Consider the following 205,810-nt stretch of genomic DNA (forward strand, 5'->3'; position numbering starts at 1 on the left):
AGGTAAGGGTGGGTTTGCAGACAGAATGGCAGCAAATGGCACCTTGTGGATGGATTATAGTGTCCTCAATTGTTGGTCCCTATAAAACTACCCAAAGCAATCTACAAAGTCAATGTAATCCCTATAAAAATCCCAATGACTTTTTTTTTCTTTTTTTTGCAGAAATAGAGTCATCCTAAAATTCATATGGAATCTCAAGGGACCCTGAATAGCGAAAACAATTTTGAAAAGGAACAAAGTTGGAGGATTCACATTTCCTGATTTCAAAACTTACTGCAAAACTACAGTAATCAAAACAGTGAATTACTGGCGTAAAGACAGACATACAGACCAAGGGAACAGAATAGAGAGCCTAGAAATGAATCCTCACATGTATGTTCAAATGATTTTCAATAGGGTGCCAAGTTCCCTCAATGGGGAAAAGACAGTTTTTGCAACAAATTATATAGGAAAAACTGGATATCCACGTGCAAAAAAATGAAACTAGACACTTACCTTATACTGTATACAAAAATTGACTCAAAATGGATCAAAGACCTAAGTATAAGAACTAAACTATAAAACAATTAGAAGAAAACATAGGGGGAAAGCATCATGGCATTGGATTTGGCAATGATTTCTTGGATAGGACACCAAAAGCACAGGCAATGAAAAAACAGATAAATTGAACTTCATCAAAATTAAAAACTTTTGTGCATCAAAGGACACGATCAACAGAGTAAAAAGGCAACCCACAGAATGGGAGAAAATATTTGCAAATCATACACCTGATAAGGGATTAATGTCTAGAATATATAGAGAACTCCTAAAACTCAGCAGCAACAAAAAAACCCCAACTCAAAAACGAGCAAAGGACTTGAATGGACATTTTCCAAAGAGGACATACAAATGGCTAATAAACGCATGAAAAGATGCTCAACATCACTAATCATTAGGGAAATGCAAATCAAACCCACAGTGAGACAACATTTCACACTGATTAGTATGCCTACCATCAAAACCAAAACAAAACCAAAGAAAACCCAGAAAATAACAAATAGTGGTGAAGATGTGGAAAAACTGGATCCCTTGTGCACTGCTTGTGGGAATGTAAAATGTGGCAGCCACTATGGAAAACAGTATGGTGGTTCCTCAAAATACTATGAGTAGAATTACCGTGTGATCCAGCAATCCCACTTCTGGTTATACACCCAGAATTGAAAGCGGGGACATGAAGAGATATTTATACATCCATGTTCATAGCAGCATTATTCACAGCAGCTAAATGTCCAACTCAAAAGTCTATTGATGGATGAATGGAAAATAAAATGTCGTCTACACACACACAATGGAATATTACTAAGCCTTAAAAAAGGAAATTCTGACACATATTATAACGCGGATGAACCTTGAGGACATAATGCTAAGCGAAACAGTCTAGACCCAAAAGGACAAATTTCATATGATTCCACTCATATGAGGTACCCAGAGTAATCAAATTCCAATTCATAGAGACATAGAGACAGAAAGCAGTGATGGTTGCCAGGGGCTGGGCGGGGGTGGGGAGAGGGAATGGAGAGCTGCTGTTTAATGGGTAGAGACTTTCACTTTTGTACGATGAAAAAGTTCTGGGGATGGGAGGTGGTGATGAGGGCACACCAATGTGAATCTATTTAAAGCCGTTGAACTAACTGTACTCTAAAATGGCTAAAATGGTAAATTTTATGATATATCTATGTTACCACAATTTTTTAACAAGGCAAGAACGTAGCCGAGGGGAAAGAAAAAGACGCGGGCCCCTGCAAATGTGGGTGAAAATAGACTTGGGAATCATGACGTTTCAGCGCTTTGGATTCGCTGGTTCTGAAGAATCATTTTACGACGCCCTTGATTGATCTGTTGTTGTTCACCAGCATTTTCATCCATCCGTTTTGCTCGGGCACACCTCCTTTATTATTCATGTCACTTTCTTTTTCTTTGACCTCTACCTGGTGATGGTTCTCGAAGAACCTCTCTTTGAGACTCTCCTTGTTGCCTTGTACCCGCGTGGCAGTGTCAGCCTCCTGTCTTCGCAGCTCACTTTGGTGTGCAGGCTTTCTATAAATGAACATGTCATGTCCGACCTCTCTGCCAAGCTGCATCCTGAGTTGTAGCTGTCTGCTAGACAGCCCGCCTGCATCTCAAACTCCGTTTGGCCCAAACTGGGCTCGTCATTTTTTTCCCTTGTGCTGCTGAGTTTCTGGTTTCTATGGAAGGCGCCGTCATTTTTCTGGTGTCTCAAGTGTAAAAACATCCAATGCTTTTGAATCCCCGTTCCCTCTCCCTGTCTTCCAGGTCGTTCAGTTGTCAGCCCTACTGCCTTTTCTGTCTGTGATCGCCACATCCTGTACAGATGTCCTTGTTTCCCGGTGCACTGCCCACGTCTAGCTCAGCCCTCCATCCCCTCTTGAGGCCCCTGTCTCTCCTTGTGGGCTTGCCACAGCCGTGCTGGGAGTGCAGCTGTGAACCAGCCAGGGCGTGGCCAGCCCGGCTCCTTGTCCTGGGGAGTCAGACATCTGTACAGAGCTCACCTCACAGGGGAGCAGGACACAGCAAGAAATCCCAAATGGCTTGTGGATGAGCCACAGCTCCAGAAGGTGAGGCTGGGTAAGTGGAGAGGCATGGCATTTAGACTGATGCTCAGAGATAGCCAGGAGCTTGTGGTTCCCAGGTGATCAGCCCATTTGGGAGCAGAAGCCAAGCCAGCAATGGAGGGAGGTCAGGCAGCAGGTCCATTTCCCAGTGGAGGCAGCTGACGAGAAGTAGGCGGGGTCCAGGTCTGAGGTTCTGGGTAAGGGAGAGGAGGGCTCCTCGTGCAGAAACCCAGAGTTCTGCCTGGGCCGACCCGTGCAAGCAAGGTGGCCGGTATGCTCGAGGGGTTCACTGTTTCCCCTGGATGCAGGGTGCGTGGCAGCCCTGGGAATTCCTCAGCTCTGGGCCGTCACCTGTGTGGACCTGACATCAGCCGGGGGTATGCCTCCTTCTCACAAAGGTTTAGATCAGATACCGCTTCTTTCTCGAAGCTGTCACTCATTCTGCCCAGCTGTGATATTCTTTCTTGGACTCCTGGAGCCTTTTATTTCACCTCCCTTACTGCACTTACCACTGTCTACCTTGGGCTATAGTTACTTATGTTGCCAACTTACAAGACTAAAAGCGTTTTGTGGGCTAGAGTCAAGCCTGAGGCTCGCACAGTTGTGTGCCCCAGTGGGTAGTCCTTGATTTCACCCAACAATGAATACACTGCAGTTTCCCTTTATTGGTTTCTCTGAATCGGTCATTCAGTAGCTGTCAGCCTCCACGGGTCTGCTAAGCTCACTGTGGCCTTCCCAAATCCTGCTAACCAAATAGTTCCGGTTCTTCTTCCCCTGGGCGCTTGAACCCCTTATGCTTGGAGAGGCCACAGGAGTAGATCTGCGCAGTGAACTGCGAAGGAAAGTGACACGTGTTCCCTCGGCCCAGAGCACTGAGGCCAGCTCGAGGCCCTTCCGACCTCTCTTCCCTTGGGCTTGGCAATTAGCAACGTTTGAGATGTTGGCCGCTCTGTCATCCCAAGTCCTCTGAATAAATCCATGAGCAGAGACCCCTCGCTGACCTGTGATGGACTCCCAGCATGAACGACAAATAAGCCTTTGTTGTTTTTCAGCCACTGAAATCTGAAAGCCGTTATTGCTGCATGACCCAGCCCAGCCGAACAGACACATTTATCCCGATGGTTGATCAGCTCTAGATACAACGAGCACATCACCGAATCCCGCAGGCTGATGGGTGACCGGAGGGGAAGGCGGAAGCAAGGGGAAACCATGTCTTTAGGTGGCAGAGTGCTTCTGTCAGCAGTGCGGCCCCCTTGGTGGCCTCTCACTGTGGAGTGCCAGTAACAGACGCAGACATGCAAGGACGGATGGTACCCTCCACTCTCCTCTCTGTGGGCTGCCTTCTAAATTAATTAAAAGCTGGGGATGAGTAGAGAGGCTATTCTATTAAGTTAGAATGTTCTTTTGAAATTTTCCAGTCTGCAATAGGATTTTCTTATCACTCAGCCAAGTCGTGTTTTATGAGAACGAGCAGCATTCCTCTCCTGGTGGGCAGAAGCATCACACTTTCCAGCTATGAGTGTACGACCCATTTGCCTACAGAAGCTTTGGCATCTGGAGGGGCTGCTCATTGAGTTGAACAGCTGAGGAAACAGCAGAACCCTGTGAGCCAAATGCTCTGCGAACCAGCAGCCTGACAAAACACAGGTGGCTTCCAGCTGTATGGGGTATGCAGGTATTCCTTGGGCAGAATGAAAAACAGGTGGGACCTTCTGCTGTACCCTCTGATTAAAGGGAAGTCGTTATCTCTGTGAAACAAAGATTCGAGATAAAGCTTGGCGGCCTCCTGTGTGTGTGCTGACTGATAAACCTCAGGAACATACAACGACAAGAGGAATGGGTCAGGACAGAAATTTAATTGAATAAAAACTCCAGGCTGCGACAGGGGCGGGAAGATGCAAAGCAGTAATTAACAACATAATTTTTTAAATGATACAATTAATTAACATTCTGAGTATGGGGGGGTTAGCCATCTTTCAGCCCAGAAACACTGCTAAATAAAGAAGGGAACTCAGCATTAAAAAAACAGAACAAAAATCTATGTGCAAAGGCACTGATTATGCGACTTCAGCGAAGCTCTCAAGAGCCACCCAAGAGGTTTCTCACGGCAGAGGAAACTAACCAATGAATCAACCATGTGTTTCATTTTATTCAGAAACTTGTAATTCATTTTATTCTCATCTATGGGGGAGAGATATTGGGCTTGATAATGAAGTTGGCACACATTCAAGTTTCATTCTCGTTTCAGGCTGAGGACCAAGAAAGCCTCCCTGAGGTGGGCTCCCAGCCCATGGAAATTTAGCAACTTATGGCTATTGCTGGAGCCGGGGTGGGGGCGGTTGGGTAGGGTCGTGTGGGGGCTTGACTGCAATCTGCTCAGGAAACGAATTTCCGAAACCACTGGGAGGCTCACTGGTGTGAGAGATGGGCTTGGACAGAAGAGGAATGTCTGAGAAATGTAACTAGTCCATGATTCACTGATCACACTCCCTTCTCCAAAAACTGAGTGTGGTCATGCTCGCCTGCCTGAGGGTTTGAAGATGACAGCTGCACAAGAACGTTGAGCTCACTTCTGGAAGAACTTCTTCGCACTAATTTTTGGGCTCCTTATAACCCAGGAAACTCAATTGTCCCCTTCATAGATGCAGGACACACAGCACTTCCTTGGTCATTGAGGTGGCCATCTGGGTGGGGTCAGTCAAGAAAAGTGCAGTTGATGTCCTGGTGTGAGTCTTGCCATGACCTTGGATTTTTTCTTGCTCTCGAGAGACTATCTAGCCTCTGGACTGCCTAAGAAGGCTATTGATCACAAGACATCTGGGGAGAAAACTTGTTTTTATGCCAATGGCACAACTGCCCGTAGGCTAAGGCTCAATACAGGGTGAAGTTGGGGTTTATCTACATTTCCTTTTCCAAGCTGGAAACTTCTTTTGTCACAACATCCTGTCACCTCACGCCCAACACGGTCATTTTTAGGACTGGAAGAAACTGTCCAAAGTTATATCAGAAAAGAAACCTGATAACTTGCCTTAAAATGAAAGTTACTTTATTGATTTGCATCTCCTAAAGCATGTGACATATATAAAGAGTAAGACACAGGGTGTGTGAATAGCTTTTGCGTTCTTGACCTTCCATCGTTGAAAGAAGGGGTTCTTAGGCAGACTTGCCTCTCGCAAGTCACACGCGCAGCTCTGGAAATTAGCATTGTCTGGTTACAAATGGAAGTGGAAACTCACCTCCACACATTTACCAGGGCTATACAGATGGATGAGCAAATCAACCTACTTAGAGGGGGTTAGTGGGAAGAGCACTATTAACTCAATAGAAATGCACTATTACAATAAAGAATAGTTTAAACATTTTTTTTTTTTCACTAAACTGTATTTGACCTAAGGTAGAAATCTAAAGGAAAAAAACAAAAACAAAAAACCCTTCATTACCACTGAAACAAACACACACTGAAGTACTTAGTAATTTATAGAACTAAAGTGTAAGATGAATATTGTCCCAGCATCAAGGGAGGCTGACACAGGCTTAAGCTGACTGCATTTCTATAAACATGGACTCTAACGGTTACTTGGATTTCAAAACTCCCCACTCAGAACAGAATATTTCATCTGGGTTTTTCTTTGATCCATGTAGGCATTTGAAACAACTGTTTGATACTTTGTGGGGATTAGAAAGCCATGTGTAATGCAGAAATCATTCTGGAACGCGAACACGTGTACTTCCCTTTTCTTTGCCATGAAGGTTACTTTTGAGAACAAAGATCATGTTTTCCAAACAAATACGGCCATGAATTGTGAGGCGCAAGAAAACAGACGGCATGTTTGGTTTCAGCAGAATCGTTCCTAAAGAAAGTGACTAAATTCTCCTGGGGAATCAAGACATTTTCAAATTATGAAGGAAGTCACTGCGGAAGGGGAGCGAGGAACCCTGCACGACCCGCTGAAAAAAGTTCACAGACACCACAGGGCGCTCGTGATTTCAACATGCGACCTGCTTATGTCACATCAGCGAAGAGCCTCAAAGAGTCACAATCAGCCTTGGAAAGGCTCTTGGACTGGTTTGCACCATTCCTGCAGGCCACGGAGAAAGCAGCCGTAGCTCCAGCCTCCTTCCTTCTTCTCCAGGGTAGTAGAGCTCGGTGGAGACACAAAATTGCAGAATTTCAAACCCCCTTCCCCACCCAAAGACAACTATGTCACATTGTATTTTGTTGAACCAGCTTCTGGGCTGTCTACGCTTTTGTTTTTTCCCCCTCTCCCCGTACTTTTTTTTTTTTTTCTTCTTCTTTTTTTCTTGACAGCAGATCCATAAAAAGTTGAAAACCACAAAAAACATCACCGTGGGAGACAGAAAAGACGAAGACAGATCTGACCACACAAGTGTCTCAGCCATGGCCTACACAGGAGCAGTTAAAACTGCAGTGAGCAATGTGCTGCCGGCCGCTGCACAACACTGTTTAGACGGTTGAACGGTTGAACAAGTGCAAAAAGAACGGTGCTGAGCCCCGACTGTCGCTTGGCCGTGCCACTCATGGTGTCGGAGGCGGCTTTGGAGAGGGACTCGAGCTCTCGCTGTCTAAGCTGGCAGCTCGGCCCTGCCACTGTGGGGAGGAGAAGAAGCCAGTTATCGATCGCCAGGGGAATTTATAGTTCAACTTCCAAACTTATCTGGCCCATGCACTGAATGTACCTTTCCCAGCTTCTCGTAAGCTTTCTTGAATTTTGCTGTCAGCCATGCAAAAACGTACAGAAAACAGGTTTAGGTCTTCTAGTTGGCAATACCTGATTTTTAAAAAAGATACTGTGGAGATAATTAAAGCTTTCTTCCGTGTGTGTGTGTGTGTGTGTGTGTGTGTGTGTGTGTGTGTGTGTATTGTAATGAGATATGGTGACTGGGCCATTTCTGAGTGCTTCCGCCATTTTTCACACTGAAAACCGAATTATGTAAGCAGTGAAAGAAGCAATGTGCAGAGTAGACACCCTTACTGCCAAGAGCCCACGATCATGAATTATTAGCTATTTGTCTGGGAGCTGTTAGTACAGCTCAAAATGTGATATTGCTTTAGCTCTGGGCTCTGGTCTTCAGTCCGAATGCTTCTTAGGGGCGTTCATACTGCACCTGTGAAGAGGTAGGAGGTGCCAGGTGAGGCAGCCCCTCCCCCTTTCAGATGCCTCCACCTTTGCTCTCCTCAGCTCTCCTGCTGCCTGCTCTCAGCCCGGCCCTCATCCCTCTGAAAGTGGGCACTGCAGTGAGGCATAACGGAGTGAAGGATAGGGCCGAGGATGGATGGACCCACGCTTGGACCGTTCAACCCTTCTTTAAACTGAAAAGCCAGTCAGTCACAGCTGGGGCAATGTTTTCTGGGCAAGGAGCTGACCCTGGGGGTGTTCTTGACCCATTTGGGGGCTCTAGGACTTCAAAGAGAGTCAGTGTCCACTGCTCACGCCATCCTTTTTGTGAGCTAAGGAGACCCAGTACTCTCCTAGGTGCCCACGGGACAAGGCTCCAGAGAGAGAGAGAGAGAGAGAGAGAGAGAGAGAGAGAGAGAGAGAGAGAGAGAGATATTAGGGGGTCAAGATGACCTTTCTGAACCCGAAGTGCAGCCCCTCCTACTTCTCGTGAGCTTCAGGGGTCTCCACGGTGGGGTGTGGGGCTGAATAGAAGCTACACCACGCATTTGTTCAGGTGTGAGGGTGGGGTGGGAAGGGACACAGGTCTCCCCTCAACACAGCTATTTCTAGACAAAGCCGAACCACCTAAGGAATAGACCGTTTGCCACCCCGCATCTCCTGTGGAGGAGATGGGAAACTCACCACACTGAGGACAGCCTTCCTGCTCTAGTTCTAAGGAAAGCCTCTGCTATCCTTCCCCAGGCTCAGTGCTTCTGGTCTCTCAGCATTCCCTGTTCAGGCCACCCTGCGGATCTTTACAACTAACCACAGGCCGGAAAACCAGGTATGGACGACTGCCATTATATGACTTAGACCTGAGCAATCTTAGCATGCCAGACCCGGAGGCAGGCCTGGGGAGATGGTCCAGTCAAAACTCTTGTCCTTGCAGATAAGAAAACAAAGATACAGAGACATCAAGACACAGCTAGCAAGGGGCAGAGCCAGGATCCGAAACCAGGTCTCCTAACTCCCAACTCAGGGCTCTTTCCACGCCACCCTGCTGCCATCTTGGCATCTGGCCACACCAGGGGAAGAAGGAGACACGAAATGTAATAGACACCTAACCTCTTTGGGTCCATACCAAGTACTTACTCCTAACTCCAGGCGGTAGTCTCTCTGCTTGCAGCATCCACGTGAATGCAATCACAACCGAGGGTTTCCCTGGTGAGATAGTTCAGATAAATAAATGCCTCGCTGTGGAGCCCACTGTGACTTCTGACTCAAGTGTTTAACCAGAAGGTGACATAGGACGATTACTAATGCTGTCACTTAACAGACCTTCGTTGTAGACGTTCTACTTTTTCTGTTACAACCTTTAATGTTGGTAAAAGGTACACTGTAATTACTGCCCTCTCCCCTGGGTTAGCATGCCACTTACACAATCTGATTGATAGGTCCATTCAGAGGAGAAAAAAACAAAATGGCTATACAGAGTACCTGTTTTTCTTTATATAACAGCCTAAAGAGAAGGCATATGAAGCATAATTGTTTATCCAGGACAAATGAAGAAGGCCCACGGGCTCCCCTGCTAACCCCTAATGTTTCCTATGACGATAAACACAGGGAGGAAGGAGATGGGGTTCGTGGACAGTGGGAAGGTGAGTGATTCCAGGGGAGCTTATCATGGTGGCTGTGAAAAAGCAGAGAACTGGTCCCCGGCACACAGGAAGATGGTTGTTGCAGGGTGGCTGCGTTCCAGTAAGATCTTTTACTGTTCTGAAATGGGTCACGTTCCAACAGAGCTCTCAAATCTCTGGCAGGTGATCTGAAGTTGGCCCTTCAGAATAAAACCCTTTGGAGAAGGTCGCTGACCAACGTGGGCTGTGTGTGTGGTGACAGAGATGACAAGTAACACGGGGCAGCAACACCGAGAGGGAAAGGGGCACAGCCGCTGCCACGGAAGGACGCTCCCCGTGGCTTAATCAATTTGTATTCATGGAAATATCCCAGCAGGGAAAAACATCTTTCAGTTAATTTGTTCTCCTCAACCTTATTTAAAAACCCCAAACACGCGGCCAAGTATGGTGCCCTCTGTTCTCATTAACAAAAAAGAAATGATCACAGCACTTGAAACTCTTGTAAAAAAGGTGCAATATAAACACAGAGTGCTTTACAAATACGATGGCATTTATCTTCCCGGGAGCTGGAGAGTAAGATTTCTTCATGTATTATACAAATAGGGAAAACATGTTCCAGCAGCAAGACTCTTGCTCAAGGTCCAGAACAGGACGGAAAAGAAGGCAGGATGTGAGCTCTAAGGATAATTGAGATGACTGTTCAAATACAATGCATCCCATGAATACAAAGACCATCTACTTAATATTAGCCTGGTGGGTTGTTTGATGCATTTTTATAAAGATACTTAAACGGTGGGTGCTAAAGGTGTAGATAATGAATTTTACACACATCTGTACTGAGGAAATCCTAAATTGCCAACACGCATGTCATTTTCAGCTTCTTCAGACAGAGCTGATGAGCTGAGCAGAAAATGGTAGGCTAGTGAGTGGGGGAGGGGCAGTCTTGGAAGCCTGGGGTTCGAAGTCAGGAAAGAAGCAAAACCCAAAGGATATAAATCAATTTATTCTCCTTTCGTTTTCTATGTACTGTTACTTTCCTTTACCGTTTCATCAAATATTCATTTTCAAGGGCTTGATGCTACTTTATCTTTCTTTTGCAGTCTGGACGAGTGAGCCAGACTCACTAAAGAAACAGGATTTGGAATCAATTATTTGGCTTAATTAGATGGTATTCATCAGGAAGGAGAGTGTTCAGGGGCCGAGTCTTACCATCTCCCTGCTGTCGGCACCCACCCCCAACCCCAGCGGCCGCTGGTCGGTTACCTCCAGTTTGTGTGGACAGCCCAGTGATGGGTTTTCGCAGATCCAAGATTAGAAAGGGGGTGCAAGGTGCCAGCTCCCCGGCCCAGTCATCGTTTAGGGTCACAGCTGTCTAGAATAGCAGACATGGGAGGTGCCCAACCCCTCATTTGACTGACCAGCCAACCGAAGACCAGAGTGGGACAGCGAGTTGTCTGAGGCCACACAGCCCCTCCGAGGCCTCTCGGCTCCTATTCCATGCCCCTGCACCTAAACCGTCCTGCACATGGTAGTATATTCTATTCTTAAATATCGCCAAAGGATATTAAAAAGGGAAAGGGGCACGGCACCATGAGGTACATTCAGAGAGGCGCCAGATATTGTCTCCAGGTAGTCTAGAGTTCTGCTGGGTAGCTGCTGCTTGTGTAGGTGGAGGCCGGTTGTGGTACCTCACCCACAGCTAAGGGACTGGCCTCACTCCTGAGAGCTCCGCAGTTGTGGTGAAACCACACAGCCACCACAAGATGGAAACGGGAGGCCTCAGATCGACAGGAACTTAGCATCTGTGCCTCACTCCTCCTGGGGGCTCACAGGCCTCACCGCAGGAGCTGTGCAAAGCCACATGCCTACCTGGGGAGGTAAATCAATTAGCCTGGCTCCGTGGAGGCTTCTCTCCCCCAGGATTCCACGAGTCCAAACCCCTCAGCTCTCTGTCTCTCTCGAGACACCTCACACTGCTAGAAACAGGTGGACACGGGCTTGTCCCCCCTGAGAAGGAGAGGGAGTCGGCAGGTCCTCTGCGTTTGCTGTCCACACCTTTCCACCTTTCCTGTGTGGTGACTCTGCTTGAAAGCTGAGGGGCCATGTTGTGGCTTTACATTTTTATCGGTAGATTTTCCAACTGTATCCAGTTCTCTAGCTTACTGGGCCGGGAGCCTGTTAAGAGGAGTGATCGATCCCCTGGCTTTCCAGGAGAGGGACTGGAGTATGAGATATTCAAAATGAGGTTGAAAGCATGCCTGGCCACGGCTACGTCCCAACGCATTTGAGAATAAGCAGGCCTGGGGCCCATCAAGGTGATAAATCACAGGAGTCCGGTGGAGGTGGGACAGACTATACCTGTCACTGGAAGGGACATTTTCCTCGCAATTGAGAGAGAAATGACTGGCTCAAGGTTATACAGCAAGTCAGGAGGGATCAAGTCTGGAGCATGCGTCTCGGGACCCCCTCAGACAGTGTACTGTCCGTCACGTCTCTGTTAGAGCCCGGCCAGAAAGTGTGACGCCTTGAAGCCCAGCTTTCTTCTCCAACAACGGTGAGAAGCAGCGTGCAGGAAAGCAGGCTCTGCTCTCTGGTGAGCTCCCTCCACGTAATGAAAACTGCCCTGACTGCCCGGCTGGAGCCTCAGGGAACTCACTGCTCCAACAGGGGTAGAATTTCTTGCCAAGTTCTGATCTCACCCCCTTTGGCGCCTTCTCCCCAAGGACTGCCTTGGCCCAGGGGCTTGGTGAAAGCATTACGGACTTGGCCTGGGGAGGGGAGGGGGGCGCTGCTGGGAAGGCCTCCTCCAAGTTTCTATTTTCTGTTTAGAATTCAGTGTTGCTTTTGAGATGCTCAACGCCAGAGGAGTTTTGTCAGGTGGCTTCCCACCGTCTTCCTCCTTTTCCTCCCTGCCTGTTACACTGGGGGAGAAGCACATGGCCCCTGCACCCCCCCGGGGAAGGACCCACAAAGGCAAGGCCTTGCAGCAGCCGACAGCCATGCAGCAAACATGCCAAGACCAAGTGTGACCTCACCCACCTCTTTGAAGGATTTCTTTACCTCCACCAAGGAGTGCCAGTGTGCGATGGGCTTCCGTGGGTAGGCCAGCATCTCGTTCCAGTGGTCTCTGCCCAGGCCCTCGGCACTGATCCCCACGCTGCAGACGCCTATGATCTCATTGTGACCCACTCTGAGGGAGAGACCAAGGGCCGGCATTGGGGACCAGACATGCTCTCAGAAAGGGAGTTCTCGGGGTCTGGGACTCTGCCCAGCGGGGCTAACTCAGAACACTGAGCTCTGAACACAGATGCTTGGCAGGGCCACAGGATGCCAGCGGTGTGACGCCTTGTCCAGCCAGCCTCCTTGGGTAGACACTGGACACAGACGGATGAGCAAAAGGTTAGAAACTCGCTTGGAGTCTCGGGAAATCGTGGGCAGATGGCCTGCTTTGGGGAGTCGGAGAATTTAAGTCTCTTCCCTCACTTGACTTGGCTCGCACATCCCACCCACACTTGAGACATCAGCTTTTGGAAATAAATCAGCCTACTCTGAGCACCATTTCTCCACGCCCCCAGTGGCTGGGATGTGATTTACTCACTCAGCAAGAACATCAATCATCTCTCAGATGTGTTCACCGAGCACCTACTATGCCCAAGAACTTGTCCTAAAAATCCTGGACTGAGACTTTGCTGCATGGTTTCTTTCCCCTTCAGCTAAAGTGCCAAGTGGAGAGAGGAGTCACAGTGGTTAGAGCAGTCAGAAAACATTTTTGAGCCGGTCTTGATGGAAGAGTAGGGTTTGGATGAGTGGGAGGGAAGAAATCTATCCAAAAAAGGAAAAATCAAGGATGGACCTGCTGGGTCCAGATTATGGAAGGCATAGAGAATTCAGGGGAAGAGCCTGGACAAACGGAGTCATTGATGGTCCTTGGGAAGGACTGGTCCAGGAAGAAACTGGACTTTTATTAGGAAGGCATGCCTTTAGCAGGTTGGCTGGATTGAGGCAGGGCATGACAGAGGCAGAGGTCATCAGGGCGCTGCACCACCAGCCCCACCCAGGAGTGGAGGCAGCAGCAGAAATGGAGAGGACGGAGAGGCATTTTAAAGGACAGATGACGGGACTTCATAGCACTTGGTGCCAGATGGAGGAACTGGAATAGTCTGGGGTAATTTCAGGGAAACTAGTGGGTGGAGCTGCCCTGGTGGAAATGGAGCATCTGGGAAGTGAAGCTGGAGCTTCTGCTTTGGGGAACCCATGCTCTTCCTCAAACTCCTGTGCTCTCCTTGGGAGGAGTCAGATTTGAGGACCCCCCCCCCCACAATGAACCACGAGGTCCAAGGTCAAGGAGCCCTGCACTGCATCAGAGAGGGGTGAGGGGGGGACCCGTACCTACCGGTCATAGTCCATCACTGAGATGAGCAGGCTGACTTGGTCCATGTTCTCCGGAGGGATGTCAAAGATGATGGCCTCATTGTAGACGGGATTGAGGGTGTTCTTCTTTATGGTGGTTTTCTTCTTCTTCAGTCTCCGCCCGTCACAAAGCAGGGACACTTTGACATATGGATCTGTGCCGACGGGGGCCGTGGGAAGGGGAGGGAAGGGAGTGTGGTAAACACATGTCTTCCAACATCACTGGCAAGAGAAGGACAGAAGCCCCGGACCTCCTGGCACTCATCAGATGGTATCCGCAGGTCGCGAAAATAAGTCAGCCACCTTGTATTTATGTAGCACACCTGTCTCTGAGGACGCTGTGCTTAATAAACAGAGTCTTTAACGACCTCAGGGTTCTTGGGAGAGCGCTTAATGGGCTTGCACTAATGGGGACGCAGACCCGACACCTCCCCATAGGTGTGCCGTTTCATGCCCTAAATCTCAGCTCCATGAGGGACGCTGGCTTCAAAGGGTGGTGAAACTGAACAAATACCTTTCACTTACTTGGCGTCCTTCTCTCTGGGTACAAAGGACCCGGGGGACAAGGGGTTGTCAGCATTATTAATCGAAGGATAGGCAGTTCAAAATAGAATTCGATGACCCCCAAGGAAGAGTAATGCGTCAGAGTAATTGAACAGTGGCAATCAGTGCTGCTCGAGTCCTCCCTGCCTGACAAAAGGATGATGGGTCCCATTGTCCCCACAAGCTCATTTCCACCTGGCTCCAAGAAGGGGAGTAGTGATCTTGCTCTCTGCTTCCCCGGGAGCCATTTCCTCCCCACAGTGGAGGAGGAGGCCTGACATTCCGGGCAACCGGTTGACATTTCATTTCTCAGTGGGATCTTGGATTCTCTCCATCCCATGAGAAGACATCTTTTTACTGAACGTCCCCGGGCCTCCCATCTTTGTCTCTTCTTTAGTTTTCTGAATGGGTATTTCCTGGTCATTTTTGTACCCTGAAATTTTCTACTCATCCAAGTGAAGTGACGCCTATTGTATCGCATAGCGCAGGTGTCTCGGTCACCATCATAATTGTTATTTACGCTGCACAGCTCAAGAAGTGGGAGGGCTATTCATAGGTAAGAACAGCTTCTGAGACTCCAATGTGCTGAGACACCGTCTTGCCCAGAAGCCGGGGCTCCTGTGAATCTGTCAGGAGGTGGGAGCCGAGCAGCTGCTCCCAAGTTCCTCAGTTCACAGGCGTATGGGTCTGTCTCCCGGGCACCCTAGCACCCAGCAGGCCCGCGTGCTCTCTGGGTATCGTTCGGGTCACAGCTGCGGCACACAGCTATGGGGGTGCTAGAGAGAACCGTGACACCTGATCAGAAACGCCAAGCCTTAAAGGGATTTCCATAGACACCCAAATGAGCCACTGACTAACCAATGTGACAGCGGCATCTGTGCCTTTACCATGGGGACTGGGTTTATGGAGGAATTGAGAGACCGTGAGGTGTTTAATCAGTCTGCGATCCCTGAGGACCCATTTGAAAGGGCCCTCTCTCGGGAGGATTTTCAGTGAAAAGGAAGGAGGCATTCTGAGAACCGCTTGGGACCGCTTTTTGGTTCTGCAGGCTCCATTCCCTATGGATATGCCTGGGATAGAGTTCAGGTCTAAGCGGAAGCAGGGAAGCTGGCGCCCAGACCTGTCGTTAACGTGGCAACTTCTAAACTCTTGACGGGGGTGTACTGCTTTGGAAAGTGTCTTCAGGCTGAGACTGCTCTTGTGCTGCCTCAACCCCTGTCACTCCTGTTTCCATGCACTTCCACGGCAGACCAAATTCCCATGTCACTGGGCTTGGAAAAATATGGCAGAGCCACCTGTCCCATGGGCCACTAAACAAATGCCTTATTACATGACTGAGAGACTCTCAGCTTCCTTCCCCAACCCTATTCACTGCTATGAGGCATATCCAGTTTATAGAATCCAGTGGGCATGCTTCCCTTTGCAGGAACCAATGATCTCACCATCCTCCTAGAGGCTATTCCCTAGGGTTCTCTGAGGCAAAACTTTGCGGGTTTTAGTAGAACGCTGGCTCCAGGCGACCTCTGAGATCCTGTCTTCTCTAACAGACTGTGCTGTTCTATGCAGCTGAGGGTGGGGGCACGAAGCCCAGCAGCGTATTTCAGTCACATTGCCAGACAGCCACCATGATTGGGTATTTAGTATGTGCGGGCTCTGTGCTAGGAGAGCTACCTACCTCGTGTCATTTCAATTTCAATTTCATCCCTGTTTTCTAGATAGAGAAATTGAGGTTTAGAGAGATGAAGAAACCTGCCTAAGCGTTGCACCCTCGTCTGTCTAACTCCAAAGCTCACATTTTAACCACAAAACTCAGAGCAGTACAGACCTTGGGTGGGTCTACCCACGTACCATCTCTTTGTGGAATCCTGATCCTTATTATCATTTTGTATTATCTTTATTGTCATGTTCCCAGGACATAGGCTTAGAGAACTGACTCACAGCCAGTTTAGATGCAGGAGAGTGGGAAGATCTTGGTTTTAGAGGTCAACACCACATAAATCAAGAACAAAGAATACGCTCCATTCACTCCCTAGTTTAGTCAAACCTCAAAGCCGTCTGGGCCGACGGGAACATCAAACTCATCCTCAAAAACAGGAGATGGAGTTTGAGAGGCGCCTGGCATGTATGCTTCCCATGCATCACCCTCTGACAAGGTTCCTTATGCTAGAAATTCATTCATTCATTCATTCATTCATTCATTCATTCATTCATTCATTCAATACACAGTTATTCAATGCTTAATGTGCTCTATGCACTGTTCCAGACACTTGATTATATCAGTGAACAAAACAGACAGAAATCCCTGACAAAAAGACGACCCCTGAATTTTCAGAATCACGCTGAGATTTAACACCAGATTCCAAACCCAGGTAGAAAAGAGGGGCAATTGTGAGAGGGAGGTTAGAGCTTAGCACGAGAAAAATCTCTGGCCCCCAACCCTCTGAGGCGAAACAGCCTTAATGATTATCTCAGCGGCTTCACCACGAGCTCTCTCCCCAGCACCTCAATTTAATTACACCGGAGAAGAGAGTGTGGGGACTTGGGCAGCAAAATCCTATTTCTCTCCGCAGCCTTGAGGGTCCTCAGTGAATTTCTGTCCTTGGCACGCACTTATTTTGATATTAAAATGAAATCTACGTTGGCTGTATTTTTGAAGGGAGCTGACTTACTTCTGCCTAAGAGCTTTGCACGTGTCGGCAAAGGTTCCTAAGCTCTTCCCCACGTCCCAGTGTGTGGTGGTACCTTCAGAGGGAGGGGAGGCACTGGGCAGGTGCTCTCTGGGGCAGCTTTTGGCCTGGAGGCCAGAGCTTGCACAGAGAGTAGGGGCTAGGATCAGAGGCTGAAGGGGTGCCAAGCTGCAACAAACACATAGTACTTCCGCATTTCCCTGAAACCTCATTTATCACCCTGAAACCTCATTTATCTAGGCCTTTACCTCCTGTCCTGTCAACTGCACCAGGTTGTGCCTGGGCCCAGATGTTTTCAGCTGGACCAGCCCCTCTAAGGCAACTGTGATGACACTAAGGAGTTTTCCAGGAAGAAAAACAATTAATGGAAAAGAGGGAAAAATTTTGCAGCCACTCCCATCCAAGTTCAGAGTTAGCCCGGGCTTCCTTTACATTGGTAATCTGAGTCATCAGAAGAGCCCCTGGGGTCGGGGTCCAGGGAGAACAGCCAAGCCTTTTCCTACGTGCCCTTCTCTGCTTGCGGCCCAGACCGCTCCACTCCGAGTGCCAGCTCTGTGCCAGGCTCTGCCCCATTTCACTGCTCTGGATAATTTGAGGCCACAGGGCATGGAGGGGCCTGGGACCCAAGGTACTCACTCCTCTGTGATACCAGACTCAGGTACCTTCTCGGGGAGTGACCTGCAGCACTGTGGAAAAGGAGCCAAATTTCTGACACCACATCCAGCCTGCGGCCCCTACAGCTGCTCCCAAACCGGCATTTCCTCAGTGGCTAGAATAAGACTTGTTTTTCCTGCGGTTCCCAGCAGCTCTTCTGAGGCTGGGAGTCCTGCAGGAAAAACTGAGATACAGACGCACTGTGCTTTTCAGCAACTTTCCTCCTTTGTCTCTGTAGGGGCTGCACTCTCAAACTCGGTATAACCCTTGGAAGTCCTGGGGCCTCGTATAAACTAGAAAGATTTTCCTTACTTTTTTCCTCCTATGCATTTACGTATTTACTTCTATATTCTCTCCCTCCTCTAAGAGAAAGAATGATGGTAATAGCTAGTATCTAGTGAGTGCTTATTATGTGCCTGACAAACTTCTAAGCATTCGTAGGGATTAACTCGTTTATCCTTAAAGCAACCTGTGTACATTATATTTTCAGATTAGAAAACCAAAGCCTGACACTGCAAGGAAGAGGCAGAATGTAAATTCAGGTGGCTCGCTTCCAGAGCTGACGCTCCTATGCTAAGACCAATTCTCCCGACAATTCTTCCCCCTTCTCTTTCCAAACCCTAATGGCTGGGTGGCTGGGAAGCCGTGTGCAGGCCCCTTGGGGAGGAGAGGTACCTGAGTAGCCTGTGATGTCCATCGCCTTGAGATTCCGGCACTTGATCACCGTGAGGGTGAGCCTGCCCGCTGTGGGCAGGTAGCAAAGGGAGAACATGATCTCTCCCAAATCCACGCTTTCCTGCAAAGAAGCAGATAAGAGGGCAGATGAGGGGCGCACAGCCCCCAGGCAGCTGCTGCGGGGCTGCTCGGGGCCCAGGGCAAAGCTGTGTGAGGCAGAGTGCCATGTCTTTAAGGCCTGAGGGTCTGGCCTCCATGCGGTGAGGAACTGGGTATGAAAGGCAATAATAACAGTATTTTGTCTTCAGCAGAATTTCTCCCCGTCAGTATCCCTCTCAGACTCTGGTCCTGGTCTTTTTCCTCCTGCGTTGGCCTGACCAGCCCTAGGTGAGCTTCTGAGCTGCAGCCTCCAGACTACCAGCTCCCTTGTGGCCCAACCCTTCTCTCCTCCTGCTCACCCTTCTCAGTCACTGGTCCCCTTCACCGCACGCCCCATCCTCACCGCCTACTCTAAGGTCATGACAGTGTCCCGCACAGGAAACAATCAGGCCATCACATGTGTCCTCTCCCAGCAGGTCTACTTCTGGCCCTCAGCTCAGGCCCTCTGGCTTGGCCACTTCCTTGCCTCTTCCCAAACATACCTAATGCTCTAAGTCCCAGGCCTCAGTGCGGAGGCACAAGGAATGGTGACCCTGCTCGGGATACACTGTCCACCCAGGAGATGTACATGCACCATTGTGCCAGGTCTTGGACCTACTTTGTCTTGTCCCATAAATGTGGTTATCCTTCAAAAACGTCACCAGCACAGAACACACCCTCTGCCCCCAGAGGCATTACAGCCAAGCGTCCCCAACCTAGGAAGCTTCTGAGCAAGAGGGAACAGGAAAACTTCAAGGACAGTGAGCATGTCTGTCTGTTGAGTTAAAGAGCAGTTTGCCAGACTGTTTCGTCTTTCTGCCCCCATGGGGTGAAGGAGGGTGTTGTCACTGTGACACGGAGATGTTTCCTCTCTTAGGGCTCGGGGTGGAGGAGGAGGAGGTGGTCCGGGTTTGGGGTGGCTCTGATTTCAGATGGTGCCATCCATTTGTTCATTCAGTCAGTCAACAAACATGAATTGAGCACCTAATATACACTAGGTGTCGTTCTGGGTGCTGAAGATACGGGAGAGAACAAAAGAGACAAAAATCCCTTCCCTCGTGGAGCTTGCGTTTTACTAGGGCAAAGGACAAGAAAATGGGTAAATAAATTAGTCAAAAGTATGAAGGAGAAAAAAGGCAAGCAAAGGAGATAGGAAATGCTCGTGGGGGAGGCCATAGTTGTTGAAATGTTAGACAGGGTGACTCAGAGAGAGAGGAGTCAAGGGTGACACCAAGGTTTTTGTCTCTTTTCCTCACAGAGAACAGTCCTGGACTGGGGAGAGACACCTGCTACCTTGGTCCCATCTGGAGAATAATCCAAGACGCCCCCACCCCTTCCAGAGCATGGGATCCCAGTGTGTTCCTTTAGGGGGCGCTGATACCCACCCTTTCTCTGGCCCAAGAGATTTGTCCTTTTTTTTTTTAACCCCACCCCCCAGTCAAACGCCCGGTGTAGCAGGAGAATCCTTCCAGCCCAGGGATGAGGGCAGAGCTGGCCCCGCTGTGGAGGCAGCATCCCCCCACCCCCCAGCACACTGAGCCAGCCAGCCGAGACCAACCCCCGCGAGTTCCTGAGTTCCTGAACCTCTTCCTTCAACAGCATGTCCACCTGGGCGGCTCACGGCCACTCTGTGAGGCAGGGAATACTGTCATTGTTCCCTCCACTTCACAGACATATAACGCAGTGTCTAAACTCAGGTCTGAGCTCTGCCCAGGCTGATACAGCCGGGGGGAGACACCGCTGGACCCCACTCTTAGGAGCGTGCTCCTTGCGCCCGGTCTCTGAGCACCTTCCAGCTCCCCCAGGATGCACCTCAAGGTAACCCTGGCTCCTATAGACCTTAGGCCACAGCTCCATCCATGTGTCCACTTGTCCGTCCGTTCAGATTTACCGAGAACCTGCCAGAGGCACCACGCTTTGTGGGGAATATACACACACAGTCTAGTGGGGTGTGACCAGTTAGAGGAAGGCAACAGGATCCCCGTCGCCCACAGGTGCGTCTCCTGTCACTGTCGTCCCCTAGTCCAGGGAGGGAGACACAGGAAACAGCCCTGCGACATGGTGTTGTGGGAGCCTGAATGTCCCCTCCTGTGGCAGGAATCAGGTCAGCGGTACACCTGGGTGAACGCTCCATCTCTGACTGAGGCACCGAGGTCCAAGAAGGCCCCCAGCTCCCTTTCTTTCCCTTAGAATCCTCAAGGTTCTATCCTGCCCAGGTTAGAGAAACACTTCCAGACTCATAACAGCAATAAGAACCAACACTACATATCACATGCTGACCACATGCTACTTCTGTTGCCAAATCATCTCAGGGAGTTTTACTCCAGTCCTCCGAGGTAGGGGCTCTTAGCATCCCCATTGCAAACAGAAGAAAATGACTGTTCCGTGAGTGAAGTAACTTGCCCAAGGTGGCATGACTGTGAGGGCTCTGGTCTCATGCTTTCAGAGATCGATGCTGCCTTTGCCCCGTTCCCAGAACCAAGGCCCATCTTCTTAGCTTGCATTCGGTACCCGTAACAGCTGGGTCCCGTCTTACCTCCTCACCTGGTTATTTCTCTCTATTCCTCTAGGCCAACACTCTGCTCCACGTGGCAGGTATATCTTTGATCCCTTTTGCCAAAATACCTCCTCCTTATCTTTGCCTGGACAACCCTTTTCGTCTCGTAGGGCCCAGGGCCACATCCACTGCAGGGGTCCTCACCCAGGGTCCAGCCCACAGAGACATCTCTTCCCCGCGTCCCTGCAGCACTTTCTGCTCCGGAGTTGCTCACAGGCATGATGACCAAACCCCCTTTTGCTGTGCTTGTGCCCTCCCACCAGTGCGTACTGACTGCAGGCCCCTTTGGGGCGGGGGGCTTGGCGTCACACCTACTGGCCCCTCAGAGATGCCAAAAGGACAAGAGGAGCTACACAGATGCCCGCAGAAGTGGATGGCTGCACTTTAGCGAAAAGAACCCTCAAAGGAGTGGTTCTCAGTATCAGTGTTATGATCAAGTTAAGGCCCTGGGAAGGAATCTGGAAGCTCCTCTGGCCCCTCTGAGGAGTGGACAAAAGGCTGCTGTCACCGTTTTCCCACCACGGCCCCCCTCCGGACACAGCGTGGAGCTTTCCCAGGCTGTCTTGTTGGAGGGGAGTCTCAGCTGATGTTTATGGACCTGGGGGGCCTGCCTGGGGAGATGAGGGCTGCCTCAGTGTACACCTCTAGGAACTGTTCTCTAGGGACAGCGCCGACCCAGCAGGGCCCCTCTTTTCTGAAGGGGTGCCCTTTCTCCATAGGTCTGTGAAAGGTGGGGGCATGCAGTGCTGAGCCTGCAGTGTGGGGAGAACCCCTCCCCACCCCACCGAACAGTGGACTCCACCCTCTATTGCTGGGCCAAGACAGGGGACGCAGTGGGCCAAGGTGTCACTGTGACCTGGAAGCAGAGGGGACTCAGAGGCCAGGGGTCCCAAGGCCAAGCCCCAGAACCTTCTGCTCTGGCTGCCTGGGCCAGATGGTGAGTTGGCTGCTCGTGCCTCAATGGATCCAGGGGGCTATGGTTCCCCTGCCCACACAGGCAGCAGAGGACAGGGTTATTTGATAAAGGAAAATAAATAGGTTGATTCTCAGTAAATAGAGGGATGGGGGCTGAGGAAACAGAGAGTCGGCATCATCTCCTGGTAGCCAACTCCCTCTCTGGGAAGCCTGGCCCCAGCTCGCCCCCACGGCTGCCCTCGCCACGTCCTCTCTCTGCCCTGTCCCCATTTCTCAGGAGGTTACAGGCCCAGAGCTGTGTGCCTTCTTGGCCTTTTATCCTCATTAAGGATATTTGAGACTTTGGCTTCAATAAAACCAGGAGTGTGACCTGGGCTGCAGAAGAGCTGGGCACTTATTGCTTTCATCTCTAGCTGCTGTCAGGGGAGGCCGCCTTAGGGCCCCCGACTGGTAATAAGCTCGGCAGTGCTGGAGAGGTCACTTCTGTCCAGAAAGCGGCAGAAACCCACGTGGCCTCTGGACTCCTAACCCAGAGGTTGCTGGCGTGGATCCAAGCCCAGGAGCAGCTGGGAAAGGCTTGGCTGGTGCTCGGAAGGGGTGGGCCTACTGCCAGGGGAAGGAGAGCCAGGACGGTGGCTCTTGGAGAAATCTGTGCTTAACATGCAACCTGTTTACCTGGCATCACTGCCCATAATAGCAGCCGTCTCTCCCTGGCGGCAGTGTCTAGGCATCTGGGCAGTCAGATTCTTAAAGCCCCATCCATAGCTCAGTATTGCTTTCACTGGCCCACCTGCAAAGCTCCTGAAAGCACTTCTCTCTTCCCGATGCACACAGCCCTGGGCATAGAAAATAAATCCCTGCTGCTGAGCTACCCTGGAAAGAGTGGTGATCACAGAGTCTCTCATCCCTCTGCCACTAACTGGCTTCGAGACCTTGGGCACGTCATTTCACATCTCTGGGCTCCAGTCTACAAAATGAAGTTGTTACTAGGTGTGCTATCTTTAAGGTCCTTGCCGAGCCATAAAACCAACGATTCAAACTGGGGAATCTATCACCAACTGAGATGGCACGAGGATGCCTGACTCGTGTCTATTGCCCGCCTCAAGGAATCTAGCAACTTGGTTTTGAAATCTAAATGCTGTCTCATTCTTGCAGTCCCCACTGCCCCCCAGTGTTTCGTTCTTCTCCAGGGCTAGCTTTCTTCCTCCTAAACAGGCAAGAAATGGCATCACTGCCTCCACCTCTGTCTTGGGAATCCAGGCTGAGCGAAGCCAGAACGATGCTTCTCCATCTCTTAGAGAACACTTCCAGTCTCTTAATCATTAAGTGGCTTGTCTGATTCTCTCATCATCAGCAGAGAAGTATCTGCTACACTTTCAGGGAAGCCACAGGAGACCTAAAAGGATCTAGAAGCCTTGGGCAGGAAGTGTTGTTAGTTACCCTGGGGCGGGTGGGGGGGGGGCCTGGAAGACAGACGGATGCAAGCCAATTTGGCTGCAATGGATAAAGAAACAGTCAGTGAGCTGTGGTCTGTGTAAGCCTGGGACTTGGAATTGGGGGTGGATGTGTGTCGACGTGCAGGTGGGACACTGGGGCCAGGGCGACTCCCCTGACGTCCACCCACACAGCAGCACGACCTCCTCTCCAAAGCCCAGGCCACACCATAACTTTGACATTGATTGTGGGGATTATATGATGAATGCTGTGTTCTCACTGGATGATAGGCTCTTTGAAGGCAGGCCTGGGGTCTGGTTTCACTCTTCATTCTACTTCTCGTATCCAGCCCAGTGCCTGAGACATAGTACGTGCTCAGTAAATACCAGCCGTTGAAAATGTAGATGTGGGGTCAGGCGCTCTGGGTCAGGCACCAGCTCTGATGTTTATGAGTGTGACTTACTTAACCTTTCATAGTCTTGGTTTCCTCATCTGCAAAATGGGGCTAATAACAGTATCTACCTCTTAGAGTTGTTGCAAAGATTAAATGAAGTAATTTGTGCAAAGCACTTAGCATAGTTCCTGGCACAGAGTAAGCGCTCAGTAAGGATTAGCTGCTATTATAATTATTACAATGATATTTGATACTATAATAAAGAGCTCATGGTCTTGGGGCATGGGCACGGGTAGGGGAGAGGGGGGCATGTAACTAAGGGATACTGTTTGGTTTGATCCGTGCTGTAAGAGAGGTGTAGACAAGATATGAAGGAGCAGAGGAGGGAATAATAAATTCTGCCAGGGGTTTCAGGGAAGGCTTCGTGGAAGAGGTGATATTCGCTAGGATCTGACAAGGTGAGTAAACGGAGTTTGCTGGCAGAGAAAAATAAGCAAGGCCTCAGTGGGCGCATAAAGACACAGAAGGAGGGGATGTGAGAGGTTCCACAGGGCTGGAGGGTGAGAGCCCCTCACCCCAGAGCATCCCAGATGAGGCTGGGAACAGGACACAGCCCAGCCTCATCTGCCTCACGGCCCATTCTTAGACGCGTGCCATTCATTTGTTACCCACCTACTAAAGGTTCACAAATGTGGGGAGACAGTAGTGAAATCTCCTCCAGGAGCTTGTATTCTAGGAGAGGGAGACAAAAGTAAATGAATCAAGAGTATCCAAGGGTGGCAAGTGACCCAGCGATGTGAGAGAGGAGCCCTGTGGGTGTGGCACACACCCAGGGAAGTGAGGGGTGACGGCAGTGCTGCAGTGCAGAGGGGAAGGGTGAGGGGACGGGAGGGGGCGTCACGGGAGGCAGGGACAGGTCACGGAGGGTTGGATTTCACTCCCTGTGAAAAGCAGAGTGGTTTGGAGACCTCAGCAGGCTTGTAGAGAACGGATGTCAGGGGCAAGAGTTGAAGCCACAAGGATCCTCGATTGTTCTCCCTCCTGTAGCTTCCACACCTAGTCAGTCACCCAGCCATGCTGTTCTGCCTTCTAAGCGTCCCCAGACTCTGAGGCTGTCTCTTTCCCTCCCCTCTACTCTACCTTAGCTCCGACCCACACCGCCTCCCGCCTGGGCCTCGGAACTTTCTAACACCCCTCCGCCTCACCCCTCCAACCTAGCCTCCTTGCTGGAAGTAGGAGGTGTTCTCTGCTTGAAATCCTTCAATGGTTCCCCCCTTTTCACCTGTTCTGTAATTGGAAAACCTCTTCTTCAAATGAAATATTATCCAGAAACCGAATATATACACCCTGATGAAAAGAGGCTCAGAGACAGGGCCCCCAAAGCTCCTACCTTCCACCCCATCAGCCTACCTCCTTGGCGCTTCGAGGGGTCAGATTGAAAATCACTTACCCCCAGAATCAAGTGGCAGTCAGGTGTCTCCAGGATTTGACCCTTCCCTTTCTTGCTGGCCATTTTGTCCAGGTGCCCTATACTCTAGCCATAACCGTTAACATTTATGGGGTGTTTGCTATGTGCCACCCTGTCCTAAGTGCTTATACATATTAAGCCACATAAGCTTCACAAAACCTTTATGGGATGAGCACTATTGTTACCCCCAGTTTCTACATGGAGACACTGAAGTACAGAGAGGTTATGCAACTGGCCCAAGGACACACAGCTACTAAATGGCGGAGCTGGGATGTGAACCTGTGCAGCCAGTCTGGAGAGTCCACAGTTGGAGCCACTATACTGCCCTGCTTCTCCGTGAGTCTCCCCTCTCCAAACCCTCCAGGTTGTTTTGTACCTCCATCCCGCCCTGTTTTTCCATTGCCTGAAGTCACCTCTCCCTACCTCTGACTGTCCTGGATTGCACTGTTTCCTCCTGTTGGGTCACCTACCCTCACTCCCCTGGTCTGATTTGGGGGTGAGCTTCTGTTGCCCCCTGGATCTAAAGGCCTAGGGACAAGTGTTACAAGCACCCTGGAACAAAGCTAGGCATCTCTGGGACAAAATCTGCAGGATCTGGTGACCTCCTGGGTGAGGGGGCTGCCGTGAGGAGAGGAGACTGACACTCTGCCCGCCCCGCGCCCCCATGCTGGCTCAGCTCTCTGCTGGGAGAGGGGAGCCCAGGGTCATGGGCGCTCCTTCCTGGGGTGCTGAGAGCACCTGGTCTGGCTGATGTGGGCTGGTTCCCTGCTTCTCAGGACAGACTTCCCAGGGCTGGGGATGGCCGAGGTGGAAGGGCAGGAAGTGTCTGTTGCGATGCTCCAGCTCCCTGCTGGGTTCTGTTTGTTCTGACTTCCATGCCTGCTTTTCCTCTCAAGTGCTGTCTGCCCCAAGGGCTTTGCAACGTTATGAATAAATGATCGAGGAGAACTGAGGCATCTTCAACAAACTCTATATACTCCAGCTGCAGCCTGAGGTTGGATACTGAGAGCTCGGGCACCCCATGGAGAAGAAGGACACCCTCCAGCTCGCTTGGAGCTGGGAGGTGTGGGAGGAAGTGGGTGAGATCCTTCTGTCTGGGTTTGGTCCCAGGGGACTGTTGAGAGACTAAAGCACATCAGTGGGAGGCAAATGTTTGTGTATCTGAGCATCTTCGGAGAAACAGATAGTTGTAGTCAGGAAACTTTTTCTCAGCCTCTCATTTGTAAGCCTGCCCTTGAAAAAGGTTTAGTATCTCACATGCCCCATTACTTTTGGGCAAATATCCATGAGTCAGAATCACACTGGGAGGTACAGATCTCTTCCTAATCACTTTTTAAAAGGTGGGTGGACAGGGAGAAGGGTTGGGGTGGGGGTGAGGTGGAAGGAGCTTGAGAAGAGAGAAGTTCTGGAGGAGATGGAGGCAATGTCTGGTCAAGCTGGAAAGTCTGCACGTGGACCTTCCACCCACTAGCATCTTGATTAATGACAGAGAGGAGTAAATGGCACATTAGTTACGTTAACGGTGAGAATCCGTCTTCATCTCTTGCCTCAAGTTGTCCTGCCATCCTGCCATGTGGCTGTCAGAGAACTGTCAGTTTCCCTTGGGATAACCGTGGGCATCTGATCTATGCCCCATGCAGGGCTGTGGCAGCAGTGGCTCTCAGCGGGGAAAGCTGCGGAATGTGTCTGCCAACAGGTGACCTGGGGGAGGCTAAACAGGCAGGACTTTGGTTTCAGCCACGGGCACACACTTGAACAGCCAGTGACAGTGGCTGTAGGTTCATCATTTCTTTGCTGCCCCGAAGGTCTTCACCCACCTCCCGCTCCAGACACTCCAGAATCTCTTGGTGAGGCTGCTCTGTAAGAGCCTGCTTACAACCTTTCATGGAGTTGACCACCTGCTCTTGAAACGTCCACTTCTGTTCTCTTCCCACGTCTCCGGCTGCTCCTTCCCGGTCTTTGCTAGGTCCTCCTCCCGTCCCTGTCTCTACACAATGGAATTCATCAGGACTCAGATCTGGGCCCTTTTCTCTCCTCACTCATCCATAACGTTAATACCCTGCTTCATGGTCACGACTCCAAATTTATGGCCCCTTCACAGACCTGTCTCTAGACTGCAGACTCATATATCCAACACGTCTCACGATGGACATCGTACAGAAGTCTAACACTTCTCAAATGCTCAAAGGTGAACCTTGAGCTTCCCTTTACCTTCTCCTCTTGTTTCCCCAACTCAGGAAATGGTCCTTCCGTCCACCTAGCTGCTCAAGTCAGAAACGAGACATCATGGCTGACGCCTGCCTTCTTCTCTCCTTCGTAATTAGTTCATCACCAGGTCCTTTCAATGCTATAATATCTCCAAATTCCATCTCTCGTCCACCCACTTCTCTCCACCTCCATGGCCACCCAGAGGGCCATCTCCTCTCTCACCTGCCCGCAGGCAACCAACCTGCACCGACCTCCCTGCTTTCCTTTGTTCTCCTGCCTCATTTACCACACAGCAGGCAAAGTACTCTTTCAAAATTGTAAGACAGCTCACACCACTCCTCTGTTGAAAACCCTCCAATGGCTTCCCCTTGCACTAGGAATAAAACCCAAACTCTTACCAAGACCTACAGGGCCCTACATGATTGGGGCCCAGCTCTTCACCCTCACCCCTGCCACAGCCCCCTTGCCACACTGCAGCCTCTCAGATTTCCTTTCAGCTCATTAAGTGTCCCAGGTTCTTCCTTATCCAAAGCTGAGAAACTGTTTCCTTGGCCTTCTAAAGTTTCCAGGCATTTTGGCCTCATCTAGACCCACGATAGTCATCAATAAAGAACTTTCAATTGAGAGTCTGGTGGGAAACTGGGGTTTTGGCTCTTCATCCAACCAACGGGGAGAGATCACAAGTCTGCTGCAAGGGGACAGTACAAACAGCCCCAACGGGGGATGCATGAGTTTGGGGGCAGAACCCGGGGTTCAAATCCTGCCCTACCGCGTTCCAGTGGTGTGACCGTGAAAGTCATTGAACTTCCCTGACCCTCTTTGACAAAGCATCAGGCGTCCTCGAGGTGGCCCCTACCAGGCAGCTGCTCTAAGCCCCTGATTTGCAGGCACATGAGGAAAGCACGAGGAAGACGTTGCCAGCTGCGAGTCGGAAAACCACGCTGCACATAGAGCGAGCATGCAACCGGTGTGTAAGCCTCCCATTCTCCTGACATCCTGGGGCCAGCGGTGGCCCTGAACCCACGGGGTGTGCTGTCCAAAGCCCACCAGGGCGTGACCTGTGGATGTCCAAGTCAGCAAGAGGATAAGAAAGGGCAGCTGTCTTGGGTGTGCCCCTGAGTGAGGACATCTTCCAGCCCAGGTATCAGAGGCCACAGCTCCTGGCTTTAGGGCCCCTGGGAAGCTGAGCTGCTTTGTGGGTTACCTCTTTCTTCCCTGCAGCCCTGAGCCCCACCCATCAACATGTTTAGCGAATGGGGTTAGGGAAGGCATCTTGTGGGTCCGCTCAGACTCCAGACTCCGGCTCCGGTGTTTGTAGCAACAGGATAAACGTAAGGCTAACGCTGAACTTAGAGCCAGGGGGCCTGGGTTCGAATCCCATCTCTGCTGCTAATGATAGAATGAATGAGGGCATGTCGTGGTGCCTCCCTGGGCCGTGGCTTCCTCAGCTGTGAAGTGACGGCATCTGCCAGATGACCTCACGCTCTTGTCAATAAAACAGGGCTAACTGTGAGAACGAATGAACGTGTGCACTTAACCCCTTGCTTAATGTCTAGTACAGAGCACTCTGCAGACATTCCCTTAAACGCTGAGGTCCCTTCCTGCTTTGTCCTGTTTGTGGAGCTGTGTCTGGCGACTGACTGACTGGGTTGGTTTCAGCCATTGCCACACTGCGTTGTGACAAAGCACCACTGGAAGGACAAGCAGGTGGTGAGAGGGGAGGACAAGGGGACAGGGAGCATGGCGCCACCTCACCTAGAGGTGGCCGGGGAAATATAGATCTCTGTGCGAGGAGGTTGTTCGGTTACCAGGCCCCAGGCCTCCCTTCCCCCTCTGCTTACCCAGGAGCACGAAGATGAAACACCAAATTAGCTCCATTATTGTAACTCCTCCAAAAATTATAGGCCGCATGTTCTGCCAGAGGCAGCTAATGTCTCCCATTGGTGAGCAGATGACACTAATGGTTATTTCCTCTCTTCCAGGCACCAAGTGCAGAGTGGCAGAAACACGGAGACTTGGGCCAGGAGGCGGCCCTGGGGGTGGAGAGGGGAGGGACCCACGGAGCCATGGCTCGGGCTGCCTGAGCTCCACAGCAGCAGTTCTGCCAGGTCCTGCCTACCCTCTCTTAGAGCGACTGCCTCTTGGCACTGACTGAGCCTGGAGGAGCCCAGTCTGGCATCAAGGCAAGGCCATACTCCAGCCCCCGAGGCTGGGTGTCCCCAGGGTTCCTGCCACGGCTGATGTTGCTTTGCCGAGGGGCCTGCTGTCCCCTGGATCTCACATGTCTCAGGCTCCTTCACCAAGGCACTGCCCAGCTTTTGCTTCCCTCCCACACAGCAGCCAGGGGTTCCTCTCTCACCTCTTCCTTCCTCCCTCACCCCTATTTGCCTCTCCGGTAACACCAGACAGAACCATCGCCTGTCTGTGTCAGCTCAGGCCCACCTTCCTCAAGGGAGTAGGCCCCAGATAGGAGTGGAAACAGCCAGTTCCCAGACAGACCCAGGACCCTTCCTGCTGGGCCGGGGCAGTGGGAAGTCAGACTCCAGGCCCTGGGGCAGCTCCCGTAAACCCAGCTCAGTTTTTGAAAAGGTTGTCCAAGGGAATCATGTTCATGACACACACTACCCAACGTTTGGGTGTCCCCAAATGGATCTGGAGCCCTGATTAAGTAGCAGGGGACAGTGCTTTACGTATGTTATCTCAGTTACTCGTTTGTATACATCTTTTCAGAAGACTCTCATTTGTCACCACAAATTTATGAACTAGGTTTTATAATTACGCCCACTTTGCAGACGAAGAAACTGAGGCTTAGAGGTGTTAGAAGTCTTGACCTAAAGCTTAAGGTCAGACGTGTGCCTCCTCTGGGCTGTGTCAGGACCTGGGCAGGGCACACGTGTTGGCCTCTCCGAACGGCATGTGACTTTCTCTCATGCATCCTTTTGCCACAGTTGAATGATGATTTAAACTTATTTTTGATCGTGTTATAGGTCTCGTGTGCTAGCTACATCCTTTTTGGAGCAACACAAAGTGACAGACACAAATAAATGAAAGTTTTGATTGCTTGCTGTGCAACCTGCAGACAGTTCACTTAGTCTCTCTTAGCTTAGTTGTCTCTACCTGCAGAATTAGGGTGATGCCCCTGCAAAGACTTGCTGAGGGTAAAGTGAGACGCTGGGCACAAAAGGCTCTGTCAATTTAACAGCTACATAAAGGCAGAGTGGACCTGTCAGTAATATGGTTATTAATAGGAAGATGGGTCCCTGGCCCTGGGACACCTGCGCCATGAGTGGTTGGACTCAGGGATCGGTGAGGAGGGCCTGGCAGGCTGGGACCCAGTCCTACGTATTAGGGAGACACCCAGGGCTGCTGACAGGTGTGGCAGAATGGCCCAGTTCGGCCCTGGTTGGGGACAGAGCTCTGCCAGACCTCATACTCCTCTCACCTGAGGCAGGGCCTTCGTGAAGCTGCTCCTGCTGCTCTCCCCACCGGGGAGCCAACTGGCTAAAGAAGGACAGGTGGTGACCCCAGGGCCACCCGGGGCCCCAGCAGAAGGTCAACAGTTCACTGTGAGGGCTCCCCAGAGAGTCTTCCAGTCTCCACCTCATCACCTGGCAGGAGAGACCAGCAGCGCCTCTCATTCCTCACGTCTCAGGGAACTCAGGGACTCACTGATGACAGATCAGCGGTGGCTGTGGTCTATGGGGAGATGGCAGGCCCGGGGTCCACCAGATCCGTGAGCCTGCACACCTAACAGTCACCTTCCTCCTGTTTCCCACATAGATCTTTCCCTTCTTTCCAGCATTCCTCCAGAATCACTTAATCCCAGAAACTTCCAGGCCAAGGCAACAATCCCCTCCCCATCTCCAAAGTGTTCCTGCCCCCTCACTGAATTCACGTGATTTTTCTAAGCAAGGGGCAAACTCTGGATTTCATCACAAAGTTAATGGTGGTTATCTTGGGATAACTGGCTTACAGTAGATGGTATTTCTTTTTCTGTGTGGCTTTCTGCATTTTCCAAAACATCTAAAACAAGAATGTAATACTTTCCCTTGAGGCAAGGAAGGGTAAACTATATTACAGACATATAGCTTTTAAAGAAAATCATCTCAGTTTTGGTTCTCTGTTCTATCGCTTTAAAACTGGGACTCTAGGGAATTTCCTCAGTTTGCCTTGCCTATAAAATTGAAAAACGAATTTCTTACTGTGTTGAGAGGGTTAAATGAGATACTGTACGTGGAAAGTGCTTTATAAACACGCGGGGTATTACTGTTGTTAGAATCAGGGGCAATAAACTGTGACAAGAACTTCTGAAGGCCCTTTCTCACTGCTATTTTATTATATCTCTTCACAATTTTGTGAAATACAGGTTATTTTCTACATTTTACAAATGAGGAAACAGAGAGGTGATGTGATTTGTCTGCAGCCACACAGCAGGGGCAGGATTCAAACCCTGCACTCCTGACTCCAAGTCCTGCTTACTTGCAGGTTCTTGAGGGCTGGCACCCTGTCTGCCAAATGCCTTGCAGATAATGACTGACAGACCAGAGCCGACCTGTGGCCCTGAACAGCTTTACTCCCTTATCAGTGCCTCAGTTTCCCCATGAGTGAAAGAAAGAGATAATCTTTCCCCTCCTTTCTCAACACGGGGGAGACGCAACCTGAAGTGGAAGCAGTTGTGGGTTTAATTCTAACCACTCATATGAGTATCTAATAGGTTGCATAATCTTCAGGACACGAGGTCTTCTGGAAATTATTTTCCACATGCAGTTTCTTAGGGCAAAGAGGGTCCCACACTGGGGGCTGGAGTCCTCTGGGAAAGGGGAAGTGACAAAAAGCCAATCAAATGAGCTTGTGTCGGCCCCATTGAGCCTGTGTGTGTGTGTGTGTGTATGTGTGTGTGTGTGTGTGTGTGTGTGTGTGTGTGAGCGTGCGAGCTAGGGCACAGGCTGACTCCAGCTGGCTAGACTCAGGCGGGTGGGAACTCTGCTGAGATTCTCCCCTCCTGTCTCATGGAAGAGGAAACAATCGCTACCCAGCGTTTCTCCGGTAAAAAACAGCACTCAAATAGAGTTGGGGAAAGTAATTTTCCTTAAGGATCACTCACTCCCTTTAGAGAGCTAGGTGTCTGCCGAGTCTTGGATAGGATTTACTAAGACTGGAAGGGGGAAAAAAAAAGCCCTGAAAAAAGCCCTGTCAGCAGGAATTGGAATTACAGAGAAGTTGGATGCTTGTCCTTTTCCCTGGCCTCTTTTGGCCACCTCTCCGCAGACCAACCAAAAAGGCCCAAAAGCAAGAAGAAAGTTTGGTCCCCATGTTTCCCCCTTAAAAGTCACCTCAGAGCCCTAACCCCCACCTTCAAAATGCCTATCCAGGGTCTGCCCTCCCAGGACACCCTGCCAGTTCCAGAATTCTCCCGAATTACACTCCCCTTACCCCACGGCCCTCTAGGCACTCAAAACTTCGCTGTTCTGTGTCCCTGCCTTCCTGCTTCTTCACATCTGGGCCAAGTCACAGTTAATCAGATGTATTGATTTTGAGGAGATGGTAAGGAGGGCTCCTTTACGTGTCACTCTAGGAGGGCCGTCGGGGAGTGACTCAGGTGGAGATCGGTTCTGACACTGGGGGAGGCGTTTTCATGCAGGTGCCTCCTGTCACAAAGCCAGCCTGTCCCCAACTTCTCAATCAAGGAAACGCTTATCATGGTTTCATGACACATCATGAGAGCTGTTTTTCTCCCTGGAAGTCGGACTGTTCCCAGCGTATGGTCCAATGTGTCACTACTGAGATGTGAGTCAACCAAAGGCCCGTGGAGGAAGTGGACGCACTCAGGTCCCTAGGGAAGGAGCCCCACACCAGTCTGTCCTGGGGACAGCCTCTCCCCACCTCTCCCCCACAAAGACCTGGCTCTCTGATTCAGAGTAGCTGCCTTCCTGAGGGCAGTAGAGAGGGGCTCTGGAGGGAGCTTGCCAGGCGGGGAGGGGGCAGAAGCAGTAGCGCCTCAGTTTCCCCATCAGGTTCCTCCCCTGCACTCTTTGAAATCACCACAGACAGTGTGAAGGGCACGTAGCTAGAAGACCCTGGGAGTCTCTAATCACTGGGCTCCAGCCAGGAGAGCCTGCAACAATTTCACAGGCCTCCCCTCTCCCTGGGGATTTTCCCTGGCAGCTCCCTGCCCATTTCCGGGGAGTGGCATCCTCTCATTTTTCCATATCGTAGTTTCCTGAGACCCCGGGGCCTTCCTGGTTAAGACCCCATCCAATCCTTCCACAGGTCTGGGGCCTCCCACTTTGGCCTCATTTTGGTGGGAAGGGCTGTTTTAGTCTCCGCCCACTGGCAGGACTGGAAGAGTGAAGATGGAAAGTGCCCCCCCTTCTCAGGTGGTAACTCCTCCTGTCCCTCTCAGGCAGGGCTTCTTCCATATATACAGGGATGGCCCTACATGCCCTTCACCGAATGGGCTCACCAAATGCCAGGGGCCTTGGAAGCTCTTAAGTAACAAGAGAAAACAAATACCATTTGCCACAATTAAAACCATAATTGTCTTCTCTGGAGGGTAGAGCCTAGCAAAGGCAATATGCCAACCTCAGGGGTCCACTTTTCCTGGAGACGATGGCCCTGTTACTCAATGGAACATCTTGTTGGGGGCTGCATGTTCAGAGATGGGGCTGGAGAGAACTAAACTGCCCAGGGCAATGTAAAGAGGGACACTGGTTGTTTGTTTGTGATTGAGACGTGGCATCTTGGGGGCAGTTGAGAGGAGCCAAGAGGATGATGGGAGCTGGCACTCTATGGGAGGCGTGGTGGGGAGAAGCCCTGGGCAGGCGGCCATGGGAGGCTCTTCACTGGGCACTGGGAGGGTAAATACCCAGTTCCCATGACAAGACACCTCCAACGAAGCCCTACTACTCACTTTGTGTTGCATGGGGTGGGGTGGAGCTGAGCTTGTGTCAGGTGACTGGGTCAGTGAAAGAAGAGCCACCAGAAGCTGAGAAGAAAAGGCGGGAAAAGAGAGCCAGGAGCAACAGGAAACCAACTGCTTCTCCATCCCAGGAGAAGCAGGACCTTGGGCAGAGCCTTCTGGACCAGCTCCTGAGACGCAGCAAGGAGAAGAGTCAGGAGCATATGCAGTGGAGCCAACTCACCTGGGTCTGACTCCTGGCTCTGCCTCTCACGGCTTTGTGACCTTGAGCAGGTTGCCTGAGTTTCCTCCTCTGAAAACTGGGAATAATAATGGTAGCCACCCTCAGGTTGGTGGTGAGCATTCAGTGTAAGCCATGGCATTTAGAGCCAGCACACAGGAGGCAGACAGGCCCCAGCTGACACCCCACTCACATCTGCAAGCGGAACTCTGCACAAAGACAGTAACTGAGTCTCGTTCTGTCATCCATTCCCCATCTGACTTCCACTCCCTCCCACCCCACACATACTCACACATGTGATTTCTGATCACAATATAAAACAGCTCCCAGAGAAGCTAGTCTCATAGCCAAGGATGTTGCTGCCCTCCCTGAATTCCAAACTGTGCCAAGGCCAGCAGGGTAGAGCTCTCCCGCGACAGACAGGGAGGTCTTCTGAAGCAATCACTAGTATTTCCCAGGCCATCAAGAATGAGAACAATGCCAGCCTGCTCTAGCCAGAGAGGAATAAACATTTAAACATCTTGCCCAGCCCCTCCCATTCCAGGGGCTGTCTCCCTACTCTAATTCCCTCATCCTAAGACCAAGTGGAAAGCCCTCCATCCCAAGTTTCACTGCAGCCCTAGAGAGACCCTCAAGGTCTCTCTTTGTCTAGAAAGAAAGGCATTAAATATTCATGGGGAATAAGTAGGCGTCAATTCAGACATAAGAGAAAAATGTGGCTACAGGGGACGACTGATAAGTATGGATGAGGGCCAGATGGGTACAGGGTTGGCGGGGGAGTGGGGTGGACAGAGGCTGACTGCTGGAGACGGCACATTTTTCTACATTGCTGCTGACACGAAAACATCACAAAAATATGCTAGCAACTGGACAATGCTGACCCAACTCTACAGTTAGTCACCTTCCTCCTCCAAGGTACACATATTTAGGTGCAACAGGGAGGCTTTGAGGTCAGGGGTTAGTTGGCTTAGGGGCAGAGACACTGCTGGTTTGCTTATCTCCAGTCTCCGCAGAGACAGGAAGTCTCTTGCATGGAAGGGACTGACCGTTGGCAGAGAGAATGTCATCTTTGCTTTGTGCCTTTCGACACTTCATGCCTTGGGCTCCAGGTCTTCCCTTGGTCCTCTTCCCTACAGGACAGAGAGGCTCACCGGCCCAGAGTGAAGGCAGTGAGTGGGTAGTGGCCTAGGAAAGGAAGTGGGAGGAAGGAGTAAAAAAGAACAGGGCAAGAGAATTCCCTGTAAAAACCTAAAGTCAAGGAAGGCAGTAGGCAGAGCATAGGACTGGGTCTCAGCAGATCTGGGTTTGGGGTCCCGGTTTCCATGGACTCACTGAGCCACCCCAGATAGGTGCCATTCTGGTCTTAACTTACTCATTTGTGGCAAGAGGACACTGACCCAAACCACCTCCAAGTCCCTTTCCAGCTCTGACCTTCCCCAAGTCCATGAGAACACGGAGTCACAACACTGTGGTCTGCAGGAGATTAGAAAACCTGCAGGGGCTGCCCTAGTTCTCCCGGGGCGGTTGCTTTCTGGTCAGAGTTGCACCCTGTAACCCCAATCTCTGAACTGCTGCTGATCCGGGGGACCCATTGCAATCCCTTCCTCCTGAGTGAATCCTGGAGTTGGACCGTCCTTGACAGTGTCCAGAGGGGATGTTTGGCGGTTGCTTCCCTTGTGACCAAATACTCTCTCCCCAGGAGGAAATGTCACTGTGGGTTATCAGGTGATAGAAGCCATAAGACAAGTAAGTACATACGCTCTGCACAGCAAGGTGGGGAAACACACCCAGCGCACCAGTGGTAGAGGAATAGATTTGTTGATGCACGAGCTTGTTGACTAATGGTTTCCCGTTCAGTCTCATGCGAGGGAAAGATTAGCTATTTATACGATTGAGGTGCATGCACCACAGACTAATGAGGGCGCACGGGGCCAGGGCAGGGCAGGCAGGGTCGGCTGGCCCAGCCAGCCTCAAGCTGCAGCAAGCTGTGAGCGGAGGAGGGAGGCAGAACAGGGCCTCAGGTCCGGTTGCACTGGGAGCTGGGTTCTGCAGGAAACCGGCCAGAGTGGGCAGTGGGGCTGTCTGGATGCGAGGAATTTAGTAAAGGTGAGAAATGAACTGTCTCCACTGTTCTGAGCCTCCGGCAGAGTCTTTGGCCATTTCCTGTGAAGATGCAGGGAAGGACGGGTTGTGAAAGGCTGAGTTTAGAAATGACTTCAAGGAGAGCCCCCGAGGCCAGTCTGCTTACAGCCAGGTCAGAGCCCTGTCTGGGCCAATTAGCTTTGTTCTCTAGCACCACACCAGCAACCTTTAACCTCCTGTACCCAAGAATGGCCACTGGTCCTAATAGCCCAAGTGAGAGGCCGTGAAAGGGTCAGTGCCCACCTATCACCTCTGCTGCAGGGTGAGTGCATCTCACCTATGGTGCAGGGGCCGTGTTGCCACCCTGGGAGTGGGCGCCCTGTCTCCCGAGCTGACGTGCTGCCTGTGGGATGGGGCTCAGACCCGACACCCCACCTCTCCCCCTTCTGGGTTCTTAATGGATTTTCAGCCATCATTTTCTGAAGGAGCCTTGACACTTTGGGTAGCCCCGGAAAAGTTAAGTCCTATTGGCTTCAGAGCCTGAGGCCTGGCAGGGGGAGCCACATTCTCAGGACCTGAGCTTTGAGCATGGAGGGACCCATTGGGGCACCCGCTCCGATTTTCTCCCAGTCATGGTAGGACATGAGCTCTAAGGGCAGGGCTGCAGTTCTTACTCGAAAGCAGGAAAAGCAGCTCCTGGCTTCAGTGTTTCCATCTGACCAAGACATCCTTCCAGAGAGGTGACCAGGCCCTTCGCCTCCTCCTCTCTTCAGGGAGGAGAGCAAAGGAAAGATCCCACGCAGTTCGCCCTCTGCATGGGCAGCTGTGGAAGCAATAGACTGGCAGGGGTGGGAGGAGGTTGGACTGGACATTCCATCCACAGGCCTGAGGGTAGAAATGCAGGAGCAGTGCTCAGATTCCAGAGGCTCAGGATAACAAGCCCAGGCCCGAGGGAGCGTGGTAGTAAAGGAACTTTACTAGAGACAAGCAGGCCAGAGGCAGCTCCCGCTGAGCAGCAAGTAAACAGGGCGGCTTGTAGCCCTGTTTGGACCCAGGCGGTTTCTGACTAAAGTGGTGGGTCAGGCAGCCGGGCGGGCATGGCCAAAGCTCCCTCGGGCCAGGTCGCTTAAGGCCAGGGCTTCATACATTATTGAACGTAGCCCCTGCTGACAGGCTTGGGGAACAGTCTTCATAGGTCTGGGCAGGCAGCCCAGGCCCAGCCTTGCTGCCTTCCCCCCTCTTGGGGCTTCTGTGCGACCCTGATCTGCCCTGCAGACCTCTTCTGGAAAGCTCTCCCTGTCTGCTTTCTACCCCAGCTGGGCTGTGCCTGCGAGAGTCAGGCACTTGGGAATTTAAGGAAGGATTCTAGGGATACTGATCCCCAGCTACAAATTCCAGATGCAATGTGTTGTCTTGGCCTGGTTTACTCTGCGTGGGCTGGGGTTCTCACCTACTCCCCCATCCCCTCCCCACCTTTTCCCCAAGCTATGGCCCATACCGGGACCGGTCTGTGGCACACTGCAAAACCAGCTTTCCTAGGCCTTTCATTCTCATTTCAAGGACTACCCACTTAAGAAAGTTTCCCTAGAATGATAACCCCGTGTTCCAATCTTCCACAAATGATCTTGCCCCACGTTGGGCTCCACCAAAATGGCTCTTGTCAAGGCTCATTCCGGACAAAACAGTCACGTCTCAGTCTGCATCGTACTCAATCCATGACAGCGGCTGATACGGTTGCTCTTCCCTCTCTCATCCTGGAAACACGCTGTTTCCCAGAACACTGCACTTCTCTTGGTTTTCCTCTTGATTCACTGGCTGCTGGTTGTCAGTCTCCTTTGCTGATTTTTCCTCATCTAAAGAGTAGAGTATCGCAAGGCTCACTCTTGGGTCCTCTTTTCTCCTCGAAACTTGGGATTTCAACTAGTCTCATGGCTTTTAACACCGTGTATGTGCTGACATCTCTTAAATTTATTTTTTATTTTTTAGCCAAGGCCTCTCTCCTGGACTCTAGACTCTATATCCAAGTTCTTGGTCAACGTCTCCACGTGGATGTCCCAAAGGTGTCTCAAATAGAGCACGTCCAAGTCTGACTCCTGATCTTCCTCCCCAAATGGCTTCTTGCGCCAGGATTCCCGACTCCATGCACAGAGATTCTCTCCTGAGTTGTTCAGGCTGAAAACCTTGATTCTCGTCTTTCTGGACACCCTAGACCCTCTACCCAATCTGGCAGAAATACTGTTCATGTGACTTTCAAAATAGATCCAGCATCAGCCACGTCTTACATAGCCACCACTACCCTTGTTCAAGCCACTGTCGTCTCTTTTTTATGGCAATAACCTCCCACCTGATTTCCATGGCTTTGCCCTGGTTGTTGTCTATTTCCAACCTGTCAGCTACAGCGCTCCTTTAAACGTTTTGCTGGTGGAACCCCATTCACCTTTCCTGCCCCTTTACCTCTCCCACGTCGTCTTTTACTCTCTCCGCTCCCCGCCCCATTTCTACTTCAGTCACACTGGCTGTTCTGGAACAAGCCAGGCGCCCTCCCACCTCAAGGTCTGTGCATATGGCTTTCTCTCTGCCTGACCTCTCTTCTTCCAGATGACTGCATGGTTCTCTCCCTGGCATCTTTCCGGCCTCCTCTTAGGGACGTCTCCCCAGACCACCCCCTTTTACGCTCCCACACTCCCCAACCCCACACTCCTCCCTCAGCACTCCCCGGCCTCATGCTTTCCATGCCACTTATCACTCTCAGACATACTGTTTATCTCACTTACCCATTTGTCTTCTCCCATAAGAGCATAAGCTCCATGAGAGCAGGGGCTTCATTTACAACGGCACCCCCAGACAAGGCCTGAGCGGCACCTCACAGATGCTGTCAACTCACTGTGGGATGCACAGTCCCCGAACCATCCCTCCTTCCACTTCCCCAGCTCGCTTCTCTTGGCTCATTCCTGTTCTCTTCCTTCTGGACTGTGGGTGTTCCCCAAAGCCCAGGTTTTGTTCCCTAATTCTCCAGACATCTGCATCCCCCGTCCCACTCACTGACTCTCCCAGCTTCAATAATCACCTTTATCGCCCCCTTTTTCCTTTTAACACAGTTAAATAATTGTGTTCTGTTGGTCACACTTTTACTTTCTCTGAAAGTTCCATTCAACTGTAAGTTCCTTGAAAGCAAGGATTATGTTTGTCCCTTCAATACCCAGCTGTTCTAGGACCCAGATATGGTCTTTGAGGGATCACCGAAGACATGCTGAATGGATGAAGATTCATTGTGCTTCCCTCTGGCTCCTGCCTGCCTTCCAGCCAGGATAGAACTGGCGGCTGAGATCCAGGGTGGGCATTCTGAAGGCACTGGTTCTCCATCATTCTGCTGGGTGACACTGGGTGAGTCACTTAACCTGGAAGCTTCTTTTTTTAATTTACATACGGGGATGATAATAGGGATGTGGTGAGGATGAAATGTGATAAAGTTGGTTGTGCTCTTGGCTCCTGGTAGAAGCTCAAGTAATAACCCACATATCCCCAGTACATGGAGGACCTGAAGAGAGACGGGGGGGAGGGAGCTGAGCCCTGGCTGTGCCTCGTGAGAAAAGGAGGAAGCTTGTTGGCGGGGCCTTCCTTGTGGTAGGAACCTCCTAGAGGACATTTCCCAGAGGTTTGAAGGGAGGACTGATTCCTACTGACATTTAAGTGGGGAGAGGGGGTTTGTCTGGAACTTCTGCCCAGTGGCCTATAGTCCTGGGGGTTAGGTCTCTGCTATGGAGACCTCACTCCAGGACTGAGCACCTCAGCTCGGCGAAAGTGACAGAGCCAGGCACTTCTCTATAGGAGAAGCTGAGAAGCTCAGAATCTCAGGACTCTGCAGCTGGTTTAATACTGAGGAACTACAGCCCAGAGAGGGGAAGTCACTTTTCCAAGGTCACACAGAGAACACATGGCATAGTAGGACAAGAAATAAAATAGGAATAATAATAACCATCGACCAGCCAGAACAGGTGGTCAGGACCAAAGCTGGGAGTCAGACAGGGAGTGGTACAAACTGTGACCCACAGGCTGAGCCAGAGGGAAAAGGGGCTCAGGGCACTGCTCTGTGACAATGCTGTCCTAGGCCTCTTGTGTGTTTTACTGAATTTACTACATAGGATACCACTAGGCGTTATAGGCCATTATAACCATTCCCATTTTGCTGATGTGGAAACTGAGGCATGGTTTAGCTAATGTCCCCAAGGTCTCAAAGCTAGAAAGTGCAGAAGCTAGAATGCAGCACCAAAGCCTGAGTTCTTTGTACACAGCTCTGCTCACTCCCAGCTGGAGACTCTCTGGGAAGACACTCAAGCAGTTAGCATCGTAAGGCCTCCCTTCCTCCCTGCGGACTCTGATCCAGGTTTCCTGGAAGTATACAGAGTGCTCCACTACCCCCAAAACAGCACACACATACACACTGACCTGGCAGGGACCTGGTAAGGCAGAAAGATGGCTGCGTCCATTAACAGCACCAAGCACAACACATATTTATGGCTCCAATTACAGCATTCACCTCCCGCCACCACCAAGGAGCTGGAATAGCGACAGGAATAGTGTGTGCACTGGGGTCTGAGGCCTCTGTAGCAATAACTGCAAGATTACAGAGACGTTAGCAAACCCCGGTGACGGCAGCTCTATTATAATGATAAATCTACAGCTTTATGTAGAAATAATGAGACTGGGGGCAGGAGAAGGGGGAAGGGAAGAGCAGGGTGATTTCAGCCAATCGAAGTTCTGGGTGGAGAGAACCCGGCAAGCTGCTGGGAAAGCTCAGAAGACCACCAGGGAACCTTAGCCAAGCCAGGCAGGATGGGGAGTATCAGAGCGTCCCTGTCCGGGATGGAGTGGAGGTAATGGACTCCCACGATTCCTTCCCAGGCCTGGGCATATTGACGAGGTGGAACAGCAGGGGCCTCCAGGGACCCTGGCCTTCTGGTTTGCCTACTGCTCACCCTGGGGGATATAATAGCTTATTGCTGCGAGGCTTACCCAGACATGGAGACCAGCATCCAAGGAAGTTTCAGATTTGCAATTAGCGACGAGCTAGACTCCCTGGATGTACACTCCCCGTCACGAGTTCAGTGGTTGGGAGAAACAACACAGGTGATGCAGGCTTTGCTACTTCAAACCAACTGGGGCACTGAGGCAGCGATCAGAACAAGGGACACGCCCAGTTCCACTTGCCAGGGCTGGATCTGATTCTTTGATACAAGCGCGCGGAACCGCAAGGGCGCAGCATTCATGGACTCCGGTGACCTCAGAGCCCCCCCGCCCCTCACAGTGCCTTCTGTCCAGCCTGTGGGTCACTTTAGTTCAGACTACCCGATCCGATTAGTTAATCTCTGCCATTGGAGACACAAACCATCTATGTGAACCATACCTCTGAAGGAACGCACAGGCTGGGTCTTTCCCCACCACGCCTGGTTCTACCCATGTTCAAAGTCCTACCTGACCTTCTCCAGGAAGCCTTCCTAGGTCCGCTGCACCCAACTCCATTGCTTCTTTAATAACCCTTTCTTTGTGCACCAATGCAGACGGTCCCTGACTTCTGATGGTTTGATTTACAACTTTTCAACTTTATGATGGTATGTATCAAAGCTATACACATTCAGTAGTAACTGTACTTCAAATTTTGATCATTTACTGGGCTAGTGATACGCAGACCGTACGATACTCTCCCGTGCAGCAGGGCAGTGGTAGCAAGCCACACTGCTTCCAGTCAGGCATGTGATCACAAAGGTACACAACTGACACTTTACATTGTGTTAGATGATTTTGCCCAACTGTAGGCTCGTAATGTAAGTTCTGAGCACGTTTACGTGGCCTAGGCTAAAGTAGGATGCTTGGTAGGTTAGGGGTATTAAGTGTATTGTCAACTTAACGATATTTTCAACTTACAATCGGTTTTTCGGGACAAGACACGTCTGTATATAGTTGTGATTGAATTAACTAAGCCATTGGTCATTCAACAAGAATGTGCTGAGTTCTTACATGGGGACAAAACGACATGCTCAGCCCTGAGGAAAAGAATACGAGAAAGCCAAATGTGGGACACGAGCCGTTCCTGAGCCACTGGGAGGACTTTGCAAGACAGAATATGACTCAGGATATAACCGAGGGGCACAGACAATAAATCCGGAGGAATGGTTGCTGTGAGAGCAGAAGGACTTCAGGGAAGCTGGGAAAGGTGGATTGGTCTGGGCCAGGCAGCGAGGAAGGGGGAAAGGCCTGACTGACATGGGAGACCTGCAAAGGCAAGAGGCAGGAATGTCAGGCATGGACGGGGACCAGCTTGCGGGGCAGAGCAGCTGCTGGAGTTCCAAATTCAGGGCCAAAATGCAGGTCTAGGAGGGGGATTGGCAGGCAGGAGAGATGGGAGCCGGCTGTGCTCATCTGTACCGACCCCCCCCGCCCCCGGCACCCCAGCACCACCATCACAACCATGCTGGCTGCAAGATTTCATATGCACTGAGTGCTCAGTCCTTCCTGGTGACTGTGATTTGGGCCTCTCTGGTCCCCAAATAATTACAATCTTAAAGTCAGCACCAAAAAGTAGGTAAAAAAAGCACCAGCCTACTTATGTGCCTTTTCCCTCCTTTGCCTGATTCCTTGCCTGCTGGAGAGGTGCCCAGGGCCCTCCAGGACATCCAACTCAGAAAGACTGCAAACAAGACAGGGTGTGTGAGCCTGGTCAGCCGATTCTCAGCTTTGGAAACTCCTGGGCCTAGGCTCACTCTGTTCCCGGCCAGACTGCTTCCCCTTCTTCTTGGTCTGACAAGCTATGTAGACCAGATCCTCCCTACCTACCTTAATCCCCCTCATCCCAGAAACCTTTTCTGCTGTCCTGACTCAGGTCGTGCAACCTCACACAGTGTATAGCGTTTGCTACTTTGCATCGCGAGCTACTGCATGGACATTTCCGGTCTCTGTAATTAGATTATACATTTCTGTGGGGTGAAGAGGCTGGCGTCTATCCCAGCCCGCCTCACTCTCCAGTGCCTGGCAGTGTTCTGCTTAGAAGGAGGATAATAGGGATGGTGGCAGTCTGTCCAGTGCCTTCTGGGTGATCTGCTTTTCCTAAAGCCAGACTGAGGAAGGGGGGTGGGATGAGAGCAAGGACAGCCAAGGAGCTCTAGGATCCAGGGTCTTAGCATCCAGGTAAGGGGTGCATTGGGGGGACTGCCTACTCCAGGACTGGGGCTTCCAGTCATGGCCAGAGCTAAAGTCCCAGGAAAGGGAACCCTCTGCTAAGAAGGAAGGCTCCTCAGATGTCTGAGGTGAGCTCTGCTTCCCCCAGCCCCTGGCCCTCACCTCTGCCTCTCTGAGTCCCTGGGTCTCAGCCTCAGTGTGGCGAGGACTGAGATGATTTCTCTACCTGTACAGTCACTCTAATCAAGCTGCTGCCTTATGAGATCACAAGGGAGGAGCTGTGTCAGATGTAAACTTCAGAGTGATTTATGGAGCAGAGCTGCTGTTGCAGCCCTCCCCATCTGCCCACCCCATTTGCTAGCCCTGCTGTTGGGCTGTTCTTGGGGATGACATTTCAGGAAAGTAAAGGTGGGGGAGGCACTGGCACATTAGACTGGACTGGTCAAAGTCAGTACCAGTTATGAGAATGGGGTGTCCCAGAGGCCCTCCCTGGGGCAAAAGCAGGGCCCACCAAGCTTTCTTTCTTTGAACAAATCAAGATTCTTGCCCTTTGCTCACCAGAGCACGGCTGATTTTCCCAGCCTTTCTCCTTACAAATTCAACACAGAGATATTGTGTATTGACTGGGAGGGTGTATAGTCTGAGCCAGGTCACCTCCACCCCAGAGAAATGGTCTCTGCCCCAGAGAAATATCTAGGGAGACCATCAAGCAGTTAGCACTCCAGACCCCAGTGCAAGGTCATTGTTGCACTGTGGAACTGCCCCTGCCTGGGAGGGCTATGAGAGAGGCACTCCATCTACACCTGGAGGACGCAATTACACAGCTTTCTCAACACCTACCCAGTAGGCTGGAGTACTCCATCTAGACCAGACCCAAGAGCTATAGATACGGCCTTTCTCATTCTCTGCCAGAGCTGTCCTCCCTCCTCTTAAAAGCCAACCGAGCCTCAGCTCCTTGAAACTTTCCGGGTTCATTCCAGTTGAGTGTGAACAGCCCACCCCTCCATTCCCATGTATGGGTTAACCAGGCCTCCTGTCAGGCCATCTTTCCCCACCTCCCACACTGGCCTGGGCAGGCAGTGCCTAAGAGAAGGCTCTGCTGTGAGGTGGTCATTGAGTACTTCCAGTTCTCCTGGCACAAGGTAGGATTGCTTTGCCTTTCCCCCTTAATAGTAGGAGCTGACATATGTCTTGCTTTGGCTAATGAAATGTGAGTGGAAGTGACATGTGTCACTTCTGCGTGGAAGCGTTAAGAAATAGTGCATGATTTGCCACATCCCCTTCCTTCTAATGTGGTAACTGGGAGCCCATGTGGAGATAGAGCCTCTGTCAGCTCAGATCCCTGGGTAACAAGGTAGAGTAGAGCCCCAGCAAGGCTGCCAAGTACCTGTAATGTGAATGGAAACTAAAGCTTTGTTGTTCTATGCGTCAGACCCGAAGATTGCTTGTTGCTGCAGCATAACCTGGCTCATCCTGATTAATGTAGCCTGTTCTTGATTGCCTTTTCCAGGCTTCTAGTACACATCAGCGCCCTGGGCAGATGCTGCTGTCTGACTCAGTCTATGAGCCTGGCCCAATCCTTACCCATGATCAAAGAGACGTACAACATTCTTAGATAGGTGGAAAACCTAAGGCCTAGCGGGTAGAGAGAGACCCACCCAGCACCTGTGATCAGAAGCAACAGATAACAAATCCCCTTCCCTTCTCACCCACATGGGGTCTCTGCTGCCCCCCACCCCAACCTGGGGCTGATTGCAAGGATTTCCCCAGCGTGGACTGGACCCCTGGTCAGTTTCCAAGTCTCCCCTTCCCATCCTGAAGGGCAGAGGCCCATTTGTCCCTAGGGGTGCGGGGAATGAGGACACGGCCCACTCAACCCAGAACTACTGCTCCCCGCAAAGCCCAGAGGGCAGGGCTGTACTCACGCTCGTGGCGTACTGGATGTCCTTCCAGATAGAGGTTTCCCGGGACAGGTCCGAGGCCTCAAAGAGGTTGTCTAGGATGACCTCCCCGATCATGTCGTGGCGGGAGAAGCGGTCGAAGTCAAAGACGCTGAGGTGGAGCTTGCGGTCGGCCAGCTCCTCGTAGGGCACCGGGAAGTGGAAGTTCTCGTCGAAGGTGGGGTTCAGGGTCTTGCGGTGCACGCGGGTCTGCAGCTTGCATTTGCGGTCGGGCAGGAGGTAGATCTTGACGTAAGGGTCGGAGCTGCCGCAAAAGTCCTTGGCGGGGAGGTCGAAGGCCTTCAGGATGCGGACGATCAGGGTCTCGCTCTCGTAGTCGTAGCGCAGGCTGAAGTTGATCTTCCCGCAGCTCTTGGCGGCCTCAGGTTTGGCGTCGTCCCCGTCCACCGACTTCTGCTTGTAGAGCTCGGGCTTGATGCGGCCGATGCTGGTGGGCTGCTCGGCCTCGGGCGGCAGCTCGTTGCCGTAGTCCATGCTGGACACGTGCATCTGCCGGGGCAGGTGGCGCTTGAAGGACGTGTGCCTGGCGGAGGGCGGGAGGGGTGTGGTCAGGGCAGCCGGAGCGGGATGCAGGCGGACACTCCTCAGCGGCCTGGGCTCATCCCACCCGCTGTGGGGCGCCCTTTTCCTCCCATTTGTTACCCGCTTCCCCGCTGCATACACTTTGTGCGCAGGTTTTTGGGCGCCGTCACGTGTCTTAACATATGTAAAGCAGTTGGGATCGGGCCTAGTCTATAGGAAGTGGATAAATGGTCACCATTGCTGTCATGACCATTCCCCCTGCTTTTCTACTATCTGCTTTCTAGGTTTCTTTCCTAGGAGACATGACTCTGGTTCCCCCATTAAACCATGAGGTTCTGAAGGCAGAAGACCATCCTTTCTTACCCTGGATGTGGCTCTCCCTCCATTGTCATCACCGCCACTACCACCCTCATTGTAGGTAACAGTTACTGGGTTTTGTAGCCAGACTCCGTAGGTTAAATTTGGCTCTGTCTAGTTATGTGACCTTGGGCAAGTTATTTAACGTCTCTGTGCTATCAAAGGAGAATAATACAAGTAGCAATTGCATGGGATTCTTGTAAGGATGAAATTAACACAGGTGCATAAAATACTTAGAACAGGGTCAGGTGTATAATAAGCCATCTATGGTTAGCTCTCATTATCACATGGATTCCTCAGAGCAACCTTATGCCCTATGTTACAGTTGGGAAAAGTGAGGCTTAGGAAATGAGAGCAACTTGCCTGAGCTCATACAATAAGCTCTGTCAATGTGACCCCAGCACTTTCATTCCTGACCTCCTTGCCTTTGGTTGGTCCCCTGGGCACCGGAGGAGATACTGCAGGGACCCAGGCATCCACAAGAGTCCTAGGTTTTGAATAAACACAATGCCTCATGCCTGCATGCATTATTTCTTTTAAAAGTGTTTCTGAATTTAGAGTATGTTTTTGCCATTGCGTGGTGGATGTCACTTTTGTTTGTTCAGTTAAAGAATGCCGTGCGTTTAATTGCTGTCACTCAGGGGACTCTGTCACTGGTTGTAAACAAAATCTTCATTGTCACAATGATAGGAATCCTTGCCTTCTCTCCCGTGCACTGCAGACTGTCTGTGAGGCTTTGTTGACATATCCCTAGACACCCCATGCACTTTTCTGCCTCCGGGCCTTTGCATATTCTCTTCCCTTTGCCTGAAGTCTTTCCCTCCCTCCAAACACCTAACACCTGCCACCCACACACATCCCAGTGAACAGCACCCCACCTCAAAGGCTCCCCTTTGCTGAAGTGTTTCCTGGTGCCCACCTCCTACTTGATCACGCACCATGGACCCCATCATGAGATATGTTCTCCAAACAAAGTTCACACGTTATTATTTCTGGTCTCTGGTCCTCACAGGCTGGAATCTCATGATTGAATAAGGGAACATGGAGGGGGAGGGGGAAGGAAGGGAGCGGTCCACCCCTCACCTGGTGGATGATGCTGGCTCTGTGGTCTGTCGCTGCAGCCGCGTGTGACGCATGATGTGTTCTTTCACTGACATCTGCACCTCAGCCGGAATATCTGGGGACGTATGGCTGATCTTCACGGCTGCCTCCAGGAAGCCCAGGGTGTGGGGGTCCTTCAGCTTGTCCGCCATGTTGCCTCTGGAGCTGGGGCTCTGGAGGGCTTCTGGGAGGACTTTAGCAGAAGAGGGACTGGAGGCCTCCTTGTTCCTCCAGGGCGTCCAGCACAGCTTCCAAAAAAGAAAGAGAAAAACTGCCACCAGGGCCACGCCACACACAATAAATACCACTGCAAGGAGGCTGACAGAGGTGCCTGCCAGCAGGGAGGGACAGGGACAGACACAGGCGGGAGAAGCCGGAAGGTTGTTGGAAGAGGGAACACACAGAAGGGACAAAGACGGGAGAAGAGAAAAGAATGGTTATGAGAAAGCTGCCCAAGGGGAGGAGAGATGGTTTTAGGGTTGGTGTTCTGTAGTCCACTTTGTAAAACATCTGCAGGCTTGCCTTCACCTCCGTCTGATTTCTCTGGCTCTGCCCCGCCCACCTGCTGCCAGCTTGGGGAACACCTGGGCTCCCCTACTGCCTATTGGTATGTGCACAGGGAACAGAAAGTAATTTAAATCACAGTCTAAGCAAATGTGCAAATTTGCCAAGCATTCACATTTGAATTGCTATTGGAGCTGTTACTATGGCCAGGCTTATAGCAGAGTCATGTTTGTGTACAGCTCTCTTCCTCAGCAGGCCACGAGGCTTTGGGGACCAGAGGCTCGGCTAACTGAGCCTCTTCCCTTAACCCATCCCCACTGAGCCCCAAGCAAAAGCTCAAGAGTTGAGTCGACTTGAAGTGAATGAGATGGACTGTCACTTCCTTGAGGGCCAAGATTAGGTCTGATGCTTCTTCCATACTCAGAACTCTGCACATAGTAGGCTCAATAAATACTTGAACTAAGTTGGAATCTGATCCACACAGATTATTTTGAAGCTAGCTACAAATGATTCCCACAGTTGTCTTTTTCCCATGTCTGTGGCTATTTGAGAGCTTTGCTGTGAAACTGGTATGTTTGAATGTTGCGGTAGGTTCAGAGGTGGGCGCTCACCGCCCTGTCCCCAGTCCACCCCTGCCCCTGCCCCACAGTAGGATGCCCACTATTCCAGGAGAGCCGTGAGGATGCCTCCCTTTGGGAGAAATGGTTAAGCCAACCTTCCACCCCACTTTTGAGCCCAAGGCCTCTTCTTACTTTGAGTAGAGAAGCCAGCAGTGGCGTCTTGTATAGCTTGTGTGATGATTGGAAAGTTAAGAAATCCTACCACCGTCATCATCACACCAGATTTTGGTTACTCTGGAAAAGGCCAGATGACTTGGTATCTGGACTTACGCGTGGTGGGAACAGTGACTCCCTTTGGAGGAGTGTGTTCTCACCATTTCTACTCCCTGTTACCAGCCTGGCCCCTGCAGGCCTGTGAGTTTGAAGTCTCTGGATTATCCTGTTCTAATGTCTTACGAATGTTAGGATTTAAGGTGAGAAATGACCTTACAAGTACTGAGGCCAGGCTGTGCTTTTGCAAATGGGAGCAAATGGTCCAGAGAATGGATCACAGCTCAGAGACAGAGCCTGGACCAGGGTTCAGATATCTACTGCCCAGCCTGGAGCTCTTTCCACTGTCCCAGCCTGTTTGTCCTTGATTAAACTGTGGCTACTATAACCCTGTGTGTTTATACTTGTCTGACTCAGGGCCTAGCCCAGAAAGTGGCCCATGAGAATGAATGGGTGAATGGTATATAAAAGAGCTGTAATTATCTCCCAACCAACATTTACTGAGCATTTGCCAGGTGCCAGGTGCTAAACTCTGCTTGGAGTGCAGAGATGCTAGGTCCCTTCTGGGGGGATCCAGAGTCCTCTTCCAGCAAACGGGCCCCAAGGAAAGCTGTCCCCCATCCAAAGGGATGTGAGAAGGAGGCGAGAACATCAGCCACTGACTGTCTCTGAGGCACGAGCACTGCCTCTGCCTTCCTGGCTGAGGGTACTGGGGTTGATCAGCCACCACTCTCATGAATAAGGAACAACAGCAGAGACCCCTCCAGTCCTTAGCTTCCTACCCCAACCCCCGGGCCCCTGCACAGAGACACAAGAGCCTTTCCCCGGCCAAAGGAGCTGCCAGGGACCGGAAAAGTTGATTCTAAGTTAACTTCTAGACTTAAGATCTACAGTGTGGTGTGCTCGCATCCCGCAGGCACAAGAGAACAAAATATCAGATTGTTTTTGTATTTATTTATTATCTTAAAAAGAAGAAATCAAAAATTTAATATACGTATAGGTTAATGGAAATGATAGCATAAATAAACATATATTGTTTATGAATAAACATATTGGAGGTTTTAAATCAAAATAACTTTTGCTGTTCCGAGTCCACGACCTAAAGGGTTTGGAGGCTGTTTCTTTAGGCTCTTATGGCCCCGGGGTTCACAAGGAAAGCAACCACAGATAGACATACCCTTATTCTAAGTATCTGGCCATCTCTAGGCCCTTCACAGCTGCTCTCTGTTACAGCTGTTCTGGAAGCCTTCTCTGCAATGACTCACCTTAAAACAAAAGGTATTTCTAAGGCTTCGCTTTCCTTTAATCATACATCTTACTTGCTCTGGTAATAATTAGAATTTTAATGAGGAATGAGGAGGGGGGAGAAATGGGGGAATCCAGAGAGCATAGAGTGCATTTAAATGTTCAGCCTGACAAAAAAACAAAACAAAAAAAACAAAAAAAACCCCACAAATTCATAAATGAAAAGAGAGGTGGGAGGAGGTGGGCCGAGGGAATCTATTTATCCTCGGTGTGGTTGCTATTTTGAATGTTCTCCATGTGACCCCAACTGTTGTTCCCTCGGGGCAGTTATTAGGGGAGACAAAGTTAGGATTTTCGGGAGCCAGCACCCAGCACTCAATACTGGTTATGTAAGGACCAAGAGGCCCTGGAGAATCTTTTTCCAGGCACTTCACAAGCGGGCAATGCGAGAAGAATCGGGTCGCGATGTTGAGTGGGCTCATCCTCACAAGGGATACAGGCGGTGAGCAAGACGGGTAAGAGCAGAATTAGGCCAGGGCCAGGGGTGATTGTACAGGAATTAGCCCTTTCAAATCACCACGTGTGGCCTTGAACTGAGCCAGCCCACAGAGCCTAGTTAAAGGTGCACAAGGCTGGAAAGAGTGGGCTCCTGGATGGCCTGAGGGCTGTGCAAAGGCCCAGAGCCCCTAAGATATGTGCCTTCCTACCCTGGGCATGCTGGGGCCAACCCACTCACGAGAGGTGCCCTCTGGAAAACCACAGATGCACAAGTAGCCTTCAGAGCCTTTTTACCCACTCATGTCTTGTTTGAACCTCAACCCTGGGAGGCAGATAGAATTTTGATGGTCAGCTCAGCCACTTTTGAGTCCTGACCCAGTGCTCTTCATATTTATACCATGCATTAGCTTCATGACAAGAGAGAGAGAACCTTCCAGGAAGGGTGAAAGCCTTTACTGCAGCACTGGTAAAGCGAAAGTACTTGTATTCTTCCTCCCTCTCTTCTTCCTTCTTTATTTCCCATTCAGCCTTGAGAGAAAGATTCATGGCCCAGGAGTCAGACAGGGCTCATTCAATGTCCATCCCCACTGGCTCTAAACTGCGTGACTTTGTCAAGCTACTTAATCTCAGCCTCAGTTTGTTCATCTGTAAAATGGGTACAATCATAGTACATACCTCATAGTGTCATTGTGAGGTTTCAATGAGATCAAATGTGCTAAGGACAGTGCCTGGAATGTAGTAAACAATATAATAAATATCACCTATTTCTCTTAGAAGTACCTAGTTCTGACCAGTCTAGTTTTAAATATACCCTAGTTTTGAAATTTGTTGAGTGGGTAGAATACCTGCAAGCCATGAACACTAATAAATAGAGATCGTTTTAACTTTATCATTACAAACCAGGAACAAACTTACTAGCAGAAATAATGTACTTCACATGTAGTTAGGTCTCTCTATATCTCAAGACATAATGTGTACTCTATTAAAAATCCCACATCTCTAAGTTTTTCTGTTGATACTCATTTGCTTGCTACTTGTCCATTTTTTGTTGTTGTTGTTAGCGTCACCAGCCAGCTGGTGAACAGGAGTGGGCTCCAAAGGACAATCGCGGAAGAGAAATCAACAATGAAGAATGTGCTATGCTTTTGCAAAATTGTCCTGGGAATTGGAAAAAAGAAGTCCATTACTCAATATGAGATGTGAAACATGCTCACTCAGGTGTCAGAGAAGTCCCGTGTTCCATGGGTGCCTGGTTTGGAAAAACATCTTGGCCAATTACCCAGCAACCTCAGGGGGAGCAAAGTAGGCTTTCGGAAACACACCCAGTGACCTGGCATTGTGCAGGGACACATGGCTTCCAGCCCTGGCTGGGAAAGTGGACTTCACCAGGGCTCAGACACCGGGTGGATGTCTCAGGGGAGCCCCAGCTCCAGAATGACCACAGAGCACATCCATCCACATTGCTAATTGTGTGACCGAGAGCAAATTATTTATCTTCTCCGAACTGTGGTTTCTTCTTTGATTTCATGGGGATTCTCGTTATCCGTACTTCACAAAAGCACTGTGAGTATTAAACAAGACACAGGACAGTGCCTGGCCCATGGTGAACGTTCCCAAATGGACTCTGATACTCTTCTTCATGCTTTGCTTTTTTGGTGGGGATGATAGTTTACTGTGTACAGAATGGACCCAAAGCGGGGCCCTCTGAGGCAGGGAATGGGGACACCAGACCAGAGGCAAAGCATCTGAGAGACCTCAGGCCCCTCTCCTCTCCTGAACACCATCAGGGCAGAAGCTGCTTGTCACCTTAAGTGAGACCGTCTACCAGGGGTGATGGCTCATTGCTTCCCTCTCTCCCTGGAGAATGCTAGGTTATTAATTAACAACCCAGGGCTTTTTTATCTCCCCAACTGACACTTCTTTCTCCAAAGACTGAGCCCTGGTGCTCCCTCCTCTCCTCTCCACCCATAGTGAGGATTCATCAGCAGTTCTTATCACTTGCTATTGTTCCTGTTTCTCTAATGGGCTTCCATGTCAGGAAAATCCATTTTGTAACAGTAACAGGCATTTTCGCTAACAGATTGTAATTGAAAAGATAAACTGAGGAGAGGAAGTGAAAAGAAAGGGCCATTTTCCCGGCTCCCCTCAAAGCTGGAGAAGCCTGGCTGCAGGGCCTGGGGTTGATGCTGGACCCCCAGAAATGGGAAGTGCTGGGGGGCTATGCAGAGAAGGAGGTGCCTCGGCTGAGGGGTTCTCATTCAGATACTGATGGAGACGCAGACAAGCATAACCCAGAGACCAGGCAGCAAGAAACGCAGAGGTCCAAGAGCCTGGAAAGAACAGTGCCTGGTCTGGGAAGGGAAAGGACTCTGGGCATTATTATTACAATATTAATACGAGTAACATTATTTGTTACTTATTTCTATGTGGTCAGCATTGCACCCCTGACATTGTCTCATTTACTCTTCAAAGCCTTCCTAGGAAATGAGTATTCACCTCTCAAAGATAAATTAACTCAATGTAGAGATGTTAATGAAGTAACTTGTTCAAGGGTACATTGCATTAAGTGGAAGAGCTGGGATTTGAACTTGGGACTTTCTGATGCCAGAGTCCAGGCTCTTGAGCCAAGCCTCTGGGCGGCTTGGAGGCTGAACTGAACTGTGAAGTTGAAGGCTTGGGCAGAGAAGATGGGGAGGCATTTCTTTGCCACAACCAGGAGGGGGGTGGCATTCCCTTTGGCCTGAGCCCCGGAACCTGGGCAGAACCCTGGAGACTAGGATTATGACCAACCTCCTCATCCCCCATTCTTTCTTCTTCCCTGGAAAGTGCAGATGCTGAAGCTTAGCCACCAGCCACCGGGCAAATAACCAGTGACCCCTGAAAAGTCTCATGCAGAGATGTGTCTGACAAATACGTGTGTGTATGTGTGTCTCTCTCTGTCTCTGTCTCTGTCTCTGTGTGTGTGTGTGTGTGTGTGTGTGTGTGTGTGTGTGTTGGGGGGACAGGGGCTCTTCTGTTCTGAGGCTCACAGACATGGTCCATTAATAATGAGCTCTGCCGTGGCTTGTAAATTTATTAAGAAAACCTGGTGTAATTAAAATTCGGGTTAGCAGGAGGGGGAGCAGAGAGCCCTTGCTTCCTTACTTCTTTCAGAGATCCAGGCCAAACTACCGATGGGGATAATTAGCAGAGTCCAAACAGAGAAGGAATTAATGCTCCTGAAAAAGCAGTGATGGGGAGAGACAATGCTGGGCTAATTATGACCGCACCAAGCTTTATGACTGGGCACTGCTTCCACCTTCATTAAGGGATTCAGAGATAAATCAGAAACTGATGTGGCGTGTTATCGCTAACACAGCTCTGGCATTAATTTAGCAATTATTAGCATTATTGTTCTGGCAGATGGTGACTGGAACTTTCTGCCTGATTGGTCCGGCATGTGTTCTCTCTGAATGTGGTGGTTAAAGCCCTGGGGATGGGGTAGGGGCAGGTGGAGAGACACAAATATTCTCTACCCTTTACCAGCTCTTGCTGCTTATACTTGCAATGAGTCAGAGGAAAAGTCTGTCTGGGTTCACGTGCAAGAAAAACATAGCAGCAGTAGAGAGAAGGGAGGGAGGAGATAGTACCACATACCTGGAGTGACCAGAGCTAGGTGCCCTGCTCACCTCTACTTTCAAAGGCCCCTCTGATTTCACTTCCTAAGGGTGGCCCAGTCCTTCGGTCCTTAGAGGCCTCTTTTCCTAAAGCAGAACCAACAGGGGGGCCACCTGTTTCCCCCCATTCCAGACAGCCCAACACCGACCCTAAAGAAACCTGGTCTGATCCAGATGCCTCAATCTTAGTCCTATTTATTTGCAGCCACAGGCTATACTCCCACCATGTGGACAGGAGGACAGAGTAACGTCAGAACAGCCAGAAGAGAACACATCTTTTGTACAGAGCTTGGAGGGAATGGAGTATTCTGGATTTAACATTCCCATTCTTGAAGTTCCCACAGTCAGAGAGAGAAGGGAACTTCTAGAATTGTAAATCCAAGGGCTCTGCCATTCCTACGTACTAGATCTTCGTTCTAGAATCACGCAGCTCAAAACACACCAGGGACTCAGTGTATTGCCACCATGGGTTCTAACGGGTCACGCGAGGCTCCTCACAGGAAGGCAAAATCTGCACAATTCCTTCCTTCCAGCAAGGAGGGGGAGAGTGACTGATTATTCAGTCCTAGAAAACAGGACTTTTGTATTTTGATGAAATGCGATGCATTTATTTAATTTGCCGTCACAGGAGGGAAAATATTATCTGTGATGCAAAAGGCCAACTTCAAAGCCAGGTGGCTGAATTACAGAACATCTCCAGAGTTATTAGGGAAGTGAACAAACATCACATACATCTCATGGCCATATGTAAGCAGGGGAATAATCTTTCCTGGTTGCCAGCCTGGGAGGGGCAGGGCAGCTGGTTCTGCCATCAGCTTCCTGCATTTTCTGGAACACCTCGGAACCTCTGCTTACTACCTCAAATCCAGAGCCCATGCAACTTGGCCTGTGGAAAAAAGTTGAAAGAAAGGTGGAGAACTCCTCACCAGTGCCCCCTTGCAGGGGTTGGGGGTGGGGGGAGTATATTAAAGGGGATAGTGGACCCTTTGCCTTTAGAGTTTTTAAAGAAAAAGGGGAACTTGCTTTTAGCTGGGACAGTTCGTGTGGAGGTGTTTCCAAGTTGGTGTCTGATTGAGATTTCCTGTGCAATTCCTAGCACAGACGCTGGCATAGAGGAGGGTCCCAGTAAACGATAGTAGAGTCTGAATTTCAATTGTTGAATCTCAGGGTGTTACTAGAAATCCCATGAGTAAGAGACTTAGAGCAGGAGGAAAGCAGGGGGAAACATACAATGGTGAAGGGAACTGGGCATGCTCTAGCCACTTAGGTTTTTCATGAGACTGCAAATGAAAAGACTCAACATTCTCTGACTGGAGAATCTGGGATACAGGGAGTAGGCTGGGAGGTAGGATACCTGGGGGACTGTCCTGAACGCCACAGCATCTCCCCAGACCCTGTACTCACCTAAACCCTGAGATCCCAAAGCCCTTCTCCGTCTCTGTCTTTCTTTCGCTATGATCAAGGGCCTCTTTCTGCCTCCCCCATCCCTTTCAGCCCCCAGGCTGGCCCCCGGGGCTTCCTGAGGCTTGTGACTCAGCAGCTGGAGTTACAGTCTCCCAGGGCTGACAACTCAAACTCACTTTCTGAAGCAGTCTGCGGGGAACGCATACTGAATCATCTGGGCCCGCTGGCTCTCACTCCTCAGCCTTCTCTCAGCCTCAGCCTGGCGTCCCGGTACCTGTCATTCCAGACTATGGGGTGTACCTCTCCAGTCAGAACACCAGTGCCTGAAGGTATGAGGGATGTGCTGCCCACATACATACCCCCCTCACCGCCAGCGTTTCTGCTCCGGACAGACAGGAGGGGCAGCCTCCATCCCAGGTGGAACTCGACAGGTGTGTCCTCACCTTGAATTGTCCCCTTTAGGGCTTGAGGGGTCAGGATCAGCATTAAGGGGGCCCCATTGGTGATGGATCATTGGAGGAAGGGAAGAAGGGAGCTGGGGAGGCAGGCAGGAGACTTCCTGACTTGGGGACAATTGTGTGTCTGGTGGTTATGGGGAGCTCGGTGGTGTAGGAAGTGATGGCACCAGAGAACCAAAGTCTAATTATACTTGCTGTGCCTAATCTATTCTGAGATTCTTCAAGAGGGAGAACCAACCTCTCCATCACTGTACCACCTTCTAAAAGTTGTTCTTTATATCTAACGTCAGTGTCTTCTGCTGTAGTAATCAACCCATTAATTAAGCATTGCCCAGGCGGAGGGGGTGGGGAGGGAGCATCCCCCCTACAACCCCCACAGAGTTGAGGTGGGCTCCACTTCCCTCAAGGCTGGACACAACCTCCTCACACACATGAGCCACCACTTGGCCCACTACCCTCCGCTCTCTCCTCTCGCCCCACCCCCAGCGGCCCTTACCCAGGACCTACCTAGATCTCTGACCTTTGACCTCAAGTGAAAACAGAGCCTTGGAAGCTGCGGCCTCTGGGAGGCTTACACCACCTGCACCCGCTTCTGGAACCGAAGCTCTGCTCCAGTCCCCGGCTTTTGATCCCAGAGGAAGCGCGTGGAGGCGAAATTCCCGCCTCTTACAGCCCCTTCCTCCCTTTCCCACGGCGTTGATGTGCAGCCCCGGAGCAACCCCTCTGGGCGTACCCCTAGGCCCAGAGCCACCGGGGTCAGGGTCGGGGGACAAGGAGGGGTGCAGTCTGCAGAGCCAAAGAACCCCGGCTCGTTGGTTCCTGCAGGATCTCCCCACCCCCGCTCTGCATTCCCTCGAGGCCTCGCACTGCCCCCCGTCGCTCCCCCCGGACGGAACGCACCCCGTTTTCCCTCCAGCTCAGGACCCTCCAGACAACGGGTTCCGGACAAAGAAGCCCGGCTGCAGCGGGCGAGCGCGTGGCCACACGGCGCTGATGTGGCAGGTAAATACCAGGGGCCCGCTGGCCACCACGCTGCCCATCCTCCCGCGGCTCCCGCCGCCAGGGCGCGACACGCCATTCCCGCTGTCGCGACTCCCGGGAGACGCCGCAGCCGCTCGCCGGGCCCGGGGCCCGCGGGGCTCAGGCTCCAGACTCACCGTCTCCGGCGAGCTAGATTTGGTTCGGGCTCCCGCCAGGGCTCGGCGGCCGCCCCAGACTGCGTCGGGCGCAGGGTCCGCGCTGTTCGACCGCTTGGCAAAGTCGGCGAGAGGTACCGCTCAGTCGCGCACCGGCCCCGAGTCCCAGTGAGTCAGAGAGAGACCGAGGGAGCGAGTTATAGGGGCGGGGGGTGGGGAAGGATGCCGCGACACCCTCCCCCACCCCGCCCCCCGCTCCCCAGAGGAGACGCAGAAAGCCGCTCGCAGTCCGAGAGGCACCCGGACACAAAGACCTCGCGCCAGCCAGCCGCATACCCAAGTTTCTCTCTCAGAGACCCAGGGGGCTCGGGCTGCCTTCCTCGAGAGAACAAACGGACGGACAGACCGACAGACTGGCCCTGGGACTTCGACACCCCTGAAGAGACGAGTTATTTCCTCAGCCGAAGTGTCCCAGCTCTCTGCTCGCTCCACGGATCCCTCCCTTGGCGATCGCCCGCACGCAGGACGAGCGGAGAGATGAGAGGGAAACTGAGGCCCTGAAGGGTGTCACCTCCCGGGAACCTGGATTTCCGCGGGTCCCCGCAGAGTCACAAGGGAGGGGGCAGAGGGATTCTCTCCTCCCGGGTCCCCTTCGCATCTCTCCGCTTGCCCTACGGGCCGTGGGCCAGGGCACTGGCCAAGGGTGGTTGCGAATGCAGAATCCTGAGCCGAAGTTCTCTCTCTAGGTTCCGAGGCTCCAGAGGCCAGAGCTCTTTGGGGGGTGGGGGCAGCCAGGGCGAGAATCCAGGGAGGAAAGGGGCCTCGGGTGTCGCGTTACCTGCGTCGACCGCGCTCGGACTCCGCTCTGGGGTCTGTAGCTCGAAGCTCTGACAAGTCTCCAAGTCCAGCCCGAGAGGGGGCGGCCGGGCCCGGCACAGCGAGGCCAGGACCGCGAGCGCCGCCTGGCACCGAGGCCCCTCGGTCCCCCACACCCCGCTCATGCCCCGGACACCCCGGCTCTCCGAGCAGCCGCCGGAACCGCGCCTTGGCCGGACTGGGGAGGGGCAAGGAGGCCCCAAGAAGACCCTCCCCGCAGCGGCCCCCTGCGGCTCCGCTGGGCTTTTTAATCACTACCCCGCAGGGTCTCCGCCCCTCACGTGGCATCCCACAGCAGCTGGCAAGTCTGGCGCCTCACGGCCGCCCCCTCCACACTCAGGGACTGGTCTGAGTCCCGGTGGGTTCGAGGAGATGTCCCGTTGTCCCGCACCCTGGAGGGTGCAAGGCCTGGGGGGTCTGGCTCCGCATTCACTGCCTTGTGTGACCTTGGGCCTCTGAGCCTCAATTTCCCTCTCTGTGAAAGAAGAATAATGATTGCGAGTGCTTCACCGGCTGCCTGAGGATATAAAGATAGTGTTTGTGAAAATACTGGGTAAATCGCCACTTGCTACACAAGTGGCAACGAAATAGATAAACCCATTATAGAGAGAAGGACGACCCAGCTGGGGGTGGGAGGACCTTGGCAAATGTTCCTGGTGGGAGAAGTTAGTTAGACTTGCCCCGAGTCGCAGTTTCGGAGGCAGAAGACCCTAAGACTGCGCGGCAATGCGAACTGCAAAAAGACTTCCTGAGCCCCGCAATCCTGCGGTCCGCGGTACCCGCACGTTACTATGGAGACGGGAGGCAGCGGCCGTCTCTCTCCATGGCAACGGGAGGGGAAAGTTTCTGGCGAATAGGAATCGGGGGCATTTCAAGAGGGCGCTCCGTTCCCGCCAGACCCACCTCCCCGCATCCGTGCAACATCACAGAGATAATGTGTTTTGCGGTTAAGCATAACAAGGGCCAGAAAGAACAAAACTAAACGGAGGATTGAAGCTAGACTTGAGGCAGAACTCCCCTCCAGGAACTGTGGCATGAGGTTCAGGAGCAGGTTGGCGGAGGGGCTCTGAGGCGCCTCACTCAGCCCTGGAGATAGATGGGCCGCCACCAGGCGCGGACTTGCCGGGACCCTGTCACAAAAGTCCCACCCACATCCTCGGTTTGTCCGTGGGTGGGCCCCTTCCTCTGTGGGGCTCACCCGGACCTCCAGGCTCGGGTCCCTTTACCTTCCGGAGCTGGGAAGGATACTTTAGCTGGAGCCTCCGGAAGCCAACAGGGCTGGTATGAACCGTGGTGGTGGGTTGGGGCGGAGGGTCTTTCCTCCTAACTAACGCTAATTGGAGGTGACTCACGTTCCAGGGGGAGGAGATTCGGAGCCCCAGCTCCTGGCGGTCTCCGCCATGCACCATCTGCGCCAGCCGCACTAGCCCGCCCTTGGACTTGAGAACCGCGGGCAGCTAGTACCCCCCAGGGACAAAGGGCCAAGGGAAGTCTGAGGGGCCCCTGGCCTAACCAGGCTGTTTTTCCTGTAGGGACGCACTCCTTGGCTCTGTCCACGGTGCTGAAGACCCAGTTAGTGGAACCGTCGCGTGGGAACGGCGTTAGGGAAGAGGTGGGCTGAGCAATTGCAGCTTCCACCCTGGATCTATGGGGCCTGCAATAGGAGAGGGCTGGGACCGCAGGCGCGAGCGACTGAGCAGGTGTGATCCCAGCGACATTATGCAATCCAGGCCGCCTGCCTGCGGTAGATGTTCAGTTGCTGTTCCAAGAACAGGTGAGGCTGTGGAGTCCCCATTCGCTTCCCAGTGCTTCTAGAACCCATCTGAGGAGCCCAGAGGTCCTACCACCTTCCCCTCCACCACCCATGGCAAAGCTCAGCACCGGTGAGAGACAGGAGCGTGGAGGCCCCTTATTACACGCTCACTGGCAGTTTCTGAGGACATAGGTTGGTGTTTATGTAAAATACAAACGGAGAAAAACCGCTCTCTGCCCATGTTTATGGCAACTCTGTCACTCCGCGGCGATTTCGCCCTCCCCCTCTCGAGTTCCTGGGGAAATTCGCAGAACAAAGCGCCTTGTTTTGCCTTTGCAGAGAATGAAAAAACACAGGACCGTTCCAAGGGCCCAGGCCCGCGATGCAGGGATATCAATATTTTGCTTACTACGAGTGGGGGAATTTACATCTAAACGGAAGGCAAAGGAGCCTGTTCGGAGCAGAGCAGGTGGCAGGAACCGAGCATTAGCAGATAATTTCTCATTGTTCCTGGATTCAGCCTCCACACTCGGCAGGCGGTTCTGCAGCGTCTCTGACGCCCCGGCAGCCGCTCTGGACCTGGCATTTCTCAGCGGAACAAACGAGAAGTTCTGCTCTGACAGGACTGAGGGAAGGGTCTGGGGCTCCCGAGTCCGTCAATAACTATTGAATTTGGAGAGTTTGAGTGAGTGCGTGTGAAAGACACAGAGAAAGAAACAGAGACAAAGACAGAGACAGGGAGACGCAGAGACAGAGAGGCAGAGACACAGACGGAGAACAGAGAAAGAGAGGCAGAAGGGGCGACACACATATGAAGGAGCATATGAGGGAATACTCACTGAGACAGAGAGAAAAGAGAAACGTATTTTTTTTCTTACATTAAGAAAAAGCTTCGCTCTAGTCCTCTTTATTGTCGCCCCCCCTTTCCCCCCCCCCAATTGCTGATACCTGTAGTCACATATCCAGTCACAAAGCAGGGGGGAAAAATCCTCATGTAAAGATGGGAACTTTTCCTCTCTAGAATCCCTTTCTCCCACAAACCCCCTCTTTTTTTTTTTTTTTTTTTTTAATGTTTGCTGTCTACAAGCTTTTTTTTTTTTTTTTTTAATTGGGGAATACTGGGGAACAATGTTTTCCCAGGACCCATCAACTCCACGTCAAATCGCTGTTTTCCCCAACCGTGGGGGGCGCAGCTCAGCTCCAGGTCAAGTCCTCGTTTTAAAGCTAGTTGTGGAGGGTGCCGCTCACTGGCCCATGTGGGACCCAAATCGGAGACCTTGGTGTTATGAGCATTGTGCCCCAACCACTGAGCCAACTGGCTGCCCCAAACCCACTCTTAAAACACGTCTATTTCTTCCTATATAAGGAGACCACATTCAGACTCCCAGGGTCCTTCCCAGACCCCGGGGATGGGGTGGAGGGAAGGAGAGGACAGAAGTGGAATTGTTGCTCGTCAACACTGTCTCTCAGACAAAGACCATTCTGAGTTTTGGTTTGCAGGTGGGAGGAGAGGAGGGGCAGAGACAGCATGGCAAAGTGGCAAACAAGGGTACTGGAAAGAGCACAGCAGGCTGGGTCCCAGGGCTGGTGCAGCACCAGCCATGAGGCAGTCAGATCCCACGTCAGGGCATCGATGTCCTTATTTGCAAGATGATGAGCTTCAATGAGGAGTTTTCTGAGGCTCCTTCCAGTAGCAACACTAGACTTTTACATGAGGGGAAGGGAGGAGCCTCGGGGGGGGGGGGAGGAAGTAGACAACTGAAACACAGTTTTTCCTGATTCTGGAGAAGAGGGTGGTGTCACACATGTCCTGGCTCATTTCGGGCTTCCCCTCCCCCTTTGCTTTCATCTCATCTGTGGCCATGGCTGAAGCATTTTGAGTCAGGGACCCCCTGCCCCTGCCCCAACCAGGCCTGACTGCTCAGAAGCAGAGAGGGGAATTGGAGGTGGGGTGTGAGACAGAATGAGAGGAGGTTGGAGGCAGAAACCAGCAGCCTCCTACGCCTTGCCCTCCTCTCCTCAGAAACAGTCCAAATGCACACCTCCTACCCTCCACCCCAGTTCTCTTAGGTAGACACCTGACTGCCCTTGGACAGGTTCCCCTCCTGCTCTGAGCAGCCACATCTTGGTGAATTAGGCTACAAATAAAATAAATGAAAACAAAATAATAATTTCTAAAAAAAACCCCTGCAACCTCGGTAGGAAATTGCTAATGCTGTAGGCGGGAAGAATGAGCTCTTTTGACATGAGCTGATGTGTCATATTGTCTTTCTATCTCAATGCAGTTTCTAAATAAGGAGCCCTTTCCCCATTTCCTCCTCCCCTCCAAGCCCCCAGCAGAGATGTAAAGGGAGCAATCTGACATACATGACTGGATTGTCTGACGTACAGGGAGAGACACAAAGAAATAGACACAAGCGGACACATTGCTTTGCCAAGAGGATTGGAGCCAAGAGGAATCTAAGTCAACTTTGCAGACCTCTGATCTTGCTTTCCCCACTGCCCCCATCTCCTGCTTACTGAGGCACATGGCCATTTTCTGCAAAGGTTTTGAATTTACTCTAAGAAAGCAGACATCAGTGAAACCTGTTCTACTGCTGGTGGAGAATTAAGTTGATGTCATATATTGGGGAGTGGGAATAACTACACCATTATTTGGAACAAACCCTGCTATGGAATCTCTATGGGGTTTCCGCCAGAACAGCTTTATCAGTATTTCCAGCAGATGTCACCCTGTGCCCCCCACCCCCACACCAAATAGCAACTCTAGCCGAAGCTGGGTGACTAATGCAAACCATACCATTCCAAGCCATCATCAGAGTTTTCAGGAATTCCTCCTTGCCTGAAAAGATGCAGAAGACATTGCAGAGCCCTGAGTCAATGCCCAGTTGTTTTTGAGAGTTCAGTCTTATTTTTATTCTAGGAAAGATCCTTGGCAATTCAAACTCCCTGAGCCAGGGGTATGTTTGCCTCTTTCTCATTTCTTCCCCATTTCAGAGGTCTCACCTCTGTTCTGCGCTCTGTGCTCAAGTATACAGTGTTCCAGATCAGACTTGGGAAGACAGGACAAGGTTTGCTGCTTCCAGGCTTCTGGGGGCTGAGGAAGCAGAGACAGGTTCAAGGTCAGAAAGCAACATCATCCCTGAAACAGTTTTAGAGCTGGACCTGACCATGGTGGGTCCAGGACTGACTCTCTCTGCATTATTTAAGAAGTGAGAATGATGGCCAACCTGGTGGCTCAGGCGGTTGGAGCTCCATGCTCCTAACGCCGAAGGCTGCTGGTTCGATTCCCACATGGGCCAGTGCCAGATGGCTCAGTTGGTTGGAGCGCGTCCTCTCAACCACAAGGCTGCCAGTTCGACTCCCGCTAGGGATGGTGGGCTGCGACCCCTGCAACTAACAATGGCAACTGGACCTGGAGCTGGCTACGCCCTCCACAACTAAGATTGAAAGGACAACAACTTGACTTGGAAAAGTCCTGGAAGTACACACTGTTCCCCAATAAAGTCCTGTTCCCCTTTCCGAAATATAAATTAATTAGTTAATTAATTAATTAAATTAAAAATTAAAAAAAAAGAAGTGAGAACGATATTGGAGGGGAAGGGCTAGAAAGAAAGCCAAGTGCACTTTCTCTTCACACTGACCTTGTGTAGAGGAAAGAGTGCAAGTTTTGGAGTCAGACCTATATTCAAATCCTGGCTCTATCACTTACTTTAGGCACTGTACTTTAGCTTTCTGAACCTCAACTTCTTCATCTGTAAAATGGGACATATAAGGCCTGCTTTATAGTGTACATGGATTCTATGCTCGGTAATTGTGGTTTTTGCAATTATTTTTAACCATTTAAGCTGCAGTTACTTTTGCATCCACCTAGCACTGTGACTGATTCATGGCAGGTGTTAAATGACAGCTCCTAGCCTCTTTCTTTCATCTCTCAGATCATAGAGGGACACCCAGCAGGCACAGTGTCCAGAGGTTAACCCTGACTCTTCCATCGGGCAAGCCCCTGAAGATTACCAAGAGGTAATGTCTCTCATTTAATCCTATAAAAAGCCTGACACAGAATGGGTGACTATTACAGTCCGACAGACTAGGACGTGGCAGAGATTTGGAATCCAAGCATTCTGATGAGAAGGAAAGGTTAGTGCCCTTTCCTTCTACTGGGGAGGATGGGGAGGATGTGAATAATTTTATTTCTTTTACGAAAAAAGTTATCATATTTTAAAAATTGACTTTATAGTAAATAAAAAAAAAATATTTGGAAAGAAATTATAGAGCAGTGAGAGATTTACTCCTGGGTCTCTTCACAAAGCTCTTGGCCCTCTGACCTGAACCATTCCAATTGCCTCTTGGACCCAATTGCTGATCTAGAGAAAAGATGGTATCATTGATAAAACACAGCGCTGGGGCCAGACAGCTTCTTGTCTCAGGCCATGCTTGGCTGCTTCACTCCTGACAGAGATAGGACTCCTCCAAGGGCAGCTTGGGGAGTTTCTGTTGCATCTGGGTTGTGTCCTGCAGTCAGAGCCCAGCTTCCAGGAAAGGGCCAAACCCAAATTCTTATAAGACCAAAACCCCAAAGACTGGAATTCTCTCCAAGGAGCCTGGAGAGAGTTTGCAATCTCAGAATTCTGGCTGTTGCACTAATGAAAAGAAACCAGACAAAATGCCCAAAATAATTAAAGTGACAAAGGCCCTGTCATCTGAAAAGGCCCTGTCAAAACTAGGAAGTCTTAATTCTTGATTTCAACAGAACCCAAGCAGGAAGAATCAACAGAGCATGTTTTTGGTCAGGGGCCTGCAGCCCCCTGTGGAAACGAGGGGTTGGAGCCCGTGGAGAGAACAAATTTGTCTCCCAAATTTTGGCCTCCATCCATTCAGTGGAATACAAATCCTTCGCACCTCAGCCTCCAAGCTTATCTACATTTCTGCTGTTTGCTAGAGGTACAGTAAATGATTTTAGTGAGTCAGCCCCCAACCTGTGTTAATACTCCTGTACGTTTGTAAAGCGTGGTACTGTTTACACAACACTCACACACAGCATCTCATTTCATACTCACAGCAACCCTGACAGGTGGATGTTATTATCCTCATTTCACTAGTGAGGTCTCAGAGAGGCGAAAAATAACTGACTGGGGATTACAGTTAGCAAGTGGCAGAGCCTGAGCCTGAGCCTGTCTTTTCACGTCATTCATTCATTCATTCATTCTTTCTTTCTTTCATTCAGCATTTATAAGGTCCTATACCAGGCACGTGAGACAGTCCTCCGTCATTCCCCCTGCACACTGACCATCACACACAATATGCAGAGCCCTAAGACACAGTCTCTGTCCTGGGGGGTTGCACATAATTGGTTGTACAGAGAGGCCACACGTGAAACTGGGTTAAAATGAGTTCTTTGACGTCTTTGCTACAGAGTTGGCCACGCCCACATCCACTGTGAAATTCTCTTCTATGACGTGATTCATCTGGATTTTCCTCCTTTTCTGATTCTCTCACTCTTTCCTCTGCCTCCTCTAGACCCTTCCATTTTCTGCAGGGTTCATCTCTCATCCCTTCTTTCTTCCGTCTCTGCACCTTCTCTCAGGATGATCTCATCTGCTCCTGGAGCTTCTACCACTAAATAATGCTAACATGATAGTAATACTACTAAACATTTACTGAGCACTTACTCTGCCCCGGGATCTCTGCTGCTTGCTTCGTACGGATGAGATCATTTAATTCTGACTGCGCCCCTATAACCAGCTGCACTTTGCAGGCACCAAGTGACAGAGGCAGAATTTGAATCCAGGCAGTCTCTCCCTCCAGAGCCCAGAGTCTCAGGACTCCTGATTCTGTTTCTCTGACTTGTCTCTCCCCTGGATCTGCACATACATTTCCACATTCCTGTTCTGAACTTTACCCCCAACCTCCTAACCCAACAGGACCGCCGCAGAATTCACACGTCCCTTCCCAAACCTGCCCCGCCTCCTCAAAGGACATTAACCCAAATTAAACCCATCGTCTCAGAACCCTCCTTGATTCTTCCCTCTCCCGTTTCCACCCACATTCAGTCTGTCACTGAATCCTCTTGTATCTCCAGCATGTTTGAACCCCTGTCCTCCTCACCACTGTCACTGCCTGAGCTCAGACACTCAACATCTCATGGCCGTCCCCTCAAGGGATAATACGATTATGTCATTATGTCGTAGACTTCCTGGGGCCCTCAAGATGAGATCGACCCTCTGGGGCGGAGCATACAAGGCCTTTCCAGGCCTAGCCTCTGTCCACCTACCTGACACTCCTGGTGTCCCTGTAGGTGGCCTGTGCTGTGGTCACAGAGTGCTAATTCCTGTCTCACGTCCTCACACTCCACCCACGCTTCTATGCTTTTGCTACTTGTTCCTGCAGTTCATTTTCTCCTCTGCCTGTGCCCTCTCTAGATTCTGGAACTTGGCAATGGCTTGTTTCTCTGCCCTGAGCACCTTTCCTTTCTTTCTCATCATTCAGCTGTTTCCTACAGGATGTAGTGGGGCACAGAGGTTGAGAGTGTGAGCTTTGGAGCCAGGCTGCTTGGGTTCAAATCATAAATCTGTCATGGAGTAGCTGTGTGACCTTGGGCAAGTTACTAAGCCTCTCTGTGCCTCAATGTTCTTGTCTATAAAATGGAGATGATAATAGTTGTACCTCTCTCATCAGTTCACTGTCAGTTTTAAATGAGTTGATATGCATAGAGCACCCAGAACAGGCCCTTCTCTGACTTCCAAATCTGTCCTCTTTCTTGTCAGCCCATTGCACCTAATGTTTCTCTTTGTCATCGAGTTTAGCAACAGGACACTGTTGATTGTTACTAGAGTGTGAGTACCTTGGCCTTGGGGTCTGTATCTTATTCCTCTTTATATCCTCAGTGCCTCACACCAAGGCCACTGTCAGTGAGTGTCTATTGCTTTGAAGAGAGCTGGATGTGTGAATGTGCAAGTGCTGTAAGAATCCCAGAGTGGAGTAAAAGGGGCCAAATCAAGGAAGACTTCCTGGAGAAGGAGAATTTTGAGTTTTTTGGGTAGGTGAGACTGAAAGGAATAGGAAACCCATTCATTCCAGGCTGCAGGAAGAGCCTGTGACAAGGCTTTCTGGCCTAAATAAGCACTTCCTGTGAAAGGGGAGTGAGGAGATTTCCTTGGCTAGAACACAGATGACGGACAGGTGTGACAGGACTGTCAGCCGCCAGGCATCCCCATAGGCACCGCTCCACTGCTGTCTCATGCAGTTGGATTTCCATGGCGAGCCTATGTTGTCCCCTCCAGTCAGAAGGCAAGCGGGGGAAGACCCAGCCCTCGCCCTCAAGGAGATTGTGACGAAGCTGCAGGAAGCTGGGAGGAACCAGCTCTAAACTCTGTGAACACACCAGAGTCTGGGTCATGACAAGTTTCTTTAAGAGAAGAAATTGCTCATTTTCCTCACATGCCAAGCCATCGCTGCGAAGTGAGTGTGTGTCTGCTGGGACAGCTGACTGTTTTCCAGGATAAATTTCTGATAATAACACAGAGTCATTATTGTGCAATTAGTGCTGTTGATGGGGAATGTAGTTCCCTCCCTCCCCCCTCCCTCCCTCCCACCCTTTTTACCTCTCTCCCCTCTTCCTCACCCCTGCACACACATTCTTCTCTGACTTCCCCCTTCCAACCTCTAGCTGGCTGTGGGAGGCTGGAGGTGTCAGCGTGTGGATTGTCCCCTGCTCAGACCTCCCAAATTAACAAAATGCCTGCACAGCTGGGAGGGGGTGGAGGACAAAAGGTGAAAGAATAGCAGGGAGAGGCTGAACACCTGTAAATTGAAAAGGGGGTGCCCAGTAGCCTGTGGGGGCAACTTGCCTTTCAGGTGTGGAGCGGTGATCGGACACCCTAGGGACCCTGTCTAATGCCCCAGTAATGGGGGATTAGCCCCAGCACTGGGGAGACTGCCCCATACTGACGCCAGGAACTGGCTGTGTGGGGGTGACGCTGTATTTGTTTAGGTTGCTGGGAGGAACAGCAGCTAAGCTCGATGGGAACACATTTTGTTTCATTCGGAGTAATTATGGACCCTACACACACACACACACACACACATGCACATACACACACTCAGCCACACAGACATACATGCATGGGCCACATTCAGACACGTCCCTGGGGATATTTTTCAGACATACTCCTGAAAGCGCCTGACAGATTCTCTGACAGACTCTCTGGGAGGCTACTGAGTTTTCAGGAAACCTCAGTAATCTTCGCAGGATGAAGAGGGGCAATTTTGAAACTGCCGAGAAAATCGTGGAGGGGAGGCCTGGAGCCCACGGAGGCTTCTGTTCCTGAGGGGGCTTTTCACAGTGGGTTGGAAGACTGCCCACTGACCTGGCCAGCAGAAATCAACTGTGGCTGAGGGAGTCCGACCCCATTGCCCAGGGAAGAGGTTGGGCAGAAGGGGAACGGAGGAGGACAGGAAGGAGGAGGAAAACGGGGCAGGAGGTTGCTGAAGTGGGGACTGGATGCCAAGGAAACTTCCAGCCAGAGCAGGCGTGGAGGTGGTGGTCTGGCCCCCGCTCCACAGCTCAGGGAAGCCGCACAGAGCCAGCGTGAGTGTCTCCAGCCCCAGCAGGAGGCGGATTGCATGGCCTGGTTTGTCTCAAATCCAATTCTTCATGATGCTTGTGCATGAAAACTGCCAAATACCCCACAGCTGTACTCACCTGGGGTGCGGTGGTGGGGAGGGTGGCGGGGGCTTTTCATTATTCACTGGATTAACTTGTGAGAGCCAAACCGCCCAACAAAGGGAGGGCAGTTGCTTTCTCTGGAAGCTGCTCTGATTGTCAGCTGAGCAGGGGAGAGATATTGTATTGGAGGCTCATGGGGGCTTCATGTGGCTTCTGGTTTGTGAGTGGAACTTGCCTCGGGCAGTGCTTCCCTCAGTCCCCTCTGGCTGCCCTCAAACCCTGCTCAGTTCCTTGGTGTCATGCGGGGTCTGTGGTCCCTCTCTCCATAGGATATGGCGAGGCCAAAAAGGAACACCAATGGAGCCATGGATGGGGGTTCATACCACTATATTCTCGCTGGCGGCTGGGTTGGAGATACAGGAAACAGGAGCTGCACGACGCGCAATCCGCAGTCCGCTTCTCTGCCAACCACCCCACCAACCAACCCCTTAGCGTAGCCATGGCAGTTATATTAGTGGCTAATGGCTAACCGGTAATAGCTGATGGCCACCCAGCCACAGTGGATGGCCATCTGATTACAGCTGATGGCCATCTAATAACCGAGCCAGCACCTTTCCACTTGAGGCCGAGAGTCTGGAAACTGCTCTCTGGGACTCAGTCCCCACACTTGGCCAGGAAAGCATTGCCCATGTGCTTCCCTCACTGTGCACTCTGTCGTGCGGGAAAGCCTGCGGGGGTCTCTGCTCCCGCTCCCCACACAAGAACGCAGGATATGGTGAGGCCAAAAAGGAACACCCACGGAGCCATAGGTAGGGGAGTCATACCACTATATTCTCTCTGGCGGCACTATACTCTCAATGGAGGCTGGATTCACACTGTCCGCAAACCGCCATCCACACTTGCCAGCCCAGCCACCATCTTCTTGCTAGCCCCCATTCTTTTTCTTCTCTTAGCGTAGCCACAGCAGTTATATTAGTGGCCAATGGCTCACTGGTTACAGCTGACGGCCAACTAGCCACAGCTGATGGCCATACAATCACAGTTGATGGCCATTTACTAACTGAGCCAGCACCTGTCTATGTGAGGCTGAGAGCCTGGAAACTACTTTCTGGGGCTCTGCCCCCACAACTCTCAGGCCCCCGTGAGGCTAAGCACCCCAAACATGGAGCCTTGCCTCATTTTGAGCATCTTCTTCGGGAGGAAGGTCCCATCTTCTTAATCAGGGTTAGAACCCCTAGAGCCCTGTAGTTCTCTGTCTCAACGGCCTTCAGACTTTATAGTAATTACTTATTTAAAGATAGACCACAGGCAGTGTGAGGGCAAGCTGTGTCTCAGTGTGTTCACTTTGGGATTTGTGCTTAGGGTCTGTTACCTAGTAGATGTTCCATCAATTTTAACCAAACGAATTGAGTGAGAGAGGAGTTCAAAATTGGCGTTGGTGGGGAGTCGTTTCTGATCTGATCGATTCCTCCTTGCCAGGGAGGGAAGGAATAGCCGCGAAATATCTGAAGACACAGGGAAGGTTTGCAGCCCACAGAATGGGAGATGGGTAAGTTCTCAATTTGAAATTCCTAAAATCAGCCGCATGGTGAGAACCGCTGCTTTGAAGATTTACTGGCTAAAGCTCTGAGATCTTTCCAGAGCCTCAGTCACCTGAACAAGGGCCAAGGTTGAGCCTCTGGGGAAGCCTCAGTCTCCCTTCTCCGATTTCCCTGGGACTGAGATTAGGTGCCTCCAGAGGAGAAGGGCCGGGCAGGAGCTGCCTGGCTGGCTCCATGTCCTCTTCCATGAACCAGGCACCTCGTCTCTTCCCCTGTTTCACCTGGAAGCTGTTGCTGACTCTAGCTGCCATCTCCAAGTTCTGTTTCCAGGGGGCAGGGCTCCGTCCCCTGGTGTTCCTGCCCAAGGGAAAACTTGGTTCTTTTCAGTGTGCAATGGCAACCAGCAATTTGAAAAAGAACCTTAAGAACTACTAAGGAAGGCCCAGAGACCCAAGATGGTGGAGTAGACAAACACTGTGTCTGCTTCCCTCTGTGAACACATTAACATTACAACTAAATTATAGAACAATCAACCTGGAGAACCATCTGAAGTCTAGCTGAGCAGAAGCTTTATAACTAAGGACATAAAGAGGAAGTCACAATGAGACTGGCAGGAGGGGCAAAGATGCAAAATGGGCTGGTCACAAACCTCCACGTGGCAGATGAAAATTGGGAGAGATACCTCAATGGCAGAGGATCCTCCCAGGAGGAGCGAAGGACCCCAAACCCACTCCAGGCTCCCCAGCCTAGAGTACTTGTGCCAGGAAGAGGAGTCCCCACAACATCTGGCTGTGAAAAACAGTGAGGATTCCAACCATTCAGGTTGGACCGAAGGCGCAGGAAACCCAGACGTCCTCTTAAACGGCCCGTGAACAGACTCGCATGCTCTTAGGCACTCACCTTGGGCTCCAGTGGAGGGACGGTGACTTGGGGGGCATCAGAAGCATACGGGGAGCAGACTGAGGTGTGTGGCTACACGGCCAGGGCTGGAGGACAGTCCCATTTTCTCTGTGAGGGGTCCTGCTCCCATGCAGCTGGCAGGCACCATCTTTAATGTGTTGAACCCTCCCCCTACACTTCTGGCTAAATCTAAATCTGATTCACCTGCTGAGCTCTACTTCCTCCATCCTGCTGACTCACAGGGACTCCACCCCACTCAACTTACCCAACACCAGAGGCACTTTCTCCGAGAGCAGCCAACCCCACTGGAATTGCAGTTTTTCTTGAAAAATGATTGGAGTCCACGGGCCCCAGGGGAGCAACGACTGGCCTCGGTTTGCTCTGAGACTTGCCGAGTAGCTCCAGGCTCAGCACTGGCACCAAACCAGAGTCTACGTTAACCTAGTGACCATAAGGCTTCCTACTGTAGTGACTTCCTGAGACCCTGCCTCATACAATGTGCATACCTCATGAGGCTTTATCAGTGGCTGAACTTTAAGGGAGCCAGCAGGTGACAGCAAGACTTGGGGTGTCCTGGTTTTTTCCAGAGCTACCCCAGGCCCAGTACTGGTGGCAGACATCCTTGGTTTGCAGTGTGGCCTCTCCCGTGTGCCTCCAGGTTTACACAGGCAGCAAAAACCATGGATCTCTTTGTAGCTCCTACCAGGTAGTCTACAGCTGGTCACAGGCAGTGGGTGACCTGGACCTGGACCAGAGCCCCTCCTAAGAGGCTCCAGAACCAACATACCTGGAGGGTGGCTTCAGATCAAGGGTTCTTTACCCAGCAAGGCTATCATTTAAAATCGAAGGACAGATAAAGTGCTTCCCAGACAAGAAAAAGCTAAAGGAGTTTATCACCACCAAACCAGTATTACAAGAAATGTTAGAGGGACTTCTTTAAGATGGCGGGGAGGTGGGGAGGGGGAGATCAAAATTATGAATAATAAAATAGCAAAAGCTACATATCTATCAACAATTACTTTCAATTTAAACGGATTAAATGTTCCAATCAAAAGACATAGGTGGGTTGAGTGGGTAAGAAAACAAAACTCTTACATATGCTGCCTACAAGAGAATCACTTCAGATTGAAAGACACACAGAGACTCAAAGTAAAGAGATGAAAAAAGATATTTCATGAAAATGGAAACAAAACAACAAAAAAGCTGGGGTATCCATACTTATACAGACAAAATAGACTTAAAAAAAAAAAAAGGCTATAACAAGAGACAAAAAAGGACCCAGTAATCCCACTTCTGGATATTTATTCTAAGAAACCATTTGGGGTTTCAAAAAGCTACTTCGAGGGAACTGAGCATCCATATGTTCATTGCAGCATTGTTTACAAGATGTGGAGGCAGCCTGGGTGTCTGTCGATGGAAGAATGGATAAAGAGGACGTGGTTCACATATACAATGGAATATTGCTCGGCCATGGAAGGGAATGGGCTCTTGCCATCTGCGGCGGCATAGATGGACCTAGAGGGTATTGTGCTGAGTGGAATATGTCAGACAGAGAAAGACAGATGTAATACGATTTTGCTTATATATGGAATCTAAAGAACAAAATAAACCAACAAAACAGAAACACACTCACAGATAGAGAAAACATTTTGATGGTTGCCAAATGGGAGGGGGGTTGGGAGTGTGGGTGAAAAGAAGGGGAGGGGATTAAGAAGCACAAACCGACTGTTACAAAGTAATCATGGAGATGTAGGGCACAGCACATGGAATATAGTCAATAATATTGTAATAACTATGTATGGTGTCAGATGGGCACTACATTTGTTGGGGTGATAGATGGGAGGGATGGGGGGGCAGAGTGAAAAAGGCAAAGGGATTAAGAAGTACAAATTGGTAGTTACAAAATAGTCATGGGGATGTAAAGTAAAACATAGGGAATATAGTCAATGATATGGTATTAACTATGTATAGTGCCAGGTGGGTACTAGACAAGTCAGGGGAAATCACTTCTTAAATTATGTAAATGTTTAACCATCATGCTGTACACCTGAAATTAATATAAAGTAATATTGCATGTTAACTGTAATTGAACAATTAAAAAGGGAAGGGGGCAAAGGTGAAGGGGCATAAGAGGTCCAAATTTCTAGGTATAAAACAAATAAGTCATGAGGATGTAACGTACAGCATAGGAAATATAGTCAATAATATTGTGATAGCGTGGTACAGTGTCACATGGTTGCTGGACTTACCATGGTGATCACTTCTGTAGGTATATAAATGTTGAATAACTATGATGTACCCCTGAAACTCATATAATATTGTGTTAACTATATTTTTAATAAAAATCTTTAAAAAAAAAGAGAACTACTAAAGAAGGAATTATAGATCATATAAAAAGATTTTTGGATAATTTGAGTCTCAAAGCACAGCCATTGATCAGGGAGTCACCAGAGTCAAGCCAGAAAGAGCAGGTGAATGTCACAGGTACCTCACTGGGGTCCTAGCCTGGTGAAGTTGAGCCATTAGGGTGGGGCTGGAACTGAGTTCTCAAGAGTCACCAACTAAATGGCAGGAACGAGCAGTCCTGACATTCACCATAAGCTCTGCAGCTGCAGCCAAGTGGTCGCTTGTACAAGACCAGAGAGACCAAAGCTAAAGGCCACCAGAACTGGGAGCAGAAGCTGAGGTCCCAGCTGCAAACCCGGAATGTCAGAGGCCAGCAGGGATGGTGTCAACACAAGGCAGGCCAGGTCCCAGGGCCAGGGCCACACACACTTGTGAAGACTTCCAACTCGCTTTCTGGGTTGCGGGTGACATGCTGTGTTGTTGACAGGCCCGAACAAGATTAAAGAACTTGCAGCAGCGCAGAAAGCTTCCTTTCCGTCCAGCCACTGCCAGTCTTCAGATGAGCTAGTCACGCCATGCCGACCTCTCTGATAAAACCAGGAACTAAGATCACAGTAAACTGTTACCCAGAGATGTGGACGACCCTCATTTTTAGCCCAAGATGCTTGTCCATGGGCACAACCCAGGGGAGAGTGAAAGCATGGGCTTTGGCATTAGTCAGAGGTGGCTACGAACCCTGGGGCTCTGATTAGTTCAATATCGAGAACCCAACCCCCCTCAGCCTCCATTTCTTCATCTGTAAAAGGGGATAATATGGCCATTCGTTAGAGGCATCAGGAGGATAAAACGTGGTAATACCTGAAAAAGACCTAGCAAACAGTAAGTGCTTAATAAATGGTAGCTCTGTGATTATTGTGGACTAGATAAGAGATTACCGAGTGACCTCAAATATAAGGGGATGACCTTGATAAAGTCCCCGAGTATAGGCCCTCAGCGGAACACCTGAACCATGTAAGAACAGTCACGCCCCCACCACAGATTGCTCTCAGCTCCCACAGACATGGTGTGCCCCCAGGGAAGTAGGCAGGTGTCTTTGCTGGTCTGGAAATCTCCAGATGGCCCCTTTTCCTCAATGCTAAGGTGGGCACAAGTGGAGGGGGTAAGGGGGGGTTTGCTGGTCCAATTGAGCCATTTAGACATAAATTATGAATCAGTGACCTTTTCTAGCTTAATTACTCCCACTGCTGGGAGGTCTGGGCTCTGGCACTAGGCCCCGGGGGGGAAAATTCTGCTCACAGTCAGCCAAGCCCAGGGCCCAGAGCTTCTGCTTTCATCCACTATGGTTTGTGTGGCTATTTCTGTGGCAGGAAAGTTCTCTCACTGTGAGAAAGGGCGCGCCCTCAACCAGGCGCTGGCCCCCTTTGGACTTTCCTAATCCCTGTGACCTTTGCAGAATCACCTCCTCCTTCTTTTAAGCTTGATATCATTGCCAGCATTTTTTTTAATTGAACCTGAAGGTTATTAATAAAGCTGTCTTACTAATAGTCTGTGGGTTCTTGAACTGAAACATAGAAATATACACATCCACACCAAAAGACCACAGGGCACGTCCCAAAGGGGTGACGCTCTGGGGTCTGAGGCAGAGTTTTTAGTTTGCTGTCTCAAGAAAGGAGAATCCAAGACTGACTTTTTTTTTTATTCATAGAAATTTCAAACATACATAAAAGTAGAGAGAGTAAAATGAATTCCCAGGTACCTATCACCTAACTTCAAAAATTACCATTTCTTCCCAATCTTGTTTCATCTTTTCCCTCATCCCTTTATTTTCTTAAAGTACTTTTAATTTTTTTTATTGGGGAACAGTGTGTTTTTCCAGGACCCATCAGCTCCAAGGCAAGTCATTGTTTTTAATCTAGTTGTGGAGACCGCAATTGACTGGCCCATGTGGGAATCGAACCAGCAATCTCGTTGTTAAGAGCTCACGCTCCAACCAACTGAGCCATCTGGCTGCCCCTTTCCTAAAGTATTTTAAAGCAAATTCCAGATATTATATCATTTCACCTGTCGATTCTTCTACAGGCACTTCTAACTGCTAAAAACTTTAACTATATATACAGAGGTTGCCAAAAAAATGCATACACATTTTAAGAAAGGAAAAAACTGTATTAACTGTAATACTCAATATATACGTACTGATAACAAAAGATGAATACAAGTCACGTTTGACTTCTGCAATTACAAGAGGTGTTCAAAGTGGTTCCCATCAGCGTCCAGCGTCCAGACACTTCTGATTAGGGAGAGCTCCTGCTTGAGCATAGATAACAGCTCTTAAAATGTGTATACATTTTCTTGGCACACAAGTTTATATATATACAAACTTACATAAGTATTTATCACCCTGGTGGGCAGAGCCAGGAGTGCAGTTTCCAGGCTCTTGGCCTCACGTGGAAAAGTGCTGGCTCAGGTAGTAAATGGCCATCAACTGTGATTGGATGGCCATCAGCTGTGGCTAGTTGGCCGTCAGCTGTAACCAGTGACGATTAGAACCGTTGGCCACTAATATAACTGCCATGGCGGATTGTGGATTACAGATTGCAGACAGGTGGATTGCAGCTAGCAAGTGAGGTTGGTTGGCAGAGACAAGTAGACGGCGGGTTGCGGGTAGTGTGGCTCCTGCCTCCTGTGACTCCAACCCAGCCGCCAGCGAGAATATAGTGGTATGACTCCCGTATCTACAGCTCCATGGATGTTCCTTTTTGGCCTCACCATATCCTGCGTTCCTATGTGGGGAGCAGGACCAGAGATCCCGCATGACACCCTGCATGACACACCCTTAATAAAAGTAACAAAATAATAGTTCTCTAATATTACCTGGTCCATATTCAAATTACTGAGTTGTCTGAAAAATGTGTTTTTAGAGTTGGTGCGTTTCAATTAAGAGCCAAATGGTTAGCTTTCAATAGTAGCTTCTGGCTTTTTCTATCCAAGTTGCTGACTGGGAATGACCTGGAGGGCAGCCAGACATGGGAGTCATTAGTGTAGGGTGGGGATGGGGACATAGGAAACAAACCTACATTTTCCAAAGGCAAGGCCTGAGCCCCAGAAAATCATTTTAGGCTTGGGATGTGCCTTGGAGCCTTGGGTACAGCGCTATCACTTTGGTGTAGTATATTAGCCAACCTCTGGGACAGGTCCCACGTGATCACCGCAAGGCGGGGCTTGGGGCTTTACCAGGGCCTTTGCGCTGCTCCTGCCTCGGAAGTTGTGGCTGTCTCTGCCATTCATGGATTTAAGGAACAGTTACTGGGCATCTGTGCTGAGCTGAGAGCTGGGGCCAGGAGCACACACAGGCGGCATGCTGCAGGAGCTTGTCTGCAGACATCTCTTAAGCTCATTGTCCAGTGTGTGCAAAGGGCAGCAGAAACCAGAGGGGGGAGCCACTGAGTCTGCTGGGAGCCAGGGAAGGCTTCCAGAAGAGGCCACATTTTGCACTGTTTGTGGGGTTGTGGGGGCTTCTGAGGGGGCCATTGAATCAGATCTACAGATTTTAAAACCAGAAACAGACACAGAAATCAGAGAGAGGGAGGCGGGGGGGGGGGGGAGAAAGAGAGAGAGAGAGAGAGAGAGAGAGAGCAAACATCTGCTTTATTATAGGTGAAGCTGAATTGGACAAAACCACTTAGACTCAAGGCCCAAAGAGGCTCCCTGCTCCTCATCCTGAGCGATTTTAAATTCAATGCAATGGAGAAGCTTAGAGGATGCAGACAACACAATGCAACACTAAAAAAACACCAGACCATTTGTAATGTTATTGTGAACAAGTCAGAGCTTCGTTAGAGTGAATCCTGGAGAGCGACACTGAGAAATTTGTCTTAGCCGGCGGGGGGTCCAGAGCAGCGGTGGAGCAGGTCAGAGGGGCCTCACAAGTGACGAGAGAGGCAGACTTCCTGTCTAGTCTGTGGTCTCCATGTCCTTGCTCAAGGTAGTCTCTAGGCTTAGGAGCCCTGCCTAAATCCTCTCAGCCGTCTTGTGTCCTTCACGTGCTTTTCTTCAGGACGTCTTCTCTTCCATCACTTTCAGTTCGCCATGTCAGTCTTTGCAAACCTGTCCACTCCCACCACACTCAGACTGTAGTGGAGGCCCCAGCACCCCACGCAGGCCCTTTCACATTATACAGATATTGATACTGATGCCACATCATCTCCTGTGGACTTCTGGATGTAGCTCCCTGCCTTGGGTTTCTTCTGTATCCCCACCATGCTTAGCGTAAGTGCTTACTCTTGGCCAGAGTCTGTTTCATTAATTAATTGATTCACTCAAGTAACAATCAAACTACCACATTAGCACAGGAGAACAAACTCTCCACCCTATGAAGCTTATAAACTAACAGAGAAGATGGATAAAGAACAAATAAGCAAGTACATAATACTGTAGCAGGAAGTGCCAAGAGGGAAAATTAGGTACAGGAAAGAAAATGGAGAGTAATAGATGATGCCTTTATTGGTAGGGTGTTCAGAAAAACTTTTCTGAGGAGATGATATTCAACCAGAAGAAAGACATTTGAATGTGCGGGGGAAGTACATTTCAGAGAGACAGAGAGGCAAGTGCAAAGGTCAGGAGGTGAGAACATGCTTAAATTGTTCAAGGAGCATCAGGAAGACCCATCTGGCTGGAGCCACGTGACAAGAAAAAGAAGTGGGAGGCATAGTCAGAGAGGTTGTGGACTGTGCTGTCCAATATGGCGGGCACTAGCTTCCCATGGTTATTTAAGGTTAAATTCATTAAAATGGAATCAACTTTACAATTCAGTTTCTAGCTGCTGCAGCCACAGTTCAAGCACTCAGTAGCCACAACTGGCCTGTGGCCGCCATATTGGACAGCTCATATATGGGCCATTTCCATCATTGCAGAAAGCTTGATTGGACAGAGCTGACAGAGAGCCTTGAAGATCTTGGTGAGGATTTAGGGTTTCATTCTAAGAGCGATGGGAAGCTCTGGGAGGTTTGAGGCAAGAGTATTCGTGATCTGATTTACATTTTAGAGAATCGTTCTGGCTGTGTGGAGAATACAGTGTAGGGGGCAAGGGTGGACGTGGAGGGACCAGTTAGGAGACCACTACAATAATCCAAGAGAGGTGATGGCAGTATGGACCAGGATGGTAGTGGTGGAGGTGGTGAGACTTAGTTGGATTTTGGATATATTTTAATGGTGGAATCATAAGTACTTGCTGATTGGTTAGATGTCGGGGGGGGGTGAGAGAGGAGTCAATTGTGACTCTCAGGTGTGTGACCTGAGACACCTGAGGCAGTGCTGGAGAAGATGGTGGTATCGGGGGCTACTTTTATTTTCCCGATGAGCACTGTTACGACATGTTTGTACGCTGACAAGTGTGACCCAGTAGAGAGGGAAAGTGATGACACAGAAGAAAGAGGAGCTAGTGCAGGAGCAATGACCTTGAGTAAGGGAGGGGAGGAGATCCAGTGCTGAGGGTTTGGCCTTTGACAACAGCGTGGACACCTCACTCCTTGTAACAGGAGGGAAGTGGACTCTGTGGATTCAATGTGCAGGCAGATCGATGGATAGGGCAGCGGGAATTTCTATTTTCTCAGTGAAATAACAGGCTACGTCCTCAGTTAAGAGTGAGGAGGGGATCATAGAGGTGTTTGAGGAGAGAGGAGAGAGTGTGAACTGGTCCTCTTGGAGAGTGAATTAACTCGATGAGTGTCAAAGCACTGCCCGGCAGCACTGAGGGCTCACTTGAGGTTTGTGGTCATGAATTTAAAATGAGACAAATAAGTGTTTATTTTTATTTTTTCAGCCATGATGGTTGGACGTGAGAAGTAGGCAGAGTGGGATTTAATCGGGATTGGAATTTTGCCAAGCTAATACCAAGAATGAGACAAGGGCGAGATAGTTTATTATAATAATGGAAGGCAGCGATTCTGTGGATGGATGTCGGACTCTAAAAAGGGTAAGGAGGGAGGCGGGACATGAGCAGAGGAGTGGGGAGTGAGGGGTAACCAAGTCAGTGGTTTGGAGGTCCTGATACGTGCAAAATGACATTGTAAGTAAAGACGAATGACATGACGGGAGCAGGTAGCTACGGAGTAGGAGGACAGGATGGGGCAGTGAGCAATTTAAGGAACTGAGCAGCATGGGAAGTTTGTAATGGCTGTGGAAGTCATAAAGAATCCTGAGCAGTCGAGAGAAAAACAGTAAACCAGGTAATTAAGTAGTTAGTGAATGAGGAGTCTTCAGGAGGAAAGTAGACAGCTGCAAAAAAAAAAAAAAAAAAAAAAAGAAGACACTGGGTGGTATAGTCTGACAGCCTTCCAAGCAGCTGAGAACTTCTAGGGAGGAAGGAGAGAAAAATCATATACAAGTGGCCAAAAGGACTGAGAACACCGACCATAGGTCCAGGTCCAGTGACGGACCCGTGGTGTGGGACTCCCGGTGCTAAGATAAGCTGTGACCCAGGCAGAGAAGGACTCTGATTTTATGGAGATTGTATTTCATTTGAGGAAGACAGATAATATACAAGTAAATAAACATGCAAGACAAGGTCAGATAATGAGACGTGTTATGATGAAAATGAACAGGGTAATGTTATTGATCTTGTCTGGCTATGAGAGTGGAGGTGGAGCTGTCTCAGTTCAGGTGGTCTCAAGGAGTTGGCTGTTGGGATCAGATGTCCCAGGCAGAGGGAAAAGCAAGTGCAAAGACAAGTTCAAAAGCCTGGTGTGCTTGAAGCAAGATCAGGAAAGATCAGGATTCCTCCAGACTTAGGGCACTGGGCTCCCAGTCTGAAAGAGGAACTTGGCTGAACAAAGCCCCCAAGAAACCAGGATCTGAACTGAAATTGTTCGTTCACAGCACCTAAGGATATATTAGAACTGAACATCTAGAACTGAACATTCTAGATGAATCTCTTTGTAGCTCAGAAAAGTTACAATATTCCCAATACCCGGTTTTTTATAAAGTTTCTTTTTTCTCTTTTTCTTTTTCTTTTGCCTTTAACCAAATGTTTCTCCCTTTGTCTAAAATCGAAGAACATTTTTTATTCTGTTTGCGTTGTTGGCTGAACAGTACGTCTTGGTTTTTCTCTCTCTCTTGTTCTCATTTTTTATTTTATTGTTATTCTGTGCAAAACAAAAAGCTGTGATCAGAAAAAGACAATAGAGGGATGGCTGGAAAAAGCTTGTTGAAATAACCTCCTGGTGAGTGGTTTTGCTTTTGCTCACCCCTAAGACTTTCATATGCATAAAAAGGCCAGAAATTTATCACAAAATGTCAGAAAATTGCATTCCATTAATTTCAGAGCCTTTGGCTCCGACAGCTCAATCTTCAAGAGCAGTCACTTCTAGGATGTTCAAGAAAACAGAGCACATTGGAATAAAAGCTATTTTGCTTATCTGTTCCATATCTTAAAACAATATATTTCAGGACATTATCCGGAGAGATTTTTGCTCAGAATAGTATGGGTTTATTTAGAATCAGCTGGGCAGCTGGCCTGCGCAAGCCCTTGACTTCAAAAGCTTAGAAACTGTGGCTGAGACTGGTGAAACAAGCTCTTCTGGGAACCAAATTCAGAAAAGTGAAATGCCTTTCCAAATGAATGAAATTACTCAAGATGTAGACTGAAAATAAATTATTACTGCTTAGAATTATTATTGCTGGTATTTGTTTATTCAGCCTTTTCTTGGATTTCTCTAGTGACAAGAAACTCACTACCAACGAAGACAGACTTCCGCGTTCAAGCAGTTTTGACTGGGGGAAATTTCTCTCTGTGTGTGGACCAGAATGGACTCTGCAACACTCACCTCTTGGTCCTAGCGCCACCCTCCAGATTCCCCTGCACACAACAAGTCTTCCTGCAGCACCAGGCAACCTTCCTGTCTCCCTTGGGACCAACAGCTCTGATTCCTTCTCTTTGGGATTGCCACTTTCCAACATCTCTTCTGCTGTCCATGGCCGTCTAAAATCCAAAACGCTAAAACTCCAAGATTGCAACTCATCTTCAGACGTGTATTTATTTCATTGTGTTTAGGAGACATCGGGCAGAATGACAAACGACCTGCAGAAACTAAGGGCCTGGAAGTGACTGTTCACCACTCAGTATCTCCAGCAGATGGATGGTGCTGCCCTATATAACCAGAACTTATTACTTCCATCCCTTCTCCTCCACTAGGGCTAAGGCCAAACGTTATACAAGCACGTGGATTACTTATGCTTTGGGGGAGTCATGAATCATTTTGAAAAGCTGATAAAAAGCTATGGGCACCCTCTCCAGAAAAATGAACATGCACATAAAATATTGCATTCGATTCCATCAGATTTACCCATCCCACCCTGAATCCCATGTACGAACGGCCCCTCCCACAGGAGCATAGACTCCAAGTCAAGTGTATAGAAGCGGATGCAAGTAAAGCATATGCAGCCCAGCACTGGGTCCTCCACAGATTTCAAAAGGGTTTTAAATTGAGGACTTGAAATGAGTCACCTTATCCACCCATCCGCTCAATAAAATACACCAGGTATGTGTGATGTGTCACACACCAGGGGATGGCACTGAACAAGACTGCAGTCTCCATTCTCAGAGAGTTTACATCCAGGGGGCAGAAAGCGAGTAAGCAATGGTGCTTTACACAATGATGCTATTATAAGGACACGGCATGCACAGAGGGGGGGCACCTAAGCCTGGGGGTTTCCGGGAAGTCTTTTGAAAAGAGATGGCTGTATCCTGAAAACGTTTCATATATATATATATATATATATATATATATATATATATATATATATATATATATTTTTTTTTTTTTTTTTTTTTAAATTCCAACTTTGGTACTAATTCAATAGGCCAACTGGCCAGACTCAGCAGAGCAGAACTCTTCACAGCAGATTCCTCATCTGCTCCGGAAGCTGCCACCCCCTCCCCTCACAGTAAATGGTCCAAGAGCCACTTCTTGCCCATACGCTGTCTCTTCCCTGGGACACGCAGCGGTGACCTCCCACAGCTGCTGTTCCTTCCAAACATCACTGGCCCCCAGGCAGGTACAGCTGGGACGTGACTCCAGCTGCTAACGAAGAGATGATGTTTCTCTAATGAAAACAGGACGTGGTGCTGGGAGCCCACTACCGAGGAGTGATTGCCTCCTAATTAAACACTGCCTTTTGTTTCCCACTCATTTATTCAGGATTAAATGTGAATGAAGTTTGCTTCATGTGAGACTCAGCTCTGACACATTGCTATGAAGTCCCCAAGAAGACATGTCTCCCCTGGTGCTTGTTATACCACCGGTGCTCTTTTTAAACATCGTGATGTATATATATAACATTTGCAGGTGGAAAACTTCCCGGTAACTGTAGGTTCTCTTCAGTCAGTGGAGCTGCACTGGAATTTTTTTCTGAACGAGCCTTGCTCCCAGGTTCTTCTTGGCACGCTCCTCTCCACTGATTAAATCCATTCTTCAGGATGCGATAATGCTCAACTTCATTTATTCTTCATGCCACTGCAGCCAGGAGGGAAAGGGAAGGTGTCCTTAGCTCAGTCCTTGGAGAAAGCGAAGAGGGGATGCAGTGGTTTCCCGGTACAGGATCGGGCCGACTTGGGAGAGTGAAGCACAATTTTCAAGGCCTCGTAGGTTATTTCTTCATGGTTTGACTTTATCATCTGTTCAGAAGCTTTGCAGTTTCTCCCAATATTAGACATCCTCATCTTCAAATGCATTGCAGAGCTCAGATGGGATTTTTTTTTCTGAGCGAAAGAGGCTTATCTGGGCAGCTACTTCTGGCAGAGAACATCAAGGGCTGTCTGTAGTTTGCAATGATCATGACCCCAGATGGGCCAGAGACAGCAGGACTGGTGAGAAAAAAGGAGTCAGGAGTCGTGGCAGTCATGCGTCCCATTTATCAGGTGCCACTTCCAGGTCTCCTGGTGTTTGGGACCACATGATGGGTTTGGGCCAATGAGTTGTGAACAATACTAACAAAACATGTCACCCTCTCAGACTGGAGCATTTCATTGCTGTTGGGGGAGCCTGCAGAATGCAGAGTGTTTGAGCTCGTGAAAGCTCCATCAACAAGGGTCCACGGGCACCTGCAATGAGCAGACTGTCTCCTTCTACATGAGTTACCTACATGTACCGCCATAATTAGCTCACACCTCAGGGTCCCAAGAGGGATGTACTTCCCTAATGAAATGAACGTAAACCCACATTTCAAAACATGTTTCTGATCATTTCATTTTCCTTTGTCCCCCCCCCCCCCAGTGTCTTGTCAGCTCAGATTAGGTCATCATTGTTTTACTGCATAATGTGGCAGATGCAAAACTCATATTGAGAGCAGAAATGTCAGTGCTGGCTCTTTCTTAGTGCTCACTCAGGCTTATGTTACTGGTGTTAACTTCAGACCACAGGAATCCTTTTAAACCATTTGTCTATTTTATGAGGGCTATTTTAGTTCAAACTAGATGACATGCTATCGAACTCAATAAAAACTAAAGATTTTGGGAAGATGAAAAAAAGTGCATTGGTAAGTGAGGACGCCACATTAACCCCTCTGGGTGCAGGACCCCCCCTACCCCCCACTTTTGCCTCTGAATCTCTCTGGACCATACACAGCTCCGAATCAGCCAATGTGTGGACCAAGCCAGGGCTCCGGTATCATTAAAGTATTAAATCATGCTAAGCGTAATAGTTTCTTTCTTAGTTTTGAAATGATAAACTACAAGTACTGCATTTTATTGATTCAAAGGCATGCATTGTGTCACATTGCAGTATCTCTGAAACTAGGATGCATCTTACAATCGATAGTATGTCATAGTTCAATTGGTCGTTTTCTGAATTTTTTTCTAATGTACACGACATACTGGTAATCCATGCATGTTCAGTAAATAAAATGTGGTAAATAGAAATTCTACCATCGTCTTCTCTTGACCCACATGGCTTGTTTTATGGCCACTGCTCTGGACTCTTACTACTCAAAGTGTGGGTTTTGGACCAACACTGTGGACATCTCCTGCGCATGTGTTAGAGCAGCAGAATCTCAGGCCCGGCCCCAGGCCTCCCAAATCATACCCGCATGTTAACAAGCTCCCGACGTAATTCGTGCGCATGTTAAGGTTTGAGAAGCCCTGCTCTAGAAGCGTTGAAATTTGGGACTTGTCTCGTGGGAGCTCACACTGCCCTTGATGAGAGCAGACTTGGATGAGAAAGACTCAAAGTCGATGGAAGGGGCTGTGAGCTGAGCAGTGTGGCTGCCTCTAAAGCTGGAAAAGGCAAGAAGACGGGTTCTCCGTCAGAGTCTCCAGAAAGGGATGTGGTCCTGCAACACTGAGATTTTAGTGGGATCCATTTTGAACTTCTGACCTCCGGAGCTGTAAGAGAATACGTTTGTGTTACCTTAAATAACTAAGTCTGTGGGCATTTGTTACAGCAGCCACAGAAAACGAATACAGTCTGTCTCTCCCTCAATGGTTCTTACTCTTGGCTGTGCACTGAAATCGCTAAACTGTTTAAAAGTTACAGATGCTGATGTCATCATGGCCTACACACTAGGATTTTTAAAAGCATCCCAGAGGGCAGGAGGGAACACTGGGCCCCTGATTCTGTGATCTGAGAACTTGTTGGAAATGTGGACCCTCAGGCCCTCACTCAGAGCTACAGAATCAAACTCTGCATTTGAACAAGATCCCCAGACGACTCGTGCGAACATGAAATTTGAGGGGCATGACTCTAGCTCGTGAGCGTTTCCAGGACAGGGGCTGTCTTTCTCACCTGGCATCCCAAGCACCCAGCATGGTGGCTGGCACAGAGTGGCATTCAGAAACTATTAAGTGAATGGAAGACTGAGTTCCGCACAAACAGCTTGAATGCTAGAGTGACATAGAAATAAACTGGTGGTTTCAGAAAGATTTAAACGGTGGTTTTCAAACATTTTTTTGAAGTAAAGGAGATTTTTTTTTAATTGAAGTCTTATGTAGCACTTGAGTATATAATACAGATAAAAGTGACACCAATAGATTTCACTGGCTCAGCCTGTCCCCTGGTTTCTGGAGCCCCTCCACGGGTGGCACCCTGGAGCTCAGAGAACACAGCAGAACACTCTTGCTAGGGACAGGGAATGCCTAAACAGGATGCTGGGGACAGAAGGTCCAGAGCAAGAGCAGACGAGGTGGCAGTGTGACCCACAGCAAACGTTGCTTCCGAGGGGTAGTTGTACAGATAAAAAGCAGTTGAAGTTTCCTGGAGTCCAAGGTGTCAGGTCTAACAGACCAAAGAGGCCCGGTGCAAAGTAAGCCAAGGCCGAGGTGCAGAGGTGACAGTTGGGTACCACGAGGAAAGCGGACGCGGAATCCAAACACCCAGGCAGGGCCCAGACAAGGCAAGATGGAAGGGCCCTGCCTACGTGCCTCCATCCACTGGGGTTCCCATTCACAGCTACTCTAGTCCAAATTCCAGGTCCAGGAAAAGGAGTCTATCGGCCCCAAACCATACCCAGCAGGTAGTTGGGTATCTAGTGCTGACGGGAGTCAGCAGTCAAAACCAGCCTGTGTCCACGACGGGCAGGTAGTGTCACCTCCATTTCTCAGGTAAGAAATTGAGGTTCAGGTTGGTTAGAAAACGTGCCCCATGTTTGCACAGATGGTAAGTGCGGGCCCTGGGGTTTGAACCCAGGGTGATCTCGTGAGGAAGCTGGTCCTCTCTGCAGGACAGCATGTTGTCTGCTAAGAGTGTAGTGTCTGGAACTGAGGCATACTGACAGGGCAAGACCAGAAGCAAGGCCGACCAGGGGGTGACTTAGGAGTCCCCGTGTTCCCTCTGCCAGGACAGGATCCAGACTGAGGTCACACATGGGACTGTGGGGACAGGGGAGGCAGCAGGGAGGGGCCAGCAAGTCAGGGCAAGACAGGAGGACAGTCCTCACCACCAGGTAGCCCTGCTGATCCCAATGACCTCTGTGGTAACCAGCTGTGTTAGTTTGCGGGAGCTCCGGGCTCCAAAACAAAGTATCAGATGGTGCCTGGGCTCCATAAAAAAGTATCAGACTGTGTGGCTGCAATGAGAGAAATATCTTGTCTCAGTTCTGGAGGCTAGAAGTCTCCAGAATCAAGGTGTCAGTAGGGTTGATTCCTTCTGTGGGCTGCGAGGAAAGGATCTATTCCTGGCCTCTCCTCTTGGCTTGTGGATGGCCGGCTTCTCCCTGCATCTCTTCACGTTGTGTTCCTTCTGTGAGTGCCTCTGCATCCCAATTTCCTCTTTTTATAAGGACACCAGTCATGCTGGATTAGGGCCCACTCTAATGACCTCATTTTAACTTAATTATCTCTATAAAGAACCTTATTTTCAAATAAGGTCACATTTTGAGTTATTGGAGGTTATGATGGCAACATACGAATTTTGAGGGGACACAATCAAAACCATAATAACCCCTTTCTTGGTGGCAGAAGAAAATTACTAGCTGGCGTATGCTTCTCCTTGACTTCAGACTGTACACAGGGCGTGCTATTCCTAGACACTTTTGGAACATCTGCTGTGCCTGGCAGGGAATTCCAGCCCTCACAGAACTGACAGGCTGGTGAGCGAGGAAGATGTGTAAATCGACTGTTCTACAAGGCATTTGGTGGCATGGTAAACGCAATTTAACCAAGTGGTTAGGAGTCCAGAATCTGCCATCAGATTGCGTTTAGATGCTGGCCCTTCCACTTACAAGCTGTGTGACTTTGAGCAAGTGGCACAGTCTTTCTGTGCCTTTTTCTCACTTACAAAACAGGCAATAATATTAGTAATTACCTTATTGGTTGTTATGAGGATTTGATGAGTAAATAGTCCTAAAAGTGCCAGCAAGCACTGTATAAGTGTTTGTTAAATAAAACCATTAAAAGGGAGACCAAGGCGCTAAGAAAACACAGAGACGAGACACCCAAACCAGATTTAGAAGCATAAGGGACAGTCAGGGAGGCTTCCTGGAGTCTGCAGTTGTAACCTGATGGAGGCTATTGAGGGGACAAAAGGTCAGGCATTTGTAGTAGGCATGTCATTAGAGAGGGTGTGGAGGTGATAAGATGGGGTCTTCGGCCCCTCTCTAATGTACCCTCACTCTTCCTCCAGGCACAGCAGGAGGTGCCCTCAGTTCCTGGATGGGGAAATGTTAACAGTAAAAGCACAACCCAGCCTGAGCCCCTGTGACGTCTTCTTACTGTTGGAAGTAGGATGGCCTGTCTCTTGATAACACACAAGTCAAGTGCAGGATTTTCATCCAGGTCCAGCTACCTGTGATCACCAAGTACAGATCTGAGTTGCCTCTACCTCTGAGTCTGTATACATCCAAGGGAGAATTGGATAGCTACATGCAAAAGAATGAAACTGGACTGCTATCTGTCACCATGTACCAAAATTAATTCAAAATGGATCAAAGACTTAAGCATAAGACCTGACACAATAAACTGCATAGAAGAAAACATAGGTACTAAACTTATGGACCTTGGGTTCAAAGAGCATTTTATGAATTTGACTCCAAAGGCAGGGAAATAAAAGCTAAAATAAACTAATGGGACTATATGAAACTTAAAAGCTTCTGCACAGCAAAAGAAACCATTGACAAAATAAAGAGGCAACCAACAGAATGGGAGAAGATTTTTGCAAACAGTGCCTCCAATAAGGGGCTAATATCCAAAATATACAAGGAACTCATGAAACTCAACAACAAAAAAACAAATAACCCAATTGAAAAATGGGCAGACGACCTGAAGAGACATTTCTCCAAAGAGGATATACAAATGGCAAATAGACATATAAAAAAATGCTCAACATCACTAATCATCAGAGAAATGCAAATAAAAACCACAATGAGATATCACCTCACCCCAGTCAGAATGGCTATCATCAACAAGACAAATAGTAACAAGTGTTGGAGAGGCTGTGGAGAAAAAGGAACCCTCATACACCGTTGGTGGGAATGCAGATGGGTGCAGCAGTTATGGAAGGCAGTGTGGAGGTTCCTCAAAAAATTATGAATAGAATTACCATAGGACCCAGCAATCCCTCTCCTGGGTATCTACCCAAAAAATCTGAAAACATTTATACATAAAGACACATGTGCTCCAATGTTCATTGCAGCTTTGTTTACGGTGGCTAAGACATGGAAACAACCAAAATGTCCTTCGATAGATGAACGGATAAAGAAGTTGTGGTATATATACACAATGGAATACTATTCGGCAGCAAGAAAAGATGATATAGGAACAATTGTGACAACATGGATGGATCTTGAGATTATAATGCTGAGCAAAATAAGTCAGACAGAAAAAGCAGAGAACCATATGATTTCACTGATATGATATCATTTTATATGATATGTGGTATATAAACCAAAAACAACAAAAGAACAAAACAAACAAATGAGAAACAAAAACTCATAGACACAGACAATAGTTTAGTGGTTACCAGAGGGTAAGGGGCCTGGGGGGTGGGAGATGAGGGTAAGGGGGATCAAATATATGGTGATGGAAGGAGAACTGACTCTGGGTGGTGAACACACAATGGGATTTATAGATGATGTAATACAGAATTGTACACCTGAAATCTATGTAATTTTACTAACAATTGTCACCCCAATACATTAAAAAAAAATCAACAAGCAAAGACGGGTGAGAAACCCAGCCTTTCTGTAACCCTCTTCCAACCACCACCACCACCTCCCACCACTGAAGTTATTTTTAATCAGCCTTCTACAGCCTTCTACAGTCAGGCAGTCTTTTCTAGATAAAGTGCAGTGTAAACAATTGTCTGTGCCCCAAGGACCACACCCCTGAGGTCTTGGGTTATCAAAGGCAGCCTCAGTCTTGCAAATGGCAACCAGAGACTCCTTTAATGTCAACCTCACATGCCTTAATGAGTTCTTTTGCTGACAGGTGGAGAGAGGGCCACAGACAGAGTCAGAGGCACTGTCTGCTGCTAAAGGGGGGGGGGGTAGGGGCGCTCTTTAAAAGGCTTTCTCTCTGGGGTCTGCAGTCAGAAGCAAAAGCCGGGGGCTCACACATGACCAAGCCGCCCCGGAATCTCGCGGCCCATGCAGAACCATTGTTACCGCTCTCTTCCCAAGTGCTCCAAGGAGTATCGATCTGTTATTGAGGCCTCTCATTATTTCCATTTCTCAGCTTGTTTAGAATTTGTCTCTTGGTTGTGCAGCTGCGGAAATCAAGAAGTGGGCTGGCAGGGAGAGTGCCTCCCCCCCACCCCCACTCCCAGCCTCTACCCATGATTATTTACCAGGAGGTGACATGTTGAGAAAGACCTCCCAGCCTGGAGGGGGTTTCCTCTTGGTATGTCACATGACCACAGCCTTAATGAGGCTGATGTGCAGTGAATAAGAAAATTAGTTTCTCACCGTGTGTTGTTACTGGTGAAGGCTTGCCTATTGCTACATCGAAACTTTGACAGAGCAGCCCTTAGGTGGCTTGTATCAGGAGGTAACCACACTCTGGACTGGCAGGTGGGAGGAGGCCTGGGGACAGTTTGTGCGGGCATCAAAGTCGCCAGCCCTACAGAACCCATGAACGTGTGGCTTCTCACAATCTCCCTGCCACCCATCTATACCCCAGGAAGGAGCAGGCAGTGCACCAGAGAGGGGTGAATTTGCATTAAAGCGATGAGGCAGCAAATGTTTGGGTTTAGCATCCCTTCCCTCCTTTGCTGGAAGCTTCTCAAGAGCCAGGGGTGTGTCTTTTATTTCCCCTGAAGCTGGTCTCCCACCTGATGCCCTGTCCTACCTCTGTTCTCACTAAAGTGGATTCAGGGCCCCGAAGGCCACGGGAGAAGGCGAGTGGGGGTGAAGATGGCAGTGTCAGGGATAATACTGTCACTTCCCTTTGCTGAGCGCTGACTCAGCGGGGCAGGCAGGATTAAGCACAACCTTCAGGGGAACACAATTCTTTAAGGATCCCAGTCGTGAGGGTCCTCCCCGCTCCAAGTGGGGAAGGGGAACAAGCCCGGCAGTGGTGCCTGGGTGTCCTGCTTCAGGATGCAGGGGGCGTTCCAATACCTGTACATTACGATGTTTTCATTTAGTCTCTGCAGCAACCCTCAGGGGTAGGAACTATTATTATTCCCAACTTACATGTGAGAAAACTGAAACTGACAGAAGTAAGGAGTTTGATGAACAGCTGGTAAAGTGTAGATCTCTGCCTGCCTACAAATCTGGGGCGCGCAAGTCTCTCCCCACAGACATCCATTCAGGAGAGGTCCAAACACAAAGAAGGCACGGGGATGCAGAAAAAAAAGCAGACTCCAGGGTACGTTCCATCCCTGAGGGTTCTCTGGAGCTCGATAACTTTCTCTGCTGGTCAAAGAAGCATTTAAAAATCATTATGCAAGTATGTGAGAGCCATGCTATTGTATCCGTTCTATTCAAGAAGTATACAATTCCCCAAATTGGGTGCTTTAAGTATTATTAGCAACAAGTTATTTACAGCAGCCTGCACAACCGTGTAACTTATGCCTCAGTGGTTCTCAAAGTAAGTGGTGCATCAGAAAAGGGGTCCTGGCCCCACCCCACGGATTCTAATCCCCTCAGCCTGGGGCAGGCCTCGGACACCTGCACGTTAAACAAATGTCCCAGGCAATTCTGAAGCCGATTGGTTCACAGGCCCCACTCAGAAGAACACTCCCTAGGATATGCTGGGTCCATAGTCCTGGGTTCTAACCTCAGGCAGCCGATCCCATCTGTGTGGCCTTCGGCTGGTCTCTCTGACCTCAGTTTCCTCCCAGGCACTGGACGGGAGTCTCTCTGAAGCTCCCTCCAGCTCTGAGAGTGGAGGCTTCTGAGGTAGAGCCTCACCCAGTCCAGCCCATTGGAAGCAGAGCTGTGGCTTTCTTAAAGGCAGAGAGGAAGGCAGGGAGCTGGAGAAGCAGCTGAGGAGGGAGGAGGGTTAATGGACAGACATGGTCCTGCCACCCAGTGAGCAAGGTCCCGTGGACAGGGCTGCGCCAGGATGCTTCAGAGCAGTTGAATCACCCAGACCTGGATTCCTGGAAGCTGGGTGCAGCCCAGCCCAAGGAGAAACTCACTCATGAGGGCCCCACCACATCTGCCAACAGAGTTCAGGCAGAAGATTCTAGACCATTCAGGTCCTCGGAAGGGACTCTATGCAGTGGAAGCATGTGGTGGCAGCAGAAGCCCTGGGTTCCCCTCACTGGCAATAACCCTGTGTCCTTTCCTGAGTTCCTTTCTGTCTTTGGGTTTTTGGGTCCAGCCACACCTTAAAATGAAGCTCTGGGATTAGACCAATCTCCGCAGCCCCTTCTTGGTCTACGATTTGATGATTTTGAGGCAGCATCAGTCCTACCCTACAGAGACCTGTGTGTTGTAGATTATGTCACAGGTGCCAAGTGGTTGGTGACAGCCCATGCTGTTCCACAAACCAAAGGTGAATGGAGACCGAGGAGGGAGGAAGCTGTTACAGACTCAATTCTCTACAAATAAAATACCTAAGCTCAGAATTTCCACTTGTACCTCTGCACATGCTCAAAATTAATGTTCCATCTCTACCTGACAGCCTGTTCCTAACACTGCTGCCAAAGTCACTTTGCTTCTGAAGGCACATCAGGAGGGTGCAAAACACACTGCCAGCTGTGCCTGTGAAAATGGCTTCATGTTGGAAGGAAAATCCCCTTCATAGGCCATGAATCTATTCTGCAGAGAAACCGAGGGGATAGAGACAGTGTAACAGAGAGGCAAGGGTTTGAAGGGGGCCAAGCAGCCCTCCCATCTTGGTTCAGTGGTCTTGCCCCATCCCAGGCCCCTTAGCCAGCTATGGAAGGGATGGAGGGGATAGTGGAAGCTGTGTTGGGTCAGGTGCCCATGTCCTGTCTTGTCCTGGCTGAGCCCTGCCTGTTAGCCCTGCAGCCTTGGGGGCAAGAGCCATGAAGAAATGGGGGATCTTTCTGTCCATGTAGCACCCATTTACTGTGGGCTACGGAAGGGACAAGCTCTGTGCTAAGTGTAAGGGATGCAGAAACATTAAACCAGGACCTGATGGGAGCAGAGAGGGGCCCAGCTCCAGGCCCGGAAGCTCTGGCCTCAGCTAAGCTCCCTGTGTGCGAGCCTGGCACAGGCACAGCAGAACAACTGCCCATCACATGCCAGCGAACATCTGCTCCAAGAGCCCTTTGTTGATGCTGCTCCATCCTGAGCCCCAGGGTCCTGCTCTGTGTCACACCTCAGGACATTGTCATAACTGGAAGGAGGGAGAGCCAGATCAGGAGGAACTCTCAGGTAGGGTTTCCAGGTGGGAATTTCCTCCTGTTCTCAGAAATTGTTTTCACTTCCCCATTCCTGAATCCCGAGAAAAGTTGGTAGGGAAATCAGGAAAATCAGCTCCTTAAACCCAGGTGGTTAGTAGTATCGGCTGTCATTTTGTGGAAACAATTCATCGTGGAGAACAGAAAACAGTTTATATCTCGGGATTCAGAAATGAGAAAGCGAAAAAAATTCCTGAGAATGGGCGGGAATTCCTGCCTGGAAACCCTACTCTCAGGGATGATAAGGTGAATTTTCCATTAGCCCGGTGGGTGGGTGGCTCGGGTTCAGAGTCAATGATTTTAAGAAAATAAGGTAACTCCACAGTTCTTGCCCATCCAATTTGGAATTTAAATGCTTCCCCATTAAACTTGATAATTCTTGATTTGCTCACAGAAATCTTTAAACACATCATCTGTACTAACAACCGTTGGAATTGTTGCTCATTGGATCGCGTTTGGGGAAATTCTGACTTCAGAACATTAGCCTCCACGTCTAGGATTTCACCACCCAAGAATAATGGGTCAACCAGACCAGGTAAGAAGGACAAAAGGGACAGAGAGAAGGAGGGGAGGGTGGGAGAGGCAGTTGGAGAGAGCAAGGGAGTTGGAGTTAGAGAACAATGGGAAGAAAGGGTCAAACAAGAGCGGAGGGAGAGAGATTAGTGGAGAGGGGAGGGGACGCATGAGTACACTGGTGAGCAGGTGGGGACCTGGCCATGCTGGACAGAACAGCCGGGCCAGGGCAGCACCCCACCTTACAGGTGCATGAGGCAGACCCGAGGAGTTTACAACACCAGATAGACACTCTGTGAGAGTGAGGAGAGGGCTGGATGCGTGGTTGAGAAGAGGCCCAGCTCAGTTTTGAGGGCAGAATCCTACCAGAGAAGAAGTGCACTGCAGAACTGAGAGCCCCCTCTGGACGCTCAGCATGGGGCAGAGTCTTTAAGAACAGACAGCAGTGAAGGACGAGGCAAAGCTGACAACGCCCTTCCGTGAGCTCCCCTCCCTCCTCTGCCCCTTTCCTTCTTCAGAATCCCTTCTCCTGCCTCCCTTCCAGGCACCTGCAGGGAAGAAGTCTTATAAACCCATCCTCACCAAGTGTCTTAATGTGTTATCTCTCCCAAAAGTCTGAATGTGGGGAAGGAGCAAGGAAAATACCTCTGGTAGCGGAATTTTCATATACATTGTCTAGACAATGGGAGAGATGCTTGGAAGGAAGGGGATTGAGGATTTGGGACAAATTCACTCTATGTCTGCTTAGGGCAAGACAGATGACTTGCTAAAGATGCAAACTCTGACCATGGAGCTGAATAGTGACGTCAACAGGGAATCAGGACACTAGATGTAGATCTGCCTTGGCCAGTGGCTGTGGGACCCAGGGCTGGTCATCAGTGCAGTGTTCCTTCTGTCCACAGGGGTTGAGACTCAAAGGTTCAATCCAGACACTCCCAACTCTAACGTTCTATAGTTCCATAAATGGAGTTTAATGTAAAATATCAAGTGAAACTTAGAACCAAATCAAGCCAGTACAGATATGGGATGGCCATAGTTGTTTGTGAGTTCTCTAAGTAAATGGTTAGCAGTTCACTCAAGGAGCTGTATTTCATGGTACTTTTTCTTCCAGAACAAGTGTTTCTGGGGTCACATGCACATCGGTGGAGCAGGGAGGGAGGGGAAAGTAGAGTCCGTGGGCTCTGTCACCACCAGCACCACCACCACCACCAGCACTACCACCACCCCTCCACCCCACACACACAGAGAAGGAGGAGGTCTCTGGTTTCTAGGGCTTTAGGACTGATGACTGAGACCCAGCCTGCCTCAGCCTCATTCTAGGGGAGACACCATGACCCAGCCTTGAATCCTTTCACAGGCATTATTCCCACAACATCCTTGAGGTAGTATGCTAGTCAAGACTTCTAGTTATGAATGTCAGGAACTCAACTCAGACTAGTTTAAATAAAAAAGAGAATTTATTGGCTCACATACCTGGGAAATCCAGAGGTACATCTGCTTTCAGACACAGCTGGAGCCAGGAATCAAGTGTTTGCATTAAGCCTCTCTCTTTTCTAACCTCTGCTTATTTCTACTGGGCTCCATTGTTCGGACAGCCTATTCCCACATGGTAAGATAGATGGCTACAGCACCTCCATACTCGATCCTCCCAGTTAGCAGGTCCAGAAGAAAAAAAAAATTGTCTTTCTCAATAGTCCCACCAGAAAGGTCTGATTGGTCAGTTTGAGTCATATGCTCCTCCCTGAATCAAACTCAGTAGCCAGGGGGATGAAATTCTCTGAGTGGATAGATCTGGGTCACATGTCCTCCCTGTTACTGTGAGGATGAAGTGGGGGGTCGGCCCCAGTTGAACCCCATGGACTCGATTACCTACAGGAAAGAAAGGGATAAAGAAGGGATTCTAGACAGATAAAAACATCAGGTTTCTTCAAACTGATTGTTTTTACGTCCATTTTACAGATGAGAAAATTGAGGATGGGATTGGTTAGATGACTCACCCAAGTTCACAAAACTAAGAAGTCACAGAGCTTGGGCTTGAAGCTACATTTGTTTGTCTACAAAGTGCATGTTTTTTAACTACTAAACTCTACTAGCTACACCAGGAGCTCCATTACCCCAACTCCAAATCCTGGGGCCTGTCATTCAGGCCTCTCTGAGTAACTGAAGTTGCAGGTATCCTGACAATAAGTTCAAGACCCCTGGACCCTCAAGGAACTTGCTGCTCTGCTCTGTTCCTCTTCCTCTGCCTTTCTCCAACTGCAAGGAAGGAACTGGAAACCACAAACATGCTGCTGATTACCCCTTCCAAGGTTGAATACACAATATGTGGAATAGGCTGAGCGTCACCATTTAAGGCAAAAGTTCTCAACCACGGCGTGTTCACACTGGCATGGTGAATCATTTTAAATGGTCTTGCAAGCGGTTTGTTTTATTAATAGTTAAAATATGGAATTTACAAATGATTTACATTAAAAAAAAAAAAAAACAGAGAAAAATCCAAGGTTATCCCTATAACAACACCTAGTGCATTCACTCGTATTTTATGCTTTCTCAAGTGAGAGAGAGGTGAAGTTAAAGCAAGCAGGCATGATTTTGTCGTTACCCTGGCATTGGCCCTGGGAAATTTTCTTGCTTCTGTGCCCTACTGGAAAAATGGCTGGGAATTATTGATTTAAGGGAGGGCTTCTGCCCACAAATATCTTCTTAATACCTACTTTCAATTCCACCAAGTAGAGATATGTGAGTTTTAAAAGCTAATGCTGGATAGGGAGAGTGATCAATAGTCATTTGCATATTAGTGTGAATTATAGGACATCCTTGCTCAAGAATAAAGCATTCTAGACATTCCAGATGAATGGAGACATTTCTGAGCACTTACAGATAAGAAAAACTTCTGAAGGACTGAAAAAAAGACAAAGTCAAACTTTAAAGTAGAGCTTTAAATAGAGTTGAAAGCTTTGAGTTAATAGATAATTTTATGCAAAATACCTTTCACACTAGCAAGCAGCTTCCAGAGTGAGTGACGAAGTAGGCAGCAGAATTTTTTTTTTTTTGCTATTGTGGCAAAAGTGGAGCTTTCCCCTTTCAGTTCTTTTTGCTTTCTGGATTTTTTTAACGTACTTGTAGCATAAGAGAGAGCCCAATTGCACAGCTGTATTCATTGAAGCAGCATCATTCACAATAGCCAAGAGCTGGAAGCAACCAAAATGCCCATCGACAGATGAATGGATGAACAAAATGTGGTCTGTCCATACAGTGGAATATTACTCAGCCTTAAAAAGGAAGGAAATCCTGTCACATGTTATACTGTGGATGAATCTTTCAGGTATTATACTAAGTGAAGTAAGCCAGTCACAAAACACAAATACTGTATGATTCTACTTATATGAGTTACCTATAGTCAAGTTCATAGGAACAGAAAGTACAATGGTGGTGGCCAGGGGTTCGAAGGAGGGGGGAGATGGGGCAGGTGTTTAATAGTTCTGTAGAGTTTCATATTTGCAAGATGAAAATTCATACAGATCTATGGCACAATATGTATATAGTTGACACTACTGAACTGTACATTTAACAATGGTTAAGATGGTAAATTTTATGGTATATCTTTTTAAAACATTTTTTAAAGGTTAAAGAAAAAAAAGGAAGAGCCAGAAAACTGGATCTGAGCTATTCAATCACTTGGGGGAAGAAAAAAAAAAAGAGGGAGTGGGTGGCTGTAATTAATCCCTGAACCTGATTCTTAGAACCTTTGGAAGTCAAAAGTGACAGTGATTTCCTCGTTGGTAGAATAACTGTCAAAAGAAAAATCTACACGGAGTAATTTATTTCAAAAAAGGAACCCTCAGAAGTAGGAAGAAGAGGGAAAGGAAGGGAAAGGAGTAGTGAGAAACAAGACTGCAAGGATTTGTAGTCTAAAAAAAGAATTATTTTCAATAATACACACACACACACACAATAATGCAGCAGTGTCATTCCCAGCATTGCACAGAGTATAAAAGTGTTGCCCCAGCTGTCACCAAACCCTTCATGCTGCTGGCAAGGAAGGAGTGCTTATGACGAATCAAATAAAATCTCACCAGTCATAATGGTGAAGTTTTGGGCATTTAATCAGATTGCTTTCCCCACACCTAGCATAAGAAAATGGAATGGACATAAGGATAATTTGGAGGCATGGAACCCTATGAAGATAAACAGGCCAAAGCCAGGGATTCTGGGTAGTCACGGGTGGTTTGTGAGATGAGAGCAAAAGGGAAGTAAGAAGACAGCCACAGACCAATTTTATCAGTAGGGAAAACAAATTTTGACAAACATTGATTCTACCTTCTCTCTTCCTAGAAATGAAATAGTGTTTACTTAGATTTGATGAGTCCCTGCCTCCTTCCCTCCTTAACCCTCACAGACACCAAAGGGTTGAGACGAGGCAAAGACAGACCCGCTTTGGGCAGCTGGCTCAGTAGCAGCACTGGCGCTTCCAGGGGTTGCCCGAGGCGAGCCACAAAGCACAGGCAGGAATGTGCTGGCTTACTGATGCTGTGAGGTGATGACACAAAGGCAGCTTGGTGGAAACTCTGTCACACAGATGGCTACAAGAAAGCCAGCCTGGCCAGCGGCCACACATCATGTCATTTTAATGTGCAGCTTTTCTGGGCTTGGAGAAGGCTGGCTCAGGCAGAATTCCCCGAGGGAGGCTGTTTCTTGCCTGGCCCACTCTGGACCCCGGGATCCTGTCGGCAGCTGTTAGGGGGTGCTCAGCTCCCGGTCAGATTCCATTTCTGAGGATACTTGGAAGTGTTCTTTCATTTACACTTCAATTAAGGTAAGACCAAGGTTAACGGAGAATGGCCGAGTCTCACGTTAGTACCTAAAGTTTACTGCACTGTTCACTTGGGAAAACTGCAGCTGGGTTCTGAGGTGACTTCCATTCCTTCCAAAGTAAGGAGCTGATGCGTTCATTGATGTTGTTACCCAGGTGATCTGCTTCTTCTGTTCCACCTAATTCTTGGTTCATACTGGTCTGGGTTCAGGTAATTGTCTCTTGTATCAAGGCTCTTGTTACTAATCTTTACATCTGTCATCTCTCCAAGTTCAGATTTTAAATAACAAAGGCCATATCAACTGATATCTAGGGAGGTCACCTTTTCCAATGTGTTCCACAAAATGCCTACACCAGATATTTGTAACCCACAAAGGGCCCCTGTCTCTACTTGCAATGTGCTCTTCTCCACTGTCACCAGCTGCTCACCTCTACTCCGCTGCCTCTGTGGGGAGCTGGGCTGGGAACGGGCTCCTTTTGGTAGCAAGAATTACTTCCAGGCGGAATCTGATCTTCCCCTTTTGCAAAGAAATACAGCTTCTGGGACATATCTTGAACAAACCCATTCAACACCCCTCTTGGGCTTCAAATGGTTTAGGGTTTTACTCTTTAAGTATTTCATGTTTGTAGATGAGGGCAAGAAAGAACTTAAAGACTGGGCCGCAATATATGGATGCGAATTTATTCACTGCACAAAGGTGCCCAGCCAAGGAGGCAAGTAGGACTGAATTCCAGTCCTGTAGGAAGGGATGCCTGGTTTTTTTTGTTTTTGTTTTTGTTTTTGTTTTTGTGTGTGGGTTTTTTTTTGTGTGGTTTTTTTTTTTTTTTGCACAAAAGCAACAGCTTCCCACCAAGCCATATGCTGGCGGAGTGCATCCATGTGTCCACACAGAAGGGTATCTATCCCTTTAGAATTCACACACGTTATAGGTTGGCAGCAGCCTTCCTTGAAGCAGGCGATGTAGAACGGGGAAATTGGATGTTTAAGGAGCCTAAAGAAAACTTTACCAGGTTTGTGAATGCGGGAAACGTCAGCATGACCATCCCCAAAATGAAAGTCAGTGACGTTCAGTCAAAAGACCAAAGATTGAGTCTAAAGCTCAGCTCCCTAGTGGACTCTCCACTGGGACATTCTTCCCTCTCCCAGTCTAACTCCGTCCCCTCCCCACTACATTATTTCCACACAATAAGAGCTGATTTTTCTGTGACATTGGGAGGATGAGGGCTTAACTAATGCAACAAGTACCACAGAGCGTAATAGCCAGTTCAAAGATGCCATAACCCCACATACATATCCACTTAGCCCTGGAGTGACACTTAGATGGCTAGGGGCCCAGGGAACCTGGCTGACACTCAGCGAAAGAGAGCTGTGTTCAGTGTGGCGATGTCTACCCTCAAATCTGGCTTCTCCAGCCTCAGTTCCTCCTCTTTTCACATCATCGCTGCTCGTGCTCTGGAATTCTCGCTGCCTCCCAGACACTGTGGTTTGCTCTGATGGATGCTCTTTCTTCTCTTCGTGTAAGTGGAGCACTGCCGAACAGAATAATAGTCTACTCCACTCACTCCTTTTGTCCCTACTTTCACTGCTCGGGCATAGCAATAAATGTGGGAACAGCCATTTTTGAGCACCTACTGCATACCAGTCATGATCCAGGACCCCAGGCCCTGGGAATACAGTGGGGTTCAAAACAGCCATAAGTCCATGCTCACATGGAACCCATGTTCCAGAGGTGCTGGGGGTGGGGGGCGGGGGGTGGGGTGGGGAAGAGATAGGCAATAAACAATATAAGTAAAATGTGTGGTGTGTTAGGTGGTGACAAGTGTTAAAGAGAAAAACAAAGCAGGAGCACATGGAGGTCAGGGGGTGCCATTTTCTAAAGGGTGACCAAGAAGGTCGTCAATGAGAAGATGACATTTGACTGAAGATCTGAAGGAGTGAGTGAACCGTGGCATGTCTGAGGGAAGAACTCACAGTGATTCTTTTATCATTCTCACACTTCTGGTTGGCTACGTCAGGTTAATATTTCACTAACTCACACCAAGTGTGTTAGTCATCGGTTGCTACGTATGTGACAAATCACCCCCAAACTTCATGACTTAACACAAGGTTTTTATTATGTCACAGTTGCTGTGAATCGGGAATCTGAGTATGGCTTGGCTGGGTCCCTCTGCTTCAGAGTTCCTCACAAGGCTGCAACGAGGGTGTCAGCCAGGGCTGCAGACGTCCCGAGGTTCAGCTGGAAGAGGTCCCACTTCCAAGATCACTGGGCTGTATGTTACCAGGTGTCAGGTCCTCACTGGCTGTCAGCTGAAGATATCAGCTCCTTTCGCTTAGAGCAAGCCAGCAAGAGTGTGAGCAAGACAGAACCTAATCTTAGAAGTGACCTCTCATCCTTTTTGCCATATTACGTGGGATGGAAACGAGTCAGTAGGTCCAGCCTATGTTCAAGGGGAGGAGATTACAGAAGGGAGTGAATATCAGGAGGCAGAGAGCATTGAGAGCATCTTAGAGGTTGCCTACTTCTCCAAGAATAGAACAAAAGTGTACACATCCTTTAATAGTTACCTGGACCCCACCTCCCAGTTTTCCCTGGAGCAGCCAGAGTGGTCCTTATAGGTGAGAGCATATTACTAACCTCTGCAAACCCTCTGTCACATCTTAGAGCAGCATTTACATTCGATGCCCTACCTCAGCCTCCCTCTCCCTCCCCTCACCCCACCACCCACCTGACTCATGCCACTCTACACACAGGAGCCTCCATGCTCTTGCTGCAACATGCCCGACCCATTCCTGCCCTTTGCCCTAGCTGTTCCTCCTGCCTCAAACACTTCCCACATGGTCCTCTTTCTTCCCATTACTTGGATCTTGCTCAGCTGTCACCTCCTCAGTGGGGCTCTTCCTGACCACCCCCATCTCAAACATCCATCTATGTCTCCTAGTCTACTTTCTTTTCCTCCGATCACTTATCACTAACTAAAATCGTATATTTTTCATTTGTTTGTCTATTGTCCGTTTCCCTGACTGGAAGGTAAGATCCATGAGGGCAGGTGTTTTCATCTGTTTTGTTCACGGCTATATTCTCAGTGCCTGGGAGTTATTCTTTTGCCAGAATAAATGAATGAATTCATGAATGGCATTTGAGTGTATGTAAAGAGGAAATCATCTCTATCACGGTAATAATAATATTTTCCCCGGGGGAGGGTTATTATACCCTCGGCAATTTACGAACATAATTTCATTCAATCCTTACGAAGATCCATGAAGTAGGTCCTATTGTTATCGGCAAGACCGAGACACTTCCCAGAAGACACCCAGTAAAAGGAAGAGCTGAGCTCTAAAAGCAGGCCTGCCTGCTCTCTCACCACTGAGGTATGTTGTCTCCGCAGCAACAAAGCAGCAGACCACACACGGAGCCCCTGCAGGCTGGGGCCCCTGGCCCCTGAGGATGACAGCCTGAGACTATGGCTGAAACTGCTCCCTGGGAACTCCTCACGCACCGCCTGAGGTTGAGAACCTTTTCACTGAAGAATTATACCTTACACTTCAAGACCCAGTAAAAATAATAATGTAGTGCCTACCTCCATCTATAATGTAACAGGACATTTATTTAATCTCACGCCAGCTTTAGGCAAAACTGACATTTCGCTTGGGGCTACCCAGAGATGCAGCCGAGCCTCAGGCAGCCCTGGCCTCTGCCCTCCTCACCCACATTTGCCCATACTGTGTTCTACTGCCTCAGGGTTCTGTACCAGCCCTTGGGGACGCTGAGAGGACAGGCCAGGACCGCCCCCCAATACAGACTTTGCTCAGCCTCCGCTGCTGCCGCTGGCTACAGTTATGTGAACAAATGGGCTCTGACACCTTGTTTTATCCTCATTTCCCTTCTCAGCACAGCCCACAGCAACTTCACCGTGTGTGCAGCACCCCGCCCCCAGCATTGCTTGCTCCCGCCACACTGAATTTCTTTCAGTGCCTGAACTTGTCATGCTCTCTCACCTACTGGTTTAGGCCATGCTTGTGCCTGTATTTAGAACAAATTTTCCCTCTTATTGTCTGGTTAAAGCCTGTTCATGCCTCCGGTCTCAGTGTAAATTCCACTTCCTCCAGGAAGACTTCCCTGACCACCTCACTTCCTGTCTGAGGTAAATATGGCTCAGCTCTACTGGCACCCAGGATTTCCTCTACAACAGGGGAATGCCACCTTGAATTTACAATTACCTGGTACTTCTGGAGAGGCTCCCTGAGATCAGGACTATGCTGGGCACCTGCTGTTCGCAGCACAGCATTTATTTCCCCTCCTTTGAGAAATTGTTGATCCAATTTACTTTGGGAAACCCCTTCCGTCCCCATTTCAGCCATGTGAGTTGTGTGGGATTGACACCAGTGCCCAGATCCTGCCATGGAGCTTAAACTAACCAGCACCCCTAACTCCATCTCCCTGTCACTTTGACTGACTCAGGTTTGACATGTGACTCAGGCTGGTCCAATCAGACTGACCCTCAAGGCTCTGCCTGGAACGATGCACCCTGACCTTTCTCCCTCCTGGACATGATGTATGCTCTTAGGCTACTGGACACCACCCCGGACTGATGGGGGTGAGGCACGGGGTGGGAGAAGCTGGCCAGCCATGGAGTCAAGCAGAACTAAGACATGGAGAAAAAGAAATGGAGTTCTGGTCACATTTGTTGAGCTCCTGGATCAAGCATTGCCTGAAATTAGAGCTACCTCTAGACTTGTCAGTTACATGGACCATAAATTCCCTTTATATTTAAACAAATCTGAAGGGTTTGTTGTTGTTGTTGTTGTTACTTGCAATTAAGAAACAGCGTCATTTCAAATTTCTGCCTTATCACCACCATATCCTCAGCCCTCAGCACAGTGCCTTATACTTAGTTTGAGCAAATGAAGGTGTTTCTTTCTTGTGGGTGAGAAATCTGGGGAGTGGAAACTAGGGGAGGGCTGACACAGGGCAGGCACTGGAAGCACTCAGCTCTCTCTAGTCTGGTACCTGGCAAGGATGCTTCTACTCCTTTCTCCTTGGTACCTTCTCAGAGGCGGGGAAGACCTCCCTCCCTCAGCTCTGGGCCCTGCAGACTCAGGAGCTCTTCTTTCTGGCTGAGACACAAGCCCCAAGTCCTGCTCCCACCTGCAGACAGGTTCATTCAAGCCCCCAACCTGCCTTAGTAGGTCTAGTAACTCAGAGCTGGTCAGGGACCATGGGGCCACACAAAGCACAGATTTAGGGCATTGTCCAGTTGCCTTCTAAAAAAAAATTCCGCTGTGATTTCTTTTTCTACTCACACGCTGAATAAATTCTGTGCCCTGTCTTGTCTCAGCAGCCTGTTTCTATTCCTGTCGTCAGGATCACAGAAGTTGAGAAGGAAACATAGAGGCCATCGGATTCTAGCCCAGCGCCGGGGTAGCTGTTACCACGACCACAGCTCCCGCTGGGGTCTAGCCTGCCTTGGCTTGAACAAGACCAGGGACCGGCTGCTCCATCCTTTGCAAAGCAGGCATATTGTCAGACAGCTCAGATAGTTAGAAAGTTCTTCCTGAAACCGAGCTGGAATCTGCTTCCTTGTCATTCCACCTCGTCCTGGATCTGCCATCTGGATTCCCTGGCGTCAGCTTGATCCTTCCCCCACATGGCAGCCATTGGGACGTATGAGGACAGCTCACATGTCCCTAACATCTGCTTGACTCCAGGCACAGCGGCCCTTGTGACTTCGTCTGACTTAGTCTCCTCATTCTGCACCAGCGCTGGATGGACTCCAATTGGTGGTCATCCCTCTGAAATGATGGCTCCTTGAAGAGACCTCAATGGTCTAGATATGGTCTGGCCAGCACCAAGTACAGCAGAACCATCCTGAACCTGGGTTTGGACTCATCACACCTGTCCATCATGGCATATACATTTCCAATGCCACGTTCACAGCCTCAGCATACTACTGGCTCAATGTAATGTAATCAAGAGAAAAAAAAAACCATTGGATCTGCCACATCTGAGTTCTACACGGATTTCCCTGAAATCTTATCTTGTGAAGTTTAGATTGGGTAGAACCACTAAGGTGACCATATCACTTACCGTCCAAATCAGGATACTTCTGAGAGTGAAAAGGATGCTATTATTGCTATCAATCATCACATTCAGACAACAGACATAACCAAGACTGACCCAGACAAACCTGGACACAAGCCACCCTCAGCACAGTGGTTAGGACCACAGAATCCAAGTTCAAATCCCATACTGTCATTTACCAGCTCTGTACTTAACCTCTCAAAGTTTCTGTTTTTCCATTTTGGAAAGGGAGAGAGTATTCCTACCTCAGAGGATTATCGTAAGCATTAAATGAGATTGTGTATGGAAAGCATTTAACCCAGAGCCTGGCTTACATTAAGTGCTTAGAAAATATCACCTGCTATTTTTAGTTTCTTGAGATCTTTTTGAATTTGACCAACTATCTTGTTTAGTATTGTGTCATCTTTAAATCCGAAAAGTATGGCTTCCACAGCTTTGTCTGAATTATTGCTCAAAATAACCGAGGGCAGTGTCTAAGACAGAGCCCTGTGACGTGTCACTGCTGTTCTCCTTGAAAGTCGATAATGATGCATTGGTCACTCTTCTCTGAACGTGGCTGTTAAGCCAGCTAACCCAGTGCATTAGAGGAAAGTGGGTGCAGTATCCAGACCCCACAACAACTCAGAGGCTTAGCAGACACGCGTGTTTATTTCTCTGTCACATAACAGTCTGGAGATGCCCCACTTCAGCAGGAGGCCATCAGTCAGGGACCTAGGCTGAGGGCAGCTCTTTCGTCTTCAGCATGTGGCCCCTGTTGCTTTGCTGGTCACCCTTCTAGCCAACAGAAAAGGCAAGAGGAGCGTGTGGGAAGGCTGGGCCTGGAAGTGGCGAGCATCACCTCTGCTCACATACCAGTGGAGAGAATTAGACACCAGGTGCCCCTTACTGTACCAAAAGGGGAAAATGCAGTGCAGCTGGGCAGCCAGGCGCCATCTCCACGTCTTTCCCATGAAGAGGGGACGGGGGAATTTGGTGGACCGCTAGCAATCCCCACCTCCACCACACTCCTAATGACCTAATGCATTATCATTCAGCCCACATTTTCCATCTTGTTCTCAAGGAAATAAAGTGAGACTCTACCAACAAATGCATCGGAGATCAAAGGCTTCCAGCATTCTGCTCTGCTATTGGCCTAGGAACCCTATTAAGAAAAGAAATCCCTTCTCAGGCCTTGTAAGAAGATGGCACACGGGTGGCCTGCCCTGTCTCTGAAAAACGGTTTCATATTTGGGACACTGAAATCATTTAATCCTTCCATTAATCGGTGTGCGGAAGAACAGAGTGGCATTTTAAGTGAAATTGCAAGACTAAGAGCTTTAGGGAAGGGTCAAGCACAAAAATTAAAAATTTACATAAAAATTAAAGTAATCTCATGGATTGTTCAACATTCCTCCAGGGAGCTCCTTGAACGAGGTTGCAGGACCCCGATTTCTGAGGTGAGTAACACACGCATTATGTTCAAGCTCTGAAATGCCAGCCTGGAGTTATTAAAGTCTGTGGCTCTGCTGGTCGCCCTTCCAGCTAACAGGAAGGACAAGAGCTTGGGAGGGGCTTATGGCTGGGGCATCACTTCTGTGACCCTCGAAACTGGAGGGCTGAAAGACAAAGTATTTGGCTCTTGTTGGAAGGAGAGTTGCGGGGGGGTAGCCTTTCTCAAACTCTGTGGCATGTGAGAACTACCGAGGGAAGTGGTTAAAATGCAAATGACCAGGGACCACGATCAGACCCTCTGAATTTACATGGGGCAGGGGAGCAGAGGGGGTCCCAGAAGTCTGCACTGTTAACACACTCCCCAGAGGATTCTGATGCAGGGGGTGTGAGGTCCACACTTTGAGAGACTCTGCCTTCGAGAGTAGAAGGGAATGTGAAGACGGAGCAGGGAAATATGAAGACGGTGACGGGAAACGGGGAGGCCAGGGGAGAGAGGACGATTACAGAGGAAGCCATTACCCAGACCACAAACAGCCTCCCCTGGGGTGTGGAGGCTGAGGGAGGGAAAGCAGGGAGGAGGCAGGAAATGCTCTCAACTAAATATCCAGACTCAGAATTCTCTGCAGAATGCCATGGACCAGAGGGCTTTTAATAAGATGTGATGATGATGCTGGTGGTGGTGATGGTGATGGTGGAGGCCAGTGGGCTTTGTTAACCAGCCATACAGGGCTGGTAGGAAGCAGAGCCATCTGGTGCATATTCGGCACATTGCAGAATCTATTTTGCTCTCGTTAGTGCTGCTCAGCCAAATTTATATCTGTTTCTGGCTGCAAAACATGCCTGGTATTGGACTAAGCCCTGAGCTCTGAGCAGGAAGCATCCCCTGCCAAGGACGTGATCGGTTTCTCCCGAGCCCAGGGCATGTCTACATCTCTGAGCCTTCCTCGAATTTGAGCCCTTATTCCAGAAGGTGGGAACCCAGGAACGTCTGGCATCACCAAACCCTCTGTCTCCTCCCACAGGAGAAGGCAGCTTTGGTCCTGGCCTCATTGCTTTTTCACATACACATCCCTGTTAGTCTATAGCTTCTGGGGGCTTTTGTTCGTCTTTTCAGGCCAGGCCTATTCCATGGGAGCTACTCAGTGAGGGCCTACTAGGTGCGTGGGAGGATGAAGCAGGCAGGGGATGGCAACACACAGAGTCCGGGCGGTACCATTAGGGCTGGCCCGACTGAGGCAGATACAGACAGGAGTCATTGGCCAGCGGTAGAGGGAGGGTGGCTGAAGGTTAGGGGCCAAATACCCAGACAGTTACCCTCCTTGAGGAAGAAAATGAATCTGCTTAAAGCTACATAGTGAATTAATAATACTACTAAAAACAAACAAACAAAAAGCAACAAACCTGACAAATGCTCCTCCCTGCCATGATCACTCCCCAGAACAAAACAAGACAATTTGCAGGCGAGCAGGGGATGGCCCGGTGTGTGTGGGCTGGTATAAGAGGCTTTGGGGACCAACAGAGCATTTGTCTCTTCATAATCTTTCCACTTATTTCTCCCCAGCAGGTCCAAGACCCCCCGGGGCAGAATTTCTCCTCCCCAGGCTGGGACACAGGACATCGCTAAACCTCTTCTGGGTCCTGGCGTGCGAGTTTCACATGCCTGATTTTCCCGATTTAAAATTCCTCGTCAGAAATCCTTCCTTCCACCCTGACATCTCACACTCCGCGCTCGGCTCTTCAGCCCTGCTTGCCTTGCATCCCCACAGCTCAGCTCCGACAGATGAGATGCTGGATAAAACCTCTCGGTGCATGGGGCAGGGACCTTGTCTTTGTGTCTCATAAAATGCCGTGTCCACCTGCAGTGCTTTGTAAATAATAAATGGCCATAATAAAGAAGCTGCCCCTTTGGGGTCAGGGGCACATGTTTGCAGAAAAACAGCGCCCCTCCCCCACCAGATCTGGGTCCTCCTGGCGGGCCTGTCGCCAGATCCTAAACGGCACTGCCTGGAGATTTCCAAAGGGACATGTGACCCGAAATCTTAGGGTTCCCAACAGAACAAAAGGCACGATGCCAGGATTTCTTGGCCAAGGGAGGTCAGAGAGCAGCCTGCTGACATACTATGTACTTGAAAAATAAATGTACCGTGGAAATGCAAGATGTCATTATTATCACTTCCAGTTTTAGTGTTCTGCTTAATCTGGCATTTACAAATTACAACACCACAGGCCTTTTTAGCCAAGTACATAATCATAATAATTTACTATTGAAAGAGAGATTGACTGGAAATAACAGGTATTATTGCTACAATAATGACTTGCCGACTTAGTATGAAGGAGAAGGGAGATCGCTTTCAAATGGATGAACAAGCTGAAATAGACAAAAAGGGTCTCACTAGGGGGACAATGGGAAGGACAGGGGCATGATTATCACGTGTCACTCACTATGATAATCCCATGTCACCGACGCTGGGGACTGGTGGCTGGAGACAGGTGTGGGTCTCTCTCTAGAACTAAGAAACGACAGTTCACCTTCTTGAAAATGCCCAGCTGAAATCTCCCCTCCTTATTTCCTGTTACAGAGCGTTATCAGGGCAAGGAAAGGCCTGGCATGATGTGCCTGTCTGTCACGTATTTTGGCTGCAGAAACTTGAGCACATTCTTGATAACAGTGGCCGCCTTACTGTGTGCCCAGCACTGCTTGTCACCTCCTTTAATCGTCTCCGCCTACCCTCTAAAGTCAATCTTCTTATTGTCCATTAGGCTCAAGGTATGAGAGAGAGAGCTTACGCTCAGCATCTGGGGCCCAGTGCCGTTAGGTCTCAAATAGTCATATTGGAATCCAGCGCCCAAGATCTCACCACTACGATCTACCACCTCTACAGTCGTTTGGAAAATTCTCTGTGGTATAAATAATTTACTCAGCCTCAGTGACTCAACCTTGAAAGCTCTAGTCAAAAGGGAATAATTTCCCCTCATGGGAACTGACGGACAGGACAGCCCTGGCCTGGAGAATCCTGATCCGCAGACACCCAGGAAATCATTTGGATTTGGCTCAGGACGGCCTCGCTAAGATAGCTGGCAGCACATTGGTTTTCTGAGTGATGGTTTTTTTTCCCAGGCAGGTATTCAAAATAGCCCCTGGTCTCTAAGACGACTCTGGATAAGTAGGAGAAGAGAGGAACTGCTCTGCATGAAACTTTCTCCCACAGAAAATCCATAAAGTTGATCATCAACGTTGATTAAATTTGCTCTTTCTAATTAGTAGAGCTGAGTGGTTGTAGCTCCTTCATACCTCTGAGACTTTATTTTGACTTTTTAAAAAAGATCTTTAAATGAGGAAAGCGGAGGGAAAATAGAAGTGTGGATTCTTCAAAGTTCCTATTGTCTCTGCCTGACCGTCTGCACAGACTTGATTCATTCCAGGTTGTGAGCCAGGTTAAGGTGCAAGCAGGGAGAAGGCCTCAGTGCAAGGCTTGCTCTGGATCAAAGTTACTGCCTCACAAACCTTTCACCAATTTCTAATTAATCCTTTGATTCATCCCAGAGCCCTGGCTCAATCATATGAGGTTGGACAATTAAGTTTGCGAACTCATCCCAGAAAAAGCGCCACATACCTCATTGCTGAATATCACTACGGTCACCTTCGAAGTCCTCCCCTTGGGAAGCTATGCACTGACGCCAGTGCTTAGTCCACCCTTCAAAGCAACGTTGGAACTCTTTTTCTGGAATGGCCATCAGAGCTGTTGTCGTATTACCCTTGATGTCCTGAATGTCATCAAAATGTCTTCCTTTCAATATTTCCTTTGTCTTCTGGTAAAGAAATAAGTCATTGGGGGCCAGATCAGGTGAGTAGGGAGGGTGTTCCAATACAGTTACTTGTTTACTGGCTAAAAACTCCCTCACACACAGTGCCGTGTGAGCTGGTGCATTGTCGTGATGCAAGAGCCATGAATCGTTGGTGAAAAGTTCAGGTCGTTTTCGTCTAACTTTTTCACGCAGCCTTTTCAGCACTTCCAAATAGTAAACCTGGTTAACTGTTTGTCCAGTTGGTACAAATTCATAATGAATAATCCCTCTGATACAAAAAATTTAGCAACATCATTGCAATACAGTTCGCGAACTTAATTGGCAGACCTCGTATTCTGCCTCTTCCTTGCCCTCCTCACAAGCAGGAAGCAAGATGACTGGGGCAGCTTTGGTGCCTGTTGTGACAGGAAATATTGGCAGGTCAGCATACAAAAGCTTGAGCGTAGAGGACTGGAATGGGGGTAATTGTGGAGGAGAAGATGTGTGTATGTGTATGGGGGGCTATGGGTGTGGTGGTCTGACGGTGATGGGGTGTGTGTGTGTGTGTGTGTGTGTGTGTGTGTGTGTGTAAAAAGGGACAGAGTGTGACGGCATCTCTAACAAAATAAGCTGTTTGAAAAAGGAGTTTTTCTATTCCCTAGAAATTTGCCAGAATAACTTCTTTAATGACTAAAGCTTCTGTTCAGAGGGTCTCTGAAGCTCTGGATAAAAAAGCTCAAGCTGGATCTCAACCAAATAAAATGAGTGTTAAAGATATTTTGGGGAAAAGAATTAAAAAACAAAAAAACAGTGCTAACAATGCAACGGTTTCAGTTTCCTTCCACTGGGTGAGAAGGAATATTTAATTTTAAAACAAGTCGAGCCTCAGGCACGACAGCGGGAAGGAAATGAAACAAGTTCACACCGCCCTCTTTGTAGACTCCTCTCAGCTCCGGTGGTAGCTTCTGTTTGCCAGGTCATGGGTGGGATGAAATTCCCTTTGTGGAATATTAAGAAGGACTCTGGGTCTCCTACAATTTGCAATGAATCCTGCAGAAACCACTAAAGTCACCCTGAGATGGAGGTGCCATCTAGGGGCAGGAAGGGATGGAAGGATTGTGTCACGCTGCACACTGGCTTTCTGGAACTAAGGTTCTCCTCAGGGAAGCGTCATAGAAAGGGATCATCCAGCAGCTTCAGAAAAGCGTAAAGGGGGGCAAATATATGGTGACGGAGGGAGACTAGACTTTGGGTGGTGAGCACACACTGGTGTATGCAGATGTTATATTATAAAGCTGTACACCTGAAACTTAAATAATGTTCTTAACCAATGTTACCCCCACTAAATTTAATTTTAAAAAGAAGTATTTCCAGTGACAGGTGTTTTCTCAAACCAAACTCCCCTGCACAGAGGCATTCCAGAGAAATGAAAATGAGGCAAATACATGGAAAAAAGTTGAACTTCACAAGTCACAAGGAAATGCAAATAAAAGCAATCAATCAATAAAGACTTGGCAAAGGTTTTAAAAATGCTCATTCCAGGCAACTCTCCTATGCTGCTGGAAGAAATGTAAATTAGCGTAACCTTTCTGAAAAGCCATTTGGCAATACAAGAGCCTTAAAAACGTTTCTACCCTTTGACCCAGTTGCTAAGAATTTATTCTAAAGAACGCACTAGAGCATAAAGATTTCTTTGCAAAGATGTCCATTGCAGTGTTAGTTATAAATGTGAAGAATTGGTGTTAACTTTAATGTCCAAAATAGGGAAGTTTTAAAATGAATGGTGGAACAACCCCATGATGGAATGCTGTATAACTGTTAAAAATCATATTTTTGGACACTACCTAAAGACACAGGGAAATTGTGAAGTAGAATGTGAAGTGAAAAAAAGCTTCATGCAAAAAAGTATGTGTAGCTATACATGTAGAAAAACGGGTTGGAAGGATGTATATCAAACTATTAATAACTGTTTTCTTTGAGGAAAGATTATGTAATTTTTTTTCTTTTCTGTATTTTCCATCATTTATACATTGAACATGAAGTATAATAATATAATAATATGTGTAATTGAAAAAATAAATTGCTCTGAACAACAATCACAAAAACAGTAAAAGAATTCCTTTTAGTTCAAGGGAAAAGTGTTAATAGGACAATTAAGTTCGTGAACTCGTTGCAACGATGTTGCTAACCTTTTTTGATACCAGAGGGATTATTCATTATGAATTTGTACCAACTGGACAAACAGTTAACCAAGTTTACTATGTGGAAGTGCTGAAAAGGCTGCATGAAAAAGTTAGATGGCCTAAACTTTTCACCAACAATTCATGGCTCTTGCATCACGACAATGCACCAGCTCACATGGCACTGTCTGTGAGGGAGTTTTTAGCCAGTAAACAAATAACTGTATTGGAACACCCTCCCTATTCACCTGATCTGGCCCCCGATGCCTTCTTTCTTTGCCTGAATATAAAGGAAATATTGAAAGGAAGACATTTTGATGACATTCAGAACATCAAAGGTAATATGATGAAAGCTCTAATGGCCATTCCAGAAAAAGAGTTCCAAAATTGCTTTGAAGGGTGGACTAAGCACTGGCGTCGGTGCATAGCTTCCCAAGGGGAGTACTTCGAAGGTGACCATAGTGATATTCAGCAATGAGGTATGTAGCACGTTTTCTAGGATGAGTTCTCGAACTTAATTGTCAGACCTCGTATTTAGACTTATTTCCTATGTGCCAGGCCTTGAGTTTGTCTTGCCTCTGTTAATCCTTACAACAGACTTGGGAGGGATGTCTCTTCTCATGCCTCCAACACCTGTCCCCTACCCTCCCTTTTAGCCTGTGACTTGCTTCCCATTTCACTGAGAAAATTGAACCAATAAGAAGAGAGCATCCACAGTCTCCCACCACCCCATCCGCTCCTACCTGCATCTGAGCGCACGAATCTGCTCTCTTCCTACTGTTACAAAGGCCTCACCTGTGCTCCTGTCTAAGGCCTGCCTCTACACCTGTGTTCTGAATCAACCTTCTTTCACCTGCTCAAGGACTGTTCGCCAGCCATTCCTCCCTATCTCACAGCACCCATTTTCCCTGTGTTGGACCATCCTATCAGGATATAAACATGCTGTAACATCTCCCACATTAAAAAACAAAAAGAAATGTAATCAACCTCTGTTGACCGACAGCCCTTCCAGTTACCTTCTCCCTGTTCTACATCCAGTTTTGCACCCAGCCCCGCCAAAGACTCGTCAATACTCGCTGACTACGTTTCCTCCTGTTTTTTCCTAAACCTCGAAAGTCAATCATCAGTCACCCCACCCCGTTCCATTGGAATTGTTCTTATCAAGCTCGCCGTTGACTTCCATTTTATTAAATAATGGTCAATTCTCAGTCCTCACCTTGCTCAGTCTCTCACAGTTTTTGACGTAGTTGAAAGGGTTAACGCCCTTTGAAAGAGTCTCTTCATTTGACCCCATTGTCTGCACTCTCCTGGTTTCCTCCTACTCCACAGGCCACTCATTCCCAGTCGCTTACTCTGCTCTCTCCACAGTAGTTTCCTGGCTGCTCCCAGAACACACCAGGCATGGTTCTAGAACACATCTGCCTGACTTGCTACCTCTTACCCTCAGGCGCTTGCTAAAATATCACTTTCCCAGTGAGACTTTCCCTGATCATTCTATTTAAAATTGCAATTTTCCCCCACGTCTCCCTTCCCTGCCTCATTGTCTCCATAACACTGATTGCCATCTGATGTACTTTGTCCCTTACCTTTTAACTTCTTTGTTGTCTAGAACGCCAACTCCATGAGGACAGTCTTTTGTCTGCTTTGTTGTTTACTGGTATATCCCCAATACCTAGATCAGTGCCTGGCATAGAAGAGGCACTTAGTGAACATTTGTTGAATGAATGAATGAATGAATGAATGAACTCTCTGTGATTGAAAAAGACTTAACACCTTACTCAGTGCTTTAAAAATGTGCTACTAATTACAGGAACAGAAGGGAAATTGGCCATGAGTATTTCTTTTTGGTTCCAATCAGAACCTCTAATGAAACTGCACGGTTGCGTTATTCCAAAGGTAGCAGCTTTCCAGTGTTTAGCAACGTGCTAAATGCTTTTACTATTTGTTTCCATTCCTTTTTCCCTAATGGGTGAGGGGATTGCTTGCTCATTTCCCCACCCTAAACACCACCAAGAGGCTGGTTTTCCCTTTGGCATTTGACTTCCCCTCTTCTTGGATTCAGCCCATCACTTGGTCAGCCGATAACATTTTTCGAGCACCTACTATGTACTTTGTGTATGGCTCTCTAGTTCTCTATCCGAATTACAAGTCTGTTGCAGACCACAGAACATAAACCAAACATTTGTGCCACGATCTTGGTCATTTCCACTGCTAGCAATTTTTGTGCTCAGTATCTTCAGGGATAAAGATATCTTTCACTAGGAGGTCTTAATACAGCATGGAGGTGACGTACTGGTTCCCAGACTCTTCCGTAGAACTCTACATCAATGTCAAAAAATTCTAGCCCTCTCCACAGGACAGTGGTCATATATGCATTGGTTGAGGTTGAGGAAGGCCCTTATCGTACACTTAGATTCATGAACCTCTTACAATAACTGAAACTGCTCGGGTCCACAGACGGACGTCACTGGAAAGAGCATTGTTCTTAGAGCCCAAAGACCAGGTCTCACTCTTGGTTCTGAACCTACCGGCTGTGCCATCCTGGGAAAGTTACTCTGCTTTTCACAGTCAATATCCTCACCTGTAAAATGGAAGTAGGAAACCTGCCTGGTTACCTGTGCTGAGGTGCAATGAGGATCAACCGATAGACTGTTAGCAAAGGGACTTGTGAATGGATGCAGGACAAAGGATTAGTGTCTTATCTCTCCTCACAACACTCTCCTACACAGGTGGCCGTCACCTGATTCCCCTTTGGACCTGTCTGTTTAGAAATATTAGCTGAGGTTATGTGGAGGTGTCTTTTTCTGTCTACTTCTCTTTATTTTCTGACTTCGTTAAACATAGGCTGAGAATAAATTTACTATTAGGGTGTGAATTTCTTAAGGGCAGAGACAGAGTCTCCTTAGTCCCACGTCCCAGACAGGACCTGCAATAAAGCACTGGTCCCAGAGCACATCTGCTTCAAAGGAGCCCTAGGGGCCTGGAGTTGGAAGGAGCCCCCACCTGACTGAGTGAAGGCTTCCAGAGAAGGACCTGAGAGCCAGGTTCCTTTCCAGTCACAGCCTAAGAGGAATTTTTCCTTTGGCTTCTCCAAGCAGGCTCACTTCCTCGCTGAACATGTTTGCCAGCTGCTTTCATTCCTAATATTTTGGCAGCCAAGCAGCGTACTGTTCTGCAAAAGAGTTGGGAAACTGCTAATGATCCAGCGCTGGCAGCCTCTCTGCTCTCCCGGATTCCTGCTCAGAACCTGGGGTTGACAATGGGACACAGCATCTCCTTGCCCCTGCCGGGAGCCTCATGCTGTAGAGCCCCAATCCCACTCACAGAAACTATACTTATGAAGGAAGACATGGGCACCTCTGTCACTCGGGATCTGCTGTTCTACTCTGGTTCCAGCACGACCCATAAATAACCTCAAATACCTTCCCTTCAAATGACACCATTCAGACCCCAAGATGATGCTCCTCTATGTCTCTTGTCTTATGTCTTTGAAACAAAAGGTGACTGTATGTGAACATCAAGATCTGTGGGTTTTGTTGCTTCTAATGTTGGAGATGGACATTATTTCAGAATGTAAGGCAACTGGGGGAAGGGTAATTGATTGGCAGAAACTCTCTGGTGAAAGAAAAGACGAATTCATTAAAATGCCAAACCCTCCTCTGACTTAGCAAGAATGCAGCAGATTCTTGCATAATGCAATCGGTGCTGCATTTCCATTTTCTTCTATTCATATTTGAATCTGTGATTCTGGAATTACACATAATTAGGGAAGCAGTCACCGCAATTGCACATAGCAGTTGAGGAACATTCTGCAATATTAAACTGTTCATATTACTCGTGTGTGTGTGTGTGTGTGTGTGTGTGTGTAGCCAGGGTTTCTCAACTTTGGCACTACTAGCATCTTAGACTGGTTAATTTTTTGTTGTGGGGACTGTCCCATGCATCGCAGAATGTTTAGTAGAATTGCTGCTTTTTCCCCGCTAGATACCATTAGCAAGTTGTATCAACCAAAAATATCTCCAGGCATTTCCAAGAGACCCTGGGGAAAAAAATCACCCTTGGGTGAGAACCACGGGTGTAGACATAAGGTCCATAGTGATCCTGCTTTTTAAAATATTGGCAACTATAGGGATATTGTGTACTAGAATTGTGGAAATAGTTTTATTTAACTTGATTTAAATAATTTTCCTTAAACATTTTTGTATTCATTAATTATAATTTGTATTTTTATCCTTAATGTTAATATAAGAAATATTACTGTTTTGAAAATATATGAAAAGTATATGTGTACGTTCAAATAGTCTACATTTAGTTTGATCTACACTCTACGATGGAAATATGCTGAGATTTTGGACACTTTGAATACAATCACATTTTGTTTTTTTAATCCAGATCATTACCATCAATAGAATACACATGATATGAATATCTTGATTGTATAACAACATTAGCAGTGATTTTGCTAAAACAAAAAACATGAAAAATAAAATTAATGGAATAAGTCTGTAATAATTTATTCATTATGTATGCTTTCATTTTATTGCTCACCCCAATGTCACGGGCCCATCAACCAGGACATACACGATAATAACTTAAGTCAGTCATCTTTCATATTTGGCTAAGCTTCCGTCATAAAAACTGTAGCCTTACACCAATCTTTTTATTTGCTATTTTGAAGATATATTTCTCAAAGTAGGAAGCAGGAATATCTTTTGTGGAATAGTTTATTCACTTGGTTGAGAGCTTTATACTATTTAGACGTATGTCCATAGGCCTCCGTTTACCCTTTTGCCAGGGAGTCGGCATACATGAGGGACAGGTCTGACCTGTGGCCTCAGTTCAGAGCCTTAAATGGGACTGTGCAGGCGCTGGAGCCGGGGGTAGAGAGCAGGGGTTGAGGGGGGGTTGAAGAGAGAGGGGGGCTGGCTGGTCAACCACAGGTCTGAGGCACAAATGGGCCCCAGCAAAATAGGCAAAGTTGATTTTTCCGTTGTGGGGGCCTCCCTCTCTCACCTGAGATTCCAGGTTCCTCGCAGCATACCCCAGTGAGTACACACAATCCACCCCGAAATACAGCTTGGCCCATCTTTCCTCTATTCATTCAACAAGTACTTATGGGTCACGTCCTATATCGTAGGCACTGGGCTGGGCCAGGAAATATAAAATGACCCTTGCTTTTGTGCTCATCTAGAGAGGGAGAGAGGCTTTCTCAATGCCCAATTCTATCTCTGTCCCCTTTTCTCATTCTTTCTCTATCCAGGAGCCATAATAAAGGAGAGAAGATATTTAAGAGTCATTGTATTTACTAAGTTCCACGTTCATTTTTTCAGAATCTTGCTTTCTCTTGTTCTAAACAATAATTCATTTAACTTAATTCAACAGGGATTTATTTATTATTACCTGACAGGTATGGATCAGTCCTCAGAGGATCTAAAGATCCAGAAATACATAGGTTCTTGGCCTGAAGGAGCTCCCATGCCAGCAGAGAGGCAGGCAGGTGAGTCATGCTGGGCTAGAGCCATGCAAAGGGTTTGCACAAAGTTTTAATGACAACAGAAAGGGGGAAAGGAACTTTTTCTGGTGGCTTCAGGTAAAGCTTCACCATGGGGTGTTATCTGAGCTTGATTGTGCAGGGTACAGAGAACCCCCAGGCAGGTGCGAGAGGACAGGCAGGCAGCATTGGCCAGTGCACAACTGAAAGGGACAAGCATCTAAGGCAGGGATCCAGCACATGGCACATAGTAGGTGCTCTACAAGTTCCAGGTTCCTTTGATTGTATCTCAGCAGTTTGTTCACCAGCGGTTTGTTCACCGTAGAGCTTAAATCATTCCCAGAGACATAACGCTCTAGCCCCAAAGAGCAATTGCTCCTAGGATTTTCTGGCCCGAGATGCTGGAGCGGTGCCTTTCCAGCATCTTCAGTGCACAGAGGCAGCTGCCATCTCTGCAAACAGAGGGTTGAGGCAAGGGCAAGATGCCAGGCTGAGGACGCCCTGGCTAATTAGTCAATTCGAAGCATTAATTAGTTGCCTACCCTCCCAGGGTGGCTGTGGAGATCAGAAGAGGTGAGGGTGTGTGTGTGTGTGTGTGTGTGTGTGTGTGTGTGTTTGGTGGGTGAGGCTCATCGTTCCTAGAGCTGCCAAAGAATTAGGAGACATCAGTGTGTGTGTGTGTGTTTGTGTGTGTGTGTGTGTGTATGTTTGGTGGGTGAGGCTCATCGTTCCTAGAGCTGCCAAAGAATTAGGAGACATCAGTGTGTGTGTGTGTGTGTGTTTGTGTGTGTGCGTGTGCATGCATGTGTTTGGTGGGTGAAGCTCATCGTTCCTAGAGCTGCCAAAGAATTAGGAGACATCACTCTTCTCAGGTAACAAACACACTTGTTTGGGAGAAAAACATGCTTGAGACTTGCATGAAAAGTGACTTAGGAACTTGAAAGGTTTGCAAACAAAGCATGGCAGGTAAATCACGTGGAAAAGATTCCCAAGGGTTAGAGGGCTGCAGGACGGGAGTGGTACGTGGTTGGTTTATCTGGGTGTGCCTCCCAGACAAGACCCTTGTGGGCTGGCCAGATAGAAGGCACGGGGTTCTGGTAGGCTGCTTATGCCCCAGGGCATGTGAGCTAGCAAGGAGTGTGTCAAGGACAGCAGGCAGAGGCGGCCAGGCCGGGCCGAGAGGCCAGGCCAACAGAGAGGGCTGCTGTGCCGAAGGGCAAGGGGCCAGGCAGAGGACAGCCATGGGCAAAAGTGTTGGTGAAGTGAGAACTGGGGTTGTGAGGAGGCTAAGACACCAGCTAGAGGAGCCTCTCTTAGAAAGGTTGGGCTGGAAACCTTTTAAGATCGGCCCCAATCCTGAGACCTCCCTGGCAGACAGAGTTCCACTCTTTTGGGTCCCCCTCTCCCCATGTGACCCAGTCCCCAGCTCCAGGGGTATATCCTGTTGGGTTTCCACCAATCTCCGTAGCATCATCCCCCTTGGTTTACGGTGGGTCTGGGCCAGCGAGCCGTGCAGGTGATGGGCAGGGGTCGGGAAGGCGGGCACAGAAAGAAACAGCCTATCTTCTCTTGTACAGGACGTTGATGTGTCTGGATGTGAGAGCTGGAACCACCCCAGCTGTCTTGTTACCAGTGGGAGGATGAAGCCAGTGAAGAGAGGGACAGAGCAGAGAGAAGGACAGCACCCTGCCCTCCACTCCCTCGGGATTTCTTACTATGTGAGACGGTAAATCCTGGTGCTCACACCATCCGGGTTTTCTGCTGCCTACGGCCTGCAGTCAAGAGCGTGCTAGTACCTGTCTATACCTCTTTATAATTACCCAGCTCAACAGACATGGGAAAGTATTATTCTAGACAGAAGAACCCTTCAAGGAAGCGTGATATATGCAAGCAATCGTGGGTATTTCAGTATGATTTATACAAGAAGTCAGGACACCTTGTGGCTAGAGATGGGACCAGAGGTGTAGGCAGGGGCCAGGACTCATGGGGACTTGTACACTTTGTTGGGGATACTTGGGATCCACTGGTGGGAGGGCTAAGTTACCCTGAATAAAAAGTCAGTGACCCATGGGATTGAATAGCTAGGCTAGTATAGATGGGGTCAGCCCTGCACAGAGATTCGAGATAAGCGCTTTGGTGATGGACAGACCAAGGCTTAAATCATAGTTCTACCACTTATGAGCCACGTACTTTACATGAATGAACTCTGAGCTTCAGATTTCCGGGAGATAGTAAGTCCCACTCCTTGGGGAGGTTGTAGAGCATACGGCGCTCTCCCTCTAACAACCTGCACACCTCTGGTTGTTTCACAAATGTACACCAAGCACCGCATGGTGCCCCATGCTGTGCTAGGGAGGGGTACAGTGTTATAAAGGGCCGATTGTCCCATCGAGCCATGCATGGCCAGCGATGCCATGTGCTAACTGCTCAGTGGAGATAGACTCAGGCTGCGAAGACTGGTTTTTTTTAACTAATGCAAGGAACAAAAGGTCCAAAGATTGCAAAAGCTCAGCAAACTGGTGACTCGTTGAGGGGCAGGGAATCCTGATCCTCAACACTCACTGCTCACCACTTCTTTCTTTACTCAGAGGCCTGCAGCTGCCACATTCTGCCAGCTCCTCCACAGGACCAGCTGGAGGGACCAGCAGCCCCAGGCTTCCTCCAGGGCCCCTTTATTGGCCCACCTGTTAGGGTCACTTCTCAGGGACAGTTTTGCAGCCTGCCTCTGAGGAGGGCCTGGCATCTCTCCCAAGTCCTGTGGCCTCCTGTTCCCTTGGCGTTGCAATCACAAACTTCGGGAAAGCTTTGCTAAGGAGCAACCTCAGACCCCTGCTAAGGGCTTCACCAAACCCATGCCTAATCAGCCTTCATCTGAAACAAATCCTTTCTTGGATGGGAGCTGGGCCAGGATTAATTCTCTCTGCTCAACTCCAAGTCATAGCCTTTTGTAAAAGATTCTAGAGGTGTCTTTGAATCGTCATCACCCCAGAACTGCACAGTGGCACGGCATTCATCAGACCATCTACAAGTCTGTCACACCAGCAGTTATTGAAATTATCTCATTGTTCTGATTCTTCAGCTTCAAAGCTGCCACAAGTTTCAGGGACTCTCTTCAGGAATCCCAGTGGTCCCCTTCCCCAGCATCCAAAAGCATTCCTCACTCCTACCTTGGAAAGCACAAGAGGCTGATATTAAACACTAAACCAATTTAAATACTTACAGTTGTATAACATGTGTACAGAAAAGTACACATATCATAATGGCTCAGCTCGATAAATCATGTCAATGTGACTATCCGTGTACCCACCACCCAAGGTAGGAAACAGCGTCGTCAGCCCTCCAGGAGCCTCCTTCACGCCCTTTTCTATCACCGACCTCACTCTCCTCCTCAGAGCTAATGTTCATCCTGATTCTAACATTGGAGACGTTTTGAACCTGAGAAGCACTAAAGGTTTAAAGCAGGGAGAAAAAAACAATCATATTTGTCCTTCGGAAAGCGCCCCCCGGTTCAGAAGAGGATGAGACTGTGGGAAGAGAGGTGATCTGGGGGTGGGGGGTCCCCTGCAGACATGGTGATGGCTGGGGCTAGAAAAAGGGCAGCGAGGGAAGGAGGGAAGGAGGGACGAGAGAGGGATGAGAGCAGGGGTCATGAGGCCAACTTCTTCCCAACGTGTTCACTCTGTTATGGGTTCTGTGATCTGCAAATTGATTAAATGACCTTAAAAGCCTCTTACCCCCAACTCTGAAAGACTTTTCTTCAAACCAGTCACCCGGAAAGCTAGCCTCCCACTGGTGCTTAATTCACTCAGGAAAAGATTAGAAGAAACTGGTTACCAAGCATTGAAAAGTTGCTCATAAAATTCAGCAGGAGCCTGTAATCCTCAGAGGCTTCTATTTTTACCAAACACACACACAGAGAAGTCGGGAACTTTCAAATGAATTAGACATGAGATTGATCTTTTTATACAAAAGAAGAGAGAAAAGCAACAGTGATACTGAGTTTGAACTACTCCCCCTTCCCCCTCTCCACCATTTCCCTAAGCTGCCTCATATAATGACTTAAGTCAGGCCTGAGCTCTGGCCCTGATCCAGGCACAGACCACGTCAGGGGCTGGTGACCAGAAATACCCTGTGGTGCCACCGAGACATAGAACATAGTACAGAACCACCCAGGCAGGACCTGCTTCCACCCAGGGAGGAGCTGGCCAAAATGGCGCCCTCCATCCCCACCTGAATAATACCTTCCACTGTGAGTGATGGTTGTGTTGAGAAGGGTTAATATAGGACACGCCCAGGCAAGACCAGGGTGATCTATCCGGTGAGGCAGAGCCCTGAAGTCAACGATGGTTTCCAACCCCTGTTCTATGTCCAAACTGTGATTTTCCTCAATAGAGCATTGTCAGTTACCTACCGTGTTTCCCCAAAAATAAGACCAGCTGGACCATCAGCTCTAATGTGTCTTTTGGAGTAAAAATTAATATAAGATTCAGTCTTATATTAATTATATTATATTATATTATATTATATTATATTACATTACATTACATTATATTATATTAAAGACCCGGTCTTATATTATAGTAAAATAAGACTGGGTCTTATATTAATTTTTGCTCCAAAAGACGCATTAGAGCTGATGGTCCGACCAGGTCTTATTTTCGGGGTAACAGGGTAACACCCTTATCTTTGACTGGGTTCAGTCAAGGACTCCCGTATTTCCTCTTATGAGCTTTGCCAAGCTTGATGTGTGGTTGTTCAGTGGTGTCCAGGGAACCCCATGGATTGCTTAAGGGAAGCTCAAGAGCCCTGAACAAGTGACACTCTGCTGGACTTCAGACAACAGAGTAACTCTTTCATAACATTTTATCAGATAGGCTTATCTCTGTCTTCTTAGCCATAGCAGATGATTAAAAAACGAATTTGTTTATGGTTTCCCAGGTAGGAAATGATAAACCTTAAAGCCTTTATTCTTCAAAAGGCTGCACAGAGATGACAAACTCAAATCTTAAGGAAGTCAGGCAAGTAAGTGAATGAGCAAAGAAGGCCGCTGTAAGATAATAGGGAGTGGTAGGGTCTTTGACCAAATGGAATTTGCATTCTTTTCACCTTCAGCCAATTGCCACCATGGAAAATGCAGGTCTGAGGTTGCCAGACCCTCAAGAGAAGATAGATATTGCAGTTGCTCTGGGCCTCTCCTGATTTTTAATATTGGTAATTAATTCAAATTTTAAAGAAACAAAAACACTTGTAGTCAAACTCGTGCACAGTCTGAGGGTCATGAACTCCTGGTTTTGGTCCATTCAGGAATTAAACCAGAATGTTGGAGAAGAGAAGGGTTTTGAAGGCTTCGGACTTCAAGGATTGAAAAGGATCCAAGGGGTGGTTGAAAAGCTAGGCACTAAGAAGAGAGGCAGGCTCTTGGGACAAAGGTCTGTGAGGCCAGGGTACCAGATACGAGAGCTGGGAGAGTCTGGGCAAGATGCCACTGCCGGCCTGACTCTGGGGTGTCGGAGTTGCCCACAGAGCCTCCTGCTGTGGCCTGACCCGGGGGGCCTGGGCAGAGGGTACTGTCAGCATCAGCCCGGAGGGACCAAGGCTTCTCCTATTCTCTGTGCCAGGGTGGTTGCCCACCCCAGAAGAGGAGGGAAGAATCTCAGAAAATTAAGCGCAATGGATTTCCTCGAGCCAGAGTTAATTTTGTTTAGAAAATAAAGAATTGTGTCATTTCTTTCAACCCCAAAACCTTAGAACAGTGATAAGTTATGGACCTTCGAAGGTCCCTAGGACCCTTTCAGGAGGCCCTTGAGGTCATAACTATTTTCCTAATAATACTAAGATGTCACTTACCCATGTCCCTGTGTTGACAATTTCACTGATGGTGAAAAGCAGTGAGGAGTGAAACTGCTGGCCCCTTACCAGGATTCAAGACACTGCACTACCCTAGCAGTTATTGCATCCTTCACCATCTCACACATGCAGGGAAACAATGGCCAGTCACACTTAGGAAAGTTCTCGATGCTGCAGTAAAAATGATCAATTTTATTAATCTTGACCGTTGAGTACATACACGTATTTTAGTTTTCTGTGACAAACTGGGAAGTAAGCAGCAAGTTCTGCTGTATGCCGAGATATACAAGAGAAGCTCTGTGTGATGGGTTTGAGTTGTGAGCTAAATTGGCCTTTTTTTTTTTTTTTTTTTTTTTTTTTTTTAATGGAACACCATTTTTACTTCAAAGAAAATGTGGTTATTCAGACTTGGGTATGTGGCAGAAATTTTCTAAAATGAACAAAGTGAGCCTGTCTGTCACGTCAAAGAAATCGACTGACAGTATTTGTTGCCAGTGATAGAATTTGAGCTGTGCAACAAAAAAAATCGTAAATTTTTGGAAAACTGCATCTACCACAGTGAGTGTGACAGCTTTCCAATAGTCTAAGATTTTTCCGATGAGATTGGTGGCAAAATTAATGAATAGAATTTTTAAAATATCATGTGAGAAAATGTGTCAACATTTAGAAGATCTGCATAGCTCATCAGGCCAATATTTTCCAAATGGCCAATGCACGATGTTACAAAAATCATGCATGAGTAAAAGAGTCATTCAAGTGCACGACAGAGCAATGGGTTTTAATGTCACAGAGAATGAAAACTTCATTGATATAATTTCAGATTCCACGTTGCAACTCCTCTTCAAGTAACTATTGCTTGTTGAGTGGGTGTGGTATGAAAGAACATCCATAATTATCTGAAAAGGCTATTAAAATCCTTCTCTCTTATCCAACTGTACATGTGTGGAGGCTAGATTTTCTTTATATACTTAAAAAATATACATTCCAACAGATTGAGTGCAATAAGCCAGACATTGACAAGAGTTGCAAAAATGCTAAATAATGCCACTCTTCTCACTTGATATTTTTTGTTCTGGAAAATATAGCCATTTTTAAATAAAAATATGAATTTATATTAACACTTAATGGGGTTATCATTTTCTTACAATGAATGTCTAAATACAATTTTTTTTAATTCTTAGTTTTAACTTTGAACAGAGTAAATAACCATGACCCACATAAACTTGCTCTTTGGGGTCCTCAGTTTTTAAGAGTGTGCGAAAGGGTCATGTGACTGTGAATGCTGAGAACCACTTTAGTCGAGAACAAGTCATACCTGTGTTCCTCTGCTTCTCTGGGGAGCCCAGGAAGATCACAGCCCCTAGGAGCCACTAACCTCTACTCTAAGGGGTCTACAGCAGAGATTATGGCTTGCCATTTAAAATTCACTGTCATGTATACAATATCATTTTATTCTCAACCCCTGTCTGGAAGGGCAGCAGGATCTGCCATTCCCAGGTGAGGGACGGAGACTGTCAGAGGTAAAACACCTGGTGTCAGACTCAGCTACCAGATAGACAAGGCAGGATTTGAACTCAGGTCCTCTGACTCCAAGCCCAGAGCTCTTCCTGCTCCTGTGTACCTGACCTCTGTGCCCAAACGAGCCTTGGCTCCTGTCTCTCTGATCTTTACCCTGGTTTGGTCTCATGGACAAAATGAGGCTGTCTTAAAAGAGAAACTGAAATTCTTTCTCCACTTTCAACATTCTGTCATTAGCCATAGCAGCTCTACCCACAGCATGCAGCCCTATATGCCCCCATGACCCATCTGTCACCCATTATGACTGCCTGGGACTGAGGGACCACGGGTGGTCACGTGACCTAGAGGCAGAGACTATCCACAGATGTTCTGGGCCAGTTAGCTTTTCTCCTTCAGGAATTTGATTTGAGAGATACAGTTTGATGGAGAGTCCTGGAGCTGAAAGCTCAGATTGACTTGGGGGTTGAGGTGGCTATTTGGGGGCCACATGAAAGATAACTAAACAGAGGAAACTGCGGGTGGGTGAAAACAGAGAGGGAGAGAAAGCAAACCAAAAGAAGAGGCTGTTAGAGACAGAAGGGGGCCCAGGATGCTGAGTTTCCAATCCCCATGAGACCTGCTGACCTTTCTGTCCTGCGACATCCCTGACATGGCCCATGCCATATCAAGTTATCCCTCCACCCCATCCACCTTCTAGCCAATTTTTAACTTTATCTAATTTAAACAGTCACAAGTGATTAGTAGCTAATGTATTGGACAGTACAAGTGTACATATTTGTTCTTTAATTTTGGTGTGCATAGCAGTTTTCTGGGTACTTGTCATAAAAATAGATACCCAGTCTGTCCCCAAAGGAATCTGATTCAGTGGGTTGGGGGGCGGCCATGGAATTTTCATCATTAACCAGCACTTTCATTGGTAAGCAAAGCTTCTCATAGAGGCTGGCATCTGGACAACACTTAGAGTTACTACTATTAAGTAGGTGTTAGGGTACCTTGGGGTTTTGATCTTAAGCCATTTTTTGACTTAGCATATTTTGGCCGCTAAGTTAGAACTTGCTGAGTTAACTCTCACACTATTGAAATTCTGGAATAAAAGAAGTACTTCCACTAGACTCACTAAGATAAAAAGAGAAAAGACACTAATAAACAAAATCAGAAATGAGAAACGGGAAGTTATCCCGGACACCACAGAAATACCAAGGATCATCCAAGAACACTATGAAGGACTATATGCCACCAAATTCAATAACCTAGAAGCAATGGACACGTTCTTAGAAACATATAGCCTTCCAAGGCTGAACCATGAAGAACTGGAAAATCTAAACAGACCGATCACCAGTAACGAAATTGAATCAGTCTTCTAAAACCTTCCCAAAAGCAAAAGTCCAGGACCAGATGGCTTCACTAGTGAATTCTACCAAACCTTCAAAGAGGATCTAATGCCAATCCTGCTCAAACTCTTCCAGAAAATTGAAGAAGAGACAGTACTCCCTAACTCATTTTATGAGGTCAACATTACCCTGACACCAAAAACTGGTAAGGATAACACACAAAAAAGAAAACCACAGACCAATATCTCTGATGAATACAGATGCAAAAATCCTAAACAAAATTCTAGCAAATCAAATACAACAATGCATTAAAAAGATTAAAAGACCAAGTGGGGTTCATCCCAGGAGCACAAGGATGGTTCAACATCCACAAATCCATCAATGTGATACATCACATAAACAAAATAAAGGACAAAAATCATATGATTATATCAATTGATGAAGAAAAAACATTTGACAAGATACAACATCCATTTATGATTAAAACACTTAATAAAATAGGTATAGAAGGAAAATATCTTAACATAATAAAGGCCATATATGACAAACCCTCAGCTAATCTCATAAGTAATCGTGAAAAACTGAAACCCTTTGCTCCACATTCAGGAAGACGACAGGGCTGTCCCCTATCACCTCTGCTTTTCAACATAGTGTGGGATCCTCACCAGAGCAATCAGGCAAGAGAAAGGATAAAAGGCATCCAAATTGGGAATGAAGAAGTTAAACTGTCACTCTTTGCAGATGACATGATGCTATATATAGAAAACCCTAAAGACTCCACCAAAAAGCTATTAGAAACAACCAACGAATACAGTAAAGTTGCCGGCTATAAAATCAATGTACAAAAGTCCATTGCATTCCTATATACTAACAATGTAATCTCAGAAAAAGAAATTTAAAAAATATCCCTTTTGCAATTGCAACAAAAAGAATAAAATACCTAGGAATAAACTTAACCAAAGATGTGAAAGACCTATATGCTGAAAACTGTAAGATATTTTTAAAAGAAATTGAAGAAGACACAAATAAAACCACATAAATATGGACAGATAATTTTTGACAAAGAAACAAAAAACATACAATGGAGAAAAGACAGCCTCTTCAATAAATGGTGCTGGGAGAATTGGATAGCCACGTGCCAAAGAATGAAACTGGACTGCTATCTGTCACCATGTACCAAAATTAATTCAAAATGGATCAAAGACTTGAGCATAAGACCTGAAACAATAAACTGCATAGAAGAAAACACAGGTACTAAACTAATGGACCTTGGGTTCAAAGAGCGTTTTGTGAATTTGACTCCAAAGGCAAGAAAAGTAAAAGCTAAAATAAACGAATGGGACTATATCAAACTTAAAAGTTTCTGCACAGCAAAAGAAACCATCGACAAAATAAAGAGGCAACCAACTGAATGGGAGAAGATTTTTGCAAATAGTGCCGCTGATAAGGGGCTAATATCCAAAATATACAAGGAACTCATACAACTCAACAGCAAAAAAAAACAAACAACCCTATTGAAAAATGGGCAGAGGACCTGAAGAGACATTTCTCCAAAGAGGACATAATACAAATGGCAAATAGACATATGAAAAAAGGCTCAACATCACTAATCATCAGAGAAACGCAAAAAAAGCACACACAAAAAAACCCTACAATGAGATATCAAACCTCACCCCGGTTAGAATGGCTATCATCAACAAGACAAATAGTAACAAGTGTTGGAGAGGCTGTGGAGAAAAGGAAACCCTCATACACTGTTGGTGGGAATGCAGACTGGTGCAGCCACTATGGAAGGCAGTGTGGAGATTCCTCAAAAAATTACGAATAGAATTACCATATGACCCAGCAATCCCTCTTCTGGGTATCTACCCAAAAAATCTGAAAACATTTATACATAAAGACATGTGTGCTCCAATGTTCATTGCAGCTTTATTTACGGTGGCCAAGACATGGAAACAACCAAAATGTCCTTCGATAGATGAATGGATAAAGAAGTCGTGGTATATATACACAATGGAATACTATTCGGCAGTAAGAAAAGATGAAATAGGATCATTTGTGACAACGTGGATGGATCTTGAGATTATAATGCGAAGCGAAACAAGTCAGACAGAAAAGGCAGAGAACCATATGATTTCACTGATATGTGGTATATAAACCCAAAACAACAAAAGAACAAGACAAGTAAATGAGAAACAAAAACTCATAGACACTGACAATAGTTTAGTGGTTACCAGAGGGGAAGGGGAAGGGCAGTGGGAGATGAGGGTAAGGGGGATCAAATATATGGTGATGGAAGGAGAACTGACTCTGGGTGGTGAACACACAATGGGATTTATAGATGATGTAATACAGAATTGTACGCCTGAAATTTATGTAACTTTACTAACAATTGTCACTCCAATAAACTTTAATTAAAAAAAATACTTCCTAGAGGTAGATTTTCTGGCTTTGCAGATTTCTCCTTGGAAGCTCAGACATCTGTGCATGTCAATTTGCTCTGCTGTAAAGAAAACGAAATTCCTTCAGTGGCAACAGTTGTTCCTCAAAGTAAACACCTGAGTGCATTCTTCCCTCATCCTTTCCTTCTGGCCCAGGCTGAGCTCACCGTAACTCCAGGTTCTGTGATCCTACCCTCTCCCCACATCCTGACACCTCCCGTAGAGGTAGCAGGGCTCTGGGTCCTCACCTTGGTTAAGAAATCCCTTGCCTGAGTGATTTGAGAAAATGCCTCCTGCTCTTCCTGGACAGTCATTGCCAAGTTCAGTTGGAGCCAAAGAGGTGGCAAGAAAGAGTGACATACCTACATAAATTCTCCCAAGTGACCCATGGCTTCCCAGTTTAGGAATATAAAACAGGGTCACATTTATGCTTATGCTCCAAATGCACTGATCTTGAGTAAGCCCTTCTCTTGCCCACGCAAGAAGCCCTTGGTAAACTCTAGGAACTGACCTGGGAGAGCCTCAGGTTTGGCCGTTAAGCCAGGCGTCCAGCTGCAGCAACCACTCAGGGACGTCTTGCTGGGCATGGTGTCTTCCTCTGGCTCCCACTCACCCATAAGCTGCTTGAAGAAGTCTTCCAAGGCCACTGAATTCTATGCAGAGGAAGGAGAATGGCACCTTCCAGGCCACAATTTGTCACTTTGGTCCTAAGCATCCCAGCTTGTACCCCGAATCTCACTGAGTCTTCCATGAAAATAATTCCTTCAGTTTCAGATTTTCATCCCTCTAGAGATCAAACCCAAACGAAGGGGACAGGTGGAGGACATAACCATAAATCCCTGCTTTCTTCCTCCTCCAACGACAAAATATAAGCCCTGTGCATGTGAATGGATACAAATAGATGGGAGAGGATAATAACACTTGCAACACCTGGGTTCTAGCTCACCTAAAATTGCCCCTTGACACACATACTGAAAAATGATCTAGTTAGATCATCCGAGGATGCCGGCCTTCTCTGCGGCATTCTAAACTGAAGGTCTATAAGATGCCAGGAACGGTCAGGGATGCCACAGCCTGGCAGGGAGAGTGGTCAGGAGGAAGTCAGGAAGCTTTCTTCTTATAAACGCAATTTGCCTGTCCTGGAGGGCACCACCTGTATGTTCTTTTCTTCCCTTTAACTCGCTTGAAAGCACAGTTCATTGATTCGGGTTTTCCATTGAGCCAGCCTGCTTTCAATAGACTCCAAAGGAAAAGTAGTTAACTCCGGCTTTGAGGCCCTCCGGGCAACAGGGCAGAGGAGACTCTCCCAGGCTGCTCCAGCACGGGGGTGTGGGGAGTCTATTCAGAGCACGGTTCCTGTCAGACCAGAACTAAGTTGAATAGACAGCACCAGCAGCGTCTGCTGCTACCTGGAGGCAGGGTTTAGCTGTCAATGCAGCACAGCTACATTCCATCCGATGGAAAGTTCCTTTCACTAAGGAGCTATCTGGGAAGGCTTGGGGAGCTAATTTCCCTGTCCTTGGATCATCTGGTCCTGCTGACCCCAGGAGTAGCCTGCCAGCCCGCTGCTCACCCCAAACACAGAGCCCGAGCAACCAGGCACCTTGGCTCCTTGGCTCTGGTTCCTTTCCAGCTGAGCTGCCGAGCTGCTGAGAGATCTCTGGCTGCTGTTCAGGAGAAGACAGATGGCCTAGAAATGATTTTCTGGAGTTTCCTGACCGGATTTGTCTCGTAGGTATCACGAAGCAAACCATGGCTTCAAGCGTTATGCCTGGAGGGGCAGGCAGCCACCTTCGCTGCATCGAATCCTGCTTGGGTGTGAAAAGTCTGAACACTCCAGGATTTGGGTCAGAGCATATGTATTCAGCAGCCCATTTTCAGTTTCTGGCACCTGGGGAGGGAGGGAGGGCAGCTGGAGTGTCGCAGCTGGTAGTCAATCAAAGTAAGTGTCAGCCAAGGAGAGTAAGATCAGGTAAGAATGTGAACATGACACTGGGGTGGGACAAGGCTGCCCCCTTGCACCACAGGGAAGTGAAGAGAAGGGCTCAGCCACTGACTGCCCCCCCCGGCCCCGCCCCCCCAACCACCCCCATTGTGCTGGCTCCCTCTTGGGCTCCTTACAGATGAGAGTGATTCCTTGTGTCTCTGACCTTAGCCATTTCATTGATAAGGACATTTTTCTCTTGCTGACTGAGTGCTGTTCCTGGTAACTACCTCTGTCCTGTGGCTTCAATGACCCTCTTTATGTTGGCGCCTCACAATCAAGCTCCATTAGCCTTCTGAGTCCCCAGGGCACTCACACAGTTGCCTATGGAACCTCTGCAGCCTCAAATTCAGCACACACTCCCCATCTTCCCCTGCACCCCCCCTTCCCCCGTGACCGTCCCCATCTCTGTGAATCGTACTACCACCCACCAGAGGCCAAGATGGAAGACAGGGAGTCACCCTGGGTCCCTTTTCCTTTTACTGACCTCATCCCACAGTCACCACATCCAGTTGTTTACCTGTGAAGTGGCTCTTGGTGGCACCCATGGCTCGCCACCCCCCTGCCACGGCACTGGTTTGGACCCCCTCACGACCACCACCGCCTCCTACCGGGTCACCCCCTCCGACCCCCACCCCAGCCCATTTGCGCAGCAGCCAGAGATGGTTCCCAGCCATCTAATCATCGCTGCCTAGCTTGAGACTCTACAGGTTTCCTGAATTGTCTTGAATCTGCCTTGAATGTCCTTCAAGATCTGGTTCCTGCGACCTCTTCGGTGTCGCTGTGCCACTCCAGTCCTGACACACCACACTTCAGTTCCACTTGATGACTTTAATTCCCAGAGTGTGTTTCTTATTCTTTTTTCAAACCTTTGGAGGCCTTTTGCTCTGTCTGGAATCCTCTTTACACAAACGGTGAGCCCCTACTCACCCTCTTCTCACCCCAGTTGGCTATAACCCCCACTGCTTCTCTCCTTCCGGCTGAGATGGCACTTTCTCTAGGAAGTTGTCTGTCCTCGTTCCTACATGCTTCCTTGTCACTCTGTTCTAACCCTGTCACAGCATGGCATTCTCCCCCACTGGACTGGAAACTCCTTAAGGACAGAAACAATGTCTTGCTCACCACGGAGTCCTGAGTTCCAGGTACAACATCTGGCGCATAGGAGCCCTAAGTGCCAGGTACAACATCTGGCGCATAGGAGCCCTGAGTGCCAGGTACAACATCTGGCGCACAGGAGCCCTGAGTGCCAGGTACAACATCTGGCGCATAGGAGCCCTGAGTGCCAGGTACAACATCTGGCGCACAGGAGCCCTGAGTGCCAGGTACAACATCTGGCGCACAGGAGCCCTGAGTGCCAGGTACAACATCTGGCGCATAGGAGCCCTGAGTGCCAGGTGCAACATCTGGCGCATAGGAGCCCTGAGTGCCAGGTGCAACATCTGGCGCATAGGAGTCCTGAGTGCCAGGTACAACATCTGGCACTTGGTGCTCAAAATATTTTTGTTGGGAAAGTGAACGAATGAAGAAATAAACAAGTAACTTGCCCAAAGTCTCTCAGCAATTAGGTGGTGGAGTTGAAACTCAGATCCTGTCCTGTTTGCCTCAAAGCCTGTGGCCTTTCCTTTGCACTCTGATGACACAAGTGTCATCGTGAGGATTATCTAAAGCAAGGCTAGATGACCTCTGAAGCTAATACAGTATCTTGGGAATAACTGCAGTGAACTCTTGAGGGTGCTTTGAATATGACATTTGGAAATCAACTCTGAGTATTCATTCATCATCCGTCCACTTACTATTCTGGCCTAAAACACAGGTGTTATCTGTCCACTTACTATTCTGGTCTAAGACACAGGTCTTGTCCTGCTCTTTATCCGCAAATTGACAGACGTACGTCTTCACGTCACCTCTTTCTGTCCCCTCACAGCAACGCCTCAGCGACATGCAGCTTGCTTTCCGGTTTAGTCCTGTGTACTATGCCTGAGAGCTGGGAAGAGAATGAGCCATTACTGTACTTTCTTATTAAAGGAAATTGCTTGGTTTTCTGTCCCAAGATTGGGCTGACCTGTTGTTGATACAATGTGACCAACCAGTGTTACAAAAATTCAATCAGCCTGGAAAATTTCAGCATTGGCCAAAGGGGAGCCAGCCTCCTTCTCAGCAGCAATCATTGTAAACACAAATCACAATGTTTGCACTTCCGTGAGCCACGGATGAATTACATTATCTACCTCTGCTTTATTCAAATGAAGAATGGCAAGCAGCTGGGGATACAGAGATTCAGCAAAGGCCCTGGAAACCCTCAGAAGTGGGCTGGATTAGTCTTTTCCTAAAGGATCACTGGCTCCACCATGAAAGGGAGCCTTTCGTTTGTCTTTCGCACCCTCAACTGCTTGAATGAAAGCACACTGAAAACGCCCCATTTGGATCTGATTCAAAATAATCTAACCAAACCGAGGAGCCGTCGATTAAACAGGCTGGCCATACAATGATCATTATTGAATCTGACTGATGGCTACCTGGGGGGAATCATTGCCATAGTCTCTGCTCTTTTGTATAATTTTGAAATTTTCCATAATGAAGGTTTTCTGTAAACGCTGCATTGGAGGATAATCTGGTATAATTTTTCTGAGGAATAATTTGGTTTTATATATTCAAAGTCCTTTCAAATGTGTAAATCCTGTGACTCAGAGATTCTACTTCTAGGAATTTACCCTTAGGATATAATCATGAATGTGTGAAAAGCTTTATCGACTGGAATGTTGATCATAGTCTTATTTATAATAGAGAGAAAAAGGAAGCAGCCTAAATGTTCAAAAGTGAAGGCTAGTTAAATAAGTTATGGCACATATTATGCTAGATTATTATACAGTCATTAAAATAATATCAGTGCTGGTGATGGTGAGGAGAAACAGGCATTTCATATACTGTTGGTGAAAACCCAAAATTGAGTAACTCTGGAAGGTAAATTCTTATTATCCATCATCATTTCAAATGTGCATATACTTGGACCCAGCAATTAAAATTTTAAGAATCCTTTTCCATTAATAGACAAAAATGTATATACTAGGATGGCGATAGCATTCTTTATAGTAGGGGAAAACAATTGAAACAATGGAGATGTTCAACAAATGAAGACGGGTTGAATAAATAATTGTACACCATGCAATGGAATACTTTGCAGGCATTATTTGTATGTAGTTTTAATTATAGCTCATATTTTTTAAAGCTTATTATGGGCCAGGCCCTGTTCTAAGTACTTTCTACATTAATTTATTTAATGTACTGATATGAAAACATCTCTGTATCTGTTAGTTATTGCTGTATGACAAACTGCTCCAAAACCCAGTGACCTAAAGCAATAAGCATTTTTCAGTTTGGTTGACCTTTGGTTGACTCTGTTGCTGGGCCTCCCAGGCAACCCAGAGCCCTTTATGTCTGCAGTGACCTCATGGCTAAGGACAGGCTGAGTCACGGCAGAACCTATTGTTCTGCAAAGTAGACCCCAAATTGAGAAAGCCCGAGCATCTTGGCTTATGAGAGAAATGTACAAATTCTGTGCCACAGCGAAATCCTCCTTGCGTTAGCTTCCCTTCCATGGTATGATGTGGAAAGATTAGAAACATTTTTTTTGTCCTCACCAATCTGACACCTCAATCAGGCTTTGTAACAACCCTATTTATTGTGGAGTGCCTGTCCCAGACTACTTATGTCCTGACTAAGATACATTCCTGCTTGGGGGTCTTGCTGTTAGACGGCTAATCTTTTTATATGATATGCTGAGGCTTGTCACTCTCTAGACAATTGGTATTGATGTCAGCTGAAAATACTGGCATGTTAACATATTTCCTCTCTCTCACAATAAACTTTGGACACAGTGCACTAAAAAGGTCTTCAAAATGCTGTGTTTCCCATTTTCCTCGGGCTTTTCAGGATGGACAAGTCTCAATTTTGAGCAATTTCTGAGAGAACATACCATCTGAGCCTCCTCAAATTAACCAATCATTGCAAACAATGCATTTTCTTTGATGGATATGGTCATATATATTTCCCTGTTTTCAGTTAACAAAAAGAGGGTGGGAAAAAAACAACTTCCAGAGGAATTTGCCAAATTCCACAAAATTTGTTCCATCATTTGGGCAACTTAAGTAGAAAATTGTATCCTCTAACTGGGACTGTAACAGCCGGTTTCAGGGATTAAACTGTCCTCTGCAAAAAATAAAAAAATAAATAAAAAGTCTCTCCTTGGAGAATGAATACACTCAATTGGGTGTGAGGTTTTTAAAGCTCTGCTTGAAATTTTAAGGAAAGTTATTTTTGCTATGAATTTAATTCTCTACAATGAAACTTACAATTTTTGAAAATTCAAGCTATCAAGCCCTGCCCTCTTTCTTACACGTCACGACAGAACTCTCTTCAGAGTGCCCCGTGTTTTTCAAAACAGAGATTTTTGAATAAATGTTCCAAAAGGCCACTCCTGGTTTAGTGAGTGGATTAGCTAAATTTAACACTTATTCAAACTCTTTCTACCGTTGAAGCTCAACTGTTCCATATTTTTTCATGATGATGTCATTTGCTGGCAAGTGTCCCCTTCACAGCCACCTGGACACAAGGAAATGGGTAATAATAATAAATAAGAGTAAATGGTGATGAAATAATCTTATCTCTGAACTGTACCAACCGAATCCCAGGAATGCCTCTCCCCCAGGTCATTTCCTCCACATCCTGCCAGCCTCAGGCTCACCCCCTGCACTGGAGGCAATTCTTGTCATCCTGCTGGAGGCAGCCTGGTCACCTCTGGCAGGTGTCAGTGTCCCCATCCATCCCCTGGCCACGCCTCTGGGCTCACAGTCACCATACTGAGGTGGCAGAAGTTTCCCTCTCTTGCCCGGGGTGATGATGCTTTTTTTTTTTTTAAACCCCATTGTGGGAGATTTCACACTCTAATTTTCTTACAACACTGCAGTATGTTCAACCTTTTTATGTGATTTGCATTTCCAACGTCATAATGTTGAAAATATCGATAAGCTTCTTCAGCATGTAATAAGCCCTTTTTAGCTGCCCAGACACAGTGTTAAGCCCTTTTCATGGATTATCTCAATTGAGCCTGACCACGGCAAGCAGCATGCTTGCCTGCTTCCTGAACAGGCACTTTGGAATCCAGTGTCTGGGTTCCAATTCCAGTCCCGAGATCTCAGACAAGTTAGAAAGCCTCTCTAAGCCTTTGTGTCCTCAAACATAAAGTGGAGATAATAATAGCCTCTACCACAAGGTGCTATTATTAGGTAAAGTGGTACATGTGGAGCATCTAGCAGAGTGCCTAGCACACAGTAGGTGCTCAGTAATGGTAACTGACCCAGGTGTCTCCTGGGAGTATCCCCGATCACGTGACCCACAGATCCCCCGGACTCGGCAGTCTCCTGGCCCAGTGGGGACCACCGCACACTGTCTCCCTGACTCCACTCTTATTCCCAGGACTCAGCTGGAACACTGAGTCGCTCCCACTTCAGAATGATTTTCTTCCTACCTATGAAGACAGAAGGCCAGCCCCCACCCCTCTGCTCCGCTTTAGTCACAATTCTCTCACTGACAGAGCCCCTGGCAACGGTCCTGCTACACCCAAAGCCCTGGGCCAGGCTCACAGACTAGGACCCTCCTCCTGTGTGGTCTGAAATCACCCAAGGTCTTCACGAAATTCTTCTCACATCAAATTCTGGATTTCGCTTGATACCTTCTCTGTTCTTAAGAGAAGGGAACGATTTCTTTTTCATTCCTTGTTTGGAAAGAGCAAGCACATCCTGGCGCAGGGCCCTCTGCCTAACCTGAAAGCTGCCGGGCCGGGGAGGCCTCAGCCTTACGGTCCATTTGAGTCCCCAGCTGCCTAGGGACTGAAACTACAGATACACTCTGCATTTGAAAATGTACACAGATGCTACTGCGATTACAACGATACAATAGACTTTAGAAGCTTTACTGAACCATGGTACCTTTCATCATGCCTGCATATAAATTCTGTCATCAGTAGGTACTAAAAGCGCAGCTTTGATCATACAAGACTGTTCCATATACGTGACAGTAAGAAAGGGGATCTTTTTACTTTAAAAAGCTGGAAACTCGTGGTGTCATGAAAAGAACGCTGGAAGGGAAGTCAGGGGCATTGTCTGGGAGTGTGATGCCGCACAAATCCTGTCCCCTCCCGGGAACTCAGGGTGTTCATCGGCAAAATGAGGGGGGTTGGAAGAGATGGCCTCTAAGCCTCAGCGCTAAGATTTTATGAGGCTAAAATCACTCTCTCCTAGCTACGTGAAGATGAATATTTATAGGAATGACTGACATTTTTAAAGGGAGACAACGGTATAGATTTACTCTGTCACCTCATCAAATGAACAGCAGGTTTGTATCTGTTAGTGTTTCTACCATACTTTCTTTTTGCTGCTCACACCTCTAACCGCTCCACTTTGCTCATTGTCACTGGCTGTCCCCTCCTTCATCTTCAGCATGCTGTGCCTGTCTTTCAAGATTTGTTAATGTTGGTATTTTCTCAGCAATTATGAGGTGGTTGTTATTGCCTCTCTTTGTTATTTATCCTTCACACTTGCTTGGTTGTATTTTTGTTTTCCCTGCCCTCCAAGCCCTCGCCTTGAACAGATTGCTTTCTATTACCACAGTCTTAACATTCTGTTCTGAGCCACTGTCCTCTGTCACCCTCTTACCATCTTAAATTCATCAGTGGGAGTTGTAATTGCAAACACTCCAACTGTTGCTTAAATATTGGCCCCTTTTGTACCAACAGCTTATTGCAAAAGAATGAGATTCTCACAGTTGAGTAATATGTTTACATGCTCACCATCGGTTGTGCCTTTGTGTTCTGCTCCGAGCAGAGGAAGCTTTCCAGGCCTTTCCATCCCCTTTGCTTTGCCACCCTCCCACCCCTCACTATCCACCTCTGCACCGACCAACCAACCAATCAGAATGCCTCTTTATGTCTGGAGAGCCAATCAGAAATCATCCTCATTCCAGCATTTATTAAGTATCAGTGAGGGGGCAAAGCTTCTCTCATGAAAAAAAAAAAAAAGCCAGAAGCTTCAAGATTTCAGTTAAGGAAAGAGAATCTGTAGGTGGGAAGGACTAGATATTGTAATTTCTACCTTTCTTTTGGTGAAGGCCTAGAGGGAAATCTTAAGCCCTCCAAAGTCACAGAGCACTTAAAATTCTTCTCTGTTTGGAAAAGATTCTTGCTGCCATGACCAGGAGAGACATGGCTACCGCTTTAATACTGCGGCTCGGTCCTGGGCCCAAACTATTGCTCACGAGTTATTTTAGAACAGCTAAAGCAGGCTGGAATTTTCCATTAGACTTTGTTTAATACTACAGGGTAATAAAAAGGAAATGCACCAAGAAAATATCAGAAACATTTTTCAAATCAAGAGTGCGTATCCTGTTGCTGTTTTATAGAAACTTGCCCGTTCCTTATTCTCTCTGAAGTGCTTACTCTCTAACCCCAAGACAAGTCCAGCTCTAAATGTCCCTTGTATGCATGTCTCACTGGCTGGCTTCCAGCCTGCCTCTCTGCATCTAGACAAGGCAGCCTCAAGAAGCTAGCACAGTCTTAAACTTTGCAACCATCCCAAGTTCAGCAAACACATCTGCCCCCTCACTTCTGTGCTAAGCAGGGAGGTGTAAGTAGTGTGACACCCCTCAGGCCCTCCAGGTGTGTATTCACTAGTGGGGGAGGCAGACCAACACACATCCAATTCTACTGCAGGATGGTAGTGCTGTGATTGGGAACGGGCACAGAAGAGTGCTCTCTGACTCAGACTGAGAGGTCGGGGAGGACTTTCTGGAGTCCGTCATGCTTGAGATGAGATGTAAGAGGAGTATGATTTGCTAGATTTGAAAACAAGAGAGACATTGCAGAAAGCACAGACTGCATACACAGAAGCGAGGGGGTGTAAACGAGTGTTACTCTTTAGGGAACCAAGTGGCTCTGGTTGGTTGGAGCTAAAGGTGTGAGGCAGAATCTCAGGAGAAAAGGCCAGAAAGGGGGTCAGAGGGCCAGATCAGGAAATGGATTGTGTCCTGAGTGAAAGGGTGTCAACTTTACCCTGACAGGTCCGGGGAGCCATTGAAGAATTTTGAGGAATAGTTTGACATGATCACATCGGTGATTTTGAAACTGTAGCAGAAAAAGAAAAGAAAGGAAGGAAGGAAGGAAGGAAGGAAGGAAGGAAGGAAGGAAGGAAGGAAGGAAGGAAGGAAGAGGAATAAGATTCATTCTGGAGCCTGTAACAATAATTCAGGTGAGAAATAATGAGGGGTTAAGCTAACGTAGATGCTGTAGAATTCTGTGACTATTTAGATATGGGAGTAGGAGGAAGAAAAAGAAGGCAAAGTCTAGAATCGCTCCCAATTTCATGGTTATAATAATCAGCTAAATAGTAACAGCAAACTTAATTGAGTGCCTACTACATACCATGTTAACTGTTTTGCATACTTTCATTGTTTCATTCTACAATTTTTATCAAGAGCCTACTATGGGCTAGGCACAGTTTTAAACACTGGGGATACAGCGTTGAAGAGCTTAAAAAAAAAAGACAAAAATTCCTGCCTATATAGGAGACTGATAATAGGGAGGACACATGAAGCCAGGAAAGGTGATGAGAATATCAGGAATGGGGAGAATTTCAAGTTTTAAATGGGGTGCCCAAGGGAGGCTTCCCTGGGAAAGTGACAGAGAAACACTGAGAAGCAAGACGTGGGGCTATCTGGGGGCAAGCGTTCTGAGCAGAGGCCCTGAGGTGGAGTAAACCCAGCAAGTTCAAGGACCCCTGAAACAGCCGGTGTGGCTGGGTGGAGTAATGAGGGGGTGAGCACACAGAGATGAGGTCAGAGAGGTCGAGGGGGCATGTGTATCACCCAGGTCACACAGGCCATTGTAGGAGCTCTAAGGCAGTAATGTGACCTGACTTGTATTTTCACAGCATCACTGTGGCGACTGTTTTGGAAATAGACTGAAAAGGGGCAAAGCTAGAAGCTAGAGACCAGGAAGGAGGCCATACCAACAAGACAGGTGAGAGATCATAAAATCTCAAACCAGGATGATGGCAGAGGTGACTGTAAGAAGTCGCAAATTCTGGAGAGATTTTTGAAGACTTGGCTAATGTTTTAGACATGGGTGTAAAAGAGAGAAAACACTTTTATGACACCAAGAATTTCCGCCAGGGAGGAGCGAGATGGGGGTGGGAGACTAAAAGGGCTTATTTGTAACAAGTTAATTTTGAGATGCTTATTAGGCCTCCAAGCAGAGATTTAAAGAAAGTAATTGAATGCATGAGTCTGGAGTTCATGAGCGAGTCTGAACCGAAGCTGTAAATTTGAGTCATCAGCATGGAGACGGTACTTAAACCATGAGCTTAGATGAGATCATCAGTGACTGTCGAAGGGGCAGGGACAGGGTGTGTGGGAGGGGTAGGTCCTGAGGGACATTAACAGTCCTTTCAAGTCACCCACTTTAGAAGAGAGGGTTACAGGTTCCGAGACAAGGGGAGATTAACCTCAGGGAGGATTGCTTCCAGGGACAAAGGAAGCTTAACAGAAGTTAGAGTCTAAAGTCCTCAACTTCATCAGAAACTGGTCGTGTGTCCCCAACCCAATTTTCGGGTTTTCTCTTCTTCCCAATCAACGCCCAACCTTTAACATAAAACCCTGCAAGTTGGGGTTTTTTTTTGGTAATAGCTTTTTAAAGATATGATTCACATACCGTACAATTCATCCATTTAAAGTGGTTTTTAGGACATTCACCGATGTAAATTCTTTTTGCATTGTAAGTCAGACATCTTCAAGATTAGACCTTAGATCTGGATTCCAGAAATCTTGACCCTGAACCTACAGAAGATCAGGGTTTCTTTCAGGGCAGTCACAGATGCTTCTGGTTTATCACTTGGGTCTTGCTCTTGACATGTAGGCATCAAACCCATCCTTTTTTTTGCCCAAGCTCACCAGTGTAACTTAGAAGCAACCAAATGCTTTATAATTTTTATCTGCTCTAAAATCTTATGTGGCAGTAGCCGCTTGGTACTCAATGCCTTTCTTTCTCTAGGAGCTTGGTCGCAGGTTGCTATAGGCGGTGATTTACATGAAGTTTGCCACTTTCCTTAAATGCTGTGGGACCACCAGTGTCCATTGACCATCAGCAACAGTGTGTTTGGTGCCTTTATATCTAGTCAGATCAGCGAGCCAACTCCATAGTCTCATTCTTAAGATTCCGTTCCATGGGAACCTTTTTCTGGTACCAATGACTGCATCAGTCAGGGTTCAGGCAGGGGAGCAGAGTTACCATGGGCGTTAGGGATGAAGGATTTATTATAGGAATAAGACCTGTCATCACTGTGGAAGGAGCTGCAGAAGGAAAGGTCCGCAAGTGCTGTTGGATGAGCCGGGGAAGAGCCACTCTATGAATCTGAGAAGCCAGACACGTCCAGCCCCTATGAAGGGAGACTAGTGGATTCGTCTATGAGAAGCTTTGGCCTTGATGTAGCTAGTGCTTCCATGGGTGCACTCAAGTGTGTATCGGCAGGCCTGGGCCACTCTTGGGCCTGGTTAACAGCTGGGAAGAAGAGCTGGACGTGGAGAGGAGAGCAAGGGCATGCTGGGACCTGCTGGGCACCTGTCCTGACTGACTACTCACTGTAATGGCCCCTAGAGTAACCACTGCTTATTCAGCTCTGCCTTGATAAACAATGAAATTATTTCAATGTTTTAGCTATTGTCAGTAATACTGTTATGAACAACCACGTAGCTATCTTGGTGGGGATGCATGTTTTTGTTTTGCGTGGATAGAATCCTAGGAGTGTAATTACTGGGTTCCATGATAAGTGTATGTTTAACTTTTTAAGAAACTGTCAAACGATTTTCCAAAGTGGCTGTAGCATTTTAAATTCCCACCAGCGTCGAACTTGGTATTGCCTGTTGTTCTGATGATAGCTGTTGTACAGGGTGTGTCGTGGTGTCTCCCGGTGGTTTACTTTGCATTTCCTGATGACTAATGATGGTGAGCTTGTTTTCATGCACTTAGCAGCCATTTATATGTCTTCCTTAATGAACTGGGTATTCAAATCTATTGCCCATTTTTAAATTGGATTGTTTACCTTCTTGTTGAGTTTTGAGAGTTCTTTATATATTCTGGATACAAGTTCCTTATCAGATACATTATTTGCAAATCTTTTCCCCCAGTCTATGGCTTGTCTTTTCATTTTCATAATCATGTCTCTTGAAGTGCAAACGTTTTTAATATTAATGAAGTCCAATTTATCTACTTTTTTCCATTTATGGATCTGTGTGTGTGTGTGTGTGTGTGTGTGTGTGTGTGTGTGTATGTGTCATACCTAAGAACCTTTTCCCAACCCAAGGTCATAAGATTTTCTCCTATAGTCTTAGGTTTTCACAGTTAGGCCTATGATTCATTTTTAGTTAATTTTTATGTGCTTTTCAAACCTTAATGGACAAATCATCTAGGGATCTTGTTAAATCCGTATCCTGAAAAAAACCCAAAACAAAACATATTCTGGTTCAGTAAGTCTACTGTGATACCTGAGAGTCTACATTTTAGAAAAACCCTCCAATCGCCCGCCACTACCCCTAAAATACTTGCAGAAATCCAGCTTAGACAAACTCTCTTATCTTCCTTCTCATTTTTCGTATAGCTCTTTATTACTCTGACTTCTTTCTATTTTCCTCTTGCCTCATTGCCCAGATTCTGCACAGCGTGGAAGAGAAGAAAAATCTTTCTCCTATAGGAGGGACGAGGAAAAGCTAAGCTGACAAGAACAGAATTCTCATTAGAGGGTGAATTAAGGTAAGAAGCTATGGATAGTCACTTGTTAATATTTTTGCTCTCCTCCCAAAATACAATAATTGGAAATTGGGGTAGGTCATGTGGTGACAGACATTTTTGGAGGAGAAAAATTTGAGCACGTGTACACACTGAGGAACAGGGCCAATGGAGTAGAACAAAGTGAAATTTAATGAAGAAATCTGGGATGATTGATGGAGTGAGGTCATTGAGGTGACAGGTGGGGGGAAAGGGTCAAATCTATGGCAGAGATGGGGGGTGAGTCTACAACATAGGCGACAGGAAATTAAAGAGGGAAGAAAAGCCACATCTTCCACGGAGGGAGTCAGGAAGACGAAAAGATGGTACAGGCTGAAATCTCTGAGCCGACAAGGGGCCCAAGGATGACCTTGAATGAAATCCTCAGTGCCTCTCATAGAACTAGGAGCCAAGGTCATTGAGGGAACAGAGGAAGATGGAAAGGTAGATTTAAGGGAAAAACCTAGTTGCTAAGGAGATGGGAGAAAGACTAGGACACATGGAAGGATTTCTGGTGGCTCGGCGCCCTGGGAAGTTGGAAAGTGTGAATTCGTTTGGTGGTGTACTTTTCCTTAGTAACACTCATTGGCCAGAATGCAAGTGGCTGAATTGATCCAGGGCTGGAGTGTTCTGGGGTGGATGGACAGAGAGACCACGGGGTAAGAAGGTAAAGGAAATGGAGAGAAAGCAACTAAAGTGAAAGACCCTGGTAGGAAAAGAAGTCAAGCCAAAGAGAGCAAATACTGTAGGCAAGTGAGAAGTTCTGGAACCAGAGGTCACACTAGGGTTGAAAGTGTTGGGTAAGGGAATGCATGAGCTGCACGGATGGAATGCTGTTATCAGGAAAACATTTGGATATTAAGCTTCAGAGTTGGAGCAGTTCTAGCTGTTCAATCCAGGCCACAGGAATGAAGTAAAGAAAGGTGAGAGTCATAAAATAACGGGGGCGCTTTGGAGGGGGATCTGTTGTAGCATCTGTCTGACTTTTGTGCTGTGTACTATACACATCAAGTTAGAAAGCTGTGGTTTCTGTCCTAAAGGGGCAATCACAAACCCGAGGACACAGGAAAGACACAGGAAAGGTAGACCTCTGGATAAGTCAACTCTTAGGTAGGTGTACCCGGGAGGTGTGGGGTGTAGCTGGATGGAGAGTTAGTTAAGGGAGCACCTTGGGACTTTCACCTTTGCATAGGGTTGGTCCAGGAGGAATGAGTTTTCTGCCTACTGTTAATTATCATCATGAAAAAGATGGGCTCTTGTGAAGGAAGGTGAAGGTAGGAAGGGAACCAACATGTTCTGAGGGTCCAATATGTGCTGGGCATTGTGCCAAGGGCTTTAGATGCAAACGCATTGTCTCATTTCTCTGCAAACAATCCATTTTACAGATGAGGAACTTGAGTATTTGACAGGGTAAGTAACTTGCCTAAGGACATACAACTGAAATGAGTAAGACAGCATCCCAAGTGTCCAAATCTTGTATTTTTCCATTTTGAGTGAATAGCAAAAGGAGAGGGTCTGAGCTGCTAGGAGAGGATTCAAATTCAGATTTAAACAGACTTCACAAAGTGCTTCCTCATACATTAAATCAGCTCATTGGTTCCTGTCTCGAGTGGTGAGGAAGGAGGGGTGGCAGTGAGAACAAAGAAACACACTCTGGCCGCTAAAAAGAGATTTCCAAAATTACTCAAGCTCTTGACTTGCATTTCTCAAGCACCACAAAGGGGATCTATGGCTCTGGACATTTCCTAAATATCCTTTCCTGTCTCATCTATTTTCTTCACCCACCACCGCCCTCCCTGCCCTCTCTCTGCTCCCAACTTCTTGAGAAAAATTTTCTCCTAAACTCCTCCCCCAGTGCAGGCCCCTGCTCTTTTTCCTGCACCCTGGGAGGAACTTGGGCCAGACAGTGTCCTTAGTGGGCAGGGATGGGAAAGTTTGGAAACACACATGCATTAATAGTTGTATTCTCCCTGTTTCCTAGAGAAAGAAACTGAGGCCTGCAGCGAGTAACCTGCCCATGATCACGCAGCTGGTTTGAGAGAAATCATCACTGAACTCCACCTTGCCCTTCTAAAGCACAACCTTGAACTTCTGAAACTGACACTATGTAATTTCCTCTTCGTTCAGTCTGTCCTGTGTTATTCTTGTGTTGTTCTTGGCTGTGTTGTGTTCAATTGGAGTAGATTTCCTTAGCCTCGGGTTTCTAGTATAACTGTTCCACCACTGTCTCCCTAATTACGTGGCTGTTGTTCAACTCTTAGTTTTGCGTATCTGTATCATTTACTCTGAGCTTCTTCCCATCTATTTTTGGAGAAAAGTGGAGTCTAGAAGTATAAGTAAGTATCAGTTTCATCGGTAGCCATGTTACATCTCCAACTGGATTGGGAGCACCTTGAAGAGAGGAATTGCGTTTTAGACTTCATTTGATCACAGCCCCCAACACCTAGAGGGGTACCTGGCACATGTTCCACAAATCCTTATTTCACAAATACTTTTAATTGATTAAGGAGGGTGGAGCTAGCATTTATTGAATACTCACTGCTTGTCAGATACTCTATGAACAATATTACACTTAATCTACACAAGACATGAGGTGTTATCATCCCTGTTTTAGTGGAGTAGCCAGCTCATCCTGGTTTGCTCGGGACACTGAAAGTCCTGCATCCCAGGCAAACCCAGGACAGTTGGTCAGCCTACATTTTCGAGATGAGGATGCTGAGTCTCGAAGAGATTTGTTGCCTTCTCCAACTTTTCTTACAAATTCAAATCCAAGTCTGTCCAGCGTATGGAACCAGTTAGTGTATTCACAGGGCAGATTGGAACACTGGAGAAAAAGGAAGTGGGGGTGTCCAGGGCAGTCTGGTGAAGGCTCTGGCACACCCCAGCCAGTAGCCAGTGGCCCTAGGTACAATTGCCAGTGGATAAGAAGTAGCGGTAAAGTCCTCCGAGGAGGAGGGGATGACCTAAAGAGCTGCAGGTGGCAGGGTCTAGAGCTGGTTTGAGGGTTAACTATAGGGGGTTGGTGCTGAAAGACAAGAGGGCCACCTCACGTGGATTCCTCCCAAACAGGCTGCCTTGAACCTTTTGTCGCGGTCACTGAGGGTTTGTCCCCCACTGATTGTATCAGAATTAATTCTAGCTGGCTGCATTCGCTGACACTAAATGTGCCACTTGCAGAGTAACAAATGAGTAATTCAGACCCAGTCATTAGTTCCTGCTTATTACTCACATGCCAAATATTTATAGAAGCGAATACAGCGTTTATAGTTTGCAGCCAATAACGGGGAGACCATTAGCTTCCGTAGTCGTCCTTCCCTCCGGCAGGCAGAGGATCACTCAACCTTGAAGGAGAACAGATGAAGACTTTCAGCTGAATGCTAGAAATCACATTTCTTTTCTGGAACCAAGTATTAGGTTGGTGCAAAAGTAATTGCGGCTTAAAAGGTTAAAAAAAAAATTGCAAAAACCGCAATTACTTTTGCACCAACCTAATAGAAAGGCTCTCTAGGAATGTTTCCTATGTTCTACCTTTTTGCCTAATGAGTATGCAGTTTCCCTCCCTCCAAATCTCCACCTCAAGTCACAAAACATGAGGTCCTTGTGGTACTGAAGAGCCCCAAACCCGGCAAATGCCTCACCTGTCCCCAGCACTTTCTGATCCTACCCAGCCAACGGCATAACCCGATCGACTGCTTTCCTCAGGCTCGGGGATGACTAAGGGCTGAGTGTGTTGGGTCCCATCATTTATGTGAGCTCATGTTTACGGAGCCTTCCTCAGTGCCGCACACTGAGCCCAGGGCTGGGTACACAGACAGAATGGCATGGCCCATCGTCAAGGACTTCACAGGATATTAGGGTTATTCACAGTCTTAGGCATTTGTGGGGGGAAATATGTCATTATGGTTTATGTTACTGCTGTGATTAAAAAGCAATTGTATGTCCTTTGAAAGATCCAGAATGATAATAAAAGGGAGCGACACAAGGACGTGAAAACCAGCTATCAATTCTGGAAAGTGTTTTCAAAACAACACAATGAAAGAAAACAAATTTATTATGGCCTTGTGTGGATGACACCAGTGAATTCAGCTGCTTACTCTTGTTTGAGATCCAGTATTTTACCAGAGTCCATTTTTAAAATGTATATTTAACTTTATCCAAACACAGCAAATTTTAAATTATATGTCTTACACACTCTAGGGTGTAATAATCCTGTGATCATTAGCTAAATAATTCTGTGATTCTCTCTCTCAAGCTATATCTACCACTGATTCTTAGAGTCTGTGATTTCTTTGACAGATTTTTCGTAGATCAGATTCATATAATTCAGATTATATTTAAACTCTCACTGTAAGTGAAATTAGTATCAAGTGAAAGCTTTCTATTTTTAAAGCCCTGGGCTCACCTGATTCAAGAAAAATGAACTCTCACCTCAGATTGCTTTTCTTTGCAGCTCTTTCAGCAATCAGAACTCTAAAAATCAATGTATGGATCTGGATTTGAGAGTTTGCTCCTTTTAATTAGGCATATAAATCCCCTTACCTCATTTTGCATTACATCTATGTGTGTGTCCAGCCTTGCTCTATTGAAGAACAGCGTCCATCGTGTACTTGACAAATAGTAGATCTACCCCTGCAGACTTATCAGATGGCCATGGTCTGTCTGGCTGGTCAGAGATCAATGTTTCAAAGACTCTTTAATGTGAATAAAAGAAATTTGGCGGATGATTTCTTCATGTTAGGTTAGATTAACTTTAGGAAACATGGTGGTATAACGGGCTTCCAAAAGATTTAAAAAAACAATTTTAAATGCCCTGAAAGGAGAGAAAAATATATCGAAGAAAAGATATTAAGGCTAGTACAAGCAGTAAGAAGAGGTAGATTATTCCTTACCTATAACCTAGCTCTGAGTCCTACCCAGCCTCTCTAAACGTATCTTTGGTTTACTTTATGAAGGCCAGAAAATTATTTTTCAAAGTTTCAGTCTTTGAGGCCATATCTTCAAGAAGTTATGGGTCACCAAGACCACCTAGAATTTTCACAAAATAAACCATTGACCTGCTATATGAACTTCTGTGGGGATAACTGGATTTGTCGCAGATCTAGGCTGATAGTGTTCATAAGAGACAAGATTCCTTCTGAGAAAATGGATGGTTTTTGTGCTTACAGAGAAGAAAAAAATTTTTTCACAATAAGAACTTTACTCTCTCAAATAATCTTGTATTTTGTTCCCTGGCGTTCTGTGGGGAGAGGTGAGAGGTGACCTATCACAGGAAGACGGCTTTCATCCTTCCAACTTCCCATCACATCACCTTTACATCTCCCGTCGAGTGGCCAAAACTCGTTCCCAAACCAAGAAGCGATTCCTCAGAACTGAGCTCCAGCAACTCTGAAGTTTAGCTGGACAGTTAATAGTGATGTAAAATGCAAAGGTAACATTGAATGACCCCCAAAATGTCTATTAAAGTTTCAAAGAGAACATTTCACATAAGGCCTACCACCCAGGGTAGCATAGAACCCCGAAGTCTGTACATTATTGCCCCTTCAAATCAAGTCCTATTGGTTTTAGCTTAGAGAGTCTGGTGATAATGGTACCAGGGTTCTGGGTTCATAGAGAAGTCTGGCCAATGGTTATCACATGCCTGCTGGGTGTCAGGGTGAGTTAAGTGACTCAGTACAAACATCGACATGAATTTAACTTTATTTAGAGAGAATAGGAAAGTGGAGGGCAATTGCTATTACTGAAGACCTACTGTATTCCAGGCACTGAACATATGGGATTTCTTTTAATCTCAGCACAAATATAATTTACTCCACACAAGATTGTGAAAGGAAAAAATGATCTGTACAGGCTGTTAGAGGCTTTAGAAGTGATATACACAAACCTTAGTATGTGATTCTCAACCTGTCTTGTTCATGGTTGGATCCCCAGAGCCTAGCAGGACCTCATGTGCAGTAGGTGCTCAATAAATAGGTATTTGTGAATGGACGTACATTTTAAACCCATTCCCCCTGTAGAAAGATAAAGCCCTTCATTTGGTTATATAATTTTTAAAAAGTTAAATAGCTTAATAAAAATATTAATACAATTGAAATTTTGAATAAGGCTTTTTCAAATTATACGTATCCTACTCTTTGCTATCCCCTCTGAGGGGTCATGTCTCGCTGGTTAAAAAGTACTGCCTTAGAAGCAGTCAAGTCTGGAATTTAAAAATGAGAGGAAGATCATAAGGAAATAATCATAAATATATACAGTAACTATGTATAGAGCTATCCATTGCGGGGTATTTAGGTAGTCAAAAAAGGAGAAATAATGACTGGAGCGGTCCATAACAAATTATGTGACAGTCATACAATAAAATATTCCATACCTACTAAAATCAAGATTTTAAGGATATTTAATGACATAAGGAAATACTATATAATTTTAAGTGAAAAAAGTGGGACACAAAACTGTGTGTCTTTTCACTGTTGTAATGCCTACATAGTATATACGCATGGGAAAATACTAGAAGGAAATACACCAAAATATTAGTTGTGATTATTTCTGGGTGGTAGAATTATTAGCAATGTTTAATTCTTCTTCATGCTTGTCAGTATTTTCTATTATTTTTATAATACACATGTATTATTTACATAATTTTTAAAGCTTTTTTCTTTTTTAAGGATTTGATAATAGAACCATAATGATTTTAAAAAAATATACAGAGTTGGCTTCTCTCTGGGGCCACACTCTGCTCTAGGAAAATGGCAGAAGACGTTCTTTTTTTTTTTTTTTTTAAGGAGGGCACAGCTCACAGTGGCCCACGTGGGGATCGAACCAGCAACCTTGGTGTTATCAGTGCCACGCTCTAGCCAACTGAGCTAACTGGCCACCCAAAACACTTATTTTATTTTTTTTTAAGGAGCAGAAGACATTCTTATACCCAAGAAAATAACTCTTTTTGCTAAAATTTTTAAGGGATTGTCCCCTTAACTAGACCTATGGTCAGCTTAGTCAGCCACTTGGCTGATTTGATTCAATAATTTTGTGTTTAGTTTTCCATGTAGCTGCTCTGAAACTTATCCTTGCATTCTGAGGGAAAGGCTTCAACAGTTAGAAAAACACTTCTGTGAATAGTGTCAATTATTCACTCCAAAACCATTGTTCACCCACGGGGCCCCAGGTGCTATGACGGGCACTTGGAAAAGGTCCATTTCATTCTGAGGTCTTTATATCACTCCGTAGATGGGAGCCTGAAAGTCTTGCTATGTATTTCTTCCCAGGTGCTCTCACAATTTGGGATGTGCTAGGAGAGCTGCAATCAAAAGGGAAGGCTCAACAAAAAAGAAGGGAATCCTTTCATTTGCAACAACATGGATGGACCTTGAGGGCATGATGCCAGCTGAAATAAGTCAGACGCAGAAAGACAAACACTGCATGATCTCATTTATATGTGGAATCTAAAAAAAGCCAAACTCATAGAAATAGAGAGTAAAACGGTGGTTGCCAGGGGGCAGGAGGGAGGGGAAATGAGGAGAGATTACAAGCTTCCATTTATAAGATGAATAAATTCTGGGTCTAATGCACAACGTAGTAATTATAGTCAACACTGTTGTATATACTTGAAAGTTACCAAGGGAGTAGATTTTAAATGTTCTCACCACACCAAAAAAAAAAAAAAAAAAAAAAAATAGGACATAATTACCTGAAATGATGGAGGTGTGAACTACCCTTATTGTGGTAATCATTTCAAAATACATATGTGTATCAAATCATCACACTGTATGTCTTCAACTTACATAATATTATATGTCAATTATGTCTCAATAAAGCTGGGGCGGGGGGGGGGGGGGGAAGGCTCAGCTCAGATGAGAATAAATTGAGTCAAAAGCCCTGCCTGGTCCTGTGGGCAGCTGGGGTCTGTCTGGTGGGAGCTCTACCTGTTCCAGGTATTCAGCTCAAAGGGCCATTGGGCCAGAAAATACTAGAAAGAGCCCTCAGGTCCTCACTAAGCCTGGACGCGCAGATTCTTTGTGGAGAGGATCCATGGCTTGGGGGTGGGGGGGGAGAAGGGGGTCTGTGTCACATTTAAAGAGAAATGTTTTTAAATTGTACTACTTCTACCAGAATGACCTCAATTATGACAATAATATGATAATACTAAGTGACTAGACCAATAAATAAAGGCAGCTACAGAGAACGTGTGCAGACCCGCCTCCACCATTTACACTGTGACCTCTCATGGCCTCAGAACCGTCTGCAAAATGGAGATAATACTACTACTCTTGCAAGGTTGTTTTGAGAATGAGAAATAATATATGTACCGTAGCATGCAGGATACAATCCTTGACAAATATGAGTCATTTGATCATGATGTAAATCCAGCCTTATCTGGGCCGCTTCATACTTTTAGAGTTACCTACGTTTATATAGCTAGCTAGGATTTTTTTTTTTTTTTTTTTTTTTAATGGGAGAAGAAAGAGCCAGTTGATAGCTCCGCAGGAAGGTGGGAAGGAGCTTAACACCGGGCTCTGTGGGAGGATTGAGAGCCTTGAACCACAAATGAGTGTTAGAGCTCCCCCTTCAGGCAGAGTTTGGTGTGTGTTAGTAAAATGTGGGGGCCGGTTAAATAAACCACATAGAGCCGGGTGAAAACTCAGCATGCTTGCTTGGCTTGTTTTTCTGTGAAAAACAGTATTATTTTTTCAATCAGATTTGCACAACAATGTTAAAATGACTATATTAATGTTAATATATCTATATTACTCTATTTAATTGGATGACACATGATTTAGAGCAAGTTGTTTTTAAATGCCCACAGCATGATCTAAACAGGTAGCTTTCTCATTAACCCTGGCTATTAATCAGCGCTTTTTTTCACCCAAAGCTTAAGCAGAATTAACTCTCCAGGACTCTTTCTTGGCTTATCAAACCCCATTTGCCATCTCTCCAAACCACCAACATAATTTCTATTCCACAAATGTGCAGCAAGCATTTATTGACTATTAACTCTAAAAAAAAAAGAAAGAAAGAAAAAGAAAAGAAAAAGCTGAAACCTCAGGAGGACACAAAAGAAGTATTAAAGCATGGATGGACTCCTGCCCTTGAGGATTTTCTAATCTAATTGTGAAGATAAAGAATACATACATTAAATGGTTAAGTCACAAGCAAGAAAATAAGTGTGAACGCATCTACACTAGGGCTCATATTTCATTCAACTCCACACACCCTATTCCAATACCCAGTTTATGGCACAGCATAGGGGCTCAACAGATGTTTAATAAATTAAACTGAATAGCATGATGATAGAATAAATGCTGAATAACTATGGAAGAAAACCCCTTTCCCTGCCTTATTTTTTTCTTTAGCACTCACCACTTTCTAACACCCTGTCATTTAATTTGCTTATCAATTATTTCCTCCCTCTAAATGTGAGCTTTTGAGGGCAGAGATTTTGTCTGTTTTATTCTCTGCATATCCACAGAGAATAGCTTGTGTCTGGAACATCATGGTCACCCAATAAGTATTTGTTAAATGAATGAATGTTTTAGCCATAATTTATCAGTGGGGTGCACACAGGTGAGACTGTGTTTCCTGGAGCCTTGTTGAATTTCAGGTTCAGGGTTAATGTCCACAGGATGAAATACTTAACAAAAAAAACACGAGGGTGTATGGTGCAGCTTTATTTCTAATCGTCGTGGCAAATTGGAAACCTTTTAAAAGAGAGGAATGGCTAAATAAATTATGGATCATCGCCATAATGGATATCATAAATCCATTAAAACAGCAACATAGATCTATATTCTTTCGGAAAGATATTTATCATGTATTAGAAATGATAAAATAAAATCACAAAGTATGGTCCTGTTTTTCAAAGTATTTGGGAGGGCTCATGGTATATGAACAGAAAAATGTCTAGATTGTCTTAGACAGAATATTATTACCAGGGGGCAGGATTAAAGGTGGGGTTTTCATTTCTTCTTGAAACATTTTCATAGTGTCTGATTTTTAAACAACAGTAATAATATGCATGCATTATTTTAAAATCAGAAGAACAAAAGATATTTTCACTTGTAGAAAGGAAACTTCTGAGAACCCCATCCTGCAGCCATCACAGGAGCGCGGAAATGATCCACTAGGGTCCTGATGTTGTCCTGCGCTCAGCACCTTCCACTCCATCCTTCTCCTCATCCCCCAGTGGCCCCTGTGCTATACTAATTATTGTCAACTATAACTGATCTCGGCAGCCTGGGATTAACTTGCGGGGTATTGATTTCAGATGGTGGTCAAATTTAATAGCCAGCGGTCATTACAGGGGTTTCTCTCTCCATCCTTCTTTACGAAGACTGCCCTGGTGTGCCAACCGAACTTCCATCAATGAAATCCCCAAGGACTGCTGTCTCACATCCTGACAGCAAGATTCTGTGTCCTGGGAGGAGAATTGGCCCCGGATTCCACCCCTAAAGGATCAAATAGACAAAGCCATGACAGGGTTGTAAGAGAGCTACATAGAAGCTTTGGCTGAGTGAATATGCCTTGGAAGTCACAGAAATTGGGAGTGGAGGAAAACTAAAACATACTCCTTTTACCCAAGGCCAGCAGGGCTCTGCTGGTGATACTAAGATCTCCGAGCCTCGGTGTAAGAGTTCCAAGTATACACTTTGTCACGCTGGTTCTGGTTTAATTACCAATGCCTGTAACGAGAGGGGAAATCGGGTATTTTCTTTTAGAGACACAGTATCTACAGGTCCAGAGATCTGGGTGGTGCCAGGAAGCAGGAAATAGAAACAGCATGGACTTTTGCAGTCAGATTGACCTGGGACAAGTGCTTAAATTCTCTGAACTTCAGTTATCTCAGCCATAAAGTTGTATTATTCATAGGTACTGCACACAGTTTTAAAGCATCCATGAGGTAACAAAATGCCTAATTGGTTCATGGCACACAGTAGGGGTTTAATAAATATTTATTCTTCTATCATTGTCTCCAGGTGTTTCCATCTGACTGAAAATTCCTACACAGGTAAATAAAAACTTTCTCTACTCACAACAGTGCTGACATCGAATGTGAGGGTTTTCCACACCAAGTAATTCTCCAACTCTCTGCAGATAGCAACTGGGTGCCTTGCAATTTCATTCATTTCTGACACTAACTACCCAAAGTTAGCACAGACCCCACAGGTTAAGGGCTCAGTCCCGCAAGACTGTCCGCACTGCAGGTGCCAATTGCAAGTAGTGGGTCCCCAGGTCAACCATACTTTTGCCCAACTTGGCTACAAATCATGGCTTCCCAGAGCCCCCTCCCCAGGTTCAATAATTTGCTATCCTGGCTCACGGAACTCAGGGAAACATTTTACCAAGGATGAAAACCAAATATCTATGTCTTATTATATCACAATATACAGTGGGCCTCAAGACCCTGGACAATAAGGTTACCCTAAGTTCTCATAGCCTAAGTATTTATATTACTTGACTCATTCAGTGGCCATTAAGGAAGAGGGAAGCGACAACATATTGAGATTCTGCTAAGTGCCAGACACTCTCCTGGACGCCAGGCTTACACCATGTTCTCAATATTACTATGAGAAAACCCCATTGTACAGATGAGACCCACAGAGGCTGTGTCTTGCCCAAGATCAGGTGAGTGGAAGAGCTGGTGTTTGAATGCAAGCTCCCAAAGCCCATTTCTGAAAACTCTATTTAGGTTGTTTTAAGTGGGAGAAATAGTACGAGAGCCTGTTATTCTGTTATTTCGGGGTGGAAGATGCTTGTTCCTCTAAATAGCTATAGTCAAAGTCCAATTTTATTTCAGTCATGAAGTTCCCCAATGAGTCAGCTGGGAAACTGTGTCTGGATATATCCTATTACATGATAATAATAACAGTGGTTCACATTTTTGGATAACGTACTCCATATCAGGCTAAGTGCATTGTATGGACTATTCCATACAATGGATTCTCATTTCATTTTTCACAACAAGTCCACGAAGTAGGCATTCTTATCCCCATTTTACGGATGAGAAAACTGACACACAATAAGGCTAAGTAATGTTGCCCAAACAGCAGAGGCCAATTCGAGTGACTCATCTCTGAACTACCCACCTCCCAAGGAAGGATGGGACTTGAGCAGACTGGTAGTGAAACTTCCCCTCCCAACTTCAAGAACTAAAGCAGCACCTCTTCACAGGTCCAGGGAAGGCTCAAAGACTGACCTCCGGCCTTGTCCTCAGAGGTCTGTACCCCAGTTGTCAGATGCTAGGGCCTAACACATGAAGAGGAGACAGGCCCTTGGCTTGGCCTTAGAAAGAAGGCAGGAGCCAGGCTCAGTGGGAGCCTCTGAGCTTGGGGTGTCAAAGAGGGTCGCAGCAAAAAAGAATTTGGCTGAGGCAGAGATTTAACCACATGCTCTAAAGGAACTTTTCGTGACCATGACTCACCAAGCAACACTGTTTTACACGTGGAATGGTTATGCAAATTTTCTTCCACCAAAATAAAAATCGTTGTCAGACTAAGAAAAGACATAAAGAAAAATAATACAGATAGGAGACAGGAGATTTTAAAAATGTAAATTAAATTTCACAAGATGAAAAAAAAATTGTATGAAACTACACTCCAGTACTTCTTATTACTGTATAATATAAAATGATTATGCTATAAAATGTGGAATGAGTTTTCCAGAGGCTCACTGTATGCAGGAAGATTCTTCAGGGACCACTAGCAAGCAGATAGCGTTGCTTAAGAAATGCACCGTGAAAGTAAATAAGCGACAACATAGTAGGTGCTCAGGTCTAGCCATTCAGTTCTGCATGACAGAGAATGTTTTCTAAAACGGCCAGGACTTGTTAAAGCAGATCTCGTACCTAATACACTGGCTTTCCGTTTTTATCAATCACACAACCCTAGCAGTAAAAAATTTTGGACATGTACTCAATATAAATATGTTTCTTTACCTATAAATGATAGGTTAAATGTACCTCTATCATTAGCTAATTATCTCAAGGTTTAATACACACTTAGGGTGAGGTTTATCCTAAGTGCCCATGGAGATAAAGTCACTTGATCATTTCTAAATTTGTTTTGCCAGCTTCTTGTCTCATCTCATTAGACAGCCTTTGTTTCTAGCCTCATAATAGAGCTGACAATGAGCATATATCGAATTAGGGACAGTGACATTTTCTTGTTGTTTATGTGGATTTGTGTTACTGCTATTATCTTCAACACACTTTTTTTCGCAGGGTTCTTCCTAAGCCATTCCTCCATTTTGTGAGGGTTTAGTAAAACTCAAATAATACAATCTATACATCCTCTCAAGTAGCACAAATGAGCTATAATACTCTGAAAGCAGATGAGTGAAGGAAGGTACAACCGTCCACTGTGTGTGTGCGTATGTGTGTGTGACACTCAGTGTGCCTCAGACACCCCTTGATGTCTGTATGTGACATGTGACCAACAGACATACAGACCAAACAAACATGCATGGATCAATCCACATATTACATTTAAGTAAAAGTTGACTTCTTCCTTATTTTTAGATACTATATTAACAAACACTTTTCTTCCTGTATCCCCAAGCCATCATTTTGCACTTCCTGACCTTCCCACTCTCCACTCTCGGGTACCAGGGCCTCTGTCCTCATAGACTCAGGTGTCCTTGGGGTCCAGAGCTATGAGTAGATTGGTGGGGTTTGGATCCCCCTCTGAGTCAGGCCACCTACAAAGAGACCTCACACTTTTCATCATGGTAACAAAGCCTCCTTTGAAAAGACTCTAGAAGGCAAAGGCTGTGATGCCCAAACCTTACCATCACCCTCCCTTGAACCAGCCCCAGGACAGCCTCTAACCACATTACTGGTCATTGTAAATAAAAATAGTGGTTGTGACTAAACGGCTTCCTTGGGAAAGTCCACTCATCAAGCAAAGGAGGAAATGAACAGAGCCATACAGGATTGAGGAAGGGGGTAACGGGACTTTGTTAAAAAGCTACTGCTCCTTTTTCCACGAGTCTTGTGATATAGTTGTGCCTCACCCTACTCCATGACACATGTCACCATGGGCTGCAACAGCTGATATTTGTATGTTTGCCTCCTTCACTAGATTGTAGGTCCCTTGAGGCAGGACCAATACAGTTTTGCAGGCTTGGTGACCAGTATGGTGTCTGGTATAAAATGTGCTCAATAAATGTTTTTGAATGAATACACTCTTGGGGATAATAATAACTTGTGAGGATCAGAGGCGATACTATAAGTAAAGCACCTAGCACAGGGTAACTGCCCACTAAATAGGCATTTTGTTGCATAATTGCTCCAGCAGTGAGAGCAATTTTATTGAGATATTTTTCCACAGTACTTTGTAAACTGTAAAATAGTACATTAATTTGTGGCTTTGAACTCACCATTTTCTATTGTAGAAACTGATCTCCTGAGAAATCAGAAGTCCTGACTGTGCATACCCCTCAGGAAGGCTGTGGGGCTTTGGGCCTGGGGCGTGGCTCTGCACTTAGAAAGTCATTTTTAATTAGAATGCCTGCTACCCAGGTAAGGTATAAAGCATGTAATTTTATTCTCTCTACTCTTGCACCCTCGAGTCAGGAATCAACTTTACAGCATCTTTCCTAGTTCATTTGGTGCTGCTATATTCTGTAGGAATAGTTGAACCAGTGGCCCATTGTTCACTCCTTCCGGAAGTTTCCACACCCTTTCAGCAATCCCGTCTAGAATATCCACTAAAGTTTGGCTCCTCCCTCAGAACCCCTGTCCCTCACACTGCAATGACAAAAATCCCTATCCATCCATCCATCCATCCATCCATCCAATAAATAATGTTTCCTCTTATTCATCCTATGTACCTGGTGTTATTGTAGGTGCTAGGTATACAGCAGTAAAGAAAACAGCCGCAAATACCTGGCCTCATGGAGCTTACATTCTAAATAAAATAAGGGAAATACATAGTGTTGGCTGGTGATAAGTGCTAAAGAAACAAGTAAAGCAGGTAAGCGGGACAGGGCACTTAGCAGAGTGGGGGATGGGTTGCAAGTGTTAAAAGGGTGTCAAGTTAGGTTTCCCAAGAAGGCACCATGTGCATAACACCTGAAGGAAATGAGGCAGCCAGGAGGACACTGGAAGCAGAGCTTGCCAAACAGAGGGAACAATGCATGCGGAGACCTGAGGCGAGAGAGTGCGTATGACCCACCGACAGCAGCACGTAGGTGGTGTAAGGCAGGAGGCAACATCAGAGCTGGATCTGACAGGGGCTATAGACCCTGTACTTATTGGGCTTATAGTCTGAGTGAGGCAGGAAGCCAGCGGAGGGACGGTGACATGAATGTATTTATGTTCTAACCCAGATCACGCTGGCTGCTATGTCAATCACAGACTCTGTCGGGAAGGGGGGACAATGGAAGCAGGGGTACCAGGTAGGGTGTTAACAAAAACCCAGGTGGGAGGTGGCAGGGCTTGGACCATGCAGTAATTGTGGAGGTGATGAGAAGTAGCCAGATTCTGAATGTCTTCTTGAGGTAGAAAATACCGGATTTGCTGACGGATTAAATGTGAGGGTGAGAGAAAGAAACACCGGAAAATGGGGGCCTGGAATGACGCAATCCTCCTTTATCCTCTTGTGGAGAGTCATGAAATACGTGTTCCTTGCATCTTTTGCCCTAAACCAAAGCCAACTTTCTAAATTTAGCCTTTCTTTTTTAACTGTTGCTCAAGGCATGCACTTCTTGAAAAGTAAGCGTATTTGAAATTTCCAAATAGTCTAATAGTACATAAAATATACGATGTGTGCCAATTCTCCAAAATGAATATCAATCTCTAAAACTCTGCTTCCAGAAATTCTATCAGCAAAATTAGAATTGCAATTTTATTCTTCCTCGCTTGTCTGATTAAGGTTTCATTTAGGCCTTGAGCTTCTTTTTGAAAGCCCTATAAACATTTTTACATACCTACTCATATATTACCAAAGTCATTCTGAATTCAGCCTGCAGTAAAATTAATTACCATGTCACAAGTCTGTCACATTTGAAGAGAAATCATAAATATTTCCTCAGACTTGATTCAATGTCACTTTCTAATGAAACAATATTAGCAGCGAGTTTCTTCACATTACAATACATTCTTTAGTTGGAAGATTTCCATGTAAATATATCCATAAAGTTTTTAGAAGACCATTTTCAACCCACAGAGAAGACAATAAATCAACACTTATAGCTCTTCAAAAACCCATAGACCCATAAAACCCACATGCTTTTCCAGTCCTCGTGGGACCACACCATGAGGTTGGCAGCAGCAGAAGCAAAAGCCAAGCCTGGGAGCACGAGAAACTGCTAAGCATTCAAGAGACTGATGGCGGGAGAGCTGCGGTGAGAGCAGGAAGAAAAGTCCTCACAGATGAAGGCAGGGCAGGCACGACAGTTTGGCGCTTCGAAAGCCAGGGTTTGAGTACAGTCTGGACCCTGAAATGAAATCCAAAACTCACCAATGTGGCTGGCTTGGAGGCAGACAGAATTGTGCCATGAAAACACACTGGATGGCGTGGGTTCAAATCCGAGCTCTGCCACTTGGGCACTGTGTGGTATTTACTAGGCAAGGAAATCGCTCTGTGCCTCAGTTTCCTCATCTGTTAAAAGTCACCAGCTTCATGGGGTTGTGGTGAGGACTTAATGCCTTCTGTTTTCTTTTTTAAAACAAGGCCTAATACATAACTGGTAGTTGGTAGTTTATATATACCTATAGATAGATACCTAGATAGATAGATATAGATCCATCTCTACATATATACATACATATATATGTACAGACACAAATAGACATATATGTATATACACATATAGTATATATATGTGTGTGTATATATGTACATACACACAAACACACAGTATAGAATAGTGTATATATAATTAATTTAAGTCAAAAGGGCTGATGTTGAGTCTCCAGCTCTGTGACTGACTATCTTACCTCTTTCCCTCAGTTTCCTGAGGCTATTAACGGCAATCTTGCCTGGAGCTTGCAAGGATTAAATAAGTTAGTGTGCAAGATTTCTGCAAAGTGTACAAATCTATAAACCGGTGTGAGCTCTTGTCATGAGGATATTTTCTATTTCTCTCTTCCTCTATTAACATTCACCTTTCCATCCTGACTCTTCCTCGGTGGTCTGGATTTCATGGACCCAGGTCCTTGACGCGCTGCCTGGCCAGTGACAGCAGTGACTGGTCAGCAAAGCCCTTTACCTCAGGCTGAGATCTGTCCTCATTCGGATCTGCCCCTTCAAGACTGTCTCACAAGGAAGCACGAGGGTCTTCACGAGCCTGGAGCTGAAATGTGTAGGCTGAACTTGCTCACACTGATAATTTAGGTCTTTGTGCTCTATGCTTAGATGACTAAAGCAACAGCTAAAAGCAGAGATTGAAGAGGCTGCTGGGCTGGCTGAGCTGAAGAGGTTACATGTGGGGGAGACAGCTCAGGGGAACCAAGTACGTTCCTCTCAGTTTGCTGTTCTGGCTTTACTGTCTAGCAGAAGGAGGATTCCTTGCCATTCATCTTCAAGGACAAGACGGCAGAGCAGTTAAATGAAAAGGAAAAAGACGTGAAACGTGATGTGTACCCGAAATCTAGACCACTGGAGCTGTGGAACCCCAACGATTCTTTCCCATCCATTTGCTAATTTAGAAAAGAAGTTCTTCTGTCATTTGTTGGTCTGCCTTCTTTTTTTTCTCACACTTGGCAGCTTCATTGAGTTATCGTCTACATAGCATACAATTCCCCATTATAAGTGTACAGTTTAATGACTTTCAGTTAATTTATATTGCTGCACAACCATCTCCACAGTCCAGTTTTAGTCCCGTTAGTCCAAATGGAAATGTTGAGCCCATGTGCAGTCAATGCCCACTCCCACCCCTCCCCCCAGATTTGTCTTTCATTCGTCTTTTGCAGAAATTTCATATAAATGGAATTGTACACTATGGAGTCTTTTGTTTCTGGCTCCTTAAGCTCAGCATAATGTTTTCGAGATTCATCCATATTGCTGCATTGATCAGCGGTAGTTCCTTCTTATCTCTAAGTGGTGAGCTGTTACATGGATGCATTACATTTTTGTTTATTCGTTTAATAGCTGATGAACGGTTGGATTGTCTTATAGCTTCTTTTAAAAAAGATGTTCCAAGTTAAAAATAGGAGGTTGATCCTATTTCTTTGAAGAGAATCTTTGTTAATCTTTGCCAGAAATAGTCCTTTTTAATAAGAGCTGGGCATCTTGCAACCGTCTGCATGGCCCCTGTGAAAATACAGCCTCTTCTAACATAAGAGCAGAGTCCATTCTGATTGTGTACACAGGCATACCTCCTCAGAGGTAAACTCATATGCTAACGTAGGGAAATCATTATTTTTCCAGTACCTGATGCCTTGGAATAAAGGCATTTTCCAACTGGAGTAGTTACAAGGGCTGACGACCTCCTTTGGGCACAGGATGGTTGCAGGTCACAGCTCATCACTGGTGATCACACAAGGGGCCAGAACTAGAGAGCTAGGGGGAGCCAGGGCCCATCTCATCGCACCAGCAGAAGAGGAGCAGGCCACTGCCAACGGAGGAGAGTCCAAAGAGAGAGAGCCAAGAGTGTGGACCCCTGTCTCCTATCCTGCCTCTAGAAGCACGCCCCCAATGCAGAAGTCAACTGTGTCTTGGAATTCTATTTTGTTCTTGACTCATATCCAAGCCCCTTCTCCTGGCAGGGATGCTTGAGGGACAGGCTGTTGCCAAGGAGAGCCTTGCGTTGACTTTAGAGATTACAGTGTGAAGTCAAAATGTAGATCAATAGAAACCCATCACCATTCTCGGCAAAAGGACACACAGGCTCAGCTGACAGAGGACCCTTCACTTAGTCAGTCAACAAATGTGCACTGACTGCCACCGGTTACAAGTCAGATGCCCTGGTAGGCACTGGGGCAGAGAGCAGATGGTGTGTCTGGCCTCGATGGGCTCACTGCCCAATAAGAGAGGGCACCTGATAAGCAAATGAACGCAATCCGATAGAAAATGTTATCCCAGAGTCGCATAAGAAGCACTCTGAGAACATGGAGATGGTGCTTAGAGGAAACATGACAGACTAGCTGGCATTTCATCTGAGCCTTAAAAAATGGGAAGCTGGTCAAACAACAAGGGGAAAAGGAGAGAGTAGTATTAAGACAGGCATTCAAGGTGATTTTACAGTATCAGGGATAAAGCTGTACTCGGCCAAGCTAACACCTGGATTTTCCCTGTGACCAAAGCAATAGATAGTTCTGAGACCTGCCAAGAAGTCCTACAGAGCTGACTTCAGGCCATTCTCAGTGGACCAGCGACTTCAGCTATGTAATCATAAATCTGGTAAGCCAAGCCAGCTTGGCAACAGAATAATGGGGAAAGGGATTGACTTTCCAGCCATCTTGGCCAAGTGACTCGTATTCCACCAAGGAGGCCCTACCTGGTGCTTGAAATCCGACTTCTTGAAACTCTCTGAGGAGAGTGCTACAAAGAGCATTGCTCAAATAGTTAATACAATGCATCTCCCATGTGCTGTGAAACAAAGCAGTGTTGGCTAGTCTGGGGATAACATGGGCTCCGGTTCTACAGTGAGGAGACGTTCTCCCCACCAGCCTTTTCTAAACCCAGGAGTTAAGAGTGGCCGCTCTGGGAAACTTCTGGTTAAACATGGCAACTAGAACACATGCGTTCATCTCTGTTTCCTACCAAAAGTCCACTAAGATGATCGTATTTTAGAAGAGTTTTTTAAAGCCACAAAAACTAAGAGAATAAGGAAGGAAACTCAGCAAACCATGCTTGTCTGCAAAGTTTTAGAAGCTGAGAGGCCGATGGACCAGAAGTAACTTGGAACAAAAGAGGGAGGAACAAAGCAGAAAAGGAGGAAGTCAGGAAAAAGCAAGCGTGTCTGTACCTCAGGCCCTAGAAAGGCTCAGGAACTGGAGGCGCCAGGTGTCGGGGCTGGAAAAAGAACAAGCAAGGAAAAGGCGAAAAGAAGCACTTAGACCCGCCCATCGTTTCTTCTACCCTGCCCATCAGATAATTACTTTTTACCCACCCCAGCAGGAGGATGGGGATTTGCTCTCTGAAGAAGTGAACCAGTCAGGTTCCAAACTTGAAGATACTGTGTCCACTGATGATGGCTGTTAGCCTTTCGACTGAAAATGAGGGTGGTGTGAAAGCCAGATATGATAAACCCCAGCCCCCAGCCTCACTCTGCTCCAGAATGCAAGAAGCCAGGCTTATACTCCTCAGGTAAGACTTCCTCTCTGGAGAAACTGACCAGCTCAAGAGAAAATGCCTACAGATGCTGACTTTGGGAGACCTCCACCAAAGCAGTTTGGTCCCCACTGATCACCATTGCACAGAAAAACCCACTGGTCAATAAGCCCCTCGTATGTACATGAAGCTTTGCATCAGCATTTTAGTGCTTTAAGATGCTGATAATACCTTGGTGTCTTAAAATCGGACAATCAAGAATAACCAAACATTTTGAAGAATTCTTATAATGTGAAAGAGATCAAAACAAATCAGTAGATAAAATAAACTTAGAGGAAGAGGAGACAGTAAAAAGAAAACATCCTAAAATCTGTAAATATTACCCTCAGAATAAGGTAAGACACTAAAATATAAGTATTCAGAAATAATAAAAAGCTCTTAGAAGTTAAAGTATGATTAAAAACTTTTTAACTCAACAGGAAGATTAGAAGATAAAATTTCCCAGAAAGTAGAATCAAAAGAAAAATAAATGGAAAGGGAAACATGAGAAAATGAGAGAACCCATCAAAGAGGATAAACATTCCAGAAAGAGAAAGCAAAGAAGATCAAGGGGAAAAAAAAATCTGAACAGTACAAGGAAATTTCACAAAACAGAAAGATATGGGTCTCCGGTCTGAAAGCATCAATCAGTGTCTAATAAAAGAAAAACAAAAAAACAAAAAAACCCAACACCAAGGTTCAGAATCATAAAATCTCAGTACACCAAAGATAAAGGAAAGATCCCAACTCTCAAAGAGCTCACATACAAATTTCTTAAGCTGACGAGGAATTAGAATGGCAATAAGCTCTCAACATCAACACTGGAAGCTAAAAGACAATGGGACACAGATTTCAAAATTCTGAAGGAAAATTATTTCCAATATAGAACTCTATGCCTATCCAAGTTATCAATTAAGTGTGAGGGAAGAAGAAAGACATTTCCAGACATGGGAGTTCTCCAAAAATGTATTTCCATGCCCCCCTTTCTCAGGAAGCTACTGGAAAATGTGCTCCCCCCAATAAAGAAGAAAACATGGGATCCAGGAAGTAGGGAACCAACACACAGGAAGGAAGCAAAGGGAGTTTGAGGATAAGGTCCTGGGAATTTTCAGGGCCACAGCTGTGCAGACCTAGACAGAAACCAATGCAGAGATGAGCAGCATATGGGCTCAGCGGGAAGGAAGAAAGAAAAGGATGGGAGGGATGGAAGAATGGATAGAATCCTCATCACTGGGCAGTGAACTGAGAGATTTCTCTTTTCTGACAAAGAGCGTGGGGATTAATCCGTGATTGGTATGAAGCTGGAAACTAAGCAACTAAGCAGGAGGTGATTTTTAACTCCAGAAAAGAAAACAATAAACGAGAAAGGAAATGTAGTTGGAATACACCACGTGATTCAGCTGTGACTAATAGTCATAATGTCAACTGAATATTTACGTAAAGGGTGGTTTAAAGGTATTGCAAGGATGATGCAGAAATGGGACTTGTGGGAAGGAGTGTCAGAGAGCTAAGTCTACAAGTGCCACAGTACAGCATCAACAGGTAATATTTAAAGAAAGAAAAAAATAATAAATAAAGCAAGAAATAACAACAAAAACATGCTTTTAAGAATTATGGAAGTAACCCCCAGATTAAATACCGAATAGAGTTTGAAAGTTGAAAGATAAATTTGAAAATTAAAAAATAAGGGAAAAATGAATTCGTTTGCAATATGGTGCTGGAGGAGAGCTCTGTGGATACCCCGGAGCACCAGAGAGACAAACATGTGGGTCCTAGAGCAAATTAAGCCTGAAACGTCGCTGAAGGCAAAAATGACAAAAAAAAAAAAAAAAAAAAAAAAAAAAGCCAAACTGCAGCTGTCCTACTTTGGACATATCATGAGAAGGCTGGGTTCTTTGGAAAAGACAATAATAGTGGGAAAATAGAAGATAGCAGGAAAAGAGGAAGACCAAACACAAGATGGATTGGCTCCATAAAAGAAGCCACGGACGTGAGTCTACAGGACCTGAGCAGGGCTGTTGAGGGCAGGACACTGTGGACCTCACTCATTCATAGGGTTGCCAGAAGCCGGAGCCAACTCAACAACAGAAAACAACAACAGAGTTGCAAGTGGGTGTCATAGTTCATTTTATGTGTCTACTTGACTGTGCCATGGTACCCAGATATTTAGTCAAAGACTATTTCTGTGAGGGTGTTTTTTTTGGATGAGATTAACATTTCAATCAGTGGACTTTGAGTAAAGCAGATTGCCCTCCACAAAGTGGGTGGGCCTCCTCCAATCAGTTGAAGGTCTTACTAGAACAAAGACCGACCTGCCCCAAACAAGGAATTCTGCCAGTAGACAGCCTTCAAACTTGAACAACATCATCTGCGCTTCCCTGGGTGTCCAGCCTGTCAGTCCACCCTGCAGATTTTAGACTTGCCAGCCTCCATAATTGCATAAGCTGATTCCTTAAAACTCTCTATCTCTCTCTCCACACACACACACACACACACACACACACACACACACCCTATTTCCCTATTTGTCCTCTCTTTCTGGAGAACCCTGACTAATACAGTGGATGTCACCTGGAGTAGGAACGGAGGTGGCTCACCAGGCAGAAGATTGCTGGGTTTTTGTTATGAACCTGGTTGACATTTTTGATGTGCTAGACTACATATATTTGTTACCGTGAGGGAAAGGATTACATTTTCAAAAAATAGTTTAAAAGGAAAAGAGGATATGCTTTATAATCCAGCAGCCCTGGCTTAAATTCCTTCTGTGCCACTCACAGGCTATGTGACGTTGGACAAATCTCTCTGAGCCTCAGTCTCCGCGTGTATAAGTTGCGTCCTGGTAGGATCCTCAGAAGGGTTTTAAGAAGCTCCAGTAAATGTAGAATATGGCTGACGCCTCGTCATCGGTGCTGAATTTGTTGTGAGGACAAAGATGCTTTTCCTTTCATCAACTTCTCCTGGCAGGAGCTCGAATGTTACTCTGATTTTGTCAGGGTTATTGTTCCAATAAAATACACTGGCAGAAAAACTCATTCTCTCAGAAAAGGGTATTTGCCCTTTTAATATTTTATCCCTGATGTGCTTTATAAGACAAATACACTTCAGTGTTATAATTAAAACCCCTTCCAGTGCTGCGCCTCAGCCCATGAAGGGAGGTCAGCTCCGCTCCAGTCTTCTGGATCGATCCACCCGGTGTGGGCACCCGTGTGAGGCTGGCTCAGCGATTTCCTGTCCATCACTTGCTGTGCACAAATGAAATCACTTCGAATTACCTAATGTGCACTTCTGCCGCGCAGAACACTGAACGAAGAGGCAAAGCAGCAGTGGCAGGAGAGGCCCAGGGGAGCAAGTGCTCTCTGGGGCTGCATTTCTTGGGATAATATGAGATTGGAAGGGTAACTGCAACCCTGGGAATGTGTAGCGCAGTCAGGGAACAGGCCTGCGTTTCCTAGCAGATGATTCTTTGCTTGTGAAGTGATCAGAGGCTACCGCAAGTGGTGGTCTTAATCTAGGGCCCAGGGACGGGCTTCAGAGGGGTCTGCAAACTCCCTGAAATTGCCTGCAAGCTTCAGTGTGAGTGTGCAGTTATCTGGGGAGTGGCGTATGTCTTCTGAGAAGAGCCTGTGCCCCTCAAAATGTGGCATTGCCTTGAAGAGCTGCCAGTTTCTCCTCTGGGTTACCCTGAATATCACCAGAGTCAAGAAGTATTATGAGCTCTGAGACACCAGTGTTTGCAGTGGCCATGGGTCATGGTCAAGCCACAGCCCCCTGGAAGCCCAAGGTGGAAGTTTTCAGCCTGGCCCCCTTTCTGTTTCCTGGACTCCCAGACCAGGCCCATCGCTGGACCCGGCCTGACCACGGGGAAACCTGCCACCAGCCCAGCCCTTCACCAGGGACAGCATGGGCCCCACACAACCAGGGCAGCCCCAACCTCTCTCAGGAAGAGAAGTGGGGTAAAGGAAGTCACACTTTGGGGTTGGGCATAGTGCCAATCACTTTACAGCATCCGTTTACTTCTTACAATACCTGTGACATGGACATTATTGTCCCCATTTTCTAAAGGCTGAAACTAAGGCTCAGAGCAATTTGTTTACCCAAGGTCACACAGCTACTCAGCTGAGGCATCAGGTGTGACCTCAGTGCTGTCCCCAGAGCCATCCACGGCTTTTCTCTGAGCTGGCGGCTCAGAACCTTTGCCTTATGTTTGCTATTTCCCCACAGCAATGTTTCCTCACACCTTCAAGTTTTGCACATCCGTTTCCACTGTCTGGAGTCCTGTCCCATCCATTGTTGACCTGACAAAAACCTACGGGTCCCTCAATGCTGAGTTAAGCTTCCTGTGTGCTGTGAAAACCACCCTGTCCTCCCTCACCCTCCAGCTCCCCCAGGCCCTCCCTGGCTGATTTAATTCAGTCCTTCTTTCTACTCAGCTCCCTTAGCACCGCACACATACTTTTATTAAAGAAAGCAGCATATTGGCTGCTTTCTTCTCTGTCCTTTTCATTAAAATGGGAACTCCATGAGGAAAAATATCTTTGTCTTTTTCATCTTCAAAAACAAGGAAAAATCACATGCAGCCTTCATTGTGGCTGTTGGAAACAACTTCCAGTTCTCCAAATGCAATAAGCTCTCCACACCTCCTTGGCTGTGGCCTGTGCCAAATACAAAACCCGGTACATAGAATGTGCTCAATGAAAAAGCCTGGAATGTAGGTCATTGAAAGGATGGGTTGTTTCCCCGTACACTGCAAAACCCCTCCTGATCATGTTTCCTTGCCGTGCTTTTCAAAAATGTCCTGAGTGAGGCACGACTTTTCTTTTTTTTTAATTAGTTTCAGGTGCACAAAACAATGTAATAGTTAGCCATTTATCATTTATAACCCTCACCCAGTGATAACCCCCCTTCCCCCATCCACTACCCTTCTGACATCACACACACCCATTACATTTCCACTGTCTCTATTCCTAATGCTGTACTCCGCTTCTTGTAAATATATATAAAATTATAGTTGACATTCATTATTATTCAGCTTCAGCTTCAGGTGTACAGGAGGCACGACTTTTCAAAAGGCAGCGTATTAGCTCCTGAAGTAATCTCGGTGGCCCACCGGCAGAGACAGGGAGAGGTGGAAGGATTACAGAGCTGAACCTCTCCAGCCCTCTGGTGGCAGCAGAACGAAGCAAGAACAAAAGCAGGAGAATTAGCTTCTCCAGGGAAATGTCCCCTAAAAGACACAGCAACGAAATCGGACAAGATAGATTCCTGGACATTTTGATTTCTTGACGCAGTTGGACAAAGCAGCAGGTTCCCATCGACGCTGCCCTCCCCGAACCCCGGCCTCTCTTCACTGCCTCTTTCAGGGTCACGTCCCTCTCTCTCCAAACAGACATTTGCTGGAGGCTGGCTCCTTTCCCATTAAGATCAGCAGAGAGCTGCTGAATGCTGGGAAATAGTAACTTCAGCAAAATGTCAGGGAAGGTTTATTGAAAATGAACTCTGCATGGTGCCCCGGGTGAGGAGCAGAGCGAGCTGAGACCACACACATGGAGCCCAGAGCTGCAGGGCTCAGGCAAGGGCAGGCGAGGCCAGGCTGGGAGACTAAGTCTTCCTGTTGGGCAAAGAGCAGCCTGCCCGGGAGCCCCAGCGAGTGACAGACGCTTGTGAGAAAGAGTCCAGCCTGATCGTCCCTGAAACCAGCGACCCAGCTAGAGCAGGAGCCGTAGGCATTCTGTTGGCTCTTAATTCACAGAAATTACCAGCAAAACCCAAGGACAGGTTCATTCAGGGACAGAAGAGGAGCAGCAGCCGTTTGCGACGTGGGGACTTATCCACAGCCCTGCGTAAGCAATGGCCCTGAAAAGTACTGTCCGTTTGTTTGGATCAACAACAGAGCCTGGCCAGACCTCCCCACTCAGTCCCTTCCATTTCTAAGTTCTTCCTGCCTGGGAACGTCCTTCTGTGTGTGACGGAGGTCTTTAGGCCACAGGTAGATCACCTCTCTGGAGAGGTCGTGCATTACGGGGACATCCAGGAAAGGAACTTAGATCGAAAGGGTCAGGAGAAACCTAAGTGTTCGCAGAAGTACCCAGAAATCAAACTGATGACTGAATTCTTTCCCAGTCTTGTCTTGCACACAACAAGTTTATGGCTCCACATGTTCCATCCAAATGCATAGGTTCATATGAAATAAAATCTAAGCCGCCAATGTCACCTCAATAAATTTAATTTTTGAGAACCCAAGCCAATTCTCGCCTTCACATGTTGGAAAAGAATGCCACCCATGACTCAGTGACAGTCCCTCAGTGAGCCTACCATATACCTCCCTGAACGTTAGATGTGTGACCCTGAGCCAGTCACCCTCTGGACGTCATTGTCTGCTTCTACACAATAAAATGGCACTTGGTGGTCCACAGGGATGCTTCCAACTCACTGAAATGGTGACTGTTGCCTCTCTGACTAGGGGTACAGTTATTTTCCTTCTGGTTTTATTAAAATAAAGATTTACTAGTTTTGTAAAAAATCTCTGCACCTTCCTCTCAACTTTCCTGTGAACCCAGCTGAAACTTCTCTTAAAAAATAGTCTTAAAAAAACAAAAAAACAAAACAAAACAAAAACCAAAAAGGTACATATGAGAAATCAAAATAGAACAGTCACAAAAGAAAGGTTTTTTTTAAAAAAATCATCCTAAATACCATTCATTTATCTGGATACAAGCCTCACGAATATTGTTAAACATTATTCTAGCTCTTTGAGCATGTATTCAGATAGGAGATCATTTTTCAAAAATGGGATTTTAGTCCATATATTCATTTTGATAAAAGTATCAAATTTAACATTGTTTTTGAATTGAGTATGACAAAGAAACTGAAGAGAACCAGAAAATGGCCTATCACAAGAAATATGTAGTGACAGATCTAGGGGCAAACCGTCCCAAGTTCTTTGTCACTCCTTCCACTGAGAGGTGGGATCTCCTGCCCCATGGCCTTGAACCTGAGCGGGCCTTGTGACTTCTCTGACTAATAGAATACAACGGAAGTGATGCCGTGCCAGTTCTGGGCCTTGCCTTTACGAGAACTAGCAGTTTCTATTCCTTCCAAGGAAGCCCAAGCATCTACACAGAAAGACCAAGAAGGGAAACTGAGGCCCCAGGCCAAAAGCCACAACCGAACTCCCAGCCAACAGCCAGGATCAGGTTTGTCCACCTGGTGACTGAGCCATCATGGAAGCAACTTCCAGCCCCAGGTGACACCAGCTGCCCCTACTCTGGGCCCTGCCCAAATTGCCAGATTGTGATTAAATACATGATTGTTACTCTTTTAAGCCACTAAGTTTTGAGATGGTTTGCTATGCAACAATAGAGAACTGAAACAAAATCTCTCTAGAGTTAAGGGAAAAAAGATGAAACGTTTATGAATTGGTGTTTCTTGATTATGTATTTCACTTTTAGAAAGTCTTAATTGACTCTAGGTATTTAAAAAAAAAAATCCTAGGGTTACTCAGTCTCAGTTCAACCATTTAAATGGTAAAATGTTTACCGTGAGATTTATCACTGCATCCTCTCACTTCCTAATTTCTATTATTTGGTTTCGTCACTGGGTTCAGAAATTTTAAACCTCAAGTATCCTCCCCTCATAAAAACAGAGTTGCTATCAAATATGCTTTTCCTAACTGCTTTGCTCTCCCCGTCCTTTTGCTTTGTATTTACTGTTATTTTTCCTTTTTGTCAACTTGTCCCAACTGGTACAGGGAGATAGAATTAAATAATATTGAATCACTTGGTGGGACAGTTATTTCCTTTTCACTCTCTTTCAGTTCTGTTTAAAGCAAGGAGAAAGTCTCAGTTCAGTACTAGTATAGCTTCAACATCTTTCCAAACATTTCTAACCTTCCTTTTTTTTTTTTTTTTCAAATTAGTTTCAGGTGTAATCTTCTTTTTTCACAGAGAGAGAGTAGGTCATGAGTTTCAGCACCTTTAACGGGGCAGCAATTGGGTTAGAGAACTCTCAGGATGGTGTGAGCTCCCATTCTTCCCCAGCAACAATTCTGGCTGTTTGGGACAGAGCCTCACTGGAATGCTCCAGAATCTTCCCTTTCATTCTTTTATTTGGTGACGTGAATTTGTAACCCCTTTATTTTTTAGTTGGTGTCGGTGAGTTGTTTTGTTATTACAGTTTCTGCTGGCTTTTACCTGTAAGTTTTTTTATCCTGCTTTTCGAAAGTTCTCTCATTCTCTTGTTTTTTGAAGATCTTTATAATCATTTGAGCTACATTTGATCTAAGCTAAGTATTGCCCAAGATTTGGGGGCATAATCAAAATAAAAAAATCCCTGAGTCTCCCTCAAGGTATTACAAGTCAATGTGGTTAGTGGAAAGGATATAGAATGAATCTGAATCTGGCCCTTTCACTTCTGCACTGTGTGACTGAGGGCAACGAACTTAACCTCATCCTGCCTCAGTTTCTTCATCTATAAAGAGACTAACGTGGTGCCTGTCAAATAATAAATACTCAGGGGATGTTAGTCCCTTTCCCTCTTTCTTCTTTTCTTCTAAGCTTTCTTGGTGTCAGGACTGGCCAGACTCAGGGCTAGTGAGAACCAGCTTTGTTTGTTTATTCTAGGGACAAAGGATGCAGGGGTGAGTGTAAGGATTGACCTTAATCCAGATTAATCCATGGGCAGAGAACCAGCCCCTTGTTTCCTGTCTGTTAAAGAGCCCTGAGAGGCCTACTGTGATACAGGGTTTCAGCTCCCACTCCTCGCACAAGAATGCAGGACATGGTGAGGCCAAAAAGGAACACCCACGGAGCCACAGATAGGGGTGTCATACCACTGTATTCCTGCTGGCAGCTGAGTTGGAGACACAGGAAGCAGGAGCCATACGATCCGCAATCCACTGTCCGCTTCTCTGCCAACCAACCAACCCCCTAGCGTAGGCACGGCAGTTATATTAGTGGATAATGGCTAACCGGTAACAGCTGATGGCCACCCAACCACAGCAGACGGCCATCTGTACAGCTGATGGCCATCTAATAACTGAGCCAGCGCCTTTCCACGTGAGGCCAAGAGCCTGGAAACTGCTCTCTGGGACTCTGTCCTCACACCTACATACCCAAGGACCATCAGAGAGCAAACACCCTTCATTTTCCTCCCAAGAAAATGAGGAGACTGAGTCAAAGGCATGTGAGATAGGATAAAGCCTTCGGGGTGATTCCAGAAGAAGCACTGACTGATCTACCTGAGGCCCATCAGCTCTTTGATTTTTTTAAGTTCTCTAAGCACTTATTTTCTCTCTTTCACATTCACAGTTATACACACATTCACACAAACATGTACATATTTTTACAAAATACACATTCATTCATTCACACACCAATTTACACACACATACAAGCACACACACAGCTAGACATTCACACTCATTTCACATCTGTGCAGATACACACACACATGCATACACGTATACTCACACTCATGCACACACACCCTCTCACTCATACACACATTCCTGCTCAGCTCTTCTCTCTACTGAAAGAAAAAAAAAAAAATCACTCCTGCTCTTAGGCATCAAGAAACAGTGTCTCCACAGTCACAGAAATACTCTGAAATACTATCCTATTTGCAATCACAGTGGCCTGGAAAGTAGCCAACTCGATTAAAATGCAAGGACAGCCGACTCCAGGGGTCAAGAGATACCAGCCTGGGTGAGACTAGAAGAGTTTAACCGATGGAATTCATCCTTTCTCACCCCATGACTAAATTTACAGTCCACTAAAAAATATTTGAGTCATTACAAAACCAAACCCCCAGTTTTCTATTTGAGTTTTGTAAATCTCAAATATGATCTTTATCCCAGGTAGAAATCTGAGTTCATTAAAAATACTTGTTAACCTAATTAGGTGACTGAGCCAAGAACCCATTCTAAGTGGGAAGACGGGTGAGTGAGCAGGCACGTGGGGTGGGTGGCTTCATTTCCCTGAGATACACTGCTGGGGGTAGTTTGTTTTACAAAGCTGCATCTTTAATGAAGTGTGAATAGCATCTGAGTTATCGTGTGTGTCAAATATGCGGTAACCAAAGTATCACTGGGCTCGAAGAGCCCTAAAGGTCCTGTGCACTAAATCAACAATAAGTCTGTGTCACTGGGCAGACACAATAGACTCATTACCCTGTAATGTCTTCCACTTCATTTAAATGCTTTCAATGGCAGCAGCATCCTTTTTTAGTGTGCTCTGGGAATCTCAGGAAAGATGCTGCTAAATCTAATATATACATAAATCTAATACGTTCATAAATCTAATATATACATATGAGATACCTATCTACCTATCTACCTATAGATATCTCCTATTGGTTCTCTTTCTCTGGAGAACCCTGACTAATACAGCTAATATTTCTATATTTTAACTATGATAAGACATACATCCACATATGCACACATACACATCAAAGACTGCTAGAGTACAATTCGTGTTCTCCCCTTCCTCCTGAAAACACATCTAGTATACACTTCCCATCCTGCCTTGCAGTTTCATGTGGTCATATGACTAAGTCTAGCCAATGGAACATGAGCAGAAGGGACATGCACTTCTAGGCCAGGCTGTGAAAACTTCCTATACGTGCAGCTCAAAGTTCTTTTCTCTTTCCAGCTTGTTGGGATATAGGTAGCCACATGTCGAAGATGACAGAACTTTCATCAGTCTGACCTCTGCATGACTGCTTGGAGGGAAGTCATCCCAAGACCTGTTCACTTGTTCAGGATTGTTATGAGATCACGAAATATTCTTCTACTGTGTATGTTTGGGGCCCATTTGTTACACTAGCTAACAAGACTGCCCTGCAACTTGCTTCTTTCAATTAAAAATATATCTCAAACATTTTTCCATGTGACTAGATATACTGTATTTTTTATGATGTAATTTTCTCCCCACAACTTAACTTTTCCAAAATTGGGAGACACCTCATATTTGAGAGGTACAATTCCCAGAAAGATTCCATTAAATGAGTGTGCTATCTTAGAATCAAGGAAACGCCACAAATCTAAATTTCTGAGCTTTAAAAATATTACAAATTTATTGTTGCTGTTAAAGCAACAAACAAATAAGACAAACAAACAAAACAAAAAGTCATAGACACAGACAACAGTTTAGTGGAGGGTAAGGGGGAGAGGAGAACTAGAAGAGGGTTAAAGGGAGTCAAATATATGGTGATGGAAGGAGAACTGATTCTGGGTGGTGAAGACACAATGCAATATACAAATAATGTATTATATCGTGTTTCCCTGATAATAAGACCTAACCAGACCATCAGCTCTAATGTGTCTTTTGGAGCAAAAATTAATATAAGACCCAGTATTACATTATATTATATTATATTATATTATATTATATTATATTATACCCTGTCTTATATTAAAATAAGACCAGGTCTTATATTAATTTTTTCTACAAAAGACACATTAGAGCTAATAAGACACATTTGCTCCAAAAGACACATTAGAGCTAATGGTCTGGCTAGGTCTTATTTTGGGGGAAACACGGTAGAATTGTACACTTGAAACCTACATAATTTCACTAACAAATGTCACCCCAATAAATTTAATAAAAATTGAAAATTAAAAATAATAGCACAGGATTTTAAAGGAAATGTCTCCAGTACAGCAGAAATGTTTAGACAGCACAGCTTTTTACTTGAAGTTTCAACTGAGATAGTTTTGCTAATGAAGGGGCAGAATATCCCCAATTAGAGGTACTAGGGCTGAAGAAACCTGAGTTTCCCAATGTGAACTACTAGGGAAAGCATTAATTTCAGTAGTCCAGTCATATCCAGGTTTAATGTCGGGAACTACTCAGGATATATTCAACCACTGCAATGAAGACTTTTAAAAATATTTTATCAGGAGGACTGTGTAAGTAAAGCAAACTTGAAAAAATGTCAGAAAGCATTTCCATGAATAACTTAAGTGACAAGGCATGGGACAGATAAATCAATCAATTGGATGGACCAGCTCCAAAAAGACTGAGAATCCCTATTGTTAACGCCATATTTCATTCATACCTAAGAAAAGCTACCAAATTCTTTACCTTCTTATCTCCTGTCAAACTTTCCAAGTTCAATAAACTTCTTTAAATTACAAAATACATTCGATAACATATGAGAAATGGAATGTCGGACCTAGATTTGTGGGTCAGAAGACATCTTTCTCCTTAAAAGCTTTGGAAATATTATGCACATAAGAAAGTCTGTTTTTGCAGCTCCATAAAACATTAAACATTAAAAAAATAATCATGATAAACTGAGGTAAAATTTGACATATTAAAATTACTTTTCCTTACAAGATGCATTTGTTCTTTTCTCTCCAGGGGCAGAAGGGGTTTTGTGGTCACTATACAACTTTGTTTTTCCTCTTTTGTTGGTTTCTGAGGTCTCTGGAATCCCTAAATCATTCTCTCTGAAATATGTTCTCTTTGGTAGAGCAGAACTTTTTCTCACAGAAAGAATTGGTGGTTTTAAATCCCTCTTTTGGGAATGGAATAATATATTCATTGAATCTTGCCTCCCAGTCTCCCCAATAACTATTTATGAAAGGTTGCCATCAAAAGTGGCAAGTTTTGGGGCAGACGGGTGGCTCAGTTGGTTAGAGTGCGAGCTCTGGGCAACAGGGTTGCTGGTTCGATTCCCACATGGGCCAGCGAGCTGCATCCTCCGCAACTAGAATGCAGACGAGCTGCAGCTGAGCTGCCGCTGAGCTGCCACTAAGCTCCCGGGCAGCTGGGTGGCTCAGTTGGTTAGAGTGCATGCTCTCAACCACAAGCTTGCCAGAGTCGACTACAGCAAGGGATGGTGGGCTGTACCCTCTGCAACTAAGATTGAAAAGACAACAACTTGACTTGGAGCTGATGGGTCTTGGGAAAAACACACTGTTCTCCAATAAAGTCCTGGAAATACACACTGGAATTAAAGTCCCATTAAAAAAAAGTGGCAAGTTTCATTTTGCTCTTCTGGTGACAAAAGAAAGTTCCCAAGTGATGGCAAAAAATACCTGATTTACATTATAATTTTTACATTCCCAGTCCAGTTTTTCAACATTCCACAAATCTTTATGTTTGTATAAAAAATAACCTCTGGAGTTTTCTTTTTTCTCAATTACTAGTTATGCCATGAACATACAATATTCAAGAACTGATGAATCTTGGACTAGAATTCACTGTAGAAGATAGTTTAGGATGTAGCTTACAAGATTTGATAGAGTTCCAAAAGCTCTCCACCCAACGCCACTTCTGACAAATGAAGCAAATGTAGGCTCCTTAGAAGAAGAAGATGTGATTTGTAAAGCTGGATGAGCCAACACCTTCAAAATAAGAGCTGGTTGGCTATTAATAGACAATATTTATATCCTTGAATTCTGTGGGTTTCTCTGCGGGTGAGCAATGAAAACCATTTGCTTTTTCTGCCCCAGTAATAACAAGTCTTGTTCAAAGAAACTCATTTTATTTAAAGCTTTGAGATGGTTGGGAGTCTTTTCCTTAGTTGAAAAAAATAAAGTCAGCATTAAAAGCTATTACTTCTTTCTTTACTATAAAAAGGAGAAAACTACTTATCCTCTGAGTCCTCTGGGGAACTTATATTCATTGGAGACTAGATAAGAAATTGTCATCACATCACCAATGTCTAACTTGCTTTTAAATTTCTTGTTTCAGTCATTAAACAAAGATTGTGTATAGTGTCTACTTTGTGCTAAGCATTGTTCCAAACACTTTACATATATTAATTCCATTAACGCTTATGATAGTTATATAATATATTCCTGATAATTTACTCTTTTCCCCAAAACTTAAGATAACAGTGAGCCTTGGTGTGGATAGGATTAACATTTCCATTTAGGTCTTTTTGTCCTTAAGGATTATTCCAAGCAGATCTAAATGAAGAAAAATAGAGAGTTAACCTTTAAAATATTATTTGAGGGTAAATGTTAGTAGAGAAATGACTAACAAAAAGTGTCCCAAAAAGTAAATATTTAATTCTGATCGAGCTTGTAATTTGGAAAATTTATACAAAAACAGGCTAACTTCCAGCCATATAAGCTAATCACCTTCTATTTATAGTATCAAAAAAAATCAGAAGCTTTGATCACCAATGTACCATAAAACGCAATTCTACAGGTCATATACTAGAGTTAATATAGTTAAGAACAGTTTTCACAATGCTAATTTAAGCATTTAAAGAAAAGATCATTATGTAATAAATACAATGCTATCCTACATGAAAGAAGGCCCTGGTCATAGTTTGTTCTTTCAGTTCTTATAAGTGTCTTGAATTGTGTCATTTATGACACCTCCTTTAATGAAAGTTGAGGATGGGCAGATGAATTTCTGAAGTCTCTCCAGTGTGGTCTAAGGTCTTATCGCTCATTTCATGCATCAGCTTACCCTCATCTACCACAGTAGTCCCCAAACTGATTCATAATACAGTTAGATTTACACAAAAATAAAGGCTTCTAAGAAACAACATGTTTCAGAAAAGTTTCATAGTATGTGGCCTTCCTACCCACACTCTGAAAAGCCCTTCCAAATTTGATTTAACGTAGCTTTAGTGTTCTGAGAACATGGCTAGAATCACTGGTTTATTTAGTGAGTTCTGGACAATCTGCTCCCATGTCTGAGGACAAGAGCATTGCAGAGAAGGGAATTGGAACCTGCAACTGGGGGTAGGCCAGGGGATTGTTTCTTGGGGAGGTTTCTTTGGTGGTGATATTCTCTTTTGGGTCTTAGGTGCACGGAGTTGAGTTAATCATACTTTTCAGCTTATAACCTGTGATATTGTGACTTATAAAACACATATAGAGGATACCAAAAAAATGTGTACACATTTTAAGAAAGAAAAAACTGTATTAAAATTATGCTGATGGTAACCCCTTTGAGCACCTCTTGTAATTGCAGAAGTCAAACGTGACTTGTATTCATCTTTTGTTATCAGTATATATTGAGTATTACTATTTTAATACAGTATTTTCCTTTCTTAAAATGGGTACACATTTTTTTGGCCACACACACACACACACATACAGAGTCTTTTTTCCCTTTTCTGGCACAACGTTCCTAAAACCCTTGATATTTCCTAAGATAAGAATAATAAAGAAGACAAGAATGCCCACTCTTGCCACTTTTATTCAACATAGTATTGGAAGTCCTAGCCAGAACAATTAGTCAAGAAAAAGAAATAGAAGGCATCCAGCTTAGAAAGGAAGCAGTAAAATTGTCACTATTTTTAGGTAACATGATATTATATACAGAAAACCCTAAAGACTCCACCAAAAACCTATTAAAACTAATAAATAAATTCAGTAAAGTTGCAAGATATAAAACCAATATACAAAAATCTGTTGCATTTATATATTAATAACAAATTATCAGAAAGAGAAATTAAGAAAACAATCCCATTTATAATTGCGTCAAAAAGAATAAAATACCAAGAAATAAACTTAACCAAGGAGGTGGTAGATATGTACACTGAGAACTATAACATTGATAAAAGAAACCGAAGAAGACACAACTAAATGGAAAGATATTCCATGTGCATGGATTGGAATAATTAATATTGTTAAACTGTCCATACTACCCAAAGCAATCTACAGATTCAATTCAGACCTTATCAAAATTCCAATGGCATTTTTCACAGAAATAGAACAATTCTAAAATTTGTATGGAAACACAAAAGACCCCAAATAGCCAAAGCAATTTTCAGAAAGAAAACAAAGCTGGAGGCATCACACTTACTGATTTCAAACTATATTACAAAGCTATAGTAATCAAAACAGTATGCTACTGACATAAAAACAGACACATCAATCAATGGAACAGAATAGAGAGCCCAGTAATAAACCCAGGCATATATGGTCAATTAATTTACATATGACACAGAAACCAATGAGGGAAGGACATCTGTTCAACAAATGGGGAAAAAATGAACCTTGACTCTTACATCACACCATACAAAAAATAATAACTTGAAACAGTGTAAAAACTTAAACAGTGAAATATCTACAGACAACCATGACAGAAAAATCTTCTTGTCCTTGGGTTAGGCAAAGATTTCTTAGAAGGATGCAAAAAGCACTAACCATAAAAGAAAATAATTGATTAAATTGGATTTGATCAATTTAAAACGTCTGCTCTTCAAAAGACTCTATTAAGAAATTTAAAAGATGAGATAGAAGAGATCCAAGATGGCGAAGCACATAAATACTATGCCTGCTTCCTTCCATGAACACATTAAAATTACAACTAAATTATAGAACAATCAACCTGGAGAACCATCTGAAGTCTAGCTGAACATAAGAAGTCCTGCAACTGAAAATACAGAGAAGAAACCACATCAAGACTGGTAGGAGGAGCGGAGCCGCAAAACAGGCTGGTCCCAAACCTCTGTGTGGTGGTTGAGAACTGGGAGGGATATCTTGGCCGTGGAGGTCCCCCCCCCCCCCCCCCCCCGCAGCTGAGGGATCCCAGCTGCAAGCCAGTCTCTCCAGCCCAGAGTACTGGTGCTGGGAAGAGCCCCCACAACATCTAGCTGTGAAAAACTGGGGATTCCAACCATCCAGGTGGCGCAGGAGGCGGCAGGAAACACACACATCTTCTTAAATGGCCAGCGCACAAACTCTCGTACTCGCAGACACTCACCTTGGGCTCCAGCGAAGGAATGGTGACTTAGCAGGTGTTGGAGGCATACGGGGGGCAGACCGAGGTGTGTGGCTTTGTAGAGGACTGGAGGACAGTCCCATTTTGTCTGTGAGGGGTCCTGCTCCCATGCAGCTGGCAGGCGCCATCTTTAATGTGTTGAGCCCTCCCCCTACACTTCCGGCCAAATCTGAATCTGATTGGCTTGGTGAGCTCCGCTTCCTCCACCCTGCTGACTCACTGGGACCCTGCCCCATGCAATTCACCCAACACTAGGGGCACTTTCTCCAAGAGCAGCCAGCCCTGCCTGAATTGCAGTCTTTCTTGGAAAACTATTGGAGTCCACGGACCCCAGAGAGATGGTGACTGGCCTCGGTGTGCTCTGAGACTTGCTGAGTAGCTCAGGCTCAGCATTGGCATCAAACCAGAGTCTACATTAACCTGGTGACCAGAACTCTTTCCACTTTAGTGATTCTCTGAGACTCTGCCTCATCCAACTTGCATACCTCATGAGGTTTATCAGTGGCTGAACCTAAAGGGAGCCGGCAGGTGGCAGCAGGCCTTGGGGTGTCCTGGCATTTTGTGGAGCTACCCCAGGCCAGTACTGGTGGCAGACACCCTTGGTTCATAGTGTGTCCTCTCCCTCGTGCCTCCAGATTTAGCACAGGCAGCGAACAACCACAGTTCGCTTTGTAGATCCACCAGGTAGTCCCCAACCAATCATAGACAGTGGGTGGCCTTGGCCTGCACCTGAGCCCTTCACAAGAGGCCCCAGAACCAACATACTTGGAGTTTGGCTCAGACCACAGCAGAGCACTGCCCAATTAGCTCCACAAGTGGCACACACAAGGGCAGTCTCAACAGGCATCAGAGCCCACTGGGGTGAATCCCACTCAGTGGGGTACCCCCCACACAGCAGCCTATAAGTTGTGGATGTGACAAAATCCGACAGCCAATCAGCCTGAGGGATAATCCCACCAACTGAGGTGGCAATAGCAATCAAGTCTCAACTATAACAGGAGGGCATACACAACACACACAAGGGACACTCCTGGAGCACCCGGAGCAGGTGACCAGAGAGATTAAACCAGGGCCTCACAGGACGCCTACTACATAAGGCTACCTGGCCAAGACTGGGAGACATAGCACATCTACAGAAGAAGAAGGAGGAGGAGGAGGAGGAGGAGGAGGAGAAAAAACAGAGAGTCAGCCAAAATGAGGAAACAAAGAAATACGTCCCAACTGAAAGAACAGGAGAAAACTCCAAAAAAAGAACTAATCAAAATGGAGGCAAGCAACCTACCAGAGACAGAGAATTCAAAACAATTGTCATAGAGATGCTTAAGGAACTTAGTGAGAACTTCAACAGAGAGAAAGCAAACATAAAAAAAGGACACAGTAACCATATAAAGAACCAGGAAGAAGCAAAGACTACAATAACTGAATCATCAGCAGACTAGATAAAGCAGAGGTTCAAATCAATGATTTGGAAGAAAAGGTAGCAAAAACACCCAATCATAACAACAAAATGAAAAAGAGTCCAAAACTGAAAAATGAAGATAGTTTAAGGGGCCTCTGGAAAAACATGACGTGTAACAACATTCACATCACAGGGTTACCAGAAGGAGAAGAGAAAAAGCAAGGGATTGAGAACCTATTTGAAGAAATAATGCCTGAAAATTTCCCTAACCTGGCAAAGGAAATAGACATACAAGTCCAGAAAGCACAGAGAGTCCTGAACAAAATGAACCCAAACAGGCCCACACCAACACACATTATAATTAGAATGGCAAAGGTTAAAGACAAACAGAATCCTAACAACAGCAAGAGAAAGGCAACTAGTAACTTATAAGGAGCTCCCATAAGATTGTCAGCTGATTTCTCATCAGAAACTTTGCAGGCCAGAAGGGACTGGCACAAAATATTCAACATGATGAAAAGCAATGACCTACAACCAAGATTACTCTACTTAGCAAAGCTATCATTTAGAATCGAAGGACAGAGAAAGACCTTCCCAGATAAGAATAAGCTAAAGGAGTTCATCACCACCAAACCAGGATTATGAGGAATCTTACACGGACTTCTTTAAGACAGAGGAAAAAGAAAATCAAAATTATGAATAAAATGGCAAAAGCTACATATCTACCAACAATTACTTTCAATGTAAATAGATTAAATGCTCCACTCAAAAGACATAGGAGGACTGAATGTATAAGAAAACAAAACGCTTACATATGCTGCGTACAAGAGAAACACTTCAGGTTGAAAGACACACACGGGTGGAAAGTAAAGGGATGGAAAAAGATATATCATGAAAATGGAAACAAAAAAAGCTGGGGTAGCAATACTTATACCAGACAAAATAGACTTTAAAACAAAGGATAAAGAAGGACTCAGTAATCCTACCTCTGGGTATTTATCCGAAGAAACCCAAAACCCTACTTTGAGGGGATGTGTGCATCCGTATGTTTACTGAAGCACTTTTACAAGGGCCAAGATGTGGAGGCAGCCTGAGTGTCTGTCGATGGAAGAATAGATAAAGTGGAGGTGGCACATATATACAATAGAATCTCACTCGGCCATGGAAGGGAATGGGTTCGCTATCTGCGGGCAGCATGGATGGCCCTGAGGATCCATAGTGCTGAGTGGAGTGTAATTCTCTTACACAGATGCAGTATAATTTTGCTTATATGTGGACTCTAAAAAACAGATAAACAAACAAAACAGAGAGAAACTCATACAGAGAATATATTGTTGGTTGCCAGATGGGAGGGGAGTTGGGGGTGAATGAAAAAGGAGAAGGGATTAAGAAGTACAAATTTGTTCTTACATGGTAATCATGGGGATGTAGAGTACAGCATAAGGAATATAGTCAATAATATTTGTAATAACTATGTATGGTGTCAGATGAGTCCTAGATTTGTTGGGGTGATAGATGGGAGGGAGTTGGGGGGCAAGGTGAAAAAGGTGAATGGATTAAGAAATACAAACTGATAGTTACAAAATAGTCATAGGGGTATAAAGTAAAGCACAGGGAATCAGGGAATATAGTCAATGATATGATAATAACTATGTATAATGCCAGATGGGTACTAGACTAGTTGGGGGGATCACTTCTTAAATTATACAAATGTCTAACCACTATGCTGTACACCTGAAAGTAATACAAAATAATATTGAATGTCAACTCTAATTTGGAAATTTTAAAAAGGGGGTGAAAGGTGAAAGGGAATAAGAGGTCCAAATTTCCAGGTATAAAACAAACAAGTCATGGGGATGTAATGTGCAGCATAGGGAATATAGTCAATAATATTGTGATAACATGGTACGGCATCAGAAGTTCGTGGACTTATCATGGTGATCCCTTCTTCAGTTAGCTAAAATTGAATAACTATGGTGTACCCCTGAAACTAATGTAATATTGTATGTTAGCTATATTTTAATAAAACCCTTTTTAAAAGCAAGTATAATATAAAGAAAAACCTTTTAAAAAAAGAAAGAGAAATTTAAAAGATGAGTACTATCTTTCATAGGAAGATTTGAAAAGTAAGTTTACTAAGGCCATCGACTCAGGAAGCTTTCTCACCCAGTGGAAGAAGATTCTACATGGCAGTTTCCTGGTTGGCTTTTTTTCCTGACTTTGTTTAATTTGAATTTCGCTAAAGCTTGGTCACTATCTCTCTACAAAGGTAGACTGGCATTTGGCAGCAGTAATCTGATTGCTGCCCACGCCCCAACCTGGATTTTATAGAGCTGAATAGTGAAGCCAAGACCGGATGTTCACTGAGCTCACATGGCTTGTCTGACAAACCAAAACAATGGAGCTCTTGATTTAAGTATGGGTCTGTGGTTATGGGTGTGTTCACTTTTGTGTTTATTTTTATAAATAATAAACATATTTTATAAAAGCAATATGTGTTCACTACTTAACAGTCAGAAAAAGCAAATTAATTGCCCAGAGCTGATTGGTTGCAAGTGACAGAAACTCAGCTCAAATAGCTTAATCAAAAGATTCGGGGCCACCTCACCAGCTCACCTTGAAGCACGATGATGACTTCACGAACAGCTGGATCCAAGGCTCAAATGACGTGTCCAGGTTCCATCATTCTCCACTGTCAACTCTAAATCCCTCATTTTATGGGGGAGCTCCATTTTCACCTCTACCCACTGCTTTCTGCAGGCAGTCAGGCAGGAAAGCCACCCAGAAGTCAAATCTTTCCATTTAGCAACTCAAGAGGGGAAAGGCAAGAACCTTTCCCAAAGTTCGCATACCAGGCCAAGAAAAATTAATGATTGATCTTGCCTGAGTCAAGTGCCTTGATGCGTCTCTGCTGCCAGAGTATGAAAAAATACCCAGGACCAATGTAATCTCCTTCAAGTTAAATGAATAGAGTTTGCGGGCCTCTCCCTACTTAGTGCCACATGGCACTGTCACCACCTAAACTAGTCTTCATACGTCTTCATATAAACTTTCCTCCATTTGTTCAACAGGCAGCCTATGCTGTGCCTTATCTTGCACTAGGTTCTGGGGACATAAGATTAGACACAACTCCTGACAGAAGCCGCTGAGCTAGAGGAACTTCTACCATTCGGGACACTTCTATGGGGCCACCAGGGGCACCGGTGTGGAGATGAGTCCTAGAGAAAACCTATTCACTTGTACAAATTCCTCTAAGAACTTCAAAATACACTCACTTTCCTCTTGGCTCACAAGTCTAGAGGCGCCCCTAAGATTCCACGGAGCCCAGATGAACGGGTCTGTCCACCACACAGTTGTGTGAACTTGGATACTTAGTTACTTATTTCAAAGTATTATTACTCTGGTTCCCGAAGTTACAGCAAAAGTTACCTGTTACCAGGGGTGGACATTGTGGGAAGGAATGGTCATGGTGGTCGCTAACGGTCATTACACAATGAGAATCGGGGACACTCCAATCATCCCAAATAATTTCTATTGTATATTTATAAACTTGCATTTTCTGTAATTAAAAATTTTGTTCAGGAATAATCATTAAATCCCCTCGTTCTTCAGTGAGTAAATACTTTTAACTTCCATGGATAGTAAGAGATGAAAAAGCTGCATTGGAAATACAGCTCTGAGCTGTAATGTTTTCATCCCAGCGTCCTGTACAATGTTGCATTTATGCCTTGTGTCGTGTGGATGATGTCATATGGATAACAACGAAGATGAAATCTTAATGCCAACTGCTTTGGGTATGTAACTCAACCTTTGCCCTGGTCTTTTACATTAAGCATGAAAATCTTAAAGCTAGTCTGGAGCCAATGTTTTCTGCATTTTCCGAAAGAGATATGACCCACACACAGGCACACAGAAGATACAAACACACAAATATAAATATATGCACATTTATATACAATTTATAGAAAAGAAAGATTGAGGGTCATTTTTCCCCTTTGGCAAAAGGAATGCTCACTGCAGAATTCTTTAAAATAACATTAAAAGTTGCATTAATTTTATACTAAAAATTAAATTGAAAATAACAAAAATTCAATTTATATGCAATGTCTGAGGAATACATCTGTGTGTAAAGACAGACTTAACAGTAAATATTGGACAATGACATATATATAACACATATGGATACGTATAGATTTCTAGGAACAGTCTGTTCTGAGGGCCACCTAAGCCCCAATTGCCTTTCCATTTCTATGATGAGCCGTACACTTGCCAATTGCCCATCAGGTCTTGAATCCAAATTAACATTTGGTTGGTGGCAGTTGTAGGGGAAAACGTAGCACAGCAGATTGGAAATTTATGAACCTTCTGGAAAAGCTATTTGCTAAACTTGTGTCAAATCTGCCTGAGTTGGCTGTGGGAGCTGCAGAACCGAGGCTTGAGGGGTCCAGATGGAGCTGCTGTCGCATGGCCAAGGGTTGGCTGCATCCCTCACATCACTGCACCCTTCAGCCAGTGGAGCTGGGCCCTTCTTGCAGGGCACCTGCACCCCATTCCAGCCACCACAACTGTCAGGCAAGGCTGTAGCTACAGAGAGGGCATGCTACAGAGAGGGGCAGGGTCTTGCTCTGCCCCTGCATGTACCCCAGCACCCGATAGCAAGGACTTGAGAAGCATATGCTCTCCCAACAACACCTCGAACACTCAGGAAACTTCTAGTTACTACTCCAAATAGATACCTCCCTCCAGCAATACAAAACCTCCCCCATCCCACTCAAAAGGTATTGAATGTCTACTTTGGCATTCTGGCCCCTGCTAAGCTGGGGCCATCTGCTTCTGTGAGCTGCACAGAAGCTCACCTTCCAACAAGCCTTTTCTAGCCCCTGCACACCTCAGGCTATTCCTGCATGCTGTGCCTTGTCAATACTGCCAGGCTCTTGCTCTATTCACCCAGTTATGGATTCTCTTTTTCATTTCATAAATATTCATAGGGCACCTACTACATGCCGGGTGCTGGGGAAGCAATTGTGAGAAAGACCCATATTGGCAAATGTGACGAGCAAGGTCCTGCATCTGAGACTTTCCACTTAGGAAGCTCAGTGAGCAAGCACGTAAATGGTAAGACAGAGAAGTCGCGATGGCACAGGGGCACGCAGGAAGATTCCGCAGCAGACTTGTGAGTCAGAGAGTCTCCACGGAAGAACTGATGTCTAGGCTGAAACCTGAAAGGTGAGTAGGCGTTAGGCAGGCCCCTGTAGGTGGCGAAGGTGGGTGCAATAGGGCGTGTCCCATGCACAGAGGCCTGGGGGGTTCCAGAGACCAGATCGAGAGAATTGAAACAAGCACCACAGAGGAGGTGGGACTATTAGGTTAGTGCAAAAGTAATTGTGGTTTAAAAGGTTAAAAATAATTGCAAAAACCGCTATTACTTTTGCACCAACCTAATTCAATCATTTGGGTCTTTTTTTATTTTGCTTTGTACATGCTTTAAAGTTCATGCCTGTGTTCCGTCTCGTATATCATTGTTCTCTCCTCTGAAATACCTGATTCTTATAACACAGCGCTTTGTAAGCACAGGCGTTACAATGCTCCATAAAGTGTCGAATAGATTACAACTATTTGCAAATGTGTTAAGGCAGAGAGATCTCGCTGCTTCCCGTCCATAAAAGGCTCAGCCTGGGCGCTGCTTAGTGCTTAAAGAATGATGCCAAATGGGGCCCACACCCTTTTAGTCTGGAATAACTACATCTGGTGAAATCAATGACATCCCAGCTCCTTAACTCTTTTGAGACGTAACAATAATTTATATTTCAGTGCACTAGAGAAGGGAGGGACAAGAAATGAGCAGATATGCAGACATTTTATAATCCACTGATGGAGTTTCCTCAGGCCTCAGCTATCTGGGCCCCTGGGCGGGATTTGGGACCTGTAACCACTCCGTCCTTCAGACACTCTTCCCTCTCAGCTTCTGAAACACAGAACTCTGCTGCTCCCCTCTTGTTGTTCCTTCTCAGTCTTCTCTGTGGGTGTATCTTGTTCCACTCAGCCTTCAGACACTGCAGGACTCCAGGCTCATTCCCGGGCCTCCTTCTCATCTCCATCAATGATCTCAACCTTGAAACCTTCCTCCATGCCGCCCCTCTGGTGACCAGTGCTTCCCTGATTACTACCAAATGTCGGATTCCAGCTGAAATGGGCTCTAGCAGTTGTCATTTTTTTGGCTGCAGCATCCAAACCTCTTTCCTGCTCATGGAGAATTCCCCTTCTTGTAAGTCTTGGTGGGAAACACTGCTGTATCAGCCAGAGAAGTGGAGAGGTGGGATAACTTCCCCAGCTCACTGAGCAACGAGGGCGCAAACAAGTGAACCAGGCTCAGCCAAGCCGGGCTTCATTCAGGGACACAGTTAAAATCCCTCCAGGTGACAAAGAAGATGACAGCTGTGACAGCAGTGTCTGGGGACCAGAGGTGGGGTATTAGTGATGCAAAATGGAACGTCTTGTGTTCAACAGTAGCTTCCCCTCACCTGACTGCTGGGGGGGGGATTCTGGCCCAGGTTCTGGACATATGGCCTCATTCTTTCTGCCCAATTTATAAGCCTGGCTCTGCAGGCCTGCTAGTGATTCTGTAAGCTCCCCAATATCCATTCCGTAAATCTCTTTTCTGCTTAAAGAAGCCAGAATCGGTTTCCGTTCTGATGGTGGTGTGTCTACCACTGGCCCTCCTCCAAGGAAAGTTTCTGGCTGGCTCTATTCCATTCCGCCTTGGTCAAGGGCCAAGGCTTTCCGGTTCCCATAAATCAGTGGTTTCAAGGTATGGTCCCCAGATACCTGGAAGTTGCCGAGATGCTTTCAGGAGGTCTGCAAGGTCAGAATTACTTTTATAAAATTACTGAGACATTATTTGTTTTTTTCACAGTGTTGACATTTTCACTGACGATATAAAAACAACCATGAGTAAAACGGCTGGTGCCCTAGCACAAATGAAAACAGGGGCACCAAACTATACCAGGAGAATTGTGTTCTTCACCACCACGCCTTTGAAGAGAAACACAAAGTCAGTTTCTCTCAAGAAGCTCCTTTTTGAAAGAGTAAGAATTATTAATTTTATTAACTCTTGACCCTTAAATACACATTTTTTAAAAATTCTATGTGTCAAAATGGGAAGTACCCCAAAAGCACAGCTGCTGCGTCCAGAAGTATGATGGTTGTGTTTAGGCAAAGCATTTGTGCAGTTATTTGAGTTGCAAGCTGAACTGGCCACTTTTTTCTTGGAAGAATGGGCCATTTTTACTTGAAAGAATGACTGATTGACAAGCCCGTCATTCAGAATTGGGTATTTGGAAGGCAAATTTTTGAAAATGAACAAGTACGCTTGTCCTTTCCATGAAAACAATATCTGTAGCCAATGACAAAATCTGAGTTGTCAAGCAAAAATTAGAATTTTGGGAAATGTGTGTCCTCAACCTTGAGTTTTGAGAGCTTCCCAGTACTTAAGACTTTTCTAATGAAATTGGTGGTAATATTAATGAATATGATTTTTTGACATTGTAAAATGAAATGTGCCAACACTTGGAAAAATCTGCATGATTCAGTGAACCAGTATTTTCCAAATGACCAATATATAATGTTATAAAATCATGAGTGAGTAAAAGAATTATTCAAAGTGCAAAATGAATCAATAGATTTTAATGTAATACAATGTACAAAAAGTTCATTGATAGAGATTCAGATTCCACACTGACTAATCTTTCACATACTACCCCATTAGCAAACTTTAGTATTGTGTCAAAGAAGAATATCCATAATTATCTCCTCCTTTTTCCTGAGCAAAGGTGATTTTCTTCATATACTTCAACCAAAACAACATTTCACAATAGATTGAATGCAAAAGCAGATATCCAATAGTCTTCTGTCAAGCTAGACATGAAAGAGATTTGCAAAAATGTAAAATATGGCTGCCCTTTTCACTAACTTTTTGTTTAGGAAATATGAGATTCTTAATAGAAATGTTATTTATGTTAACATGTCACGGATTTTCCTCTGTTACTTTTAATTAATAAATAATTTTAAAATTTTAGTTTTAATTTCTGATTTTGTAAATATCTAAAAATCTCTAGATTAGGGTTGCCCGATTTAGCAAATAAAAATATAAATATTGCATGGGACATACTTATACTTAAAAACTTACCTGAAATTCAAATTTAACTAGGTGTCATATTTTATCTTGCAACCCTAATATAGATATAATTCACAAACAAAAGCTCTCTGGGATTTGTAATACTTTTTAAGAACATACAAGGGTCCTGAGACCAAAACGTCTGAGGGTTGCAGCCTTACATTCTGTCCAAGCCCCCTACCGTCTATTCACGGAGTTTACAAGTATCCATTCCTGTGGATTATTGGTGGTTTGCTGAATCGGTGGAGGGTCCACACTCTAGCCAGCTCTGTGTTTTCACTCCCTGGTCCTTGTAAGGCAAACAAGAGCTTTCTCCCTCTGACAAAGGCCCTTCGTCCTTCCACTCCTTTTTCTCCCAGCCAAGGTGACTTTTACCTTCTGTTCATCCTTCCTCCAACCCTAGTTTTAACTAGTCTTTGATAGCAGAAAACCTCACTCTGCAGGCACTCACCAGACATTTTTGTCTGGCCCTTAGCCCTGCCGCATCTTTGAGTCTTTGCTTCTCCTTGAGGTGGACTGGAGGAAGAGAAACCATTCTCTGGAGGACCCAAAGCAGAGGAGTGGGGAAATACACGGAAAATATAATAGATAATATTTTACATAATTCTTAGCTACACTTGCAATGGGCTCTCCTCTGAGACCCTGACCCATAATCCAGCTGCCTATTCCACACACGGCTCCTTCTACCTGGAACATTCCCCTCACTCAATGCTTGACTATCTCCTGCTTTTAACTTAAGTCCCACTGAGCTTAAAGAGGCTTTAACACATTCTCAAAGAGACTTTCTTTTATGTCCCAGTCTACATTAGGTCCCTGCCCCACATAACACCCTGTTTTTTCCCTTCATAGCATTTTTCATAATTTTAACTGTATATTGATCTGTGTTTGTTTATTTAACATTTGTTTTTTCAGTAGACCATGACCACCAGAAGGGCAGGGACCCTGTGTCCTGTTCAGTACTATACACCCAACAATTAAGTGCTCAATATTAATTTATTAAATAAGTTAATGAAGATAGAATTATACCTACTACTCTTCAGACCTTTCCTTTTTTTGTAATGTAATCACACAACACTATAAATTTCCCTATAATTACTGTTTTAGCTGTATCCCACAAATTTTGATATGTTGTGTTTTCATTATCATTTCAATTTTAATATTTTTCTAATTGCACTCTTGATTTCTTCAGTGATACATAGCTTGTTTAGAAGTATGTGATTTAATTTCAAATATCTTGAGCTTCCTAGATATTGTATTATTATTGATTTCTAATATAACTACAGGGTGGTCAGAGAACATACTCTATATGATTTCAATAGTTTGACATTTATTGAGACTTGTTTTATGGTCTGTCATATGGTCTATCTTGGTGAGCATGCCATGAACATTTGAAAAGAATGTACATCCTCCAATTTTAAGGTGTAGTATTCTATACCAGTTAGGTCAAGGTGATTGAGTGTTGTTCAGATCATTTATATTTTTACTGATTTTTTTTTTTTTTTTTTTTTTTTTTGGTTTGTGGTTCTATCAATTGTTGAGGTTTATGCTTCATGTAGTTTGAAGTTCTGTTATTAGACATATAAACACTGACAATTGTTGTGTCTTCCTGGTGAGTTGATGTTATCGTATGAAATGTCCCTCCTTTATCTCTGGTAATACTTTTTGTCGTGAAGGCTGTTTTATCTGATATTTTCCTCTTTCTTAAACTAAAGTAAATAGCACCACTTAAACTCCAACTGTTTTACATTTCTTCCTCTTATTTTTCTCTCTCTCTTATTCTGCAGTCTCAGTGCTAATCTGAAACAAATTAGGAAAATGGCATGAACTAAAGAGCTTATTTCTTCTACTGTAGAGAGGCGAGCTGTACCCAAGAGGCTGACCCACCTCCCACCTCCATCCCTGATGCAGTAATAATTTCCCAAAAAATGAGCTGTGAGGCCTCTCCCTGCTCCCCATGCTTTGCTCTGAAAGTTTCTTCCTTGAATCCTGAAAAGCAGCATTACCCATTTCTAACATTTTTATGCCTTTGACTTTATTAAACTTGGGGCTTTCAATAATGCATGAAAAGAAAAATCACTTCATACTCATAAAGCAGGATTGGCAGACAAACTTTTTTGACTAGCGCATCTAACTATGAACACAAGTGCTGCACCTTTAAAAAGCATTTCCTTCTAGTATAGATCCAGGGGAGAATTTCACAGCACTCTGCAGAGGTCAAGGGCAGGGTTAACTGTGATTTTTCTTCGTTTGAACTTTTCAGACTATCTCTATTGCTCTTATGGGAAATAGCTGGCAATACAGATCTTTAGATTGTAGCACAGGGGGGTGCGAAGGGGTTCTCCTAACCATTCAGGTTAATAAAAAGCTCTGAGATGTTATTTTGCCAGTAAATGGCTAGGGTTCAATTGCTGGAGGAACCTATTGCTAATCTGAGATTGTTTTCAGTCTTGGATGTCTCCAATGCCCATACTGGGTAGCTAAGATCATTAACAATAAACCAAAACCAATCTCCCCATGGCATGGGCTTTAAACATCATACCTTACGATTGTAGGACCCTCCATGAACGCTGACGGCTGGCAGCTATCTAAGTGATGGGATTTGAGAGGGCCACAAACACCCATCACAGGAGCAGATTGCTCGCTACCAGTTACTGCTTTGAGTGAGACATGTTCTTCAGAAGCTTCGTGCTATAGGTCACCTGCCAGCTCTGCACAGGTAACCTTAAGATTTAATAACACACTGGAACGTGTTTGTTCATCTGATCCGTTGGTGGTTCCCCAGGCTTCAGCCCTGACCACACTGCGAAGCCCTCTCTTCCGAGCTTGGCTCTTCTCTCCGGGCACTGCTAGTAGCTTCCATCATCGCCCCCAAACAGACGACGCCAAAGGTCCAGCCCTGACCGATTTTTATGAATGACACATGTCCCACTGCTGGCTTTCAGATGGTGATTCCCCCTAGGCCATGATTAACTGAAACCCGACTTTCCAAATCAAAATTCATTATCACACTTTCATACAACAAGCCCTAATTTAGTTAACGAGTTATTTCCAGCCACTCTAGGACGCTTCTCTTCCTTCCTCATTGAAGAAGTCACAAAGCTCCCTTCCTTCCTTTCCAGGTCTAGTGGTCTAAATAAATAAATAGATAGATAAGTAACACAGGTAGTCTGGAGGGGGGAGGGTAAGAAGTCAATAGGTGTCAGGCAGTTCAATTCAGATCAACATTTACTGAACACCTTCCAGGACCCAGCTGAAACATATTCCCCACCCTTGTCTGATGCGTAGTTTGAGACGCTATAACTCCCGCCACACATTTGCTAGCAGAAGGAAGCCAGTTCTGCTCCTGCCTCCTTCCCCCACTCCATCACTCATTGCTTATCAGTCTATAACTAGAGTCAGACCCCAGCACGATCCGGAAGAGGGCCAGACAGAGGGAGCATAATTACTCACAAAGTTAAATCCTCACCAAAAGAATTTCCGAGATGCCGATAGCATGTAGAACCTCTACTAGGAAGTGCTTTTGGGACCACACCTGTGGAATAGAAGGGACAAAAGCAGAATTGGGCAGAGGGAGGAGGTGAGCTGCCAGCAGAGGCTTCAGCTGGCCCCATTGCGAGCTCTGGAGCTGGGATGGCCATTCAGGGTTGTTTGAGTTGGGGTCAAGGGGCCAGGCCTTTATAACTGAACTTTGACCTGCCATTGGATGTGGCTGCTCCAAGAAGGGAGTGTGACCTTGGGCAATGCAGTTTTCTTCACCTGAGGCAGCCCTGAGTGGGCTTCCAGCTGAGGGCCCACTGCAGCAACACAGCTCATAGCTAAGGAAGTACCGTGTTTCCCCGAAAATAAGACCAGGTCTTATATTAATATTTGCTCCATTAGGGCTTATTTTTAGGGGGATGTCATATTTTTTTCATGTACAACAATCTACATTTATTCAAAAACAGTCCTGTCATCTTCTTCTGGAACATCATCATAACGTACTAAATGCGTCCGTCTGGCTGACAATCTTAACTGGGCCTTATTTTTGGGGAAGGTCTTGTTTTCGGGGAAGCACGGCAAGTCCTTGATTCCTGAGGCGGTTGGATGGCACTCACAGTGCTCACCACAAGTGCATAATCTTACATCATTATTTAATCAGAAATACGTTCACCAAAAATCAGGCAGCGGTGTGCTAGCTGCAGCCACTGCGAGCGGTTCTCAGTGTCATGTTGTTGGTTTGAAACCTGGACTGAAGACTGACTCATGCAAAATGCAATTCCATTGGATCATGGAGGAAAGAATCCCAAAACGTAGGGATATAGAAATGCTGTGGAGGATTTATCATGTGTGAGTTGCCCATATATCTGTTCATTCTCATCCTCCAAAGGACTCAGAAGATGAAATGCATGGGTGAGGAGAACACCAGCAACTCTGAAATTCAAACTCGTGACTGATTCCCACAAAACAATGATTCAACTGGATACCGTTGGAACGGGATCGTTGATTTTAATGGAGAAGGAAAGATGCCAAAATGGAAGCTGATTTCAGGCACTTAACTGCCAAAGGCGAGATAATTGTGGTAGTTACGAGGCGCTGGAGTGGTCATCAAAACGGCCTGACCTGATTTGTGCAGCGGAGGCTAATTGACCGTGCAGTGAGGGGTAGATATTGAAGTTGTCCGTCAACATCCACTCCTGTTTTCTCTCAAAAGGCTACATCCCCAGCCTCCTTTCTGCTGCGTGTGGTCATATGACTAGCTTCTGGCCAATGAGATGTGAGAAGAAAGTAGGCCACCTTCAGGGCATGTCTTTAAAGGGGGTGAGGAGGTTGCCATGTTCACTCCTTCTGTCCTGCTGAGTGGAATACGAATATGGGGGACAATCACCTTCAGAGACAGCAACACCTGAGAGATGGTAGAGCAATGAGATAGAAAGAGTCTGAATCCCTGGATAACCTCTTAAAGTAGAGCTGCCATGCCAGCCCCCAGACTGCCTCCCTTCAGACTGACAGGAGAGATGGGTCACTTCTATTTAAGTCATTGTTATTGGGGGGGGGGTCTCTCCTATACCCAGAAAAATCTGTATCCTATGTTATCTAGAAGTTGGTACCTAGAAGTATGACACTGATTTAGCAGGTGGCAGGAAAGAACCATTGCATGTTGGAAAACTGGCAAGACTTGTTATGGGGGCAAAACATTTGGTCAGATTGTCACCTACAATACATTGCGAGGTATAAACCACGCCTGTGGCTCAGGAGGAAAACAATCTATCAGAATGTTGGCATATTTTGGATAGCCTTTGCCCCTTTTAGAATAATCTAGGGGAAACATAGTCCGTCAGCTCTGATGGTGGAAGGGAACACATCTCTGCTGAGGAAGTTACTTCATCTGCCTGCAGCCTTCAATCTAAGGTGCCTGAGTCCAAAAGTGTGGGGCTTTTGTGGGTCAAAAAACTAACGTACCAGATTCTAGTCACTGAACAGAGGTATTTATAAATTAGGAGATCTCCTGTGACAGGAGATAAATCTGTGGCATGCTCCTACCTAACGTTTCTCAAGTATCTCCCTTTAAGATCTCGCTCCAAGAAATGAGAACAACTCTGTGGCCACGAATGGATTAAGGACATTGATTTCCCCCCAGAAGCCTGGAGTTTAGGATGGCCTCAAGATAACTGCCGTTAAATTGGGCATGGGACAAGGAACGAATTGAGCACAGAAGTCAGTAAGCAAACGGCCAGAGCCTTCAGGCTTAAAATCTAAGCTAGTCAGCCGTGGTTACATACACCTGGAACCAACCAGCAGCAAATAGACAGATGGCCAAAGATAACACAAGTCTGGCCTTGAAAACCCTGTGACCAGTCAACCTGCAAGTCTGTGAGCATTCAACCTTTAAAACAAGGGTTGACGCACCTCTTATGTAAAGGGCCAACTGATACACGTTTTAGGCTTTGGGGGCCCCGTGGCCCTGAACCGACTTCTTATGTTTGAAGAGTCTGCCACTCTGTGACTCTTGGTGAGAGGAAGGGCCTCTCCCCTCACCCTGGCCGCCAGAGTGTGGGCAGGTGGCCTCCGGGTAGCCCAGCCCTTGGGCAAGTGACACAAACAAGCAGGGCAGTTAGAACGCCCTCAGGCAACTCAGTGGTGTTGCATGTCCAGTGGCAGCGGTGCCAGCTGCCTGAGGGGACGGTAGGTCCTAACCAGATCACTCGAGTGGTGTGAACCTGGCAGGGGTTCTGGTCTTTCTTCTTCCCCCTGTGCCTGACTAGTCTCTTCCCTTCTTGTCAATTCTTAAGAAACTTAATGTCTTTCCAATAAATTCCTTTACCTACGTAAGTTAATCAGTCTTTTTGTTGTTCGAAGCTAAGAAGCATAACTATTATAGCTAAGGATATCAATTTTGTATTCATCTGCACGGAAGGAATAGTAAAATACATGAGGTGGTTTGAGACTGCCCAGGGAGAGCAGGTAGGAAAAAATATAAGCTGGAGACGAAATCCATGTGAACAGAAACATTTACAGGAGGGAAAGAAAGTGATCTCTAAAACGGACATAATAGAAAATGGAACAAGAGGAAAAGCAAGAGTGTCTGCAAATAGATGGATTCCCAGGTTCAGTATTTGGAACTGGAGTTGTTCTACATGTAAATAAGGTACAAAGGGGTTATGACAGTCACAGAAGCCACCCAGGGCTGTAAGCCAGTAAAGGTCATTGACCCCGACGTGGAGGTCTCAGAAGATGGAAACACTAATGAATTTTCACCAAGCAAGCATGTTTCAAACTCCTTCAGTCCAATTTAATTTCTTAATGCATTTCCCTACTGTACAGTTAAACGGTTTCCAATTTTTTCCATTTTTCATTTTTATATTCTTGAAATTAGTTTCATTGACAATTCATTTCCACTCAAATTGTACATTATAAAGCTGATTCATCATCAACTTCTGATCCATTTATTCTACTAGTTATAACCTCTGCAATTGTGTATTTTCTTCTGTGACCATTTATTTTCCTAATCAAATTTTGCAAATTTGGTCAGGCAAACTTATTCTTCTGTTAATTTTCAGTGGGTAACAAATTTTATCAAGTATAGTTTCATTCATTGTCAGTTTCACTTAGTAATATTTAGAATAAATTGGGTATATCCTGAGAACTTGTATTTATTTCTTGGCCCATCCATGAGAAAAATTGTGAGCTGTTTTATGATGCAGAGAGAAGCAGGGAGACGTGGGAAGGAAGGAGGGAAGAGAGAGAAGGGGGAAAGCAAGTGAGACCCAGTTAAGGAGAGGAGGCTAGACACACCAGGACCCCATCTTTAATGGTGATCCCCAGCTTTTCCGGCCTCTGACTCCTGAGTGTGTGGAGTTGCACCTCCAAGCTCCTTTGTTGGTGGGGCTAAATCACTCATGCAGTTGCTGGCAGGGACACTCCAGAGCTCTCTGGCCTCTGACCCAAGAACGCCCATCAGCTGGCAGCTCCATCAGCCCAGACCTCAGAGCAAGGATGATGCAGAGGAAAATGATGGACTGGAAATGTTTATAAGAAATAAACCGGGCCGGCCCGGTGGCTCAGGCAGTTGGAGCTCCATGCTCCTAACTCCGAAGGCTGCTGGTTCGATTCCCACATGGGCCAGTGGGCTTTCAACCACAAGGTTGACGGTTCAATTCCTCAAGTCCCACAAGGGATGGTGGGCAGCGCCCCCTGCAACTAAGATTGAACACGGCACCTTGAGCTGAGCTGGTTGGAATGCGTCCTCTCAACCACAAGGCTGCTGGTTCGACTCCGGCAAAGGATGGTGGGCTGCGCCCCCTGCAACTAGAAAATGGCAAGTGGACCTGGAGCTGAGCTGCGCCCTCCACAACTAAGACTGAAAGGACAACTTGACTTGGAAAAAAGGCCTGGAAGTACACACTGTTCCCCAATAAAGTCCTGTTCCCCTTCCCCAAGAAAATCTTAAAAAAGAAAAAGAAAAAAAAAGAAATAAACCAGTACTGGCTGAACATAAGCTGCTAGAATATGGCAGTTACTTATCACCGTAGCTTATCTTGCCTATTTCAATAGTGTGGCTTTTAGCAAGCTGTTTAATCACTCCTAATTCTCAGTTTTCTCATGTAGAAAATAGAGAAAGTAAAATTTAACTTTGTTGGGCTATTGTAAGGATTAGAAATATTGAATTTCAAGTGCCTGGTGTATAGCAGACACTCAATAAATGAGAGCTTTTTATTTTTAATAGTGTAGCTTAGTATGAATTTCAATCTGGTTGAATTTGGAAATCAGTTGCCTTGTTCTCACTTCTTTCCCTGAATACCCTAGGATTCAGCCCACTCTAGCGGCAAGAAGGAGTGACCCAGTGCTCCCTTCGTCCAAGAAAAAGGGAACCAATTTTGGATGCCATAGATTTGAGCTCTGGGTTTCGGGGCCATCGAGGCCTATTGTGCAAGCAAAAGGGGATCTGAGCTCTTTGTAGGCGTTTCCCTGAAAGAATGAGGGGGATGGGACTGAGGAAGGGCTGGAGGCAGAGAGTGGGCTCCTGGATGAGGCCCTCCTATAGGACAGCGTTCCTGCATTCTGACCCCCAGAATGTTGTTTAAGAAAATCACCCCCTGTCTTGTGGGGGTGGGGAGCCAAGTGAACAGATGGAGAGAAAGGCTGCTGTGGGTTCCAGCAGCGTCGTTGGGTCAGAGATGGGCCAGGCCTGCTAAGTGAGGGCCCTTCACGCAAACTGACCCTCCCCTTGGCTGGACCCAGTAGGTCAGGCCTGCAGTAAGTCTCCGCACTCCGCCTGCCTCTCAGAAGTCACCTGTTCTGCCTCCCGTGCACCCACCTCCCCTCAGAGCCCAGAGCCCACCTGGACATGCAGTGAGTAACGGTGGGAGGGGAAGGTGCTGGGAAGGGAGGGCAGGAGAGGGCACGCGACTTCCTGACTCTGCCTGCCCTTACTTCCCTCTCCACCGGCTTCTTCCAAATTCCCTCTCAAAGTATTCAGGGACCTTAAGACCTGATAGACAACTGAGTGTCGAAGGAACGCTGATCAGCATTGTTTAGCAAATGCTTTTGCTATTCCTAGAACAACCTGAAGCGTGTGCCTTGATAATTAAAGACTGTTGCATGTTTTGAATTACCAGGACCGCACCAGTAAGACTCTTCTCTATTTATAAAGCCTTTGGGCCTGATTCTAAATACACAACAGGCAGAAAGAAGCCTAACCGCCTGTCTCCAGTATCTACCTATCTGTCCAAATGGCTGGGAGCCCCTCAATTGACTCCACCAGTCCGGCCTATCTGCAGCGCCCCCTAGCGGCCACCCAGACATCGCACCTCCGCAGCGCCGCGGTGTCCCGCACGGCAGTGGCCACCAGAGGGCGCCAGTGCTCCTCCGAAGAGGGACGCCGACGCCTTTTCTGCCGCAGAGTTCAGAAGGCCGCGACCACAAACGTTCACCACAGCCACCTTGCTTCAAGAGCATCCATTTACCTGAATGTGCAGCCCAGGGATTTATTTTATTTTTTTTTACACTGAAACCGTTGTACACCCCCTGTGGCAGCTCCTCCCAGGAAATAATAATTAATTATGATGATGATAAATTTGTAATGGCTCCTTGTTGGAGGGTTACCTGGTCCAGAACAATCTTGTCTTGGCCGCTCCTGAGAAGGGATTCCCTTTGGGGTGTCGACTAAACTAGTATCTCTCCCTCAAGGACATAATGGCAAAAGTTTAATGAATAATATCTTGTATTTACATACTCATCTAGCTTTTAAAGTGCTCTTCAAAAACATCTCACGCAGACTACACAAAAATCTTTTGTTTCCCTCTTTAAAGATAAGCAGATTTGGAGAGATCCTTATGACTGTTGTTGGGAGACGCTCAGCTAGGAAACAGCATGTGAACTTGGGCTTTCCATGGCCAACCCCCTGGCTCTCTTTGCCTCCCCAGACTCTTCCTGTTGTGCTTCCTGTTGTGTTGGGATCAATGGAGTGTGAGCGTTTCCATTTATTGGGGAACCCTGAGCACTGAGCTTCTCACCAAAGCCCACTCTGAGCTCTGTCGCATCCCCTTCCCTGTCCTGGCCAACAAACTCCTTGTCAGGAGCCATCTTTTCCTAGCCCAAAGCTGGGTGGTTTGATCTGACTAGAACTCACGAGAACTAAATGTCTGAGAGATCAGACCCCACATTAGAGGGTCAGTGTGCAGCGCGAGCCACGTTCCAGATGCCACTGCCATCCCTGCCACTCACATTTTATTATACGAACCTCCCATGTGACAGGGTTGGGAAAACTCAATCCTGTTACTTTGTTTCTCCCCAGATGCCACACCTGGGGACTTGGAAATACAATAAATGAATCCATTACAATGATCAGATTAATTACAAAAATTGTCTTTTCCCTAAAGGAAGGGAAGACTGTAGAGTTTCCGGGAAACCTTACCTAACACAAGTAAAGGAAACCACACATATTCCAAGAACCGCTGTTTGCATTTTGTTGGTGCATGTGAGTGCAATGCAAAAGACTTAAGCCAGGTGGCTTTCAAAAAGAAATTACGCATTAATTTTTTTTTCTGACAAGTATAATCGCTCTAATGCGTTGCATTTACCTGGCACCACCTCAGGTGTTTTTCCTCACAGCTTCTTGAATGCTCTTTGTCCAAGTTGCTTTGTTTTTTTTTGTCCTCAGGAGAGCATTCCCCTCTACATGTGCCTGACACGTGTCTCTCTTAAAAACTCAGGAGGAAGGGGTACTTGGAGGAGGCTTGGAGCCTGAGGGGCCTGTGTCTGGGCCAGGGGTAGACCTATTGCCAGGTGGGAGGATGGGCGGTCAGGTGGCCAGTCCTCAGGTCCTAAGTTGGTTCCCAGGGCTCCAGAGGGCAAAGTTGTCGTCTGTCCGGGCTGTGGCTGACCGCCCTGAGGGGGTGGCCTGTCTCGTGGGTTAGGCACCCAGTGTTCCTGCCAGGCTGAGCCAGGACAGGCTGAGCAGGGACAGGGAGCCTGGCCAAATGGGGATTTGTGTGGCTGCCATCCCTGAGGTACTGCAGACCAGGGAGCAGTCCCTGCTCTCAGACCCGGGGCCCAACGATCCTGAAGCTAGGTGCCAGGTGCCACCTTACTGCAAAAGCCTCCAGCCTCACAGCCCTGCCCTTCCCTGGGGGTCTTCCTCTGTGGGGCTGACACTTAGTCTCCAGGCTTGTTCCACATCCTCCAGGAAGCTTGTCATGAACAAAGCCAAAGCCCTCCCAGCTCTCAGGAGTCAATGGTCTGGGGGTCGCGCAGCCAAGAACCTCCCCCCCCCCCCCCCACAGGACTCTGTAGCCAGAGCCTCACCTCACAGCCTGACCACTCCTGGGAGCCCCAGGCAGCCTGGGAAGCCAGCAGGGCTGAAAGGCCACAGCTGAGATCATGCCAAGCTTTGAATTTCTGGATTCGCAAAGAGTTTTCATATCTTTTTCTTTGTCTTCAGGACCTTCCTATGAACTGGGTCAGACTGTGCGCCCATTATGTTTCTTACACAGAAGGACTCCCTGACTCGTGATGTCACCCAGGTCTCACGTTACACAGCCAGCAAACTTCAGACTGGCTTTCCTCACTCAGGTCCCAGAAACGCATGGAAGCTGCCCGTCTCCTCCCGCCCCAGGCCCACCCTCATGAGGGTCTGGGCGAAACCTGCGTAGCGCTGGCTGAGCTGGGTTCGGTCTGGAGGGCAGCCACAGACCCAGGGCAGGAAGGGCATGGACCATGTTTCCCCTTAACCCCTTGTTATTATAATATGTGCTTTATTTGAAAAGAAATAGCTTTTAGAGACATGCCTACAAGTGACAGTACAAAATAAGTACAATTTATCTAAAATTGGCACTAAACATTTACTGAGGGATTCCTATGTGCCACCACTGTTTTTACTCATGAAATCCTCATAAAGACCCTATGAGGCAGGTATTATTATTACTATTATTCCTATTTTACAGATGAGGAGGCTGAGGCAGAGAAAGGCTGAGGAATTTGCCCAAGGCCACAGAGCTAGGATTCAACCCCAGTAATCTGGCTGAGCCCACACTCCTAACTACTAGATAACACTTCTGAAGATGTGTCACCAAAAAAGGAAAACATCTGAGAGCTAGAATATGAGTTATGCACGAAACAGTGCCCAGAGAAATTATGTGTAGTGCTGAATAGGAACCATCTGCAGGGGAGAGTGGAGGGGCGGGGTTGGGGTACGGGGTGAGTGGGGCCGAAAGGGAAGACAGGCTCCTAAGGAGCCCATGGCAGTCTCCTCACAGTGGTGGCCTCAGGTTCCCACATGAGGGCAGCCCAGGGAAGGCCCCCCACAACTTTCTGAGATGGGCCCCCCTGCCGTCCGCTGCTCCTCCACTCCCCAGAACTGCCCAGGGGTGCACAGACACGAGGACCCCTCCCACCTCATCCCTGTGTCTCTCCCCCCCTCCTAGAAGCTGTGGTTCTCTCTGCAGCCACACGCCTCATGCCATCTGTTTACCTTCCGTCTGCTCCTGCCTGGAGGCGAGGTAAAGGCCTGAATCCCAGGAGTCACTGCGCTTCTTCAAAACCAATTGGATCACCTGCAAGCTACCCAGGATGGTTCCGGGTCGGACAATCAGTGCCCTTCCTGAGTGGTGTCTTTAGGGGTGGGGGTGGGGGGTGAATCCTCCTTTCCTGTCATTGGGTAATATTTTCTTGGCCACCTCACCTTGTCAGACCCTTTCTTCCCTTTCCCTCAAGTTCCTTAACTTAATATGTGGATCTGGTTTTCAGGACAACCATAATTGACAATGAAGGTGTCCGCTGATAAAGTGGTTATCTGTCTCATGAAGCGAGTATTTTGAAAGGGCTGTGCTGAGAAAGTCCTTTCGAGGGGACTGCTTAATACACAGAGTGAGTGAGTGAGTGAGTGAGTGAGTGAGTGAGTGAGTGAGGTCTTCCAGAAAGAGCCTTGGCAAGGTTGTGTGTGAGCCCAGCCTTGCCCCTGTTCACAGTATGGCCTGCCTCACATCTGAGAATTTTGGTAGCACAGAAGAGGAGGCAGGTTTCAATTAGCCTCGGGTTGTAAGGACAAGGAAAGCTGGAGCGGAAGGAGCAGCACGTGGGAGGTCCCAGCCCTCCACCTCGCTCGTCGGCCGGGGGCTCATCTCTGAATATCTGCTCGGCTGTCCTTCAAACTGACTCACGACTGCTGCTTTTCCTCCCCTCTATCTCTTCTCTCTCCTGTAGCTCTGCCGCTGTCTGCATACTTTGTTTCCTCCTAGCTTCAGCCTGCCGAGACCCCTGAAAGCCCAAACTCTGCTTCCTGGTCTTGCTCTACAACATGAACATTTGGCAGCTGACCCTGCGCTGCTTCATTTTCTCCATATTCCCAAATTCAAACGCCTGCTTAGACCAACCAGCTTAAGACCAGCAGAGACAAACCTGGGGCCTTGACCTGGCAGAGCCAGGTGCACTGACCTGCAGCAGTGAGGGAGACAGCACCCCAGAGGGCCCAGGAGGCATCTCACCAAATGCAGGAGAAACTGAGGTGGGTCTGCCCAGTCTGGGTCCCCTGAGTTGAAGCGAGGAGGAGGGGCCATGGCCCTCTTAGGGTGGGCCTCCCACAGTGGGTGGGCACGGCAAACATCGTGCGTGTGGGCCTGGCACAGGGCGAAGAAATCCCACACATGAAAAGGAGGGCTCCACCCCAGAGCTGGGGAAAGCCCTAACCGTCAGCCTGGCTCGGGTCTGACGCATCAGACTCTCTCTGCCGACTGCTCCTGCTTTACCCCCCTACATTGATCTCACTCCTCTTCTCCATCCCACCTCTTCAAGTGAACGGCCATCATTTTAGACATCTTTAACATCTGTCTTTTTATGCACCGGTCTGGAAAAATCCCAACCCTGGATGATTCTGCCCTCTGCTTGCCCTCAGCCAGTTGAACATTAGAGAAAATGAAGAGCCAACTCTCCCACCTGTTAATGACGTACTATATATCACTTTTCTACCCCGTTTCCCCAAAAATAAGACCTCGCCGGACAATCAGCTCTAATGTGTCTTTTGGAGCAAACATTAATATAAGACCCGGTTTTATTTTACTATAAGACCGGGTCTTATGGGTCTCATATTAATTTTTGCTCCAAAAGACACATTAGAGCTGATGGTCTGGCGAGGTCTTATTTTCGGGGAAACAGGGTAAGTGCTTCACATATAACTTCTGTGTTTCCCCGAAAATAAGACCTACCCCAAAAATAAGCCCCAGTTAAGATCGTCAGCCAGACGGACGCATTTAGTACATTATGACGATGTTCCAGAAGAAGATGACATGACTGTATTTGAATAAATGTAGATTGTTGTACATGAAAAAATAAGACATCCCCAGAAAATACATTCTAAGGCATCTTTTGGAGCAAAAATTAATGTAAGACCCGGTCTTATTTTTGGGGAAATACGATTATTTCTCCCAACAGAAATAAGAGAAAAAGATTACTATTCTTCTCATCGTACAGAAGAGGCTGAGGCATTAAGTGCCATGTAAAAGTCACACGGCTAGTCCAGGTTTCACTGGCTCCAGGGCCTGAACTCTGAGCATCACATTAAACTGCCCCTTATGTCAAGTCTCACAGAAAATCAGGTTGCTACCAACTTATAAATTCATCATCACCTAACTCTAGGGCATCCATGCCCCATACTCCTCTTTCTCAGGTGAATTCACTCGCTCCTCTCCCCTATGGCTATTTCAAACTCATTCTTCTCAAAGCTCTGATTTGCTGTCTACAACCCCTCATTCCCAGCCGCTGACCCTCGATACAATGCACAGAAAAAAAGGAAGCCAGTCAACATGGGTGCCCTCCACTTCCCACCAAACAACTACACACCACGCTTTGCCCATCTTCTCCTAAATCCACTGTGACAGGAGCGGGTGCCCTTCCTCTTAGCGAAAGCCAGTCCCGCATGCTCTCTGGATCCTGTCTCCTCCGTTTTCCTTGGTACACCTACTCTAGTGATAACCCCAGCTCTGTCTTCCACCCCTCGTCTGCTGGGTCTTTCATAGCAGCTTTGAACTTGCTCAAGCGCCTCTCATTATAAAACAAACCATCCCCATCCAGTCCCTTCTCCTTGTCTCTTCCTCATGTGGCCAAATAGGTCTAAAGCATGGTGTATCTTGTCCGGTCAGTTCTTCTGGTGCCTGTCGTGCTGTAGAATGAGAGCAGCAACAGGCTCTGGATGACCACAGAGGGCTTCGTGCTGTTGGCACCACCACACAGCCCTGCCTTTCTGTGCGCTGACCAGCGGGGACCACAGATCTCAGCAGCACCAGTCCCTTCAAGGTTTTATGCCAGAATAATTCCGAATTGTCAAGCCCTTCAAGGGTCACACTCTGCACCATCGGCAGTGGCTTCTCCAACCCAACCTGAAGAACACTCTTGACCCACAACCAGGTATTATCACTAACGGCTGCCCGATCGCCCAAGGATGCTTTCACCTCTCGGATTTGAAAGAAGACGAAGAGGATACCGCTTGTGAGGTTTGGCAGCCTCTTCAAGTAGAACAGAAACCTTCAAGAGTCCCCACCTACTACTCATACGTGTGGACTGCTTAGTGCTGCAGCCTCCAGCCCAGGAAAGCATCTGCCATCCACCCTGAACATCCACCCTGGTTACCTACAGGACATTGCATCTCGGAAATCCCTCAGCTCAGGTTCCCTTGTAATTCCAACCAGATTCTTCTATAACTTCAGTAGCATCCTAAGCGTGGCCAACTCCTAGAGAGGCATCTCTCGTGTACTGTATCGCAGCCTGGTTCTGGAGGACCCCCCCGCCACTTGCCTCCCCCAAGGCGCTGGCTGACTTCTACCCCTCTCACTTACCTTGCTCTTCAAGACACAAGCACATCTCTGAAAATGTTCTGGCCTCCTGATCACCTGAAACATTCCTCCAGGAAATGTATGGCTTAAGACCATGAAATCCTCCTGACGGGGGATCAGTTGAAGAGTTTAGTGGACAGGCTGAAGAAGTCAGTGATAAGACTGATGCCCAGGAGAAGGGAAGATGCCAAGAGGCAGAAATTCACCTTCAAAGAACAGACTCGGCCGTTTGTTTAAATGCAGGTAGTAATGTATTGGGTGGGACCTTTCAGTCACGACTCGTAGCTTTGGAACTCGCCTGTGCATCCCCACCCAAATGGGTATCACGGAGGATAACATGTACTGACTCATTTGGTCTGACGTAGAACGTGCACATGGAAGTAGTGGAAAGAGAATTGTGATGAGCCCCTGCATAGTGAGACCTACTAAATGGGAACATATATGAAGGATCTATGAATGCACGGAGACAGCAAAGAAAGAAAATGTGCTGAAACAAGTGTGTTATGTAAGACATGTCCTCAGTTGGGTTTTCTTGTCTTGGAAGAAAAAGTGAGTAGAAATGAGTCGGTGAATAATCCCTCTTTTACTCCTCTATAGAAGGAATTGGGTAAAACAAGTAGTTATTTCTTCTTCATATGATTAGACCTAGTTTATAAAGCCACCTGTCCTTGGAGTTTTTTTAATGAAAGATTTTTAATTATAGATCCAATTTCTTTAGAAGAATTTGCAGCTTTAATTTTTCTAGCAATTTTTAAATTTCATGTAAAATTTCTTATTGGCAGCTATATTTTTTAAATTTTTAATTTTCAGTTGTAAAACAAAACACAGATAACCACACAAATGTATAGTTTAGTGAATTTTGGTAACTATGCTTGTAACTACCAATTAGAATAAAAGAACCCTAGTAGCCACCCCATAAGTCCCTCCGTATGTCCTGTTTCTATCACAAACTTTTTCCTGCTATTGATTTCAAATTTTATCCCACTGTTGACGAATACCAGGGGTGCCAAAAAATGTATACAAGTAGACACTTTGGTCAGCGTTGCTCAAGCAGTAGTTCGCTGTAATCAGAAGTGTCTGGGCGCTGATGGGAACCACTTTGAGCACCTCTTGCAATTGCAGAAGTCAAACGTGACTTGTATTCATCTTTTGTTACCGGTATATATTGAGTATTACAATTTTAGTAGTTTTTTCCTTTCTTAAAATGTGTATGCATTTTTTTTGGCACCCTTTGTACACTTTGCATTTTTTATCCTCTTCAATTCATGGGGGTTTATTTTATGGTGCAGCACACGATCTATCCTAGAGAATGCTCCT

General features: G+C 46.6%; 1 protein-coding gene across 11 annotated transcripts; it reads right to left on the bottom strand.

Annotated features, from left to right (window-relative positions):
* Window positions 1–5,641: 5,641 nt before the first annotated feature.
* SYT6 (synaptotagmin 6) lies at window positions 5,642–129,783 on the bottom strand. Of its 11 annotated transcripts, none has more exons than XR_002137258.3 (8): window positions 58,357–58,881; window positions 47,770–48,118; window positions 45,772–46,330; window positions 18,339–18,459; window positions 13,763–13,934; window positions 12,409–12,559; window positions 8,874–8,953; window positions 5,642–7,221 (listed from the first exon to the last, which is right to left on the bottom strand). XR_002137258.3 is itself a non-coding variant. In XM_019730367.3 (8 exons), the coding sequence occupies exons 2-8, from the start codon at window positions 128,946–128,948 to the stop codon at window positions 7,150–7,152; spliced, it is 1,530 nt and encodes a 509-aa protein (XP_019585926.2). In that variant the 5' UTR covers window positions 128,949–128,984; window positions 129,278–129,783; the 3' UTR covers window positions 5,642–7,149. The 11 variants fall into 11 exon arrangements, 9 of the variants coding, with proteins under 9 accessions (XP_019585926.2, XP_088655634.1, XP_019585924.1 ...); XR_002137257.3 differs by having other exon boundaries at window positions 8,885–8,953; window positions 58,357–58,880; XM_019730367.3 differs by lacking the exons at window positions 8,874–8,953; window positions 58,357–58,881 and adding exons at window positions 128,843–128,984; window positions 129,278–129,783.
* Window positions 129,784–205,810: the final 76,027 nt, after the last annotated feature.

Source organism: Rhinolophus sinicus, chromosome 7 (assembly GCF_057876585.1).
Source record: "Rhinolophus sinicus isolate RSI-liver-muscle chromosome 7, RSI-T2T, whole genome shotgun sequence".
Classification (NCBI taxonomy): Eukaryota; Metazoa; Chordata; class Mammalia; order Chiroptera; family Rhinolophidae; genus Rhinolophus; species Rhinolophus sinicus.

Coding starts and splice junctions, on each gene's coding strand:
- SYT6 (XM_019730365.3), bottom strand. CDS start 58,519: ATGAGCGGGGTGTGGGGGACCGAGGGGCCTCGGTGCCAGGCGGCGCTC. Junction 18,460..45,771: donor ACATCCAGTACGCCACGAGC/GTGAGTACAGCC, acceptor GCTTCTTTGCAG/GAAAGCGTGGATTTGGGAGA. Junction 13,935..18,338: donor GGACATCACAGGCTACTCAG/GTACCTCTCCTC, acceptor CCGTCGGCACAG/ATCCATATGTCAAAGTGTCC.